Source organism: Hippopotamus amphibius, chromosome 7 (assembly GCF_030028045.1).
Source record: "Hippopotamus amphibius kiboko isolate mHipAmp2 chromosome 7, mHipAmp2.hap2, whole genome shotgun sequence".
In the NCBI taxonomy this organism is placed as follows: Eukaryota; Metazoa; Chordata; class Mammalia; order Artiodactyla; family Hippopotamidae; genus Hippopotamus; species Hippopotamus amphibius.
The window spans coordinates 69,021,979-69,251,450 of record NC_080192.1 but is presented as its reverse complement, the minus strand read 5'-3'; the positions used below and the strand labels follow the sequence as shown (position 1 = coordinate 69,251,450).

Below are 229,472 nucleotides of genomic sequence, written 5' to 3'. Positions count from 1 at the left end.
CTACTTAGGAGACAATACAAGCAGAGCAGGAGCTCCCTGGTCTGCGAAAGATCCCACGGGAGTGACATCTCTGGGGCCCATCACCTCTTCGCCACATCCTCTGCCTGCATTTCTCCCTTCTCCCTCTCTCGTGGTTCTTTCCCTGCAGCACACAAACGTGTAGAAATCTGGAAACAGAAACCCACCCCCTCACCTTTGCAGTGGGAGCCTTTTCAACCCTGCTCCGCTCTTTCCTGACTCCACGGAAACTGTGCGCTCCGAGGTCGCCAAAGATCTTTTCCAAAAAGTCCATCCTTTATGTATTTGTATTGTAGACTCACTTTGCTATACACCTGAAACTGGCACAACATTGTAAATCAATTAAACCCCAATAAAAATTAAAAAAAAAAAGCCCATTCTGTTTCTGACCATGGAAGTTATTCATATTCACTCTAGAAAATTCACTGAATGTGTAGAAGTAGAAGACAAAATCTTTGTCCCACGCTTCCACGATAATCACTATTAGTATATTTCTGTCTTGCAAACATTTAATATTTTTGATAAGGTAATATATTCTAATGGTTGAAAAATCAAAACAGGATTTTTTAAAAAATACACATTAGAAAGTTCTTGCTCCCTACCCCTCCATAGACCCATTCAGTGTTTGTTTGTTTTAAACAAATACAAATGTACTTATTTTCCCTTCCTGCTTAATTAGTGTATTTTCACGGTTCTTTTTTTCTATGCATAATTATTTTCTCCCAAATTGGAATCATTGGGTAAATAGTTTTGTATCCCACTGTTTAAAATTACTGTTATGTTTACACATTAATTGTTGCTTGAAATCATTTTCTCAGCATTGGCCAGAGTAAGTAGTTTGTGGACCATGATTTAAAAAATTGTAAGCCCTAACCTAGTGGAGCATGTAATCTAGTAGGGCACACAAACAATCAAATATTTACACAAATGTGTGCCCACAAGCACATTCCAAGAAATGCCAAGAAAGAAAAGTACAGAAACTGTGAACTCTGTTGAGAAAGGCACTTTGAGCTGAGGACCAAAGAGTGTAGGTATTTCCCAGGTGAGGTTGAAGGGAGGAAGAGGATGAGCCTTCCTGGCTGAGTGTACAGATGTGCAAAGGCCTGGAGGCAGGTGGGAACCTGATATTTTGTGTAAGAATAAAGAGGAGGATAGGATTGTCAGAAAACAGAACAAGGAAAATGGCAGGGTATGAGGCTGGGGCAGAGTCTCCAGCCAGATGAAGGAGTAAATGATCTAGGATGCCATTAACAGAGGTTGAAATGTAATCCCACCAAAAAGGACTACTGCTGACAAGATACATAACACTCTGTTGTAGTCTGAGTACAATGTTTGGGTTACATGGCATGCAGTTCTAGTCAGGTGAAATTCTGAAGGATTTTTTTTTATAAATTTATTTACTTTATTTATTTGTTGGCTGTGCTGGGTCTTCGTTGCTGCACACGGGCTTTCTCTAGTTGCTGTGAGCGGGGGTTACTCTTCATTGTGGTGCGCAGGCTCCTCATTGTAGTGGCTTCTCTTGTTGTGGAGCATGGGCCCTAGGTGCGTGGGTTTCAATAGTTGCAGCACATGGGCTCAGTAGTTGTGGCTCACAGGCTCCAGAGCACAGGCTCAATAGTTGTGGCGCACGGGCTTAGATGCTCCGTGGCATGTGGAATCTTCCCAGGGCAGGGCTCGAACCCGTGTCCCCTGCATTGGCAGGTGGATTCTTTACCACTGCGCCATCTAGGAAGTCCTGAAGGATTTTAAGGACTAGTATATGGCGTAAATATAGTTTTCAGGAACAAGTGCTTTTTTTTTGTTTTTGTTCTGTTTTGTTTTGTTGGCTACGTTGGGGCTTTGTTGCTGAGCGTGAGTTTTCTCTAGTTGTGGCGAGCAGGGACTCTTTGGTGCAGTTTGCGGGCTTCTCAGTGTGGTGGTTTCTCTTGTTGCGGAGCGTGGGCTCTAGGCTCACAGGCTTCAGTAGTTGCAGCACGTGGGCTCAGTAGTTGTGGTTCGTGGGCCCTAGGGCATGCGGGCTTCAGTAGTTGTGGCACATGGGCTTAGTTGCTCTGAGGCATGTGGGATCTTCCTGGACCCGGGATCGAACCCATGTCCCCTGCACTGGCAGGCAAATTCTTAACCACTGCACTACCAGCAAAGTCCCAAGCGCTTTGTTTTATTTTAAAACCGTTTAGTGGGGGACTTCCCTGGTGGCGCTGTGGTTAAGAATCCGCCTGCCAATGCAGGGGACATGGGTTCAAGCCCTGGCCCAGGAAGATCCCACATGCCTGAGAGCAACTAATCCCGTGACCCACAACTATTGAGCCCACGTGCCACAACTACTGAAGCCCGTGCCTAGAGCCCATGCTCCGCAACAAGAGAAGCCACTGCAATGAGGAGCCCATGCACCACGATGAAGAGTAGCCCCTGCTCGTCGCAACTAAAGCCTGTGTGCAGCAACGAAGACACAACACAGGCAATAAATAAATAACAAACAAACAAACAACCTTTAGCTTCCAGTGGTTAGGACTTGGTGCTTTCACTGTGGTGGCCAGGGTTGGGAATTAAGATCTCACAAGCTGCAGGGCACGGTTAAAAATAAAAATAAAAACAAATAAAATTTAAAAAATTAAAATAAATAAAAATAATCTTTAAAATAAACTTTAATATGTTTTTCAATGTCTCTCTGTTGTAAGAAAATCTCTCACACATACCCTCATTACTAAGGAAAGAATTAGAATCAGAGACAAGTGAGAAATCTTTTACAGATTAGTTCAGAACTGTGACTCTGGCTAAAGGAAGTGAATTGGTAAATGAATGTTTCTAAAATTCTCTCCACCTCCCCTAAATAAATATTTGACTAGCATTAAAGGATCTTGGCTTAGGACAAACGGTTACTAGACTTACCAGGGCGTATTTTGTATGCAAATGTCATGTCACTAGGTAGTACACCTGAAACTAGCATAGTATTGTCTGTGAACTATATTTCTTTTTTTTTTAATTTTAATTAATTAACTTTTGGCTGCGTTGGATCTTCTTTGCTGCTCACAGGCTTTCTCTAGTTGTGGCAAGTAGGGGCTACTCTTCGTTGCGGCGCACAGGCTTCTCATTGCAGTGGCTCCTCTTGTTGTGGAGCACGAGCTCTAGGCGCTCGGGCTTCAGTAGTTGTGACACATGGGCTCATTAGTTGTGGCTCACGGGCTCTAGAGCACAGGCTCAATAGTTGTGGCGCATGGGCTTAGTTGCTCTGTGGCATGTGGGATCTTCCCGGACCAGGGCTCAAACCCATGTCCCCTGTATTGGGAGGTGGATTCTTAACCACTGCACCACCAGGGAAGTCCTGAAGTTTTCTAATATGGGAGAGGATTGAGTTTTTTAATTGACTGACAGGAAGAACTTATTAGACAGACCAAAATTACAAAACAGAGAGATGATGACTGATGGAAGGACTGGGATCATCCAAGAGATGTAGGGCTGGGGTCCAGGGGGCAGTTCACCCTGAGTTGACCTTGAGACCTGTGGAAAGGCAGAATGGCTAGGGGGTGAGTAGATACTTAGGTAGGGATGTGGGCTGGCTTCATTTTCTTGGTATTCTAAGGGTCAACATAATCTTTGAGAACAAAGAAGATGGGGATTAAACTGGGGGCTTGAGGATGGTGGAGAGAAGAGTTATTGAGGGGATTAGCAGAGGAAACTGACAAAGAGTAAGGGTAATAACTGATGAGTGGTACTGAAGGCCTGGCTTATGTTAGGCACAAATCTATTCTGGCACCTATTTCAGGTGTGTGTTTTTCCTCCAGGAAGTGCTGCTACCTGGACTAGGAGTAGAGAAGGCAGATTTTAGCACCAACTCCTAACTAACACCAATTTTGGTCTAAGGGAATGGTAGGGCGTAACTTGAATAAATCTTAAATTTCCTTGCACGTCTTCATGATAATAATACTCAACAAACTTGGAAAAGAGGGGAATTTCCTCAACCTAAAGGGGGCATGTATGAAAACCTCACAACTAATGTTATAGTTAACGGTAAAAGACTCGATGCTCTCCCCCTGAGATAAGGAACCATATCTGCTCCCACCACTTCCATTCAACTTTGTACTGGAAGTAGCCAAGAAAATTCAGCAAGAAAACAAAATAAGAAGCATCCAGACTGAAAGGAAGAAGTAAAACTATACCTATTTGCAGGTAACATGATCTTGTATAAAGAGAATCCTGACCATTTTCTAAAAATGTATCAGGACAAGTTTAGCAAGGATGTAAGATGTGAGATCAATATACAAAAATCAGTTGTACATCTATGCACTTGTAGCAGACAATCTAAAAATGAAGTTAAGAAACAATTCCACTTACAGTAGTATCAAAAAGAATAAAATCCTTAGGAATATATTTAACAAATGAAATGCAAAACTTACAGTCTGAAAACTATAAAATATTATTAAAAGAAACTCAAAAAGCCCTAAATAAATGGAAAGACATCCCATATTCATGAATTGGAAGACATAATTGTTAGAATGACTATGCTTCCCAAATTGATCTACCAACACAATCCCTATGGATATTCCAGGTGGCTTCTTTGTGGAAATTGACAAGCTGATCCTAAAATTCATACAAAAATGCAAGAGACCCAGAATGGCCAAACAGGTTTGAAAAAGAACAAAATTAGAGGACTCTCATTTCTCAATTTTAAAACGTATTACAAAATTACAGTAATTAGGACAGTGTGGTACAGGCATAAAGACATATGGATGAATGGAATAGAACTGAGAGTCTGGAAATAAACCTATATATTTATGGTCAATCGATTTTTTAAAATTTTAAATTAATTAATTAATTAATTTTGATTGCATTGGGTCTTCACTGCTGCACACGGGCTTTCTCTAGTTGCAGGAGAGTGGGGGCTAGGCTTCTCTTTGCAGTGGCTTCTCTTGTTTTGGAGCATGGGCTGTAGGCCCGCAGGCTTCAGTAGTTGCAGCACACAGGCTCAGTAGTTGTGGTGCACAGACTTAGTTGCTCCGTGGCATCTGGGATCTTTCCAGACCAGGAATCGAACACATCACCTGCATTGACAGGTGGACTGCACCACCAGGGAAGTCCCTGGTCAATTGATTTTTGACAGGGGTGCTGACTGTTCAAAGTGGGAAAGAATAGTCTTTTCAATAAATGATGCTGGAATAACTGGCTAAGAAACATATGAATGCTTAGTGGATGCTCCACGTGATTAGTGTCCATTGGGTAAATACAAATCAAAATTACAGTGAAAAAACAGAAAAAAGAAAAAGAAAAAAAAAATCACAGTGAGACACGCTCCACACCTACTAGAATGGCTATAACAAAACCCCAGAAAATAGGAAAACTCATCAGGGAAATGCACATCAAAACCACAATGAGACTGCAATAAAAAGAATAAAATACCTAGGAATAAAGCTAACTGAGGTAAAAGACCTGTACTCAGAAAACTATAAGACACTAATGAAAGAAATCAAAGACACAAACAGATGGAGAGATATACCATGTTCTTGGATTGGAAGAATCAACATTATGAAAATGATTATACTACCCGAAGTAATTTACAGATTCAATGCAATCCCTATCAAATTACCAATGGCAGTTTTCACAGAACTAGAACAAGAAATTTTATGATTTATGTGGAAATGCAAAACATCCTGAATAGCCAAAGCAATCTTGAGAAGGAAAGATGGAGTTGGTGGAATCAGGCTTCCTGACTTCAAACTATACTACAAGCCTGCAGTGATCAAGACGGTATGGTACTGGCACAAAAACAGAAATATAGATCAATGGAACAGGATAGAAAGCTCAGAGATAAACCATGGTCAACTAATCTATGACAAAGGAAGCAAGGATATACAATGGAGAAAAGGCAGCCTCTTCAATAAGTGGTGCTGGAAAAACTGGACAGCTACATGTAAAAGAATGAAATTAGAACACTCCCTAACACCATACACAAAAATAAACTCAAAATGGATTAAAGACCTAAATGTAAGGCCAGACACTATAAAACTGCTAGAGGAAAACATAGGAAGAACACTCTTTGACATAAATCACAGCAAGATATTTTTTGATCCACCCCCTAGAGTAATGGAAATAAAAACAAAAATAAATAAGTGGGACCAAATGAAACTTCAAAACTTCTGCACAGCAAAGGAAACTATAAGCAGGACAAAAAGCCAGCCCTCAGAATGGGAGAAAATATTTGCAAACGAATCAACAGACAAAGGATTAATCTCCAAAATATATAAACAGTTCATCCAGCTCAATATCAAAAAAACAAGCAACCCAATCAAAAAATGGGCAGAAGACCTAAATAGGCATTTCTCCAAAGAAGACATACAGATGGCCAAGAGGCACATGAAAAGCTGCTCAACATCACTCATTATTAGAGAAATGAAAATCAAAACTACAATGAGGTATCACCTCACACCAGTTAGAATGGGCATCATCAGGAAATCTACAAACAGTAAATGCTGGAGAGGGTGTGGAGAAAAAGGAAGGCTGTTTCATTGCTGGTGGGAATGTAAATTGATACAGCCACTATGGAGAACAGTATGGAAGTTCCTTGAAAAACTAAAAATAGAACTACCATACGACTCAGCAATCCCACTGCTGGGCATATACCTAGAGAACACCGTAATTCAAAAAGACACATGCACTCCAATGTTCATTGCAGCACTATTTACAATAGCCAGGACATGGAAGCAACCCAAATGTCCATCAACAGATGAATGGATAAAGACGATGTGGTGCATATATACAATGGAATATTACTCAGCTGTAAAAAGCAATGAAACTGGGACATTTGTAGAGACATGGATGGACCTAGAGACTGTCATACAGAGTGAAGTGAGTCAGAAAGAGAAAAACAAATATTGTATATTAACACATATATGCGGAATATAGGAAAATGGTACAAAGAAACTGGTTTGCAAGGCAGAAATAGAGACCCAGATGTAGAGAACAAACATATGGACACCAAGTGGGGAAAGCGGGGAGGGTTGGGGGGAAATGAATTGGGAGATTGGGATACCAAATTGTACGCTCTAAATATATGCAGTTTATTGTATGTTAACTGTATCTCAATAAAAGTTCTTAAAAAAAAAAAAAAAAGAACCACAATGAGATATCACCTCACACCTGCCATAATGGCCATCATCGAAAAGAACACAAATAACAAATATCGGTGAGGATGTGGAGAAAAGGGAACCCTCTCACACTGTTGGTAGGAATGTAAATTGTAAATTTGTGCAGCCACTGTGGGAAATAGTATGGAGGCTTCTCAAAAAACTAAAAACAGAACTACCAGATGACCCAGCAATTCCATTCCTGGCTAGATATCTGAAAACAATGGAAACACTAATTCGAAAAGATACGTGTACCCCAATATTCACAGCAGCATTATTTACAATGGCCAAGACACAGAAGCAACCTAAGTGTCCATCAACAGATGAGTGGGTAAAGATGTGGTACGTCTATCCAATGGAATACTACTCAGACATAGAAAAGAACGAAGTTTTGTCTTTTGCAGCAGCATGGATGGACTTGGAGGGTATTATGTTAAGTGAAATAAGTCAGACAGATAAAGACAAATACTGAATGACATCACTTATATGTGGAACCTAAAGAATACAACAAACAAGTGAATATAACAAAAAAGAAGCAGCCTCACAGATACAGAGAACAAACTAGTGGTTACCAGCGGGAGAGTGGGTGGTACAAACTATTGGCTGTAAGATAGGCGAAAGGATGTAATATACAATATGGGGACTATAGCCAGTATTTTGTAATAAATGTAAATGGAGTGTAACCTTTAAAAACTGTATTTACAAAAAGAAACTAATATGTTGGTGAGGATGTGGAGAAATCGGAACCCTCAAACACTGCTAATTGGAATGTAAAATGTTGCAGCTGCTATGAAAAAGAGCTTGGCAATTCCTCAGAAAGTTAAACATGGAATTACCCAGTATGCCCCAGCAATTCCACTCCCATGTATAAACCCGAAAGAACTGAAAACAGGAAATATTATATTTGTATGGGAATGTTCACAGCAATGTTATTCACAACAGCCAAAATGTGAAAACAACCCGTCTGTTCATCAATAGAGAAACAAAATGTAGTTTATATAATGGACAATTATTCAGCCATAAAAACGAATGAAGTTCTGATATCAATACAAGCTACAGTATGGATGAAACTTGAAAACATTATGCTAAGTGAAATGAGCCAGACACAAAGGCACAAGTATTGTATGATTCTACTTACATGAGGTACCTAAAATAGGCAGATTCATAATGCTATCAAGTAGGTTGTAGGTTCTTAAAGTCTCAGGGGGAGAGAGGAATGGGGAGGTAATGCTTAATGGGTATGGAGTTTCTGCTTGGGAAGATGAACTAGTTCTGGAAATCGATAGTGATGATGGTGGCACAACATTGTGAATGTACTTAATGCCACTAGATTATCCACATGTATATATTTTATATAATATATATTCACCACAATTTTAAAAGCTGTATGTCTGAGGGGGGTAAAAAAACCTGGCAAGTACTCAAAAAAAAAAAAAAAAAGGTAAAGGAAGACAAAGCTTAAAAAAAAATTCTGATACATGTTACAACATAAATGCACTATGAAAACATTATGCTAAGTTAAATAAGCCAGGTACAAAAAGACAAATGTTTTATGATTCCATTGATATGGAATATTTAGAATAGGCAAATTCATTGAAAGAGAAAGTAGATTAGAGATTACTAGAGGCTGGGGGGAGGGGAATGAGGGAGTCATTGCTTAATGGTGATAGATTCTGTTTGGGGTGATGAAAAGTTTTGGAGATAGTGGTGATGGTTGCACAACACTGTGAATGTAATTAAAGCCGCTGAATTATACACTTAAAAATGGTTCAAGTGGCAAATTTTTTCATTTCTATTTTACCATGATAAAAAAAGGGGGGAATGAAATGCTGATACAGGCTACGGCATGGATGAATTTTGAAAATATTATGCTGAAAGAAGTCTGTGAGAGAGGACCACACATCGTATGATTCCATTTAAATGAAATGTCAGAACAGACAAATCCAGAGACAGAAAGTAGATTCATGGTTGTCTAGGGCTGGAGGTGGGGGTGGCGGTGTGAGAGGGAGGAAGTGGAGGGTAAGTTCTAAAGAGTGTGGGGTTTCTTTTTGAAGTGATGAAAATGTTCTAAAGTCCGGTGTGATGATGGGTACACAACTTTGAACACCCTCAAAATCATCGAATTGTACATTTTATTTTTTAAATTTTATTTTTATTTTTAAGATTTATTTATTTATTTATTGGCTGCATTGGGTCTTTGTTGCGGCATGCAGGCTTTCTCTAGTTGCGGCGAGTGGGGGCTACTCTTCGTTATGGTGCATGGGCTTCTGAGTGTGGTGGCTTCTCTTGCTGCAGAGCATGGGCTATAGGCGCACAGGCTTCAGTAGTTGCGGTGCTTGGGCTCAGCAGTTGTGGCATGCAGGCTTAGTTGCTCTGCGGCACGTGGGATCTTCCCCGCCCAGGGCTTGAACCCGTGTCCCCTGCATTAGCAGGCGGGTTCTTAACGGCTTCGCCACCAGGGAAGTTCTGAATCGCACACTTTAAACGGGTGAATTGTATGTTATGTGAATTATAGCTCAATAAAGCTGTAACAACAATAAAAATTAATTGCAATGCTAGATATATGCAAAGCAACCCAAGGACACCCCTCCCATCTTGGCAATTACAAGACAAAAGGAAAATAAAAAGATTCACCCCTTTGGATCTCAGTAATCTATACTGACTAGCCTGTGCCCGTTCGAGGCTGGAAACTGGGTTGGATTTTTCTTGTCGTGCCAGGCATAATTTATATCCCATTGCAGTAAGCGGCATTCCTCCTTTGGACATCTGCAAAAATCTTGCACAGGGCTTGGTGTGAGGAGGGGACTTGATTCAACAAAAGGACTAAAATACTCAGAAAAGGTCTTGCAACTGCAATTTTATTTTCTTTTGTGAAAATAAACAACTGGGAGTTTAAATTGCTCCAAAAAATCCCCCATAAAAATGAAAAGAAATACACACAGAAGAAGCATGTGAGGTGATGGGAGAGGGAGGAGGGTCTTTAGAGCTTTGGCCGATCGTGCTAGCACGGACCCAGGTGACAGGCGCCAGACCTCAGAGCCAGGTCCCGTCTGCCACACCAGGGCTGTGAGGGGGCATCTCGACTGGTAAGAGGGTGGAACACAGGCTTCTTCGCTGAGGAAGTGGCAGGCACCTTGAGTCCCTTTAAATGCAGGGAGGAACCACTGCAGAGGACCTCTTCCCCCTACCGACAGCCAGAGGCTCGGGGGTTAGGGCCACTGGTGGAGACAAACAAGGCCAAGGTGTCTTCTCACATGGTGACAGCCTTACACTGGGCAGAGGATGAAGATGAAGGCAAGAACCCACGGAGCTGAGCAAAGGAGAAAAACGTGGGCTGAGGGAAAGGGAATGTCCAGAATGGGACGCAGATGAAGAGGCTGTGGGCTGGACGTGGCAGCAACGGCTACCACGCAGGCCGGGTAGGGGAAGCCGGGCCACTGGGGGACGATGGGAAGAGGGAGGCGGGCAGAGAGTCCGGGAGGTAGAGGCAGAGGTGCCTTCTGCCCAGGTCCATCCACCGCTGCACATACAGGAAGAACAACACACTACTTTTTCAGTTCTCGTTTGTTTAAAGATTTTTTTTTTCTTTGTTTTGTTTTTTAAAAAAGCCTTAAGATCAGCTACCGGTTACATCTACAAAATGTAAAGTGCTGCTGTTACCAGTCACTTTACAGAACAGTCCAGAGTGGTCAAATATTGACCAATAAAGTTTCCTTTTTTTTCTCTCTCTTCTGCTTCATTACTACTTGACGAGTCACGTGACAGCCTGCATAGGTCAGGGGGCAGCTTAGTGGGCAGACTTGGTGACCAAGGAAAGAGGCTGGGCCTGGAGCACGGGCAGGGCCTGGTGGGCATGGAGCGTGGCTGGGAAGGAAGGGGGGGACGTGAGCAGAGCTGTGGGCACGGAGCCCAGGGCGAGGGGCCGGGACAGCAGCGGGGGCTGGCTGCCCATCGGGCCAGAGGAGGTGGCGGCAGCCTTCGCCGACAGGAAGGCAGCCGAGTGGAGGGCCAGCTGGGCCCGGGTCTCTGGCTTGGTGGTGAGGGAGAGGGGCTGGGCTTGCTCCGAGTGGGTGGCGGCCGGGGCAGCCGGGGAGGCCAAGGCCGCGGAGGGGGTGGCTGGGGAGTCCAGCATGCTGCCGTGGGAGGAGGCAGGGCTGTCGCAGGGCTTCTCCGGGGGCAGGTACTGGACACATGGCTTCTTGCTTTTGGAGGCCAGAGCACCTAGGGGGAAAAAAAAAAAACGCAAGAAAGAGTTAGCCGCGAGGAGTGCCGGGTGAGGTGGAGGTTGCCGAGGAAGCCCAGCTACACACTCTGGAAACAAGAATGAGTACAGGGAGGGCCTGAAATGACGGCTGTGGCTTTCAGGACGCCCAGAGCCCAGAGAAGAGGCAATGCCAAAATGCCAACGACGCATTCAGTATCTGTCTGGAGGGAAAAGAGCTCAGCCTATCATGTCATCGTCTTCCTGCCTAAATCTCATCATTCTGGGGATGGATCTCCACTCCATTTGCTTTATTTTTATTTTTTAATGAATGAATGAATGAATGAATTATCTTTGGCTGCATTGGATCTTTGTGGCTGTGCAAGGGTTTTCTCTAGTTGTGGCGAGTGGGGGCTACTCTTCATTGCGGTGCGAGGGCTTCTCAGTGTGGTGGCTTCTCTTGTTGCAGAGCACCGGCTCTAGGCACGCGAGCTTCAGTAGTGGCAGCACGTGGGCTCAGCAGTTGTGGCTTATGAGCTTAGTTGCTCTGCGGCATGTGGGATCTTCCTGGCCCAGGGATCGAACCTGTGGCCCCTGCATTTGCAGGAAGATTCTTAACCACTGCACCACCAGGGAAACCCTCCATTTGCTTTAAAATCTTTGGTTTATGGTCCTGTCAGAGATAGCATAGTACCTGCTAAGCAGCATGGTATACAGTGGATTTTGCATCATGTATTGATATAGAGTTAACTTAAATGTACTCCTATGGCGATGAATACACAAATTATACAGATATTAGAAAGATAGGAAAGGAGATGGAAAAAAAGATGATAAAAAGCACTTCAGGAAAATTCCCTGGCAGTCCAGTGGTTAGGACTCCATGCTTCCACTGCAGGGGGCATGGGTTCGATCCCTGGTCAGGGAACTAAGATCCCACAAGCCGCGTGGTGTGGAAGAAAAAACAAAGACAAAACCAAAACCAAACAAACAAACCCACTTTAGATGGAACTAAACAAGTTCTACGCTGTCCTGGAGTGAGCATGAGATGAGAGGCTTGGCTAAAATACTGGTCACGGTGTGAGCATCTCTGTGCTGGGTGTGATTCTGGTGTAAAAAGATACAGTACATATTTGTGGCACAAAGGGGCCCCCCTAATCCAAGCAAACGATTATTTCTGATATTCAACCAAGCAAACATTGTAGGAAAACCAGATTCTATTGGATTCACTGAAAGGTGGTATATTAATCTATAACGGGCCGCCTTCCTAAGGGAATTTCAAGGGTCATTTCAGTGACATTCAGTTCTTACCTTGTGCATTGATTTTAGAACCTAACCCTCAAATAAGACGCAACTCAACTAAACTGAAAAGCGCCTTCCAAGTGACAAAGTGCTAGACCAAGTCCTACCTCCACCATTGAACAAGCAGAGTGACTGGGAAAATCCTTCCACTCTTCTGAGCCTCTTAACTGATCACCTCCCAAAACGGGATAATAATAGCACCCCCTTGAGTGTACATGAGGCCGATGCCTTGAAAATGGCAGCTATTATAATACAGGATTGACACTGTGCCCATCAGAGACCCAGGTACAAGGCACCAGCAGGTGTAGCTGAGACAGTGGGAAAAAGAAGTGAAGATGCAGGGCCCTCCTGAAGACTCACCGTCTGCCTCCTGGGCTTGCTGCTGGGACTGGGTCTGGGACAGCTGCTTTTCTCGCTTCCTCTTCTTTTTCTTACCCTGAAAGATATGGCCAAAGGAAGAGATAACCAGAGACAGAATAACCGGCTTTTCTGGGGGACTCCCCACTACGAAGCAGGGAGAAAGGACATCGACTGTACTGGGCGCTCAGATCACACTCCGCACAGCGGCCTCACAAGGAGGCAGAGTGAGCCTTCCTGGAAGGCTGCCTCCCTGCCCTACGGATCCCTCCCCTCCCTCTCGGGCATCCTGGATTTCTCGGAAGGCCTCATTCTTTCCCTTCAGAATCACTTTCCCATTTCTCTCCCTAGAACGGCGTGAGGTTCCCGATCTTTTCTGAGGGGTCCTGGGTCTCCCTGAGAATCTAACGCAGCTGTGAAGCCTCTTAGCAGAAAGAAAGCAAGTAAGAGCATACAACCAGGGACTTCCCTGGTGGTCCAGTGGTTAGGACTCTGCGCGTTCACGGCTGAGGGTGCGGGTTCGATCCCCGGTTGGGGAACTAAGATCCCACGTGCCCCACACGGTGTAGGCGGGTGGTGGGGGGCTGGGAAGAAAGAACAAAGATACAAAAACCTGCCCGGTTTCAGGGAGTTATCAGAAACGCGGATGGGAACCCTTGGCCAGAGACACGGACCACAGAGCTAGCACACGGCTCACACTGCACCCCGAATGAGGGAACGAAAGGCTGAGTCCACGTCCCGTGGGACAGGCACCAATTCCAGCCTGTCCTCAGGACACCAGAACCATGGCCCTGCTGCCCTCCTGAGAATTAAAGTGCCGTCGTCACTGCTAGAGAAACAGAGACTTCTCCTTGGCCTTAAGGGTCCTCTGTCAGTGGAGAGATGCGCTCCCGCCCCTCTTCCTCTCGCAGAGGGGCTCCTGGGGTCCGAGCGGGCACGTACGTAGTTGTCCCGCGCTGACCAGGTCGGGTAGAGCTGCGAGTGAAGCTGCCGCTCCTTCCGGGCCAGTTCGTAGTACTTGGCCTGCTCTTCTCGGGACAGGTTGTGCCACTGTGGGAGAGGGGACCGGCGAGGACAGCGCGGTGAGCGCGGGGCCGCTGAGCCGCACAGCCCGAGCGCGAGGGCAGGCCTTACCTTCCTCCCCAGGATCTGGTTGATGGCGGCGCTCTCCTTCAGCGTGCACTCGGCCACCACCTTGGCCCTCATCTCCTTCATGTATAACATGAAGGCATTAAGAGGCTTCTTCACGTGGGGTTTCTTTTCTTCCTCTTTTTTCACCGTGACGGGCGATTTCCTGGGAAGTCACAAGGCTGTAGGTTAGCTGGTGTCAGCTGTCATCTCTCAAGGAGGCTAAGGGCTGCCTGCCTCTGGGGAGGGCGGATGAGCCACTTGGCTGGTAACGCAAGTGGCCTGGGGCTGCTTTTATTGCCTGAGCACCCCGTTCCTAGCCTTTAACTGAACTCTGGCCACATTCTAGGAAAGGACAACTTCCTGGGGAAGGAGCAGAGGGTGGCGGTGAGAGCTGGGATGCACTGGCCCCAGGGGAGGAGGAGGAGGGGGCAGGGCACTGTAGGCAGAAACAGAGGGCGGGGCTCTCCTTGGCCACGGGGCACTGACCTTGGCTTTCCCGCCATCTCTATGGCACAGGGGACAAGGCACGGGCCTTGGTGCTGGGCTCAGCTCCGAGTCAGCTGTGTGACCTTGAGAAAATTCTCCTTTCTGGGGCCTTACAACTTTCAAGTGTATAGGGAGGGCGGGGAAGGAAACTAAAAGCCCTCTCAGGTTCCCTCTCAGCCTCAAAGTCCTGATTGTAAACTGTCCTTAATGTGAGAAGAGATGCACGGTGTCTCTGAGAGGATGGGAAGTCCGGGGGACCGAGGGAACAGTTCCCAAGGGGGAGGGTGTGGCCGAGGGAGCTGCCGGGCCGCCAGCTGAATGCCACCAGGAGAGAAATCAACGGCACTCGCTGCTCAGAGTCTGCCCGCCCTGCCCCCCAGTCAGGCTGCCTGCTACTCACGCGCTCACGGCCGGGCTCAGGCTGGGGGGCGCCGGTTCCTGCTTGACGATGGGGGAGACGATGGCAGGGTGGGGGATCCCTGAGGTGGGCAGACCAGGATGGGCCGGAGCCACCATGTGAGGGGAGAAGCGACTGGAAACCAGGCTATGGACGTACCGGGGGAAACAAAGACAACAGAGGGATTCAGGCTGAAGGCTCGTCACCCACAGAGGATGTGGTGGCTCCCAGCCTCGACGCAGAGGCCTGCAGACACCTCTGCTGTGGCAGAGTCGCAGCAACGGAAAGCCATTCCTTGGCCTCGACAGAACGCAGTTTGGGAAACACCCAACAAACCACCACTCCCTCACAAATGCACAGGGTTCCTACATCTGGTGCTAAAAGCAGGAAGGATGAAAAGCACAAAGAGAAGATGCAGCGGGTTGGAGGCAGGGTACACGGGGAAAAGAACGGCTTATGCTGTGGGTTGCACTTCGTCATTGGTGGAAACACTGTCAGGTAGATCGGTCCCTGAGACAGAAATCCCCTTTTACTGTCCCCTGTCCTGACATCATTTTGGGAAAAATTAATCTCCTCCCAGCCACTGGCTTCAGTGTGACGTACTCAAAATGCTTCAGTGCCACAAAGCCCAACCCATGGGGGGATGTACTGGAGGGCTGACCACGAGGGCTTTGAAATGTTTCTCTTAGGGAGATGGGGCAAGAGTGAGCTGAGCCTGTGGTCTCCATCCCCACCTTATCAGAGAGGCGGGAGGAGAGGTGAGTGCCTGCCTGCTTGCTTACTGCCAAGAGAAAGCTGTGTAATGGTCGGAAACGGCAGAGACGCTGGTAGACAAACTTTCCCTGCACTGCTACTTATTGCTCACAGCCCCGGTCCCAGGACTCACCTGGACATCGAGGCGTTCATGGCGAGGGCAGGGTAGGGGTGCCGGAAGCCACCGGGAGGAAGGGAGTACATGGGCTGTCCTTGCCTATAAGCGCCAGGAGCAAGGAAATCTGGTTAGCAAATTGGCTAAAACAGGAACGTTCAGGACAGGGAAGGAGAGGGGGTTGGGAAGAAAGGATGATTAGTAAAAGGCAGGAAGTAGGAAGTTGGAAGTAAAAGTTGAGAGGATGCTGCCCTGGGGAGAGCAGGGAGGTCGGAGTCCCGGTCTTTGGTGAGAGGGTTCCGTGTGGGGGGTAGGGCATCTGCATACGGACCCCCAGGATAGGCTGGAAGTACAGAAGACAGAGCTTGGCATAAGGAAGGAGGGAGGGTAAGAAAGGCTGTGCGTTTCCTTACTGCGGGACGAGCCAGCCGAGGGGATGGGGGATGTGCCCGACAGCTCCGGGAGACAGTGGGTAATACGGAGACAGCTCCGGTGGGTGAGGGGGCCGGGGGATTCCTGCTTCCAAAGAGAGATGTGTCAGACGGTTCCCCGGTCCTACCTTAACACCTTAAAATAACATCAAACGGGAGGCTATGTCCCCAGGTGATCTGGAGCTTGGAAGGCCCTTTCTTTCATTATCCCTGCTCTCTGTCACCAGTAACTTCCAGTTGCTCACATAGGAATCGTTCAAGACACAGGCAGGAAGTCTTGCGCTGAGAGACCCAAGATGTCTCCAGAGTCATCAGCGAGAAAAGCTGCTTCATTCATGGAAAAAATAAACTTTGGGTTTCTGTTCTGCATCTGTCCTCCTTATTATCGGTAACTTGTAGTGGTTGGGATATCTTCAAAAATGCTTTGAGCCATGGCAACTCTATGGGAATTTTATGAAGACTGTGGCTCCAGATGGGATGGAGAGTTTGGGTGAGGAAGTTGAAAAAAAAAAGCCAATTCAGTCTACTACTTTACAGCTACACTTGACTGTTTACTTGAGTGTGTTCAGTTTAGGGCATAGGTTTTGGTTTAGGGAGGTACAGCCTGCAGCTGGGCTGGAGTTCAAAGTCAAAGGAGATTTTTTTTCCTTTCCAGTTTGTTTTCAAAAAAATAAATAAATATTTCTTTCTTTCTTTCTTTTTGGCTGCATTGGGTCTTTGTGGGGGCTACTCTCTGTTGCAGTACGTGGGCTTCTCATTGCGGTGTCTTCTCTTGTTGCAGAGCACAGGCTCCAGGTATGCAGGCTTCAATAACTGCAGCACATGGGCTCAGCAGTTGTGGCGCACGGGCTTAGTTGCTCCGTGGCATGTGGGATCTTTCCGGACCAGGGATGGAACCTGTGTTCCCTGCATTGGCAGGTGGATTCTTAACCCCTGCGCCACCAGGGAAGCCCCCCAATCTTAAAGTTTTGAGAGTTTGATTCCAAAGTAAAAGAAGCAGTGGCAGAGTAACACCAAATGCCCGCTGTGGGGCCAGGCCCTGTGCACTAACTCATTTAATTTCCTTTATCCTCACAATGACCCAACGACACAGAAGGGACACATAAGGCACTGATGAAAAAACTGAAAAGGCTAAAGTTAGTGAGCAAGGTCACAGACTCTTGAGAGTTGGGGACATGGTTTGAACCCAGGTTTGCCTGATTCCAGGGCTGAAAATATTCCCCGAGAAGAAAAGCCCGCCCCCACTGGAGCTCTGTACCTGGTCCGGCCTGAGCAGCAGCCAACTCACCTGTCTTTGGATCGATCTCTGGGGAGAGGTGTGTGGGAGGGGAGCCAGGGGAGAAGTGGTCGTTGCTGTAGGTGATGAGGGGCGTCAACGGATGCATGTGATGTGGGTGCTGAACAACAGGAACTTTATTAGACTGGAAGATAGAGAGAAAAACACTAGAGACAGTTGCCAAGGAGATGGAGAGCACAGGCAGACCTCAGAGATACTGCTTTATTTGCAGTAAAGTGAATCACATGAAGTTTTTGGTTTCCCAGTGCGCATATATATATATATATATATATATATATATATATATATATATTTTTTTTTTTTTTTTAATTAACTAAATTTATTTTTGGCTGCATTGGGTCTTCATTGCTGTGCGGAGGCTTTCTGTAGTTGGGGAGAGTGGGGGCTACTCTTCATTGCGATGCACAGGCTTCTTATTGCGGTGGCTTCTCTTGTTGTGGAGCATGGGCTCCAGGCCTGTGGGCTTCAGTAGTTGTGTCACTCAGGCTCAATAGTTGTGGCTCGCAGGCTCTAGAGCGCAGGCTCAGAAGTTGTGGCACATGGGCTTAGTTGCTCCGCGGCATGTGGGATCTTCCCGGACCAGGGCTTGAACCCGTGTCGCCTGTTTTGGCAGGCGGATTCTCAACCACTGTGCCACCAGGGAAGCCCATATATATATATATATATATATATAAATTTTTTTTTTTAGCTGCGCTTGGCAGCATGCGGGATCTTAGTTCCCCAACTAGGGATTGAACCCACACCCCCTGCAGTGGAAACGAGGAGTCTTAACCATTGGACTGCCAGAGAAGTCCCTCCCAGTGCATATAAAAGTTATGTTTACACTGTACTGTAGTCTGTTAAGTGTGCAATAGCATTATGCCTAAAAAAATATACATATCCTAATTAAAAATACTTTATTGTGAAAAGATGCTAACCAGCATGTGGGCCTTTAGTGAGCTGTAATCTTTTTGCTATAGTAACATCAAAGACCACACAGATCAGCATAACAAATATAATAATGATGAAAAAGTTTGGAATATTGCGAGAATTACCAAAATGTGATCTGGAGACACAAAGTGAGCAAAGGCTGTTGGAAAAATGATGCCGACAGACATGCCGGATGCCAGACTGCTACAAACCTTCAATTCATAAAAAACGCAATATCTGCAAAGCACAGTGAAGTGAAGCGCAATAAAACGTGGTATGCCTGAAAAAACCTGTGGTTATTTACTGAGTCGAATATGTACCAGGTATTTTCCATGCAACATCTCATTCAGCCCTCGAAGGGTACTTGAGAGAAAGCAGCAGTCTATACAGCAGAGAAAGAACCAACAGAATCAGAGGAAGGATTACACCCGCCCTCCTATGTGCCCTCTTCAGACAGCCCACCATTACTCACTTCATGTGTGCTGTGTGGAGCTAAATGCTACAGGCTGCTGCATTAGGAACCGTGCTCTGTATAACCTCAGTGAATTTAGGACACATCCTTCCCTTTTCAGTTTTTTTTTCTTTCTTTTTCTTTTTGGCCGCACTGTGCTGTAGGCGGGCTCTTAGTTCCCAGACTAGGGATCAAACCCGTGCCCCCAGCAATGGAAGTGCTGAGTCCTAACCACTGGACTGCCAGGGAAGTCCCTCCACAAACGCTTTCCAAATAAACTTCCTAGAAAGAGTAGCTCATGGGTTCAAGTCTGAGACTGGGAACAGAGCGGTGAGGGAATTGTCACCATTAGACCTCATATAACCCGTTGCCATGTTCAGGGTTTACAGACACCACCAAGAGCACTTAAAACGTTTCTCCCTGGAGAGTTTCAAACACTCTGCTGACCTAATAACTACATTTCATTTAAAACACCAGCGCGTGTAAGGAGCACGTTTTACATAACTGTTAAGAAAGCAAAAACGCTGGCATGTCACCAACACAACCCGATTTCAGAAATGTCAAGAAAGGGAAAAAACTTGTGTGTCCTGGAATTAGTAAACTGAATTAATTTTTAGTTGTTTTAACATACTCTGACTTAACAATAAGGATTTTTATTACAAAAATGGCTCCCACCCTTATTATAACCTAGCAAGGAAGCTATGATTGTCTTCACGTGAGGAGTGAGGAAAGTGAGTAAGGAAAGACTGAGCGACTGAGCCTGAATCACAGAGCTAGTCAGTGGCAGAACTGGATCCCTATCAGCCCTTTAAGTCCTAACAACAAACCAGGGTGTCTTCTCTTGCACTCCCTGCCACCCCGACAGCCTAATCAAAACATGTCAGAGAAAGGACTGACATACATTTTTTTTTTGGATAATAAGGTAAATGAGTTACAAGTGGAGAAGAGATTTATTAAAAAAGAGGATGATGATTTGGTGGTATCTCAGGGGCCAGAATTCCAAAATGCTGTCTTTCCAGGTGAATATTTCATTTCATAGATTCCACGAGCCCCTTTTGCCTTTTACTCGGTGCCCCTTTGGTGTTCATCACGCAAGCTACTCCTAGGTATTCGTGTGCTGACACTAATCTTGTTCCATTTTCAGTAGGCTAAGCAGAGATGAGAGGCAGAGTCCTGGTGCAAAGCCCTCAACCCAGGGGTCCGGCTCCCAGACCCTTAAAAGTGAGAGCGAGAATTCAGACGGTTCATAGCCACAACCAGTAGGTGGCGCTGGCACACAGCTGGGCCCTGCTGATACCTCGCCTTCAACAACGTGCTGTCACCTCCCTCAATGGGCTCGGTTGACCTTGCGCAATAAATTCTAAAATTATTTTCTTCTTACTGTTTTCACCTGTTGCCTTACTGGCTTTTGCAGAGGACTCCAAGTACATGAACATATAGCACAAATAAGAGTATAAAAGATTATTTTAAGGTCAGACTTCTAGGACTATATACATACAACATTGCAAAGCAACTATACCCCCTCCCCCCCAAAAAACAGATTTCTAGGATCCTGATGCAACTAAATGACGCACTGAGGTCTCCTGGAAACAGCTTTGTCTAAAGGGCAAGTTTTAGTATCATAAAAGCAATAGAATGATTACTAAAGTGATAGTAAATGATAAAAGAATTACATAGAATGATTACAATTTTTAAAAAACATATCAATTCTATGATTAAAAAAAAAAGACTAGAAGCACACCAAAATGTAAACGGTAGGTATATTTGACTGGTGGGGCTATAGGTGATTTTGGTGGTTTTTTTTTTTCTTCTGTGTTCCAATAAAATTTTATTTATCAAAACAGAGGGAAGGCAAATTTAGCCAGCAAGCTGTAGTCTGCCATTCCTTGTCCTAGGCCAGTCCTGACTCAAGGTTTTCATAAAGATTTTATAAGTTTCTATGTGACAATAGCTTTTCTTTTCTTTTTCTTAAAATTTTTAAAAAATTTCCTTATTTTTTTATTTTTTACAATAAACTGCATATATTTAGAGTGTACAATTTGGTAGCCCAATCTCCCAATTCCTTTCCCCCCTCAACCCTCCCCGCTTTCCCCACTTGGTGTCCATATGTTTGTTCTCTACTGGTGTTTTTTTGGTTTGTTTCCCTTTCTGTATTCTCCAACTTTAATTATTACCTACTTAAAAATATACTTATGATGAACACAAATTTCCTAAGAAAGAAAAACAAACTATATTATAAAACATTTATAAAACACAATTACACACACACACACACACACACACAAAACCCAACAAAAAACCCCACAATCACATTAGCTTAGCCCAGTCACTATTGTCATTTTGGCATATCTCCATTTATTTATTTATTTAGGCCGCACTGCACAGCACGTGGGATCTTAGTTCCCTGACCAGGGATCAAACCCATGCCCCCTGCAATGGAAGTGCAGAGTCTTAACCACTGGACCACAAGGGAAGTCCCTCTCTATTCATTTAGACTTCTTGTGCATCTGTTTTTTATTTACATCATTTATAGACACCTTTCTCTCTCTCTCTCTTTTCTTTTTTCATTTTTGGCCATGCTGTGTCGCTTGCGGGGTTTTAGTTCCCCGACCAGGGATTGAACCCAGGCCACGGCAGTGAAAGCGCCGAGTCCTAACCACTGGACCGACACGGAACTCCCAATAGCCACCTTTCTTTTAAGTTAAAATTTTCAGCTCTACTGAGATATAATTGACAAATAAGATTGTCATATATTTCACGTGTACTATGTGATGACTGGCTGTATGTACACAGAGCCGTCTTAAAATACTTAATGTTACTATGAAATCCCCACTGGCATGCGCTGTTGAGTTTGGCTTCATCAGAAACTGGCAAACAGCACCGAATGGGTGGCAGTTAAGTACAAAGCAGGGATGTGTGGGTTATATTAGAAACTGCAGGTCTCCTCACTTCAACATTCCATGAGTTATTACTGATTCCATTAGGTGGCGTCATTGTCTAGAAAATGGACTGGAAGGTGGTGGGTTCACAGAAGGAAAGAGGAAGGTAGACTTCTCCTTGGTCAGGCTGGGAAGATGCAGCCTCTGGGACTGATGAGGAGAAATCGCTCTCCTTAGGGCTGCCTCGAGGAAAGTTCTCCTTGAAGGCTACCATCCCAAGAAAAGTTCCCTCTTTTTTTGCTCCTGGGCTGCCTCCAGGGGCAGGAAGTCTGCAGCATAAACCCAAGGCCAAGGGTAGGAATGTTGAAAACCACTGCACACCTCTCAGTGGACAGCCCGCTGTACAGTACAAAGTGCGCGCCCAAGCCAGGGCACAGATGTTCCCTAGGCGAGGTAGCCGAGTTCAGTTTTATTCAAAGAAGAGCATCTCAGAGCCACCTTGGACCTGAATCCTTCCATCCCATCACGCACATGCAACCCTTTCCCAGCTCAAGTGTTTCTCATCTATTTCAGTCTGTTTCTAGAGTTGGTCCAAGCCAAAGTTCTCCTTGAAACTCCTGGTCCAGAGCAAGCGATGCATCCTCTCTTCTACTGTTCATGACTTTCTTCCAAGCTCGAAGTAAAGCCAACACTCCAGCACAGACGAACCAGCCACCTCTCCACGCACCACCCTTCCATGAGGCCCTGCCACGCTTCTCTGGCTGCTTCTCTCAGTGACCAGTTTGAGGCCTTCACAAAGCCTCCTGCCTCCCAGTGTTCAGTTCCTATCTTCTTTTCTTCCTGATCTGAATTAAAGATCCTCAGAGCTGCACTGGGTCACTAACTGTACCTGATTTTATGTGTTTAAGAAATATGCTCTGTCCATAATCAATCATCTGTTTACTGATTGAGGAAGTCTTCTCTTTTATGGGGCCAGAACTGTTTTCAAGAGACTATGCTTAAATGTAGGACTTGGGGTCGGGGAGGAAGCTGGAATTGTTCCTAAAATATCAGTCTACTCACAGCGGTGTATTTACATATAATAGAAGCAGGGGCAAATAGGAACTTAATTAAAGTTCAGGGAAGAAAACTCCAATTCTCTCTGTGTGTACACACACACACATACCAGTCTCTAACAAATACTACTCTAAAGGCAAAATGTAAGCTCTTTGCCAATTCTGTCATCATATCCATTAAAGGAAGGAAATCTGAACATATGAGTATATCTCCTATACAGAATTTTCCCCCATTGAGAGAAATGGAAATTCACTCTTACGTATTGGGTAAATGTTTGTGGCGACCATCTACACAGCAGGCACCGAGTTGGGCAACCAAAGGGCTGGAGGCCAACAGAGCAGAGATGGAAAGAACCTGAGTCTCTGATGACGTGGCTGATCTAAATGCAGAAAATACGGACCACGACAAGTGTTTATGCTGCATCTACTAGCTGCCAGGCACTGTTCTAGGTCTCGTGAACGCACTAGAGAATCTTGTCTATTTAGACAAAAATACCTATCCTTGTGGTACGTATGTTCTAATCGGAGAGACAGACAATAAGTCAAATAAATAAATAACTAAAATATTAGATAGTGATACATGCTAACGAGAAAAACCAAGTCAGGAACAGCAGATAAGAAGTGAGGTGGGTGGGACTTCCCTGGTGGCGCAGTGGTTAAGAATCTGCCTGCCAATGCAGGGAACATGGGTTCGAGCCCTGGTCCGGGAAGATCCCACGTGCTGTGGAGCAACTAAGCCCGTGTGCCACAACTACTGAGCCCACATGCCGCAACTACTGAAGCCCATACACCTAGAGCCTGTGCTCCACAAGAGAGGCCACTGCAGTGAGAAGCCCGAGCACCACAACAAAGAGTAGCCCCCACTCGCTGCAACTAGAGAAAGCCCAGCAATGAAGACCCAACGCAGCCAATGAATAAATTAATTTTAAAAATCCATTAAAACAAAAAAAGAAGTGAGACGGGTGTAGGTTATAATTTACACAGGCTGACCAACGAATGCCTCAATGAGAAAATGACCTTTTTCTTGAGAAAATGACTTTTGAATGAATAGACAAAGGCAGCAGGGATGGGATGTGTGGGCATGAGAAGGACGGGCGTTTGGCAGAAGGCACCAGCTCAGTGCCTCTGAGGTGGACAGGATGCTCGGAGTGTTTGAGGAGCCTCAAGGAAGCCAGTGGACTGGAGCACAGAGAAGGAAATGACGGGATGAGAGCCTATAGTAACATACTAACAGATGTTCTCTGAGCTCCTCACAGGCAGCAAGCAGTGCGCTGCAGGCTCTGAAAGATGTGAAGTGGTTTTCTTTTTTTTTTTTTGCTTTTTGGCTGCACCGTGCGGCTTGCAGGATCTTACTTCCCCAATCAGGGATTGAACCCATGCCCTCTGCAGTGGAAGTGCTGAGCCCTAACCACTGGACTGCCAGGAAATTGCCAAGGAAGATGTGAAGAGAAATCCAGGGTCTCTGTAGGGCAGCAGCAGAGAGAAAATGCTGCAGGGGATTAGAATGTGCTTCAGGTCCTTCTTGGAAACAGCGGTACATTTCTGAGGTCTTTGCAAATTGGACTGGGCACAAAATTCTTTGAATAAATCTTTCCTTATCAAAACTCTCCCTTTTATACTGTTTGCTGGCATTAAAGGCAGCAAAAGAGAACCCTGAGTTTACCTTTATTTTTGTTCCTTTGACACTGGCCTTTTCCTCACTACATAGATGCTTGTAGGAAAAAAAAAATTAAACCCCTACAATTCAGACTGTTGCCAGGATGTGTCTAGGTAAAGGTCGATTTTCATTTACTTTGTAGAAAATTCAGGTGAGCACTTTCAAGCTATACACTAGAAGTTTGTATTTTTATGTATGTATGTATGTATTTATTTATGTATGTATGTATTTATTTATTTAATTTCTGCGCTGTGTGCCTTGTGGGATCTTAGTTCCCTGACCAGGGACTGAACCCACACCCCCTTGCAGTGGAAGCTCGGAGTCCTAACCACTGGACCGCCAGGGAAGACCCTAGTTTTTGTTTTTAAAGCCCAGTTTCACTTTCTTCTCTTACTGTCTGTTGTCTTTATTGGCTGTGTGGTCTCCTCTTCAGGAATGCTATTTGTAGGCTGATTTTTTAGTTTCTCTCCTCTCTCTGTCATCATCTTTTTCATCTGTGTCATCAGTGCATGGACTTAACTTGCCACAATGTACATTCTGCTCTACACTAAGAGTATCGAGCTGGGAGACACAAGTGACGTTTCCCCAAAAGCTGAATCTCAGTAGCAGAAACTAATAAAGGAATGATGGAGGTATACAATCACCAGCGCCTGCCATGAATCATGCGTGCAAGTTTGACGAGAAACAGGGCATTTATGCAGCTTCAAAGCCTCTCCCTCCAGAGCGCTTATTAATTACAAAGGGAAAGAGGAACCTCACAGAGGAAACACACATCAGGCACCACCTTAATCAAATGATCAAAGCCAACACCGCCGACACCGAGGACAAGTGGACATCGTAGGCATGCCTCCTGATGGGCACGGAGAGGGGCACATCAGTGCGGTGGTGCGCTTGCCAAGGTCACACCACCCGAACCGAACCACAGGGAAACCTCAGACAAACCCAAATGGAGGGACTTTCTACAAAATAGCTGGTCTGTACTTCTCCAGAGATGTCAAGTTTAGGAAAAACAAAAGCTGAGGAACTCTGTGAGATTAAAGGAGACGAAAGGACGTGGCAACGAAATGTAATGTGTCATCCCGGGGTGAACCTGGACCAGGAAACATACACAGCTTAACAGACATTACTGGGACATTTACCAAAATCTGAATATATATTGCGGGTTAGATAATAATATGAAATGCTACTTTCTCGATTTTTATAACTGCACTGTGGTCATTGTAAGATACTATCTTTGTTCTTAAGAAATACATCTAAAGTATTTGGGAGTAAAGGGACACAATGTTTTCAACTTACTGGCAAAATTGTTAAGAAAAACTCATATATACTCTGTGTGTGTGTGTGTGTGTGTGTGTGTGACACACACACACAGGGAGAGAGAGAGTGCGAGGGGTAGGGCAAGTGATGGGGCATAATTTCTGTATCTGAATAAAAAGCATATGGACGTTCATTGTATTATTCTTGCAATTTTTCTGGAAGTTTAAACTTATATTCAAATAAAAAGTGAATACTGTGTAGTAGGAATTGAAATCAGTACTGGAGGTAGAATGAAGAAGCAACAGACTATACGATGAGCTTTGGAGTTTTGGGGTCTACACGGGTATATTTATGAGAAGATGGAGAAACTGTACAATTTAAAAAGGGAAGCTTCGATGAACTTTTTAAATTGAGGACTGGCATGCTCAGCAAAGTCGGGCTTCTCAGCTCAAGGCCGGAGCAGTGAGACAGCCACCCTTTAGGAGGGCTTCCAGGCCCTGCCTTGATCATCAGTCATTGGATGCAAAGCCGTGTACTTTGCTTCTGAGCGTGGCCCAAAGCTTAGCGCTAAAACAGGGTGTTCATTATGGTTAAAAGAAGCATTCGGTCATCTCCTAGAAAGCAAGTTACAGGTGCGCACACACACAGAAAAGAGGCTGAAATAAAATGCTTGTGGGTTGTGGGATTATAGGTCTTTTTCTGTGTGCTTTGGCATTTTCCCAAGTGTTCTACACACACACACACATTACTTTCCTGGTTTCAAAAATGACTTCATTATGGGCTTCCCTGGTGGTTGGGTGGTTAAGACTCCACACTTCCATTGCAGGGGGGTGTGGGTTCGATCCCTGGTCCGGGAACCAATATTCCACATGCCGTGCAGTGAGGCCAAAAAAAAAGAAAAAAACTACAAATGCTGAATGAGAAGAGGAATGAGACTCAGGGGGCAGAGAGGGGTTCAGAAGCGGACATCTGCCTTTCCCCAGATCACTGATTCTCTATCCATTCACAAATGATTCCTAAGTACCTACCCTGTGCCAGGCACTACGACAGGTGCTGGGTAAACACGTGAACAAAACAGACGAGATTCCCATCTTTGATTGGAATCCTGGAAGCACATCTCTTTGTTTCGTGTGGTTGGGCACAGCATTCCAGGGAGAGGGTGGAGGGAATGACAGGGAGAGCAGGCACGTGCGGCCATGGTGAGGGGTCTGGGTAACAGTCTACATGCAGCGATCAGACATTATTACTTAGCTTGTAGAGCTTGTTTTGCAGGCGTAAACATTCAAGTGGTAATAACACTTAACTCCATCCCCACCCTGGCCCAGTTACGGCTTGTTTATACACATTTCCCTCGCAGGCAGCTTCAACACTACATCTGACTCACTACATCTCTCCAAGTATGCAGGCTGTTTCCTTCATTTGCCCTTCTCCCAGGGCCAAACTCATCTTAAAATATTTTGCTCATGATTCCAAAAGGAATTTCATAATCAAGTATTTTCATTTTTCTAATAAAAAAGCCAGCGTCCAAACCTCCGACTACTTCCGGTAACCTGTTTACCTGCTTACGCCTTCCTGCCTAGAAATTCCTGCATCTAATACACCGGGACGGTCTCTGGCTCCTCCTTCCCTTTTGCCTCTGATTTGCGGTGAGGGCAATGATTCTCAAGCCTGGCTGCCCCTTAGAATCTTCCAGGGAGCTTAGAAAACTAAGATATCAGCCCCACCCCAGGCCAATTACATCACATCCCTGGGAGATTAGATGCTAAATGCTATAGGCTCATGATCTCTGTTACCCTTGCAATGTGTCTACTTGAGCTGGCACCTAATTCAAGCCTTCATCACCTCTTAGTCTGCTAAATAAACAGTATTTTAATTGTTCTTTCTCTCTCTTAGCAATAGCCGTGTTAGCGGTGGTGGTGGTGGTGGTGGTGGTAGTAGCAAGAAGCAGTTGTTGAAGCTTATTTTGTGCAAGGTACAATTCTACACTCATCACAATGCATGGACTCATTTTCACACAACTCTGAGGTCAAGTTCTCTTCTAATTCCCGTTTCATAGATGAGGAAACCAAGGCAAAGAGAGATGAGGTAATTTCCTGAAGCTGCACAAGTAGGAAGGGGTGGAGCTGGGATTCAAACCCACTTTATTATACAGTCCCCAACCCACGTACATCCTCCCCAGGCACCTCAGGTCTGGCTCCCACGCATGTGTGCGGGCGCGCCTGCGCGCGCACACACACACACACGTGTATCTCAAAAGTTAGAACAAGAAGCTCGGACTTGAGAATGGCGGTCTTCTCCCAATCTACGAATTTCAAGTTAAAGTTAAGGTTTTCTCCCATGAATGTTCTTTAAGTTTTTGAGGCCTGTTTCTGCTTTTCTAGGCTAGAGTTCAGAGTATGATGATATACAGCTTACTAGAAAAGGATCCATTTTGCTATCTACAATGTAATGAATCCACTGTTTCTGCTTCTCCACTTTCAGACAAAACATGAGCCCCTGCTCCACAGCAGTGCTGAGTTAATATCCGTAGAACACACACCCGCAAAGGGCTGGAGGTTTGCCTGGCAGTGGGAGCTACGGATAGAGAACCTTGTTTAGAGTTTAGGGATTACAGATATTTTCATGTCATTTACACTGAGCTAATAAGTGAGAAGGAATAGCTGATTTGTTTAAGGAAAAGAATCTAGAAAGAAAATGGAGCTTAGAGGGCAAAAAACCTTGATAATGTACATTAATACAGTCTCCTGGAGCCAATGAAAGAATTATAGGAAGCAGAGGGTTGAGAAAAAGTCGGGCAAATGACTGTACTTAGATATTAGATGGCAAACGGATCGCGGATGGAGATGGAAGGTCTAGCTCTTGTGTGAAGCTGGGCGGTGAACATTAGAAAGGAAATAAGATAACGTATCGCAGGAGGAGGAGGGCTGGACACAGGCTTTTTATTTTCTTTTTCAGAGCTGGATTGCTCTGTGCAACAGGAAGGATGGATGGGAAACTCAAAGAGTCCACGTGCTGGTTTTAAAGAGAATTCACTTTCTCGAAAATGTAGATGTCGATTTTAGAAGATATGTAGAGAGCATGTGAAGGATACTGGCTGGGGGATGCCACAGGATGGGTGGGGGCCGAGCAAAGATTTGAAACAGTTAAAGAGAGACAGCTGTGCTGGGAGGGGACACGCCAGCTTTGCAGCAGGGGGTGCTGGGATGCCACGTCCTCCACCGTGACTGACCACTAGAGGGCACCTGCACCCCGCACTCGGCGGTCCAGAGCGGTCCTGGAGTCTGGAGGGCAACGGGCAGCACCCTGGCCTGGCCCTGGGGGGCTTGTTCTACAGGCTGCTCAGGACTTGGTGACTGGCCACAGAACCCCTCAGGGCGGCCTGCACCAGACGGCTGGCCCTGCTGCTCGCTGCTCTCGCCTAGAGATTGTAAAACAGCAATCCCCACCTGTCTCCCCAGGGGACGTGGGGAGACAGGGACGTGGGGAGACAGGCACCTGAGAACTGCACATGACATCGCTTTGTGAACTACCAAGGGCTCTGCCACTGTAAGCTGGTCTCATGATTCCTGGAATTCATACGGGCTCACTGTGCCATTACTCATCTCTCTTGTATACCTTCCTTTTCCTCAATAGGCTCTAAGCTTTTAATGAAAAAGGGCTATCAGGATATCTTAAAATGTCCTGAATGAGATGAAATACGATGTCTAGGATTCGCTTGAGAACAACCCAGCGTGGTGGGAGGGGGACTGTGGGTGAAGGGAACCACTGACCTCTTCCCTAGCAGAGTTTTGGAAGCATCATGTATTCCCAGGTGTCCCTGCCTGTACAATGGGTAAGTCACGCCAGCTGGGGTTCCTTCTGACCGTACCATCTGTGCTTCTGAAACCCACTGCACAGGGGACAACACCAGTCAGCCTGTGGGGCACGTGGGTCGCCCCAAGCTCTTAAGAAAGTCCAGGAAAGGGGGATGGAGGCAGGGTCCCGGCTGGGAACATCTACCCTATTGACTTCAGTCTGTTTCAAGCCCAGAGGTGAGGAGGCCCGTCAGATCCTACTGCCCCTCCTCCCAGCAACTGCCAGGGCTTCCTCTGCGGCTGTGTTGCCGCCGACCTTGGCAGAAAGGCCTCGGCTGCCCCTTGGGATTTCTGTGTGTATGTTTTAATTAATTCTTTTCTAGAACATCCTGTACAGAAGAGCTCCCTCAACTGTTGCCGTGCAGCTCCGAGGGGGACACGGTGGCTGGTGACTGAGCGCCAGGGGGAGAGAAAGGAGAGCGCGGCTGCCCAGGTGGAGGGGCGGCAGGGGAGAGCGGGGTCACCAGCCAGGGACAGGGCTGGCCGATCACACCAACATCCCGGCTGGTGTGTGCGTGTGCCGAGGCGGCAGTGGTGCGAGCGGGCACAGGCAACACCGTGATGGCTGAGCCCCTGACCGTTCGGTTCACATGCTTGCGGCGATACTGCTAGAGCTTCGGGAAGGTGGAAGCAGTGACATGGGACGAGTCAGCAAGAGTGTCCTTTCCACGCTTTAAAGAGAAACAGACTTACCAAGTGTGCTGGGGATGGTGACCTTGTATCCTTGACCGTGGCGCTGGCGGGGACATCGAGGAGAGGCCATTTCATCTGCAGGTACTGCACAGGGGACAGAAAACAATGCAGCTGGTGAGAAGGGGCCTCGTGAGCGCTCCAAGTGAGCAGGGAGGCGCTCTGCGGAGGTGGGCCGGGGAACCGCGGCTCAGTTTACCTGCACACTCCTTTCTGGGTACCTGCACACTCCTTTCTGGGTCAGTGTCCAGAGATCAGAACAGAGTGGAGGGGGCTTCCCTGGAGGTGCAGTGGTTAAGAATCTGCCTCCCAATGCAGCGGACACGGGTTCGATCCCTGCTCCGGAAAGATCCCACATGCCGCGGTGCAACTAAGCCCGTGTACCACAACTACTGAGCCCGTATGCCACAACTACTGAAGCCTGCGTGCCTAGAGCCTCTGCTTTGCAACAAGAGAAGCCACCACAATGAGAAGCCCGTGCGCTGCAATGAAGAGTAGCCCCTGCTCTCCGCAACTAGAGAAAGCCCGTGCACAGCAACGAAGACCCAATGCAGCCAATAAATAAAAAATAAAATAAATTAAAAAAAAAAAAGAGCACAGTGGAGTGTACACTGACAACTACTACCATCACCAGCCCCTCCATCATTTTGGGGTAAACACACAACAGCACAACTGACCAAAGTATTCAAAGACCCTATTGGTGAGTGTCTTTAGTCATGGGACAAGCAAGGCTCATTGAGGGACCCAGGGCTCCCAGATGGTGATCCTGCCTGTTCATTTCCATCTCTTACAGCGCCACACACAACGTTCCCCAGGAAATAGCCTTTCCAGAACTATCTGGTGAATGAATGAATAAAAACCATCTGCCTGACACTTTCAGGGTCACGGGTAATATCTGTCCATATTCAAGGATGCAGATGTTTACTTCGTTGTAGTGTTTCTCGATGTTTTTTTTCTTCTTCTAAGAACTTTTATTGAGATATAACTGACATACAATAAACTTCATATATTTAAAGTGTACAATTTGATTTTTTTTCTTATTAGTAATGTACATACGGCAATCCCAATCTCCCAATTCATCCCACCCCAATATTTCTTGAAGCTGAAAAGATTTTCCAGTACTCTACCCTTTCCCATGTATTCCTGCAAAAAACCCAAACCAAACAATAAATCCCCAATACACACACACACACACACACACACACACACATACACACACACACACTGTTTAAACGAGAAGACTCTCCTCAACTCCAGCATGGCAGTCTTGGGCAAGAGGCTGGGAGAGAGTGGGTGGACAGGCAGTGAGGGGCTCTGGAGTCCAGTGTTCATGGGTTCAGGTTCTCATGTTGCCTATTATGCTGTGTGACACTGGGTAAGTGTCTTAACAACTCTGAGCCTCAGTTTCTTCATCCATAAAGCAAGGCTATTATCACTAACTTTACAGGTTGTTAGAAGGATTAAGGACAATGTCAAGTATTGAACACAGTGCTGGGCACGTGGAAGACACTGGTGAATAGCAGCTATTATTTTCATAAGTAAACCATTAGCCTTCACCGGGAGTAAAACACACACATTGTCTTAGTGTCAACACTGATATGGTGCTTCTGGGCAGTGAACCAGCCATGCAGCCTCTTTGCAGAATTATTTTTTTAATTAATTAATTAATTAATTGGCTGTGTTGGGTCTTCATTGCTGCACATGGGCTTTCTCTAGTTGCAGTGAGCGAGGGCTACTGTTCATTGTGGTGTGCGGGCTCCTCATTGCAGTGGCTTCTCTTGTTGTGAAGCATGGGCTCTAGAGCGCAGGCTCAGTAGTTGTGGCGCATGGGCTTAGTTGCTCCTTGGCATGTGGGATCTTCCCGGCCCAGGGGTCGAACCCATGTCCCCTGCATTGGCAGGCAGATTCTTAACTACTATGCCACCTAGAAAGTCCCACTTTGCAGAATTCTTGAAGTTACTTTGAAAATTCGAGCTCTAATAGGAAGTGGTGGTTCCAGGAAGAGTTTCACATGGAGACAGAAAGAGGCCTTTGAATCATCGCTTGCTCTGGTCATTCAATTTCAGGGTGGGGGAGGGGCAAATGAAATCATGATTTGGCTTTCAGCTCTGAGCACAGGATCAGGAAAGGAGGATGGGCAATGGCCCTGTGCTCTCCATCAACCACAAAAACTGACTGAGAGGGCAGGGGCTGGGCACCCAAAAGGTATCCACAGGCAAGAATAACCCAAGGACACATGTGACAAAGGCCAGCGAGTGGCACAGACAGCAGCCGGGATGGGCCAGGCAGGTCCGGCCGTGGGAGGTGGGAATGAATGGGGGCCCCGTGAATAAGGACGCTTCCACTCTGGGCCTTTTGGTACCCTGACCCCCCCCAAGTGTCCTCTCTGTCCCTGTCCTCTGCTGATCCTTTCTGCTTCCTTCCTTCACACCCCCAACTCACCCATTTCCCTTCCCAGAGCCTACACTTCCTAGATCAACTAACTGAGATTTCAATGCCTTTTGTGGCTTCCCCGGTGATACAGTGGTTAAAAATCCGCCTGCCAATGCAGGGGACACGGGTTCGATCCCTGAGCAGGGAAGATCCCACATACCGTGGAGCAACTAAGCCCGTGTGCCACAACTACTGAGCCTGTGTGCTGCAACTACTGAAGCCCATGCACCAAAACAAGAGAAGCCACCACACTGAGAAGCCTATGCCCAGAAACGGAGAGTAGCCCCTGCTCACTGCAACTAGAGAAAGCCCGTGCGCAGCAACGAAGACCCAACACAGCCAATAAATAAAAAAGTAAATTTATTTTAAAAATGCCTTTAGCAAGTTAATAGCACTGGACAAACGTTGGTGTCGTGAGTCAAAACTCATTCCCTCAGTGAATAATAACATTTGCGCCACCCTGGCAGTTTTGAAAGCAGACTTACACACGTAAGTAAACCAGTTTAATCTCCACAGCAACTCTGCGATGACAAGTCGGGGTGACTGGTCCAATTTTCAGACGAACTAATGCAGGTAAATTTAGGGTAAATGACCTGCCCACGTTACTAGGAGCTGGAGCTAAATCTCTTGACTTCAAATCCCATGCTCTTCACCACCATGAGTCATCACACCATCTTCTTGAACATTCCACTGCCCTCCACAGCCTCTTCTTTGCTCTGACGGGTTTTTCTCTCTCCTTTTCTGTCTCGCACAGGGCTGGCCACCCAGAAGCTGAATGAATACATACAAGGCAATGTTTTCCTGTAGGGACACTTGAGGTGGCCGGAGCTTACCCCTGCATGCTAACCATCACATTCGTTTCTCTACAACCACAAACGTCAGGTGCTAAAGAAAAGTGTCCCAAATTTACCCCCTGCTGCGTGAAACACGAAAGAAATGTTCCTAAAACCTGTCCACTCTACCAGCATCTGCTTCCCTATTTAGAGTCACAAAGATCCACCCTGAACACTCTCCACTCTTGGTGCTTGCTGGGGATGTTCTTAGCCCATGTCGGGGTGGCCCAGAGGAATCGATCTGAATCCTAGCTGGGACAGTGCTGGGAGTTTTGGTTCTTTAAGACTATCTGCTGACCTTATGGGCTGTTAGACATAGCAGGCTTGTAGGATTCTTGCACAGAGTTTCTCAACGGTGGCACTATTGACATTTTTGGGCTAGAGAATTCTTTGTTGTGGGGCTGCCCTGTGCATTTTAAGATGTTTAGCAGCATCCCTGGCTTCTACCTACTAAATGCCAGGAGCCCCCACTCTCCTGCCCAGTTTTGATAACCAAAAATGTCTCCAGACTTTGCTAACTATCTCCTGGAGGGGCAAAACTGTCCCTCAGGGAGAACCACTGCTCTAGTGGTTGAGGAGCTGGTACCCACTATACTATGAGATGTGTGACGGTTCACATGCCTTGGTACTGGGGCAATCAATGTACAAACATACACATAAACACATGCACATACGCATAAAAAGAGTTAGTAGTAGTAGCTACTGTTTATGATTGTCTATCATGTGCTTGCTTGTTATGTACTTACAATGATGTCTGCGCTTCTGGTGGGAGGAAATCACAGTAGCCTCTTCTCCCCTTAGGGTCCACTGTTTTTTTAAAAATTGAGTACAGTTGATTTACAATGTTAATTTCTGGTGTACAGCAGAGTGACTTAGTTATACATAGATATGTGTGTGTGCGTGTGTATATTTCTTTTTCATTATAGGTTATTACAAGATGAATATAGTTCCCTGTGCTATACAGTAGGCCCTTATTTACCTATTTTATATATGGTAGTTTGTATCTGCTAATCCCAGACTCCTAATTTAGCCCTGTCCCACCCCCTTCCCCTTTGGTAACCATAAATTTGCCTTCTATCTCTGAGTCTGTTTCTGTTTTGTAAATTAGTTCATTTGTATCATATTTCAGATTTCCACATGTAAGTGATATCATATGACATTTATATTTCTGTCTGACTTACTTCACTTAGTATGATAATCTCTAGGTCCATCCATGTTGCTGCAAATGGCATTATCTCATTCTTTTTTATGGCTAATAGTCCATTGTATATATGTATCACATTTATCCATTCAGCTGTCGATGGACCTTTAGGCTGCTTCCATGTCTTGGCTATCGTAAACAGTGCTGCTACGAACATAGGCGTGCACGTATCTCTTCAAATTATAGCTTTCTCCAGATACATGCCCAGGAGTGGGATTGCTGGATCATATGGTAACTCTATTTTCAGCTTTTTAAGGAAACTCTATACTGTTTTCCATAGCGGCTGTGCCCATTTACATTCCCACCAACAGCGTAGCAGGGTTCCCTTTTCTCCATATAGTGTCCACTCTCACTCACTAATTTTACAAGACCAGTGCTCTCACCCCTGAGCTATGGAGCCAACTGCTCACTCACTAATTTTAACTGAAACCCGGCACTTCGGAGGGTGGGTGACAACCTTTAGCCCTGTGCACCGCTGACGTCTGGCTGCTCACAGATACATAGGACAGATGTGGGGAGGTGGTTCTGGAAATAGTGTGCATCTTCCCAGGACCCTTCCTGCTCCAGCCAATCACGGGGGCTGGGGGTGTGTGGGGGGCACACAGGTGTGCCTGTGTTCAGAGAGGGCTTCCTTCCGCGAGGTAGGGAAATGGAGGCTTGTCTCTCCCCCCTTTCCACTTCTCTGCTTTTTTAAAAAGATTCTGAAACAAGTGGTGGGGGTGGGGTAGACGGTGGGAAACCTATAAGAGTTGGAGTCCCTGCAGCTTAGTCACGGGATGCCTCTGGACTGTAAGTCTGAGGAAAGGAGCATTCTAAAGGGCCAGGACCATGAATTGGGGCAGAAGGAGCCAGCAACACCCCCTGTAACCCTCCCCAGCCTCATCCCCAGAAATCTGGAGGTGCTTGTGCCATTCTGAATTCCTAGGTCAGGCTCAGACCAATGTTCAGCAGAAGTAAGTCTCTCTTGGCGGGAATTCTCATGTGCGGCCAGCCCCACAGGGTTAATCACTCATTGGTGAGGAGCGTGCTTGGGGATGAAGAGATGTGTGGCTGAGCCTAGGTTCTCTGCACAGTAATGGCATGTGGGTAAATTAAAACTGCTGGTTTCTCCAAGCCCAGGCTAGACTCCATCCAACTGGCCACCACTGGCTCCCAACCTGTGTATCACGGCCAGATGTCAGCACGTCCCTCCGGGGGGATGCTCACCGGGATGGAATGCGTGGGACTCACGTGGCATTCGTGCATCGATGGCTAAGCAACAGCAACAGCCACCACTTATGGGATAAGCGCTCTCTTCTGAGTCTCAAAAAACAGAAGGAAAAACTAAAACCCGAGTGGTGAGGACTAACTCTCGAGGAACAAACGCTACTTAACGTGCTGCTGTGTGAGGTGACTCTCTGAGACAGGCCAGACAGGCAGTGTCCCAATCTTATCGAATCTCGGAAACTCTAGATGTATAGATTTTCTCACACTGAAGCACCCTTGCATTCCCCAGGTAAACCCTATGTGGTCACAGTGGCTTGTTCGATCTTGCATATATTGTGGAATGCTAAACATGAGTGTTCTAAGATTCTTACTCCTACATTCCTAAGTAAGAGTAACCAAGTTTTCTTTTCTTTCCTCTTCTTTTTTTTTTTTTGGTGATGTCTTCATCAAATGATACTATCAGTGTTATTTTGGCTTTATTACTTATAAGGGGTATGGCTGCTCTTTTTCTTAATGTTCTGGGTCCCTTTCGACATCTTGGGCTCCTCCCCAGCACTCTCCTTGGGGAGATCCCTTGGCCAGGTGGGCTGTTTCTGCTCACCTCGGGCCTAGGGAAGGGTCCCTCTGCAGGGTCTCTCACTAGAGAGCCGGAGCCCTCTTCCTGGAGGGAGGTGGAACACTGGGCCCTCGGAATCCTGCTCAGCTTGGAGGCTGTGCAGCAGATTAATTGCAGCTGTGCCCTGGAATTTCCCCAACATACAAATCTTCATGATGTAAAACAGCTGGGAGGAAATCCCAGCATGCCCTGTCCAGAGGCAGAACTGCCAATGAGCTATGGAGATTAACCCTCAACCTCCCAGAAAATAGGGACGGCCCCTCCCCCAGCCAGTCCCCCTGTTCCCAGCTTGCTTTGGTGAGGACAGGACTCTCCAGACTCTTGGGAATGCCCACATTCTCCCCATTCACTTGTTCTCACAGAAAACCCTTTAAGCAGGGACCAGGCAAAAGAGGAAGCAAAGCCTCATGTTACAGACTCAGGGCGGTGTTCCCAGAGGGGGGCGCCCTCCAGCTAGGAGCCTGGAAACAAGGCAGCTCCAAAAGCTTCCCAGGTGAGAACACCCCACTGCACAAAACCCCTTCTGCTTCTCCTTCATGGGAGGACCGGCCTGGTGCACAAAGAAAGGGCCCCTTTCTCTACCTTTCCTGTCTCACAGTTTTTGTGCTTCAGAGCCGATGCTTACCATGTTAGGTGACCAGGCTTTCCTGCCTCTCCAGTCCCCAATGCTGAATGGAGATTCTGGGACCCCAGAACTGGGGCCCCATGAACAGAGAAAAGGCCCTCCCAGGACCCCCTTCTGGAAGATCATATGGTGTGACAGCCACCCAGAAGCACAGGCTAGAAACCCAACCCCACAGGCAGACGGCTGTCCACCCCACGGTGAAGAGGACATTGTGCAAAATGCTCTCCACTTCCTTTTAAAGGTGATTGTTCACATCAAGAATTGTATTATAGGGACTTCCCTGGTGATGCAGGGGTTAAGAATCCACCTGCCAATGCAGGGGACACAGGTTCGAGCCCTGGTCCGGGAAGATCCCACATGACGCAGAGCAACAAAGCCCATGCGCCACATCTACTGAGCCCACACGCCGCAACTTTGAAGTCCACGTGCCTATAGCCCGTGCTCTGCAACAACAGAGGCCACTGCAATGAGAAGCCCACACACCGCAATGAAGAGTAATCCCTGCTCTGAGCAACTAGAGAAAGCCCATGCAGCAACAAAGACCCAGCACAGCCAATAAATAAATAAATATACAAATTTATTTAAAAATTGTATGATAAATGAAAAATGTGAACAATTTATCAGTTTTTCCTTACTTTCCATTCTGTCACAATTGGGGGTGAAATCGTTCTTCGGGACTATTGCATTGGTTTCCCAGACCCTACAAGAGTTCAGACGTCTAAAAACCAACCTACCAGATCTCTTCCCTGCTGAAAATTCTTCCCCGGTTGGTTGCTGGGTCAGGGGATGTTCACCAGCAATTTAGGACCAACCTATGCTTCTGGTTCCAAACCCTCACCACTCCCACACCCCCCACACCAGCTGCACTCAAGTTCTTTTTTTTTTTTTAAAGCTCTTTATTGGAATATAATTGCTTTACACTGTTGTGCCAGTTTTTGAGGTACACCAAAGTCAATCAGCTGTACTTAGACATATATCCCCATATTCCCTCCCTCCCGTGACGCCCTCCCACCCTCCCTATCCCAGCCCTCTAGGTCATTACCCATCATCGAGTTGATCTCCCTATGTTATGCAGCAGCTTCCCACTAGCTATCTATTTTACATTTGGTAGTGTATATTTGTCAATGCTACCCTCTCACTTCGTCCCAGCTTCCCCTTTGCCCCCCCCCGCCAACCCCGAGTCCTCAAGTCCATTCTCTATATCGGCATCTTTATTCCTGCCCTGTCACTGGGTTCATCTGTATCATTTTTTTAGATTCCATATATATGCATTAGCATACAGTATTTGCTTTTCTCTTTCTGGCTTACTTCACTCTGTATGATAGACTCTAGGTCTATCCACCTCATTACATATAGCTCAATTTCATTCCTTCTTATGGCTGAGTAATATTCCATTGTATGTATATGCCACATCTTCTTTATCCATTCATCTATTGATGGGCATTTAGGTTGCTTCCATGTCCTGGCTGTTGTAAATAGTGCTGTAATGAACATTATGGTACATGTTTCTTTTTGGATTATGGTTTTCTCTGGGTATATGCCCAGGAATGGGATTACTGGATCATATGGTAGTTCCATTTTTAGTTCTTTAAGGAACTTCCAAACTGTTTTCCATAGTGGCTGTACCAACTTACATTCCCACAAACAGTGCAGAAGGGTTCCCTTTTCTAGACATCCTCCCCAGCATTCACTGTTTCTAGATTTTTTGATGATGGCCATTCTGACCAGTGTGAGGTGATACCTCACTGTGGCTTTGCCTTGCATTTCTCTGATGATTAGTGATGCTGAGCATCTTTTCATGCGTTTGTTGGCCATCTGACGTGCACTCAAGTTCTTAACGTGCTCTGGGTGTGCTGTATTGCTTGACTGGTCCTTGGCCTGGTGTATCCTTTACTCACAGGCAACTCTATCCCCTTCTTCAAAACCTGGCACCAAGGTCGCCTTCCCCGACAAGGCTTCTCCAGCTGCCCACAGGGCCGCTCACTCTCCTCTGCGGGCCCCAGCCATGCTCGGTGTTCCTGTGGCACTCAGTATGATGCTGTTGTTATCCATTTGCAAATTCTGCCTGTCCTTTGGACTGTCAGCTCCTCAAGGGTCACATCCGCACCCTCAACGCCTTGCCCAGAAGCCAGACCCTGCCCCACCTTGAGCTTAAGCATGTTATCAATCTTATAAGCCTCAGTTTCCACATCCGTAACGAGGGTCATCCAGCTTCTTCCTGCTTCCTTTAGAGACATAAGATACACATAACGGAGCCCCTTTCACTCTTGAGCGATTGGTTCTCACTTCAATTGGCTTAGTATTGCCAAGAATTTGTACATGCAGCCTGGAGGCTCTGATACCAACACCGCCTGCTCCTGGAGGCCTCTCAAAGTCCTCTGTCTTCCATCAAAATGGACATAAGTTGATCTAAATTTGAAAACATACCAAAAATTGAGTAATGAACTCATTAGTGAGGAGACAGAAGAGCGTTCCCAAGTGGGAAAAAACGTTTAGTTTTCAGAAGTCGCTGAAGAAGATAAAACGAAAACATTAGAAGAACTGATTCCCAAACACAATGGATTAGACACCGTTCCAGGTGCAAAAGTATCAAAAACAAGGTTTTCACTCATATCCCTTATTTCCTGAAGATGAGTAGTTTCTGCTTTTGCTTAGTTTTCTGAATGGCACTAAACCCCAAATACAATCACCTTTCTTGCTTTGCTCAAGTATAGAAGGCTGGGTTCGTTCTTGAGGTTTTGTTGATAGGTGAGTTGTTACAAATAGATCCAATTAATAAATCCATAAAGCTGTTTAATAAGTGACTTTTCAATTTAATATAACAGACACAATTCTCCTTGGAAAAGTTATTTAGAGCCACATTTTGGTAGTGTTTTAAACCAATGAAGTGACTTTCGTCTCTCTAGCACCTGTCACAGCAACTTACTGAACAAATATTTTTGGAGGCTCTCTGTTCACTGGCAGCAGAGGGGCTCCTAGAATATTCCATGACTGAAGAGTAAACTCAAAAATAAAAGTGGGCTGGGGACTTCCTTGCTCGTCCAGTGGTTAAGACTCCACACTTACTACAGGGGGCGTGGGTTCAATCCCTGGTCAGGGAACTAAGATCCCACATGCCACGCGGCACGGCTGAAAAAAAGAGTGGGCTGGTTGGGTTTTTTCCCCAGAAACACCCATGTCCTCCCCTTCTCCCCCAGTAATTCCCCTTCTTTGCTGGATGGCCTCAAACTATTCTCTTTCCCTCCCAATTCAGAGAATCTGGCTATTTTATCTAACAGATTTGATGAAAGGGTTGTTTTTAAAATTGGCTCCCCCCAGAGTCCAATTTCTAGTGGTGGAAGACAGAGTACAGGAGGCTAGAGGACAGGGTTCCAGGCTCTTCCTAACCTCTCTGCACTAGATCATCTCACCTTTAAAATGGGGCTATTTTACTTTATCAGCCTGAAGGCCGGGACCCGGACCAGACGGCCTCCGATGGAAGAAAAATCAAATGCAGTTGTTTGTCTAAAGCACAGTGGTGCCTGGGAGTGGAGCCTGGGTTGAAGTGCTCAATGGATACAGAACCAGGAGTCCTAGCTGATCCCCACTTCTGAGCTGTGTACCTGAGGATGTTACCTGACCTTTCAGAGCCTCCGCTTTCTCACCGGTAACATGGGAACAAAGGGTTTTTTATCTAGAGGGGCGATCACTCCGGAGAGGACCAAGGGCTGGGCACATGGCAAGCTCTTGGGAAATGTGTGTTTAGTTATGAAAGCTTAGTTATTTTTGCTCAGTGAGTATTACCTGCACTTTTCCCAGGGACAGCTAATGAACAGGGTTTGGCCCCTCACTCATCTCTGGGTGCTTCGTGGGGAGAGGTCTTGCATGGGTAAATGTTTAACAACTGGCTCTCTAAGCAAAAGCAAAAGATGAGCCCTGCTTTGCAGCATTTGCTGGTATTATGATGTAAATCTTCCCACCGTGGCTGACTGCAAGGCCTCATGGTTGATTCCTGATGACACTGTTGAGAAGAGATGCTTATAAATGGCTGGGGTAACACCACTGCCTGTGGGTGGGAGCTGAGGGGGTCTCCGATCTGCTCCAATTTGCTGGGGCTGCTGGCTGTGTTCACAGATGGCTGGAGGCTGACACGCGTGGTCCTTGGCTGAAGCGGTCTTGAGGGAGAGCTGGACACTTTGTTGGGCACGTCTTCCTGGCCACTGTGTGCTCCTTTCAGAAGGAGGAGGCAGGGACTTCCCTCGTGGTCCAGTGGTTAAGACTCCATGTTTCCAGTGCAGGGGACACAGGTGTGATCCCTGGTTGGGGAAGTAAAATCCCACACGCTGCGTGGTATGGCCAAAAACAAACCAAAAAAAAACAGGTGCAGGGGAACTCTGTCTCCAGAGCTCCGGAAACAGCCACTCTGTGGTAAAGGGACCTCTGAGGCAGAGATCTGGGCTTTCCAAAAAAGTCAAACAAAGTGCTTTCGGGTCCTCATTTTCCCAGCCTGGAGCTACAGGCCTCCTGAGTCCTATGTAACCTTTAGTAGTGGCTTTGACCTTGGGTCTGCTGGGCCAAGGCAGTTTCTGTGCTCACTGCCCCACAATGGACACACCCCAGAGACGCTTCTTCACAGGAACTGGCCTTGGATACCGGGCCCTCCTTTCCCTGGGCGGAGCCCTGCCTGACTCCTCCTCCTTTCCCCTCTGGCTCGCGGCCACATCTGGAGTACACGGACAGCACACCCCTGCCGTCAGGTACGATCATCTGTCCCGGCCCCGCCGAGGCCTCTGCCCTTGCACGACGTGTGTGCCTAGAGCTGACCTCACATCAGTACACAGACAGCTGCCTCGTTCTGGTAACAGCCCCGTGGTAACCGCAGCATGGCGGTGTCATAACCTACTAACCAGTCCCATAGCCACAGACTTACAGGTGCTTCCCAGGCTTCTGCTGCCATGAACATCCTCACCACCTTGTTCATGTCTGGATATAGTTGCTGGACCCATTCCCAGCTGTGAGGGAACTGCTAGGTCAAAGGCATGTACCTTTCTTTGGCTTTTTGAGAAGTATTACAAAGACCTCCTCGTCTACACTGCTACCAGCAACACACAAGAGAGCTCACCTCCCCAAACCCTTGCCCACACAGTGTTATTCAACTTAACGATCTCTGCCAGATGGAGAGGTGAAAAACAGTAGCTCACTGGAGTTTCAATTCGCATTTCTCTTTTTGTAAGTGAGGCTGGGAATTGTCACAGGTATGGTTACTGATTTGAAGGGCAGAAAAAAGACGTGTGTAGCCAAAAGGGCTTACGGTCTATGGGGGTGTCAGGGACAGGGTGAGGGTGAGTATGAAACGTGCAGGTGTAGAGGCGGGTGTGGGGGAGCCGTGGGAGGGGGTCTCAGGGATTCCTTACGATTACAGAGGACTGTGCAGCCTCTGCTGCTTCTGGCCTTCACGCGGGAGGAAGGAGGGCAGGTCCGAGGGGAGCCGCGGGCATCATCTGCGGGGCGTGGATGTGTGCGGAGGCGGAGGGCAGCCCAGGAAGCCACTGCAGCTTCCAGTTCCCGCCACTTCCCACCGTCTCCATCACTGCGAGGCCCCTGATGACTCGAGAACGCAAATAAAGCTAACTGGCCTTTCATCTGCCAAATCCTATGGGCATCTCTGGGGAAACACATTTCCTGCCTGGAAGCCCTCTCCTGCCATGGCTCCTGTGGTTCCAGGTTCTCCGTGCCCTCTGCTTGGTCTACATTATTTGCCCTGCATACACGTCTCAGGCAAACTGTTCAGTAAGAAAAGCCAGTTATGGAACCCGGAAGGACAGGCACCAAAATGTTCGCACTGGGTTTTAGCATTTCAGGGAATTTTACTTTCTTCTTTGTGCTTTTCTTATTCATGTGAAATTTTTACAATGACCATATACTGTATTGTCGCAACAAGTAAGTAAGGCTATGAAAGTAATAGCAACGCTAGATCAATCATTTCCATCCCCACAGCTCAGAGGTTTCAGTTTCTCCAACTAGAAACCTCTAAATCCACCTTGTTCTGTCTTTCGCCACCTCGCCGACCTCCTGTTGGCTACCAAGTTCCATGGATCCTGGGCGTCTTTCTAGATTCTAGGGACTCAGGCCTCCTAGTTTCACAGCTGGGCCACTGACACACCTGCAGCTGGTCTCCTGGCTCCTGTTCAGTGTCTGCTCCAGACTATCCAGGAGGCACTTGGGGGGCGCAACCTGTTTCAAAGGGTATGGGCTGTGGGTCATTTGGCCTCAGATTGACAAAATGTCTTGTTGTCCATATCAGAGAACAGGGTGGGACTTCCCTGGTGGTACAGTGGTTAAGAATCCACCTGCCAATGCAGGGGACATGGGTTCAATCCCTGAGAAGGGAAGATCCCACATGTCGAGGAGCAACTAAGCCCGTGTGCCACCACTACTGAACCTGCGTGCGGCAACTACTGAAGCCCGAGCGCCTAGAGCCCATGCTCCACAACAAGAGAAGCCACCGCAATGAGAAGCCTGCGCATGGCAAAGAAGAGTGGCCCCCACTCTCCACAACTAGAGAAAGCCCGTGAGTAGCAATAAAGACCCAACGCAGCCCCCTCCCCCCCAAAAAAAAGAACAGGGTGGTGGGTAGAAGTTAAGAGGTCTCAATCCTCTTCCTCAGTGTCACTACTGCTTTTGTCTCTCTCCCCATCTCTTGCAGTCCATCCTTCATTTGCCTCCAGAAACCTCCTTCTAAAACATAAAGCTACACTACTTAAAGCTAGCAGGTGGCTTCTCATTCTTACAGAACTGCCTACTTAGACTCATAAAACTGACCAAGAGGCAGCAAAAGCTCTGCACAAAGCACTCCATAAATGTTTAACGGGTACCTCCTCTATCAGGTGGTGGTTTATGTACATGATATGCCACAGGGGAAGTTTTTTAAAAGGCATATAATGGCTAGAATATAAGTCAGCAGATGACAGGTTCAGAGAAGAGAGGGACTGCAGCGGACAGGATTCTTGTGGAAAAACTGAAAGACTTCACCCAGAAGGTATCATCTGAGCTGGGTCATGCAGGCAGAACACACTTCTGTAGTCATTTACTTTTTTTTTTTTTAATTTATTTATTGGCTGCGTTGGGTCTTTGTTGCTACACGAGGGCTTTCTCTAGTTGTGGCGATCAGGGGTTACTCTTTGTTGCAATACGAGGGTTTCTCATTGTGGTGGCTTCTCTTGTTGTGGAGCATGGGCTCTAGGCGCACAGACTTCAGTAGTTGTGGTGTGTGGGTTCAGTAGTTGTGACGCATGGGCTTAGTTGCTCTGTGGCATGTGGGATCTTCCTGGACCAGGGATTGAACCCATGTCCCCTGCACTGGCAGCCGGATTCTTAACCACTGCACCACTATGGAAGTCTGTCATTTACTTTTCTTTTTTTCTTGGCTGCGTTGGGTCTTTGTTGCTGCACACAGGCTTTTCTCTAGTTGTGGTGAGTGTGGGTTACTCTTCATTGTGATGCACGGGCTTCTCAGTGCAGTGGCTTATCTTGTTGTGGAGCACAAGCTCTAGGGGCACAGGCTTCAGTAGTTGTGGCACGTAGGCCCTAGAGTGCGTGGGCTTTGGCAGTTGCGGCATGTGGGCTCAGTAGTTGTGGGACACAGGTCTAGCTGCCCCTCGGCATGTGGGATTCTCCCGGACTAGGGATTGAATGCGTACCCCTCACACCGGCAGGTGGATTCTTAACCACTGTGCCACCAAGGAAGTCCCCCATCATTTACTTCTGAGAGCACTTTACCTCATTCGATCTTACTGACCCCTAGATATGGATAAAGCAGATACTAATATCCTCATTTTAAAGATGGGGAAACTGAGTGTGCTGGAAGCTCCTGGATTTACCCAAGGTCATGAACTAGTTGATGGTCCAGGTGGCACGGGAATATGGGGCTTTGGACTTTTATGGTATGATTCAAAAGGCACGAGGGCATGCTCTCCATCTTCTAGAAGCTTCAATTCCATCTTGAGATCTTGGGATAGCAAATACGGGGCATGGGTGCTGCCACACACCCCCGTGGACCCGTGGAAGACACTGCTAATAGATCATGGCACTGTTCCCAATTAATGTTGGGTGAGACCTCAGAATCCTAACCCAGTACACCAAGGAACCACTGACAGCTGGTTAAAATTGACCTGTACGATGTAGTCTATTCTGATTTAAGCCTGAACGTAGAAATATTCCAGCTGGTGAGAGGGAGAGGTAAGACCAGGCTTCAGGAACATTTCCCTCCTGGCTGGCACACGAGGGACCACGTTCCTAGACAGAGGGGAAGGAGCCACAGAGAATGTGACTGGATAGCAAAACCGGTAACGACTGCAAAGCCCATTGACCAAAAGCAGGCCTGGGAATTCTGAAGTTTATGGATTTCTCCCTGTGGGAGGAGAAGCTGGAAGGCATCCCAGGTATTGAGGAGAAAGGAAGCAGGATCTGTGGATAATCAATGGGGAACAGGAAGCGCTTATCTCGGGCCAGTAAAGCACACAACACAAAAGAACAGCCCGGTGGCCTGGAGCTGCCTCCCAGTGCTCGGAGCTCCGGGGGCCTCTCTCCAGGAGCCCTCTCCCGGGCTCTGCAGGCCCAGCAGTGGCCAAAATCAACAACCCCTGGGCACCAGGAAATGGGAAACGTCTGAGGAGGTCCCTCAATAGGTGGGCAGTTCTGGGAGAGACCTCCGACCCCAACAATGAGAGAGGATGCTTTGGCTGCACCAGCCACCTCTACACAGGGCTGTCACTCCTGATAAAGGAGCCCAAGGTCGGGGTTCCTGCATCCGATCCTAGTGTGTATGCAAATGTGTCTGCACGAGTGGGTGAGTCACGCAGAGGGAAGCAAAAAAACACTGTACATTCATATGGAAGCGAGGCTGCAGGAAATTAGGACAGCACAGTGGAAGGGCTAAGAGGGTAACGTTTGTGGTGGGTGTACTGAGTGCTGATAATTCACACGCATCACAGCACCAGACTCATGCCGCTGCTGCCCCGCCTCCTTACTTCATTTTTAAAAAATTTATTTAAAATTTTAGTTTCTTTTTTCTTTTTTGGTGGCATGATTGAACTTTTGCCCCCTGCAGTGGAAGCACAGAGTTCTTTTTGTTATTTTTTTTTGACGTACCCGAGCATATTTTTATTTATTTTTAATTTTTTTCAGATCTTTATTGGAGTATAATTGCTTTACAATGTTGTGTTAGTTTCTGCTGTACAACAAAGTGAATCAGCTATATGTATACATATATCCCCACATCCCCTCCTTCTTGAGCCTCCCTCCCACCCTCCCTGTCCCACCCCTCTAGGTCGTCACCAAGCATAGAGTTGATCTCCCTGTGTTATGCAGCAGCTTCCCACTAGCTAGCTATTTTACATTTGGTCATGTATATATGCCAGTGGGAAGCGTGGAGTTTTAACCACTGGATTGCCAGGGAGGTCCCCTCTTCACCTCATGAAAGGGTGTTGCACCTCATTCCCAATTCCTGTCTCAATTCTACTAAATAACATCTATTTTTTAGTATTAAAATGAACAGTTTAATAGGCATTAGCATATATACATATGTGTGTGTATACACATATATGGAAAACTGGTTTCTAGGACACCATTGCTTTCAATAAAGTTCCATTTTAAAAAGTAGAAATAAAGTGAGTCAATTCAAAGAAAAATATTAAGTAAATGTCGTACGTGTTATGTGGCCACAATTAAGCAAATAAGGGTAGAATCAGGACCATCCATTTAGGGCCATCCAGAGGCGCTCGCAAATTACAGGCGGCATCCCCAGGACCTGGGAGAGGTCTGCACACAAACCCCAAAGTCAGCGCGTCCTAAGACACGCCACTATTTTCTTCCCAAGTGCTTCTCACGCGGACCCACCATCCCCTTGTGCACTCCTAGGTCAAAACCTCAGAAATCTTTCCCTCCACCCTCTTTCTCACTGTTTGCTGGCTAAGTCCTGTCCGTGCCCTGGTACTCATTCCATCTCCACCAGCCCTGACCTTGCAATGGCTTCCTCGCCCCTCTGCAAGCCATGAACACACCCTGCTGCCCCACTGACTTTCCTGCTCACAGCCAGGCTCCCGGATCCTCCCCCATCTCCCCTGAAGCTTCTTGGGTTAAGGAACCAAAACTTATTCGTGCCTTGGGCTGCCATAGCCCTTGGCACAGCACATCACTGGACAGGTGCTTGATGACTACTGCAGGATGCTTCAGAGTTAATGGAATCAGAGACACGACTGCTTCTACCCTCTAGGTGTTGCTTTCCAGCCAGTTCTAGGTGGAAATGCATCTAAAGGTCAAAGGCAATCCGTGGCTATGCTCCTGGGGTTGTTACCAGAGACCCTACTCTTGCTGGCCTAGGGCAAGAGCAGTGATAACCACAGCCTTTTGGGAAGGCAGTGGATAGAGCTGCCAATGGGTGGTCTACCCGCCGATAAAGACTCCACTTACTTAATACAATAAGACTGATCAAAGCAAAAGACATTCACTGATATCATATCTGCTTCCAACTATTTTATTTTATTTATTTTTTTTTAGATTTTATTTATTTATTTATTTATTTTTGGTACACCAAGTTTAGTCATCTGTTTCTATACACATATCCCTGTATTCCCTCCCTCCCTCGACTCCCCCCCACCCTCCCCGTCCCAGTCCTCTATGGCATCTTCCATCCTTGAGTTGAACTCCCTTTGTTATACAACAACTTCCCACTGGCTATCTATTTTACAGTTGGTAGTATATATATGTCTGTGCTACTCTCTTGCTTCGTCTCAGCTTCCCCTTCACCCCCTGCCCCCCTCAAACCTCAAGTTCTCCAGTCCATTCTCTGCATCTGCGTCCTTGTTCTTGTCTTGTCACTGAGTTCATCAGTACCATTTTTAGATTCCGTATGTGTGAGTTAACGTACAATATTTGTCTTTCTCTTTCTGACTTACTTCACTCTGTATGAGAGACTCTAGGTCTATCCACCTCATGACATATAGCTCCATCTCATCCCTTTTTATAGCTGAGTAATATTCCATTGTATATATGTGCCACATCTTCTTTATCCATTTGTTTGTTGATGGGCATTTAGGTTGCTTCCATGTCCTGGCTATTGTAAATAGTGCTGCAATAAACATTATGGTACCACAGTTTATATATTGATCACAAAAAATAACCTGGTATATCTTAGCTCTCTGTAGGGGTGGTGGTGGCAGACGATGACACCAGGCTTGTCCACTCAGCACAGCTGTGGGACACAGCATGTCTGGAATTCATATTCTGTCTGATATTACCATTCAGATAAGCAAGTAAGTAGGTGCAAAAACCAAGGATAGCAAACTGTCTGCATAGAAGAGTAAACAGATGTTTTTAAAGATAACATTTACCGATCAGTTACCTTGTACCAGGCACTGTACCAAACTATCGTATCTCCATGTGTTATTTCATTTAACCCTCACAGCCTTACACATCACCCCCCGCCCCAGCCGCCCGCACCGAGCGGCATGTGGGATCTTAGCTCCCTGCCAGGGATCCGAACCCATGCCCCCTGCGATGGAAGCGTGGAGTCTTAACCACTGGCCCGCCAAGGAAGTCCTGTAGCCTTGTAAATTCATGCTATTATTATCCCCATTTAGCAGAGGAATAGAACAGAGAGGTTAAGTAACTTGTCCAAGTCCTGTTCATCCCAAAAGCCACACTCTTAACCCTTTCATGATACGAGTGTTGGAAGAGAAATGAACCATACCACTTCTCCAGCCCGTCCTGGCATTTCTCAGAGAAAGGCACTCAGGCCACTGGCAGAGCTGGGGTGAGAACAACCCAGGCAGCCTAGCCCCCAGGTGCAGAAGAGCTAGTATGAATCAGGTTATTTTTTTCAACCAATGTATAACTCATAGGGGAAAATATAAAAATAATTGGAAGGGGATGAAATATGACTCTAAGCAAATCAATATTATGAATGCCAATCAGCAGACATCATATAACACACAACAAAGGAATAATTCTATTATTCAAGATTTTGTTTTGGAGACTCCAGAAGCCCTTCCGAGTGTGGCCACAGCTCCACACTGCCCCCTGGTGGTTCCCATGCTCACACTGGAAGCAGGCCGGGCCAACCGCTAGCCTGAACAAAGGCTTTGGACAAGGACAGATGCCGTACATACTGAACACCACATTAGGGAAAGGCCTCAGAAATCCCAGTGGCTGTAAAGATCCTTTGGGCTAGGTGCTCACCCAAACAGTTAAGGGAAATCTCTGGGCTTCACTTTCATCTGTATGCAGAATTTGAGATGAAGTTATGAACTCAGTAATGAGTTAAATACTTTCAGTCTGTCAAACTGGCTGAGGCTTTCCCCCTCTTTAATTACCTTGGGCACTTTTTCATACCCTGTTGGTGGGAAAGTCAATTAGCAAAGCTTTCCTGTGCAATTTGGAGGTATGCACCAAGTCTTCCAAAGGCCTACCACCCCTGGGAATGTATCCTAAGGAAATAATTAAGGATGTGAGCAAAATATAGCTCAAGAATGCTCACTGAAGAGCTGTGTAGAATAGCTGAAAGATATTAAATACTTTATGCTACAAATATGATAATCCGAATCTGTGATGTAGGTGGATATTTACAGACGTGGAAAAGGGTATACGCTGTTAAAATGAAAAAGCAGGATACCAAACATGTATAGCATTCTACTTTGGATAAACGTCTTTACATATGTTTTGAAGAGAGGTCTAGAAGGAAACACATCAGGAGGTGAGCTGAACTTATCTCTGGATGACAAGATTATGGGTGTTTTTATTTTCTTCTTTTGGCTACACATATATTGCTTTCAAAATGTAAAAACAAATATAGGCAATGGAAATAGCTTTTCATTTAGAAAATCTAAATACAGAGGGCTTCCCTGGTGGCTCAGTGGTTAGAATCTGCCTGCCAGTGCAGGGGACACGGGTTCAATCCCTGGGCCGGGAAGATCCCACATGCCAAGGAGCAACTAAGCCTGTGTGCCGCAACTACTGAGCCTGAGCTCTAGAGACTGCAAGCCACAACTACTGAAGCCTGCTCGTCCAGAGCCCATGCTTTGCAACAAGAGGAAGCCACCGCAATAAGCCTGAGCACCACAGCCAAGAGTAGCCCCCGCTTACCGCAACTAGAGAAAGCCTGTGCACAGCAACGAAGACCCAATGCAGCCAATAAATAAATAAATAAACAAATAAAATTTAAAAATAAAAAAAAGAGAAAATTTAAATACAGATAAAACTGATCAGGAAAAAAAAAATCAGTAAAGTCTACATTCGAATCTCCAGTCTCTCATTTCTGAATTTCCAAGTGCTGTTTTCCCTTGAGCGGTGTCCTGCCCCTGACACTCTCCCCCACCGTCCCCATTAAGGCCTGAAAGGGGTGATCACAGCCCCTCGTGAATCTCCGCTTCTCCCTGGACAAGAGGCACTGGGCCAGCAGTGACCGCCTCCCTCCACAGGCCCTGCCCTTTGACGTGTTCCTCCAGCTGTTTTCCTTCCCCACCGAACACAGATGGGTGCCCCAGACGGGGCAAGGGTACCATTTCGACCACAGGGCTGTGGAGATAACCTAGTCTACCAAAGCTCAGACCTCCCTGGACCTGCCTGGAGGAGCTTGAAAACACTGATTCCTGTCTCCCCACTCTATCATGCTCTAGGTAGGACTAGAGCATCCTTATTATTATTTTTTAAAAGCTCCCAGGGACTTCGCTGGTGCTGCAGTGGTTAAGAATCCATCTGCCAACACAGAGAACACGGGTTTGATCCCTGGTCTTGGACGATCCCAAATGCCACAGAGCAACTAAGCCCATGTGCCACAACTACTGAAGCCCGCATGCCTAGAGCCTGTGCTCCACAACAAGAGAAGCCACTGCAATGAGAAGCCCGTGCACTGCAAAGAGTAGCCTCTGCTCACCACAACTAGAGAAAGCCTGCATGCAGCAACTAGAGAAAGACCCAATGCAGCCAAAAAAAAAAAAAAAAAAAAAGGAAAGCTCCCCAGGTGATACTAAAGTGTGCTCAGTTTTCTTTAGCTGTTAATGACCCCTTTCCCCCAATAACTTTCTACAGTTTCTACCCACTGGGCTTCTCGTTCAAAGATGACCTCTGCAGATCTGATCCTGTCCCTTTGACACTTCTTCTCCTCCAGAGCCAGCGTTCACCCACTTTAAAAGTGCTACTTACTGCATGCCAGGTACCACGTCTCGCCCCTGCCTGAATCCTTACCCAGAACACTGCCTCTGTTACAGAGAAACCATTATATGGATAAAGCTCAAAGTGGAAGTGTCTGGGAAATATGGAGAATCCACAACCTGAAAGCATCCTTTGCAGAGTCTCCCAAATTAACCATCAGGAGTTTAGATAGGAAACGCCTGCACCGTGATTCCTGCTGATGTCACTGGGCAAATTCACCATCACAACCAGTATCCCTTTAACATTCCTATTGGCATTAGCACAGGACATGCCTTATTTCTGGGTTGGGAGAGGGGCTGCAGCACATTCCCCGACCGTTCCAACCAAATCGAGGGCTCAGTCTTTATGGAATTTCAAGCATCTGGGCTCGGCTAGTTGGGCTGGGGAAGGGGGGTACATTTCAGAGTACAGAAACCCTAAAAACATTTCTCAAATCTCATGTCATTTCCCAAGTGACCCGGGAGGACACCAACTCTAGGCACAGCCTGGGCTGCGAGAGGCTGCTTCCAGAACTTCACTTTCACAAGCAGCTGTTTGGGGAATGGACCTGCAAGGTGATGAGGCCTTGTTCAGGGCCTGCATCTGATGACCCCCAGATTCCACATTTCTGCCACTTCCTTCCTGAGGCCCCGTTCCCATCCACTGACTCTGAAAGGCGATCCCTGAACTGAGTGACAGCTCCGTCTCCATGCCCCAGGATCCGTGATGCACACACAGCCAGACTGGCTCAGTGCGGCTTGTCTGAACGCTTCTGGTACGTCACTGGCCAAATTCTCTGTTTGATCCACCTTTATTTTCCATGTTACATTCGTGAATGCCACACACTACATATCAATTCCTTGAGGTCAGGGCTACTCAAACACATGCTGAATGAAACTCAGAGTCATGGTTTGAATGGGTCATTAATTTCTTCCTCCTCAATTTCCATTTTTCTCCCCGAAGAAGGAAAATCAGTGCAGTTGGCCAGCGTCCCAAAATAGGGTGGGTCCCTGTGCTGCTGCCATCTCTCTCTTATATTATAGTCTTTTGGGGAATTCCCTGGCGGTCGAGTGGTTAGGACATGGCGCTTTCAGCTGCCTTGGGCCTGGGTTCAGTCCCTGGTCGGGCAATTAACATCCCACAAGCTGTGCAGTGTGACCAAAAAAGAAAAAAAAATACATAAAATAGTCTTTTTACAACCCCCCCCAAACACTCAGCATTGTCCCTGCCACTCCTGATGTCTTGTCCCACTGCCATCTGGCTTCCACATCTCTGACACTCTTCCTGGAAGGTTACTGCGGACCCTCTAACCACCAAATTCAATGTCATCTTCCAGCTCTCTTCCCTAAGAAGGCCCTCAGCTTCTGGGACCCCCTTTCAACTGGTTCTCCACTTCCCCTCCCACCACTCCTTAGTGTCGGGTCTACCCCTCGAAGGCTGAATTCTCAATCCTCCTCTCCGTGTAAGCCCGTCCACCTGTGGGCAGCACCCAATGGTGAGCAAGCCCTGTGGCTGCCCCAACCTCTCCTCTCATTTCCAGCAACCTCCTCTGCATCCTGGCACAGGCAGCTCAATCCCACACACACTCATGAAAACCCAGCCCTGATCCAATTCCCTAACATCCCACGAACCAGCGCTCTTTTTCTTTTCTTTTCTTTTTTTTTTTCCAGCCAAGCTGCACGGGGCTTGTGGGATCTTAGTTTCCAGACCAGGGATTGAACTTGGGCCCTGGAAGTGAAAGCGCCAAGTCCTAACCATTGGACTGCCAGGGAATTCCCAAACCAGAGCTCTTCTGAAAGCAAAGGGGAACAAACATTTTTAACAATTACAACAGTTACGATGGTTAATTTACATGCGACCTTGATTGGACCACAGAATGCCCAGATATTTGGTCAATATTATTCTGGGTGTTTCTGTGAGGATGTTTTGGGGGAGGTGATTACATTTGAATCAGTAGATTGAGTGAAGCAGATCACCCTCTGTAAGGTAGGTGGGCCCCGTCCAATCAGTTAAAGGCTTCAGTAGAACAAAAAGGCTGACCCGCTCCTGAGTGAGAGAGAACGTTTCCTGCCTGATGACCTTTGAACTGGGACATCAGCTTTTCCCCTGCCTTTTTCCTTCTGTTCCTGGACTCAAACAGAAACATCTGCTCTTCCTGGGCCTTGAGCCTGTCAGTCTTCAGATGGAGATGACACCATTGGCGCTCCTGGTTCTCAGGTCTTTGGTCTCAGACTGAAAGTAACCGTCGACTCTCCTGGGCCTCCAGCCCTGATTCACCCTGCGGTTCTTGGGACTTGCCAGCCTCTATAGCTGCGTACACACACACACACACACACACACACACACACACACACACACACACACCCTGTTGGTTCTGTTTCTCTCGAGAACCCTGACGAACACATCAGACAACAGATGTGAACCAGGACACAAGGTCACTCTGACTACTCTGCAAACCTGGGGACAGTCTTTTGTCCTTCCCTCACCCTTGCATCTGACGGAGGACCAAGTCCTGTCCTTCTAATGCTGGACTGGCTCTCCAATCGCTCCCTCTCCTCGATTCTCCTCCTCGCTGCCCCGGAACTCTGCAACTGACCTCCTGCCTGCAGCCCATCTGCGGACCAGCCCATCCTTCGTGCTACTAATTGCCTCACTGCTCTGGAGGCCCCGCGATGCTTGCGGAATAAAACCCGCCTGCTCAGTGGGCATCGAGGCCCTAGCCCACCCTTTCCATCACGAGCCACCTGCCCCCAGCCTCCAACAAGACCCTCCACCCATGCTCGAGCCACTCCACATGACTCTGTTCTGAGTGCTTCACTTGCTGAGGCCCCCCTTGCTTTTGGCAAAAAGCTGCCATGCTTTGCCAGGGGCTGGACCCAGGCACTCCTGAGGGACCCCAGCTCCCCACCAGTTGTATGTGGAGGATGTGCGGCCATCACAAGGTACATGAGACAGAGCAACTGAGATCCGTGTTCCCCGGCAGACAGGCCTGCCAGTGGCCTCCCTGTTATTTCTAGAATTCCAAGTCTGGGGCGAGGACAGGGTATCTGAAGCCACAACAGTAACAAATACCTAGTGTTACTCTCCAGTTCCCTGCCCTCAGGAATAATACTCCCTTGGTCCCCGAGTCATAATCCCAAGGGAACCTCCTAGACGGCAGCATTAGGCACCAGCTCCAGGGACCACAATCCCTACCCTTGCTCTTTAATTGCTTTCAGGGTTCCCAAGAGACCCTAAGGTTGCCGGGGACACCCGTGTGTATGAAGGCTCGTTCTTCTGCAGTTTATTCTCATTCTCTTTTGGCAAAACTCTTTCTGGGAGTCCTTGAACCTGGATCTCTAAGAAGTCTTTGATGAAAGTGCCTGAACGACCCACATCTGTGCCAGGCACTTGAGGCACAATTTCGTCCAACCCACATCCCTGAGGCCTGCAGGCGGCTCTCTCCCTTACTCTGCTTGGCTTGTCAGAGGCCCCAGGGAACTGAGAGATTTCCTCCCAAGAGGAAGTCCTGAGCTCACAGCAAATTCTTTGTAGCTTCGACAACACCTACACCTACTTCTACTTGCCCTGATCCCTTAGGCTGGCTTTTGGTCACAGCTAAAGCATATCTTCCCGTCCTTACAAACTCTGTTAAGACATGTGGGTGCTGGTGGCATCATATACAGCCCGCACTTCACAACATCCTCTCCCACAGCATCAGGCAGGTGTCCATGGGCCCGAGCTCACACGCTTCATAATCCCAAACCCACTGAAAATCTCCTTTCCTTTTTTTTTGGGCTGTGTTGGGTCTTTGTTGCTGTGCGTGGGCTTCTCTTGTTGCGGAGCACAAGCTCTAGGCACGCAGGCTTCCGTAGTTGTGGCCCTCGGGCTCAGTAGTTGTGGCGCCTGGGCTTAGTTGCTCCGTGGCATGTGGGATGTTCCCGGACCAGGGATTGAACCCGTGTCCCCTGCATTGGCAGGCGGATTCTTTTTTTTTTAATAGCAAGAATTTATTAGGGGGATGGGGATGGAGAGGCTGGGAGAAAGAACTACCATATTAAACACACATTTGATTGTAAGATGTATCTCAATTTCAAAAACTTCCAAATATGAGGAAGAAAATCAACCTCAACACGGAAGGAGGTGCAATTTAGTGGAGATATTTCGGAATTCATTTTACTGTTCTGCTCTTGAATTTTTCACTAAAAAAACTGCCTGATACTTTGCCAAAAACGTATTGTACATTCATTGTGTATCTACGAAACACAGAAGCTTAGAGCTAGAAACGCTGAATATCCTTATTAACAAGTTGTGGCCCAGAGATGCTGGTGATGTGGCAGAGGAACAGAGCCTGGTGTGACTGAACAGGAGATCCTCAGGTTTCCTGTCTCCCTGCCCACTACATGTCATCCAAAGGGAAGTAATGTGCATTTAAAGCAGTCATTTTAGGGGAGTTCCCTGGTTGAGCTTGCAGATTCTTAACCACTGTGCCACCAGGGAAGCCCCTGAAAATGTCCTTTCCTTTAACACCTGCATAGAGGGTGGCCATAGGAGTCAGAAATCCAGAGGTCTGGCCTGTGTGATGCATCTCAATAGAAACCAAATGCCTTCATATACAGGTCTATGGGCCTTCGGGTATTATAGTTAACTTTTATGGTAGGTTTGAGGGGACTAAATAATTCTACCAATATTATTAAAAGTAAATTTTACAGCTTTGATTTTAGAATACAACCCCCCCCACAAATACACACACACCAGCAATAATCCCATAAGTAGTCAAGAACTATAGTGATGCTCTTGAGTACACATTCAGCTACGCAGCCACTGCAGTGACTGTAAACCACAAAGATGCTAATTAGAAATGGCAGAAAGGTTATCGGCGAGAAGGAACCCAGAAGATGTATACCGGGCCTGTCACAAGAAGATACGATGATGGAGGGACTTCCCTGGTGGTGCAGCAGTTATGAATTTGCCTGCCAATGCAGGGGCCACGGGTTCGATCCCTGGTCTGGGAAGATCCCACATGCCGCCGAGCAACTAAGCCGGTGAGCCACAACTACTGAAGCCCTCGCACCTAGAGCCTGTGCTCCTCAACCATAGAAGCCACCACAATGAGAAGCCGCCACAATGAGAAGCCCGCACACCGCAACAAAGAGTAGCCCCCGCTTGCTACAACTAGAGAAAGCCCATGTGCAGCCAAAAATAAATTTAAATAATTAAAAAAAAAGATATGATGCTCGAGGGTGAGCAAATGTTTAGTAATTGTAATGAAACCCCCAAGTCCCAACAGAACTACTTCCACATCCTAGAGTTGAGGGCTGCTGTTTGGGGGGTTCACCACTTACATGTACCTGTATGCATGGTACAGGTCACAGCAGGATATTCAACACATCTTTGTCAAATGACCACCGAAATATCTTTCAACAGGTGTTGACAGGTGGCCAGGTCCATCACATACCAGCTTTCTTTAAATCTTGAATCAGAAACATGGAAATCTCTTCTTCAGTTCAAATTCTGGCCTCCCTACCTATAAAACAAGGCTGGCAACACTGCCTCCTGTGCACGGCTATCCTGAGGATTAAAGGAGGAAATGCACATCAAATGCTGGTTCCTTGTAAGAACTCCATGGCCATCAGCCACCAGCATCATCTCTTCTTGTTGATGTTACTGTAACACAGAGCAGTGTTTGCCTTAATAAATAAAGGTGAGCTTATGAGGCTTGTTCCTGGGGACGTCTTTTTTTTTTTTTTGGTTGAATGGTATGCAGGATCTTAGGTCCCCGACCAGGGATCGAACCTGGGCCCGTGGCAGTGACAGCACGGAGTCCTAACCACTGGGCAACCAGGGAATTCCCGGGGGATGTCTTAGTTCCAGGTGCTTTGATGTGCAGTCCAGGAAATGGAGAAGCTAGATAATCCTGCGGTTTGGGGCAGGCCCGGGGGCCCGGGGGTGGGGTGGGGGCGCTGCCGGGGGTGCACCGTCCCTCCCCGAGGCCCCTCCCTCACACGTGCACAATGTCTGGTGACCCGGCCTGTGCCCAGGAACACCCAGCCAACCCGCCCTCCCTTCTCTTCCCGGCATTTCACGCCTCTCCACCAGCATTTATTGTCCATTGTTCAGAAAAAAAATGAATCAAGCCATGACTGAGGCTTGAATTCAACTTAAAAAATTGTGGGGTTCTAAAGGTCTCCATCCAAGTTTTTCCCAAAAGATTATTCTCCTAGGCAAAAAAGACAACAAAATGGCTACATCTCAAAAATTTTCATGCTCTATTATCCCACGGCTCTCTTTACCCCTTGAGACACAATTTTCAATAGTAAACTGGGCTGAAGTTTGAGGGCAAGGCCTGGAGAAGCTGTTTAATTCCTACCACCAAAGACAAACTCGGATTCTTTCACAATTCTCCCTCAGGCTGGCCCTCTGCTTTATAGAGCCAAACCACTGACAGAATAAATGAATGCAAAAAATTTGCCTTACAGCAGTGAACACTAAGATTTTCTACAGATACAAATTCCCAAGCAAACCCACCCCAAAGATAATAAAAACGAGGGTTGGGTTGATTGGGCTTGTTAAAGGCTGGGTGCCTGATTTTCTTTAGGGTCTGAATATGTTTCCATGGGGCTAGGGGGCGCTTACTGACCCAGCAGTTTGAGAAAATCAACACAGGCCCACAGAACACTAATTAGTCTGCAGCAAGCTCACCTCTCATTCCACAAATACTCGCTGTGCACCTACCATGCTCGAGTGCTGCGTGCGGTGACATGGGGTGCGGAGAGCAAACGCGGCTCCGGGTGGCCTCAGCCCAAGCAGGAAGCCGGGACTTCTGCCCTGAGTGGTCGGTGTGAGTGGGTAGTGGTGGGCAAAGACGTGGGATCTGACCTTGACTTTGACGAATGCAGAGTCAGGCTGCCACCTGGACAATTTACACAGAGTGGGGCTCTATTCTAGAACTAGTGTATGAATAAATACGCAGAGGTTCTGAATGGAAGGGATCTGGGATGATGTTTTCTTAAAGACGACCGTGGAGGGGGTCTCAGAGCTCGGTGGCTGGAACTGGGGAAAAGGGGCCACATGGGCAGGCCCGCTGCTAAGACCTGCGGGGCCCACGACAAGAATGTAGACGTAAGCCCATGTGCTGACATATTTAAAACTTAAAACTCAAGCTAACAAACTGTTAAATATATTCTATCCTCCCACCTTGACAAATGTGCCTTCCTAATTGTCACGAAAAGGCTAGGTTCAAATTTAGAATTCCCCGCCTTCTGAGTTCTGGACCAGAATGTGGTGGCAGGGAGCCTGACCCAGGACCCCTCCTTTCTCTTCTACCCCCAGTTCCATTCAGTACCACGTGGTTTCAGGACCACACATGGGAGCACCCCGGACACCTCGGCCCCAGGCAAGCAAGCAGCTCCCTGCCCCCCCCCGCCCGATCTAGGGGTGTGCGCACGCACCGTGTTCAGGGCACATCCAGGGGGAGGGACCCGAGAAAGAGGCTGGCTCAGGCCCTGGCCTCAGAGCCCTGTTCCCTAGCTCTGGGCCCACGGATGCTGTACACTGTGGGGAAGACAGGGGCCAAGGGTGGCAGAGTGGGCCCCTCCTGCTCAGCCCAAGGGTGGCACTGCTTACAGTGTCGTGTGGTTTGGGTTACGATGACGCTAGTGGTTAATCTTTATCCCAGAAAATGAACACAACAACATGAGTTTTCACCTAATCCTCTCACAAGCCTACGAGTTCAGTATTGTTTTTATTCCCTTTTCACATACGAGGAGACTAAGATTAGAGAGATTTTAATTTAACCAAGGCCACACAGGTACAGCCAGGAATTGAATGTGAGACAGTCTCGTGGCCTAAAGATACAGAGGAAAGTCATTTCCTGATCCTAAATCACGGAATCAGAGCCAGAAGGAACCATGAAATTCTTCACGTCCAACCCTCCCAGTGTAAATTTGCGGGTGGGCAGTGCAGAGAAAGAATCTAGGGTCCTGCCTGCTGGACCACCGTCCCCTCTGTGCAGTAGCCACAGGCTCCCCAGGGGTGGGGAAGCCTCCTGGGGCCAGCAGATGGCCAGGGCCACCCAGCAGGCATGTCCTGCCCAGAGCCATCTCCCTGGCCCTCTGTGAGCTGGGAAGGTGACCTCGGTCCAAGCAGGCCCCTGGGAGTTCTTCCTAAAATTGCTGCTTTGATGCCGTCTCCAAATTTGGAGAGCAAAGTGGCAGGCTGTGGTGGGGAAGCCCCAGAATCTGGCTGCTGAGCGACTTCATTCTGTCCCCAGATGCCGGTGTGGGAGCACAGACACCCACGCTACTCTGGACGCTTGGAGATGCCGCCCACGCACCGGGCCCAGGACCCTTGTCCCCCGTCCCTGCAGCTGCCCTGGCCGGGCAAGGCCTGGCAGGTCGGGAAGGAGGATTTTTTTCCTTGCTTTTTTCAAAACTGATTTTTTAAAAACTTTTAAAACCGAAGTATACATGTTACGTAGGGAAGTGCCCCAAACCTGTGTGCAGCTCAATGCATTTTTAATATGTACAATATTATGTAACCACCCCCCGGACCAAGATAATGTTTTAAAAATTGATTGTAAATCGCAGAAGTGACACATGAATGCATTCTCCTCGGAAAGCATTCATACACCACGTATAAGCTGACCCCCCCTTTGACCAGGCCAGGGAACACCTCCCCGCCGACCGCATCCCTCTCCACACATAAGGCCCCACTGTTATAGTTCCGTGTGTCCGGAAGCGGGGGCTTCCCGCTCCCCCCCTCAGCACTCCCAGGCCTTCAGGCAGCCAAGCAGCCTGACCAAACAGGTTTGGGGTCTTTCTCCTAGAACATTCTCTTCTGCCCACCCCACCCCCATCCAATTCCTGCCACAGGTAGAGAGCCTGTGATTCCCCCACGGAGGAGCGCACCGCTGCCTTCCTGGGCTCCCTCCTGCGGTGTGGGGGGCGCGGAGGGCTGCGGGGACCTCTCGCCATGCTCTCGTCTTCAAGCAGCCTAACCCGGACCCCTCTGAAGCGTGGCTGCGGCACACAAAGCGCGGCCCCCGGGAGCCTGCGCTGCCGGGCCTGCACGCGGGAGAGGGGACTGGGGGGGCGCCCGCCCGAGAGCTGGGGGCACGCCTCAGCCAGAAACTGCCCGAACGGGTTACATTCCAGCCAGATTAGCACAAGGCCCGGGCCTGCTCTGCAGCCCACCCCTCCCTCCTCTCTGGGACTGTGAATAGGAGGTTTAACTCTTTCCCTCCCACTTGCTGTCCCGCTTCACTCGCTGACAACGCTCCCTGCTGTTTGCACAGTAAGGTTCCATTTGCCAGGCAGCTCCTCGGGGCCCGCGGATTAACTAACACCCTCCCACCCAGACAATGGGCTCCGGGAGGGATGCAAGGGGCTCAGACAAGGGTCCGGACAAAGGCTCCGGGCCGGGGCCCAGTCAATCACCGTGCAGTAACCACTGCCCCCCAGGGCTGGGGCTCTCAGACCCGGCCTCACGCAAGGCTGGCCAGGCTCCCACAACAAGGGCCTAAGGTACTGGGAACTATCCCCACCCAGTGCGATCTGGACGTGCTGTCCTTGCGGTGACTGAGTTCAGGCCTGAAAGGAACCCCCAACAGCTCGTAGGAGAGGCCTGCACGGACCAGGGACCAAAGTGCTGAGGTGGGGAGACCAGGCCTCCAAGTTTCGCTTTTCTCCTTTCTCCTGGCAAAACTGGTTCCTCAGGGGATACAGCAGCAGGAAGCAGGCCACTCTGGCCCCTGCCCTGAGGCTCCCAGGGAAAGTTCCCTGTTCTCTCTCTGAGCCCTAATCGAGGCGCCTGGTAGACACTATGCCACGGCAATGCCATCTTCCTACTCTCCTGTGCAGGTGCGCACACCTGCACGAACTTGGAAAAGAAGCAGAAGGGGAGGGGAGGGGCGGGGAGGGGAGAGAATCAGAGGATTAGGTGTGGAAATGGTTCTTAAATGTCCTAGACCGCTGGCTTCTCAGCTCCTGCTGCAAGATAAAGGCCGGTCCTTAGGGTTCAAAAATTCTACTCCAGGTGATTTCAATGCAGCCTTGTCCTGAAGCACTTCTGTTCATGTGAATCAGCCTGGGATCTCACCAAATGAAGATGCCTGAGATGCTCCATTTCTAAGCTCAAGCTCCTGGGAGATGCTTGTCTGAAGACCACCCTTTGTGTCTGAGACACTGAGCCTGCCACATTCACCAGGAGGCTGAATCCTCTCTACACCCTGAGTGGTCACCTGGCTTCAGTTTGAGCCCTTCTCTTAAGGCAGATGTTCCAGCTGTGCACAGCTCAGCTGGAATCCTTCCTTACATGGAGACGACCCCACAATCTAAAGGCTCTCTTTTCTTGACCTGGAAGTTCCTGGCCCTCTTGAGAAAACCACTGGGTTTCTGCTCCTGTTTTCCTCACATGCTGGTGGCTCCTGGTCTAGGCCAGTGAGACCATTTTTCTGACCTTCATTCTGTTCATGGTACTAATACCGGAGAGGGGGTGGGTGGGGGCGGGGTACAGATGGGTGAGACTTTTGGGGGCTGGGGTGTGAATAGACCCTCAAAGGAAACAGAAACCAGAGTTCCAGCCCTGGGGCAGTTCACATACAAGACATTTAAGGACAATTAAAAAGCAACAGCCACAATTAATAGGGTTTGCACAGGCAAAACTCATTAGTGTGGGTCAGGCTGCTGGAGTTTACCTTCACTTGGCAAACTCTTTCTTTACAGATAGTACAAATTAATTGCAAACAAGACTGCAATGGGGGATATTTAAAAGGCTGTGAAACAACTTTCACGCTCTCCAGATGCAGGCGGGGGCACCACTGACCTGCGATGGACACGCAGAGACCCTCACTCCAGGAGCCGTCTGCCAGCCTGGCCCAAATGCCGGGCAAAGTTCACGTGCAATAAACCTGCCTTCCGTTGGAAAGGTTTTATAATTCAGAAGACTCTCTAATCCACACTGACATCCACCCTGAGACTGAATCCACCATGTTTCTGGGCAGTGTCGCCCGGGCCCCTGTGTACTGCCGGGGAATCACTTCATGGTCGCTGCTGCAGAGGAGATTTGAGCGGGGCTTATGGTTTGCAGTGGCAGCAAGTCTACAAATGATTATCCCAAACGAGATGATGCAACCTCAAATAAAGTGCTCATCCAGCCACCCGGTGTTCTGCAGGGCTTTCTGCCCTTCCACCTTCCAGGCTCTGAACACCAAGAGGCTGTTCTAAAGGGTAAAATGTCCCAAAGACCCCACAGCTCCTGCTGCCACTCTCTGTCGCCCTGTAAGGTCACAGACCGTAGCAGGGTCTGGCTGTGCTAGCATTACATCCTGACTACGCCTCTTATGAATTATATAACCTTGGTCTAAAGTTACCCTTTCTGAGCCTCGGTTCCCACTTGTTAAAAAGGCATTAGGAGGGCTTCCTAGGTGGCGCAGTGGTTAAGAATCCGCCTGCCAATGCAGAGGTCACGGGTTCGATCCCAGCTCCAGGAAGATCCCACATGCCGCGGAGCAACTAAGCCCGTGTGCCACAAAAAAAAAAAAAAAAGGCATTAGGATAAATCAGTTTATAAGGTTGTGTTGAAGTGTAACTGAGTTACAAAGTTTTGCAAGCATAGGGTCTGGCTCCTATACTGATAATAAAAAATGGGATTTTTTTTTTTAAGGTAGGGGAGATAGTCTCACACCTCTCCTTCTTTTGAGACTTCAAAGCACATCATTCTTTTCTTGAGACACTGACTTTTCTCTGCCTTGAGGTCAATTCCTTTACTAGTCTTGTTGCCCTGATAGAAAGGCAGATAGGAAGTCCAAGGTCACGGTCTTGCTCATCTTTAAACCTCCTGTGATGCTCAACCCAATACTTGCAGACAGTAGGAAGCTGGTAGATGTCTGGTGCACTGATTCTCCAGCATGAACCAGCCAACACAGGACAAAGCATGGACCCCATACCCAGGTGGGTCCAGTGGAAGCGCAGACCAGGCCTCCTTCCCACCGTAAACAGGTGCTGTTTCTGCTCCTTAAAAACAATGATGAGATAGGAATTGCACTTCTGCCCTGGTGCCAAATTTTTCGTGAATACACCCACCAACACTATTTTTTTAAAAAGTCAAACACTAGGGCTTCCCTGGTTGGCGCAGTGGTTAAGAATCCGCCTGCCAATGCAGGGGATACAGGTTTGATCCCTGGTCCAGGAAGATCCCACATGCTGTGGAACAACTAAGCCCATGTGCCACAACTACCGAAGCCCACAAGCCTAGAGCCAGTGCTCTATAATAGGAGAAGCCACCACAATGAGAAGCCTGTGCACCACAACGAAGAGTAGCTCTCGCTTGCTGCAACTAGAGAAAGCCCACTCGCAGCAACAAAGACCCAATGCAGCCAATCAATCAATCAATCAATCAATCAATCAAAAATTCAAACACTAAATGATACGTCAGCCACACAATGAGTAATCATAAACCTCTGTAGTTTCAGAGGCCCCTGATTCTTCTTCAGAAGCATGAATTCCTGGGGACTTCCCTGGCGGTCTCGTGGTTAGCCTCTGTGCTTCCACTGTAGGGGGCAAAGGTTTGATCCCTAGTGGAGGAAACTGAGACCCTGCACTCTGCACGGCGGGGCCAAAAACAAAAAAAAAGCACAGGTCCCTAAAGTTTATATTCAATGTGACAAAGGCTCAGAATGCATTTGTTCAATAGTCTCATTGCACTGTCCCTAAATTACCTTGTTTTCACAGAAGTGGATCATAAGGTCAGGGGCCACCTTCTCCCAGGTTATGACACACTTTGGTTGGACAGGATCATCTCTTTTGGGGTGGTGTTGGTCTAAGTTTAGGCCTTCTGAGAAACTGCTGTGCTGTTTTCCCCAAGCTTAACTTCCTAGAGTAGGCAACAAAGATGAAGTTTTTAGGTTTTCTGAGGTTTTAAACTCAGTAAGCACTTCTATTTGTCTGAGCTGTCATCTGCTGAGCCCGAGAAGTTTCGGCCTGCCCGCTTGGGCCCCAAGAGGGGCAGGACTCGCTCTGAGGAAAGCTCGCCCACGGAGCTGGATACTGGTGGCTAAGTAGGGGTGGGCTAGGGCTCCCCAGGCAGGGCTGGGTGGGCAGAGGCCCAGGGTCCCGGGGGAGCTTGTGGTGCAGGCTTTTCCAGAGCCACATGTATTCAGACGACACGGTTTGTGGGCAGACATCTCTGGAACTCTTCCTCAGAAATGTCCTGGAGGAGACAGTCACTCCATTACACACACACTCTCATGGCCTTTTTTTTTTTTTTAAAGACTCTTTCAAAAATATTTATTTATTTAATTTATTTATTTGGCTGCGTTGGGTGGGTCTTCGTTGCAGGATCTTCCGTTGTGGTGTGTGGGCTGGGGCTCTCTCCCTAGTTGTGGTGTGCAGGTTTTTTTTCCTTCTCTCTCTAGTTGTGGCATGCGGGCTCTAGAGCATGTGGACTCTGTAGTTTGCAACACGTGGGCTTAACTGCCCTGTGGCATGTGGGATCTTGGTTCCCAGACCAGGGATGGAACCCGCATCCCCTGCACTGGAAGGCAGATTCTTTACCATTGGACCCCCAGGGAAGTCCCTCTCATGGTCAAATTTTTCTTTCCACTCTTGGCTCTGCTCTGCCACTCCCTGGAGCCAGGGACTTCCCAAACCCACAGGGAAGAGCAGTGCTGGCCAGGGACCTCTTTTAGAGGGGTCGTGCCAAGGGGTCCCACTGAGGCTTGGAGCAGGTGTAACAGCAAGGAGACACAGTGCACTCCCATTTTTGTGCAGCTTGCCTGGAGAGCTGTCTGCATGTTATGACATGGATGTAACTGCCTGTAACCATGTCTGTGAATTCTCTAGAAGTCCTGCAACTGTACAGGGGCCAGTCCCTGTGGCTGCCAATTCAGCCCCATGGCTATGGCTTCAAAAGAAGGGAGCAAGTGTTTGTCAGCTGAGAACCACTGGAAACCAGAGGCGCAGGTGAACCTGTTGGGGGCGGGAATGGGGAACGACCAATCCAGGGCTCCCTGTTTCCCTGGGTGATCAGTCATTCTTTCCATCCTTTCTGTTACACTACCTTTTCCCGTCCTCTTGCCGCTCCCCTCTCCCCCCAACACACACACACACACCCCCACACACCCACCCACAGACACAGCATCTTCATCAGGGAAGCTTCTAGAATTTCTCTTTAACTACAATCTGAACTAGAATGGGCAACTGCCCACCAGTTTAAGGGGCAACCAGACACAGATGCCAGTCACAGGGAACAACCAACGAGCAGAGACTTGCCAGAATGATCCTAGAGATGAAGGACGGTCATCTCACATGAAGCTGTTGTCTGGTCTTCTCCCCGACTGCCTCTTATGTCCAGCCGGCCCCTTACCAGGTGTTAAGAGACGTAAACAGCATCAGGCCCAGGCCAGAGACTTGGGTTCAGTCAACTCTGCCCCACTAGCAGGGTGACCTTAGGCAGGTCCCACACCTCACTGAGCACAGCTGCTAGAAAAAGCCTTTAGTGAAACAATTAAGTACCCACTGTTTACACTATATGCTATGCACAATAAAAGGCCGAGGCTTTTTCTCTCTTCCCCCTAAGACTTCTCTTTGTGTGTGATGAGAACGAGGGCTGGTCATCACTCCAGACAATAATCCTATCCAGATACGGGTCATTAAGCGGGGCCATGACCCACCCACTTGTTACGCTAACCTCTTCCTGGTTATTCTGAAACATTATTCAGACAGTGCAAGACATTGCTTAATTTTTCTTTCCACTCCTAAGTTGTTCAATTAGACCCAAGCCCCAAAACAAACCATACAAACCTCCTAAATACAAAGTAGGACCTTGGTACTAACATCTGTTTCACTCCCGCACAGGGGCTGGTGGCGCTCTCTCCCACCAGGGTGGCCTCAGGGCCTGCTCTCCACATTTGGCCCCTAACTCTTAGCTGCTGTTTAGAAACGTGCTAATTACTCCTTTACCACCTTCTTGCTGCTCAGACTGAACACTAAGTATCCTCCCGGGCCTCAAGTTTCTGCGTTCCCTTTTCCAAGCGGCTCTGAAAGGTCTTCCCAAGGTTATTTATCTGTCCCCCAGATGTGCCGAATTCCCTGCATGCAGGGCTTCCTTTGGAGAGGACAGCACAACCTGGAGGCTTTGAACATACACAGAACACAAAGTATGTGGTAGCAAGTTGCACGGGCTTATTAAGAATCCCACTTTTTTTTTTTTTGGCCACGCCACGCAGCACGCGGGTTCTTAGTTTCCTGACCAGGGATTGAACCTGTGCCCACTGAAGTGAAAGTGCAGAGTCTTAAGTACTGCACAGCCAGGGAAGTCCCCCTAAAAATTCCACTTTTGAACCAGGCTATGTTTAAGATCTTATCACTGAGTGTTATTTATTTATTTACGTTTTTTTTTTTGTTTTTTGTTTTTTGGCTGGGTCTTTGCTGCTGCACACAGGTTTTCTCTAGTTGTGGCAAGTGGGGGCTACTCTTCGTTGCAGTCTGTGGGCTTCTCAGTGCGGTGGCTTCTCTTGTTGCGGCACACGGGCTCTAGAGCGCAGGCTCAGTTGTTGTGGCACACGGGCTTAGTTGCTCCACAGCACACGGGATCTTCCTGCACCAGGGCTCAAACCCGTGTCCCCTGCCTTGGCAGGCAGATTCTTTACCTCTGCGCCACCAGGGAAGTCTCTTGAGTGCTTTTTTGAAAAGGCCAAATTACCAATTCCTCTGCGTGGTGGGGGAGAGGCTGGGGTGGCTGCAGCCTCATGGTTTCTGTCTATCCTGGATGCTGCCCAGCCGTGCAGAACAGTCAGCTGGCCCTGGATCATTAGAATGTCTTCTGCACCCAGTGTTCGCTGTTGCCACATTGGTAGCTTGAAATCGGTCATGGTGGAAAACACCACGGAAAACAACAAACACCACAAATCAGGGCACCCTCCACCCCCCGAGCAGGTTGTTAAACATCTACCAGCACATCATGCTTGTAACTCATCCCTCCCATCCACATCTAAAAGAAGCATTTACTGAGCATACAATCTACTACATTAGACACCGGAACCTAAAGATGAGTTGAACAAGCTCATAATATAGAAAAAAAAAAAATGTGAATGCCACACAAAAACCACAATAATAGTTGACTTACTTGTCCAGCACTGCCCTACGTCTCTGCATGTGCAAACTCAATTAATCTTTAAGACAACAGTGCAGGTCAAGAACCATTATCTTATCTTCTTTTCACAGATTTGGAAACTCAGTGCTCTTCCTCACCCCTGGAGCCCAGGGGTTTTCTATTGTCCCATGAAAAGGCCTGAGTGTCGCCCATGTGCAAAAAAGTCAGAGAGAGGCTCCACCAGAGTTCAGACTCAAAAGCAAATGATTTTATGAGACTTTGTGCCAGGAAGGGTTCTTGGAAGTGATAAAAATTATGTAAATTCTGAGGAAGGTTCCAGAGACCCCAGGACAGGCAGCGGAGTGGTAGTTCAGGGCAGCTTGAGAGGAGGGGTGTTTGTAATACAACAGGCCCCTTGTCACAAAGCCCCCTTCTCCTGGCTCACTTTGCCAAGCCAGGGAAACCCCTTCCAGTTCTGGAGGAGAGAAAAGGAAGAAGGCACAGTATGCAATTATGAGAGAACAAACACATCCTTAGATTCTCACAGCTGAACAACCAGGGAAAAACCCAAGCCTTAAAGCATCCAGAACCTGGGTGTTGCCAGAGCAAACACCCAGAAGGTCTCTGCTCACCCTCGCAAGGGTAACTGTGCAAGAGACAGGGCCCACAGCACCACAGGACAGCAAGGGGCCGTATTTCCCAAGCAGTCATGGTGGTGGCGGCAGCTGGTTTTCCTGCTGGGTTCCCAGCTGGAAATTCTGGAGGGAACCGCTTTCTGCCGTTAAGCATCCGAAGAAAGAAACTGCAATTAGTGAATAACGAAAATTACCTTTCTTCGTGCAACTTCGTAAGATGAAAATAGCCATATCCTGCAAACAATCAGACAGTGGGCTGGGCCTATCCTTAGGATACTAAGGAGAGACAGAAAACCAAGTCCACTCCCCTTTTCCCTACTTCCTCTTGCCTTGCTTTTTTTTTTTTTTTTTTTTTTTGGCCTAGGGAACGAGTCAAGTCAGTCAACAACTATTTATGGAGCGACCACAGGACTGCAGAGTCTGGGAGGAGATGTGGGTTGCTGGAAGAAGCCCAGGATAGCGCTCACTTGAGACAGTAAAAGGAAATGTCAATCCTCAGGCCAGGTCTAAACAGAGCAGTAAAGAACTGCCTGCCGCCCTGGGTGGGTTTATTCTGGACCAATCACACCCTCCTGGCCGAGCGGCCTCTGTTATCATAAGGCCAAAATGGGTGGGCCCACCACGATCGTGCACATTTTTGGAAAAATACAAGCACAACGCTCACAATCTTGATGGGTTTGGGGTGGGGATTGGCAGCTGGCTGAGATGCTCTTCTTTCCCCCAACTCCCAAAGGGCCCCACAACAATTAAAATTAAACTAATGTTGTCAGATGTTCACCATCTTCTCTGCAAATGTAAATGCACATGCACTAGCGGGGAGAGGCTAGGAAAACCTAGGGCCGATGGAAACAGCCTTCTGGGGGCCTGACCCTCTCGAGTCTGGAAACTGGGTTGCATTTAGGTGGCTGTAGAGCCTTGCTACTCAAAGTGTGCGCCACGGACCAGCAGCAGCATCCCCACCACCAGCAGTATGTGAGAAATGCAGAGTCTCAGGTGCCACCCCAGACCTGTGTGAGCAGAACCCGTGTGAAATCAACAAGCTCCTCAGGTGAGTCACAGGCAGGTGCACGTCTGAAAAGCACCAAACAGATAACCACGCAACTGTTACTAAACCCTGCAGAGCCCCCAAAGTCACATGTGGGGAACACCTGGCCTCCATACTGCAGGGGGCCAGTCCGCAGGCTCCCTAGATTTTCTGCTCACAAAAAGCAAATATTAGGAAAGCCTAAGGATTTGTAGCCATATTATGACTCCTGATTTAACAGTAACTCACCTGGAAAGATCCAGGTCAATTACACATTTGTGTAATCAACAGTGGAAGATACCTTCTTGGAGCTGAACAGAACTGAACGCAGCCCACAAGGCGCCCTCTCACTTCTGCAATATATTCGACTAACAGTGCACGCTGGCCTAGGTTTTCTCTTCTTTTTTAAATATCCAAGTATGTTTGAATAACCTGTATGGTTACAATTAGGGTTAGCACATCTGGGGAAGTCACTGCAAACCCCCACACATAAATATGGTGATTTTAATAACAAATAACACGTTTGGAGACTGGAATATAAATATGCAGGCAGAGGGAGTCACTGAAGATGGTTAATTTGCATCTTCACAAAGGAATCGAATCCAGCTGCAACATTAATGCTGCATCCTCAGAGCCTTGGGACTCAGGAACAGCCTCACCGTGGGCAAGCTCTACATTTAAAGCCCATTTTCAACCCCTCACGAGTTTACCTAAAACTCAAATTTAGCTGCCTGAGAAGGAGACTGGATTTTCTTTTATTTTCTGTGAATCCTGAAACAGTGCCAATAGAAAGAAATCCCTTTGCTTACGTTTTGTAAGTTAGATACAAAGATCTGAATGCATTTGATGTGGCCTCTCAAAATATTCACCTTGGCATAGAAAAAAAAATGGTCTAATTGGACGAGATTTTTTTCTAATAAGGCACTGGAACTTAAGCACTAGGGTCTAGCTCAGCGGTTGCTTTCTGGTCTCCTAGACTTGTTTTCAGTGTAAAGTATATTAGGCTTTAAGAAGATAAAGCTGCTGGACTTCCCTGGTGGCACAGTGGTTAAGAATCCACCTGCCAATGCGGGGGACACGAGTTCAATCCCTGGGCTGGGAAGATCCCACATGTCGCGGAGCAATTAAGCCCATGTGCCACAACTACTGAGCTCACCCGTCACAACTACTGAAGCCTACACACTCTAGGGTCTGCTCTGCAAGAAGAAAAGCCACCGCAAAAAGAAGACAAATCTTCTGAAATAGGATGTACAGGAATGAATGTGTGTGTGTAGAAGGGAGAGGCTATTAATACTAGCAGTCATATACTACCTATACTATGGTATACGTAATCCATAACATACTATAATAACAACAGGTAGGGTGTGAATTTAGCCATCTTTGGGGAAACAAGGTCCCAGGAGGCTTTGTTCGCTTTATCACTTTATCGAGCTCAATGCTGAACCACTCACAGCACGTGTACTTGCTCAAATATCTGCAGAAAGACGGAAGTGGGCTCCTGTTGGGATGAAAACCCAGTGGGGCAAACAAACAGAATTGTCTCAATTATGAAGGAAATAGCTACAAAATCCTCCCACTCAAATGGCATATGATATCTCATGGAAAGCTGTTGGCATTCACACTTTGCAGAGAATGATGGGTAGCCAGGGCCTATGGTGACAACAGTCACAGGGCGATGCTCCAGTCCTACAAGTGACCAAGAAGGAAGGAAGGTTGTTTTTCATCCCATCCACCAAGAAGATGTGCGTCAAACCCTCCTTGGGGTACATGGGGTCATGGGGTACATGGCGTACATGGGGTCATGACTAGACGGCATGATTTCATGAGATAAGAAAAAAATGTCTCGCGAGTTAAATGCTGGGGAGTCCTTAGGATCGCAACTCTGCTGAACCCTTGGCCCACCTGTTCTTAATAAACGCCGGTGGCAGTATCTGTGAATACACTTGTTGGGGGGCTACTTGCTTTCCCCTTCCCCCTGCCCCACCAGGCGATGGCCAGATGTGGACATCAGGAGAGCCGGGTGGAGAGTCTGGCCCCTGGCTTCGTTACAGCCAGGCCCAGGCCAGCCTCCACACGAGTGGCAGCACAAGTAACACCAGTGCATCGACTCAGCAGTGCGGACGGTCCTGCCCAGAGCCACTGGTCAGAAGGAATGCCCGGATGCCTCTCACATGGCGACCTTCCTGGGGGAAGGACGGCTGGCCAGTCACTCGAGAACCAGGGCCAGCGCCGCCCTGCCCATGAGGGGCATGGCTGCCCTCTGACCATCCGACAGACCCCTTTCAGCATATGACAGCCGCTGGTTCCTTTCAAAGAGCCCCCCGCCCCGGGTCTGCTCCTGGAGCTCAAAGATTCCCCATCGTGGTTCCTAGCCTCCTGTCCAGGGCTCCTTGTTTGTGTTGTGTCCAGCCGGGGCCCTCTTCAGCCATTCGTGCCATCTAAGACGGGAAAGGGAGAGGCTCCAAGGCGTCCCCTAGACCCCAAGCTCCTAAGCCAGTCCTTGACCACAGGCAGCTTTGGTCCTTTTCACCACTGGGAAAGGTTTTCACCAACCCACGGATGACACCAATCTCCCCAGATCAGGGAGTCTAGCGCAGATTCCAGGGACTCTCTTGAGGCTCTATGGTGGCCAGGCACTCCTGGCATTTTGGAGAGGAGCCTCCTTTGCCCAGCATCTGCCTCAATGCCCCATTCTGGAGTCTGTCCTGCTCTTGGGCAGAGTGCCCTGTTCATCTTAGGAGCCCCATGGCAACCACGCTTTTGAGGACAGCAATGACCTCTGTTTAGCTCAACCTTTACCCTACTTGGCCCTTGAGCGGCACCTGACTACAGGGACCCCGCCCTCTTCCTTCACACACTCCCTTCCTTGGCTCAGGGACGCCAGACCCTCCAGGCTCTCCTCCTAGCTCAGTGCCAGCATTCAGCCCTTCACCTCTGTCTTCTCAGCCCTCGCCCCCCAGGGGTCTCCTGCCTGGGGGCCAGCAATGTGCTGATGACCCCAGACCTTCTCCCCTGAGATCAATCACCCTACCGCACAGCACTAACCCCGCTGCAGGTCCCGAAAGCAGCTCATACGCAACATGTCCTAAACAGAGCTCCTGGTGATTTCCTCCCCAAACCTGCTCATCCCACTGTCTGTCTCAGTTCAGTCAATGGCACTTCCATCCTTCCTGTCGTTCAGGAGATATTCCTGACTCTTTTCTTCTTTGCATACCCTACCAGCAAATTCTGCCATTTCTCCTTTAAAACAGATCCAGGATCCAACAACTCTTCCCACCTCCATTTCTGCTGCCACCATCCAAACCACACTGACCCCCTAATTTGTCTCCAATTTTCTACCTTTGCCCCCCTTCAGTCTGTTCTTATCACAGCAGCCCTCGAGCTCTGTTAAAACCTAAATCAGATCATGTCACCTCTCTGCTCAAACCCTCCAATGCTCCCCATCTCACTCAGAGTAAAACGACCCAAGTCCTCAGCACGTTCTACGAAGCCTCCCCGACTGGCTCCCCGCTGCCTTTCTGATGGTACCCACTGACCCTGGTCCCCTCTGCTCCAGCCACACTGGTTCCCTTGCTTCCTCAAACAAGCCATCACAGTCCTGGCTGAGGACCTTCACACCTGCAGTCCCCTCTGCCTGGAAGGCTCTTCCTTCCGTGTGTCTGGACAGTCTGTGTGTCTAGATAGTCTTGGCTGCCTTCAGTCGTTACTGAAAAGTCACTCCCCAGTGAAGCCTTCTATAAATTGGTTTTTTCTTCTATTTTCCCTTTTTCTTTTTTTTTTTTTGGACCATGCTGCATGGCATTCAGGATGTTATTTCCCCAACCAGGGATCAAACCCGTGCCCCCTGTAGTGGAAGCGTGGAGCCCTAACCACTGGACCGCCAGGGAATTTCCTATAAATAGTTGCTAATGAGTGAATGAACAAATGGACTGGTGGCTTTGCCCTGAACCCGTCCTGGGGGGCCAGGACCCCACAGTTTGCCTTGTCCCTGTTAGTTCCTTCCCTGGGGCTGGATCCAGAACCCTCCGCCCACTGCATCTGGCACTTCCAGGGGGTGCTGTTCCCACTGTGGTCCCTGATCGGCAGCGTGTCCGTCTCCAAGGGCCAAGTCTGCTGGCCTCTCTCTCCCTGAGGACAGGGACCACGTACCTTGTGTGTTCTAATATGTATATTTGGCTCCTCATCTGGTGCAGGGCACAGAGAGAGGGTGCCTCAATGCGTATCTTCTGAATGAATGTGTGAACCAAACACTGCCCCACGTTTCACAGAACGAGAATCCTGCATCATTGGCCAGGTAGCTCCCCTCTCCCCACCCCAGACCCCAGCCAGCTCCCCCCTTGTCTGGCTCCCTCCCTTTCCTTGCTGAGCTTCAGGCAGCACCTCTTCTGTTTAGATACAGACAATGGTTTCACAGGAGAAATGCCTTATCTCTCTATTCAATTTCAAACAACTGGGGCCCCTGTGAAGAACCTGTAAGGCCGGCTTCCCTGAGGAGAGGGCTTCCCTGAGGAGAGTCCCTGCGCTTGCCCCCTTCATTCCTTTCTAATCCGCCTGCCAGTGCAGGGGACACAGGTTCAATCCCTGCTCCAGGAAGATCCCACATGTCACAGAACAACTAAGCCCATGCACCACAACTACTGAGCCTGTGCTCTACTAGCCCGTGAGCCACAACTATTGAGCCTGTGTGCCACAACTACTGAACCCCGCATGCCTAGAGCCCAAGCTCCACAACAAGAGAAGCCACTGCAATGAGCCCATGCACCACAACTAGAGAAAGCCCGTGCACAGCAACGAAGAACTAACACAGCCAATAAATAAATAAATAAATAAATAAATAAATAAATAAAAAAACAAAAAACAAACAAACAAACAAACAAAAAAACCACAAAGAGACAGCAAGGGGATCTCAAGCACTTCATGATCCCTTGGAGTAGCCAACACGCTTTATAGAATGGGTTCTCTTGCAACAGCATGCCAAGTGATTATGAGCCAACTTCGAAAATAAGCTGAGGGGGACTTCCTTGGTGGCACAGTGGTTAAGAATCCGCCTGCCAATGCTGGCGACACAGCTTCAAGCCCTGGTATGGGAAGATCCCACATGCCATGGAGCAACGAAGCCTGTGTGACACAACTACTGAGCCCACGTGCCACAACTACTGAGGCCTGTGCACCTAGAGCTTGTGCTCCACAACAAGAGAAGCCACCACACTGAGAAGCGCGTGCACGGCAATGAAGAATAGCCCCTGCTCGCTGCAACTAGAGAAAGCCTGCGCACAGCAATGAAGACCCAACGTGGCCAAAAAATAAATAAGTAAAATAAAATAAAAAGGAATAAAAAAAGAAAAGAAGCTGAGGGTAGAAAAACTGGAGCTGAATGCGTACCAATTTTGCCCATGTTAACCAAGATACATGAGATTCAACTAGAAGCCAATTCAAGTTACTTAGTTTTGAGTAGGTACTATGTGCTGATGCTTGGCTGCACTGAGGTCTGTAAGGATTGTAGGAGGCTTTACCTTGAGAGGTCTGTCATCTAAATGGAGAAAGAAAAACGTGCCCTTTCATTCAAGAGCTTTAAAAAAAATGCAGAGACTTTCCTGGTGGTGCAGTGCTTAAGAATCTGCCTGCCAATGCAGGGTACGCGGGTTCCATCCCTGGTCTTGGAAGATTCTGCAGGCCACGCAGCAATTAAGCCCATGCGCCACAACTACTGAGCCTGTGTGCTGAAACTACTGAAGCCTGTGCGCCTAGAGCCTGTGCTCTGCAAAAAGAGAAGCCACCGCAATGAGAAGCCTGTGCACTGCAATGAAGAGTAGGCCCTGCTTGCTGCAACTAGAGAAAGCTCATGGGCAGCAATGAAGACTCAACTAAGCCACAAAAAAAAAAAAAAAAAAAAAAAAAAAAAAGCAAGCAGCAGTGTACCAGGAAAGTCCAAGGCAAAATAGCTACTTCTAACAATAGGGAGGCTGAGAAAGAGGGAGATAGAGGTGTCAGGGGAGAGTTCTTGCAGGAGACAGAAAACTGGAGATTTGCAAAGAGAAGAAATGGCAGGAAGCAAACATCCCACATAGAAGTGGAAATGCCTGTGCAGAAGGGGAGCTGCAGGCAGGGGGCTCAAGGAAAATGTCTCTAAGAAGCACGAGCCCGGGGGATAAGGCACGCTTGCCATCTACAGACTGCAACATGGAGCCCATTCAGGAAGGAGGACACAGAGCCGAGTGCAGCTTATGAGGTCCAGGGACACAGGGTTTGGGTTTGTATTGTTATAATGGTGTGGTCAGGTTTGGAGGAGAAAGTTCAGGTGACAAAACCCCAAGGACCAAATGTAGAACCATTCTTTCTGTTCTTTGAGGCATCCTGCAGAAACACAAGGAAAAGAAATTCTTACATGCCATGTGTTCACAAATGGACAAGTGTGGATCTGGCCAGCTGTTGGCATTTTATTGGACTTGCACTTTACGTGACATGGGTTCTATGCTGGCAGTTGGCCGCCCACGGTAGCAGAAGGCATCAGGGAAGCCGGCTGCCATAAGGTTTCCAAGTCTCATGGTATCTATGGAAGAACTGCAGGAGCGTAAGTGTCAGAGATGGAGAAGACCTGCTGGGGGACATCTAAGTCTCCCTCCCTCTGGGGTCCTGCAGGTAAACGTTTGGTTTGCTTTGAAGTGATCCAGATACTGGAAGACACTCTCATCAGTTTCTTAAAGCTGGATGTTTTAAGACTCTGGGTAATTCAAAAATTTCCCTGGCCATAAAAAAGAAAGGAAGCGAAAAGAAACCTGAAAGGATTATTTATGGAGAAACAGAAACAAACCATTCCTAGACCCATTTTAGTTATCCAACTCCTAAAGCTTAGGAGAGTTTTGTTTAAATACTAAAAATAAGCATTGGCTGTATTTAACTTCTTTTTTTAAAAATTTCTAAGGGAGCCAATAAAATAAAAATATACCTAGGGCCTGAATTATCGCATATGAACAAGGACTACTTAAAAACACATGCAGGGACTTCCCTGGTGGCACAGTGGTTAAGACTCTGTGCTCCCAATGCACAGGGCCTTGGTTCGATCCCTGGTCAGGGAACTAGATCCCACATACATGCCTCAACTAAGAGTTTGCATACCACAACTAAGGAGCTGGCAAGCTGCAGCTGAGGAGCCTGCCTGCCGCAACTCAGAACCAGCACAACCAAATAAATAAATAATTATTTAACTAAAAAACAAACAAAAAACCCCCAACAACACCACATCCAGTCCTCTGGCCAAAAAAATTGGTAGAGCACCCTCCCTACTGCTCCCCATTCTTGAGGCATGATCTCTGAGTGAATCAATAAACTTCCACTGAGGGCTACCATGTAGGAGGTACCGAGGACAGGGCACTTAAAGAGTCGAGGGAGAAAACTCTAGTGTTCCAACTTCTGTTCCCACACTGAAAATGAAAGACCAAAAAAATATTGAGCTCCAAAAGACACTGTGAAAAATGTTGAAAAGGAAGACAAACCCTTTAAAGGGGTGACCTTGGGCGTGCCCTTCCCAATCAAGTTAAATGTCACTGCTCTGAGAACTTGTGCTTTCTGATTTCCTGATTCTGCAGAATCCAAAGCTAGCATAACGAATTTAAACCCTCCAGCTTCCTTCCTTTCTCCATTTCCTTAAAAACAAAAACAAAAGCCACAGATTTAGTATTTCCATTAAAGTACAACTTAACAAGAAGCATCACACAAGTTTACTGTTACCATGTAAAAAATAGGGAAAAAAATGCATTTCTCTCTCTCTCTCTTTTTCTTTTTTCCTGAAAGATTACTGCCATTTTGGTTTTTTACTACCATTCTGGTTTTCCCATCCACACCTTTTGGGATGATAGCTTAGTTTATAAGACCCTAAATCTTCATCGCAGTCCTCAGGCTTCCTCTCCTTTGTATTAATCACAGTCTCCTGAGGGAAGGACTCATCTCCATTGTGACGAACAGGAAAAGGGAGGATCCTAGAGCCACCCATGCAGTGTGGCGGCCACTCTCCACACGGGGCTTCAGAGCATGTGAAATGATGGTGCAGCACGTGTAAAACACATGTCAAAAGCTCAATATGGAAAAAAAACATAAAGCACCTTGCGAATAACTTTTTATATTGAGTACATGTTAAAATGATAATACTGTTTGTTTGTTTTTTAATTAATTAATTCATTCATTTTTATTGGGCATGTTGTGTCTTCGTTGCTGTGCTTGGGTTTTCTCTAGTTGTGGCAAATGGGGGCTACTCTCCGTTGTGGTTTGTGGGCTTCTCATTGCGGTGGCTTCTCTTGTTGCAGAGCACGGGCTCTAGGCACACAGGCTTCAGTAGTTTCAGCACACAGGCTCAGTAGTTGTGGCACACAGGCTTAATTGCTCTGTGGCATGTGGGATCTTCCCAGACCAGGGATTGAACCCGTGTCTCCTGCAGTGGCAGGCGGATTCTTAACCACTGCACCACCAGGGAAGTCCCAATAATACTGTTGATAAATTGGGTTAAATAAAATACATTATTAAAATTAATTTACTTGTTTCCTTTTAATTTTCTTTCTTTTTTGGGGGGGGACTGCACTGAGGGGCATGTGGAACTTCCCCCACCAGGATCGAACCCGTGCCCCCAGCAGTGGAAGTGTGGAGTCTTAATCACTGGACCACCAGGGAAGTCCCTTTTTAATTTTTTTATGTGGTTACCTGAAAATTTTAAATCACCTCTAAGGCTCACATTATATATGTATATATTTTTAAACATTCATTAAAATTTTTTTAAATTAATTAATTAATTAATTTATGTATTGGCTGTGTTGGGTCTTCATTGCTGCACATGGGCTTTCTCTAGTTGCGACGAGCAGGGGCTACTCTTCTTTGTGGTGTGCGGGCTCCTCATTGCTGTGGCTTCTCTTGTTGTGGAGCATGGCTTCTAGGCTCTCGGGCCTCAGTAGTTGTGGCTCATGGGCTCTAAAGTGCAGGCTCAACAGTTGTGGTACATGGGCTTAGTTGCTCCATGGCACATGGGATCTTCCTGGAGCAGGGCTTGAACCCGTGTCCCCTGCATTGGCAGGTGGATTCGTAACCACTGTGCCACCTAGGAAGCCCCTATATATTTTTTTTAAGTTTTTTTTTTAAATTATGTGCATAGCATTTCTTTGTATTTCTTTTTTTCAAAATTTTATTTATTTATTTTATTTATTGGCTGCGTTGGGTCTTCATTGCTGTGCGTGGACTCTCTGTAGTTGTGGAGAGCAGGGGCTACTCTTCATTGCAGTGTGCAGACTTCTTGCTGCGGTGGCTTCTCTTGTTGCAGAGCACAGGCTCTGCAACAAACTTCAGTAGTCGTGGCTCGTGGGCTCAGTAGTTGTGGTGCACGGGCTCAGCTGCTCCGTGGCATGTGGGATCTTCCCATACCAAGGCTTGAACCTGTGTCCCCTGCATTGGCAGGTGGATCCTTAACCACTGCGCCACCAGGGAAGTCCTCACATTATATTTCTATTGAGCAGTGTTGCCCTAGAGGGCTCAGTGCAAAGTCATCCACTGGACCAGGGGCGGAAGTGGGCTAGACCCACTGTTCCTACTGCATTTGGGGGCATAGAGTTTCCCAGGGCTTGAGGAATTGGGGAGGGCCGCACACAGATGGGAAATGGTGTGCACTGTGTCCAGGAAGGAGAAGAAGGATGTCACCTGTCTGTGTCCATGGCAGGGCAAGGCTCCAACCCTCACAGCAGCAGGGGAAGAGGGTACAAGGACCCCAGAGAGGGCGGGCCCTGACAGCCTGCCTGGGGAAGAGCCTGCACAGGCCAGGGGGACCTCAGCCTGGCACCTGGTCCAGCAAAGGAGGTGGGGTGCATGCACTTCCAAAACAGGCACCCCGTATGGACCCAACTGCTGTCCCTTACATCCCTCTTTAACACAGTACCTGGAGAATTGTTTTGCAATTTATATTGATGATGAAGTCACACACCCCTACTTAAAATCCTCCAATTGATTCCTGTGCACTTGGAGTAAAATCCAATCGCTACACTTTGATCTGTGTCCTACTTCCCACCCCACGGCCTTTTTAACTGTACACCTTACCTGGATCTCCTGTCACTCTCATCATCTCAATTTTGGTGTCTCCACAGCCCTCCTGTCTGCCTAACCTCAAGTAGCTCTTCAAACCTTACATGCTGCCCTGTTTTAGTTCTCTGCCTAGCACATCATTACTGCCTGGTGGTGTTTTATCTGTCTCCCCCAGTAGAACGTGATGCCCCTGAGGGCGGAGACCCAGCCGGTCTCAGATCCTAGAATGCGGACTGGCTCTAGAAAACAACCCCTAAATTAGTGCCGAATGATGCACATGTGAGTAGTGGCTCTCGGCAGCACGAGGCGGCCGAGTTCCTACTACTGATATGAACATGTGCAATGCACTTGGTAACACACTGCATTTAATCCCCACCCTTGGAGCTGCCATCCTCTGCATGTCAGAGGCGATGGAAGAGTCCAGATTGGACAGGGCCTAGTGAGGGCTGAGGCTCAAACCCAGACCCGCTCCAAAGCCCTGCTTCTCCCTGTGCTATCACTGTTCCAGCCTTTCTGCTCCAGCCCTTTCCCCAGTACCTGAAGACGGGCTCTAGCCAAGGCGCTAGCCCTCCCCCCACCACCAGTGCTCCCGCAGCCTCCAGGCCCCCCCTCCTCTGACACCCCCTCATAGGACACAAAGGGCCAGGAGGGGAGTCATTTGTGTGCTGGCCTTTCTTCGCCACCGGCTTATGGACTCTCCGTGAATAGAGCCCAAGTCCTACAAAGGAATCTCCACCTCCTGCGCGCTGCTGAGAGCTGTGCACAACAGTTCTCGGTATACAGCAGGAACTTAATAATCACTGGCTGCTGGAACAAGCGACTGAGTTGAGAAGGAGAGCCCTTCCTGACGTTGACCCTGAGGACGCAGAGCCTGTCATCTACCACACCCCCTCCATCCCGCCCTCCCCCATCACTTTCCTCTCCTTCCTTCTCACGTAGGCTTTTCATCACTTTGCATCACCCCTACTTGTGTGTCCTCTGCATGTGAAAAGCCCAGTCTGTGTACTCTGTGTACACATGTGAGAAGTCCGAGTACTCTGTGTCCGCATGTGAAAAGTCCAGTGTGTCCTCCGCATGTGAAAAGCCCAGAGTCTGTGTATCGCCTCCCACTTTATGCCTCACATTCTTACCCCTCCCCCACCCGGCTCAGAGTCCTCCCAGGGCCCCCAGGGAGGCCCCTCGGGCACCCTCCTCCTCCCCCTTTATCCTGGGCTCGCCCCTCTCCCCTTGGACTGTTTACACAGCTGCAGAATGAAGGGACGCTCATTTCTCCCCTCCCCAAGCCCAGGGTTAATATATGTATATTTCCGGCTCCCCACAACCTGCGGCAATGGGCCTGCTACCCCAACCCAGTCTCCTGTAAATCGTCCGTCCACTGATAATGGCTCTTTCTGGGGAACGGAAAAGTGTGCTGAACCGCTCACAGTAAATGATCTCGTGGACGCCCACACTGGCTGCTTTTTGGCGGCCCAAGACTCGAGCAGCTGTTCTGCATCACCTGAGCCCCATAAAGTAAGGAACGGAGGAAAGGTAGGCACGCCATACACCCCCAGGTGACCAGGGGTCCGGCCAGGGCCAATTGCAATGGGCATCCTTCTTTGAGTATCACAGAATCCAAGGCTTGACCAAGTTGTGGGCAAGTTGCAGGGGGGAAAAAAAATGCCCACTAGAAAGACTGTCCAAATATCTTAGAACTAAACGAAGTTTAACTAACTAACTATCTATCTAACTAACTAACTAACTAACTAACTAACTAGATGCCTGGAAAGTATTCTGGACCCCTCCAATCTTAAGAGGTGCCCCAAATGATTACCTCTTGACCATACTCCAGGACAGATGGGAACATCAAACCAGACACATCTCAAAGGCACCCCTCATTAACCTCTGTAGTAATGCAGTTATCCCAGACTAATGCGGCTTAGATGAGATCAAGCACAAATAAAAGAACTCAAGATGGTGACTTGAGGTCTGAAGAACACAATTCCTGTAATTCCTGGAAAGCCATGGAACCTTTGCGGCTTCTCTCTCTGAAGGAGGATTACTTCTTTGCATTCTGACTTTCTCCAAGGAACTAGCCTGGGGTTCTTGTTATCTCCTGTGTTCCTGCTTCCCCCAGCATGACACATTCTCAGAGGGACAAATATATACAATCGCTCCACCCCATCCTGGGTCTTAGTACTGCAGGAACCAAGGGTCACTTTCCTTTTCCACGTACGGAATAAAGATTCCTTTTCAAGAGATGACGTAACTTGTTTGATGGTGTGGCCCCATCCAGAAACCTGACAAGTCAGCTTTTTCTTGAAATATTCACTTTTACACTCTGGGCTCCAGGGACAAATCAGTACGTTTACACTATCCCATGCAGAAGATTCCACCACACACCTGAGAGAGGAGTCCTGGCGGGGAGGGGTGGTGTCCGACTCCAGCCAGGGGCCCCTCTGCAGGGAAACCTGGGGATGACAAGCCTGATTCTGTCTGATGTCTTCATGGGGTCCAGAACCACCATGAGAACCTAAGTCAGCTCAGAGCAGAGGACAGAGCCTGAAAAAAATCTACTTGTAGTCAGTGTCCCGGGGACTAAAATACTGCTACCTGCTGATACAGACAGGGCACAAGCTGATGAGTCACTATTGGGTGGCTAAAGCCATCTTGGCTGATCTGAAAGGTTGTCATGTGGCCAAGTTTTTATCATCACCAAAAACGTGCATGGTTTACCCTTGTGCTTCAGATCCTAAAGCCGAGGCTAGTGGAGCGCCTCACAGGGGTCCACGAGGTCCTGGGTCGCAGGTAGCGCATTAGTTCTGTGGTACAGATGAGGGAATGCGCCCATGGTCACACAGTGACTCCCGGGACAGGGGCCTGCCCCTTGGGAACCACACTCTGGAGCATCTCCAGAGCAGGGGTGACAAGCCAATCCTGCCACCGGGGCTGAGTTCCACATGGCAGGATAACGAAAAGGCCTGGGGGAGAGCAGGGGAGGACAGACAGAATTTGTAATTAAACTCCCAATATCCAAGTGCTCTGGATTAATATTGGTGTGTTATTTCTACTTAGTGTGGACCCAGGCCTGAACTACGGGAAAATGAAAACAAGTTTGACAGCCATTTCCTTGCTTTCTTTCTCCACCCAAGAGGCACCAGTGGGTAACAGTATGGTGGCAACAAGTGGGTCAAAGGTCAGCCCCTCAGCCAGAGCTGGTTTCCATGGAGATGGGGCCTATTCATCCAGCACACAGAGCCTCTTCACAGCCACTTACACACAATTGAGCTATTACTGAGAGCCCAGGAGAGCTGTGTCTGGAGCACAGTGCACAAGACGGGGCAGGGTTTAATGGAGCTGATTAAATGGTAGTTGGGGAATTATCCCAGAGCAGGATTTGGGAATGCCCTTCAGAAGCCAGTGAAATCTCCAAGCCTCGTCCCATTCCCAACATCCCTCCCTGGTACCGGGATAATGCCAGTGTCCACACACTCCTGCTCACCTCCCATTTCTTCCCACGTGTTCAAAGTTGAGGACAAACCCTCGTTATGAGATTCCCAGACCTTCAGCATCTTCATCATTTGCTCAGCATTGCTGTATTTTGGTGATTTAGAAAGATATTAACTCAAAGGCAAACAATGAAAATTTAAGTAGGCGATCCACTTATGACATAAAATAAATTCTAGTGGATGGAGAAGGTGGTTCAAAACCAGTACCTCTTAGAGGTGAGAAACTCTTTGGCATTTGTTTGGGAATTTTTGAAATCATGTTTTTATGAAAGAGTGGGGACAGCATTCCTTCACAAAATGCACTGCCATCTGTAATTTATCAGACATAGATTCTACCCAAACTCCCGCAGCCTTTCAATCAGAGTGGAACAACAGAGGTGAAAAGTAAAGTGACTAAAGGAGTAAAAAGCTCTATGAAAAAAATTATTCTCTCACATAAAAACTTTAGGTGTTGGGACTTCCTAGGTTGCACAGTGGTTAAGAATCTGCCTGCCAATGCAGGGGACAGGGTTCGATCCCTGCTCCAGGAAGATCCCACATGCCGCGGAGCAACTAAGCCCGTGAGCCACAACTATTGAGCCTGTGTGCTGCAACTACTGAAGCTCGCGCACCTTGAGCCCACGCACTGCAACGAAGAGCAGCCCCCACTTACCACAACTAGGGAAACCCTGTGCGCAGCAACAAAGACGCAATGCAGCCAGTAAATAAATAAATTAAAAAAAAAAACAAAAACAAAACCAAAAACCTTTAGGTGAATGTTTTATACATAACCACCCCAAACCGGAAACAATCCGCATGTCTTCTGACAGGTGAGTGAATCAACAAACACTGGCACACCCACGCAATGGAGTACCAGGCAGTAATGAAAGGAAACGCTGATACCGGCAGCGACACGAATCACTCTCAAATGTATTCTACTAAGTGAGTGAAGCCAGACTCAAAAGGCTACACGCTGCACGCATCCACTTATACGTCATTCTGGAAAAGGCAAAACCATAAGGATGGAGACCAGATCAGTGGTTCCCAGGATTTGGGACTGATTACAGGGTGGGGGTTCACTCCAAGAGGATGCCCCCCAAAATCTGGTGGTGGGTGGACTTGCTCTATACTGTGACTTTGGTAATACGATGTGTGAAAACCCATAGAACAGTACTCCAGAGAGAGTGAATTTTTATCTCTAACTGGGGGAAGGTAAAGAGGAATACATTCAAGCACTGAAGCATATTTCTTTCTGTTTTTAGAGGCCTTGCTCTTTCTGAGTAGGATTTGGGAAGAAAAAAATAATAGTGGAGGAGACATTCCTTAATAAGTAGGAGAGAAAATAGTGGAAAGAGGATGAAAAGAAAGCAGCTATGGTCTCAAGTGGGTTAGTGCCCGTGTGCTGAACGGGGTGAACAAATTCAAGGTCTTCGTGCAGAGGGTCATCCAGCCTTAGAAAGTGAGACATACAGATGTCTCCCCAGACCCCTGGAATGGGAGCTTCACCAGGACACTCATGTCACTGCGGTGGCCACAGTGGCCAGGACAATATGGGGCCCACATGCATGTGACAATATCATAGTCGGTATTTGTTGAGTAATGAATGAATAAGTCTAAGGTAGGAGCTCAGAGGAGAAAATCTGATTAGAGAGAAAAGGAGAAGAAATACAAGGAAAAGAAGCTGCTGTAGAGCACAGGGAACTCTACTCAACACTCTGTGATGGCCTATATGAGAAAAGAATCCAAAAAAAAGAAAAAAAAGAGTGGATATGTGTAGATGTATAGCTGATTCGTTTTGCTGTGCAGCAGAAACTAACACAACATTGTAAATCAACTATACTCCAATAAAAATTTTTAAAAAAAGAAAGAAAGAAATACATGGAAGATCTACACAGATCATTTGGTCAAGCTGAGTATTAGGAATTGTGCTGAGAAAGATTTAAAATAACAATTACAAGGACTTCCCTGGTGGTCCAGTGGTAAAGAATCTGCCTTCCAGTGCAGGGTGTGTGGGTTTGATCCTTGGTGGGGGAACTAAGATCCCACACGCTATAGGGCAACTAAGCCTGCAAGGTGCAACTACTGAGCTTATGTGCCTCAACGAGAGAGCCCGCATGCTCCAAACTACAGAGCCCAGGTGCTCTGGAGCCCATGGGCCACAACTAGAGAGAGAAAACTCGCCACCACAACTAGAGATCCCGTATGCCTCAAGGAAGATCCAGCATGTCGTAATTAAGACCCGACAGCCAAAAAAATAAAGAAAAATAAAGAAAATTTAAAAAATAAAATGAAATAAAATAAAAAGTACAAAACCAAACATGCATAAAGCAAAAAACAAAAACAAAAAACACCCCATGAAATCACCCCCCAAAACAGAAGCCAGAAAGCAGACAGAGGCCAGAGCCAACAGCACGGGAGCCTTAACTCTCCAGCCCAGACCTGTCTGCTGTGCTGGATGCTGCTCTGGGAGGCTCCCTGGGCAGACCCAGAGGAACACAGTGACGATCCCAAAGCACCTCAGCAGGGCTCACATTTCCATCGTCTTACAACATCCGGGTGCTGTTTACTAACGTGAACTCACTTCATCTTCACAACAGTCACCCGAGGTGGGAGCTGTCAGTCCCGCTTTACAGGTGAGAAAACTGAGGCACAAGGAAGCTATCAGACTAGCCCAGGGTGGGATCTGAACATACCCCGACCTGAGGGTCTGCACGCATAGCCCCTACACTACTGGAAAAATGGGAAAACCCATGAAGACAAAGGTTCACAGAGATAAAGCCCTACACCTATAAACATCCCACTGCTAAGGGCAGGAAGGGCACGGAAGGGGGATATGGCTGATCTGACAGCCACACACGTGACAATCACTATGGGGGAGTCGTCTGCCCCGTGGTGTCTGAAAGAGGAAGTGGCTTCATTGTCCGATGTTCCTCCCCAGTGTCCAGGGAATGGTGTTCTGGTCCAGAGCAGAGCGGCCAGTCAAGGACATTCAAAAGTTTGTTGTCTGGAGACAGTCATGGGGGAGAGAAGACAACACGGAAAGGCTCTCTTCTGAAAGCGAAAGGCTGTCACGCGGACCTGGAGGAATTCAGTTTGTTCTGTGCTGCCCACTTTATGGCAGGTGTCCAGGAGAGGCCAGACAACAAACTGTTGGACCAGAGAACCCTCTCATCTCACCCAACGATGAATTACTCTCAGATGCGAAGGGATCCTCAGGTCTCCGAGAGCAAGTGAGGAACGGAAAAGCCCAGTTCCAACTCAAAGAAATGCAAACCAGGCTGCTGGGAGGAAGCAGCAGATAGCTGAGGAGAGATGTCATGTGTGGCAGGGTCAGAGATGCAACCCTGCAGCCCAGGGCATCCGGACAGACCCCATTTCCCAAGGGCGTGCGACCGGCAGAGAGCGCGGCAGGGGCTGTTCCTTCTGGGGGCTTAGCCACCTCGTCCATCAGTAGGATTCCTGCCGATGTGTCAAAGGATTTTCAATACACCCCATAATGTGTCTGGGAACACCTGTATGTTCTTCCCCCCAAAACGGAGCATTAATCCTGAGAGAACCAAGATTTCAAAAGGCAAGGGATGTATCCCAGCTTAGACGAAGGTTTGTTCCTTTATGACAAATGAACAGCAAGTTAAAAGGTGATATCCACCCATCCTCTCAGACGTTTCCTCTGGCAACACAATCAAGTCAACTGTATAGGGTGTACAGCCTGGGAAAACCAGTAAAAACAGCGATGACTTGAAGCGATTACATTTTTTTAAAGGACTTGTAATCCTACTGATTCTGCCCCACAGAATAGGAGTACCACGAGGGGTGCAGGAGACATGGGTACTTCATAGAAGTCCCAGGTTTTAACTGGTTCAGCCCACTGTAAGGAAATTTGGCAACATGATGAAGAGCTTCAAAATGTTTCTAAACTTTTACTCCATGAGTCCATGTCTGGGAATCTACTCTAGGGTAATAATCCTAAATTTATAAAAATCTTTACACACAAAAGAATGCACTGGACTATTGTTTATAAGAGTAAAATACCAGAAAAAACCCGAGTTTCTAAAAATAGGGGAATGGCTGTGTCAACTGGAGACAAAGCTTATGATAAAATATTAGGTGAAAAAAGTAAGCCACCAAATTCTATCTCAGTGTGAAGACACTGATGTTGGAAAAGAGAAGGAAGTACATAATTCACACACCACAAGCAAGGCCTGGCAGCTACCGGACCAACATATTTAAATGGTTATATTTTGGCGACAGGAGTCAGGGACATTAAAAAAAACCTTCCCCCAATCTCCAAATTTTCTTTCATAAACATGCTTCTCTCTCTATCTCTCTTTGAGTCCCTCAATTAACACAAGGAAATATTCCCTCTGCATGTGCTTGCCCACCGTCTGGTGTGAATCTCCCCATCTCCTTTCAAGAATGTACAGCCGTATGTAAACAAACATGCACATGTCCACACCTTTCTGATCCTTCCTTCCTCCCGTCCTTCCACATCTTTCTGATCCTTCCTTCCTTCCTTCCCCTTTTCCCTTCCCCCTTTCCCCCCTTCTCTTTCTCCTTCTTCTTTTTAAAATTTAAATAGGCTTGGAATTATATTACACTTTTTCCAATAGCTTCACAGTTTCTTTTAAAATAAGGTCCTAGGGACTTCCCTAGTGGTGCAGTGGTTAAGACTCCATGCTCCCAATGCAGGGGGCCCAGGTTCCATCCCTGGTCAGGGAACTAGATCCCATATGCGTGCCACAACTAAGAGTTCACATGCCACAACTAAGGAGCCGGCAAGCCACAACGAAGACCTGGCACAACCAATTAAAAATAAAACTAAAAATAAAATTAGAAGTCCTGATTTCTAAGATCTCTGTGACCTTGGCAGCCCATTTCAACCTCCCCTTCCCTGCTCACTCTGCTAAATTCAAACCATCCAGCACTCCTCAGGGACCTCGAGTGGAGATGTGTACCACGAAGGGGGCCCAACCCACCTCTCCCCAACTTTCCTTCAAGGCCTCCTGGGAGGCAGGCAGGACTCCACACTGGCTCCGGCTGCCCTTCCCCAGCGTGAGATCCCTACATGTACATGGCCACGGATTTGTCCCCATCCCCCACTTGAAATGCAGTCTCTCCAAGCCCAGGACTCTATCTTTTGTTAATATCTCAGTCCCTAACACATTGTCAGACTGCTAGGAGCTGCTCAATGCTTATCTGCTGAATGAAAAACAAATACCCAAACACCACCAAACTGTTTGTGACTGATTTAAGAAAAACAAACAAATATCAAATGTTGATTGAGAAACTTCTCAATAAAGACAGATTCCAAATACTACTCAGCCATAAAAAGGAATGAAATTGAGTTATTTGTAGTGAGGTGGATGGACCTAGAGTCTGTCATACAAAGTGAAGTAAGTCAGAAAGAGAAAAACAAATACTGTATTGCTAACGCATATATGTGGAATCTTAAAAAATGGTACTGATGCAAGAATAAAGACGCAGACATAGAGGACGGACTTGAGAACACAGCAGGTGAGTGGGGAAGGGAAGCTGGGACGAAGTGAGAGAGTAGCATTGGCATATACACACTACCAAATGTAAAACAGATAGCTAGTGGGAAGCTGCTGCTTCATACTTGGTGATGACCTAGAGGGGTGGGATAGGTGCACTTTTTCCTGAGCTTCTGCTTCCCTTTTTTTCTTCTCCCTCCTTCTCATTTTCGGCATACCTAAACCCAGTCCTCCTGAGGAAGCCCACACCCACGCATCACTTCTTGGAGACCCTTCTCCTGCAGGTCTCCTGACGAGGCTGGCCCCTCTCTACCCTCCCTCCCGTTTACTGGTCCTGCTCAAACACTCAGCAACCTGGCAAGCACTCCGACTCCTATCTTAGATTCTTCCAGGTAAATAAAAGTAAACTCTATAAGGCTTTCTGTTTTGGAAATTTTCAAACACACACAAAAGTAGAGAGGATAATATGATGAACCTGGTCGATCCTCACTCATGTTCCATGGCTAGCTCATGGTCCATCTCGGGTCATCTGTCCCCACTCACTCCAGGGCCTCTCCACCCTGAACCCCAAACTACCGTGAAGCAGATCCCAAATAGCATAACATTTCATTGGTATTTCACTGTGTATCTCAGAAGGAATTTTTAAAAGACAGGACTTTTCAAAAATTCCTATAAAAGACAGGAATTTTTAAAAATTCCTATAAAATGATTATCATGTTTTAAAAATTTAACAATACTTCTCCAATACTTATTATGAAATATCTTTTGTATCTTCCTGATTGCTCTTAAAATTATTTCCCCCCTACAGTTTACTCATTTCAATCAGGACCCAAATGTGGTTCACACATTGCTACTGGTCAACATATCTCTCTCTCTCCTTTTAGCCTTTTCATCTTTCAGAGGTCTCTCACTTTCCCTTTTTCTTTCTCTCCCCCTATTTCTCTGTATTATTTATGGAAGAAAGCAGGTTATTGGTCCTGGAGAATCTTCCACAGTCTGCATTTTGCTAATTGCATCCTCATGGTGTTATTTACCATGTTCCTGTGAACCATGTATTTTTTGTAAACTAATAATGAGTCCTAGAGGCTTGATCAAATTGAGTGTTATTTGAGGGAGAGCAAACAAGATTACTTCTTCTTCAGTCAGTAGCGGGGATACTTCTGGAAAGGAAAGCCTTCCTGACGGCTACTGGATGAACCAGCAACAGACAGCACGTGGTACAGGTGGGACCAAAGTCTGGTCTCTTCCCTTTATATATCAGATTTAAAATAATGACTATAGCTCCCTTTTGTCCTTCACAGGACAAAAGTTGTTTGTTTAGTTTCAAGTCATTGTGAATTTAAAGGTTTAAGCGAATATGTTATTGGTGTTCAAACAAGTTCATCTTTTCCCTCTTGTTCAGGTTGGCTCCTGAGTCCTTTTGACCTAGTGGTCCTAGTTCCTGAGTCTCTAACAGAAGACCCAAGTGTCCAGTGTCCTCAATGGCTTCCATGCTTTCTTCTATAACAGTATATTCTGGGCACATCTTGTACAGCAAGTCACCCATGTCTTCTAGGAGCCTTGTTTCCAATGGAAAATAGTGTTGAGACACAATCTGAGCACTAGAGTCGGTCATGGCGACTGAGACGATGATTGTTTCTAGGCCTTTTCAGTGGATAGAGTTAGGAAAGAAATTTTCTCTTTAATGAAAATAGGTAATGAGTTTACACTGCTCCTTCCAATCTGCATTCAGGGCTACAAGATTTTTTTCTCAGCCTCCTTGACCTCCATCTGTACCTCCCTTTCCCACACTGAAAATCCCTGTTCTCTGTGACACCAACATAATTATTCATTTACTCCCTTTACAATACTTACACAATAGACTCAGAATACCACCACCACATCAACCTGGTTAATGAAAACAGTTTAAGGTGTTTTTTTTGGTTTTGTTTTGTCTTGTTTTGTTCTTGTGCGGCAGGGAGGCACTTCTTTTGGTCCTCAGGTTCTATCCCAGTGGGGATATACAAAATAATTGTGTTTGCACCACCGGGTTCTGCCTCGGTCTCCTGATATCCAATCTGGTTCTGTCCCTGGGGCTTAAGCCTGTATAGCCCTTAGCTGGAGGCAGGATACTGTCTACTCTTGGGCAGCTCCAATCCAGAGCTGGACTGACGCAAACCAGAAAAGCAGCCCAATCCACAGCAGACACCGGACCTCAGACTTTGCTCCACCAGGAACTCCACGTGCTCAGACAGGCTTGGATCTGGGCTGGGATATGCCTGGAGCACGCCTTGCCCTTTGGGCAGTGATCAGGGTGGATGGCTGTTCCCCGTGAAGGCCAGGCCTAAAGCTGACTGGTTCCCCTGCCATCCTGTTCACTCCCATCTTGCTCCCGGAACTTCTGAAATCCCAGCATGCTGTGAGATGACACCCAGGTGGCCTCCTGACAGGTGTCTATCAGAGAGAAGGAGGTATTCCACAATACTTTAAGCACCAAAATACTTTCTAATAATAACTTTTAATTAAAAATTAAGCCAAATCACTTACCTACTTCTCTGTAGTTCTAAAAAAGGTTACTTTTAGTTATGGAACCAACTACTTGTAAATAATACTATATATACATATTTTTAAAGTACAGAAAATAATTGGAAGCGCTAAAGGACTCATTACCCATACTGAATAATTTAACATGTCCCCATTGAGATCTCAGAGCTCTCCTGACTTTAAAAAAGAAAGAAAGAAAGAAAGAGAGTTACTGACACACAGCTAAAGTACCCAATCTCAACCATCCATTTCCCCATCCTCCCCAGAAGTAACTATCGCCCAAACGTGCTGTTTAGCATGCCTCTGCATGTTTCTTTTCTCATTACATATATATTATCCACAGTGTACAGACTCAATCTGGGTGTTATCGCCAACTTTTTATTTAGAGAAACTCCAAATTTACAGGAAAACTGTAGGAGAAGAACAATGAAAACCCATTTGTTCTTCAATCAAGTTCCTCATCACTAACATGTTCTCAAATTTGTCTTATGTTTACCTCCCTCCCTATATACGTGCGCGCGCACACACACGCTTTCGTTTCGCGGAACCATTTGAAAGCAGTATGTCGATATTGTGACACCTTACCCTAAGCACCAGGACACTCTTCTATTTAATCACACTCTCCTGAGAGTTTTAAATACTTATATAAATGGTGCTACATTTTAGGTATCCTTTAGCAACTTGCTTTTCCCAATCAACGTTAGACTTTCGGAATCTATTCGTGTTAATACTCATAGATCTGGTTAAGTCACTGTATTCTACCAGCTGACTGTATTTATTTATTTAATATATTGATGGCTACATACACTGTTCCCGTTTGTGCTACTGCATACAATGCAGCAATGATAATTCTTGGTCAGGTCCCTTGTGCCATGTGTAGGAGGTTTGCTGGGTCATATGATATGAGCATCTTCAATTTTACTAGATATGGCCACATCACTCCACAAAGTAGTATACTGATTTAAGCATCATTTACTAACCAATATCTGTGCCAACACCTGTACTCTCAGACTTTAATTTCTGACATCTCATTGTTTTAATTAGCATTTCCCTGACCCTGCTTCTTCTTTTAAACAGAAAGCATATAACACACAACTTCTTCTGAACATCTTATGTCACCATCATGACCCTCCACTACAAAGCACCCTCCTGCAGTACTACTTTCTCTTTCCCTTTACCTATATATGGTCAGCTGCCACTTAATCTGCAGGGGACCAGGCCATCCAGTAACCAAGTGGTGTTCCTAAATCAAGTCAGTAAAATCTTGAGTGAAGGTCCAGGACAAGCCCCCCTCCTGCCCCCCACCCACAGATTAAAGAGCAAGAACTCTACTAAAGGACAATATGATTAATTTTTCAGTGGAGCAAGGGCCAATTTTAATTAGTTCCTAGTTCCTGATTTAAATATAGATGTTTGAAATCAGTAGACGTATATTATCTAGATAAGCAGTACAAACTCTCAGTTCTGGGAACTAGCAAAAAATGGACAAGGCAGAGGTCAGAGCGCTTATCATCTTCCCTTAAGAGAAAGGTGTGCAGCCCCCCGGCCCTGAGTTGGTTAACTGCAGGTGAAAGGAAGCAGGCTCACTTCAGTTACTCCGGGGGGGGGACAGGGCAGAAGGAGAAGAGATGCCCAGAAGGCACGTGATGATGGGGGACACACTCAGCTGAGAGTCAGACCGGACTGCTGGTTCCAGCTCATTTTCCTGCTCTGTAAAAGGAGATAAACTAGATGGCTTAAAATGTTTGTTCTTTCAACTCAAATATTTAACGGTTCTACAACACCATAAAAGCCTGTGAAAATTTTATTTTACTTTGGTCCTAGTCAAAACTGGGGTTCACAGGGCTGATCCTGAGTCATCGAAAGTAAAATGAAACCAAAAAAGATTATATCGTCATTATTTAAGAAGTTAGAAAAGGGTCGGATGCATTTTAGAATATTCCCATGAAAAATGGCTAAGGGTACTTCCAGAGTTTTGAAAAGCAAGCATTTATTGTCTGGAAAGCCAAATTTCTTAAGGGATAAAAGACACATACACATGAAATTTTTTACCCCATAAATACACAGTGAACACCTCTCGGGTACTCTTCTCGGCATGGGAAGAGAAGAACACCATTTCTGATCCCAAGGAATTCATGATCTAATGGAGGAGACAAACAGGAAAACAATTGTTTTAATATAAACGGATTGGTGCTGTTTAATGCTAGTATAGGCTACTGGGGGGAGGGGTACAGAAGCCAACCGTGATCAGGAACAGGAAGTTCACTGGCTCACCTGGTCCAGTCATTTACAACATTTACTGCTGAGTGAACATGCCCCTAAATGCATCAGCTCGTTCTAAGATGATGCTGGTGCCTGGAAGCAGTTAGGGCAGGAGGTGTCTATCCCACAAGTCATGCGATTCACCTTCTGGATGAAGATGGGTAGTCTCTGAAGACTTCTGGTGAATGCCCAGGGTTCTAGGGACAACAGGGTCACTAAGAAGAAGGCAACTCTCTCCTCTCCCCAGGCACGGAAGCAGGATAGTGGGACCCTGGCTATGACTAGAACTGATGCTTGGTGTTCTCCTGCAGGGCTCCGCTCATTTTCCTCCTTGTCGGGGCCTCCCCTCACTCCTTCAAGCCTGAGCTGCTCCTCTCACAGGTGTTCCAGGTGACCTTTTACTCTGCTTCATCAGTACGGGAAGGACTGGTTTTCCTGTTTGCGCCCCCGCGTTTTTGAGCTCCCACGGGCTGGGACCCTATCAGATTCTACGTGGTAACCCCAGAAGGTGTTCCTTTCACTGTTAAATGGATGGACGGGTGCATGCAAAACCAGGCATCCTTCCAGGGCAGGCAAGGGAGGGAGGGGGTTGATATTGTTGGTCTGATTGATTTCACAACATGTACATATTCCAGGAGCAGAAGAAAGCATGGAAAATGTTCGTGGGCTGGTATGTTTGTTTTGGTTTGTTTTATCGTCTGAGGCAAAGTGAAGAGGGTAACGCGAACTGAGTGAACACCGCTAACCACTCACTGAAAGTTGTTTGGAATCCATCGTTTCCGAACACTCCGAGCACAGCAGGATGTGAGGTTCCCAGATGGCAAGTGGGCTGTCAGGTCTTCACGGGCAACGGAAACGGGCAAATTGCATTTTGCACAGTCACATACCTTCTGAGCAGATCCCAACTATGATTTCCGCGCCAGTCAAGTAATTCCGGGGCGGGAGGGGGTGGGGGGTGGAGAAAAGGTGCCCGGAGCTGGGGTGAGGGGAAGGCTGGGCAGAGAGGGCTCAAACTTGCCCGTACTTTGTTAGTCTCCTTTCATTCCTTTTGAATAAAGTCTGCATTCCTTTTCTCGGAGAACAGCCCTGCTCCCCGTCTAACACAGCCCTGAATGTGATGCCCTCGGAGCCCCCCAAGCCAAGCTCCGCCAGGAAGCTGACACCTGGCCAGTTAGCACAGGAGAGAAAGGGCAGACTGTCCCCCTGGCCCAGCTCAAACGGTTCATTCTCTTCCTAGGCCTCAAAACCCTCATTTGACCACAAAAACCTGGCCTCTGGTGTTTCTGTTATGAGTATCGGATTCCTTCGGCTGAACTTGGCTGTTCACTGCCTGAACAAATTACATTAACAATACAGAGAAATGTATACAGGGCCCTAAAAACACTGCTGAGCAGGGACCAAAACAAAGACGGTGGTGTCCTAGCAACAAACCTCACCCCCCAGCAGCCTCCGGCCCTGCCAGGGATTGTAAGCCGTGGAGCTCCTCTCCTCTCTGCAAACAATTAGGGACAGAGAAGTCACAATTACAGATGGGATTTACAGCCAGAGGAGCAATCTATAAATCACAGAGCTCCCACCCCCGGCCATTCCCAGCTAGATAATCAGAGCCAGATGTTCGCCACAGCTGCTTCAACGTGGGTACACTGCTGTCCAATGCGACCGCGCTCCTCCTCTGAGAACCGGTAGAGGCTCCAGCCAGAGAACGCTGCCAAGCCAGAGGGGACCTCTGCACCCTGGAGCTGGCCCAACTGTATGAAAAGCTGGGTCGTGTGGGAACCGCTTGCTAGAGCCACTGCAGAGGTACCCGGCATGCTCACTGCTGAGCACTGTGGCTCCTGGGGTTCCCTGGAACTTTGCACGATTTGGTGACAGTGGCGACAAAACCAAGCATCAGCAGCAGCAAAAACATTCATTATTGCTTGCGAGATCCTGCACACCCCGCAAAGTACTTCATAAGTCCTCCCTCGCCAAAGAACCCCCTTAAGAGATCAGCCGATTCACAGACCAAAAAACTGAGCCTCAGCGAGGGGCAACAGTTTTCTAGAAGGTTCCAGTGCTGGTAAGAGGCAGAGTAGCAACTCAAAGCTGGGTCAGCTTGGAACTGGTGCCCCATTAATCTCATTAAATTGTGAAGTGATGGCGACTCTGATTCAGGATGAGGGCTGGCAGTTTCCAAATTACTCTCTTGACTGTCAAACTTGGAAAAGACTTGTCATTATTTTATTTCCTCCATACTGGCTGGCGTTTTAAATTTCTGTACTGAACCAAGTTGAACTGTTAACTGAGTCCGTGGAACAGCAAACTCCAAGTGTGGTAAAAGCTAGGCTGTTCAAATGTTGCCAAGGTGTTTCTCTTCCCAGGCCTCCTGCTAATGCACGTCTTAATTTTTTAACTTATTTATTAAGAGACAACATACATGCAGTGATATGCACACATCTTAAATGCACAGCTCAATTAATTCTGACATAGGTACAAACCCGCGTCACCGCCACCAGATCAAGATATGGAACATTCTAGAACCCATTCTAGAAGGTTCTCGCATGTCCCCTCCCAGCTGATATTCCTCTGCCCCCTGCCCCCAAGGTAGCCACTATGCTAATCTTTATCACCATGGACAGATTTGCTTCTTTTTGAGCACATGGAATCACACAGTGTGTCTCTGATGTAAAGACACGTCTTTGTGCAGTTTTGGTTATTTTCAGGGTCAAACCCAGGTTCCCAATTCAAAACTACCGACAACGAAAACCCGACATTACACAATTAGTCCTGTCTGCTACACCAGCTGTGCAAGGCAGTTCCACGGCACTTGGAATTCCTCCTCCCAGGACCCCATGCATGGTGTCTAAGACGCCCTGTCCGCAAGGGGTGGACGAGCCCGCGGCCATTTGTCTTCGAGCACTGCTGGTAACGGAATCTGGTGGTAACAAGCTGTGTTTACCCCACTTGTCACCCTTCATCCTTCACCCGCTGACAGCCACAATCTTTCACTCCTCAGGAAGTGCAGGAGGGCAGGGAGGATGTGCTGGGGCTCTTCAGGGGAGGCGCAGGATTACACCGGCCGCAGTGTCTGGGCTCTGAGCTCCCTCCAGTGCGGGCTGTGTCTCACACCTCTCCCTACCTGCTGGGGCAAGAAGAGGTCGCCCACCGGCCATCCTCACACGTGGGCTCCCTGCAGGGTTGGGTCTTTTGCTTAGAAACCTGGGCAGGAAAGCTATGCAGGATGGTGGTGGGGTTGCAAGAAGTTTCGGTGGAGTGATGCACGAAGGCCAGCACAGCAGGAAGGGATCCTTAGCAAAGCGCTAGGAGGGGCTGGGTTTTCTTTTCTTGGCATCCTCCCCACAGTCTTGACCTCCCCGTGAAGCGCAGTGCTCCTCACCTTAACTCCTCGACATTGCCCCAGTTTCACTTCCCAGGGTGGTTATTTTTAGCTTCTCTGAGCACCTGTTTGTTTCCATGACTGTTTTAAAATTCTAAATCTGTTGGCATATTATGACACAGGACACTTCCAAAGGATCTAATGCTACTCGCCGGAAGTGGCAGATCCTTCGGAATTCCTACTCTCATCCAAGGGTTTATAGCTGACACATAAATACAGTGACCTACCTTCCAATAAAACTGCGGGGCAGGGGACACCACAAAGGATATTTTTGGGTATGACTTATAGACAGGAGAAACAATCGAAGAGATAGAAATAGTGGAATTATAGCATATTCTTTTCTTTTTTTTTGGCTGCACTGCATGGCTTGTAGGATCTTAGTTCCATGACCAGGGGTCAAACCTGACCTCCAAGGAATGGAAGCACAGAGTCCTAACCACTGGACTGCCAGAGATGTCCCTTACAGCATATTCTTTTTTTTTTTTTTAATTTTTAATTTTTAATTTTTTTTGGCTGCATTGGGTCTTCATTGCTGTGCTCGGGTTTTCTCTAGTTGTGGCAGCGGAGGCTACTCTTCATCTCGGTGCACGGGTTTCTCATTGCAGTACACAGGTTTCTCTTGTTGCAGAGCACAGACTCTAGGTGCGTGGGCTTCAGTAGTTGCGGCATGTGGGCTAAGTAGTTGTGGCGCACGGGCTTAGTTGCTCCATGGCATGTGGGATCTTCCCACACCAGGGCTCGAACTCGTGTTCCCTGCATTGGCAGGCACATTCTTAACCACTGTGCCACCAGGGAAGTCCCCCCCCCCCCCCCCCCCAACCCCGTCCCTTATAGCATATTCCTGACTTGTAGGCATATGTCTGGTTATCTGTGATGAGTACTGCTGGAAAATTTCAGAACTTGAAATTGACATAGACTCAGTCCATTCCCAAGTTCAGCATTTTGAAGCTCAATGCTGTCTTCTGTCACTCAGGTCCAAAAAGGAGCTGGGGCCGGTCCTCACGTCCCTCCCTAAAAGCCCTTCCCGGCCCCTGGCACACAGGGAAACTGGAGGTTTTCTGTTCAAGGAATTTCTTGGGCTCCCAGTCTCAGCCTGTATACCTCTCTTCTGCCTCACCACCTATCCCACCAACTTGCAGGACTCCTCCTGGAATCAAACAGATTCTCTTGTACTGGGAGATGAGTTTTTGTCCTGTTCTAGTCCTGGGGGTTTCTAAAGGCCATTCTATTTACTGATTCAATAACTGACACAGGAGAGTCTTCTTACCTTCCCATGCCTCTCTTGGGACCCCAGTGGTGACCGTGAGCACACCCTGCTGAGCGGGTGATGCTGTGGTCCCGAGGAGGCGCTCCCACGCCCCACCTGTGAGTGAGCACATCCTTCCCCAGGGCTGAAGGGATGGAGCTGCATCTAGCCCCCGCACTTTGAGCAGGGGAGAAAACTCTCAGCGGCGATGGAAGGATGGCTGTATGTGTTTGCAGCCACGTAAAGTAGCACGCACATTCCTACCTCCAAGCTTGCACTCTTGCTGTTCCCCTGCCCAGCATCCTTTCCTCTCTCTCTTAGTTCACACTCAATTCAAAAGACAACTCCTCGGAAAAAACATCAAGACCTCAGACGGCAATGAGCCTTCCTTCCTCGGAACCACAGGTCAAACATGAGAATGCTTCCCAAGGCCAGGCAGAGAGTAGTCCTGACAATAATAGAAGCCACAGGGACTTCCCTGGCAGTCCAGTGGTTAAGACTCCACCCATACGTTCGATCCCTGGTCAGGGAACTAAGATCTCGCAAGCTGTGTGGTGTGGCCAAAACAAAAACAAAAACAAAGCAAGAATCCCCAGAAGCCACAATAATAATGATCTCGTACTTCCTGTGAGGTGGGCACTGCTGCTGCCCAGACTTCAAGAGAGGTCAGGTAACCTGCTCACAGTCAAGCCACTGCTCAGTGGTGGGGTCAGGGTCGAACCTGGCTCTGCTCTCACCCCCGACACAACATGGCTCTGCTGGGGGGTGGGCATGGCCCACCGGAGGGGGTCGCCGACCATTACCACGCAGAAATTTGAGCCCTGCCTTGCTACGCCTCTGATTTTTCATGAGAAGCTGGAAGTCTGGATTTTTACATGACATTTTCAAAGTTTGAAAAGTCGCTGTTCTAGCCCCAAATCACGTCTGAAATGGAATTGGGCCAGTGGGCACAGGCCATGCCTGCTGTCAACAACACATCCTACACCTGAATAGGCACAGCCCATGTGGGGTCTCTCCTTCCAGGCCTGGAATTCTGATTTTAATGTCTGTGGTTTCAGGCAGGCCTTCTTCGCTAATTCACAATCTAAGTGAGGACCGAGAGCAGGTCTTAGAATTCATCATGTTCTGTGAAATCCTCCATAGCCTCTTGCCCTCCTGGGAAGAAGAGGGGAGAGTCTTACCTTTATGGAAACCCTACTACATGCCAATGCTGTTCTAGACCCTTCCATGTATTAGCTCATGTAATCCTCACCTGCTGGGTCACTAACAGTGACCTACCTTATTCTTTTCAAATGAAGGCACACCGTGAAGGGCTAAGAGGCCCTGAGCCTCTTACCTAGAGGTATGGGCACTGGTGGCAGCCCTACGCATACTCCTTCCAACTCATGAAAGCTGTAAATAACTGTTGATATGCTTTATCTCCATGGTTCCAGGCAAGGAAATCAATTCTTCAGTTAATGAAGGAAATGTTTATGGTTGAGAGGCTCTCAGTAAGTAACAAAGCACTTGGACTCCTGGATACCTAAATTCTCAGAGCTCTTAGGGCCATGCCGACTTTGTCACCCCCTCATGGAAGGAACAGGCCCTAACAGAAAAGGTCAAAGAGTTGGAAACAGCCTAGACAAAGCCAGCCCTCTGCCCTATCAACTGATGCTCTCTTTGATGGTCTACTGAAAACTCTTCCTCCTCTGCGTGAGTCTCGGCTGTGTCTCATTATTTATTTATTTTTTTCAATAGAAGTATGAAGCAAAATTATTTTATGGTAACAAGAACAATAATAATTCAATATGACTTCCATATCCTAGAAACTGAGGATATCTCTTTTTTTTAAATTGATATTTTTCATCTTTATTGGAGTATAATTGCTTTACAATATTGCGTTAGTTTCTGCTGTACAACAAAGTGAATCAACTACATGTATACATATATCCCTACATCCCCTCCCTTTTGAGCCTCCCTCCCACCCTCCCTATCCCACCCCTTTAGGTCTTCACAAAGCATCGAGTTGATCTCCCTGTGCTGTATAGCAGCTTCCCACTAGCTAGCTATTTTACATTTGGTCGTGTATATATGTCAGTGCTACACTCTCACTGTGTCCCAGCTTCCCATTCCCCCACTGTGTCCTCAAGTCCATTCTCTATGTCTGTGTCTCTATTCCTGCCCTGCCACTAGGTTCATCAGTACCATTTTTTTAGATTCCATATATACGCCTTAGCATACGGTATTTATTTTTCTCTTTCTGATATACTTCACTCTGTATTACAGATTCTAGGTCCATCCACCTCACTACAAATAACTCAATTTTGTTCCTTTTTATGGCTGAGTAATATTCCATTGTATATATGCGCCACATCTCCTTTACCCGTTCTTCTGTTGATGGACATTTAGGTTGCTTCCATGTCATGGCTATTGTACATAGTGCTGCAATGAACATTGTGGTGCATGTATCCTTTTTGAATTATGGTTTTCACAGGGTATATGCCCAGTAGTGGGACTGCTGGGTCATATGGTAGTTCTATTTTTAGTTTCTTAAGGACCCTCCATACTGTTCTCCATAGTGGCTGTACCAATTGACATTCCCACCAACAGTGCAGGAGGGTTCCCTTTTCTCCACACCGTCCCCAGCATTTATTGTTTCTAGATTTTTTGATGATGGCCATTCTGACTGGTATGAGGTGATACCTCATTGTGGTCTTGATTTGTATTTCTCTAATGATTAGTGACGTTGAGCATCTTTTCCTGTATTTGTTGGCTACCTGTATGTCTTCCTTGGAGAAATGTCTACTTGGGTCTTCCACCCATTTTTGGATTGGGTTGTTTGTTTTTTTGATACTGAGCTGCATGAACTGCTTGTGTATTTTGGAGATTAATCCTTTGTCCGTTGCTTCATTTACAAATATTTTCTCCCATTCTGAGCATTGTCTTTTTGTCATGTTTATGGTTTCCTTTGCTGTGCAAAAGCGCTTGAGATCATTAGGTCCCATTTGTTTATTTTTGTTTTTATTTCCATTATTCTGGGAGGTGGGTCAAAAAGGATCTTGCTATGCTTTATGTCATAGTGTGTTCTGCCTATGTTTTCCTCTAAGAGTTCTATAGTGTCCGGTCTTACATTTAGGTCTTTAATCAATTTTGAGTTTATTTTTGTGTATGGTGTTAGGTAGTGCTCTAATTTCATTCTTTTACACGTAGCTGTCCAGTTTTCCCAGCACCACTTATTGAAGAGGCTGTCTTTCTTCCATTGTATGTTCTTGCCTCCTTTTTCACAAATTAGGTGACCATATGTGTGTGGGTTTATCTCTGGGCCTTCTTACCTGTACCATTGATCTATATTTCTGTTTTTGTGCCAGTACCATATTGTCTTGATTACTGTAGCTTTGTAGTATAGTCTGAAGTCAGGGAGACTGACTCCTCTGGCTCTGTTTTTCTTAAGATTGCTTTGGCTATTTGAGGTCTTTTGTGTTTCCACACAAATTGTAAAATTTTTTGTTCTAATTCTGTGAAGAATGCCATTGGTAATTTGATAGGGATTGCGCTGAATCTGTAGATTGCTCTGGGTAGTATAGTCATTTTCACAATATTGATTCTTCCAATCCAAGAACATGGTATATTTCTCTATTTGTTTATGTCATCTTTGATTTCTTTCATCAGTGTTTTATAATTTTTTAAGTACACGTCTTTTGTCTCCTTAGGCAGGTTTATGCCTAGGTATTTTATTCTTTTTGTTGCAATGGTAACTGATGTTGTTTTCTTAATTTCTCTTTCTGATTTTTTATTGTCACTGTATAGGAATGCAAGAGATTTCTGTGAATTAATTTTATATCCTGCAACTTTACCAAATTCATTGATGAGCTCTTGTAGTTTTCTGGTGGCATCTTTAGGATTTTCTTTTTTTTTTTTTTTAACTTTTAAAATAATTTTATTTCTTTTTTTGGCTGTGTTGGGTCTTTGTGGTTGCTCATGGGCTTTCTCTAGTTGCTAGTGAGGGCTACTCTTCTTTGCAGTGTGTGGGCTTCTCAATGTGGTGGCTTCTCTTGTTGTGGAGCAGAGGCTTTAGTAGTTGTGGCATGCAGGCTCAGTAGTTGTGGCTCACAGGCTCTAGAGCACAGGCTCAGTAGTTGTGGCACATGGGCTTAGATGCTCCGAGGCAAGTGGGATCTTCCCAGCCCAGGGATGGAACCCGTGTCCCCTGCATTGGCAGGCAGATTCTTAACCACTGCGCCACCAGGGAAGCCCAGGATTTCCTATGTATAGTATCATATCATCTGCAAACAGTGACAGTTTTACTTCTTTTCCAATTTGGATTCCTTTCATTTCTTTTTCTTCTCTGATTGCCATTGCTAGGACTTCCAAAACTATGTTGAATAGTAATGGTGAGAGTGGACATCCTTGTCTTGTTCCTGATCTTAGTGGAAATGCTTTCAGTTTTTCACCACTGAGAATGTTTGCTGTGGGTTTGTCATATATGGCCTATATTATGTTGAGGTGGGTTCCCTCTATGCCCATTTTCTGGAGAGTTTTTATCATAAATGGGTGTTGAATTTTGTCAAAAGCTTTTCTGCATCTATTGAGATGATCATATGGTTTTTATCCTTCAGTTTGTTGATATGATGTATCACATTGATTGATGTGTGTATTGAAGAATTCTTGCATTACAGGGATAAACTCCACTTGATCATGGTGCATGATATTTTTAATGTGCTATTGGGTTCTGTTTGCTAGTATTCTGTTGAGGATTTCTGCATCTATGTTCATCAGTGATGTTGGTCTGTAATTTTCTTTATTTGTGGTATCTTTGGTTTTGGTATCAGGGTGATGGTGGCCTCGTAGAACGAATATGAGAGTGTTCCTCGCTCTGCAATTTTTTGGAAGAGTTTGAGAAGGATAGATGTTAGCTCTTCTCTAAATGTTTGATAGAATTTGCCTGTGAAGCCATCTGGTCCTGGACTTTTGTTTGTTGGAAGATTTTTTATTACAGTTTCAATCTATGTCTCATTATTTATGGTGCGTTTCACTCAGCAAACTGATCATTTTACCTCTTCCTTTTCCGATCTTTATTGTCTCGGCTACTGTGTCAATGCTTCACATTTGCTGTTTACTCAAAGAAGGCCTGTCTATCTCATTTACCTGGCAATGACCAGGAGGCACCACTAGGGGAGAAACCATAGGGGAGGGACCATAATGCTATGTCCAAGGCCTCCCCAGCTCAGCAGGCAGCTCCTGGGCGAAGCTGGAATGAAGATCGAGACACTCGGCGTGTGTGGAGCAGGGGGCAAGCAGGAGGTGAGACTTCTCAGGAGGCAGGGGAAAGGCAAGGCTGAGGTCACTAGAAGGTCCCAGCAATGGTCCTACGGCGGGGAGTGTCCCCCACGGGGCCTGACACAGGGCTTGGACGCAAGAAGTACTGCTGAATCAACACTGACCTGTGAAGATTATGTCCTGTACCCAGGGACACAACCTAGGACAGGGCCTTCCAGGTCCTCCCCTTCTCCAGGACTTTAGGTATATGGATATCGAAACAGCCTTCTTTCTTACCAAGAGACACCCATCTCTCAAACGGGAGACCCCTTCAAAGAAGGTACACAGTTTCCTGACTCATTAACAATCTCACTGGGTCTTCCCTGGCAGTCCGGAGGTTAGGACTCCACACGTCCACTGCAGGGGGTGAAGTTTCGGTCCCTGGTCAGGGAACTAAGGTCCTGCAAGCTGCACAGTATGGTCAAAAACAAAACAAAGCAAGCAAGCAAGCAAACAAACAAACATCCCCCCATCTCACTGATTTTCCTGTCTGGAACCACCTAGGTCTGCTAGACTTCCCAGGACTGGACACATCGGTCACATTTGGGTTGGGGGGAAGATCATCTCATAATTTGGAAATGCAATAGTTGCAGCAGGAGGTTTCTGTGCAAAGGTGTTGCTTCCATCACTTACTCCCTGTGTCAGCCCTGGAGACAGCCCTTCAGTCTCAATGCTGCACCTTCTGCTCCTGGGGATGACCCAAGAATCTACATTTCAACTAGCACCTGGGATGATTCTGAAGCAGAGGTCCGTGGACCACACTTTGGGAATCACTGTCCTGAGAGTTCTGGGGGTTTGAAGCTCCTGAGCATCCTCCCTGTAGTTCCCTACTTCCTCCCCTGAATCAGGAGGCCCACCTGGACATTCAGGGTTCGAGCAGCTCCCTTTGGGAGCACAGGCAATGAGCAGACTACAGGAAAAGAAGCAAGTTGGCCAGCAATTTCCAGGCATTGCAGTCCCCACCCCCAACTATGGAGGATGGACGGGTCTGTAGAACATCCAACGAAGCTCTCCCGTCTCATTCAAGTGCTACTGGCTTCACATGTACCTGTGGTCACAGCCTTCAGCAATGGAAGGAGCAGATGGCCCATGGGTTTCCGTGCTTTTGTGGGCCCTACCCTAGGGTCCCCAATCACCCTCCTCCTTTGGGCTGCTGCCTGGGGTATTACTTCCTTATTCACACCCCAGGCCCTTCCATTCATCTGTCCCACTTGGAGAAAACTCTGCTAACTAGACCACCTTCTACCTGTTCACCCTGTGCCTCCTTTTATATTAAGAAACATACTCGACCCTGTTTTTCAGTGACTCCTGTCTACAAAAGACGTGGAGGAAAAAGAAATCAATGACATACAAATGGGGCTGAACCTGCCAAGCCCAGAATATTTTGAAAAAATAACCTTTAACCTTTTCTTATTAATTTCATATTGACTCCCCAGGGGAAGAAAAATTCAGTTTTTTATAATTCATCATTTCCTCAAGATAATAAAAAATGAACTGAAGATAGCAAAAATGTGGCCTATAAACATCTTTTTTTTTTTCTTCCTGGAATTGTCCCTTCAACAAAAAAAGGAGTTCCTAGCATTCCAGAGCTTCTCCCCTCCACTGGACTGGTGTGCAGCCCTCCCTCGGTAGCCACAGGGGATTGGTTCCAGCACCCAAATCTGTGGATGCTCAAGTCCCTTTCATGAAAGGGTGTCATATTTGCACGTAATCTCTGTACACCCTCCCGTATACTTCAAATCATCTCTAGATTACTTATAACACCTAATACGATGTAAATGCTACCTACATAGTTGTTACTGTGTGGCAAATTCAAGTTTTGCTTTTGGGGGCTTTCTGGAAATATTTCCCCCCGAATATTTTCGCGCTGAAGTTGGTCAAACCTGTGATATGAAACCTACAGATATGGAAGGCCAACTATATTTGGCTCCAGATGTGTGGAAAAACTACAGCTGCATGTATGACAAGATAAACACTATCTAGAAATCACTCCGAAAATGTGCAATGGTAAGTATTTAGCTTTTCACCACAAATTAGAGACGGCTCGCCCCCTCACTTCCTTCAGGTCTCTGCTCAAACGTCACGTCTGTGAGGCCTTTCCTGACACCATCATACAACAGCATCCTGGCCTTTATTCTCTCCGTTTTTTGTTCTGCTTTATTTTTCACATCAACACCTGACACACTGTATATTTGTTTACTATCTCTCTTATCAACCAGAAGGTGAGCAACTTGAAAGCTGACATTTTTTTTCTCTGCTTTATTCCTAGTATCTTGAAAGTGCCTGCCATGTCAACGTACTCAGTGAAGGACCCCATCCATCTGCCTATCAGTCCCTCCATCCACCCAGATATCTCCCTGCCATTTAGCAAATGCCAACCATGATCTAGACGCCATGATGGGCCTGCCTTCTGTAATGGGAGAGAGACAGACGTGAGACGGATGTGGGTTTTGCTCTTGGAAAGACAGATACCAGGCAGATGTGTGTTTACAAAATACAAAGCTATGTTTGAGTTAAGTGCCTAAAAAGGATAGGCAAGGTGCTAGGAGAACAAAAAGGGTAGGACCTATTTAAGTTTAGGGGATCCGGGACATTCTCCAAAGAAAGTGACATTGAAGCTGAGCCCTGGAGGCTGAGGGGGTTATCCAGATGAAGAGTGGGGTGAATGGGAAGCTCTCAGGAAGGTCCACGGTGAGAAGAGCTTGGTGGACGTGAATGAGCGAGAGAGTGGCATCACGAACAAGAAAAAGACCACATCTGGGGGACTTCCCTGGTGGCGCAGTGGTTAAGAATCCACCTGCCAATGCAGGGGACATGGGTTCGATTCCTAGTCTGAGAAGATCCCACATGCCACAGAGCAATTAAGCCTGTGCACCACAACTACTGAGCCCTTGTGCTGCAACTACTGAAGCCTGTGAACCTAGAGCCTGTGCTCTGCAACAACAGAAGCCACCTCAATGAGAAGCCTGCTCACTCCAATGAAGAACAGCCCCTGCTCGGTACGACTAGAGAAAGCCCTCGTGCAGCAGCAAAGACCCAATGCAGCCAAAAGAAAAAAGGAAAAAAAAAGACCACATCTGGCAGACAGACAGGTGGTAACCTGGAATTGAATATGAGACAATCAAGCATCGACTTTGTTTACAAGATTTACAGAAGCAGGGAACAGACAACTTGAAATGTTTGTTCTCACACCAATTATAAGAGTACTAAAATTAATTATTAAAATGTGGGTTGAAATTCCCATTTGTTTCTGCATCAATGAAGGTGCTTCTTAAATGTCTGAGAAAACCTTGGAAGGAGGGATAAATGTAGCTAAACATTTTTCGGTGATAGAACACCATCCCTTCACATCATCGTTCAGAATGACGTTTCTGGCTAGAGAGTCAAGTCCACATTCAGGTTCAGGGGACTGGACTTAATGTGCATAGCCTTAAAGACAAATCCTTAGAAGACTGGATTTTCTTTTTTACTAGAACAAAATATCTTGTATTTTTTGTTTGTTTGTTTCCTGGGGTTTATTTTCTCCTACTAAAATTACAATACATGCAACAATTTGATGTTGCATAAAACGAAAGAGGATCTCCTTATTGAACTATTAGCTCCTTGAAGGGAGGCATTAACTCTGGATTCCCAGCACCAAGATTAGTGCCTGGCCCAGAAAAGAGCCTTAAAACAAGTTTAATGAGATGAAAGAGCCGCAGTTTAAAGACTTTGCCTGGTCTGGTTTAGCACAAATCCCGTTCTCAATTCGGTGTCTGCCTCATGCTAGCTGTAGGACTTCAGGCTCTGAAAATGATTTTCCAGAAAATTAAATGAAATGATGACTTATGAAGAGCACCCATTTCGAAGCCTGGGACTTGGCAGTCACTCAGTAAGTGGCAGGGATCACTGTTTTGTCCCTAAAATGCAAACAGAACCATGATTGTTCTTGTAGCTTTTGTCATCTTGAGAGTCTATCCGAATCTTAACTTGGCGCAAAACTGCTAACCCACTGACACATTCTGTGGTCATATAGCCCCATAGGGCCAGGGAGGAATGCAGCCTGTCTGGTCAAAAACTAATATCAGCACAAAAGGTCTCAGTGATAAAAGGGCCACCAACAACGCAAGCCAGTATTGCATGGATGGGAGAAAGGCTACCAACTTTCCCGTAAGTTGGATGCAATCCCAACAGAGAAGTCACCCTTGGGTCACATGCCCTTATTTTCCACCATGGCCTCTGCCCCAAGACCCTCCGGCCAGGGTACAGAAGCCTAACAGGAGGAAGTTAATGCCCCCCAGGGGGCTGTACCTTCACTTGGAACTGTCTTTCTTTATCAATAATAAGAGGTCAGGGGGACTTCCCTGGTGGCGCAGTGGTTAAGAATCTGCCTGCCAATGCAGGGGACAAGAGTTTGAGCCCTGGTCTGGAAAGATCCCACAGGCCATGGAGCAACTAAGCCCGTGCGCCACAACTACTGAGCCTGCACTCTACAGCCCACGAACCATAACTACTGAGCACACGTGCCACAACAAGAGAAGCCACTACAATGAGAAAGCCTGTGCACTGAAATGAAGAACAGCCCCCGATTGCCACAATTAGAGAAAGCCCGTGTGCAGCAACAAAGACCCAACACAGCCAATAAATAAATAAATTTACTTATTAAAAAAAGAAAAAAGAGGGCTTCCTAGGTGGCACAGTGGTTAAGAATCCACCTGCCAATGCAGGGGACATGAGTTCGAGCCCTGCTCCAGGAAGATCCCACATGCCACGGAGCAACTAAGCCCATGCGCCACAACTATTGAGCCTGCGCTCTAAAGCCTGTGAGCCACAACTATTGAGCCCACGTGCTGCAACTACTGAAGCCCACGTGCCTAGAGCCCATGCTCTGCAACAAGAGAAGCCACAGCAATGAGGAGCCCACACACCACAACGAAGAGTAGCCCCTACTCACCGCAACTAAAGAAAGCCCGTGCACAGCAAAAAAGACCCAACACAGCCAATAAAATAAATAAATAAATAAATAAAAAGACAAATACATCATTTAAAAAAAGAAAAGGAAAGAAAAAAAAAGGAAAAACCTGGAATAAAGCATGTGAGTCGACAAGCACTCCTGTCTACAGCGCTCAGAATCCTCTGTGAATATATACATGGCCCCAGAGGCCAGAGGCTCACAACAATCTATCTGGACCGAAACCCATCATTTCAAGATTCGAAACTGTCAACCTCTGGTTGACAAATGGTCCTACAGATATGTGGTATCTTTGTTGCAGGAAAACAAAGGCTTTTAATACACACCTTTCCTGCTGCCCTCAGGCTCTAAGGCCAGCTCTATACTGAGAGGGAAACAGGGACAGTAAACTACCTTCAGGCAGGGGTGGGGGGATGTTTGATATTGTTTAAAAAATATCTTTATTGTTTTCCAATTTAAGAAATATCTTTATTGTTTTTCAATTTTCAAATTACAAAAGCAATATATATTGCTTGTGTGTATATATATATATATATATATACACACATATATTTTATATATACACACACACATATATATTTATTATTTTAAAACAACATGCTCTGATACCAAAACCAGGCAAAGATGCCACAAAAAAAGAAAACTACAGACCAATATCACTGATGAGTACAGATGCAAAAATCCTCAACAAAATACTAGCTAACAGACTCCAACAGCACATTAAAAAAATCATACACCATGATCAAGTGGGGTTTATCTCTGGGATGCAAGGATTCTTCAAAATATGCAAATCAATCAACGTGATACATCATATCAACAAATTGAGGGATAAAAACCATATGATCATCTCAATAGATGTGGAAAAAGCTTTTGACAAAATCCAACATCCATTTATGGTAAAAACTCTCCAGAAAATGTGCATAGAAGGAAATTACCTCAACATAATAAAAGCCAGATAAGAGAAACCAAAAGCCAACATCGTTCTCAATGGGGAAAAACTGAAAGAATTCCCTCTAAGAACAGGAACAAGACAAGGGTGTCCACTCTCACCATTATTATTCAACATAGTTTTGGAAGTTTTAGCCACAGCAATCAGAGAAGAAAATGAAATAAAAGGAATCCAAATTGGAAAAGAAGAAGTAAAATTGTCACTCTTTGCAGATGACATGACATTATACACAGAAAACCCTAAAGACTCTACCAGAAAACTGCTAGCACTAATTGATGAATTTAGGAAAGTAGCAGGATACAAAATTAATGCGTAGAAATCTCTTGCATTCCTATACACTAACAACGAAAGAGCAGAAAGAGAAATTAAGGAAACTCTCCCATTTACCACTGCACCAAAAAGAATAAAATACCTAGGAATAAACCTGCCTAAGGAGGCAAAAGACCTGTATGCAGAAAACTATAAGACACTGATGAAAGAAATCAAAGATGACACAAACAGATGGAGGGACATACCATGTTCCTGGATTGGAAGAATCAATATTGTGAAAATGACTATACTACCCAAAGCAATTTACAGATTCAAGGCAATCCCGATCAAATTACCAATGGCATTTTTCACAGAACTAGAACAAGAAATTTTATGATCTGTATGGAAATGCAAAAGACCCCAAATAGCCAAAGCAATCTTGAGAAGGAAAGATGGAGTTGGTGGGATTAGGCTTCCTGACTTCAAACTATACTACAAGGCCACAGTGATCAAGACAGTATGGTACTGGCACAAAAATAGAAAGGAAGATCAATGGAACAGAATAGAGAACTCAGAGGTAAGCCCAAACACATACGGGCACCTTATCTTTGACAAAGAAGGCAAGAATATACAATGGAAAAAAGACAGCCTCTTCAATAAGTGGTGCTGGGAAAATTGGACAGCTACATGTAAAAGAATGAAATTAGAACACTTCCTAACATCATACACAAAAATAAACTCAAAATGGATGAACTATCTAAATGTAAGGCCAGACACTATAAAACTCCTAGAGGAAAACATAGGCAGAACACTCTACGACATACATCAAAGCAAGATCCTTTTTGACCCACCTCCTAGAATCATGGAAATAAAATCAAGAATAAACAAATGGAACCTCATGAAACGTAAAAGCTTTTGCACAGTGAAAGAAACCATAAACAAGACTAGAAGGCAACCCTCAGAATGGGAGAAAATACTTGCCAATGAAGCAACAGACAAAGGATTACTCTCCAAAATATACAAGCAGCTCATGTAGCTTAATACCAAAAAAGTAAATAACCCAATCCACAAGTGGGCGGAAGACCTAAATAGACATTTCTCCAAAGAAGACATACAGATGGCCAACAAACACATGAAAAGATGCTCAACATCACGAATCATCAGAGAAATGCAAGTCAAAGCCACAATGAGGTATCACCTCACATCGGTCAGAATGGCCATCAGCAAAACATCTAGAAACAACAAATGTTGGAGAGGGTGTGGAGAAAAGGGAACTCTCCTGCACTGTTGGTGGGAATGTAAGTTGGTACAGCCACTATGGAAAACAGTTTGGAGGTTTCTTAAGAAACTAAAAATGGAACTACCATACGACCCAGTAATCCCACTACTGGGCATATACCCAGAGAAAACCATAATCCAAAAAGAAACATGTACCGTCATGTTCACCGCAGTACTATTTACAATAGCCAGGACATGGAAGCAACCTAAATGTCCATCAACAAATGAATGGATAAAGACGATGTGGCATATATATACAATGGAATATTACTCAGCTATAAAAAGGAATGAAATGGAGCTATGTGTAATGAGGTGGATAGACCTACAGTCTGTCATACAGAGTGAAGTAAGCCAGAAAGAGAAAAACAAACATTGTATGCTAACTCATATATACGGAATCTAAAAAAAAAAAAGGTACTGAAGAACCCAGCGACAAGACAAGAATAAGGATGCAGATGCAGAGAATGGACTGCAGGACAAGAGGTTGGTAGGGGCGGGGGGTGAAGGGGAAGCTGGGACGAAGTGAGAGAGTAGCATAGACATATATACACTACCAACTGTAAAACAGATAGCCAGTGAGAAGTTGCTGTATAACAAAGGGAGATCAACTTGATGATGGGTGATGCCTTAGAGGGCCGGGACGGGGAGGGTGGGGGGGAGTCGTGGGAGGGAGGGAATATGGGGATATGTGTATAAATACAGCTGACTGACTTTGGTGTATCTCAAAAACTGGTACAAGAGTGTAAAGCAATTATATTCCAATAAAGAGCTTAAATAAATAAATAAATAAATAAATAAATAAATAAATAAAACATGAAACATGACTCAAATTTAGAAACTGAAAAGTTCTCCCAATCCCATTCATTCCCAGGTAGTTTTCTATGCAATGATTAAAGATTTTTTTTCTTTGTTACAAAGAAAACCAAAAAAATGAGGTAAAAATTCTGCCCATTGAGTTAGTTTAAATTTAAACCATTGTTGAGAGTATGGAAAGGCACTGCCATACTGTTAACGGAAATGTAATTTCTATTCACGTGCCCATTTACAGAAAGCCTTTTTCTAATAGATGGCATTTGGTCAAATTTATTAAAACTTAAAATGCACACATACCAGTAGACCCAGTAAAGCTTCTATTAGGAATCTGTTCTACAGAAAGACTAACTTGTGGGCACACGGAGACATGTACAAGGGTTTTTTTGGTTGGTTTGTTTGTTTTTTGAATGTTTATCAAAATGGGAATGGTTCCAAGGTAATCTTTACTGTGGAATGCAACACAGCAGCTAAGAAGAATGAGGTTGACCCATATGTACTGATCTGGAAATGCCTCTGAGATACAGTAAGTGGACACACAGACACACACAGACACACACACACACAGACACACACACGTTACTGACTATGAATGATATGATCCTCTTTTTGTTGAAAAATATACAAAATAATACATAGTAGCTGTATACGTGAGCCTTCCATACCCTCAAGTTCCACATCTCTGGATTCAACAGACTGTGAATCAAAAATACTCCAGGGAAAAAATTAATTCCAGAAAGTTCCAAAAGCAAAGCTTGAATTTGCCACAAACCGGCAAATGCTATTTACATAGCATTTACATTGTAGTAGGTATTATAAGTAATCTAGAGATGATTTAAAGTATAAGGGAGGATGCACATAGGTGATATGCAAATAGTACAGGCATGCCTTGGCGATATTGTGGGTTTGGTTCCAGACTACTCCAATAAAGCCAATATCACAATAAAGCAAGTCACGTGAATTGTTTGGTTTCCTGACGCATATAAAAGCCGTGTTTACCCTATATTGTGGTCTAGTAATTGTGCAACAGCATTCTCTAAAAACAATGTATATACCTTAATCAAAAAATTCTTTATTGCTAAAACTGCTAACCATCATCAGTGTCTTCAGTGGGTTGTAACCTTGTTGCAACAGCAACATCAAGATCACTGACCACAGACCACCAGAACAAATATAGTAATGAGAAAGTTTGCTAGAATTACCAAAATGTGATACAGAGTGAACAAATGCTGTTGGATAAATGGAGCCAAAAGACTTGCTCAATGTAGGCTTGCCACAAACCTTCCATTTGTAAAAAAAAAAAAAAATTAAAATGCAATTTGTAAAAAATCTGCAAAATGCAATAAAGCAAAGCACCATAAAATGAGGTATGTCTGTATGCTACTTTATATAAGGGACTTGAGCATCCTCAGATTTTGGCATCCACGAGGGGGGGTACCCTGGAACTAACCTCCTGCACATACAGAGGGACAACAGTATGTACATGCTCAAACCAGTCTGGGAGGACACACACTAAACAGCTCAGAGTGTGGAGTGCAGTGGAGCTAGGCACAGACAGAGGAGGGAGAGGTCAAGATAGAACTTTGTTTCATTTGGATTGTTTGAATGTTCTATGAAATTAGCATGCATTCCTCTCTTAAATCTAAAAAGAATGACGAAACAAAACCTTTAATCCAGTTGATATATCTGAATTCAGCATGAGGTAGGGACCTAACTCCTCCTTCCAAGCCATCCCTTCCTCTACATGTGCTTGAGCCTGTTTGGGTTCTTTCTCGTGCTCTTTCGGTCTGTTAGCACGTTGTTATCACTAGCTGCGCTTTTACAGGATGCTTTAACATCTTTCTCAAAACTTTTAAAAGTGCCACTTAATTTTTTAACCTCCTAACATTTTAATCCATTTGGAATTAATTTTCTTTCATGATATACTTTCCCATTTAGTTTGAGTCTGATGTATCCATAATCTGAACTTGCATTCAGCTACTCTTGGCTATCTAGCTATTCAAGAGTTAATATCTTGAAACACATGATACTGAGTTGGCATCTCATCTGTGACAGGCACATGCACTGTTTGGGTCATTTTAGTCAATCTGGTGTCAAGATGCACATAGTACCTCACAGAGAAGTGCTAGCTTTCAAATGTTAGAAATACTATTAAAATTCACAGAACATGGAGAATACACTCTAACCTTTCATAAGAGTCAGGAAGGATTTTAGATTTCTGTAGGATCCTAGGGTTAGTATTTGCCCCTCCACTGAAATAACTCAGTACCTCAAGTTCCTTACCATTACAGTAAGGAGGCTGGAGCCCCCAAATCCAACGGCCTGCTGTACTATGCTAAGATTATCAAGCCACCTTGCACAAAAGGAAGTTGGATCCCTAACTTTTGGGGGTGATAAAACCTACCCACTACAATATAGAAAAATTAACTCAAAACTGACCAAAGACCTCAAATGTAAGAGCTAAAACTGAAAAACTCAGAAGAGAGCACAGGCACAAATTTTCATGACCTAGGATTAGGCAATGGTTTTTTTAAATAGATACTACATATAAAGCACAAATGACAAGAGGAAAAATAAATCGTCAACTTCAAAACTTCTGTGTCTCAAAGGATACTATCAAGAAAATGAAAAGACAACCTACAGAATGGGAGAAAATATTTGCAAATCATGTCTAATAAGGATCTAGTATCCAGCATACATAAGAACTCATAACGCAACAACAAAAAGACAAATAACCCAGTTTTTAAAGATCAAAGATTTGAATAGACACTTCTCTTAAGAAGACATGCCAATGACCAACGAGCACATTAAAAAATGCTGTACAGCACTGGCCATAAGGAAAATGCACGTCAGAGCCATGATGAGATACCAGCTCAGACCCACTAAGATGGCTACAATCAAAAGGACAGGCAATAACAAGTGTTGGCGAGGATGCAGAGAAATTAGAGTCCTCACGTACACTGCTGGCGGCAATGTAAAATGGCAAGACCTGCTTTGGAAAACAGACTGGCAATTCCTCAAATGTTTAAACAGAGAGTTGTCCCACGGCCCAGCAATTCCACTCCTAGGTATATACCCAAGAAAATTAAAAACAGACACACAAGAACTTATACACAAATATAAGGATTCATAATACTGTTCATAATAGCCAAGAACTAGAAACAATCCAAATGCCCATCAACTGAAGAATGGATACACAAAATGTGGTATATTCCTCCGATGGAATATTATTCAGCCATAAAAATGGAATGTATACGGATTCACAAGGCAATATGAATAAACCTTGAAAACATTATGCTAAGTGAAAGAAGCCAATTACAGAAGGCCACATGTTGTGTGATTCCATTTATACAAAAGGGCCGGAATAGGCAGCTCCCTGCAGATAGCAGATGAGTGGTTGCCAGAGGTTAGAGGGAGGAGATAAGAGAGAGTGACTACTAACGGGTTGGAGTTTCTTTCTGGAGTGATGAAAATGGCCTGGAATTGTGGTGATGGTTGCACAATTCTGTGAACATACGAAAACCACAGAATTGCTCGCTTTAATAAAAGGGTGCATGTCATGGCATGTAAATTATATCTTAATCAAATAAATAGGATTTATTCTTCAGCCATTAAAGGAATGAAAGAAAAAAAAATATGTTGTACAAGATTTCTGGAAATAAGCCTGAACCTTCACATCCAACTGGCACACCCCAAACAACGGTCCCCAACCCCGGCCGCCCATTAGAATCACCCAGGGGACTTTTCAAAACACACAGGTGCTTAGTCCTCCTTCCCAGAGGTTGTGATTTAATTGGTCTGGGGTGGGGCCTGGGGACTAGTGTTTTTCAAAAGCTCCCCAGTTGGTTCTAATGTGCAGACAGACCTGAGAACTGGCTGCCCGAGAATCTGAGCGTTCAAAAGAGTCCCTGGTGTTGGTTTAGCTATCTGTTATTTTATCCTTTCTCGTAAACATGAGACAAACAAACATTTAAATGGCTGGCAGTTTCTGGTTGTTAGAACTGGGATTTTATTTTATTGTCTCTTCCACATTAAAAAAAAAAAAAAAGAAAGCACAGCAGGTTGCTATTTTACAGACGGAGAATCTGAAGTACAAAATGGCTAAGACACACACTGAGGTCACCGTCGTGAGCTGGGGTGGGGACCGCTTTACGGTTGAGTCCTTGGGAACCTCACTTACTTCTTCTAGTTGTGTCAACTGAGCTGTGAGGAACATCCACTCGGCACACGAGTTGCTGGCCCAGGAGGCAGAGAGGCTGGATAGAGCCTCAGGCTGGGAAAACTGCAAATGCTCAAGTTCACCAACTGCACCTTCGGATCTGGTAAAAACGGAGCCATGCTCTCCCTCCCTCGACAACAAACCAGTTTTCGGTACAGGCTGGGAGGATGAGGCGCCTTCACTCCCCATCTCAGGTAAGTCACCCTCAGGGGCTCATCTCCCTAGCACGCTGCTTGTCTGATTTTCATTATTTTCCCACGAGCTGGTGAAACCCATGTCGGGTCTGCATTAGTCTCCATGTCCGCTTCGAAGCCCCAAAGCTGTTTCCAATCGGCAACATCACGGCCATGCGTGTTGTTCATAGTCTGTTTGTGGGAGGCTCTCCGGGCCCCCACGCAGCCCCTGCCGGTGGGAAATTCTTCCCCTATCTGAGGACCCACCAGGCTTCTGAGACCAGGAACGAGGGGGCCACCTCCACCTCTCCCACGCGCACGGCAGCTGCCTGGGTTCTGAGTGTTTGAGGAACCTCTCGATGATTCCCTGTGCAGTTCCCTGGCCCTTCCACCCCACTCTCTCTCTCTCACTCAGCTGTTCTGTAACTTGAATTCTAACCTGGGTTTCTTCACAATGTCACCTTTGACGAAAAGCTAATAAAACCCCAAACGGGAAATTTAGGAGTCGTGGAGATGCCACGTGACTGTAACCTAAGGTTGTTGGTCAACTTGATTGGGTTTTCGAGCTTGTACACCATCTGGGGGCTTCAGTCCCGCCACCCGCCTTTGTTCAATAAAGAAGCTCTTTGTCTTTCCTTGCACTGAACGTGGGGCCTGAACCTTTCTGTGGAGTCCCGCAGACAGCCTTGCAAAGACCCAGGACCATTGCACACCCCTCTCTATGCCTGTGACCACGCCAGTGCTCTGGGCAGAGGCCCCCAGCTCTGCTCACCTGAGCAGCCGCCTCCACAGGAGCCCGCGGGACCCCCGCCCCATGGTGGGCTCCGCGTCCTACCTGCCACCGACCCAGGCAGCACAGCTGGGGGGCTGCTCAAACCCGCAGGGGAGGAAACCTTTTGGTTACGAAGCAGGCAAATCCTTGACATGAAATCCAGATAAATGAGTGAGAAGGACAAAGGTGGTTTGCTGTGTCCTGACATCCACGGTTATGTGGTTGAGAGCTGTTTTCTATCTGCCCCATCACTCAGTAATTTATTTCTGCTTCTTGTTTTCAATTGCAGAGCACTGAGAAAACTCTTGATTTCCACGGATAAGTGGTAGCAAATGCCAACAGACTTTTCGGAGACTGCCTTTGGATCTTAACGTGGTCTTCAGTTAAACCAGGGTTTCTCGGCCCTTCTTTCGTTACTACCTGCCCCCACCCCTGCCCCCTGCCTCGGAGCCTTGTCTCACATTTTTGCCTCACTGTGCCCTCCTCCCTTTCGTGAATCTTAATACCATGGATACACTGGGTGTCTGTTTAGGCACAGTGACCCTTTGGAGGGTCACACACCATCACCATAGCCAGATTTTCTTCATCCCCTTGGGGATGATACCTTTCTGGTTGAGAATGCATGCGTTTAACAGATCCAAAGCTTGAAACAGTGGTAGAAAATTTCTGTTTCAAAGTCATTATAATAATATTAAAATCAACAATGGAAACTTCTTATGTGGTATTTACCATTTTGTCAGACACTGTTCTAAGCACTTATATTTTTTCACTTGTTGAAGCCTTGTAATACCATTATTATGCTCCTCATTTGGTGGGGCAGGGGTCGGGGGGAAGCCTGCACTGTGCAGCTTGGAGGATCTTAGTTCCCCAACCAGGGATGGAACCTGGGGCCCCAGCAGTGAGAGCACGGAGTCCTAACCACTGGACCGCCAAGGAATGCCCTCCTCATTTTAAAACATGAAGAAAATGAGGCACAGAGAGGTTAGGTGACTTGCCAGATACCACACAGGTGGCACATGCCAGAACTGGGACTCATGCCCAGACTCCACGCCCTGAACCACTAGGCAACGCTGGCTTCCCATGCTACTTAACTAACGACTCATTTCTTTATCAGACATATAAATATCAAGCAAGATGCACCCAAAACTTGCAACAAGCCTGAAACCATCCACCAGGAGACAGTTCCACAAGGCAACATATCATCATGAGCAAACTGGCCACTGAGCTGCAAAGACACACAAGCCAACCTCACCGAAGGCATGTGTGAAAATCTGGATAACAGCCAGAGAGCAGACTGCACATGCCTGAACACTGAACAAAACGTGCTGAGTGACAAGCTTCCTAACCATTCCCACGTTTACAAGAAATTCCAATACAGAGAGAAAGTGGCAGGGGCCTCACCTGCCCCAACGTGAGTCACCCTGGCAGCTCCATCAGCGCCCTGGTGGTCTCCAGTAGGTTGAAATGTGGGAGATTCAATCAGACATATTTTATTTTGGTTACTTGGTAAAAAGAGAAAAAAAAAAAATTAAGTCCAATGTCTGAGCAACCCTCAGAGCACTGGACCCACAGCAAAGAATCTGAACAACCCGATGACCCTGCAGTGCTCTCAGTCTGACGGAAGGCGCTGCTCATTCAAGCTGGGGTGGTGCCCACCCCACCTCCCATGAGGTCCCAGCACCAGCTCCTGCTGCGGCGTCTTACCCCGGCCCCTCTGACCTTCCAGTCTGTGTCCCTCAGCCTTCCCTCCCACCACAGACCCCTGCCTGGCATTGATTCAACATGAGTCTGGGGGCGGGGACCCAGACGGCGCTGGTTCCTAAGCTCCCCAGGTGATTTGGATGTGTGCTGGGCTTAAGAGCTATAGTTTTGGGACTTTCTAGGTGGCGCAGTGGTTAAGAATCTGCCTGCCAATGCAGGGGACACAGGTTCCATCCCTGCTCCAGGAAGATCCCACATGCCGTGAAGCAACTAAGCCCGTGTGCCACGACGACTGAGCCTGTGCTCTAGAGCCTGTGAGCCACAACTATTGCGCCTGTGTGCTGCAACTACTGAAGCCTGCGTGCCTAGAGCCCATGCTCCGCAGCAAGAGAAGCCACAAAATGAGGAGCCCGTGCACCACGATGAAGAGCAGCCCCTGCTCGCCCATGTGCAGCGAGACCCAACACAACCAATAAGTAAGTAAGTAAATAAGTAAGTAAATAAATAAGTAAATAAATAAGCTATAGTCCTAGTACTGCCCTTTTCAGAAGTTAACCCAACTCTGAGCAGGATCATGCCCAGCTGCTCCAGGCCCCTTGTGTGCACCTGAAATATACACCACTTGTAGGTGTGTTCTGACTCCTCACCACCGTCAGAGAAGGGAGTGGCAGGAGGGAGTGACAAGTTCCCCTGACTTTCCACCTGGGTGTGTGCTCCTGTTCTTTGCTGCTTTCTTCTCATTCATTCATCTCTTGTTTATTGACTGCTTGGTAAGTGCCTGCAACTGGAAAACCAAAACATATACGTACACAATCACATGGTTTCTAACGTTTAAAAGGAAAAAGAATAGGGGACCCACTTTGGGGGAGGTCGGTAAGTGGAAACTAGTTATCTAAGTGAGCAGCGAGGCTGACAACCTTCTAGGCAGAGCCGACCCCAAGCGTGAGTCCCAGGGACAGCGGGGTGTGGACCATCTGAAGGCAGGCCGACGAGGCCGGGGAACACGAGGGGCTGAGAAAGAGGCAGCAGCCTCCTCCGTGGAGGTGCTGGCTTCCCCCCACCCCCCATCCAGGAAGGCAGCAGTGAGATCACTGCAGTTAGGGGTGTGTGCTGGGCAGTGAGAATGCCTCACTTACTGTGACTTGGTTTCCCACCTGTCAATTAGCTATAAGCATAATGCCTACCCCAGGTGGGGATGGTGATGAAACGCAGCTGTCCTCTAGAAGCAGTGGTTCTTGACTTTGCCCACACACTGGGATCACCTGGAGCCTTGTAAAGGCCTGATGCCTGAGTCTCACCACCTGGCCTGGCCTGGGTATCTGATGGTCACAGTTCCCGGGTGATTCTAATGCACATCTCCCTTCCACATCTTTCAAAGTGCTCAAGCTCCCAATCAGAAACATCTCTTAGCCTTTCAACCACCATTCCTGTGCAGATGACTTCTGTGATAAAACGAGAAAAGCTGTTTAGCAGCCAGATTCATAGAGACACAAGGTAGGGAGGGAGTTGCCTTGGGGAAAGGGGTTGGGGAGTTACTGTTTAATGGGTGTGGAATTTCAGTGTGGGAAGATGAAGTCCTGGGGATGGATGGTGGTGACTGTCAAATAACAAAATGAATATACATAACTGTGCACTTAAGAATGGTTAAGATGGTAAATTTTATGTGATGTGTATTTTACCACACTTTTTTAAAAACCTGCTTAAAATACTGTTTATTTATATTCACGTCTTTCAATGTCCACAGAATATAAGAAATGTTAACTTGAAAAATAATGCAGGCCTCCCTGGTGGCGCAGTGGTTAAGAATCTGCCTGCCATGCAGGGGGCACGGGTTCAATCCCTGGGCCAAAAAGATCCCACATGCAGCATAGCAACTAAACTCGTGCCCCACAACTACTGAGCCTGTGCTCTAGAGCCAGCGTGCCACAACTATTGAGCCCATGCACCGCAACTACTGAAGCTTGCGTGCCTAGAGCCCCTGCTCTGCAACAAGAAGCCCCCGCACTGCAATGAAGAGTAGCCCCCGCGTGCACAGCAACGAAAACCCAATGCAGCCAATAAATTAAAAAAAAATATGTAAAGAATACATTTGTACTTTTTCATTTCTAAGAATCTATCCACCAGAAATGCCACATCTGTGTAAAGATATATGTACAAGTATGTTCCGTGGGGCATGGTGCAATCAGGCAAAAAAAACACAAACAACCTAGAAGTTCATCACCAGGGGAGTGGTCCAATGAGTTAAGGAGCTTCTTGGGAATACTATGCAATCATGAAAAAGAAACAGATGGGCCGTCTCTGCAGATGCTGACATGAATGAGTGAATAATACACTACGCAACGAGACATCTGGCCTCCTGGCACATAAACTCCCTTCCCGTATTTAGGAATCCCTGCTGCCTTTATGAGTCTTGGCGGGAGGCAGGATCCACATCTCATCCTGAAGGCTGCAAATCAACAGAGGCAGTGTCCTAACCATTCCGATCTTGGGGCACGCTGTGGCCATGGCCTGGGCTGCTGCCTCAGTTTCTACAGGTTGAGTCCACAGCTTTCCCAGCAGGTCTGGGAACCACCCTGACATCTCTTAAAGAAATTCCTTTTCTGCTGATATCAGTCTGTTGATATCTATTGCTTGCAACTAAGACCCCTACTGATAAAAATATTTAAAGCAGGACTCTGCTTTTTAATTAAAAAAAAAAAAAAGTGGGTCCTTATATGTCAATAGAAAATGGTAGCTAATATTTCTTGAGCACGTAACTACGTGCCAGGCACTGTTCCAAGATCTTTTCATGTACCAACTCATTTAGGCTTTACAACAACCCTATTTGACCTATACTGCTATTCAGAGTTTGCAGATGAGAAAGTAGAGGCATAGAGAAGGGTAAGTAACTTGCCCAGAGTTACCAAGCTTGTAGGTAGTGGAGGGGGTTTGTGAACACAGGAGGTCTGCCTCCAGAGCCCATAATCCCAGCTGCCATGCAAACAGGATACTGCAAAGACTTTGAAGACAGACTGTAGGGAGACAAACTGTCCACACCCCCTTCCTCTGGGATGGGGCTGGGGGGGCGGGGCGGGCAGGCTAAAGGAAGCCTCTGATGTGTTGCCTCTGGTTTGCATCCTTTGCCACAAGAGCCACCCATGTGCTACTTTCAGATAAAGCAGCCTTTGGGGTGATTAAACTTAAACCAGGGTGTCTGCACTGCCGCTGTGGCCGCCTCCTGCTGCCACCAGGCCAGGACTTGAAGATTCACTCCCCAGTCTCATGCCAGCGTTTTCCTCCTGGGATAACCCCCTCCCGGAGTGTCTACTGTGATGGGGCACACTGCTAGCTGTGTGACTCACACAAGCTGTTTACCCTGGGCTCCAGGGTCCCTGGGAGCCCGTATTCTGCACACACGCCTGAAGTTTGAGGGTCTTCGAGCAGCCATTCCCACAGCATCTTCTGACCTCTCCATCCACTGTCCGTCCATCCACCCTGCCTTGCTCTCTCATGATTTTCACTCTCCACGGCCCAAATCAGACCTATTTCTCCTGGCGGCCTTCGTGTCTCCTAGTCTCTGCCCACATCATTCCCGAGGGTAGTCCCTCCTTTTTTGGTGGAAAGATCCCATGTTCAGGGACCATTTCTCTCTTTCGCAGTTTCTTCACCCTCTTCTCTCGTCACTCAGATGGTCTTCATCCCCCCACTCCCCACAGCCACGGTCCTGGGCTCCCCACCCCCATCCTTTCACATGAACACCCCACCCCCGCCACACACAGGGTGTTTCTAGAAACACTGCCTTGATTACAAGTCTATTCTGCAATAATGCTGACACCTAAGTGCTGTTACTTTATGTGAGCCCCAAGCACATGAGGGGTATTTTTAACTTTTTATTTTGAAATAATTTCAGACCTACAGAAAAGTTACAAGCAGAGGAAGATGAATTCCCTCCACCGAAACATCCCAAGTGTTAACATCTCATCCTTCTCTCTCTCTCCATACAGCTTTTTCCTCTGAACCACCTGAAACCAAGTTGCACACAAGAAACCCCTTTACCTCTAAATACTCCAGGGTGTATTTCCTTAAAAAGACATTTTCTTACATTACCAGGTTAATTATTTAATCAGGAAATTAACATTGATACAATACTATCATCCAATCTACAGACTTTATTCGAATGTTGCCAGTTGTCTCCATCATGTTCCTTAGAGCACGAAAAGAAAAAAAATAAAATAAAAAAGAGAGTGAGAGAGAAATAGAACAAACCCATGGTCTAGGATCCAGTCCAAGCTGGACAATGCTCAGACTGGACAGTCAGCTTTCAGACATGTCCATCCAGAGTGGACAATCCTTTTCCTCTCTGGGCTCCACCCTCCCTTACCCATGAGGAGAAAAGGATGGAGAAGAAGACATGGGCACTTTAGCGACTGCTCTATGTATCAAAGGCAATCAGCCAGTGGGGTTACAGCTTCCCCAGACATGGACACATTCATTCAGTTGAAAAAAGGGAAGCTAATTTTATTGAGTGATTACTAGGTGTGAGCACTGTACCTGTTTTATGTGCATCATCTCATCTAAGCCCCCGCCCCGCCCCGCCACTGCTATCCCCATTTTGCAGATGAAGAGACAGTTTGTAGGAGTAATCTGCTCAAGGTCTTTCAATACTTAAACCCAGAATTAGAAAGGAGGAGGGAAGAAAACACACCTTGTCATTCGCAATCTGACCAATCTTCTCTAAGCGGAAATAAGTCCCCTAGGTTAGAAGGGTGCAGAATCTCTGAATAGAGACCACCAAGGCTGCAGTGGCCACCAGGCCATGGCGCGGGAACATTCTGGTCAGATGCAGCACAGAATCCGGTAGGAAGAGGGCAAATGGATTCCGGGACCACAGTGAAAACAAAACCGCACCAAGTTCCATGCTGCAAGACGATTCCCCTTGGTGGCCTGGAGTTGAATTTTTGTCCCCTCTCCATGAAGAGCTTTTCCCTGTGGAGGTGCATATGAAGTCCCATCCCTTCCTGGGACACGTCCAACAAAGAAAGCACCTCGTAAGGCACTAAATATTAGCGTGCTGAGTACACACTGTGCCTCCAATGCTGACTAAGCCAGGAGCGATCCCGTTTCACAGCCGGGTTCCGTGACCTGCCCCGGGCCGAGCTGGCCCCGGACCCAGCCCGCGCCTTTCAGGACAAGCCGTTGAGGCCAGATGTTCTGAAGCTGGCATCATGGTAAGCGGATCCACATCCCTCCATTAGCCAAGGAGCAAATCTACTCCTTCCTCGGGAGGAAAGCCCACGCACTGGTCCCCGCGGGTGCGTGACCACCTCCCCAGGTTATGACATGTGGGACAGCTCTTCCCTTCCTGTCCTCAGCACAGATGCTGCCGCCACTCTGGCTGCTGGCAGTTCGGAAAGTGTTTCCATGTTTGTGTGTTGTGTTTTCCCCACGAAACTGCGAGGCTCTTAAGACTTCTTAAGATGTCTACTTTTTAAATATCATGGTGCCAATAAAAGTTTGTGTTTCCTTTTCTTCCTTTTTGATTAACACTTAAAACAGAGGTAAAAATTAGGACGAGCACTTGGTTCACTGCACCAGAGTAATGCTTATAGAAGCCATCACTTTTGCTGCTAAGAGCCTGAGCTCTTGTTTCCGCTGAAGCTCTGCCACTCACCTTGGGAAGCCACTTAGGATTTCTGAGCCTCAGTTATTCCATCTGTAAATGGGAATAATAATCTTAACGTACTTAAAGCACTTATAACACATATATGTATATATTTTACAAATGTGTGGGTGCATACACAACAGCGTAATGTCTTAAGTCAAGTGAAGTATTAGATACAAAGCACTTAGCCCAGTAAATTCCCAGTAAATAGATTATACTACTTCTTTGCCTACTACTGCAACTGTTTGCAGTTTTCACCAAACAGTTTTGTAAAGCTGGGGAACGCTGAGACTCCCTGACATTTTGTCTGGCCCTTTTCACTGCCCCCATGTTCTCAGCAAGGTCCTAGGGTGCCTGAGCCTTGCTCAGAGCACAAGCCAGAGCTGAGAGCCAGAGGCTTGGAGGGTGTTGGCTGCCAAACGGAACAAGCCACAGTCCAAGCTCCCAACCAACCAGTTTCAAGTCAGCCCAAGGAACTGCCCCTTCCTGCAAAGGGCCTGAGGCTGACCTCTGCAGAGGCCTTGGGGCGTTCCTTACACAGCTTTCCAAATTACAGGTGCAGGTCCCTAGCAGCCAAAGGGCCCTCTCTGTGGCCACATCCCACCTTGAAAATGTCCTTTGTCCCTTCAGGGTCTCAAATCTACTGTCTTTCTAAACATGAGGTGAGCCCAGTTCTTCCAGTAGGCTGCCCGCACCCCAGGGGCAGAGAACCCTACAGCCTCTTCAGAGAACAGCAGTGCACATCGACACCATCAGTGTGCCCTGGGCCTACATGGAAGGAGCACCGCCTCGATCCCCTCTTTATTGAGGCCCTCGGGTATGTAAGGCTGTGGCGATAAAAAACGCAAGGTCTCCATTCTTACACAGGGGATCAGTTGGGTGGTACACAAAGATAAAGGCTGAAGGTCAGAGCCAGAGATAAGCTTGAGCAGGCCCGAGCTTGCACGCTTCCCCTTGGCGGCGGCGGCCAGGTACTCCTCCCTCTCCCTCCACACCCTCAGGTGCACAGAATGAATGCGCCCCAAAGGGCTCCAGCATCACCCCTCTGGGCTCGCTCCCGGGCCCCGGGCCCCGCTGAACAATCGTGGGCTCCTGGAGGCAGGCTGAGCTGGCGCGTTCTCCTGTGCGGGGCCCCGGGCTCCGCTGAACAATCGTGGGCTCCTGGAGGCAGGCTGAGCTGGCGCGTTCTCCTGTGCGGGGCCGCGGGCTCCGCTGAACAATCGTGGGCTCCTGGAGGCAGGCTGAGCTAGCGCGTTCTCCTGTGCGGGGCCTCGGTGCCCTTCTCAGCTGATTGTGTCCAGGCGGCCGGGGTCTCCGAGGCGCATGAATGCCCTTGAATGGGCCCATTCAGGCTGATGGACAGGAGCTGAAAGCTGCACACACACAAAAGCCACGGGGCAGCCGGGAGGGCTCCAGCCCCGGGGGTCTGCCCACGGGAAGGGAGGCCGTCACACCACAAAGAGCAGCGTGAAGACATCTCTGCGTTTTCAATGGCATCCTTGCGGTGCCAACTGCACACTGCCCCCCGCTCTCAGCGGAGGATGGCGCTACAAGGAGAAGCCTGCGCACCCTAGAGGCAGCAACAAAAATCCAACAAACGGCAGATAAACAGGGTGCCCTTTGCTTTAATGGTAAGATGGGGCTCTGAGCCAGAGGGGCTGTCGGGCGCCTCCCTGCGCCTGCCCTGTGCACTGGTTAGGGCTGCATTCCTGACACCCATGGTGACCTTCAAGGACTCCAGCTGACCTAGGATTGTTGAACATGTCACCAAGAAAAATGATCTCGAAAGGACATGGCCAATATTTAAATGAGGATTGGAGAGACATGGTCCCATTCTTGTGTCACTCACTTGGTGTCTCCTGGGCGGGAGGAAAAAAATCTCTGAAACGACACTTGTATTTTTAAATAGGACCAGGAAGGGGAGAACCACCCACCTGGAATTCTTTTAACTGCTTCAAGGGGAGTACAGGCTCTGCCAGTCAGAGGGGCAGCGAAGTCTGCTTACACGGCTGTGCACAAATATTTTAAGCTCATGGTCAGGTGGCTGTTTGGGAAAGGATGGTTCTCGGCTCTCAAGATCACATTACTTCAGAAACAACCCCCCGAAAAGATAATTAAAGAAAGTTCCTCCTCATAATGCAATCCTATGATGAGCAATTAAAATTAAATTAGCCTGTCATCATAAAAAAGATGAATTGTGTTCCTAGGCTTCCTGACCCAGAGTTAGAAATTCACGGGAAGAAGGGAGAAGTCTGAGTAGTTTTACTAAAGAAATATTAAATGTTCAGATCAATTCAGTGAACAGATCAAGATAACATGGAGATAGACATGCACCCTAGCATAATTATTAGTTTTCTTTACATTTATTTTTTAAAAAATGGAATAATTCAAACATATTTAAAAAAAAAAAAGACAGCAAAAACATGACAACACCAATAAGCCCATCACCCCAAATTCACAAATGTTAAAAAAAAAAAATCCCAAATTCACAAATGTTAACACTTTGTCATATTTGCTTCAAGTACTGGGTTTTTCTTTTTTTTTTTTAAAGAAATAAAATATTATGGGACCAGAAGAGGCCCCTCTGCCCTCTTTCTGCAAAGGCAACTGCACATCCGTATTTTTATAGGTTTGTCATTATTAATGCAACATAAACGGACTTTAATATTGTTGTCTACTTTTTTAAACTTTCTATTTTGAAATAATTACAGATTCACGGGAAATTGAAATGAAATGAAGAGGGAGGTTCCGTGCCCTCATCTCCCAGCGTCCCCAGTGTGAACATCTGGCGTAAATAAATGAAGGACACTATCAGAACCAGGACACTGACACTGGCACAATCCAGAGAGCTCATTCAGATTTTACCAGTTTTACAAGCACTCGTGTGTGTGTGCGCGTGTGCACGCGTGTGTCCATGCAACTTTGTGTAACCAATCAAGATACAAAACTGTACCATCCCCACAGGACTGCCTCATGCTACGCCTTAATAGGGACACCAATCACCTACCCCATCCCCAGTCCCCGACAATCACTAAGCTGTTCCCCATCTCCGTAATTTTATTTCAAGAATGTTATATAAACGGAATAGTATAATATGTAGCCTTTGGAGACTGGCTTTTTCATGCAACATAATTTCCTTGAGGTGTATTCATGTTGTTGCATGTATTGATCATTTGTTCCTTTTTAATGCTGAGTAGTGTTCCACGTATGTGTAGATGTGCCACGATTTGTTCAAACATTCACCACTGAAGAACATGGGTAGTTTCCAGTTTGTGCTTATTTTGAACACTGGTGCTAATGACCATTCATGTATAAATTTCTTTGTAAACATAAGTGAAGGGCCCTAAAAGAGCCCAAATAATTTTGAAAAAGAATAAAGTTATCCCTCTTCTCAACGTTAAGGATTACTATATAACTATAGTAATTGTGACAGCATGGTACTGGTTGAAGTCTAGACACGTAGATCAATGGAACAGAATGGAGAACTCACAATTAGCCTCACACAAATATGCCCAGGTGATATTTTATACTGTGCAATGAATTCAATGGTGAAGGTGTAGCCTTTTCAACAAATGATGCTGGAGCAACTAGACATCCACGTGAAAGAAATATCAACCTCAATTCCGCACCTGTACAAAAAGTAACTCAAAATGCACCATAGACTTAAATGTAGAACATAAACTATTAAACTTCTAGAAGAAAGCAGGAAATATGGAGATATCTGAGCTCAGTTATTCATAGAACACTAGGAAGTGCCTTTCATTACATCTTCTCCTCTGGTCTGTTCCAAATGACTGAAATTCCACTATTAGACAGTCATATCTTTGGCTTAGAGGCTCATCCACAAAATTCCTTTGGGAGATAAGATATGAGCTTTAAATCTTGGGGGAATCAGAGTATCAAGAACTCTCCAGCTGACAGCTGAGAGGAGGCTCTAAAAGGAAGTGAAATGAAAAAGACACTCAGCACTTGGAGAATAGAGGAGCATGAAAAGCAGTCAGAGGTTCTGACAAGTTCCACCTGCTTGACAATGCCAAGGTCAGTTCTTCCCCAAATCTCTATCTGGTTTGACACCATTGGCAGCGATGGTGGTGATGATGGGTTTTCACCAAACTACACCCACCTAATAAGAGCAGATATTTATACGAGGTAACCACCAACTTACATGCAAAGAAAAGGAGAGTGTGTGTATATATAGGTATAAGAGGATGGGGGCTGCTGATGTTCCTTCCTTAGTATAGCATGACTCTAGTGCAAAACAAAGAATTTATATTCCAAATAACAGTATGGAAGATGTATTTATTACCTATCTAGTATTTTCCTTCCTGAGTTTGCTATATCTTTATATAGATATTTAATGGAAATGCCTTTGGAGGAACTCGTTCTTGGAGAAGTCTAGTTACAGATACAGTGAGCATATCACCAGCTTCCAAAGAATCAAAAACAATTCAATGCTTTTAACCCTAAAACTCTGTTGAAACAAAATTTTCACCTATGCTGACTCAGAAGGCACCATAAAAGCCACAGGGTCATGCAATCATATTTACCAAACCATAAATTTGTGTCATATAACCTGAGACATATGCATATAAAAACAACAGTTACGAAAAATTTAAAACCGGCAAGTGTGGTCCATGAGCTCTATGGCTGCCATGGCTAGCTCCTCCCATCCACGTGGGAAGAATGTTCAGAGGACGCAGCAGGTCTCAACGGCACCCCCTGAGGGCAAGGAGGAGCCACAGTTGCTTGGAGCAAGCCCTGGGCTCTAAGATGCCAGTCTGAATGAGCCCTGAAACCATTTCCCCTGCATTCTCTCCTGACTGGCAGGTAAATGCTTATCTTCTGGCCTGGCTGCTCAGAGGATATGACCCTCAAATTAAAGTGAGGCAACAGAACATGAAAACAGAGCAGGAGGCAGGGCCTCAACCAACGCGGGCCACAGGCACAATGAGGGCCCTCCCCGTTCTGCGTCTCTTCCTTTCCAGCTAGTCACAAAAGCCCACCATGTGCCACGAGCTGCCACAGCCTCAGTACAGGCGGCCCCTCAGGCTGAGATACAGACATTCCCTCCCTCAAGGCAGTCTCCGGAGAAAACACACAAGCACAGACAAGCTAACCCCCTCCAGAGCTGAGGCCACTCTGAGCCCTCACTCTGTGAGGGCCCCCGGTTGCCCCGAGGTGAAGCGGGAGGGCTCTGGCATCTGGCTGCTGCTCGGGGCCGGGCAACCCACTTAGCCCTTCTGTGCCTCAGCTGCCGTGTCTGTAAAATGCTGGGATGCGGATTCACCAGTCAACACGCAGGCCTGGACCTCAGCACAGGCTGGTTATCATGATTTCACTTACCATCCTAGTGCATATTCACCTGGAGCTGATTTCCCAAGTGTGGCTTAGTCCCTGCCCAGGCAGCTGTGTTCTTAAGGAATGTGAAATTCTTCATCCAGGGCTATGAAGGATGCTGAAAACTGGAACAAACTCCAGATGTGAAGACAGGAAACTGAGACTCAGGCAGACCTGTCACTCAACATGACTGTGACACCTAGGGGCAGGCCCTTGACCGCTCTGCAATGCTGAGAGGCTTTGCCCTGCAGGGGTGCTGTGGGGATCAGAAAGGAGGACTCACATGAGAGCCACAGACCTTTTCCCCAAAAGCTGGCTCTTTTTGTTTGTTTGGTTTTTATTTATTTATATTGGCTGTGTTGGGTCTTTGTTGCCGCATGTGGGCTTTCTCTAGTTGCAGCGGGCAGGGTCTACTCTTTGTTGTGGCTTCTCTTGTTGTGGAGCATGGGCTCTAGGCGCATGGGCTTCCGTAGTTGCGGCACATGGGCTCAACAGTTGTGGCTCATGGGCTCTAAAGTGCAGGCTCAGTAGTTGTGGCGCGTGGGCTTCGTTGCTCTGAGGCATGTGGGATCTTCCTGGTTTAGGGGTTGAACCCGTTTCCCCTGCATTGGTAGGTGGATTCTCAACCACGGCACCACCTAGGAAGCCCAAGCTGGCTCTTAAATTTGACCACTGTCCCTTTTATTCTCCACCAAAACCCAATCTGGACATTCACCACCAAACTCCTGAAATCACCTCTAGGTCACCTTCACCCTGGAAGATGCCACCACCCTCAGCCAGACTCCACTCTGCAGAACGCTGGCTCTGCCAGGCGTGGTCCAGTCCCCACTCCCTGCTGCCAAGGCCTGCTTGGCCCATTTCTCAGGCCCTTTCCTTTGGGCCTCTCCTTTGGGCCCACCCTCAATGCCCACCTGCTGACTGGAAGACCTTTCCCTTCATTTTCCCTCTGGCATAATTGAGATATGCTTGACATATCGTGTAAGTTTAAGGTGTACAATGTGATGGTTTGATGCACGTGTATATTGTGAAACCCTCCTTTCCTTCTGTCCACTCAAATCCTGCCTGGCCTTCATAGCTTGGCTGAAGACCAGCTCCACAAAAAAGGCCCTTCCAGATTTCTAGCCTCCAGAGACATTTTTTAACTCTGGTCCAATTTCCCTCCCAAAGATATCGCCTGAATGTGGAATCTGCCCAACTCCATGTGAACAGCTCTGGTTCCGCAGAAGGCGGTAGCGCACTGTACTTTGGGACTGCCACAATGGTACAAAAGCTCTCCTTCCACACCCTGAGTCAAAGACCCCCCTCGCGCTGCGTCTCCCCCGCTGAGCTCCAGCTCTGCCCCAGGAACAGCACATTTTACCAACTCTATTCCCATAACCATAGCCCAACTTCACACCGGTCATGGCAGCCAACCTGCGGCATCACCTTCATCTTCCCCAGGCCAGGGCCTCCCACAGACCCCTCCCGATCATCTCTTTGTCTAAGGTCTGCTGACACTGCAGCTCCCAGAACTGAGCTGGAAGCTCCAGAAGTGGGTTGAGTAGGACCGAGTTATCGGGGCCATTCTCTACCTTGAGCTGGGCTCTCTGATTCGACCACTGGATATGTACACCTCTCACTGAGCCTTCCTTGTTTCACAGGCAGACCTCAGAGATATTGTGGGTGTGGGTGTAGATCACTGCAATAAAGCGGATATTGTAATAAAGCGAGGCACACGAATGTTTTGGTTTCCCAGTGCCTGTGAAAGGCATGTTTACACTCTACTGTAGTCTATTAAGTATGCACGAGCACTATGTACCCCGTCCCAAAACAATGTATATACTTTATTTTTTAAATGCTTTGTTTATTGCTAAAAAATGCTAACCATCATCTGAGCCTTCAGCAAGTCATAATCTTTTTGCTGGTGGAGGGGTCTTTGCCTCGATGTTGGCGGCTGCTGACTGATCAGGGTGGTGGATGCTGAAGGTTGGGGTGGCTGTGGCCACTTCTTAAAATAAGACAAAAATGAAGTGTGCCGTGTTGATTAACACTTCCTTTCACAAACAATTTCTCTGTGGCATGCAATGCTGTTTGACAGCATTCTACCCACAGGAGAACTTCTTTCAACACTGGAGTCAGTCCTCTCAAACCCTGCTGCTGCTCTATCAACAAAGTTTACGTAATATTCTAAATCCTCTGCTGTCATTTCAACAATCTCACAGCATCTTCCCCAGGAGTAGATTTGCTCATCCATGAGAAGCACCTCTTCATCCATTCCAGTTTTGTCATGAGATGCAGCAGTTCAGGCCCATCTTCAGGCTCCACTTCTAGCTCTAGTCCTCCTGCTATGTCCACCACATCTGCAGTTACTTCCTCCACTGAAGTCTTGAACCCCTCAGAATCATCCATGAGTTAGAATCAACTTCTTCCAAATTCCTGTTCATGTTGACATTTTAACCTCTTCCCATGAATCACGAGTGTTCTCATTGGCATTTAGAATGGTGAATCCTTTCCAAAAGGTTTCCAACTTACTTTGCCCAGGTCCATCAGAGGAATCACTATCTATGGCAGCTATAACCTTATGAACTGCATTTCTTAAGGAAAGAGACTTGAAGGTTGGAATGACTCCTTGATCCATGGGCTGCAGAATGAATGTTTGTCAGCAGGCATGAAAGCAACATTAATCTCATTGTACATCTCCAGCAGCACTCTTGGGTGACCAAGTGCATTGTCAATGAGCGGTATTATTTTGAAAGGAATCTTTTTTTCTAAGCAGTAGGTTTTAACAGTGGGCTTAAAATAATCAGTAAACCATGTTGTCAACAGATGTGCTGTCATCTAGGCTCTGTTGTTCTATTTCTAGAGCACAGGCAGAGTAGATTTAGTATAATTCTCAAGGGCCCTGGGACTTTCGGAATGGTAAATGAACACTGGCTTCAACTTAAAGTCACCAGCTGCATTAGCCCCTAACAGGAGAGTCAGCCTGTCCTTTGAAGCTTTGAAGCCAGGCATTGACTTCTCCTCTCTAGCTATGAAAGGCCTAGATGGCATCTTCTTCCAAAGGAAAGCTGTTTTGTCTACTGAAAATCTGTTGTTCAGTGTAGCCACTTTCATGAATGACCTGAGCTAGCTCTTCTGGATAATTTGCTGCAGCTTCTACATCAGCATTTACTGCTTCACCTTGCACTTTCATGTTACAGAGATGGTTTCTTTCCTCAAACCTCACGAACCAACCTCTGCTAGTTTCAAACTTTTCTTCTGTAGCTTCCTCACCTCTCCCAGCCTTCAGGGAACTGAAGAGAGTTAGGACCTTGCTCTGGATTAAGCTCTGGCTTAAGGGAATGTTGTGGCTGGTCTGTTGTTCTATCCAGACCACTGAAACTTTTCTCCATATCAGCAATAGGGCTGTTTCACTTTCTTATCATTCACGTGTTCACTGGAGCAGCAGTTTTCATTTCCTTCAAGAACTTTTCCTCTGCATTCACAGCTTGGCTAATTCTTTGGTCCAAGAGGCCTACTTTCCAGCCTACCTCAGTTCTGGACTAAGGCTTCATCACTCCTAGCTTTCAAAGTGAGAGACTTGCGACTCCTTTTTTCACGTCAACACTTAGAGGCCATCGTAGGGTTATTACCTGGCCTAATTTCAATATTGTGTCTCAAGCAACAGGAAGGCCCGAGGAGAGGGAGGGAGATGGGGGAACAACTGGTCGGTGGAGCAGTCAGAACACACACATTTGTCAATTAACTTCACCCTCTCAGATGAGCACGGTTCCTGGTGCCTCCAAATAAATAATTACAATAGTAACATCAAAGATCGCTGATCACAGATCAACCATAACAAGTATAATAATAATGAAAAATGTCTCAAATACCAAAATGAACATGATACAAGAGAACTTACAAAACAGAAACAGAAACAGAAACAGGGAGTTTGGGATTGACATGTACACACTGCTATATTGAAAATGGATAACCAACAAGGACCTACGGTATAGCACAGGGAACTCTGCTCAATATTATGTAACAACCTAAATGGGAAAAGAATTTGAAAAAGAATAGATACATGTATATGTATGACTGAAAAAAAAATGTATCACAATCCTAAGGGGGAAAATCACTGCACTGTACACTTTAAAATGGGGGAAATTTTATGATATGTGAATTATATCTCAATAAAGCTGTTATTTAAAAAAAAACAAAAACAAAAACGCAGTATCTGCAAAGTGCAATAAAATGAGGAATGCCTGTATTTGGGTTGCTCTGGTCTCCACAACTAGATAAGGTCACTGAGGATGCCCTGGAGCCGTGTTCTCCTGGATCCTCTGGCACAGACAGGCATGCAACACCTGCTGATTCACTCAATGATTTTACCCCAAATCAGGCCTGAACTAAATGACATACCTATTCACCATGGATAAGATTCTGACTAAAAAACACCTCCTGCCCCATACAAGCCAGCAGGGTTATAGGCTCTGAGAGTCGTAAGGCAACAAAGATGAAGACAGACTCCGAGAAGGAACTGGGAACATCCAAAACGAAGCCTACCATGTACAATGTGGCTGCTGTTTGCAGCTTTCTTCCTTAGGCCTGAGCTACGAAGGCTGGACCGGGGATGCCAAAGACCATCCAACACAGGAAGCTGAGTCTCAAATGACTCACATGGCAGGACCAGTTAGACATTCAATAACGAGCTCCATGAAGGTTCTTTCTGCCTTCTTGAAAAGCCCTGGTGTCATGAGTAAAGGCAAATCTTGGTTGACTTTCTCCACATGTCTGAAATGCATTTTGAAATCTGGTGTTTCAGGCAGAGACCAGTGCGATCAGAATCTGTGCTGCCCTTTTTGACTGCGGCAGAGACAATGCCATCTCATCTTCCTCCTGGGCCCACAAGATGACTCTACATCTCAGGCTTTCCTGGAGTTACGTGCAGCCACTGTGCCTGACGGCTGTCCCCCTCAGCCCTCGGCTCCTGGCTGGATGCAGACGCTCCAGTGGAGAACTCAGAAGCCCTTTGGTTTGCAAAGTGTGGTCCCTGGACCAGCAGCAGCTGGAACGTGTTCAAAATGCATATTCTCAGGCCCACCACCATGGGAGTGCGGCTCAGCAATCCGTGTTTTAATAAGCCCTCAGGTGACTCAGATACACACACAACGTGGGAAACCACTGCTCCAGAAGACGGCAGAGCTCTCAGATGGAAACATTTGGGCGTGCAGGAATAGGAGTAAACCAGGATTGCGTTAAGCAATTTGGGGAGTTATTCTGTAAGGTAGGTTTTCTGTCCCAATTAAGACAACAACACTCCCAGGCTTCAGGTTCACCCACTCATTAGAGCCACGTCCCACCTGGGGTTTCCGAATGCCGAAGGCTGGCGGGCCAGCAGGCTGGGGTTATTCTACCCGGGCTGTGGGAGCCTGCACAGGAACCCTTTCGACCCACTCATTCATTCGTTCACAGTCTGGCTGGTATGTTAACAATGGGGGAAGCGGAAGTCGTGCCTCGCTGCCGGGCCAGGATCACATAGCAGCCAGCTGCTGGAGTTAACACATTCCTGCCGCCCTCCGGCCTGCCCTGGCACAGGCTGCCTGGCACCCCAGGCCAGCACCTGCCTGCTTGTCTGTTAAGGGTGTCCAGAGTCCGCATCTGGGCCCGAATTCACAGAGTACCAGCGACCCTGTGCCTGCAGCCCCTGCAAGGCCAGCAGCTGTGGCTGCAGAACCAGCCGGGTCCCAGGCTGTCCTGAGAGGCTTGGGGGGCCGTCTTTCCACCCCTGACACGCGATCTGAGTGGTGAGGACTGGTCTCTCCTCGCCATCTTTCCCTTTCGTCTCCAGGTGAAATTCCACTTATTTCTCAAGGTCTCACCCACATCCTGCTTCATCCGCAAGTCCGCTGGCTCTTCCTGCTCCTGTGTCCTTAGACCTTCTCTGTCTGACACTCTCAGTGTGGCCTTCGAGGTCACCGAGCTCCCCCAAGCCATTTAACTGCTTTACACAAGGTTCTGTGTCTGCCCATTAAAACTCAGTTCTTGAGGATGGGGGTTGTGTTTTGCACGCCTCCCACGTACCCCTAGACGTGGCACTGGACACGGAGCACTCAACACAGTAGCGCTCGCCAAATGCCTGCTTCGTGACTGATGGGTGAGATTTGGGAAGAACGGCAACCCCAGGGGAGCGCCCTGATAATATTTTACATTCACTCTCAGGACCAATGAACCTAGATGTTAAGATGGCCCCAGACTTTCTCTTCCAGCGGCCTCTTGCTCCCCTACGACTGTTCAATCACATAAAAGAATGGGAGCCGCCTGACTTCCCTTGCTGTATTGAACTCTTTCCCCTCCATCTATTCTTTTTTACTGTGAGCTATTTATTTCCCAGGCCCAGCACAAAAGCACACATACCTCTGCGAGCCTCCCATCCGTCCTCTACCTTCCAAAGCAGGGCCTTTCCCTGCTCAATGTTAAAGGATGTGGCATACTTACTTACACTTAGGTTTTTGGCCACACACCAAACTGGACAAGGAATGCGTTCTCTCCCCCCTCCCCCGCCCTGAATGCAAGTTGGCCACTCCTGTTAGGCAGATCTGCTCACCGGGTGACCCAGCCCTCTCTCAGGTGCCCCCTGTTCACTGTACCGCTCTCTTTTGCAAGTCGCATCCCCAAACCCCCAAAAGAAGCCCCGAGCCAGGTGGGGCCACAGGGCAGGCTGCCTCCGAAGGAAATTTATGAAACCTGAAACCACCAGCCTCCTCTTCTCTTTTTCCATCAGAAGAAACAGTTGAGTGCCCCAGTCAAGCAGCAGCTATTCGGAATACTGGCGGAAGGGGAAGGGCTGTGAGGAGCCTTGGCAACCTGCGCCTGGGGCTGGGGCTGGGGCTGGGTCCGCGTGCAGCAGACCTGCAAGCCCACAGGTAATCTAGCAGTTTGTTATTTGCTGCCTGCGCGACACTAAGCAAATCACGAAACCTCAGAGCTCCTCAGTTTCCCCACCTGTAACACTAACCTCCGAGGGCTGCTACAGAGACTACATGAGGGAATAAATACAGACACTTGGACCGGCGCCTGGTGCATAGGAAGTGCTCCTTGGGGACCAGCTCTTACTCTTATTATGGTTATTATTTCCTCGAGCCTCACTTCAGGAGGTCACTAACCTCTCAAGAATGTGCAAGGCAAGGAGCAGAGACCATTGTGAGCCAGACGATAAAGGCCAAGGGGGAGCTCATGACCACAGAACCCTCTAGAACCCATGACCTCCGTGGAAGAGCATCTGGAAAACTCCACAATTATGACGCTGGGCGGATCCCACACCTAGGGGCTAAGTCAAGTAGTAAATGACTAAGCTGGCAAAGATGATCTTACACTTAGAAGTCATTTAATTAAATGTTACATTTAAGTCAACACATTTCAATTTTGCAGATTTCTTTCTTTCTTTCTCTTTCTTTCTTTCTTTGCTGTGTTGGGTCTTTGTTGCTGCACATGGGCTTTCTCTAGTTGTGGCGAGCAGGAGCTCCTCTTGTGGTGTGCGTGCTTCTCTGTGTGGTGGCTTCTCTTGTTAGGAAGCATGGGCTCTAGGCACACGGGCTTCACTAGTTGCAGCACGCAGGCTCAGTAGTTGTGGCTTGTGGGCTTTAAAGCAAAGACTCAGTAGTTGTGGTACATAGGCTTAGTTGCTCCTCGGTATATGGGATCTTTCTGGACCAGGGATCAGACCCGTGTCCCCCGCATTGGCAGCCGGATTCTTAACCACTGCGCCACCAGGGAAGTCCTGATTTCCATATTTTGAAAAAACTATGTATGTGTATATATATTCATATAGATTTTTTGAGCTTGCAAATATTCCTCACTGAAAAGCATCTGGGAGAGCACATAGATGCTCAAGAATGTTACAATCTTAGAGAAGCTCAAAGGACCTCTCTCCTCTAAGGGGACCCAGAGGAGTGGGTTTCAAGGAAGACCCATTGAAGGGGAAGTGCATGTGATGGGCTGACTAGAAGGCTTAGTGGCATCTAGCACAGAGCATGCAACAAAAACATGGGACTTTCGTTAGCAGAATAAGCAGAGGAGAGATCCAGGCTGAGAACACAGGATAAGCAGAGCCTGGACAGAGCTGACGTACGTGGTGTGTTTGTTCAGAGTGGGAAGGGGTGTGGGGCAGCCACACTGTAGATGACATGGTGAAAAGGCAGTAGGAGAGATCAGGGCAATTATAATCAACAAATGTCAGCACATGGACTCAGCACACATCTGTCGTGCTCCTGCTGTGTGGCAGGCACTGGGGCTCCTGTGGGGAACATGACAGGCAGGGGTCCCTGCCGTGTGCAGCGGACGTTCTCCCAGGGATGCTGGGCACACTAGCGGCCTGAGCCCAATGCAGATGCCCGGGTCCCTCCCTGAAAGATGCTCATCCAGCAGGTCTGAGCAAACCCCAGGGTGCTGAATATTTTTAAAGCATCCCACGTAATTCTTTCCCCTTCTCACGGTGAAATTTTCTTGAGCTATAGTTGCTGTACAATTATTATATGCTTCATGTGTACGACACAGTGACTCACAATGTTTAAAGGTTATGCTCCAGTTATAGTTATTATAAAATACTGGCTATATTCCCTGTGATGTACAATATTTCCTCATAGCTTATTTATTTTACACATAATAGTTCCTATCACTTAATCCCCCAGCCCTACCTTGCCCCTCCTCCTCCCTGCTCCCCACTGGTAACCATTAGTTTGTTCTCTGTATCTGTAAGCACCCCACATAATTCCGATACTCATTTGGAAAACACCCACCTGGATCCAACTAACTCTCAGAAGGGCATGAATCTGCTAACCAACATCCCTTCCTGAACTTGAACCCCTCCAGAGAAGGAGGGCTCACCACTTCTCACGGAAATGCTTTGCAAACTGTAAAATATCCCACAAAAAATGAGCTGTTATTATTATTGTTGCTAGGCTGTTAGTCCACCTTTGGACAGTCTGATCTTTGGGTTGGTCTTCCTTAAGAAGAGCCAGATTTGCACACTGTGACACCCTTCAACTTCGAGGCCCAGCTCCTGTCCCCTCCTTCTCCTCCTTCCCTCCAGAGCTCAGCAGAGCACCTTCTCCTCTGATAGCGTTTAGGACCCGTGGCACCCTGACCACCCCTCCACAGGCAACCTCCAGTTGTCTAAGACCCTTTAAAGTCTGAGTCACAGCCCTGACTCAGCATCCCCCCAGGTGATCTGGTGGGGTAAGAGGACGCTCTGGGGGTCCCTCCAACAGTCCTCCCAGGCCCAGACAGGGCCGTGCGCCCTCCGTCTTTGTTTCAGGTTCCCTCCTTTACAAAGGTGACACAGGTGGGGAAGCGCCGACGTTCTCTATCAAAATGACGTAATGGGTCCCAAGCACCAGGAACACTGAATTTCCACTCAAAACAAAACTAAAAAGCCCACTTATTGTCTTCAGCAAAGTGTTTCAGGCCTCGACTCACTTGGGAACTTCATCCAGCAGAGGTGGCGATCAGCGGTCTGGGCCTGCCCTCGTAAGGGCCAGCATCTCAGGATGCTCCTGGGGCTCCAGAACAAGCACCATCAGAATCCAGGCCTTGGGACTTCCCTGGTGGCGCAGTGGATAAGACTCTGTGCTTCCAATGCAGGGGGCCCAGGTTTGTTCCCTGGTCAGGGAACTAGATCCCACGTGCATGCCGCAACTAAGAGTTCACATGCCACAACTAAGGAGCCCATGTGCTGCAACTAAGAAGCCAGCAAGCCACAGCTAAGGAGCCCGCCTGCTGCAGCTAAAACCTGGCTCAAGTGGTTAAGAATCCACCTGCCAATTCATGGGACACGGATTCGAGCCCTGGGCCAGGAAGATCCCACATGCTGCAGAGCAACTAAGCCTCTGTGCCACAACTACTGAGCCTGTGCTCTAGAGCTCACGAGCCACAACTACTGAGCCCACATGTCACAACTACTGAAGCCCACGTGCCTGGAGCCCGTGCTCTGCCACAAGAGAAGCCACCGCAATGAGAAGCCTGAGAACCGCAACAAAGAGTAGCCCCGGCTCGCTGCAACTAGACAGGGCCCATGCAGCAACAAAGAGCCAGCACAGCCAATAAATAAATAAATAAATAAATAAGACCTGGAGCAACCAAATAAAATAAATAATTTTTTAAAAAAACCCCAAAACAAAAACTGTAGAATCAAAATTAATATGTTAAGAAAAGATAAGGAAAGAAAAAAAGAACCCAGGCCTCTTCAGCTGTCTTCCCAATGAGGGTGGTGTGCGTGCAATGGGGGCGTTACTTAGCCAGGCTCGGAGAAACCTGCTCTGTATGGCTGGGTGCTCCTCCCTGGCCTCCTCCACCGCTGCAGGACATGGTCTCTCCCTCCCACTTCACTGGTATCCTCCTCCTCCTTCTTACTTGGGTCAGAGTGGCAAACCCTCTCCCTGGAGGCTGTCCTTTGGCCAGCCATCAACTCGTCACACTCACTCCTTTCCGCACCTGGAATACCCAGAAGCCATCGGGATTGTCAAGACCCTCACCGGCATCCATGCTCTTACTCTGGCCGGACAGGAGAGGCCCAGGTAGGAAAGCTCGGATGCCAAGGAAATGGGATTTTTCTCACAGGCCACGGGAAGCCATCAAGGGCTTTGCACTCCCGGGGGAGTGGGGAGCAGCCTGGGCTCAGCAGGTGCTAGAATGGCGATACGATGGTGGTGAGGAGGGCAGGCAGGGAGGCGGAGAAACTGGGGGCCGGCTGCAGACGACCGTAATAGTCTAGGCAAGATGCAAGTGCAATCTAAGGAGGTGGCAGAGGCACCGACGCAAACGGGGACCCGGGGGGCTGGGGCGTCTTTGCTGTGAGGACCAAGCGGGGAGGCGATGTGGACAACTGCAGACACCCCAGGATGGGAATCTGAGGCACATGTGAGAGGGGACAGTACAAACTGTATCTGGTCACGAGGCCAAGATGGACACCCGCCTGGCAGCCAGGCCCGTGGCTTACACACTGCCGTCCCAAAGTCAACCAAAAGGCGTACTTTGCAGACCGGGAAGCCTCAGGGCTCAACACCAGATTCCCAGCCCTGCACCTCTGCTCCCACCCCTCCCAAAAGGAGGTCTCCTGACCCTCTCCCCAGCTGGTACCCCTGTGCCCCTCCTGGCCCACTTGGAGCTGTTCTGGGGCCTTACTGAGCTGTGTCCTGACCAGCGACATCCTTCACAGGAGAGCGAGACTCCCTCCCCACACTCAAAGCCATTAAAAATTAACTCGAGACATCTTCAGAGAGCAAAAGAAAGTTAGAGAACATTGTTTAGAAGAACAGAGCATTAACTGTCTTTTCTCATTCAGCATCTAACAATAGTTATGACTCAAGAGAAATCTTGTATTTCTTTCTTTCAAAAAAGGGATAAGAAATCTTTTTTATGCACTTCGCACGGAAAACGCTTAGCTTGGCAAATTTCATGTGCTAAGAGGAGCTAAAGCAACATCGCAGTGGGGCCCTCTGTGCACCAGCTCACGCAGCCCTGTTCTATAGTTCCTACTTGGGGCAGCACGTAATGGAGGGGCTCAGCCTCGGGGAAGGATGGAGGGCTGGGGGCCTGGCCAGGGGGCAGTTCAGCTCCAGGACTCAGCTCCAGAGTCTCTGGACTACTCTACACTCTCACAAAATAAATTCTCTTTTAGACAATGGCTCTCTACCACACCTACTGGGTTGGGTTTTGGGGGGTGAAGATGGGAGCAAAGGCCCACATCTGAGAGCTGCCCTAGTCCAGAGGTTCTCAGAGTTAGGTCCCAGCAGCGGCAGCATCGGCACCACGGGAAGACCTTGTTAGAAACGCAAATTCTCAGGGCCCCACCCCCGACCTACTGAGTCAGAATCTCTGGGGTGGGGCCCAGCAATGAGCATGAACCAGCCCTGCAGGTGACGGAACTCCAGCACTCGGGCTGTGTTTCATTCCACGGAAAACCAGCAAGTGTTCTGTGCCCAATTGGTAGGAAACAAATTCCAGGTGTTCCCAATCTCATTCGAAAGGTCAGCATCATTTTGAGTTCAAGATGAGTGGCTCTATTGATTTTAACATGGCAGTAAAGGCAACTTACTCTCTTTTTGCTGTTACAGGGCAAAAGACAACACCTGCAGAACGCGGATGGCTCTGGAGGTAATGCAGCTCAAGGGCATCTGAGCAACATCGGCTCAGCCTGCCAGGACCCCTTCCTTCCCCACTGGGGGGCCACTTTCTCTCATCTGGGTTAACCAGCCCCCATCTCCTCTATCCACCCTCTTCTTGACTGTCGCCTCCACCCAAGCTCCACTCACCCACAAACAGACCCCAGCAGGGCTGGCTGAACCTCCACAGTGACCCCTTCCTTGAGACACGCAAGACAAGAGTGTTTAAAAATGCTGCCCTGACCGTCTGTCTCAAAGCTCAGACAGGATGGGTGGCACCTGCAGCCAAGCCAGGGCTTTAGTGAGGCCATGGCGACCTCTGACTCTAGCAACTAACTCAGCCTCGATTTCCGTATCTATAAAATGGACAAGGGATTTCCCTGGTGACGAGGTGGTTAAGAATCCACCTGCCAATGCAGGGGACACAGGTTCGATCCCTGGGCTGGGAAGATCCCACATGTCATGGAGCAACTAGGCCCAAGCGCCACAACTACTGAGCCTGAGTGCCACAACTACTGAGCCTGAGTGCCACAACTACTGACACCCGTGTGCCTAGAGCCCGTGCTCTGTGACAAGAGAAGCCATAGCAATGAGAAACCCGCGCACCATAACGAAAAATAGCCCCCGCTTGCCACAAGTAGAGGAAGCCCGCGCGCAGCAACAAAGACCCAACACAGCTACAAATAAAATAAATAAATCAAATTTAAAAATAGATAAATAAAATGGACAAATCACGACCTAGGAAGAGCTCATTAAGCGTTTTGAGGCTGGAGAGAGCGAGCCCGCCCCCTGGGCGGGTGGGTGGAGGCAGGCGGATGCTGGGCTTCTGGCACCCACAGCCCCCCTGCAAGGCTGCCCCTTTCTCCTTGACACCTCCCCCCACAGCCCCTTCTGGAACCTGGAGTGCACAGCAGGAGCTCAATAAATGCATTAAGGGGAGACAGACGGAAGCAAAGAGACTTGTGAGGGTATGATTCAGGCAAAGGTAGAATTGATCAGGGACGGTATTTGAGGGGGAAGGAAACTGTTGAACAAAACAGACAGTGTTTACTACCATGAAAGGAAGCCAGAACAGTAACCAGCTCACATGAAACACAGGAGATTCTGAAAAGTATATAAAAAGGGCACTGCTTTCTTTTGTCTTCTAAAAGGTTAAGATGGTTCTAAAACTTACTCCTTTCCTCTCTAAAGAGCTCACTGTCCTATGAACGGAGATGTTCCTGGAACACCAGAACGTGGCCCTACCTCACACCAATCCCTGCCCCTCCCCTCTCAGGGACAGGGTCCCATGACATCGCTGATCTGCCTTCTAGTCACTGTCACTATTCTGGATCTGTTCCACGGAGCAAGGTGCACCCATCGCGATGCTCACTGGAGCCGCAAAACACGTGTGTTCTTTCTTCTTTATCTTACGATGCCTAGAACTGTGGGGGAAATTATTGTGAATGAAGTGAATGAAGAAACCACCAAAACTTGGTTATACTGTACTCTGAGTATAACTATATATAATGGGTTGGCAAAAAGTTCGTTCGGGGTTTTCTGGCCAACCCAATAATTGGCTTCAACAGACTAAAGACAAAGGAAACACTCAAATGAAAACAGGTTTGTTAGGTGGTGGGATTACCATCCTTTTCCTTTTTTCTATAATGTGGTGGATACCGACCACACACACACACACACACACACATATCGTATCAGGTTTGCAGGATCCACTGATCTTCCTTTGGAACAGGTAACTTACAGAAAACTAAATTTCACAGGATGGTGAGGGACAAGAAGGGCACAGCCCACGTGAGGACCAGTCACCCTGAGACACCACGGCCTGATAGCCGGGGATACAGAGGAGGGTGAGACCTACCCTGGGGGACTCCAGAGGGAGGAACGGAGAAGATAATTACGGAATACAAGGAAGATATTCCCCCGGAAATGGAGCTGTCCAACAGCGGAAGTAACCGCCAAACCCTGGTCTCCTGACCATGCAGATGTGCGGGGAGGAAGGTACTGAATAATCATCTACCTGCAGGATCCACCTGGTGGGCTCGGGTGCCTCCACATCTCAGTTCTCACCACTGTCTGCTTCAAGGTAAACACACAGTCAGAGCAGGATCAGAGCCCCAAACCCAGGTCTCCCAGGGCCTGGACCTACACACCAGATCAGCTGGTGCTTCCTGGCCTCACCGTGGGCTAGGGTATGCCCGAGGCAACTGAGGCAAAATGGCTGGCTCCAACCTTTTTCTTCAACCCCGTACACCCTGCAGATGTCACCATTTTACACCCTTGCCATGAGGGGAAATGGTTGAGAGTGCCTCTACCGCTGCAAAGAGGAGGAGACGGCTTCCTATAAAAGCTAGTAAATATTTCATCAGAAGCAACTCTGTTTTCATTGGAACTGCCCCTTCTAGCTGTCCAGTCTCTAACTCTGATTTTAAGAGATTCATCTGATCATCTTTCCTTTTCTTCAGGAACAACAGTCCCCCACCTCTCCACCCCACCGCAAAAAAAAAAAAAAAAAAAAAAAAGCTGACCTAAACACGTCTGGTAACAGAGAGATGGGAGATGAGCCAACCAAAATGAAAGCGCGGACGGCCTGCGCCCAGACAGTCAGAAGTCCTCGGTCACGCTTCCACATCCTGGCTAGTGTTACAGCCAACTTTTGTTTACCGGGCCTACAGATTCTCTTCCTGCCCTTCCCAGCTTCCTATTTTAATTTTCTCCTTTCTCTGTTCACTATCACCTCAGCAGACAATGAACGCAGACAACAGAGAGGCAGTGAAGAAACCAAGTTACCTGCTAACGTGGGTCACCTGATCCGTGTGGAAAACAGAGAACGGGAGGGGACAAAGAACGGGCGGACCTTGCTGTTGTGGACGCGGTTATCTCAAGTCATCCTCTGCCCCCCAAGCCTAACGAAATGCTCACGTCTGTGGCCAGTAAGGAAGGGAATGGGAATTATCAAAAGTCCCGCCGAATGGTGGTCGGGCAGCGGCTGCTGTTCCGTGGAATTTACAGAGATGGGCATGGTTACCAAGAAAATCCATGGGTCAAAGTTTTGACCGAAATTCGGGTTACTTTTCAGCTAGTTCATCCACGCACTTTCAGGAATCAACAATGGGAGGTTAAAGCAGGATTCACAATGATTTAAACCTGATCCGCCCTCCAAAGACCATTGTACGGCTGAGCAGGTGCCTCCATTCACCCTTCCATCCTCTCCAGTTACATGGCAAAGGGCTCGACACTCCCAGACAACCAAGCAGCCAGCATTCAGAGAACCCGCTGCGAGCTGCACCCGGGGGGCCCGGGGACAAGGACGTTACGAGACACTGTCTGGCCGTGTCACAGTCATGGTTTGGTTGAGGCCATGAGGCAAGATAACAATATTAAAGGAAAAAAAAATATATACATAGTAACAAGAAAACATATATTTAAACATAGGTAATAGTTTGAGGCAGTAATGTCAGAAAGGCCCGAGGAGCTGGTCTAGTATAAGGGTCCCGAGGAGGAGAGGTGGGTGTCACAGCCACCTGCAGTCTGTGAAAGAAGCCCAAGATGCCCAGCAGGGGTGGGCACAGCTGGGGAGGGCACTGCAGGGGGGAGGGCACAGCAGCGGGAGGGCACAGCTGGGGGGAGGGCACTGCAGGGGAGAGCACAGCTGGGGGGAGGGCACAGCTGGGGGGAGGGCACAGCTGGGGAGAGGGCACAGCTGGGGGAGGGCACAGCTGGGGGAGGGCACAGCTGGGGGAGGGCACAGCTGGGGAGAGGGCACAGCTGAGGAGAGGGCACAGCTGGGGGGAGGGCACAGCAGCGGGAGGGCACAGCTGGGGGGAGGGCACAGCTGGGGGAGGGCACAGCTGGGGGGAGGGCACAGCTGGGGGGAGGGCACAGCAGCGGGAGGGCACAGCTGGGGGGAGGGCACAGCTGGGGGGAGGGCACAGCTGGGGGGAGGGCACAGCAGCGGGAGGGCACAGCTGGGGGGAGGGCACAGCAGCGGGAGGGCACAGCTGGGGGGAGGGCACAGCTGGGGGAGGGCACAGCTGGGGGGAGGGCACAGCTGGGGGGAGGGCACAGCAGTGGGAGGGCACAGCTGGGGGGAGGGCACAGCTGGGGGGAGGGCACAGCTGGGGGAGGGCACAGCAGTGGGAGGGCACAGCTGGGGGAGGGCACAGCTGGGGGGAGGGCACAGCTGGGGAGGGCACGGCTGGGGGAGGGCACAGCTGGGGAGAGGGCACAGCAGCGGGAGGGCACAGCTGGGGGAGGGCACAGCTGGGGAGAGGGCACAGCTGGGGGGAGGGCACAGCTGGGGGAGGGCACAGCAGCGGGAGGGCACAGCTGGGGGAGGGCACAGCTGGGGGGAGGGCACAGCTGGGGAGGGCACGGCTGGGGAGAGGGCACAGCTGGGGGGAGGGCACAGCTGGGGAGGGCACGGCTGGGGGAGGGCACAGCTGGGGAGAGGGCACAGCTGGGGGGAGGGCACAGCTGGGGAGGGCACGGCTGGGGGAGGGCACAGCTGGGGGAGGGCACAGCTGGGGAGAGGGCACAGCTGGGGAGGGCACGGCTGGGGGAGGGCACAGCTGGGGGAGGGCACAGCTGGGGAGAGGGCACAGCTGGGGGGAGGGCACAGCTGGGGGAGGGCACAGCTGGGGGGAGGGCACAGCTGGGGGGAGGGCACAGCTGAGGAGAGGGCATAGCTGGGGAGGGCTGGAAGCCCTTGGAGCTGACTGTGGAGAAACCAGGTGGGTAGGAGTGGAGGTTGGAGGGAGGGGTGGGGAGGATACTGAGTTCAGACTTGACTCACAGGTCAAAGAGGAGGAACACTTTAATAACCTCACACATCATACACCAGCGCAGGAAGGCCAAGAAGTGGGCAAGGTCCTCTGTCAGAGTGGGTACCAGCCCAGCTAGATGAGCTGTCTACATCTTTGCAGACCCTCACCCCCACCTGGGAGGTGGGCCACATTGCTTCCAGTTTAGGAGCAAGGAAACCTCATTAGCATCAAACCTTTCAAGACAATTCAACATGGTTCAGTGGTAGCCGAAAAGTAGAAAACTTCCACATGCTCATCAACAAATGAATGGATAAACCAAGTGTGGTGTATCCATGTAATGGAATATTATTCAGCCCTGAAAAGGAATAAAGTGCTGTTACATGCTGCAACACAATAAGCCTTGAGAACATTAGGCTAAATAAAACCAGCAAGATACAAGAGATCACATGTTGCATGATTCCATTTATATAAAATGTCCAGAACGTAGAGAGACAAAGTTGCCAAGGGTTGGGTGGGAGGGGGAATGGAGATTGACTGCCTATAGGGTGATGAAAAGGTCCTAAATTTAGACAGTGGTGATGGTTGCACGACTCTGTGAATACACTAAAAACTACTGAATCGTACCCTTTACAAAGGATGAATTTTATGGTATGGGAATTCTGTCTCTATAAAGCTGTTATTTTAAAAACAGGCTTGACAGGAGTTTTTCTAAATCTATTTGCTGTTCCCCTACCTTCATCTACAGGGTATATCAGATACAACTTAATCTTTACTAAGAATTCAAGGTCACTGTTTCAATGATCAATCTATGGGCACCGTGTGCTACAATGAAAACAACGTGTCCCCCACTGAAGTGCTCCTCAATGTCCCCGCACGGTGCCCTTTTTGGGTTTCTGTCTCGGGCCCCCAGTGCTTGCTGTCAGGCTGTCAGCCAACACCTGGGCGCCGGCAGGATGTCTCATCCCCTGGCATCCCAGCATTTCAGTGCAGGTCCCTGCTTGTGTGGACACTCAGGCAAACTGTCTCAGTCAGGCACCTGTGTGAGGCCCCTCTGCCGACACGGAGCAGAACAGAGTGGGGAGCAGATCAACTTTTGTCGTCTCCGTTTTCCTCTGGAAAGGAAGATTTAGGTGAGTTTAATTTTTTTCTGGAAACAAGGTTTGTGTGGGAAAAGGAAGGAAATTTGGATCTCTTAAAATACTGCAGCCACTTTTTTGTTTATTAAAAACTGTTTAGAAAGCAACCTAAATGCCCATCAACAGATGAATGGATAAAGAAGATGTGGCACATATCTACAATGGAATATTCCTCAGCCATAAGAAGGAATGAAATGGAGTTATTTGTAGTGAGGTGGATGGACCTAGAGTCTGTCATACAGAGCGAAGTAAGCCAAAAAGGGAAAAACAAATACCGTATGCTAACTCATATATATGGAATCTAAAAAAATGGTAGTGATGAACCCAATGACAGGGCAAGAATAAAGATGCAGATGTAGAGAACGGACTTGAGGACACGGAGTGAGGCGGGGTGAAGGGGAAGCCAGGACGAGGTGAGAGAGTAGCACTGACATATATACACTACCAAATGTAAATGAGATAGCTAGCGGGAAGCTGCTGTGTAACACAGGGAGATCAACTCAATGATGGGTGATGACTTAGAGGTCTGGGGGAGGGAGGGTGGGAGGGAGTCGCAGGAGGGAGGGGATATGGAGATATATGTATAAATACAGCTGATTCACTTCACTGTACAGGAAAAACTGGCACAGCAGTGTAAAGCAATTATACTCCAATAAAGAGCTTAAAAAAAAAAACCTGTTTATTGGGTACCTACTGTGTGCCCGGGTGCCAAGATAGAGCAGCGGACGTGCCTTCGTGGGGCTGACGTGATAGTGAGAGGAGAGGGACGGTGACAGATGGTGGTGCTAAGTGCCACAGAGTGAAGTAAAGCCGGGGAGGGTGAGAAAGAGGGCTGCAGTTTGAAACAGGGTGGCCAGGAAACCGAGGAGGTGACAATTAAACCGAAGAAAGGGTGTGAGGGAGCGAGCCAAGCAGTTACAGGGAAGAATGTTTTAGGTGAAGGGGGCATAGAGCAGGTGGAAAGTGTCTGAGACAAGAGAGAGCTCAGCGGAGTACTTCCATTCATACTTCAACAAGAAGTATGAAAGGAACAAGGTCCCTGAGGGGGCGGAGCCAGAGGGGTCACGAGAGGTCAGCGCAGGTAGCGATAATGCCAGCTTCTACCTGGGGTGAGAGAAGGGCTGACTATCACCTTGCTCTTACCTCAACATCACTCAAAGAGCGATCATTTCCTGGTGCCTGTCATACAACCCTGCTGGCTACACCGAGCTGGACACAGCTGAGCGTGACCTGGGGTAGGAAGCACCACGGGGGCTTGTGCTGCAGACGTAACTGGAATCTGCCTTCTGGAGGCAACATCAGGAGACATTTCCAACAGGTCTTGCGGGATGGCAGGGCCCACCTCACTGGATAGTCCATGAGGACACAGGGGGGCTGCGGAGGTCACCAGGACCCAAGCAGTAATAAAGGATGTGTTTCGCAGCAAGAAGTGGGGAAGGTTATCCCAAGAGGGTAAAAACAGAGCCACTGCGTACCAGAGACCCTCGACATGTGTGATCTCTACACTTTACAACAACCTGGTAAAGGTGACTTTACAATCCCCATCCTACAGGTGACAAGACGGAGACCTGGAAAGGCCAAATGACTTGGCCAAAGCTGGGAGGCTAGCAGACGGGAGATGCTCGGCTCCAAGCCCAGGTGGGCCTCATTCTGTGGCCTTTCAGTCACATAGGGAATTGCTGATCATCAACTATTCTGAAATTGTAAGAATGGCAGGTCATACGGGGAGGGCTGCACTCCCAATACTGACCCACAACAGGCGCGCTGAAGGTTCCTGAAGGAGACAGCGCTTCTCATTCAAGTCTACTGTCAGGCCCTGTGAGCCAGGAGCACACACAAAGTTTCCAGGCCTCCCTGTCATCACAATCATCCTACAAGTCCTCCAGATGCCCAGTGCTGGCCTCTCTGAATTAGAACATCCAGGGGCGAAGTCCGGGCAGCTACATTTTAAAACAGAATCCCGGCCCCCCATACCCTCCCTCACATCATCCTGACACAATCCTTCTCCCCAAAAGTCTGAAAACCCAACACCTCACTATTCTTTTGGCAAATGGAAACAAAACTACTTTCAAGGTGTGCATTTTCCAAAATGTTCCTGGACAGGGAAACCCAAGGGGATTCTCTGTCCACAGGCCACCTGCATGTCCTCCTATAAGGGTCTCGTCAGGGAGCAGCGGCAGGAGAGAAGACATGACCTTCACACCTACTGTGGGCTGGCTTCCTGGGCAGGTGGGAAAAATTACTCTTTAAAACTCCACTCTGGGTGAGTTTTCCAGGCCCTCTGTTTCTCTCTTGAGATGTTTAGTACTAAGATCTTGTCTGCTCCAAGAGCAGAGAGATAGGAAGAATTAGAGAGAACCCTCTCCATTGATGATAAGGGAAGTCTGAACAGCAGCAGAAAAGTGGTGGCAAAAGTGACCAAGGGACTTCCCTGGTGGCGCAGTGGTTAAGAATCCATCTGCCAATGCAGGGGACAAGGGTTGGTCCCTGGTCCGGGAAGATCCCACATGTCTCGGAACGACAAAGCCCACGCGCCACAACTATTTTACCTGCACTCTAGAGCCCACAAGCCACAACTACTGAGCCCATGTGCCACAACTACTGAAGCCCAAGCACCTAGAGCTCGGGCTCCACAACAAGAGAAGCCACCACAACGAGAAGCCTGTGCACCGCAACAAACAGTAGCCCCACTCTCCGAAATTAGAGAAAGCCCGGCTGCAGCAACGAAGACCCAACACAGCCAAAACTAACTAACTAAATAAAATGCTTAAAAGAATAAAAGTAACCAAGGAGGAGCTACTGGCTATAATCTGAAATTCTGGTGTGTTTTTAGAACAGGATTTGGCGGTAGCTGGAATAACCCACGATCGGGCATTCCAAACCAGGAGCAGAGTTATGTGTGCCTCAATTTTTTTTTAATATCTCAATTTCCTTTTTTTTTTTCTTTGGCTGCACCATGCAGCTTGCAAGATGTTATTTCTCTGACTAGGGACTGAACCCAAGCCACACAGTGAAAGTGCTGAGTCCTAACCACTGGACCATCAGGGAACTCTCCTATTCTTCTGATAAATAGACATGACTTCCACCCCACCCCCACCCCCCCAACAAACTGACTTAATTCTATAGTCAGAGATGGCTCACTTTGTTAAAAACGCTAGACTTGATGTTTCTGAAAATGAGGCCCACGCACGGAACACATGGTCTCCACCCCAACCTTAAGACGACACAGCAGAGCTAAGTCAGCTCCTCTCTGCACACCCAAGGGACAGCAGTGTGGACACTGCCACTCACTGGGCTAAGGGAGCCCTTCCAGAGAGTTAACAAACTGTTGACCTTCGGGACGTCATCTCCCTCCCTCTGAAGTCTTTCAAGTCTACCTCGTCCTGCTCTAGACTTGAGTTTGTGGAAAGCAGGTTTCAGCTACCTCAACTTTTAATTCCAAGAAAATGTCCTTTTTTCCAATTCCAATCTTTCCGTTTTCTCAAAAGTTTAGCTGACTCTCTCACGCTCAAATAAAACCTAACCCTTCCCTAAAACATCCCGATTGCCAGCCCCTCGCATTCCAGGCTAATGACTACTAAACAGGGAGCCTGGAGCTATCAACCCCAGTTTGCTTTGGAAGAGCCTGCAGAACAAGAACCCAGACCAGAGCTGTCGGATACTTCGTGATGGGGATTGGCTGTATCCGTCGCGCCGCAAGCACTGATGGAACATGTACACGGCTACACCGGGTGCCCAAGGGGGACAGAATATATAGCACAGGCTCCTTGCCCTCCCCCTAGTTAGGGAGACAAGGCCTACATGTGGAAACGAATTAGGGAACAAGACTGTATGCTTTGTCCTATTCACTAATCACACAGACATAAGCAACACACGGAAGTTAGAAGACAATAAAATTACCATCATATCACAAACCAACTGTGTTTATTGTGAGGCCCACAGTAGAAAATAGGACAGCAGGCTAACCTAGAGCTCAGATCATCAAAGCCAGTGTTGTTAGAAAAGGGACAGAATGTTATGGGGTGGAGTCTGGAAGGGAAGCAGAGACACCCTAAGAGCAGGGAAGGGGTGGGGTTCAGAGACTGTTGAATGACAGGACGGATTAGAAGTAAGGCTGACCCATGGGGGTGAAGTCAGATGAGGAAGGGGAAGGGAGCAATTGCTGCTTTCCTAGAAATGAAGGTACAGGATGACAGTGTCTTGGAAGATGGAACTGATCGTATCAGGCAGGTGAGCTGAATGAAGGAAACGGAGGCAGGGCATCATCTCAATCAGATTTCCTTCCTGGGATGGTAGCAATCTTGGTCTCCTGCCCTAAGTTTGGTCTCAGAAATTACATTTACACACGCATTTGAGGCCCTCCTCTGACAACCTGTGTGTGGCTGCAGCTCCTGGGTTCCGTCTAAACCCCAGCTTTGCCGGTCAGTGGCTGGTGCTTACGCGGGCAGCACCGAGGCTCCCCCAGTTCCCTGGCACTGTGCTGGCCTCCTCGTTTGGGCCGGGTTCCCAGAGCCACCTCAGGGCCTGTGTGGGCCTGCCTGTCTGAACCAGCCTTCCCGAACCAGCCTTCCCTCTCCCCGCGTCTCTGCATCTTCTGTCTAGTGTCCCAGCACTTGCTCTCAGGAGCTGGTCTTGCACCAGGTACTAACTCTTACCACCAGACAGCCCTATGTTGCTGGAATCATCCAGAGGCAGTTGTGTCTGCGGGGATGGAGCAGGGCATCATCTCTGACTCTAAAGGTTAAATACTTGGCTGAAAACCTTAACCAGAGAAACTGGAAAAACCAGCAAACAAAAAATAGACACATGTGCGCCAACATCCCCAAATGGCTAGCTGAAGCTGTACACCCAGACACGGTACGCACTGTTATCCTGCGTGGTTGGAGAATGAAGTGTTCCACTTAATCAGATGTCCTGTAACTGGAAAGTGCCAAAGATACAATAAACACATGACTGGCTCTGGGAAAAAAGTTACCACCTTTGTTTTGAGTGTGCTCTGGAATTTGTATCAAGTATCTTCCCTTCTACAATGACCTCACAACAGCACTGGCAGCAAAGCAACTAACATTTCCATCCTGCATCTAGAAGCCATGTCCAGCAGAGTAAGCACCCAGCACAGTCAGTTCAGGGAGCGCGTGGAAGGATGGGCAGAGCCCCTGGGTACCCCCGTGCCCACCAAGCTATGACTTTCCCCACAACCCGTACCACGTCTGCCCAGGCATCTGTCTACTCCCTACCTGACCCCTCATCCCCTGAGGTCTGGAGCCCTTCTCTGAACCCCAGGGAGTTGGCTGCTGCCCTTGTTCCTTGCCCCTCTCTTGCTTTTCTCCCTCTACCCAGCCCAGAGAAACACTCTGAGCCCACGCCCTGGACACAGGGTGCTGTGCCTACACAGGGTGGGCATCTCCAGCAGCCAAGACTCCTGCTGTGGGGCTCCAGGTCCAGACTGGACCTTGTAAATGCAACCACACCTAACACTGGAGTCCAAATGCTACAAAGACTTCTGGAGAAGTCCAACACTACCTCCGGCCCTGAGGCTGATGGACAGTGCTCTGATTAACAGCACAACAGATAACAATGCACTTGCTATGAGCCTCACAACCAACTTTCAAAAACACGTTCTATAAACGGTTCTGTATCGTGACTGTTGTGGTCGTTACATAATCTCTACATGGGATAAAACTTCATAGAACTGTACAAATGCGCGCGCGCATACACACCCTGTGAAGGCGTGTTAAAAGTGATGAGAACTGAATAAGGTCTGAAACCCAGTTAACAGTAATGTACCCATGTCAGCATCCTGGTTTTGATACTGAACTCAAGCTATATAAGATGTTACCCCAGGGGAAACTGTTTGAGGAGTTCCTGGGACCCTTATGTGCTACTTCTGCAATTACCTGTGAGTCTAATTGTTTTGAAAGAAAAGTAAAAAGCAAACACCGCCCCCCCCCCAAAAAAACCCCATAACCCTAATCATCTTCAATTAGATCATTTTCACACCCACGAGGCCTGTGAGCGGGCACCATGTTATTTTTCCAGGCAGCCTGGAACTGGTCCTCCAAGCCCAGCTTTCCTCTCCAATATGGGCAGCTCAGACACCAGTGCAAGGTTTGTGCATTTCCAGAGTGACCAAGGAGAACATGCCCCAGTGCATTCAGCTCTGGGAAGAGGAGATGGTTATTTTGCCAAAAGCCACTCTCAGTCCCACTCACTGGAGACTGACTGGCCAGAGACAGGGACCAGCTTTCCCAAGCAGGACCCAACAGGACTGGAGGGCAGATGTAAGGCTGGGCTTGTTCTAAAATGCCTACTTAATCCTTGACGTCTTTGAAAAGAAGATGAGTCCAACTCCATGTGAGTGCACGTGTACACATGGCTTAGCCCAAGGAGTCAAAAATAAAAGTCACAAGTCAGCAATTGTCAAGACTATAAGCTAGAAGAATCTCCATTTATAGGATTTACCCACCCACTGGGGACAGTAAGGGGTTATGACAAACACAAACCAAGGCTTCTTAACCTCTTCGGTGCCACAGACCCTCCGGGCAGCTGGGAGAAGCCCATGGGCCCTTCTCAGAATGGTATTAAGTGCACAAACTAAATACATGGCATTGCCAAGGAAACCAATTACGGTAACACGCAGCTATCAAAATATTTTAAAATTTTGCTATGGTAGCATTTAATCAACACATTAAATAAGACCTAGTGGTGAGTCTCATAGCCACCTTAATTTTGAAGCACTGATGATAACGATACTTCCAGATATCCAACAACGACTCTAACATTAAGAACAACATCTCAGCAGTTCCTGTTGGTGGCAATCATGGTACTCTAGCATCACCAAGGTTTGCTGTCTACATTTCCAATCAAAGGAAATGCAAACTTGCAGGTAGTGAAAATAAAACGTAACTTCTTTCCATCAAAGTTTCTGGAGCCCCCTGAATTTTATCTGTGGGTAGACTCATGTTAAGAATCTCAGGAGTACAAAACAAAAAGACAACCTATGGAATAAGAGAAAATATTTACAACCAATGTGACCGACAAGGGATTAACCTCCAAAATGTACAAACAGCTTATACAGCCCAATATAAAACAAAACAAAACAAACAACCCAATCAAAAAATGAGCAGACGACATAAACAGACATTTCTCCAAAGAAGACATACAGATGGCCAACAGGCACATGGAAAGATGCTCACTAATTATTAGAGAAATGCAAATCAAAACTACAATGAGGTATCACCTCACACTAGTCAGAATGGACATTATTATAAAGTCTACAGATAATAAACGCTGGAGAGGGTGTGGAAAAAAGGGAACCCTCCTACACTGTTGATAGGAATATATATTGCTGCAGCCGCCATGGGAAACAGTATGGAGTTTCCTTAAAAAACTAAAAATAGAGTTACCATATGATCCAGCAATCCCACTCCTGGGCATATATCAGGAAGAGACAAAACCTCTAATTCAAAAAGATACATGCACCCCTATGTTCATAGCAGCACTACTCACAATAGCCAAGACATGGAAGCAACCTAAGTGTCCATCAGCAGATAAATGGATAAAGAAGATGTGGTACATATACACAATGGAATATTACTCAGCCATAAAAAGTGAAATAACGCCATGTGCAGCAACATGGATGGACCTAGAGATTACCATACTAAGTGAAGTCAGACAGAGAAAGACAAATACCATATGCTATCACTTATATATGGAATCTTTAAAATGGTACAAATGAAATTATTTTATAAATCAGAAGACTCACAGATATAGAAAACAAGCTTATGGTTACCAAAGGGGAATCGGGTGGGGAGAGGAATAAATTAGGAGTTTGGGATTAACAGATACATACCACTATATATAAAATAGATTAACCACAAGGACCTGCTGTACAGCACAGGAAAATATACTCACTATCTTGTAATAACCTATAATGGAAAAGAATTTAAAAAAGAATATATATATATACACACACACACACACACATATATACACACAGACATATATAACCAAGCGACATTGTAAATCAACTATATGTCAATAAGAATTTTTCTTTAATTTAAAAATCCAAAACCAAAAAACCAGAAAAAGAACCTCAGGAGTGAGCAGCTGATATATGACTTGCAAGGCCATGAAACACGCTTCCTGTCCACACCACCATCACTCCCTCACCATTTATCAATGACGACGCATGTGCATTCCAAAAAAGTACCACTGCCAACACAGGCCCTCCGTCCAAAGAGTTTTTACCCACCCACTCAAACTGATGTTTAACACCAGCACCTGACTCTAGCCTTTACCTGGGGCAGGGAGGCCCACCCCTCATAGCTCACCTCTCCTTCCAGCCTCTCAGCTGCTCCTGCCGCTGTGAGGGAATATATCCATCCCTGGGGGAACCTGAACGTAAACCTTCATCCTCCAAGTGCACCCAGAACCTGGGGACCAGATGTCAGCCTCTTGGCAAGTAAGTGCCAGATGCTGAGAAGCAACCAGCCCGGGGTTTCATGCTCTGAGCGATCAGAGGATGGGAACAGATGCAAAGAAAAAACTATACCATTGGTTCTACCCATCGAAAGCTGCAGCTGAGGTGGAAAGCTTGGAGAGTAGTAGTTAAAGATTGAGTTGGTTATTGCAGCACTATTTACAATAGCCAGGACATGGAAGCAACCTAAATGCCCATCAACAAATGAATGGATACAGAAGATGTGGCATATATATACAATGGAATATTACTCAGCTATAAAAAGGGATGAGATGGAGCTATAGGTAATGAAGTGGATAGAACTACAATCTGTCATACAGAGTGAAGTAAGTCAGAAAGAGAAGGACAAATATTGTATGCTAACTCACATATACGGAATCTAAAAATGGTACTGATGAACTCAGTGACAAGAACAAGGATGCAGATACAGAGAATGGACTGGAGAACTCGAGGTATGGGAGGGGGCGGGGGGTGAAGGGGAAACTGAGATGAAGCGAGAGAGTAGCACAGACATATATATACTATCAACTGTAAAATAGTCAGTGGGAAGTGGTTGTATAACAAAGGGAGTCCAACTCGAGGATGGAAGATGCCTTAGAGGACTGGGGCGGGGAGGGTGGGAGGGACTCGAGGTGGGGGGAGTCAAGGAAGGGAGGGAATACGGGGATATGTGTATAAAAACAGATGATTGAACCTCGTGTACCCCCCCAAAAAAAATAATTCAAAATAAAAAAATAAAAAACTATTAAAAAAAAAAAAAGATTGAGTTGGATGTCCCTCCAAAAGATATGTTGAAATTCCAACTCCCAGTATCTCAGAATATGACTTTATTTAGAGACAGGGTCTTTCCAGAGGGACTCAAGTTAGAATGAGGTCATTAGAGTGGGTCCTAATCCAATATGACTGCTATCCTTCTAGAGGGGGGATATTTACACACAGACACACACACAGGGAAGATGTGAAGAGAAACAGGGAGAAGACAGCATCTAGCAGCCAAGGAGAGAGGCCTAGGATAGATCCTTCAACCAACCCAGCCCATATCTTGGTTTCAGACTTAGTCTCTAGAACTATGACAATAAATTTCTGTTGTTTAAGCCAAACAGTTTGTGGCACTCTGTTACAGCAGCCCTAGCAAATACAATATTCAAAGTCAAATACATGGCTTGAAGAAAGGAGGCCTTAATTCAGAGCCCATCAAATCCTATCTCCTTACGTGCCACTCAACAGTTTGACATTAGCTTCTGTTCAGAGTTGGCTTCTGCTCCCTGGGCAGGAGGGATGATCAAGGCCAAGTCTGTCATCAAGAATGACAGGACCGGATGATGGAGGGGCTTAGGGAATCCAGAGGTCACTGCTGGCGCACCTACCACCAGCCCATGGGCTTCTGGGGAGCCATCAACTCGCCAGGCAGAGATCTTTTCAATCCTTTCATCCAAATATTCAGTGAGGAGCTTTGGCCTAGAGCAGTGCTTCACAAACTTGGCTGCACAGTAGAAGCCCCTGTGGAGCTTTAAGAAAATTCCACCCAAGCCTGGGCCCCACCCCAGACCAGCTGAATCCAAATCTCCGGGGGTGGGGGCTGGGCACAAGCATCTTCTAAAAGCTCCCCGGACGATTCTAAACGAGCAGCCCGGGTTGAGAGCCTCTGGACCCTATGACCTTTGAAGGCCTTTCTTTCTCAGAATGCGGCGAGGGTGCATTCTGTGTTTATCTTAGTGGTTCTCAGGAGCGTGCTGGGGGCCGCCTGGGGCTGGTTTCTCAGGTCCAGGCTACAGCTGCCTTTACTGGGTTTGAGTGGATGAATAATTCTGACGAACAGAGGAATCGTGGCAAAGAGGGGAGGGAATTTAAAATGCCTTTTGCCCTTTCCTTAAAACATCAATTCGATAAGCTTTGGTTATGAAGTTCCTACATGCCAGGAACTCAATGATGAACCAGAAACCAATACCCAGGCAATACCTAGACCTCCAGAAGCCCAGTCTCATTCCAGAAACAAGTGGACCGCTGTTAAAGTGAGGAGTACCCCAACTGAGATACATACGGGAGCAGGGGGTCAAGATACCCCCCCAAAGCAACAGATGGTGACTCCAGAGATGATCTTAAAGAAGCAACAAGAGTGTCTTCCATGAGGACAAAAGAGCATGGGAAGGCTTGATCTGTGATGGGCTGGAACGATTTTGTTCAGCTAGAAGTAGAGTAGATGACACATCTGCAGAGACCAAGAGAACATGAGGACCACTGCTCTGCCAATCAAGGATTTAAGAAGGGGCAGCCTGGGGCTTCCTTGGTGGCCCAGTGGTTAAGAATCCGCCTGCCAATGCAGGGCACACAGGTTCGATCCCTGTCCCAGGAAGATCCCACATGTCATGGAGCAACTAAGCCTGTGCACCACAACTACTGAGCTTGCACTCTAAAGCCCACATGCCACACCTAGAGCCCATGCTCTGCAGCAAGAGAAGCCACCGCAATGAGAAGCCCGCGCGGACCACAATGAAGAGTAGCTCCTGCTCTCCTCAACTAGAGAAAGCCCTTGCATAGCAATGAGGACCCAACGCAGCCAACAAATAAATAAATAATTTTTTAAAAAAAAGAAAGACAAAGAAGGGGTGGCCTGCTTTGGGTAAGGCACTGGCCCACTCTCACTGTCCACCTGGGCCCAGCCTCTGTCTGTACCCACAGAGCAGCCTCCAGACCCTGCCTGCCGCCCGAGGCAGGAGATCTTGTCACGAGCTATGCACCAACATTTAAAAGGGAGCCCTTAACATATACCTGTTCAGGGACCCCATAACCTGAGATGCTGGGCACAGGGGTTAGGCACATGGACTTTCCAAAAAAACCCACGGGTTCCCCGGAATTCTGATGGGTCACTAATTCCCAGCCTTACAGGCACTCACCACTGGCTTACCTTGCTGGGCCTGACTAGTTAGACCCTTGGCCTCCATCTCCCACGTGGGGCTGCTCTCCTGGCTCCCCCCACCTCTGCCCCCGGGAGGCTGACCCAGGAGCCTGAGTTCTCCCTGGAAGGACCCGGCCGGGCCCAGTCCCCCACCAGCGCTGGCTCCTGCCCTCAGGCCAGGGTCCTGGCACCTACCTGGCCAAGGGGCTGCCCCAGAGTGCAACCCCGCCTGCCCACCTGAATCACCACAAAACCACAGCCCACAGCATGGGACATCGTCCTCACCCGTTCACATGGGCTGAGTCTGCACCAGGGTACAGATAGAGATTTGCTGTACGTCCCGTGTGCGTCACATGTTACTCTGGCTCCCCACAAATGCCACGACGATGCGGGTGTCTTCATTCTCTGCACACGGAAGGTGTGCCCTCCCTGTACAGTCAACCATCTGGTCCCAGGAGGCAGGCATCCCAGGAGGCAGGCGCGCAAGCCCTGGGCCGAAGGAGCTCAGGAAACCAGCCCCACCCACCCAGGTGCACCTCCCCTCACTCACAGCTCAGAACCGACCTTAAAACTACAAACTTCAGACTGTGGTCTGTTCCCCTCTCACAAGGGCCAAGCACTTCAAGTCCTGGCACCGAAAACCAAGCACCCAAATCACATTTTACAGACTTTACTTACTCTAAGAAATATCCTGAGCTCATTCATGCTTCCAAACCACCAGATAATCTGAAAATGTACCAGGAAATTGGGCGACTGTAACTTATCCTGGAGCCTCTGGAGTCAACACTTCATTAAACGAGAAAAATCTCTCTGAGAGTCAAAGCTGTCACAGTACTTGAGAGGACGCGGGCAGGGGAAGTAGATGTTTTTTCTGAGGGCAAGGTGGTTGGTAAATCCTTAGCTAGAAGGATACTGGCATGTTCCCCAAAGCCAGCCTAGTAAGGGTATTCATATGTCTGTAAGCTGATGGAACACGTCTGTGGCCCTAATTCTTCCACGCGGGCTTGGGGAGCCCAGACCGACCTCAAGAACCACGCCCTGTCTTACTCCAATTAAACAGGAATGATTTGTGGGTTCTCGCTACAAATGACTTGCAAATGATCTTCTGGAATAAAATTAAGCCTCTTAACTTAAAAAAGAAAAAAAGACATACCAAGACTTCAAAAATAAAAAATGGGTTCAAATCCACTGTCAAGAGTTCCCTGTGCACTTTTTTTCAACTTGTCTTTCTCCCTTGGGCAATCTCCAGCTTAGGGTTATTGTTACAGACAGCATTCTTTTAAACTTAGACTTCAGCTGTTTCCTCCTATTACACATAATTTTGAAGCACTGGGCTAAGGGAGGCGTTTTTACGATGAGCAGGAAAACAGGGATGCAACAGATAAAAAATTTGACGTGCAGATGCGGCTGAGGGTGGAGAGGAAGAAAGCTGGGTTAACGCCAACTTGTCCGTACTGGAGAAGTGCTCAGGAGGTGTCAGGGCTCAGCACCGTCATAATAAGGTGCAAAGGCAAAGGAAGACAGAAGGCTTTCAGAAGAGTGGATTTTATTTTCATGCTTTTATCTTACAGCAGTAGGTAACAGTGAAGTTTATGGCAAGATGCAGTTAACGTGGACCACAGATCTTTGGGGAGCATGCTGAAGGACAGAGCAGTGGTGGCCGGAGAAAGAGGTGGGTGGGAGAGCATGACTACAAAGGGGTCATGGCATAGAGTTTTGGGGCGTTTAGAACTGCAGTGGTGGAATCACAGTCTATTTACATGAATCTATATGTGCTGAAATGCATAGAACTATTATTATTATTATTTTAACATGAAAAAAAATCAACAACAGTCTCTAGATAGGGGAGAAGCGCTGGCTAGAGATAGGATATGGCAGGTAACAGCCTTCTTCCCTCACGTGGTGGTGTCCCAGGGCCCACCTGGGCACATGTGGATGCTCAGCAAAGCTCTCCTCGGGGTGGCGGGCAGGCTCTGAAACCCAGAAACCAGGTGACCATCACTCAGAGCGCCTAGGGAGGAGTGAGCTGAGACACTGGGAAGCAGCAGAGATGCTCTGGGAGGAAGCTGGCCCCCTAAGCAGAAGATGGAGAAAGTAAGCAAAGCAGGACTTTGAGGGGCAGAAGGAAACTGGCCGACATGGCAGGAGGAGGCTGCCAGGGCAGTATGGCCAGTGGGGTACCTGGTCCAGGCCCATGCCTGCTGTGAGGCGCCTTGGAGAGGAGCCAGATGTCCCACTTCTCCCCAAGCGTCCCTTTCATCAAGGCTTCCACGGGCCTTGGGCCAAGAAAGCCTGAATAAGATCTTTAATTTCCTCAGGGCTTCGCCCTTCTCTGATGGCAAAGGGCCCAGCCCCAAAACCAGTCAGAGGGCAGGCCCTGATATGGAAAGCTGTAGGAACAGCCAAACCTGCCTCCGTTCACACCCCAGCGGATCTCCAAAGCGCAGGCAGCTACCTGTGCCCTTCTCGGCCTCTAGGGTTCTTTCCACAGAGGACATCTGTGGCCACGCAGACAATGACCACAATGTGAAGAGTGAGGAAGAGCCAACGCGGGGCAGGCATCTGCCCACTGCTTGGTGAGAATCCCCGAGCAGCGAGCCTCATGAGGCGCAAGCTGCGTCTCTTTGGACCGCAAAAGCGGAGCAGACCGGGGTCCTGAGGCTCAGTGGCTGTCCCAGGAGAACAGGCTCTAGGGCTCCCCAAAGGCCATTCAGAGAGGACCACAAGGCCGGAAGAAGCTGCAGAGCCTGCAGAAACACCAGGAAGGGTTTCTGGTCTCCAGCACCAGCCTCTCTCTCGTTCCAGGAATCCCCTTTTCCTGAAGCGAGAGCCTGCTGCTATTTATTTATACAAGGCTGAATCCCACCTTCCAGGGCGCTGCAAAGCCGTCCTCCACCACAAAGCCCGATTGTGCTTCCACATCCTCACAGCCAACTCAGAGACAGAAACTCGCCCGAGGGAAGACAATTTGTACCAGAGATGGAGACGCAGTCAGATTTAAAGGCGCGGTCCTTCCATGACAGAGAGCTTTGTTCGGGTGGAGCACAGCCTTCCGAGGATAGACAGAAAGGCGTGGCAGGGGTTCCGGTGCCAGGAGGCTCTGCTGCAGGTGAGCTGTGGCTGTCTGGTTTTGGACCACCTCCAGAGGACCAGGCCTCACCACAGGCCTGACTGAGAGAGGAATTAGTGTGCTGCTATCCACTTACAGAGAGGCACAACAACGTTTCAATAAGGCACATGTGAATGAAAGACACACTGACAGTACAAAACCCCAGAGCGGTTTTTTCCGAAAGGAGACAGGAAACTTTATCATCTCTCCAAACGACTCTAGCCTAACCTAGAGTGATTTTGGCAATTCAAACACAATGATTTTTCTCAGGACTTGCAATGTGGGCTTTCTCTCTGTCCTCAAACCTCTCGGCAGAGGGTTTGGGCAGACATTATTTTTAAACAGGCTCTTACCTTCCCACAACACATCTAAAAAGTGCTGAAACAGCCCTTAGGAAAGTTTGGACCCCAGAGCCCTGGATGCGTTTCAGCTTCACACGGAGTCTGTAAATGGTCTCTTGGACACCAAACCCAGAAGGACAGAGAGGTCCCAGACAGAGGGCAATGGACTGCCTATGTTCTAAAGCACCCCCGCCAGAGGGGACAGGGCGGCAGAATGTGGCCTGTTCTTTGGTCGGCTCCTCGGGCGCTGAGGACAGGCGAGGGAGCCTCTGGGCTGATGTCCTGGCCGCCAGCTCTCCAGCGGCTGCCCATGCAGCCCGTGCTTAAATGGTAGTGTGGCCGGTTTCTCGTTTATACTTTGGATACTTAAGGATCTAAAACTGACCTCCCTAGGAGGCGACTCTGGACCTTCCTTCCTTCGCACAGAATGCCTGCTTCCCTCTCGGTCCTCCACGCGACTTTCTGACAGAGCTCCGCCGCCTCTCCATCCCAGAAGGCACCAGGCCTTGCCCACGTCTGCACACATGGTGAGTAATTACCACAAATGGCCCCTCACCTCCTACTAACCCCCAGGCCTCCCCTCGGCAGGGAAGGAGGGAGAGAGGAAGGGAAGGCAGGAAAGCCATCAGGGTCTCTCCTGTCCTGCCCCACCCAGCTCCCCGGGGCCCACACGGGCCGATTTCACACCATCACTCCCGCTCCCCCTGCCAAGGCCTCCGAGCCAGTGCTGCAGACCCAGCCGAGAGCTGTGGGGCCAAAAACTCTACGGGTTCCATGGCTCAGGGTTTCTCAGAGACAACACTCAGGCATCACTGACCATTTCCAAACCGGAGCCTGGGAACGCAGCCACCGGAAGGAGCCCCAGGGGCCACCCCAATCAGCATCTCCACTGCCAGGCCACGTCCCTCAAGCTCACACACACCTCCACGCGGCCCAGTGGGAGGAGCCAGGCAAATGTGGGATCTAAACCAGCCCCTGGCCCCGGATGGCTGAGTGGCCTCAGGCAAGGATCTTAACCTTTCCGGGGCTTGATTTTCCTCCAGGCTGAAGCAGGAATTACCACAGTCCCCGCCTGCAGGGTCATTCTGAGGTGTAAATGAGTCAATGTATACAACACTTCTCTGGAACACAGGACGCTCAAAGAAGATTTTACCTCTGCAAAAAAGGACTGTTCGGGGACTTTCCTGGTGGCCCAGTGGTTAAGAATCTGCCAGCCAATGCAGGAGATGCGGGTTCGAGTCCTGGTCCGGGAAGATTCCACATGCCATGGAGCAATTAAGCCCGTGGGCCATAACTGCTGAGCCTGCACTCTAGAGCCTACAAGCCACAACTACTGAGCCCACGTGCCACAACTACTGAGGCCCGCGTGGCTAGAGCCCATGCTCCGCAACAAGAGAAGCCTCCGCAAGGAGAAGCCCACACACAGACCCCGCTCTCAGCAACTAGAGAAAGCCCGCATGCAGCAATGAAGACCCAACGCAGCCAATAAAATAAATAAATAAATCAATTAATTAATTTTAAAAAAAAGTACTGTTCAGAAAGAAGAGAAATTCCGGTACCAGTCCCGCGATGTTTCTTTCTCTCTCTCTTTCTTTTTTTGGCTGCGCTGAACGGCTTGCAGGATCTTAGTTCCTCCACCAGGGATAGAAGCTGGGCCGTGGCAGTGAAAGCATGGAGTCCTAACACTTGACAGAGAGAGAATTCCCCAGCCATGCTTCTCACTGGCTCTGTGAGGTGAGGAACTCTTTGCTTCTCTGGGCCCCCGTTTCTTCAACTGTAACTAAAATCCAACCAGTATCTCTAATGTCCCTTCTTAAAAAAAAGCATGTGCGCATATAGACATACATGTATGTGTACCTATATACATATATGCATATACAGACATAGGCACGTATGTGCGCATATAGCCACATATAATATAGATGAGCACATATATTCATATACATTAATGGATACATGTATGTGAGCATACACACACATGCACATGGTTTTAGTCATGTATGATATAATCTGTGTGTTTGTACACCAGGGTTTTTCAACCTCAAAACTATGAATATTTGTGGCAAGATAATTTTCTGTGTGACGGACTATCCTGTGTCTTTCAAAATCCTTGGCCTCTACCCATGAGATGCTAGTAGCATCCCCCCTACCAAGTCCTAACAAGCAAAAATGTCTCCAGACATTGTCAAATGTCCCCTGGGGGACAAAACTGCCCCCAACTGAGAACTAGTCATGTACACACACACACACACACACACTAATATGACGCGTGCTTTGACAGAGCGAAGCAGTAAGCAGGGTGAGAACAGAGGAACTAAGTTTCCGTGTATAGAGCCCTTGCAATGTGCTCATGGAAACTTTACAGGGATTGAGACTACAAACATACACAGTACTTTTGAGCTTCTTTACATCTGTAAAACGGTTACTGTGCTCGTAAAGACTGCCCGCAGACTTAATTTGGCTTAGACATACAGAGTCCCATTTAGTACGTAAACTCACAGGGGCCCCAGGGCTCCCCAGCTCCAGTCAAGAATGTGCTTGGGAGCTCGGCCTGGGGGAGAAGAACACAGGGGCACCCTGTGTGCTCCCTCCCTGCCCGCTGGCCTCGAGCATGCTTGAGGAAAAGGAGCAGCCTGGGGCAGTAGGCCGCTGGGGATCTTGCCCAAGCAAGGGGGCGTTTTGCCAGATATGCAATTCCCTTTTCACTTGATGCGTTAGTGGATTTGCCTAAACGTCTGCCCGCCCGGTTCAGCAGAGTGAAGGGCTTGGTGAACAAACTGGAGCACACTGATGGGGGACCATATGTACACACCTACCCCCTCGCTAACTTATGTAAAAGTGAACAGGAATCATAATGATGGCCAGGGAGGTAAAGTGGAAGAGGGGAGGTGAATGTCTGCTTTCAAGAGGGGTCCGCTTACCCCAGTGTTTAAAAACGAGCATCCTGAACTCCCTTTCTACCTCATTACGGCTCTTTAACATTTGTTTTTAATTTATCCGAGATCATAATCTTCACTGAGGACCACATGTGAGCCAAACTTGAACTTGAAAACCAAGCTGGGCCTTTTGTTCTGCCTGCGTTAATGAGTACACAAAGGGGCATCTGATTTCTCCTTCCCCCACTAGTCTGAACACCAGCTCCCATTTACGTAACTAACAGTGAGGGGGCTGCAGGCGGCCTGTGGGTACTCAGCCCAGGGACAGGTACCAGGAAATGAAGGTTGCAATGCTGCCTGATTCACTATGCACCACTGAGACAAGTTATATCAAGCACTGAGACTCTATTTTATTTTTTTATTGGCGTGTAGTTGCTTTACAATATTGTGTTAGTTTCTACTGTACAACAAAGTGAATCAGCTATACGTATACATATATCCCCTCCTTTTTGCGTTTCCTTTCCATTTAGGTCACCACAGAGCACTGAGTAGAGTTCCCTGTGCTATACAGTAGGTTCACACTGGTTATCTGTTTTATACATCAGAGTGTATATGTCAATCCCAATCTCCAAATTTATCCCACCCCACTTTCCCCCTTGGTATCCATACGTTTGTTCTCTACCTCTGTGTCTCCATTTCTGCTTTGTAAATAAGATTGTACCAATTCTTTCCGATTCCACCTACATGCATTAACATACGATATTTGTTTTTCTCTTACTGACTTCACTGTGTATGACAGTCTCTAGGTCCATCCATGTCTCTACAAGCGACCCAGTTTCGTTCCTTTCTATGCCTGAGTAATATTCCATTGTATATATGTACCACATCTTTATCCATTCTTCTGTTGATGGACATTTAGGCTGCTTCCATGACCTGCCTATTGTAAATAGTGCTGCAATGAACACTGGGGTGCATCTGTCTTTTTGAATTATGGTTTTCTCTGAGTATATGCCCAGGAGTGGGATTGCTGGGTCATATGGTAGCTCTATCTTTAGTTTTTTAAGGAATCTCCATGCTGTTCTCCATAGTGGCTGTATCGATTTACATCCCCACCAACAAAGCATGAGGGTTCCCTTTTCTCTACACCCTCTCTAGCATTTATTGTTTGTAGATTTTTGGATGATGGCCATTCTGACCAGTGTGAGGTGATACCTCACTGTAATTTTGGGTTTTTTCAAATAAATAAATAAATTTATTTATTGGCTGCATTGGGTCTTCATTGCTGTAAGCGAGCTTTCTCTAGTTGCGGTGAGCAAGGGCTACTCTTCATTGTGGTGCCTTCTCTTGCTGTGGAGCATGGGCTCTAGACTCATGGGCTTCAGTAGGCTCAATAGTCGTGGCTCACGCGCTCTAGAGCACAGCCTCAGTAGCTGTGACACACAGGCTCAGCTGCTCCGTAGCATGTGGGATCTTCCGAGACCAGGGATTGAGCCTGTGTCCCCTGCACTGCGCCACCAGGGAATCCCTCTCATTGTAGTTCTGATTTGTATTTCTCTAATAATTAGTGATGCTGAATATTTTTTCACATGTTTGTTGGCCATCCGTGAGCCTCATCTTTAAATATATTGACAGTGCCCTGCTAGTTGGATGCACTGAGTACCTTCAGTAGCATTAGGAAGGTCTACAGAATTGTAGTTATCCACACTGAAAATAAAGACTGAGCTATGGTTCCCAAAGTGGGTTTGGCAGAACTCTGGTCCCGTGAGATGCTACTTGGAAAAAAAGCGATCTACATCCCTTCACTCATTCAAAAAATATTCGTGGAGGGGGGACTTCCCTGGTGGTGCAGTGGTTAAGAATCCGCCTGTCAATGCAGGGAACACGGGCTCCATCCCTTGTCCAGGAAGATTCCACATGCCATGGAGCAACTAAGCCCATGTGCCACCACTACTGAGCCTGCGCTCTACAGCCCGCGAGCCACAACTGTTGAGCCCACATGCCACAACTACTGAAGCCCGTGCACCTGGAGCCTGTGCTCTGCAACAAGAGAAGCCACTGCAATGAGAAGCCCGTGCACTGCAACGAAGAGTAGCCCCCACTCGCCGCAAACAGAGAAAGCCTGTGCGCAGCAATGAACACCCAACACAGCCAATAAAGAAAAAAATAAATAAATTTAACAGAAAAAAAAAATTCGTGGAGGGCCTTTCAAAATGCCTGATGCTGAGAATCCCACAGATAACGGACCTACTCCCTGACTTTTGCAGCGAGGTTAGGCTCCAGAGAAGACAAGTGTGTATCAGATCATTGTTAAGCCACCTATTTACCAGCAGAGAAATGTGCTCAAGTACAGGATGCTGAGCATTTGCATCAGGGATTATATCTAAGGCTGTGGGCCAGGGAGTATGAAGTGAGACTTATGCACGGGGTGGAGGACACCGGGTGGAGGGTAGTATTCCAAACACAAGGAAAGCCTTGGTCAAATAAGCCCAGGGAATCCTGCCTAATACACTCCCCTCTAGGAAACGTGCAGGGTGCACTGGCATGTTGAAGGCCCTGAAGCCTTGCAGAAATGAAGCAATAGGACTACCTCTTAACATCCCTAGGGTGTTACTCTGGGAAACGCTGATAGAGGCACTATTGTTCCCATAAAATACAGGAAACTTCAACATAAAACAAAAGCTCTTGTTTGTATAATTGGAAAACTATCATGTGTCCTCTCAGAACAGCCAAAATACCTTGGAGTCACTAATGTAATTCTAAAGTATTTCCCTTGGCAAAGGCCTATAAAAACATGGCTTCCACAACCGCTAACATACTCCCAGTATCACAGATGAAGGAACGTCCACAGCTACACATCAGTGGGCACTCTGTCTCCAGCACAGACATCTGCTTCATTTTTAAAAGAATGTACAGCCTCAAAACTGGGATAAACTGAGAAAATTTTCATGAAAAGTAAAATAAAAAATAATCAACCACCAATGATCAACTTATCAAAGGTCTCAGACGTGAACAATGATTTCCCTTCCCTGGACATCTAAAAACGTCCAGGAGAAAGACAGGTTTCCGCTGTTTATTATATATGATATCTTTTTTTTTTTAAATTTATTTATTGGCTGCATTGGGTCTTTGTAGCTGCACACGGGCTTTCTCTAGTTGCTGCGAGTGGGGGCTACTCTTCATTGTGGTGCACAGGCTCCTCATTGCAGTGGCTTCCCTTGTTGCGGAGCACAGGCCCTAGGCGTGTGGGCTTCAATAGTTGCAGCACATGGGTTCAATAGTTGTGGCTCATGGGCTCTAGAGCACAGGCTCAATAGTTGTGGCGCACAGGCTTAGTGTGGAATCCACACTCCATGGCATGTGGAATCTTCCCAGAGCAGGGCCCGAACCCGTGTCCCCTGCATTGGCAGGCGGATTCCTAACCACTGCGCCACCTAGGAAGTCCTATACATGATATCTTAAAAAGAGAGATGCAACTAAACAAATATCCACACAGCACAGATTTTGTGTACAAAGCACTGAGCTAGGGGCGATGGTAATCGAAAGGGAAATATGACAGCCAGGACTGCTACGAATATGGATTCTAGAAAACCAGCAATCCAAAATTGAATATAAGTGCTTGCCCAGGAAACGGTACAATATAGAGACTAAATTTCTCAGGGACTAGGGAGGCCTGAGAACCCAGGGCCACCAAAGCTGATAATGAGTTTACCTAACGAAGTCCTTACTATGTACCAGGCATTGTGCTTTGTGCTCCTGTACAACTTTATTTACTCTTTGCAACCATGAGGTAAGTCCCAGGAATATATAAAAATATGGCCTCAGCCTCAGCATTCAACGTAAGCTGTGGTTTCAGTCTTCAGAAGGCCTGAACTTCTGCCTGATGGATGATCATGTGGTCACAGAGGTGACCAACATATCTTATTAGTGTCACAATGTGAGAAATAAGGCAATGAAGCATGCTTGGCTTTGCTGTCATTATCTGAGCATGCCCTTTCAAAAACAGAGAAGCATTCCACATGTCATTTAGGTGCAAATTTCCTTATGAGCTTTACCAGTCGAAATGCTAATAGTTGGAAGTAGATATGTATATATTTTACTGAAAGAATAAAATATGAGCATGAAAGATGTTAATTTCATAGAAAACAATTCTAATATACAACTACAATTAACTAAATTCGTAGGAGGCTTAATTAGCAACATTGCTAAGACTAAGAGTACATTAAAAATAGAGAACACTACATACTTCTAGAACAAAAAAGTGATTAAGTGTTTTAAATTACAATATGCATATTATATTCTACTTTTAAACTCTATGGATTGCTTAGTGTGCTCATACATTAAACAGAATAACCTTTAGGAGCTATACACACATGCACCCTTAGCATTCAGACTATGGTCTCTAAATACCGAATTTCACTGAAAGGAAGCAGAGCTCCTAGAAATAGCTGGCTCCAGGTCTGGAGCAGGAAATCCACAAGATGAACTTGGAACCACACCAGTAGTCAGGGAAGCATCAAAGACCACTAGGACTGTGTATACAAAAAGACTCAGGAGCCAACCTGAAGAGGCTCCTGCCAGCTAAAGATGAGGCAATTTGAGTTTCAGTAAAGATAATAATTGTAAATAGATAGAATTATATACCAAATAAGTATAAGTCCATGAAGTTGTAATCATATTTTAAAAAATAACTTCAGTGGTCACCTTTGCAGGGTAATAGGAAACTAACTAAAAACTAGGGAAAGAATCAAACATTTAAATTGCTTTTTCTACATGATCTAGACCAGGGTCAGCAAACAATTTCTGTCAAGGGCCAGATCTTTTCAGCTCTGGGGGCCAATTATGGCAACTACTCAGTCCAGCCCTTGCAGTGCAAAAGTGCCAATTGACAACATGCAAATAAATGGGCATGGCTGTTCCAATAAAACTTTCATTACAAAAATAAATATTGGGTTGGATTTAGCCGTGTAGACCCTAGTTTGCTGACCTCTGATCTAAGGTAACTAACAGTTGATGAGGGGTAGTTTCTTTCTTTCTTTTATAAATATTTATGTATTTATTTGGCTGCACTGGATCTTAGTTGTGGCACACAGGGTCTTTAGTTGCAGCATTTGAACTCTTAGTTGTGGCACGTGGGATATAGTTCCCTGACCAGGGATCGAACCCAGGCCCCCTGCATTGGGAGGGCAGAATCTTAGCCACTGGACTACCAGGGAAGTCCCGAGGGGTAGTTTCTCTTTTAAAAAATATTACAGGTGATAGATGAAGAAGCAACGATACAAATAGACTATCACGCTTTTGAAACTGCTCAGGAAGCAATGGATGTGGGTGATGCTCATTGGTGGCTGCTAATATCAGAGACAACCAGACCTTAAGTCCCACAGTGATAGGACAACATCTACGAAAGAGTCTTGCAAAAATAAATTAAGAAGTAAAATGAAGTCTATATAAGTCAATTTACAGAACCAAAAAAATAAAAAATAAATAAAAAGGAGAGAACCTTGAAGCTTGATCAAGAATCTAAATCCAGCCAATGATTTTCAAGAACTACAGGGGACAGAAAAACATGTTTAAAGACACTCTGGGGTTGCATTTAACAAAACTCAGACAGACTGTGAGAAACTCCAGTCACCAGACAAAAACCTAAAAATCCTAATTAGGAAGTTCTTTACATCCTACGAAGAACACAGAGCAGAATGTCAACTCTGCTACCTCGATATATCATAAGATTTCAAAATCATGTACCACAATTTCTTGATGAATCATTGATTTATGATTGATGCTGACATAATAAGGACCATAAAAACTATGAAGAATAAGCTATTATTTTTTTAAAAGTATCAAAAATATCTTGTTCCTGCATCTTATTTAGTATTCACAAATATCCTACAGAGAAGTACAGAAACAATCTGGCAATTTATAGAGCGGAGAAATTGTTCCTGTGATAAAATGTCAAACTTTAAAGATCCGACCACCATATATATGTGCGTGTACACACACACACACACACACACACACACACACACTAGACTACTACTCAGCCATAAAAAAGAACGAAATTTTGGCATTTGCAGCACCATGGATGGACTTGGAGGGCATTATGCTAAGTGAAATAAGTTAGAGAAAGATAAACACTGTATGATATCACTTGTATGTGGAATCTAAAACATACAGCAAACTAGTGAATATAACAAAAAAAGCAAACTCACACACATAGAGAACAAACTAGTGGTTACCAGTAGGGAAAGGGAAGAGGGAGGGGCAAGATAGAGGTAGGTGATTAAGAAGTACAAAATACTATGTATAAAATAAGCTACAAGGATATATTGTACAACACAGGAAATACAGCCAATATTTTATAGTAACTATAAATGGAGTATAACCTTTAAAAATTGTGAATCGGTACATTGTATGTCTGTAGCTCATATAATATTATAGAGCAACTATACCTCAATACAAAAATGCAAAAATAGGGGAATTCCCTGGTGGTCCAGTGGTTAAGAATACGCCTTCCAATGCAGGGGACTCAGGTTCGACCCCTGGGGTCAGGCAACTAAGCCTGCATGTCGCACCTACTAAGCCCTTGCACCACAACTACAGAGAAGCCTGTGTGCTGCAACGAAGATCCCACATGCCACAACGAAGACTCAACACAGCCAAATAAGTAAAAAAAATTTTAATGCACAAAAACAAAAATAAATAAATAAAACAAAAAAATCTGACCACCAATCTGGCCACTACCACAGTGAGAACTGTTTCTGGCCAGAAACATGAGTGGATACTAAAACCAGTAGGTGAGGGACTTCCCTGGTGCTGCAGCGGTTAAGAATCCACCTGTCAATGCAGGGGACATGGGTTCAATCCCTGGTCCGGGAAGATCCCACATGCCACAGAGCAACTAAGCCTGTGCACCACAACTACTGAGCCTGAACTCTAGAGCCCACAAGCCACAACTGCTGAGCTTGCATGCTGCAACTACTGAAGCCCAAGCACCTAGAGCCCATGCTCCACAACAAGAGAAACCACCACAAGGAGAAGACTGTGTACCACAATGAAGAGTAGCCCCAACTCCCAGCAACCAGAGAAAGCCCGGGAGCAGCTACTAAGACTCAATGCAGCCAATAAATAAATAAGTAAATAAATAAAACAAAACAACAACAACAAAACAGTAGGTGAAAATTTGATAAGCAATGGGATATTTACGTAGTCTCAACGTATCTCCCCAAAGATACTTATTAATTACAAAGAGGAAAAATAGTAACTTTTCTTGGAGAAATCTAGTACATCAAATTTTAACCAAGTGATCAAAATTAACACCACCTGTAATGGGAAAAATAGATGGCACCTCTTAGGAGAAGCATGGTGAAGGACATCAATTATGCAGCATTTTTGCCCAAAATATACAACCTGAATCTACTTGAAGAAACATCAGAAAAAAAAAAGTTGAAGGTCCTACAAAATAAATGGCTTGTATTCTTAAAAAGTCAACACAAGAGACAGATCAAAAAATTGTTCTAGACTGAGGGAGACTAAAGATATAGGACAACTAAGTATAGCACACAGTCTTGGGCCCGTTCCGGACACCACCCACCCCCACCAAAGTTTTTTAATGTTTTCTTTTATTACAGAAGACATTAGGAAGACAGTCAGCAAATATCTGAATTAGGTTTGTAATTGAGACAATAGGACTGTCTCTATGTTAATTTCCTGATTTTGATAATTACATCATGGTAAATGTCCTCGGTTTTAGGACAAACACACCAAACCATCTAGTCTGCAACTTGATCTCAAGTGATGCAGAAAAAAAGTTACAGAAAGAAAGATTTTTAAAATGTTATAAATGTTAACCTTTGGAGAAATCTGGGGGAAGTATACAGAAATTCTTTGTATTATTTTGCATCTTTTCCTTATCCCAAAGTAAAAAGTTAAAATTTATTTGTGTGTGTGTGTCTGTGTGTGTGCATGTGTGTCTGTGCGTGTGTGTGCATGTGTGCAGGGGTGTGTAGGTGTCTGTGTGTGTGCCTGTGTGTGTAGGTTTGTGTGTGTGTCTGTGTGTCTGTGTGTGTAGGTGTCTGTGTGTCTGTGTGTGTGTCTGTGTGTGTGTATGAATTAGTTGCGTGCATATCATCCTATTGATAGATTAAGAACTCACACAAACTGCTAATACTTTTAAAGTGATACCTAAGTCTTTGCAAAGGGAACTGATACCCATGTAAATTTCAAAACCTGAACTAAGTATTGAAGTTGAGGCACGAATTACTTGGGGCATTTCTAGTCCTCCCCTGATGCTACCATTTAACCATTTCCTAAAAAATACTTTACGATACTGCAAGAAAATACTCATGTGTTAGAATATTATTTAAAATTTTTGTTCACTAAACATTTTAATCAAGTTGTAATAGTACTGTAAATTATTTGGATGACATTTCTCATTTCTTTCTGTATATCCCAGAGATTCGTCCCATGATGTTGATATTTAGTTTTAGCCTTGGAAAAACCCTGGTTTTAAAACATAGTCCATTCAGCCAAAATGTTAATTCAGTGACCCTCAAACACTACCACTATCCCCATTTTGCCTAAGAGGGCCCTGGGGCACAGGGGCACAGAGCCAGACCATGGCTGGGCTAGGGTCCAAGGTCTGACTGACTGTGGCCAAACCCTAGTCCCAGACCCCTCAGCCACATGTACTGCTGGGCAGTGGAGTACGCTTTTCTAGCCTTTGAGCCTCGGGCTTGTCTCCACCACGCCTCTCTCCTCTCTTTCGGTGCAAAGTCAAAGGAGCTGCTTATTAACGGGTTCTCCCCAACTCCGGACTCTCTCGCCATCCCCGCCCCTTCCTGCATTAACTCTCCTTAGGAGGGCCTGGGAACTCGCCTGTGAAGATGATCGCTTTCCCACTTCAGACCAGTGTCTCTCCCCCTGACAAGCATTTTATTAACAGAAACACTTATGTTGTAAAGCAGAAGTACAAAGTGTTTTCATCTCACACATCTCTAAGACTCCCACTGTACCTCTCCTCTATGCACCCCACCTAGAAATGTTTAAATAGATGGTATGGTTCATAAACAATGACTGTATCTAATTTACATACAAACTAATATTCACACATGGACAAGCAAGTGGGGCTGGTCAGGGGTGAAAGTAGGCAGTGGACCAAGCCAACAGATGCACATACCAATACGGCATGTTGTGGTATCTAAGGATCCAAGTTTACTGCCTCAAGATGTCAGAAGAAAACACAAGGGAAACTAAAGGGGCAAAAAACAGATTACATGGAGATGCACAGCACAGAAAAGTAAAGAAAGATTAAGACTGCAATAAATACCATCTCTGAAACTATAAAGACACCAACCATTAAGGCTCTGACTCTACCCCGGGCAGAAGCAGTGATTAAAAGTTCCTCTGGTTAAAAGGCTGGGAATCCCACTGAAAAGAATGAATGCAGAGATGTTGCTAATTACTCATATTTTACTTGTACACCATGTCTTTGTATCTTGCTCCAAATGGCATTTTCACCTTAATTTGGCTGTCCGCTTTCAGTAGAGGGGAAACTGCAGCGTTGTGGCTGGAACGATGGCTTTACAACCCTCTGGAGAGGTGACTCTGGACCGTTCGCTTCCTCTCTCAGTCTCAGCCTCCTCGTGGATAAAGCAGAGATTGTAGTATCAGAGGTGGCAACGGTTGTAGATGGTGGGATACAGCACCCTGGAACACTACAGGTGCCTACAACACTGTTTTTTAAAACACTGATTTTTAAATTTTCATGCTGTCAACATTCAACAAACGTCTATGAATCATTTATCATGGGTCAGGTGTTCTAGTTAAACAAAGAAGTACTTCGAGGTGCATTTTCTCCATAGCATTGCTTTCTGCCGGGGTTGCTGTGGAGCTCCCTGAGTGGTGGAGAGGGTAAACCTCCCGGCGGTGCAGCTGAGCTCTAGCCCTGTGTCCATCACTCATAACTGTTTGATTTGGGGCAAGCCCAGTCTCCCTGAGCTCACACTCCTCACCACCGGGGTGAGCTCGATGGTCCCTCTGGCTCAGAGGGCTGCAGGGTATCCACACAGATCCCTGCCCAAGAATCTCAGAGAGGAACACCCAGTGCTCTCCTGGAAGGTACGTGTTATAAACCCAGCTGATTCTAGTGACCCTGGTATATCCATTCTGGCATTTATGGAAAAGAGTAGAGTCCCAAACATCAGAAATCTCTACTGCCAACAAATCTGGACTCGTAAATTGATCAGCTTTTCCTTTCCTTTTTTTCCTTGTTGGTTATTTATTTTAGATACAGCAGTGTGTACGTGTCAATCCCAAACTCAACTTTTTACACTGCTCATTCCCACTTCTTCTACTTTTCTTCCTTATCATCGGATCCACCTATTTCTTAATCACAGTTACGATCTCATATTTACATCTTTGCTTTTCCATACAACACACTATCCATAGATATTCCTACAAATAAGAGCCCTATTCACTTTATGAAGTGTAAGACATTTATCTCATCAAGATCAGGCAAACCTTGTAATAGGCAAATCTCCAGGAGGGCTTAGTTAGGACCACTGGTAACTCCCCAACTTCTATTAACCACACTTGGAAGCCCCATATTAATCTTTTCACCATGCTACTGTTTCCAGGAAGAGACCACCTGAAAGATAAATTTGGTAAGTGAATGAAAAAATATCAAGTTACCTAACGCTTAATTTCGAACCATCTTACACACCCTCCCCCCAACACAGAGAAAAGGGGTGGGGGGGGGGGCCTGACACATTCTCTGCAATTCTCTGTGTAAATATTTAATATTTATTTCTTTAACAGTCAATTTATTCAGAGTTACAGGTGATTGGGACTGATTTTTAATTTATAAAAAAACTTAAAAAAAGCAACCAATTTATAAAATATTTTATGAAATGCACAATAAGGAAATAATATTTGCATACTTGGTTCACCAGAGCTTGGTCTGTTAACCAAACTATGTTGTAATCCAGATCACAGGGGTAGTGAGCGAGCCTGCTCCTCCCGCCTCCTTCCAGGCCAAAGACACACTTGTGTATTCTTCCAACCCTCGCTGATTTCAACAAGCAAAACAGTCCCCCAGTTCAGAAAAGTTCATGTCTCTGTTGGCAGATAACCACGTTTTCCTCTGAAGGAAGGTAACGTGGTAGTGAAATTCCTGGGGCAGCCCCTAAAGGTTATTTAACGCCTGTGGAACACAGACAGCGCTGGAGGAAGAACTTCAACTACAGCCCCTCACTCACAACTGTTTATTTGGGAAGGTACCTCCCCAGGTCCAATTGATAAAGTTGGAACAAAATCTACCCACCCTCCACCGCAACTGATAACTCACATCAGGACTGGGAGGCAAAGGTCAGCTGCCCTTCTCCCAAGAGGGGGAGGAGCTAGTGACATCAAGCATGCGTGGAAAGCCCCAAGGGTGGAATGGGAAGACCCAGACTTTGCACTGACAACCAAGTTCAAATCACTGTGCTGTTGATGTCCAGCTGCGTGACCTTGAACAAGATACTTGACCTCTACAAGTCTGTCTGCCCAGCAGCAAAATGGAAATAGCAAGTATGTTCTTAGCAGGTCAGAAGCAATGACAAATGTTAAGGTTTTAGCTACCATTGCCAAGCGCTTTCCCAATAGGGTGGGCTGTCATCGCCCTTCAAGAACAGCGACTGAGAGCACCCACTTCACCAGACCTCTGCCAGCACTGAACAGTCTTAGTAAGACAAAACATTTGTTACTTTGGTGGCCAAAAATGGTTCTCATCTTTAGTAACATTTCTGACTACCTGGGAGGCTGAACATAGTTTCACGTACGTAGTAGGCATTTGTAGTTTCTTCTTTTGAGAATTTTTGGTTTACACTTATTTTATATCTATTTTCTACAGTTGGGGTGAACACTTGGAGCCTTGTTCCTCCTCCTGAATGAAACAGATTTCTAAACTGCTATAACGGTTTGAAAGCGTGTGTGTGACAACTTCATTTCCTGACCTGAGGACTCCAGGTAACTGGACTTATCATCTCTTACTACTTCCACAAAAGCTCACGAAAAGGGCCATGTTCCGGAAAACATTTTTATGATTTAATTTTCAAACTCTGAACTGTACTTCTAAACTAAAAGGTCATTTTCCCATGAAAATCTGTAGGCTATACACATAATGAAAAGGAAAGACTTAGGATGCTGAATCTAAAAGCTTTAGAACCTGGCAAATGAGGGATAACTCAGCATCTCAGAAAGAAGCTGCCCAGTGCCCCAGAGCTGTTCCCTGGGCGGCACACACAGTATGGAGGAAAAGGCAAGCCCCCTCGCTTCCCCTATGCTCCCTCATTCCCAAATGCCAAGGTTTTAGAAACCGCAATTATTTCATTGTTCCCTAAATCCAACCCAGTTTGGCAGAAGACAATAAAACATGGGACATATAAAAAGCTCCTCTAAAAATACATTATTAGATTAGCCAATATGGAGCAACTCTCCACATGCTTTTAAGCGGTCAGTCCTTTCCCATCCTCAATTACTTATCACATCCCAACATTTGTCCCTGACTACAAATGAGCTGTGTTTTGATCCCCACCTCTATCCCCCTCCAAAGTCAACCAGCTCCAGACAATAAAAAGAGGAAAATTTTCCCAAGTGTGTCGTATCTTCCAATCAACGCACAAACATTTCATTATTAACACGTGGTGAAAGGTTCTCACAACAAGTTTGGCTTTATAAGTGGGTACAGAGGAAGGGCCTGCGGTCTCCCTACTGCCAACAAAACCCCAGCCAACCTGCCCTTGGTTTTACTGAGACTCTCACAGCCATCCAATGCACTCCCTCTCAATTTCTGCAACTGCACCTCTGCATTTTTCTACATCCCCACCTTCAACTCTTGGGCTCGCCTGCAAAGTCAGGAGAACAACACCTACCGTTCACAGATGGAGCTACAGAGCATCTTCCATCTGTGAGGGAAGAAGACTGCCTTCTTCCCGCAGCTCTCGGTCTCATCTCTTCCTCCTCACCTCCCCCATTCACCCTCCTCTCTACCCTACTGCTGGTACAAACAAGCTCCCACATCCTACATGGACTCTCTCCAGAGCCTGGAGCTCTTCCCCTCCCTCTCTTTGCCACAGCGCATCTTCTTAAATGGGTTGTCCAGAGTCTGGTTTTCCAACACCTTCCAGGCTATGATGGACAGAAAGTGAAATGTGTAAGGTAGGAGGCTGCTCGCATGGGTGGGAGTCTACTGTGGGTTCTGGCTGAGGAGAGAGGGATGGGCCATACAGCAAGACCAGTCCTGGTTATAGCATCCTGACACCCGATTGAGCAGCCTGAAGCTAGTACCTCTGCCTACCTCCCTTTCTCATCACCACCTGTCTAGAATACTGCTCTCTGTGGGCACCAGTTACTTGACTCCTCAATCCTCTTGTCCCCTCTCTCTGTGGCATCTGACCCTGAGGACCACCCCTCCTTCTTTCCTCCCCTCCAGCTTCCGTGCAGTCACAGGTCCTAAGCGCTCCTCCCACCTTGGCAAGGGCCCCTTTCCATACTCCTTCAGTGACTTCTCTGTTCTGAGTATCCCCTTCCTTTCTTCCCCTGCTCCCCTGCATCGTCCCATTGCTGAAGTTTCAACTATTCCCTCAATATCCTCTCAAACACAACGTCTCTCCAATGAGACTTAGCGGTTCCTTCTAGTGAGAGCCTCTGACAAACCACGTGGGCTATGAGGGCTAAAATAGTTCATAAGCATCTGCCCAGCCGTGGGGAGGCAAAGAGAGCAGGCCAGGGCCCCCCCTACCGGAAGTCACCCTCCAGGTCGCCCAGGCTCAGACACAGAGGTAGCTGTGACATCGGCCACTTTCTTCCTTCCATCTATCACCTCTTCCGGCACCAATTCAAGCAATCATGCCAGTCTCCCTCATCTGACCCTTCCCTTCCATTCAGATACTCTTAAGCCCCTTTCGCCTCACCCCTGGACTCCTGTGAGTCTCCCAAGCATTCCAGCTCCTCCCAGGGCCTCTCTCACAACCACTATTATCCTTCTAAGCACCTGTACGTGCTTAGCGGAACTCTGGATGGTCCTCTGCTGATTCTTGAATAAGACCAGATTCCCTCACTGGCATTCAAGGTCTGACCCCTTATCCTTCCAGGCAAATGAAAGAACTTGCATTACCCCAAATGGCCCTGAACTTCTTCCCCTCTCCATGCCTTTGCTCTCCCTGTGCTGGCTTCCACTTCAAGGTACAGGGGCAGAACTGCCACTTTTCACTCTAAATACCTTCATACTGTTTAAATTTTTTATAATTAACAAAAATGACTTTGAATTAAAGAGTGATGAGTTTCAGGGACTAATCTAAAACAATTTCCTTTATGTGCCTCCCTTGACCATGTCAGCCCAAGACAATTTTTCTATTCTTTTCATTCTGAAAATTCTTCTCTGAACTTTATTGACTCTTAAGATGGACTTCCTGTTATAGTGGTTTGTACTAACATTATTTCTTCCTAACTCAATCTTTAAGCCCTTCAGGGCAAAGCTGGGTCTAAGTCATCCTAACTCTCACCGTCCCTTAGTCATTGCCCACGATAAGTCCTCAATAAACATCAGATGAAGTCAAGGAGTTATGACTTTATCTTAAGGATGCCAATCTGAATTTCCCCAGTTTAGCAAGTAAAAATTGACTCTATATTGGAATATAAGTAAGATCTCTGCGTTAGGGGTTTTCCAATGAGCTAATCCTTTAAATTCTTTTTTTAATGCCACAGCTTTGGGGGTAACTTTGCACATCACTGTAAAGGCTAGAGCACTCTGGACTGAAGGTTAGATATGTGTGTGTACACGCACTAGCCTACTTCCTCCTCAAGATGTCCTAGAACTAAGATCAATGAAGAACGAGACCAACCTCAAACTTTCCAAAATTATAACACAGCAAGCAGGTATTCCCTGCCGGATCCACCCACCCAAAGAAAAAGGATTGACAGGGTTTGAGTCTCTCTGCAGAGTTTGTCATCAATTGTCACCCCGGCAATCTAAGTGCCAAAACTCCAGCAACGCAGGCAGGGCCCTCGTAAATGCTTGTTCCATGTGAAAAGCCCTCATTAAACTCTGAGTTATATTTAGAAGAAAATGGAACAGAAGTTATATTTAGATGAAATGGCTTAAAAGAACTTTCCCAAAAGCAGCATGTTTCTACTGCTCTTCCAAAAGAAAAGGTTTTGCTTGGCTTTTACATACAACTCCTAAAAACCAGAAAAGTTCTCTATATATACACAGAGATTTCTGCTTGAGTTCCTTTGTATCAGGAAGGAAATAGGAGCACCCCACATATCAGCAAGACTGCCCAAGGGAAGCAGTGGGATGCGAAGGACTTAAAAACAGGCTCACATTTGGAGGACAGAGTAATTTCCTACAGAAATTTGAGTTGTGATGGTCTGAGAAATGTATGAATAACTTGCTGCTTGAGCTGCACAACAGCAGCTCTAAAATTCATAAACTGGACCTAAAACTATAGATTTCCTCGGCGACTCTACCTGGAAGTGTTCTTTTCCAAAATATCATTAGCATTCACATCCTGGTCACAGTCAAACGCCTCTCTAACATTTTGTAGCTCGCTCGCTGAACCACATGCCGCATTTTCTTTTTGGCTCTGATTAGTCAAACTATTTTTGACATCCGCTTTCTTCTGTGTTGACTTACATTTTCCTAACAAAATTCTAGTCAACAGCACCGAGGTGGTTTAGTAAACTGATGAAGCCTTTTCATGAATGAATGTATAATTTCGGGCGACCCTTGGAAGGAGTGAAAGATGGTTTGTGGTGGTTATTCCTCTCTTTACAGGCCACAGGGTCCCCAGGACTCCAGATGAGAATGAATCAGAGCTCGGAGGCTTGGCACACACCCCAGGTTGAGGGGACCTCTTCTCTAAAGAGTCTCAGGAAGAGGCCACTTCCCAGCCTCCTAGCCAAGCCAGAGTGGAGGGCAGAGGTAATGCACAGGGAGAAGACAGCCACACTGGAGCACGGGCTGGCCCCCAGTTGTCCCAGAAGGAATTTCGCCAGTGGGTGAGGGTGCCGCGGCCCTGCTGCTTGCTATTCCTAGGGTCCATTAATACCCTGAGAACACTCCAGCCAAACCTCACTTTTGCCTGTGGCTTGGTATTTCCAGAAAGTGTTAGAGCAGAAGAGAACTGAGGTCAGCCAACTTTATACCACTTATAGGCCTTAGAGCAGCAAGGCCTAAGGCTACGAAATTCAGAGGTGAAACCCAAAAAGACCTAGAGAGACCAGATCATATATTCCAGGCACCACCCCCCTCACCTTTCAGCCACCTTCCTCCCCCCCTCGCTCCCCCCAACCCTTATCTATCTACGATCATTTTACGAGGGGACCCTACAGAGGACCACTTTGTCTGCATCTATAGTTTGCCTACAGTATGAATCACATTAATTACATTACTATTATCAACCAGAGGAAAAGCATCAACTCATTCCTGTCCTCCAGACAATCAAGTGCTTAAGTGTTTCCTCCCTTTCTTTCCTAACAGTCACTGATGCCCAAGGATAGGGTCAAATTAGCAGGTTCTACTGAACTGATCTAACTGCAGGAAACTTCAGTGAACTTTGTAACCGGGCAGGTCAAAATACAATGGCAGACACATAAGGGGCACAGAAACAATGAGGGCATTGAACTCACTTCTGCAAGGGCAATTCACCAGGGAGGCAAGATGGAAATATGAGTGAGTCCCTTATGAAGGATCAACAGCGAGAGGGTGAGTGTTCTTGGAGGCTCAAAAAGGAGGATGGTGACATGGGCTCAGGCAGGCAACAGCTGCAGGGCTGAGCAGGGACAGTCAAAAGCATGCAGAGGGGAAAGGTCCGCTTCCTCAAGGAGGGCTCCAAAAAGCCCACGCAGGATGTAGTCATCAGGAACCCCCAGTACCAAAAGGAAGCAGCCTTTGGAAGCGCTTAGGCAAAAGAACACGTTAAGGCGGTAGAAAGAAGGAAGGGTGGTAGAAGATAGGAGGAAGGCGAGGACAGACACAAACAAAATCTGTCCCACTTGGGCTCTTGAGGGGGAGGGGAAGAGCAGCATATGAAGACAGGCAGTCGTCACCACTCAAAGAGGAAGAATCAAAATGCCCTGGTGAGAAACGGGTAGGGGAAAGGAATAGCCAATATGAGTGAAATAATTGGTCATATTTGGAACATTTCTGGCGACTTTATCTGCACCAGGACATGGATGGGTGCTGACTCACAGAAATGCTAAACTCCTTTTCCCAGACAACTAAAGGTGAAATGGAGAAAAGGGACTCTGATAAGAGTAACTTTCTCACACACACATACAGAAACCCTACTAAAACTTTCAGAACTGAACCACACCTGTGGAGACGGAAGAAAATCTGTGAACACCTAAACAAAGTTCCTGCAGCTTGTTTTGCTTAACTTTTACTCACACCTTTTTGTTTTAATTATGAGTGAGAAAAAGCAACAGCCAGATGCCCATATCCAGCTCATATTCAGGACTTATACTCAGGACTTCCCAGGATGCTCCAAGACAGGGCCAAAGGTGCAGGGTCTTCCCTGCTTGGAAGATGAGGGCTGTGTGGCCCCCAACCTCCACTCCCACACCCCAACCGGCCAGCAGAGCGCCCCCACTGAACCCGCAGCAGATGCCTCCGCTCTCCACGGACCGCTATAGCATGACGGCAGGGATGGTCCACTCAGCACCAGCGTTTCCCAGGTGGCCCTTTAATTATGATCATTATTTAAGGACAGCTTGAGCATAAACTGAATTTGTCGGGCCAGCACCTAAGGCGCCAAACACCTCCCACCCCGAATCAAAACTGCACCAACTGGCGGGCACTAGGAAACTGGCAGAAAGCAAACAGAACCACTAAAGTGCGCGTGGCGTCCAAGCGGCCGCGCGCAAGCCTGGCGCATAGTAGGTAGGCGTTCACCCAAGATCTGCCATCGCCTCCAGCACCTGGGCTGGGGCCCCTGGGCGGGGCGGGGGGGGGGGCCAGCTCAGGGGACAAAAGAGCCGGGCCAGCCCCGGGCTGCGCCCCTCGCGACGCGGGGGGCGGGAGTTAGAGCCAGGGAGGGGGCGAAGGAATCCGCCCTCATTTGCACTTCGTCTGGGACCCGGTCAATTTGCTTAATCACGGCTCTAAATGCCAGCGCGCAGCACACAATGCGCGCCCATTAACAGGTTTAAAGTGTCGCAGCGCTCGCTTTAAATGAGAAAAGCCGGCAACAAAGGGCGAAAAAGCCAAGTTCCTCAAGTTGTAGAATGCCTCGATTCGCCCTCGAAATTATCTCGGCGAGTTTCAAATCCCGAGCTCTACAGAAACGCTGAGGCCCCCGCGCGAGGGCTGGGGGCGGGGAGGGGGGTGTGTGAAAAACCCGCCACGAATACTGGGTTTCTTAGGAACCAGCTCACAGCCGCCCAGCGAAACTGGAGTCGTGGGGCAACGTCGCCAACCCAGCTCCCCGGCCCCACTGCCCAACTGCCAGGGAGAGCTGACCGATTTCCAGGAAGGAAGCAAGACCCCCACACGCACACCCCCGCCCAACCTGCACAAATCCAAGTTTTCCTTTGGTGCGAGCAAAGAGTTTTGCAGACCAAAGAGGACCCCAGAAGTGGACCCCAAAGCCGCTGCCCAGCAAAAGGGGAAAATGTAAAGGAACTTTTCATCCAGGCACTGCCCAGCGCAGACTAACTCTCGATCGCCAGAGTAGTTCAGCTTCGTAAACGAGCTCTGCCCAGGATCCTCACGGGACGGCCCCATCCCCCACCCCGTCGGCGAGACCGGGGGGCGCATCTCGCGGGCCCCGGCCGCCCACCCGCCCCGGCGCAGCGGGACAGGCACTCACCGTGCGCGCTCCTCCGGGAGACAGGGGTCCGCTGGGAAGGTACGGGCTGCTCAGGTCCGGGATCATCAGGAACGGGTACCCGGGGTAGGGGGGGCCCTTAAAGAATGCACCGTCCTGGGGCCTTCTCACTGCGGGCAAGACCAAGGCGGGGGTGAGGCCGGGGCCCCCGGGGGCAGGGGACCCGGGGGGGGGGGACCGGGGACCCGAGAGCCCCCCCAACGCGCGCCGCTGGACGGCTGAGGCCGACAGGGGCGGAGAGCAGGGGCACGGCCACGGGGGCCAGGGGGACCGAGCGCGGCCTGAGCTGAAGTGCCGAGCGCCGCGGAGCCGGGAGTGGGGGCTGCGGGGGCGGGCACGTACCTTCGGCGAAATAGTCCCGCGGCTTCTGGAAAGCGTCCCGGGCGGGCTGCGGGCGCCTCTCCGCCTGCAGAGGAGACACAAAGGCGAGGGCGGGTGAGCGGGCGCGGGACCGGGGTCCCCCGGGGTCGGCCGCGGGAGCCGCCTCACCTCCGAGTCCGAGCTGCTGCTCTGGTTCTCCGACTCGTTGACCAGGGACGACTTGACTTCGTCCAGGTCCCGCTGCGCCGAGGCGCTGTCGCTGCTCGGTTCCTGCTCCTCGCCCCCCTCGTCCTGGAAGGGGATCAGCTCGTCGTTGGCCCCGAGGTCGTCCCCTCCGCCGGCCGCCCCGGCGCCCGAGCCGCCGCCCCCCCCGCCGCCGCCGCCGCCGCCGCCGCCGCCGAGCTGGGGCATGGTGGGGCCGCGGGCCGGGGCCGCCGCTCTCGGAGCCCCTCGCAGCCCGCGCCCGGCCCGGCGCCCGCCCCTCCCTCCCTCCCACTCGCCGGCCTGCTCCGCTCGCCGCCGCGGCGGCCGCAGCAACAAAGTTTGACAGGGCGTGGCCCGGCGGGAAGCGGGGTCGGCGCGGCCGGGCCGGGGCGGGGGCAGCTCGGCTCGGGCCCCTTCGGCAGCGCGGAGCCCGGGGCTCCCCGACTCGCCGCCGCCGCCGCCGCCGCAGCCTGCTCCGCCGGGGCGTCCCAGCGCCTGGCCCGCCGGGGAGGGGCGAGCGGGGAAGGAAGGAGGGACCGGCGAGCGGGGCAGGGGGGCCGGGGGGAGGAGCCCCGGCTGCAAGCTGACACCCGCGCGCCTCGCGGAACCCGGAGAGCTCGGGCGCGCACACACTCTCGCATTCACACTCGCACGCCGCTCGCTCACACCTTCCGGGGCTGAGCCTCCCCGCAGCGCGCACCGCCCTCGCCCCCCAGACTCGCCCGGACCCCCGCCCCGCGCCCCACCCCGCACCCCCGCGACCCTGTCCCCGCCCCGCGGCCGACCGCTCGGGGCCCGCCCCCACCCTTAGGCATCCCCTAACTTTCTTCCCGAGAACCCCCGAACTCCGCGCCGGCTCCGCACCCCCTCCCACCGTATCCGCGCGCTGGCGGGCGGCACTGCCCCCTGCGGGAAAGCTTCGGACCCGCAGACCGGCCCGGGACGCTCTCGGTGCCTGGAGTCCTCGGAGCACCGGATCCCTCCCGGCCTGGTCGCCCTCGCCGACTGCGTGGGGCAGCGGATTGGGGAAATGGATGGCACCCCGGAATTTGCCCGGCGGCCTCCCGCTCCTCTTTCCTGGGGGGTTCCAGCGTGCCCCCCGCCCCAGTTCAGGTTTTCGACTTCGTTCAGGTGTCCGAGTCACCCAGGCTGGAATCCTAAAGATCACCTTCGCCCCGTAGTTCCGGACTAGGTCCTGAATCCAATAACTCCCGGTCTTGGGTTCAGAAAGGATTCCGATTTGGTTCGTTGCGAAGGAAGACTGCCCAGTGACCTTTGAAGCGTTCACGAAGCTGCCACGGGAGCCAATGAGCCTATGAAAAATGCCCAACCAGCCTCATGCTTAAAGAAATGCCTCCTGTGATAACATTAAAATATCATCCCTCCACCCAGTTCGGGAAAGTTTGAAAAAGTGAGTTTGTGTCCTCCACGGCGGGGAACTACTGGTGAGAGCGTCCGTTTTAAAAGCAGACTAGAAGGCAGAATGGAAATGCTTAAAACTATTTTAAACACACTGGCAGAGGAGTTTTCTCCAGCGATGTGTACGCATATGCCCTAAGTCACAGATACAGGAAGGTTCAAGGCAGCAAGGAAGTTGGTAAAAAGAGCTCTGGGTCTTTCTTACCGTGAGAGTCTGGGCAACAACTTCCACTGGAGCATGAGGCCCCTGCACGTCAGGATCCTGGGATGATTTTGGAGAAACACCCTTAAGTGAAAACGTACGTAGTACTCATTCTTCATTTGTGTTCTGTAAAAATGACATACCTGTATTCGTTTCTTCATGGAAAAAAACTCTGAAAAGACGCACACCAAATTATTACAATAAATCTTTCTGGGAAAGGGGATAATTGACAGGATAGGGACAATTTTGTTTTCTACTTTCTACACATTTTATTGTTTACAGCAAGCAGATGTGACATCTGTATTTTCACACAATTAGTATGTGAATATATTCTCGTAAAACTCCTTCAAACAATACAGATGCATCTCAAGTAGCAACCTGAGTAAAAACTAAGCTTTTCTTTCCCCCATCTCCTTCCCACACCTCCCTCCAGTTAATCACTGCTATTAGTTTGGTGTAAATCCTCCCAGACATTTTCTTAGAAGTTGTGTACACTGAATATACCAATATTCAGGCTTACTTTCACGGAAATAGAATTATACTGTTCATATGATATTTCATTTTTACAGGTTTTTAAAAGTCAGAAGGGTTTTCATGTGGTCCATAAACATATGAAAAACCTATTGTAGGGCTTCCTTGGTGGCGCAGTGGTTAAGAATCCACCTGCCAATGCAGGGGACATGGGTTGGATCCCTGCCCCAAGAAGATCCTGCATGCCGAGGAGCAACTAAGCCCGTGCTCCACAGCTCTTGAGCCTGTGCTCTAGAGCCCGTGAGCCACAACTATTGAGCCCGTGTGCCGCAACTACTGAAGCTCATGCGCCTAAAGCCAATGCTCTGCAACAAGAGAAGCCATGGCAATGAGAAGCCCGCGCACCACAATGAGCAGCAGCCCCCGCTCACTGCAACTAGAGAAAGCCCGTGTGCAGCAATGAAGACCGAATGCAGCCAATAAATAAAAAAATAGATAGGAAAAAAAAAAAAGAAAAACCTATTGTATTCGTTTCCCGTGGTTGCTGTAACAAATCACTGCAAACTTGATGGCTTAAAACACCAGAGATGTATCCTCTCACTGTTCTTGAGGCCAAAAGTCCGAAATGAGTTTCACTAAATCAAAGTCAAGGTATTGGCAGGGCGATGTTCCCTCTGAAGCTCCAGGGAGAATACACTCCTTGCCTCTTCCAGCTTTTGGTAGCTGCTGGCATCCTTGCGATCTCATCACTCCACTTTCTGCCTCTGTGGTCACACCGGCCTTTGAATTCGTCTTTGTCAAATCTCTCTCTGCCTCCTTCTTACAAGGAAGGACACTGATGTCATTTAGGGCCCACCCAGATCATCTTGGATAATCTCCCCATCAAGATCCTTAACTTAATCACACCTGCAAAGACCCCATTTCCTTATAAGGCAACATTCACAGGTTCCAGGGGTTAGTACATGAGTCTTTGGGAGTGAGCATTAGCAACCTACCACACCCATCAACCTCGAAGAAATGCAAATTGAAACAGCACAGAGATACCATTTTTCCTCTATCAGATTGGCAAAGGTAGAAAAGAATAGCAACACCCAGCTTTGGCCCTTGTGCTGAGAAACATACAGCTGCTGGGCATGCCCTTGTGTAACATTTCTGAAGGGAAGTGTGGCAATACCCATGAAAAAAATCTTTAAAAGTGTAAACCCTTTGATTCACCTCTGTGCTTCTAGGATTTTATACTAAGGAAATAACCAGGTACACAAGGAAACCTGTAGAAGTATCATTATCACAGTGAAAAGCTAGAAATAACATCAAGGTCCTCAAACAGGGAAATGTTAAATAAAATCACTGTATTTACCATGATTTTATGTATTTTATTTAACATGGTATGGAGGCCAGCAGGTCTCCCTGGGATCTGCAGTCGCACTAGATGGGGCAGAGGAAGCTAAGAATGAGGGTCGGGACTTTCCTGGTGGTCCAGTGGTAAAGAATCTGTCCTGCAATGCAGGGGATGCGGGTTTGATCCCTGGTTGGTGAACGAAGATCCCAGATGCCGCTGGGCAACCAAGCCCATGTGCCGCAACTACTGAGCCTGCATGCCTCATCTAGAGAGCCCACATGCTGCAACTAAGACCTGACGCAGACAAAAATAAATAAATAAATAAAAGTCAGCTCACAGAAAATAAACTTATGTTTACCAAAGAGGAAAGCGGGGGTGGGGGGGGAGGAGGGATAATTTAGAAGTTTGGGAATCACATATACACATTACTATATATAAAATAGATAAACAGCAAGTGCCTACTGTATAGCACAGGGAACTATATTTAATACCTTGTGATAACCTATAATGAAAAAGTATCTGAAAAAGCATATGTGTATATACATATGAATCACTTTGCTCTACACCTGAAACTAACACACTGTAAATCAACCATACTTCAATAATTAAAAGAAAAAAAAAGAGTGAGGGTCAGCTGATGCTATGCCTGGGTACTACCGCAGTAGTCATGGTTGTCCTTGTTTTACCTCCCTGTTAGGTTATTAATTCCCTGGGGCATAAATCATGTCCTGTGCATATGTGGCACTCCATCAATAGATGTTAAATTACTGAGAAAATGTATACATGAACTTACATCTTAGAGGAAGTCTTGAGGTGTTAGAGAATGGTGGAAATAACAAAGGCCATTATTGTCATTAATTTATTCATTCAACAAATTATTATTCACCTGCTATGTGCCAGGTATTGTGCTAGGAGGCACTGGAAACACAGCAACGGACAAAACAAAGCAAAACCAAATACCCCTGGGAGGAGGGCTATATTAGGAAGTTGGGATTAACATAAACACTCTACTATACATAAAATAGATAACCAACAAGGACCTACTGTATAGCACAGGGAACTCTACTCAATATCTGTAAAGGAAAAGAATCTGAAAAAGAATCTATATCTCTATCTATATCTATACCAATATATATCTGAATCACTGTGCTGTACATCTGAAACTACCATGACATTGTAAATCCACTATACTTCAATTTAAAAACGAACACACAAAACCAAACACACCTGTCCTCATGGAACTTACATTGTAGTGGGGGAGAATTTATTCAACATCTACTATGGTTTCTCTCAACTCCTGTCCCCTTGTCTGCTGTATCACTTATTAGGCATTTATTGCCAATATACACTGAACGTTGAATCATATTTTCATGCATGTATGTGCTATCTTTGAGGCCAAATCTTACACCGAGTTGACATTGCACGATAGATTGGCCAAGGGTGAGTAGAGGAAGGGGATAGGTTAAGGGGTGAATGTAGTTGTTTTGGCTTGATCTGAGCTAGGGTGGGCCAGTGGGAATGAATTGAGGAGAGGGATCTGGGGCTCTAAGCAAATTTATAAGGAAAGGCCAAGAGAACTTGCGTACTGTGGAAAGGTAGATCATCTCGGGTGACTCGGGTTCCAAGCCACGGATGACCGAGAGAACTATATGTCACTGACTTAAAGAAAACCAGGAGGGGCTTTGGGGTTTTAGGTAATGAGGGAAGATCTTTTATTAAGTGAATTTTTATTGACGTCAAACATAGGTGCACAAAACTGCAAAAAAGTGTAAGTGCACAACTGAATGAATTTTCATAAACGGAACACATCTGTGCAACCACCACCAAGATGAAGATTTAGGACATTAGAAAAAGCTTCACGCTCTTCTCAAAAGTAGTCCCGATTCTGATACATGTCACCATGGATTAGTTTTGCCTGTTTTTGAACGTCATATAAAAGGAATCATACAGTATGTTTTATTTTCTTTTGTGTAACATTAGTTCTCTGCAATTCATCCTTGTCATCGCATGTAACAGCAGGGTTTTTTTTGAGTTGCTGTATGAATTATATCATATGAACACACCACAATTTATGTACACATTGTTTTGTTGATGGATGTTTGAGTAGCTTCACATTTTTTGGCCAATACAAATGATGCTTTATGAACATTGTTCTCTACACCGTTGGATATGCGTTTCCATTGAGTCTTAAGAGTGTAATTGCTGCATCTTGGGATATGCATTTGTTCAGCTTTATTAGATTTTGCCAGTGAATTTTCCAAAATGATCATATACCAATTTACAGTCCCACTAATAGTATACAATAGTTCCATTCCTCCACATTCTCTTCCATACCTGGTGTTGTCAATATATATCTTAATAGCTTTAGCCGTTCTGGTGTGTGTATATTAGTAACTCATTATGATTTTAATTTATATTTCCCCAATGACTAATTTTGTTGACTACCTTTTCATATGCTTCTTGGTTATTTGGATATTTTCTTTTATGAAGGAGTGCCTGTTCAAGACTTTTGCCTATCTTTCTCTCGAGTTGCCTGTTTTCTTCTTATGGATTTGTATGAGTTCTTTACATATTTTGGATATGAGGATCTTGTCAGACATGTCTACTACAAATATTCTCTTCTAGTCTGTGGCTTGCCATCTTACTCTACTAATGATGTCATGGGAGGAATAGAAATCTTAAGTTTAATATAGTCCACTTTATCATTTTCCCTTTATTGTTAGTGCTTTTGGGTCCTGTTTAAGAAATCTTTGCTCACACCAAAGTCATGAGAATATTCTCCATTGTAGCCTAGAAACTTCATTGTTTTACATTTAGATCTACAATCCATCTGAAATATATCTTTGTGTGTGGCTTGAATTAGAGGTCAAGGTCCTCCCCTCCATATGTATGTTCGCCAATGCCATCCTTTCCCCTTTCATTGCAGTAGCATCTTTATCATAAGTGTAAGTGTGGGGCTGTCTCTAGATTTTTCCCTTAGTCTATCTGCCTAAACTAGCACCAATGACACATTATAGATAAGTAACAAGTCTTGAAATCTGTCAGTGCAACTCCTTTGACTGTTCTTCAAGATCATCTATAATGTTTTTGGCCTTTTAAATGCCATATTGTTTTAAAGTGTAGGTTTTATTATTATTATTGATGTATAGTGAGGTCAACTGATCAGGAAATGACTTCCTTTGAAAAGATAGTTTGTTACAAATAGTTCCAAGGGGGTGGGGCATGCCAGGCCATGCAGGGCCACATGGAGAAGCACCAGTGTTGATCAGAAGGCAGAAGGAGCAAGGAGAAAGCATGGTCAAGAAACTTTTTTGCTGTTTTCATGGGAAAGAATGGATAAGACAGGGTAAACAGGCTAAACAGGCTTGAGGTTGGCTTGTTTGAATAATTTTAGCAAGCTCTGGAGTGTAGAATGTGTCTTGAGTTATCTGGTACCTGGCTCTGGGATGATTAGGGCAAGGAAATATTGACCTAGAGTATAACAGCCCAGTGAGAGCCTCATAAAGATGGTACTTGTAGGGGTAAGGGCGTTGGGTTGGTTGATTTGCATATGAAAGGTTCATTCATGGGGAGTCATTTGCTGTCTCTAAGAGCTAGCTTGCTTTGGGAGGGGCAGTCTCTCCTGGATCAGCAAGGCCCCTGAGATATGAAAGCATCATGAAATACAGAAAATAAAAAACACAATTAATACACATATAAATTTTAGAATCAGCATGTTAATTTCCACATAAAAATCTGCTGCAATTTTTTATTGGCTTTGTATACTGAATCTATAGATCAATTTGGAAAGTATTAATATTTTATAATATTAAATCTTCCCACTGATGAAACCAGAAAATTTTTACTTTTCACTTTAGTTGAGGTTTTCTTTAATTTTTGTGGGTGATAATTTTTAGTTTTATGTGTAGATATTTGCATATCTTTTGTTCAACTTATTTCTAGGTATTTGATATATTTTAATACTATCTAAATTGCATCTTTTATTTCATTTTCTCTATCGCTAGCATGTAGAAATACAATTGATTTTTTTTTATATTGAGCTTGCATTATATTGATCTTGTGTTATAAAATGAGCAGATAATTATTCCTGCTTTCTCTATTCTCTGGAATAGTTTATATAAGGTTGTATATTAGTATCCTAGGGCTTCCCTAACAAAGTGCCACACACTGGGTGACTTAAAACAACAGAAATGTATTCTTTCACAGGTCTGGAGGCTAAAAGTCCAAAATTAAGGTGTCAGCAGAGTTAGCTCTTTCTGAGGGCTCTGAGGGAGAATCTGTTCTATGAGTCTGATGGTGAATTTTGTGTCAACATGACTGGGCCACAGGGTGCCCAGATTAAATATTATTTCTGGGTGTATCTGTGAGGGTATTTCTAGATAAGATTTGCATTTGAATTGGTGGAGTCAGTAAAGCAGATTTCCCTTCCCAGTGTGGGTGGGCATCATCCATTCCATTAAGGGCCTGAATAGATCAAAAAGCAGGGTGCAGGAGGATTTGGTCCCTTCCAGACTGCCTGGTGAGCTGGAATATTGGCCTTCTCCTGCCCTCGGACCAGGGTTTACACCATCTGCTCCTCTGGTTCTCAGGCCTTCAGAGTTGGATTGGAATTACACCACTGGCTTTCCTGGGTCTCCAGCTTGTAGATGGGAGATGGTGGGACTTCTCAGCCTTCATAATCACTAGAGCCAATTCCTCATAACACATTTCTTTTTCTCTCTCTGTATCTATTTATCTAGAGATAGAGAGATCGACTGATCTATCACTTTATCCATTGATGTCTATGTATATTTATATTCCTATTGATTCTGTTTCCTTTGGAGGACACTGACTAATATACACTTCTCCCCCAGCTTCTGGTGATGGCCAGCAATCCTGTTGTAACTTGTCTTGTAGACACACCAATCCAATCTCTGTCCTCATCTTCACATGGCATTCTCTGTGTGTCTTCACATGGCTGTCTTCTTATAAAGTTTCAAGTCATATGGGATTAGGGGCCCATCCTACTCCAGTATGAGCTCATCTGTAATTAATTACATCTTCAATGACCCTATTTCCAAACAAAGTCACACCCTGAGATACTAGGGATTAGAACAACAACATATCTTTCTGGGGGAACACAATTCCCCAAATTGTGTTATTTTTCCCTTAAAAGTCTGAAAGAATTGATCAGTGAAGCCACCGGGGCTTGAAGTTTATATTGTGGGAAACTTTGAAATTATGGGTTCTACTCTTTTAATAATAATAGAACTATTCAGGGATGTCCCTGGCTGTCCAGTAGTTAGGACTTGGCATTTTCACTGCCGTGGGCCCTGGGGTTCAATTCCTGGTTGGGGAACTAAGATCCCACAAGCTGTGCAGTGTGGCCAAAAAATTAAATAAATAAATAAATAAATAAATAAATAAATAAATAAATAAATGAGCTATCCAGATTGCTCAGTTCTTATTATGTCAGTTTCCTTGAGTTTTTCAAGAAATATATCCATTTATCTAAATTTTCAAACTTATTGGCATAGTTCTTCATAATTTACTTTTCAAATGTCAATATGTTTAATGTCTGATGTTCCCCTTTCACTGCTATAATATACCTTCTCTCTTTAAAAATATATCACCTAGGAGACTTTCCTTGTGGCCCAGTGGGTAAGACTCTGCACTCCCAATGCAGGGGTCTGGGTTTGATCCCTGGTCGGGGAACTAGATCCTACATGCTGCAACTAAAGATCCCACATGTCACAACTAAGACCTAGTGCAGCAAAATAAACAAACAATAATCACCTAATTTCCAAACATTTGGATACTTTGAAATTTTCTTTTTCCTTTTTTAGATTGTTTTTTAACTTATCTCCACTGTGGTCAAAGAACATACTCTGCATGGCAATTCTTTGAAATTTGCATGTGCACTTAAAAGTGTGGAGATTCTGCAGTTGTTGGTTCAATTTTCTACATATATCAAGTTTGTGAATTGCATTGTTCAAATGTTTTGTATCCTTGTTGATTTCGTGTGGCTTATTCTATCAATTAGAGAAATTGCCAGCTATGTTTGTAATTTTTTCAATTTCTCCTTTTAGTTATTTTTTTTCATGCATAGATTTTGAAACTGTTATTAGGTAAATACAAATTTTGAATTATTATATCTTTCTCTTTTTAATTATGAAAAGTCTCTCATATTTCTAGTAATATTATTTTTTAAAGTTTACTTTGTCTAATGTTAGTATAAATGAAGTCTCAGGACTTCCCTGGTGGCACAGTGGTTAAGAATCCGCCTGCCAATGCAGGGGACACTGGTTTGAGCCCTGGTCCAGGAAGATTCCACATGCTGTGCACCACAACTACTGAGCCTGCTCTCTAGAGCCCACGAGCCACAACTTTTGAGCCCGAGTGCCAAAATTACTGAGGCCCGTGCTCCTAGAGCCTGTGCTCTGCAACAAGAGAAGCCACCACACTGAGAAGGCCTTGCACCACAAGGAAGAAGTAGCCCCCACTTGCTGCAACTAGAGAAAGCTTGGGTGCAGCAATGAATACCCAACACAGCCATAAATAAATAAATAAATAAATAAATAAATAAATAAAATTTATATATAAAACCAAAACCAACCAACCAAACATAAAACCCTGCTGTATTCTCATGTTACAGGTGTAGCTTTTGTAAGCAATATATAGTTGCTTTTTAAAAGTATAATCTAGGAACTTTATCTTTAAGTTTGCTTTTTTTTTTTTTGGCCATACTGCATGGCTTGTGGGCTTTTAGTTCCACAATGAGGGACTGAACTCGTACCCTTGGCACTGAAAGTGCGAGTCCTAACCACTTGACAACCAGGGAATTCTCTATATCTGGAGTATTTAGATAATATACATTTACTAAAAGTATTAATACATTTGATTTTTTTAATAAGTTTATTTATTTGTTTATTAGTTGCATTGGGTCTTCATTGCCACACACAGGCTTTCTCTAGTTGAAGTGAATGGGGGCTACTCTTCTTTGTGGTGCATGGGCTTCTCATTGCAGTGGCTTCTCTTATTGCAGAGCACAGACTCTAGGCACATGGGCTTCAGTAGTTGCGGCACACAGGCTCAAGAGTTGTGGCACACGGGCTTAGTTACTCTGAGGCATGTGGGATCTTCCTGGAGCAGGGCTTGAACCCATGTCCCCTGCATTGGCAGGCAGATTCTTAACCACTGCGCCACCTAGGAAGTCCCAATATACTTGATTTTGATCTATCATTTTAATGCTTTTATTTTCCCATTTGTTCTTTACTATTTTTCTCCCTTTTTGCTCACTGCTTTGTTAGTAATACATTCTTTAATGATTCTGTAAATGATATCCTAGAGATGACAACATGCATCCTTGAATTACTAGAGTATACCTTACATTAGTACTTTTACTATGTCTCAGCGAACCTTAGTACAGTTTAATTCCATTATCCTCTGTCTGTCTTTTGTGCTATTGCTGTCACATATTTTAATTATACATATATTTTAAACCACACAAAATATTAGATTTTTTTTCAAACAATCAGTAGTCATTTATACTTACTTACCCATATACTTACCTATGCTGATGCCTTTCATTACTTCCTATTTTATCGTGCTCTTACTTGGGATCATTCTTCTTCTGTCTGAAGAACCTCCCTTTGGGGAATTCCCTGGTGGTCCAGTGGTTAGGACTCACCGCTTTCACTGCCAGGGCCCAGGTTCAATCCCTGGTTGGGGAGCTAAGATCCCACAAGCTGTGCAGCATGGCAAAAAAAAAAAAAAAATTCCCACAGCGTAAAGTCATGGTAAGGATTAAATGATGTAAACATTTAATAAAGCTTAGCACCACACCAGTTATACAGTAAGCATTCAATAAATATTAGTTAAAAAAAAGAAAAAGAAAGAAACTCCCTTTGTTTCTTCCAGAGGAGGTCAGTGGGCAATATGTAATTCTCAAAGTTTTCGGTTTTCTGTAGTTGCCTTTATTTTGACTTCATCTTCATTTCATTTCCAAAGTGAACACGTCTGTTTGTCAAAGCCTGGGTTGTATATCCTGTATCATAACTGCAAGGGAGACTGGGAGAGTGAGAGCAACAAGAGCAGTCTTAGGTTAGGCTCTCAGGAAATAGATTCCGAGAAGAAGATGTATGTGCAGGTTTGTTAGGGAATAATCTCAGGAGCAACATCTGTAAGTTAGGGAGGGAGGCAGGATGAGTTAGATGGAAAAGTTGAACTGCAAAGCAGTTGCAACAGAAGACTCAGTTGATCCCTAGATCTGAAGCCCTAGAGCTGGAATATTCCTTTAGACTTCCCCCAAATGAGGCAAAGGGCCAGACTTTGTACTCTTACATTGACTAGTCATTGAATATGCACTGCCCCCAGAGTAAGGCAAGACAGCTCTCTTTTGCCCAGAGCAATTTCTAGAGAAGGATTCAGCTGTGAGCCACTGGCAGCCAATACTCCTGGCAGCTGAGGAAATGAGTATCACAGTCCTAAAGAGGGAACTTTGTGTGGCACACCACAGCATCCACTACAGTCTATCCTTTGCACCACTTGGATCTGCTTCCTTTGTGTAGTTAGTCCACTCCATCTGGGAACAGCTCCAAAGTTCTGAATCATCTCCTTTCCTGGGAAAACTTTTGAGAGAAAGGTTGGTGGGACAAGATACAGCCCTCACTGTTTCAGCTGGTCTCAAGTGACAATCTCTAGTCTAGCCACATTCTAGTCTCAAATTCCAGATTTCTCTCATCTTCAATCTAGATGGCTTATCTAGATGGGTGGCTCAGACCCTCATTACTGGGTGGTTTGAGCCCATAGTCACCATACTTTTCTTAGACTTTGGCTGCTTCCCTGTCCATTTACCATAAATATTGAGCAGGGAGTACCAAGAGATTTCTCAGTGAATCAATCACTTGGGTGCAAAATGAATTCCTCCCCACCTCCACTGAGTAAAAACAACCCCATCTCCTTCTGATGATAGCAAACATTTAATTACTCCTGACAGTATGGTTATTCCTTTCCTTTCTTGCTGGTTTCTCGGCACAAGGAGCCCAAGGTGATGAGCAGTAGTGTAGGGAACTCTTACTATGTCCTCTGGTGGAAGTGATCTCCTCTCAGAACCAGGATCTCTGGAACTTAAAATTGAAGGGATGGGAAGCTCAAATTCCCCATGTGGGCCAATGGGAGTGATGGTAGGTAAGGCCAATCCTACTTACATTTCTTGGTTTCCAAACTCATGTAGTCTGTCTATTGTGGACACAATGCTATATAATGAACATTGGTTTAGGGTGTATACTGCATCCTGGAAGATGCTGTCCCATTCTTGTTAAGTATCATCTCTAAGCTAGTACCTCAGATATTCCTTCAAAAGGCTGTTCCATCACTTCAGTAGTCCAGAAGCTTCTGAGTGCTGTGGTATGTGTGGCATGAGATCAGTGGATCCCACTGTTAAATGGTGATTGCCACACCTCCTTTGCTGTGAGTTAGGTTTCTTGGTTGGAGGTGATGTTATGCAGAATTCCCTACTGGTAGATCTCTCTTAAGTCATCAGATAGGGTGCTTCCAAAGGCACCGCAGGCAGAAAAGCAAGACTATATCTAGAACGTATGTTAAAAGAGGAAGCAATGCTCCTTCCAGAGGGGCCCAATAGTGGCTACAAGTGGCTGGTGGGTCTCCTTGAAGAATGGCACTATATCGGGGACCCAGCATTGGCCTCTGCTGGCAGATTGGGCATTGCATAGCAGTAATGCTATGGTGGGTGGGACCTCATGCTTTCGGCCTCATTAATAGCCATCAGCCCTTCCACAATGACTATTCCATTCCTGAGCTGATTGTGCTAGCACTGGGGTGGGTGAAAACACAGGCTGGCTGACATCAGCTGACTGGGTTGTTCTGTCTGATGGCTCTCCTGTAGGTAGATGCTCTCATGTGGTCATTGAAATGTAGTACAAAGACATTCACACTCTCTGTCCACTTCCTTAGGTCCATCAGTACCAGGAGTTGGCAAACGAAAATCCGCAGGCCAAATCCACCCACTGCCTGTTTTACAAATAAAGGTTTATGGGCACAAAACCATGCTCGTTTATTTACATATTGTCTCTGGCTGCTTTTGCACCACAGCAGAGTGGGACAGTGGCAACGGTAACCACACGGTCAGTAAGTCTAAAATACGTGCTCTGGCCCTTTACATAAAAAGTTTGCAGACTCTTGATCTACATACCTCCAATATCTCCTGTCCACAATCTTCCAGACTTTTTCTTTTCAGGTCCTTGATCAATTTGCCATTGCCCTATTTATTTATTTATTTATTTATTTATTTATTTATTTATATTTTTAGTTAATTTTTTGGCTGTGTTGGGTCTTCATTTCTACACTCAGGATTCCTCTAGTTGTGTTGAGCAGGGGCTACTCTTCATTGTGGTGCATGGGCTTCTCATTGCGGTGGCTTCTCTTGTTGCAGAGCACAGGCTCTAGGGCACACGGGCTTCGGTAGTCGCAGCGTGTGGGCTCAGTAGTTGTGGCACACGGGCTTAGTTGCTCCGTGGCATGTGGGATCGTCCTGGCCCAGGAATTGTCGCCTGCATTAGCAGGCAGGTTCTCAACCACTGCGCCACCAGGGAAGTCCCTGCATTGCCTTTAAGACTGTATGTATTTTTACCTCAGGCCACTTCTCTTTCTACACAAAGTAGATGACCAGATGTACCACCCAAAACTCTGACCATTGGGAGGATTTCCCCTCAGTACTCTTTGAGGGTCCCCCCTGAGTGAGACCTTACAATATCAGTGGCCCACTTTTGGCTTAACGCCCAGATACCAAGACAACTCATCCAAGAATGGACCTTGGACTTTTGCCTCCCCAGTCAGCAAGCAATCTCAGGAAGAGGCATCAGTGCAACAGTGGAGGATGATATAGTCGTCTAGGTCACTTGCCTGTGAAGCTTACTTTGGTCTCGGCCCCTGCTTGCTATGTAACACTTCAATTTCTCAACAGATTGCTGCTGAGCGCACTCAACCTTGTAACTTGGTAGGTCTTACAGAAGCCAGCTCATAATAGGCAGTTCTGGCCATGTGGTCATGTGCTGTCCCATAGTTGCACATTCCATCTCTGCTGTGGACCAGGAGCATGTGGCCCAGGAACTGTTTATTCAGTGGTGTACAGCTGTCTTGGGTTTGCCATCTACCCCTTACAGGTCTTTTTTTCACTATAGAAACCTCTACCGTCACAACCTCATTTATCACATGGCCCACATGGCAGGGTTGCTTGCAATGTCATGTGAACCAGTTGCAGAGCCTTTTCTAGCTCTGGGTCCCACTCAAAGTTGTCAGCCCTCCCTGTGATCCAATAAATAGGTCAGAGCAGTTTTCCCCAGGATGAAACATACTATCTCCAGAATCCAAAGAAGCTACCAAGTATTGTGCTTCTTTCTCAATAGATCCCTAAACACTTTATTGATGAGGTGGCCCCCTGGAATCTTCCTAGGATTTATCTCCCATTCTCTGGAGAGCATGTTTTTAACCAAGGCACCAACATACTTGCCACTTTTGCTCACGTGGTCCAATAAACATGATGTTATTGACATAATGGACCAATGTGTTGTTCTTCAGGATGTTCAGATAGTATTAATCTATTTAGACTACATTATGATGGTGTGCTGAATTTAAAATATGTCCACAAATTCTTTGATATTTTTTTTGCTTCAAGAGGTGGAGCTTCCTTTCTCTCCCCTTGTGGATCATTTGTTCTCAGGGAAGTTGGTGGCCATGTTGTGAGCAGACACGCAAGCAACCAATGGAGAGGCATGTGAGATAAGGAACTGAGGTTTCCTGCCAACAGCCATGAGTGAGTCATCTTGAAAGTGAATCTTCCAACCCTAATTGAGACTTCAAATGATTGTTAGGGTCTGTGGATATCCTGACTGCAACCATGTGAGAGACCCTGAGCCAGAACCACCCAGCTAAGTTATCCCTGCATCCCAGACCCATAGAAACCGAGAGATGATAAATATTATTGTCTGCGCCAGGGCTTTTGTGACATGTTGCCATGGGTTGCCTGTAGATATCTTCTCAGCATTTATACATGTACAACCCTGAAGTGTGAGGTATCTTGGTCAATGGGGGATAAAACCGGTGGATAAAAGCTTCTCTCTTTCATTACCTGGTAAATTGTTCTGAAGCCTATATCATGTGGTTGCTTGGATGGTCCCACAGAATCAAGCACTAGTTACCTCTAATGGTGGCCAATTTGTTGAGGCATCCAGGTACTGGCTTTCCCGGTTTCTCTGTTTCACTTCCTCTTATTCCTCATTCTTATTCTCTGGGATTGCCTTCCCTAAAACTATTTGCACATAATCCTTTGTCTGTTTTCAGGGGAACCCACAAGATAATGTAAAAAAAAAAAAAAGGCACTTGATACGATTCAAACCTGATCTTATATGCAACTAGCCAACAGTTAGCATCTTATTTACTTGAGGTAGAAATATTGAAATCATGAATAGTGTTACTATCTTCATATGGTTTAACATCATTTTGGGAGTATAAGCCAACACATATTATACAAGGGAAAGCATATTAGACAAGAAATGTAATAATTGGAAAGGAAGAGATAAAACGATCTCTGTTTAGCAGTGTGCCCAGTGGTCCCATGGATCTGTCCCTTGTTTTAACAGTGTTTGGAGGGAAGAGACCTAGGACTCCAGCCTCCGACCACCCTCCAAACTCCTTTTCGGCCACAACCTCCGGGATCATCTTCTCGGCCATCCCCTGCCTCTGGGACCAGCCAACCCAGAGGTTAGCTCCTTATTGCCCACCAACCAGGAGCTCCAGGATTCATCAGGACTATTCCACTGGAATGGAAGCCATCATCAACTCCCTGGTCAACCTGCATCTGCTGGCCTCCTACACCCACTTCTTTCCAGGCTTCTATCCTGACGATGAGGATGTGGCTCTGAGGGTAGGAGCCCCTTCTTCTGAGAGATGACCCAGAAGAAACACCAGGGCAACTCGAGTCTCTTGAAGATGGAAAACCAGCACAATGGCTGCACCATATCCCAGGACTTGCAGAAGCTGTCTCAAGATGTGTGGGGTAAAACCCTGAATACCATGGAAGCCTCTGTGGCCCTGGATAAGAACGTGAACCAGGCTCTTTAGGATTGGTATGCCCTGGGCTCTGCCCATAAACTACCCACTCCCTTGCCTCCTCCCGTCTCTGTGACCTCCTATAGAACCACCTTCTAGATGAACAGTCGATAAAGACTCATCAAGAAGTTGGACCACCACCTGGCTAACCTCTTCAGGCTGGCCAGCCCCTAGTTGGGGCTGGGAGAGTATCTCTTGGAAAGGCTCACCCTCAAACAGGACCAGGAGCTGCTGAAGCCCAGCAGCCTTTGAGAGGTCCCTCTGCTCCCGACTGATGTCAGGGCTTCTGCCTGAGCTTATCTCTGCAGCCACTAGGCAGCTTTTTAACCATCCTGGAATCTTCTCTCAAGCCTTAGACCAAATGGAAACAATAATGTTTTGTAGTAAAAAACAACTACCATATCTCTCCTTGTAGATAATTGTTTAGTTGGAACACCAAAAAGAGTTGAAGGAAAAACTACCACAAACAATTAAAAAATTTAGTAAAGTAATATGATACAAAATTAACATGTAGAAATCAATAGCCTTCATGTATACAAACACTAAGCAATTAGAAGATATAAGAGATGTTTAAAATAGCAAAAATAAAATAAAATGTCTGCTGTAGATCTAAGAAATGTGCAAAACCTCTATGAGTAAAAACTATGAAACACAAAAGTAGACTGGAACAAAAAGAGAGATGTACCATGTTCTTGGATTGGAAGACTCAGTGTTGTAAAGATGTCCATTCTCCCTAAGTTAAGTGATATATTAGTCATGTTCTCAATGGAAATTATCATTGGGTTTTGATTGTTTTGTAGGGTTGAACAAATTTATTATATAAAGTTTTTTTCTTCCAAAAAGAAAGAATAAAAAGGAAAAATTGCTAGTAAAATTCTTTAACAGAAAAGTGGAGAGTCTAGTCCTGAAAGACATTAAAATGTTATGGAGTTTCTACAACCAAAACAGTATAGAAGTGACACATGAACAGACAGACAGACCAATAGAATTGAATAGAAATCTAGAAATAGACCTAGGTGCAAAAGGAAATTTGGCATACAGGAAAAGGTTGTATCTCAAATCAGTGGGGAAAAGACAAACTTTTAACACATGCTGTTGAGACAATATGAAAAAAGATAAAAATGAAAGAATAAGACATTCATTCTTTCCATATACTGGTATAAATGATAAATGAATAAGAGATCTAAATGTGAAAAATGAAAACACATAAATACTAGAAGAAAACCTAAGTGCATTTCTTTGTAGCCTGGGAGTGCAAAAAACATTCATAATGTCACAAATCAGAAGAAATAGAAGAAAAGATTGATAACTTTCATGAGAAAGATATAAGTATGCTTTGTGGGAGATGAGAGACGGAGAGCGAATACCATAAATTTTCAAAAGACAAATTGACAAATAGGGAAAAGGTACTATAGCTTGTATCACAAAAGGCTAATACTCCTAATGCATGACGTGTTCCTGATTTTTAAAATGAGAAAAATATACAAACATAGTAGAAAAAGAAATGCAAATGGCAAAGATGCTCAATCTTTTTCACGGGAAGGGAAGTGCTTATTAAAATTACCCTGGGTTAATATTTCTCCCCTATCAGACTGGCAAAATCTGAAACTTGACAATATACTCTGATGGTGAGATATAGGGAGTCAGGCTCTCTCATACATTACTCACGGAATGCAAAGCGATATAATCTTTATGGAAGGCAACTTGGCAATATCTAGCAAAACTAAATATGCATATACCCTTAGATTTAGCAATCCTACTTCTAGGAATCTATCACAGAGAGCCATAGGTAAAACTATACAATGACATACAAACAAGAAGTTCATTGCAGCACTATTTGTGATAAAAAAAAAAAAAGGCCTGTAAATGCAAATATTTATCAATAAAGACTGGTTGAATCTAAGCAATGCAGCACTATATAGATATAAAAAGCAATGAGGGGGCTTCCCTGGTAGTGCAGTGGTTAAGAATCTGCTTGCCAATGCTGGGGACATGGGTTAGAGCCCTGGTCTGGGAAGATCTGACATGCCGAGGAGCTACTAAGCCCATGCGCCGTAACTACTAAGCCTGCTGCTCTAGAGCCTGTGGCCACAACTGTTGCGCCCACGTGCCACAACTACTGAAGCCCAAATGTCTAGAGCCCATGCTCTGCAACAAGCAAAGCCACTGCAATGAGAAACCCATGCACCAAAACAAAGAGTAGCCCCCTCTCTCTGTGCCTAGAGAAGAGCCCACGCTCAGCAATGAAGACCCAACACAGCCAATAAATACATACATACATACATACATTTATTTATTAAAAAAAAAAAAGGCAATAAGAATCCCTGTCTGAATTGTGTTTCCTCAAAATTCTTATGTTGAAGCCCTAACCATTAATATGATGATATTTGGAGATGGAGCCTTTTGGTAATTAGGTTTAGATGAGGTCATGAGGGTGGGGCCCTCTTGATGGAATTAGCACCCCTATAAGAAGAGACACAGAAGGGCTTACTCTTCCAACCTGGTGAGGACATAGTGAACAGGCAGCCATCTACAAGCCAGGAAGAGAGCTCTCACCAGAAACTCACCATGCTAGCATCTTGACCTATAACTCTCAGCCTCCAGAACTGTAAGAAAATTAATTTCTGTTGTACAAGCCACCCAGTCTATAGCATTTTGTTATGGCAGCCCAAGCTGCTTAAGATATATACTTACCTCTATGCAGTGATTCCAGGGTATATTGCTAAATGAGGAAAAACAGGTACAGAATGGCATACAGTATGCTATCCTTTGGGTAAGAAAAGTGTGGAAAGATGAATATATAAATGCATTTGCTGATATTTTTGTAAAGAAAAAAATGAAAGCATAAATGGTTACCTATAGAACAGTCTTTCCCAAATTTTTCACCCCAAAGGAACTCTTGAAATTATTTTTAGGTCCCAGGGAACCTTGCATAAAAATCATACCTACAGCTCATGATAATTTAGCATTATTTCTAAAATGTAGATATAATCAGCCAATAATAATTGACAGTGCTCTTTCAAGTAGAGAATTTTTTTTCTCCCCTTGTGGAGTGTGCATTTTGCTTAACTTATTAGTACACTCTTTTTTTGTGGTTTCTCCAGTCACAAAGCATATCAATTCCAATGCAAGTCACTAATATAGGTAAAGGAACTCTCATCCTCCATTTGCTGGTTGTCCAATGGTTAGGACTCTGCGCTTTTACTGCTGAGGACCCGGGTTCAATCCTTGGTCAGGAAACTAAGATCCCACAAGCCACATGGTGCGGAGCAGGGGGTGGGGGTGGGAGTCCTACATGAGTATTTTACATTATCCAAGGAGATCTAAAGTCTTACTACAAATTTCTACTCTATAAGATGTTAATGAGGTGTGATATGTGTTATGTGTGGGGTTTTTCCCCACTGAAAATGAAAAATTACTTTATAGCCAAACTTTCTTGAAAAAAATTGGAAATAAATTGATTTTTCTTCTTTACAAAGTTTTAAACAGTTTTATTGAGACGTGATTCACATACCATGCAACTCACCCATTGCAAGCGTACAGTTCAGTGGTCTTTAGTATATTCACAGATACATGCAACTATCACCACAGTCAATTTTAGCATATTTTCATCATCTCAAAAAGAAATCCCACACCCTTTAACTGTGAGCCCCGCTCTCTGCCATCCACTCCAGCCCAAGGCAACCACTAATCTCATCAATGGAGTTATTTACTATGTGACTTTTTATGACTGGCTTCTTTCACTTAGTTCATTCACTTTGTAGCATATATCAGGACTTCATTCCATCTGATGGCTTAATAACATTTCACAATATGGATACACCACATTTTGTTTATAGATTCATGAGCTGAAAGACATTTGGATTGTTTCTACTTTTTGGCTATTATGAGTAATGATGCTATAAACATTCATGTACAAGTTTTTTGTTGCTGTTGTTATTGGTTTTTTGTTTTGTTTTGTTTTTTGGCCATGCAGCTTGCAGGATCTTGGTTCCCGACCAGGGATTGAACCTGGGCCCTTGGAAGTGAAAGCATGGACTCCTAACCACTGCACCGCCAGGGAATTGCCATGTACATGTTTTTATGTGGACATATGTTTTTTGTTTTTTGTTTTTAATTAATTAATTTATTTATTGGCTGTGTTGGGTCTTCATTGCTGCGCATGGGCTTTTCTCTAGTTGTGGCAAGCAGGGGCTACTCTTCATTGTGGTGTGCTCTAGGTGCACCAACTTTGGTAGTTGCAGCACGTGGGCTCAGTAGTTGTGGCACATGGGCTTAGTTGCTCCGCGGCATGTGGGATCTTCCTGGACCAGGGATCTAACCCTTGTCCCCTGCATTGGCAGGTGGATTCTTAACCACTGCGCCGTCAGGGAAGCCCCTAGACATATGTTTTTGATTCTCTTGGGTATTTGCCTGGGAGTGGAATTACTCATTGTGGATCATACATTAACTTTATGTTTAGTCATTTGAGGAAGTGCCAGTCTGTTTCCAAAGGGGCGGTACCATTTTATATCACCACCAGCAGTATATGAATCAGCTTGTCAATTTCTATAAAGAAGTCTGCTGAGATTTTGATAAGGATTGCATTTCATCTGTAGACCAATTGGGGGAATATTGTCATCTTAATAATATTGTCTTCTGATTCATGATGACAAGATGTCTTTCCCTTTATTCAGCTATCTTTAGTTTCAGCAATGTTTTGTAGTTTTCGGAGTATGAACTCTATGCCTTTGTTAAATGTATTCCTAGGACTTCATTGTTTTTGATGCTATTGAAAATGGAATGGTTTCTTACTTTTATTTTCAGATTATTCATCACAAAAATTACCTTGATTTTTGTGTGTCAATCTTGTATCCTGCAACCATGCTAAACTTTTTATTAGTTTTAATAGTTTTTTAAGTGGACTCCTTAGGATATTTTTATATGCAGAGTCTTCTAATCAAGATAGTTTACATCTTTCTTTTCATCTGGTTGCCTTTAATTGCATTTTCTTGCCTAACTGCCCTGTTTAGATCCTCAAGTACACTGTTGAATGCAATTGTTGAGTGTGAACATTCTTGTTTTGTTCCTGATTTTAGGGAAAAGCATCCAGTTTTTTACCATTAAGTATGATGTTAACTGTGGGATTTTTGTAGATGCCCTTTATCAGGTTGAGAAGATTCCCTTCTATTCCTAGTTTTTAAAGTGTTTTTTATCATGAAAGGGTGTTGGGTCTTGTCAGATGCTTTTCCTGAATCTGTTCAGATCATCATATGGCTTTTGCCCTTTATTTTATTGATATGGTGTATTATATTAGCTGATTTTCATTTGTGGAACCAACCTTGCACTTCTGGGATAAATCGCGCTTGGTCATTGCATATTAACCTTTTTATATATTGCTGTATCTGGTTTGCTTGTGTTTTATTATGGATATTTGTGTCTATATTTGTAGGGAGTATTAGTCTGAAGTTTTCTTTTCTTGTGATGTCTTTGCCTAGCTTTGGTATCAGGGTGATTTGGGGCTTGTAGAATGAATTAGGAAGTAGTCCTTCTATTTTTGGGGAAGAGTTTGAGAAAGGTCAGTGTTAATTCTTCAAACACTTGGTAGAATTCAACAGTGAAACCATCTGGGTCTGGTCATTTCTTTCTTTTTTTTTAAAGAGAACATTTATTTATTTATTTATTTATTTATTTATTCATTTATTCATTTATTCATTTATTCATTTATTTTTGGCTGCATTAGGTCTTTGTTGCTGCACTCCGGCTTTATCTTTGTTTCGGTGCTTGGGCTTTTCATTGCGGTGGCTTCTCTTGTTGCAGAGCACAGGCTCTAGGCACGTAGACTTCAGTAGTTGCAGCACATGAGCTCAGTAGTTGTGGCACATGGGCTTAGTTTCTCTGTGGCCTGTGGGATCTTCCCAGACCAGGGATTGAACCGGTGTCTCCTGCACTGGCAGGTAGATTCCTAACCACTGTGCCACCAGGGAAGTCCCTGGGCATTTTTTTGTTGGAAATTTTTAAATTACTGATTCAACCTCTTCACTTGTTATACGTTTATTCAGATTTTCTATTTCTTTTTGAGTCTGTTTTGGCAGTTTGTGTCTATCCAGGAATTTGTTCATTTCATCTATGTTATACGGTTTGTTGGAACATAATTACGTATAGTTTCCTAATTCTTTTTATTTCTATAAGATTGTTAGTAGTGTCCCCACTTTCATTCCTGATGTTAGTAATTTGAGTCTACTGTTTTTTTCCTTGGTTAGTCAAGCTTAGTGTTTGTCAATTTTGTTGATCTTTAAAAAAAAACCTTTGATTTTGTTGATTTTCTTTATTTTTTTTAATCCTGTATTTCATTTATCTCCATTCTTGTCTTTGCTAATTTTTCCTTCATTTGCTTTGGATTTAGTTCGCACTTCTCTTACTAGTTTGCAAGGTGGAAGATTAAGTTATTCATCTGAGATCTTTCTACTTTTTAATATAGGCATTTACATCTATAAATTTCTCTCTACGCACAGCTTTCACTGTATCTCATAAGTCTTGATTTTTTGTATCTTTGTTTTCATTCATCACAAAATATTTTCTGATTTTCCTTTTCATTTCTTCTTTGACTCAATGGTTATTTAGGACTGTGTTGTTTAATTTTCACATATTTGTGAGTGTCTCAAGTTTCTTTCTGCTATTGATTTCTGATTTCATTTCATTTTGGTTAGAGAACATACTTTATATTATTTCCACACTTTTAGATTTACTGAGGTTTATTTTATGGGCTAGAATATGGTCTATCTTGATAACATTCCATGTGCATTGGAGAAGTTCTCTTCAGTTGTTGTTGGGTGGAGTGTTCTGTAGATGACTGCTAGGTCCAATTGGCTTATAGTGCTATACAAATACTCTATTTCTTTGTTGATCTTCTGTCTACTTGTTCTTTCCATTATTGAAAATTGAGTATTGAAACCCCCAACTATTACTGTTGAATTCTCTGTATCTCTTTTCACTTTGGTCATTTTTTGCTTCACATATTTTGGAGCTCTTTGTTAGCTGTATATGTGTTTATAATTGTTATATCTTCTTAATGAATTATGCAGCAGCTCTTTGCAGCAGAAAAAGTGGTCTTGAATTATTATTCCACCATTATTTACAAATATTATGAATGTTAAGGTTTGATATTTATTGGTGAATCTGTTGACTCACCAGCCTGTATAGAGATGTTGTTGATTTTAGGTACTACATAAAACCTCTTTGACTGTCATCAACAGAGTGCCTTAGTGTATTTTGGGGGAACAGAATTTTTCCATTTTCTCACACTGTACCTTGTTTTAGACCTCTGTCAACTCCCATCTTACATCTGGTGTTATTAGATTCTCACCAACAGCATGACATTTTTTCTGCTTGGGCAACAAGTCCTGTTACTAAATAATTTGCCTTTGGAGATCTTTCACTGATTGTAATTTTTTTTTAATGAAATCTTTACTCTGTTTGGAGATTCCAGTAGCCATTTACAATAATTAGCACCTTTACTTGTCAAATAGCTGTTATTTGTAGTTAAGTGCCTTTCGTTTGGAGCCTGCTATGTAGACTAAATGTTTGTGTCCCCTCACAATTCATATGTTAAATCCTAATGCGCAATGTGATTTAGATTGGGAGGTATTTGGATTGGGAGGTGATTAGATCATGAAGGTGCAGCCCTCATGATCTTATAAGAGATTAGTGCTCTTTTTTAATAAAAGAGACCTTTCCCTTGCCCCTTCACTTTCACACAGTGAAAAGATAGCTCTATGAATCAGGAAGTGGTTCTCACTGAATCTGCTAGTGCCTTGATCTCGAACTTCCGGCCTCCAGAATGGTAAGAAATAAATTCCTTCTGTTTATAAGCCACTTGGTGTATGACAGTTTGTTACAGTAGCCCAAATGGCCTAAGACAGAGCCATTGCTGAATGTGTAAATTGTTGACTGCAGACAATGCACAAACGAACAGAACACCTCAAATTACCAGCCTGTGTAAAACCCATTCGTAAGTATCTTTCATTATAAAGATGAACTTTTTATGTCTATTGTCCCCTAGCGTATTGAAATGACTTGGAAAACTGAAAATCTTCACCATTAACTTGATCAGAAGTGTTTATAAACCTAGGCCAGGATCCTCCTTCTCTTTTTCACACTGCATCTTCAAAAATTACCACTTGGGGACTGTCAAACATGCTTTAAAACACAAATGTTAGTGCTAATACAATATTTACGATAATTGGAGGGATATATTAAATATCTACAAAAGAAAATTTAAAAAATAATGAATGCGTCACAATACACATCACTTTTAACACATGCAACACACATTTTGCAATACTTACAATAACTGCAAAATGACAGGAGGGACAGCTAAGCTGCAGCACTAAAAATTCCTTCTTCAGAATGAAATTTTTCCCTTTTATATGCTATTAAACTGGTAAGGGGACTTCCCAGGTGGTGCAGTGGTAAAGAACCCACCTACCAATGCAGGAGACATGGGTTCGATCCCTGGTCCGGGAAGACCCCACATGCTGCAGAGCAACTAAGCCTGTATGCCACAACTACTGAGGCCCTCGTGCCTAGCACCCATGCTCTGCAACAAGAGAAGCCACGGCAACGAGAAGCCCGCACACCACAACGAAGAGTAGCCCCCGCTGGCCGCAACTAGAGAAAGCCCACGTGCAGCGATGAAGACCCAACGCAGCTAAAAATAAATAAATAGATAAATTTATTTAAAAAAAAACTGGGAAGGCTTGTTTGCCCTGTGATAAGAGAGCAGTGTGTAAGGAGTAGCTGGGGAAGGAAATGTGAATGGGAGAGTAAGGCATCTTATAATACATTCACAAATTTTTTGATAGTTTTCTCTTTGAAAGGTGAAGCCTCATTTCCCCTCCTTAAGCATGAGTTATTCTTAGTGATTTGCTTAATGAATATCATGTGCCAGAAGTGACAGTGTGTGATGTTCAAGATTAGGACACACAGGGCATTGTGGCTTCCTCCTTGCTCTCTCCTTTGGATCACGCACTCTGGGAGAAGCTAGCAGCCGTGTTGTTAGGACACTCAAGCAGCCTGTGAAGGTCCCACGTGATGAGGAACCAAGGTCTTCTGTAACAGCCACGTGAGGGAACCATCTTGGGGGTGGATCTTCCAGTCCCTGTCAAGTTTTTAGATGACTGAATCCCCCCCACCTGACATCTTGACTGCAACCTCATAGGAGATCCTGAGCCAGAACCACTTACCTAAGCTTCTCCCAAATTCTTTTTGTTTTGGATGTTTATTATTTATTTATTTATTTTTATTTATTATTTTTGGCTGTGTTGGGTCTTAGTAGCAGCACGTGGGATCTTTGTAGAGGCATGCGGGATCTTTCACTGCAGCATGAGGGCTTCATTCTAGTTGTGGCATGCAGGGTGTCTCTTCTCTAGTTGTGGCACACAGGCTTCAGGGAGCAGGGACTCTCTAGTTTTGGCTTGCGGGTTCCAGAGTGTGTGGTCTCTGTAGTTTGTGGCACGTGGGCTCTCTCGTTGAGGTGCATGAGCTCAGTCATGTGGCACGCAGGCTTAGTTGCCCCCCAGCACGTGGGATCTTAGTTCCCTGACTAGGGATCAAACCTGTGTCCCCTGCATTGCAAGGTGGATTCTTTACCACTGGACCACAGGGAAGTCCCTTCTCCCAAATTCTTGACCCACAGAAACTGTGACATGATAAATGTTGGCTGTAAATTTTGGAGCAAAAATTTGTTATGCAGCAATAGATAACAGATATAGGTTGGGACTGACATCATGAGCTTACCATCCTCCTCTCCATACAACACAGAGCCCACCCTTTATTAAGAGTCTCCCTCATGAACTCAGCATGCTGTGCACTGCCAATAATGTCCCACTGACAAAGCAACTCAGATGGCCAAGCCCGGCTCCAAAGGGAAGAGAAGGGATTCTACCTCTTGATGGGAGAAGCTTCAAAGTCATACACAAAAGGGCATACACACAGGAATGGGAGGAATTTATGACCATTTTTAAAAGTTTATCATAAGCAGGGACATCTTATTGTGTCGGAAAGCACAGAAGCTATCAGAGACTAACGCAGCCATTTCAAAAGGGCACGGGAGACAACCTGAAGGGGTTTCTACCCGCCTGAGATGGAACGACGGAATTTGCTTTAAAATACCCCAGAAAGGGAATTCCCTGGTGGTTCAGTGGTTAGACTCAGCCCTTTCACTACCGTAGCTGGGGTTCAATCGAGGATCTAAGATGCTGCAAGCTCTGTGGCACAGCCAAAAGATAAAATAAAACAAAACAAAATACTCCAGAAAAAAACAAAGTTGGGGTGTGCATAGATGAAATAAGACTGGCAGAATATTGAGAATAGTTGAAGCTGAGTGATGGACATGAAGATTAATTTTAGTAGTCTCTTTACTACTGGTATATTTGAAATTTTTCTTAAGAAGAATTTTATTTTATTTTTTAAATATTTTTTAAATATTGGGACTTCAGGGAAGTCCCAAAAAGAATTTTATAAAAGTAATATATAGTCAGGATAAAAAATGCAGACAATACAGAAATATCAAAAATATAAACTTATTGGTTAATCCCGCCACTCGGAAATACAATTGGTAACATTGAACCATTCCCCTCGGCCGTTCCGAAAACGTATTGGTAAACCCGGCCCTGCCAGCATTGCTCAGGCATGTCATTAACCGTAATTACACAGACACAGCCTTCCACTGCTCTCCAGGAAGCCACACCTCATGGTTACCCGTGGGAGAAACAACTTGCTTGCAAATAGGCACCTGCAACTCCCAGGCTCTGTCCTGGGCACTGTGGCTTTGGGGCACACGTCTGAAACCAGTCTTTTTTGCCCTGACTCAGGATTTTACTTGGGCAGGTCCCTTCTGGCCCTCACACAGGTCTCTCCTTGAACTTGTCTAGCTGCCTATCTCTGCACTTTCTGACCGACCCTCACACCCACAGAGGGCATCGTGAGTTTGCCATGAACTGCCATGAATTCAGCCCATTCTAAACCTACCCCACACATTTGGAGAGACTCTGTGCCCCTCTTTTAATTTTAGGGAGTAACAAGAAGACAGAACTTTGGTTTAATTCACATGGATTCCTTTTGCAAAATTAACAAACTGGGATCCTAGCCTGCTTTTTTTGCTTTACACACGCTTGAAATATTTTCATGTGCCAATAAATATACTTTCTAGTGTGATTTTTAGTGCTGGCATAATTTTCTGAAATAAAAGCCTGCATGGTATACATTCAAATGATTTTCCACAGCATTTTTCACAGCTCTAAATAATGCTGCGGTGAATGCTTTTGTAACAAAACTTCCACTGCCTCTCTATTTTCATAGGCTAGGTCCCTAGAAATGGGATTACTGAATGAAGGCATTTAACATATGCCTGGTGTAACATATTAAAATGTTGTCAGTGTGCTATGTGAAAAATGGTATTTTCCTTTGTCTTGTTTTTCTTTTATTACTGGTAAATTAAAGAAGCATTGCAATGATTTAGGGTAAAATATCAGGAGATAGCAAGGGAAAAAAGGACACAGAACTTTCTCTTTTGAAGCATACCTTTAACGTGTGCTTCACCTGCGTTAGCGGTTGGGAGGCCTGAGTGGTAGGGTGTTGGAGCCAGACAGATTGAGGTACCCTGGGCAGGTGTCTTGCCCGTTTCTTTACCTGTAAGAACAGAGTCATAGGAGTACTTACTTCCTGTGTCCTCACGAGGTAATTCACAAGAGACTCAGCTTTTGCCTGCTGTGGAATAAACACGTTGCTGTCAGGGTCATGACATGAACGGACATTTGGAAATATTCCAAAATGTTAACAGAGATTATTGCTGGATGGTAGTATTATTTTTGGTTTTCCTTTTTTTCTTACTTTGTTATGTATTTTTGAAGTTTTTTAAATAATGGACTTTCACACGTTACTTTAATGAATTGAAAAGACTTTCTAAAACAGTTTGTAAAAATGCAGCATCTCCCAGCTGGAGCCCCTCACTCCCCAAGGTCTGCAAACACTTCAGCACCAAGCTGGCCCCCTGGACAGCTGACACCCCCACCCACACCCCCGCAGCTGCCTGCCCGTCATCTCAGAGGCTGCAGGGAACTGTGTCTCAGGGCCGCCTGCCAGGTGCACAGCTGTGACCCTTTACAGCTTAAGCTGCTCTTGCCACAGGCAAATTGAGGGCCCGGCTGGTCGGGGAGAGGGTCCTGCTGGAGTTGAGCAGAGATGGGGGAGCCAAGAACTGTTGTGGTAGCCCCAACCCATCCGGTCCCACCATCTGTGTCTTTGGCCTGGCAAGCCCCAGCAGGCCCTGGATTATTTTTAGAATTGACAGAGCCCTTCCAGATCACCTAGCCTGTGGCTCAGCCTAGGCTGCACCTGGGAATCAAGCAGGAAGTGTCTTAAAACACACTGATGCTTGGGTCCCACTCCGGACCTATTAGATCAGAACCTCCAGAGGTGGCCCCTGTCATCAGCAGGTGAGTCTGATGGTCAGACAGGTTGAGAACCACTGAGTCCAAACTCTGCATCTTATCATCTGAGATGCTGAGCCACGTGGCATCACATGGCCCCGGTTAGGACCTGAACACACTCCACAGCTGGTCATGCAGCATGAGTCATCACCATCCTCCCTTACATCTTGAGAGGGCCGGGTGGTTTACAAAGATTTTCTGAGACATCATCTCTATGGGTCCACATAACACAGGATGGGGAAAGCAGGCAGACATTATCTCTGCTTTGAAGACCAGGAAACTGAGGCCCACAAGGGTGAAGTGAATTGCAGGTCTGAGACGGAGCCAGAACTATAATTTGACTTCATTCCCAAGACACCCAGAGGCAGGACCCCTTCCAAGGGGAGTTACTCAGATGCAAATGTCTTGAGGGCCTGCATTCCTGAGCCCTGCCCCAGACCCACTGTATCAGCGCATCTGGGTGTGGGAAGGAGTGACTGCAGTTTTTAGAAGCTCCTCAGGGGATTGCTCTGGACACTAAAGTTTGAGGATCGTTTCAAATACCTCCACAGTGGAGCCCTGAGGCTAAAAAACAACATATATGCATATTTACAATTTAATTTTCATTGTGGGACAGGAGACTTCTGAGTTCAAGATGACAGAGCAGAAGAACATCTCAAAGAAATTGTAATTAATATCCTCAAAGAGATAAGATATTACATTCATTAAGCTAGGATAAGACAGTCTTTCATTTTATCAAGGAATGACAACATTGAAAGATAAAAGGCGCTGGAGTTACGCTTACAAAATTCTGAGGCACAAAATTTTTAACCCAAGAACTCATTCCATGCCTAGCCAAACTATCAATGAAGTGTCCATGAAACAGAGATATTTTTCAAGCTTTCAAAGTAAAAAATGGACCAGCCAGCAAATAATTACACAAAAGAATGTATCCTTTCTTAGAAAGCTACTGTGCATCACACCCAGAAACCAACCAGTTTAGACTGGAGGACAGAGGACAGAGGCCTCTGGGATGGATGTCTCTGTGAAAACAATAGACGGGATACATTCGACCCTATGGAAAATCTTGCTAAGAGGCTTTGTATAGAGCTGTGGGAATGCAAGGGAAGACGTGGCCAGAGGGTCAGAGAAAGCTAAACAAACGAGAAAGAGTGAGTCAAATACAAAAGGTTATGTTAGAAAGGAAATGTAATCTTAATACTCCACCTGGCTTAGCTGTGAACAGTATTTCATAGGCATAATAATGGAAACCCTGATTATCGATTTCACCAAAAATGGCGATATATTTAAAGGATAGAGGACTTCAGGGGAGGGTGGGTTTCAGAGAGCTAAAGTTCCTTTCTGCCTCAATGGGACGTCCATGAATAATGAATAAATAATGAATAAGACTGATTATTAGGAGATGACAGAGCATGCCTGTTATTTAAAAACATAGAGGAACATGCTAACACAAAATGAAAACAATTGAAAGATTGCTTCTAGGGAGTTGGGACGGGACAAAAGGGGAGAGAAGGGGGGAGCCAGCAGATAGTGATTTTATTACAGCCATTGTTTGACTTTTAAAACTATGTAAATATTATGACTTTGATTTTTTTAAAGAAAACTTCTATAACCTCCAAAGGTAATTCCAAAAGTATTTGACCCAACAGCATTATTGCTTGGTTGAATTTCAGAAAGGAAGAAGATATTCACAACACATATACCCATGAAACGATTTGTAGGGTAACTATGTAAAGAATTCCTACAGACAAATAAGATGGGGGGGACTTGAATTCAAAAGAAAAATCAGCAGAAAAATAGAAGCAGAAATCCATGAATGGCTCCCAAATATATGAAACATTTCTCATTAAAATTCAGGGAGATCTGGGACTTCCCTGGTGGTGCAGTGGTTAAGAATCCGCCTGCCAATGCAGGGGATGCGGGTTCCATCCCTGGTCCAGGAAGATCCCACATGCCGCAGAGCAAGTAGGTCTGTGCACCACAACTGCTAAGCCCACGTGCCACAACTACTGAAGCCTGCGTGCCTAGAGCCTGTACTCCAAAAGAGAGGCCACCACAATGAGAAGCCTGCGCACCACAATGAAGAGTAGCCCCTGCTCGCCGAAACTAGAGAAAGCCCGAGCATGAAGCAAAAAGACCCAACGCAGCCAAAGAAGAAAGAAAAAGATGTTCTTAAAAGAAATTGTTAAAAAAATTATTTAAAAAAAATTCAGGGAGATCCATATTGAAAGCACGATAAGATGCTGTTTCTTTTTTGTCTTTTTAAAACGATGACTTTAAAATTTTTTTGTTTTCTTGTTCTATATTTTCCTTCTGCTAGTAGAGAAGTTATATACACTTTAAAAATTCTTTTAGTAGCTATACTTGAGAGTTCATCAGGCATACATAAGAAAGCCTAAAGTAGCACAGGGAACTATATTCAATTCAATATCTTGTAATAACCTATAATGGAAAAGAATCTGAAAAAGATTTTATATAATATAAATATATATATGTATATATAATATATATCATATATTATATATATATCTGAGTCACTGTTGTACACCTGAAATGAACATAACATTGTAAATCAACTATACTTCAATAAAAAAATTTAAAAAGAAAGCCTAAAGTTACTATCTTAACATTCCTTCTGAAATAATCCAAGGACCTTGTTTGTCCAGTATGATAGTTGTGTGGTTTTTAACCCTAGAAATTAGGCATGATGAGGATATTGATGAAGTGTAATAGAGAGCACCTGCTCAGATTTCCTACACATTTACAGGTTGCTTTGCTCTCCAGTTCTTTCTGCAACTCTGATCATTCTTCCTCCCACGGTACAGCGGTAAACACTGTCAGTGCCCCCCTCAGATCTCCCTGGGTTGGTGAGTCCTTCCCTGGCTGCTCTGAGTGTTGGCTGCCAAGAGCCCACAGCTGCATCTTGCCCTGGAGAATTACCCTTGGCCGAGAGGAGCAAGCTTACCTGGGGGGGCCTGGAAAATTACTCCCCCCTTGAGAAGGCACAGCCAAAGATGAACTGCCAATTACTGGGGGTGGGGGGTACATAAACCAGATATCAGGGTGGGAGAATTCTGAAGGGCTATTTGTGCTGCACAGCTCCCCTGGGATTAGTCTGATGCTAGATTCAGCTGAAACTCTCTCTTTGCCTCTACTGCCCTAACTTGCTTCTCTCACTTCCTTACAGGCGTCTCCTGAAAGCACTGCTGCGATGAATCATTTGTATAAGGACCCCATCACAGGCTCTATTCTGAGGGATTCTGACCTAAGACAGCATCCTACAGAAGCTGCTTTTGACCAGGTCCATTACACACCCCTCTCCCCATTTCTGTTTACCTGAAACTGTCCATTTCTTCCTTAGTCTTGAGAGGTAGCTTTTGCAGGATATACAATTTTAGATTGACATCTGTTTTCTTCTTAGCACTTTAAAGAGATCATTTCAAATAAGCACATGAAAAGATGTTCCAGCATCATGAACCATGAGGGAAGTGCAAATTAAAACCACAGTGAGAGACCACTTCACATCCACTAGGATGGCAGTAATCAAATAGATGGACAATAACAGGTGTCAGCAAGGATGTGGAGTAATTGAGACCCTTACACATCGCTGGTGGAATGTCAAATAGTGTAGCAGTTTTGGGCAGCAGTCTGGCTGTTCATCAAAAATTTCAACATAGAATAAGAAACAAGGGGGACTACCCTGGTGGCACAGTGGTTAAGAGTCTGCCTGCCAATGCAGGGGATGTAGGTTCAATCCCTGGTCCAGGAAGATCCCACATGTGGCAGAGCAACTATGCCCACGCACCACAACTACTGAGCCTGCGCTCTAGAGCCCACGAGCCACAACTGTAGAGGCCATGAGCTGCAACTACTGAGGCCTCATTCTGCAACTACTGAAGGCTACAGCCTGTGCTCCACAACAAGAGAAGCCACCTCAATGAGAAGCCTGTGCACCACGACAAAGAGCACCACTCGCCTCAACTAGAGAAAGCCCAAGTGCAGCAATGAAGACCCATTGCAGCCAAAAAAAAAAAAAGGAAGAAACAAGGATATATTGTGCAGCACAGGGAATTATAGTTATTATTTTGTCATAACTTTAAATGGAGTATGATCTGTAAAAATACTGAATCACTTTGCTATACACCTGAAACTATTATAGTATTGTAATTATACCTCAATAAAAAATTCAACAGAGTTATCATACCCAGCAATTCCACTCCTAGACAAACCTCCAAGAGAAATTAAAGCATTTCCACACAAAAACTTACATATGAGTGTGCATAGTAGCATTATCGATAGTAGTGAAAAAGTGGAGACAACTTAAATGTCCATCAGCTCATGAATGGATGAACAAAATGTGGTATATCCATACAATGGAATATTATTCAGCAAAAGAAAGAAAGAAAGAAAGAAAGAAAGAAAGAAAGAAAGAAAGAAAGAAAGAAAAAGAAAAGCAAAGAAAAACAAATGAAACACTGATACAGGCTTCAACATAGGTGAACCTTGAAAACGTGCTAACTGAAAGAAGCCAGAAACAAAAGACCACATATTATGTGATCCTATTTATATGAAATGTTCAGAATAGGCAAATCTATAGAGACAGAAAGCAGGTTGGTAATTGCTTAGGGCTGGGGTGGAAAGAGGGAGAAAATGGAGAGTGACAGCTAATGGGTATGGAGTTCCCTTTAGTGGGGGGGTGGGGGATGAAATGTTCTAAAACTGAGTGTGACATGGAAATAACCTAAATGTTCATTGAGAGATGAATGGATAAAGACAATGTGGTACATATATACGATGGAATACCACTCAGCCATAAAAAAGAATGAAATAATGCCATTTGCAGCAACGTGCGTGGACTTAGAGATTATCATACTAAGTGAAGTCAGAAAGAGGAATACAAATATATGATATCACTTACATGTGGAATCTAAAATATGACACAAATGAACTTAGCTATAAAGCAGAAACAGACTCATAAACATAGAAAACAGGCTTGTGGTTGCCAAGGGGGAGGGGTGGGGGAGGGATGAACTAGGAGTTTGGGATTAGCAGATGCAAGCTATTATACATAAAATGGATAAACAGCAGGTCCTTCTGCACAGCACAGAGAACTATATTCAATATCCTGTGACAAACCATAATGGAAAAGAAGATGAAAAACAACGTATGTGTACATATAACTGAATCACTTTGCTGTACAGTAGAAATTAACACAACATTGTAAAGCAACTATACTTCAATAAAATAATTTTAAAAATAAAACTGTCCTTAACTGTGCAACCTTATGAATATACTAAAAACATTGAGTTGTATACTTTAAATGGGTAAATCACGTCATGTGAATTATATTTCAATAAAGCTACTTAAAAAAGGTATCAATTCAGTAATTGGATCCCTTGTATTTACCCAAATGAATTGAAAACTTAACGTCCACACAAAAACCTGCCAAAGGCAGTTTATAGCAGCTTTATTCATAATTGCCAAAACTTGGAAGCAATGAAGATATCCCTCCATAGGCGAATGCATACACAAACTGTGGTATATCCAAACAGTGGAACATTATTCAATATTACAAAGAAATGAGTTATCAAGCCATGAAAAGACATTGTAACAAATGTACCACTCTGGGGACTTCCCTGGCAGTCCGGTGGTTAAGACATCACCTTCCAATGCAGCGGGTGTGGGTTCGATCCCTGGTTGGGTAGTTAAGATCCCACATGCCTTGCAGCCAAAAAACCAAAACAATAAAACAGAAGCAGTATTGTAACAAATTCAATAAAGACTTTAAAAATTGTCCATATTAAAAAAAATCTTAAAAAAAAATTATACCACTTAGGTGGTGTGTGTAGGGGAAATATATGGGAACTTGCTGTACTTTCTGCTCAGTTTTACTGTGAACCTCAAACTGCTCCAAAATAAAATCTATTAAAAGAAAAGAAAAGAAAAAAGTGACAATCACCTATTTTTTTTTTTTAAAAAGATATTATTGCACCACCTTCTGGCTTCCATAATTGTTATGAGAAATGTATTCCTAGTCTTATTGTAGTTTCTCTGAGGTGATATCTTTTTGGTCTTTAAAAAAAATCTCTATCTTAAGTGTTCTGCAGTTTCACAGCACTGTGTCTAGGTGTTGAGTTCTTTTTATTTATCTTGTTTCCTACATCTGTGAATCTGGTCTATCCTCAGTACTAGAAATTTCTTAGCCGTCATCTTGTCAAAGATTTCTCCCTTCCGTACTCTGTATTCTCCCCTTCTGGAGTTCTGATAGGCATATCCTGGACCTTTTCAGCCTACCCTTCTTGTTCTGTAACTTCCTTTTCATATTTTTCATCTGCTTGACTTTCTTCATCTATATATAGTCTCTGTCTAACCCTTCCAATAAGTTTTTTCCATGTATTATTTTGGGTTAATTATAGATACGTAAACAGTTTTAAGAAATAACATAGAAAGATCCCATGTACTCTTTACCTAGTTTCCCCCAATGTTAACATCCTGCGAAACTCTAACACAGTATCATAACCAGGATACTGGCATTGATACAGTCAGCTGTAGAACATCTCCATCACACAGGAGTTGCTTAGGTTGCCTTTTATACCTACACCCACTCTCCTCCCACCTCTACCCCTTCCTTAACTGCTAGCAACCACTAATTTGTTCACCTTTTCTGTAATTTTGTCATTTCAAGAATGTTATATAAATGGGATCAGTCTTTGCAGAGAGTCACCCCAGTTTCCTGCTTCAACAGTGCTTGGACGGAACCCAGTCCTCAGCCCCCGCCCCTGCCAGCCGCTCAGAGCCAGCCCTCCCCGCAACCTGATTGCGCCCTCCAACTGTCCCAAGGTCCCCGCCACCGATCCAGTGCAGCGCAGCCTTGCACCATGACCACCTACTACATCCCCCTCGCAGGTGCGCCAGATCTACGAACAGGACTTGGGGACCACCATCAACCGCCAGATCAACCTGGAGCTCTACGCCTCCCACGTCTACCTGTCCATGTCATACTATTTTGACCACGATGATTTGGCTTCGAAGAACTTTGCCAGATACTTTCTTCACCAATCCCCTGAGGAGCGGCAACATGCCAAGAAAACCATGAAGGGGCAGAACCAATGGGGTGGTGGAATCTTCCTTCAAGATATCAAGAAACCAGACTGTGATGACTGGGAGGATGGGCTGAATACAATGGAATGTGTGCTGCACTTGGGAAAAAGTGTGAATCAGTCACTACTGGAACTGCACAAACTGGCCACTGACAAAAATAACCCCCATTTGTGTGATTTCATTGAGACCCCATACCTGAATGAGCAGAAGAAATCCAGCAAAGAATTGGGTGATCATGTGACCAACTTGTGTAAGATGGGGGCCCCCGAATCTGGCATGGCAGGGTATCTCTTTGACAAGTACACCCAGGGAAACAGTGATAATGAGAGCTGCACCTTAGGCAGGCTTCAGAAAGCCTGGGGCTGACTTCCCTGGTCACCAAGGCAGTGCATGCCTGTTTGGGTTATCTTTACCTTTCCTTTCTTCCTTTCTTCCTTTCTTCCTTTCTTCCTTCCTTCCTTCCTTCCTTCCTTCCTTCCTTCCTTTCTTTTTCTTTCTTTCTTTTTCTTTCTTTCTTTCTTTCTTTCTTTCTTTCTTTCTTTCTTTCTTTCTTTCTTTCTTTCTTTCTTTCTTTCTTTCCCTCTCTCTCTCTCTCTCTTTCTTTCTTTCTTTCTTTGTTTCTTTCTCTCTCTCTCTCTTTCTTTCTTTCTTTCTTTCTTTCTTTCTTTCTTTCTTTCTTTCTTCTCCCTTCCTTCCTTTCTTTCTTTCCTCTCTTTCTTTCTTTCTTTCTCTCTCCTTCCTTCTTTCCTTCCTTCCTTCTTTCTTTCAAAATTTCTTTATTTACTTTATTTGTTTATTGGCTGCATTGGGTCTTCATTGCTGCATGCAGGCTTTCTCTAGTTGTGGTGAGTGGGGACTACTCTTCACTGTGGTGCGTGGTCTTATTGCGGTGGCTTCTCTTGTTGCGGAGCATGGGCTCTAGGTGATCGGGCTTCAGTATCTGTGGCACACAGGCTTAGTAGTTGTGGCTCGCAGGCTCTAGAGTGCAGGCTCAGTACTTCTGGTGCATGGGCTTAGTTGCTCCATGGCATGTGGAATCCTCCTGGTCTAGGGATGGAACCCAAGTCCCCTGCATTGGCAGGCAGATTCTTAACCACTGCGCCACCAGGGGAGTCCACCTTTAGCTTTTCTATAAGTTGTGCCAAAACATCTACTTAAGTTCTTTCCTTAGTACTATTCCTTCAAATAAAGTAATTTGGGGACTTCCCTGGTGGCACAGTGGTTAAGAATCTGCCTGCCAATGCAAGGGACACGGGTTCGATCCCTGGTCCGGGAAGATCCCACAGGCTGCAGAGCAACAAAGCTGGAGCACCACAACTACTGAGCCCATGTGAACTACTGAGCCCGAGTGCTGCAACTACTGAAACCCGAGTGCCTAGAGCCCATGCTCCACAACAAAGAGTAGTCCCCACCCACCGCAACTAGAGAAAGCCCTCAAGCAGCAACAAAAACCCAACAGAGCCAAAAATAAAAAAATAAAATAGAAAAATAATTTGGTACGCCCCCTCAAAACAATGGAATCATACAGTGTGTATTCTTTTTGAATCAATTTTTTCTACTTGGCATAATTCTCTGAAGATTCATCCCTTTATTTTATTTTTCTGAGCATTTTTTAAAAAATCATGAATGGGTGTTGAATTTTGTTAAATGCTTTTTCTGCATCAATTGATATGATTGTGTGATTTTTCTTCTTTAGTCTGTTAACATGGTGGATCGCATTGATTGATTTCTTTAAAGGAGGTTTTTTTAAGCTCTTTATTGGAATATAGTTGCTTTACACAGTGGTGCCAGTTTTTGCTGTACAACAAAGTGAATCAGCTGTATTTATACATGTATACCCATATTCCCTGCTTCCCGCGACTCCTTCCCACCTTCCCTATCCCACCCCTCTAAGTCATCACCCATCACCCAGATGATCTCCCTGTGTTATGCAGCAGCCTCCCACTAGCTATCTATTTTACATTTGGTAGGCATATGTGTCAATGCTACTCTCTCACTTTGTCCCAGCTTCCCCTTTGCTCCCCACCTCATGTCCTAAAGTCCATTCTCTACATCTGTATCTTTATTCTTGCCCTGTCACTGGGTTCATCACTACCATTTGTTTAGATTCCATATACATGAGTTAGCATGCGGTATTTGTTTTTCTCTTTCTGGCTTACTTCGCTCTGTATGACAGACTCTAGGTCCATCCACCTCACTACAAATAACTCCATTTCATTCCTTTTCATGGCTGGGTAATATTCCATTGTATATATGTGCCACATCTTCTTTATCCATTCATCTGTTGATGGACATTTAGGTTGCTTCCTTGTTCTGGCTATAGTAAATAGTGCTGCAATGAACATTGGGGTACATGTTTCTTTTTGGATTATGGTTTTCTCAGGGTATATGCCCAGGAGTGGGATTGCTGGGTTATATGGTAGTTCTATTTTTAGTTTTTTAAGGACCCTCCATATTGTTTTCTATAGTGGCTGTACCAATTTAGATTCTCACCAACAGTGCAGGAGTGTTCCCTTTTCTCCACACCCTCAAGGAGTTCTTTTTTTTTTAATTAGTTTATCTATTTATTGTCTGCAGTGGGTCTTCGTTGCTGTGCGGGCCTTCTCCAGTTGCAGCGAGTGGGGGCTACTCTTCGTTGTGGTGTGCAGGCTTCTCTGCTGTGGCTTCTCTTGTTGAGGAGCATGGACTCTAGGCTCGTGGGCTTCAGTAGTTGTGGCACATGGGCTCAGTAGTTGTGGCTCGCAGGCTCTAGAGCTCAGGCTCAGTAGTTGTGGTACACAGGCTTAGTTGCTCCAAGGCATGTGGGACCTTCCCAGACCAGGGATTGAACCGGTGTCCCCTGCATTGGCAGGTGGATTCTTAACTACTGGGCCACCAGGGAAGTCCCCTGATTGATTTTTGAATATTGAACCAGGCTTGCATCCCTGAAACTCCACTTGGTCATGGGACCTCATTCTTTTTATATATTGCTGAATTCTATTTGCCAGTATTTGTTAAGGATTTTTACATCTATATTCTTGAGAGATATTGGTCTGCCTATTGAGTTGTTATTTCAACAATTATATTTTTAATTTCTAAACATTCTACTTAGTTTGCTTCAAAAACTGCCTTATTATTGGCAATCTCTTGTTGCTTCTTCATTTTGTGTTTCTATGGTGATAATAGATTGCGAGCTCACATTTGGTTTATCTTGATCTGAGGATTCTCAAGGGCTTACATTGGGGATGGTTTCCTCCGAGTAGAATTGCATTTCTTTCTGCTGGGGGTCAGAGAATCATCTCCTGGGGCCCCTTCAGCCCCCTTGTACCCTCCAATCATATTTTCAGGCCCAGCACCCAACCCAGCCCTTTTGCTGCTGGTCCAAGGCTCAACCTCCTGACTGCAGGGCTTCTGTCAGCATTTACTATTCAGGAAAGCCTGACTTTCAGGAAGTTTCCCCTTTGAAGATTTCTCTCTATTTCTTGCAAACCCAGAAAAACAGTACAAACAATGGTTTTTGCTTCTGTGGGAGGTCATCTAAGAATTTTTAGTCCACTACAGTGCTGGCAGCGGAATTAGATTCCCTTTCACATCTATCGAAATGACAGGCACTTCCACACCTGACACATCAAGTGTTGAGGACATGAGCATATAAACCTTAAGCATAAACCCTTACGCATTAGAGTTTGGAGCATAAATTAAGATGACCATTTTGACCAGTTGTTATTATCTAGAAAAATTCAACTTGCACGTATCCTACATTCTACTCCTGGTATATACTCTAGAGAAACTCTTCTATGCATGTTCTAATAGACATGCGTATAAGAAGATCCATCATGCACTGTTTATAAGAGAACGCATTGGAAACAATATTCATTTAAGAGCATACATTATGGTATATTTATACACTGGAGTACTATGAAACCATGGAAAAAACAAACCGGAGCTATGTGTATTAATAGCGATAAATCTCACAAACATAATGTGAGCAGAAAAAGGTAGATGCAGAAAAATACATGTAATATGATTATGTTTGCATAACGACTAAAACATGCAAAACAATAGTAAATATGACTTTGTAATGCATATGTACATAGTAAGAATATGAAGAAATACGTAATAGCACCCAAAACGAAGCTCAGAACAGCGGTTCCTTCTATAAAGAAGGGTAAGGGCTGTAAATGGGGATGGGAACACAGGAGCTTCAACTGAATCAATGTTGTTTTATTTCTTAACTGAGTGGTGAATACATGGCTAGTCAGTCTATTATTCTTTGTATCTTTTTATAAGTCTTGCCTTGTCATTGAGCCATATTGCTACCTCGGAGTGCTTCTCATGGAGTGAACCCCAGAGTCGCCAGTGGTAACGAGATTGAATTCGGTCAGGGAGAAGGTGTGGGGTGAGAAAAGCAGGTAGCTGAGGTCCACCGACATCTCTGAAGGCTGAAAAGGGGAGGACTTGGCAAGTGTGGTGTTTACAAATCCATGGAAGAAGAGAATTTCAAGAATGCTGATTTAGTAAGTACCTTCTGAAATGGCCCCCGTGATCCCCATCTCCTGGTGCTTATGTCTCTGTGCAATAACCTCCCGATGCACATAGGCTAGACACAGTCACTTGATTCCAACGAGGAACACGGCCAATGCGATGGGGTGTCTCTTCTCAGCTTAGTCTACAAAGGAATGTGTCTTCCGTCTTGCTTGAATTATCCTATGGATAGGCCCACTTGACATGGAGTGGGGGGTGACTGTCAGTCAACAGGTAGAGATGAACTGAGGTTCTCAGTCCAACCACCCGTGAGGAACTGAATCCTAACAACAGCTACATGGGTAAGCTTGGAATGGGATCTTTCTTTAGTCAAGCCTTCAGCTGAGACCATAGCCCTGCTAACATTTTTTTTTTGTTTTCTTTTTTAAACAATTAATTAATTAATTTTTAAATTTATTGCCTGCGTTGAGTCTTCGTGGCTGTGCATGGGCTTTCTGCAGTTGCGGAGAGTGGGGTTTACTCTTCGCTGCAGTGTATGGGCTTCTGATTGAGGTGGCTTCTCTTGTTGCAGAGCACAGGCTTCAGTAGTTGTGGCACATGGGCTCAGTAGTTGCAGCTCGAAGGCTCTAGAGCTCAGGCTCAGTAGTTGTGGTGCACTGGCTTACTTGCTCCGCGGCATGTGGGATCTTCCCGGACCGGGGATCAAACCTGTGTCCCCTGCATTGGCAGGCGGATTCTTAACCACTGCACCACTAGGGAAGCCCCTGCTAACATTTTGATTGGAGCCTTTGATGGACCCTGATTCAGGGAACTCAGCTAGGCCATGCTTAGGTTCCTAACCCACAAAAACTATGCAGTAATAAATGTTGTTTTAAGCCATCAAGTTTTGGGGTGATTTGTCATGGAGCAACAGATAACTAATGCAGATTTTGGTACCCAGAAACGGGGGGCTGCCATAACTAATAGCTACAGCTATGTGGTTGGCTTTGGAAACTAGTGGTGAGCAGAGGCTAGAAAGATTTTGAGGAGCATGTTAGAAAAAGCTTAAATTGCCTTGAATAGGCTGTTAATAGAACTCTGGACTTTGAGGAGGCTGCCAGCAAAGGCTCAAAAGGAAATGAGGAAAATATTATTAGAAACTAGAGAAAAAGAGAGGGGAGTAGTTGTTACATAATGACAGAAAGCTTAGTGACACTGTCATCTGCAATTATGTGGAAGGTGGAATGTGTGCTTAATGAGCTTGGTGACCTGGCTGAGGAGACATCCAAGCAAGACATAGAAGGTGTCTCCTGGTTTCTTCTTCCTGCTATAGCGATAGCAATAGTGGAATGAGAGAGAAGGAAGACAAATCAAAGGAAGGACTATTAAACAAAAAGGAGGAACTTCCCTGATGGTCCAGTGGGTAAAACTCCAAGCTCCCAGTGCTGGGGGCCAGGGTTTGACCCCTGGTCGGGAAACTAGATCCTGCATGCCACAAAGAAGAGTCCGCATGCTGCAGCTAAGAAGTCCACATGCTGCAAGTAAAGATCCCGCATGCTGCAATGAAGAGCCCACGTGCTGAAACTAAGAAATGGCGCAGCCAAAATTTTTTTTAAAGAACTTTTATTGAGATATAATTGACATACAATAAGCTGCATGTATTTAAAGTGTACAATTTGATTTTTTTTCCTTATTAGTGATGTATATATGGCAATCCCAATCTCCCAATTCATGCCACCCCAACCCCCACCCCCCTCACTTTTCCCCCTTGGTGTCCATATATTTGCTCTCTACATCTGTGTCTCTATTTCTGCTTTGCAAACTGGTTGATCTGCCAAAATTTAAAAAAAGAAAGAAAAAAGGAGCCAGATACACACTACTATATGTAAAATAGATAGACAACAAGGACCTACTGTATAGCCCAGGGAACTATAGTCAATATTTTGTAATAACCTATAATGGAAAAGAATATGAAAAAAAAGAATATACATACATATGTGAAACTGAATCACTGTGGTACACACCCAAAACTAACAAAACATTGTAAATCAACTATACTTCTATTTTTAAAAAAATGAAGGGACTTCCCTGGCAGGCCAGTGGTTAAGATTCCATGCTTCCACTGCAGGAGGCATGGAATATCTGATCCCTGCTATCTGATCCCTGGTTGGGGAATTAAGTTCCCACATGCCCCTCGGCACAGCCAAGAAAAAAAAAAGAGCCAGGACTTGATGGTTTTGAAAGTTCTTAGTCTCTCTCTTTCTCAGTCTCTCTTAACTCTGCTAAAGTTAAGAAATGACTTCTGAGCACTCCCAGAAAAACATGGTCTGGCAATAAAGGCAAGGGTATGACTATGCAACCTTTTGTTAAGACCTCAGAAAGATTTAAAGAATCAGAGTATTATTCAGTCACGTAAAAACTCTTTTCAAGAGATTAAGGGTGTCCCTCTCAGATCCTCTCTAATCAAACAATAGAATCTCTAGGACATTTAAGAGGAGCCCAGCAGGAGCCCAAGGACTAATCTTAAATAGATCTGTGGGAATAATTTTTGCTGAACGGAATGAACCCCAGTGAGATTCAGTGAAGACCCACAAAGTTTTTGAGAAAACGATGTAAGCAGAAAGACTACTGACTTGGGCTGAAAGAGACAGGGATGTGCAAAGTGAGAAAAGGCTGCAGCACCTCCAAAATTTTGCTGAAAGGAAGCAGACGGAGTAAACTATTCATGTGCAAATATACACTAGCCGTCATGATAAAGGAAGGGTGGGCTCAGAGGCAGAACCAGGAGCCTACAGGGTACAGCCAAAAGTCATAGAGAATCACTCCCAGGCCTTGAAAACTAATCAATGAACTTGCAAGGTCTAGCTAGTCGGATTTCAGAATTTTTGTGGACCAACAATTTCCTTTTCTCATTTTCTCAGTTTTTGAACAGGAATCTCTATAACAGTTATCCCATGTCTGTTCCACCACCCGTGGCGGGGGAGGGTTGCAAATAACTCATCTCTTCAGTTTCACAAAACCACAGAGAGAGGAACCATATTCAAGAGCTGGAACGACCCCTGAGCATCTTCATCCACAGCTGGACCTGATTTAGATAATGAAATTCTGGACTTTGAGCTGATGCTGCGATGCGAGCAAACTTTGGGGGGCCTTGGGAAGAAAGAATGTATTTTGCATGTGATAGGGACCTGAATGCTTGAGGGCCAGAAGGTGGGCTGTGGTTGACAGCTTCTAAGAGGGACCTCAATATTCCCTGCCTCTGAGTATTCATGTCTCATGTAATCCTCTCTCCTTGAATGTGGGCTGCTGGACCTATTGCCTCTTCCTGAAACCAACAGCACTGAAGCCAGCTGCTGTGGACCTGGATGTCGCGGTTCAACGCATGGCCCTGCAGCAGCAGGCTTCCTGAGAAGGGCAAAGGCTGAGCAGATCGTGCATCTCCAGGCAGCTCCAGAGACCCTGCTCGGCTCTGCTTCTCCTCCTGCCTCTCAGCTGATGGCTTCATGGCTCCCCCCGCGTTCTCTTTGTTTGTCTTGTGCGAGCACCACCTGATCTGTCCCAGGTCCCCGAGCTTTACACTCAGCGGGAGCCCTGAAGAGGAAAGCAGTCTAGGCCTTCTTGGAAATGTCAGCAAAAGAAAACAAAAGTCTGATTGCTCAGGGGTCCTACCTGTGCTTGGAGCCCAGAATCCTCATCCCCCGGGCTGGGGTGGGGGTGCTGGTCCCTCTGCAATGTTGCCAATCCTTGGTCCCCATCCTCCTGGCCAGACTTGTTGCTGCTGTGCCCGGCCTCTCTGCTCACCAGCCTCTTCCCTAAGATGAAGTTTGGGCTGGGAGCTGGGATAATTGACAGCTGGAGCTCCTATGGGGCTAGTTAAGGGAAGCTGGATGGGGGAATCCAGGAGAGCTCATTCTCTCCTGCCAACCTCAGACCCATCAGTGGGGTGGGAGCATGGAGGAGAGGGGTCGATCCTCCTGGGCTGGATACCTTCTGCATCCTGCCTGCTCAAGACCCACCTGTGCCCACTGCCAAGGGCAGCTCTGCTCCTCAAGGCCCAGCAGCTGGCCTGGAATATTCGTAAGTGCCAGAGCTTCCCATCCCTGGGCCTGGGGGTCTCCTCAGGTCCCCTGGCACGTGCCCTTCACTCCCTTCCATTCTAGAGACCCCACTAGCTACTCTGTACCACCCCCGGCTCTTCTTCCCCATCCAAATCCTCCCTTTGCCCAGGTTCCCAGTCTTGTGACATACTGAACCTGGCTGTCATAGTTTTGATTTGCTAATTTCATCTCCAAAGACCTGCTTGTGATACATAGTGTTAAAAAGTAGCTGTAGACTTTATGGCCACATAACTATGTCCAAACCTGGGCTAATTTTCCTTTTCTGTTTATACCCTTCGCATCATTCAAATATTTTCATGTCTCTTTTGCCACTTTCAAACTCAGGAAGAACAATAGACATTTCCAGTCAGGAAGGTCATTATTTTCTCCGCTGGTGATTAAGAGCAGGGACTCTGGAGCTGACTGACAGTATTTGAAACCTTCTCCTGGGTGAATTTGGGCAAAATACTTAATCTCTTTGTGCTTTAGAATTCTCATGTGTGAAGTGGAAATTAGTAATCATTCCTTCCTCAGAGGGCTGTGGTGAGGATTAAATGAGTTCATGTGTATAAAGTTCTGGGAATTTCCTGGCAGTCCAGTGGTCAGGACTCTGTGCTTTCACTGCTGAGGGCCTGGGTTCGATCCCTGGTAGGGGAACTAGATCCCACAAGCTGCGCAGTGCAGCAAAACAAACAAACAAACAAACAGACAAAAAATACTTAAAAGTTCTTGCTGATACATAGTACATCCT

General features: G+C 46.3%; 1 protein-coding gene and 1 pseudogene across 2 annotated transcripts; one reads left to right on the top strand and one right to left on the bottom strand.

Moving 5' to 3' along the window:
* Positions 1-9,981: 9,981 nt before the first annotated feature.
* Positions 9,982-184,544, bottom strand: TCF7L1 (transcription factor 7 like 1). 2 transcript variants are annotated; one of them, XM_057742111.1, is made up of 13 exons: positions 184,369-184,544; positions 184,037-184,159; positions 183,890-183,953; positions 183,530-183,657; positions 30,359-30,442; positions 17,595-17,727; positions 16,289-16,391; positions 15,894-15,977; positions 15,011-15,154; positions 14,128-14,287; positions 13,936-14,043; positions 12,997-13,072; positions 9,982-11,357 (listed from the first exon to the last, which is right to left on the bottom strand). In XM_057742111.1, exons 4-13 carry the CDS (start codon positions 183,593-183,595, stop codon positions 10,924-10,926), a joined length of 1,392 nt encoding a protein of 463 aa, XP_057598094.1. In that variant the 5' UTR covers positions 183,596-183,657; positions 183,890-183,953; positions 184,037-184,159; positions 184,369-184,544; the 3' UTR covers positions 9,982-10,923. The 2 variants fall into 2 exon arrangements, with proteins under 2 accessions (XP_057598094.1, XP_057598093.1); XM_057742110.1 differs by having other exon boundaries at positions 184,037-184,544.
* Positions 184,278-220,547, top strand: LOC130857623 (ferritin, mitochondrial-like; annotated as a pseudogene).
* The last annotated feature ends 8,925 nt before the right edge of the window (positions 220,548-229,472 follow it).

Coding starts and splice junctions, on each gene's coding strand:
- TCF7L1 (XM_057742110.1), bottom strand. CDS start 184,279: ATGCCCCAGCTCGGCGGCGGCGGCGGCGGCGGCGGCGGCGGGGGGGGC. Junction 16,392..17,594: donor AGAGATCGATCCAAAGACAG/GTGAGTTGGCTG, acceptor CTTTGGAAGCAG/GAATCCCCCGGCCCCCTCAC. Junction 14,044..14,127: donor ACCAGATCCTGGGGAGGAAG/GTAAGGCCTGCC, acceptor CCTCTCCCACAG/TGGCACAACCTGTCCCGAGA.